The sequence below is a fragment of the Chrysemys picta genome, chromosome 1 (assembly GCF_011386835.1).
Source record: "Chrysemys picta bellii isolate R12L10 chromosome 1, ASM1138683v2, whole genome shotgun sequence".
Lineage (NCBI taxonomy): Eukaryota > Metazoa > Chordata > Testudines > Emydidae > Chrysemys > Chrysemys picta.
In genome coordinates, this window is record NC_088791.1 from 224774280 (window position 1) to 225062637 (window position 288358).

Consider the following 288358-nt stretch of genomic DNA (forward strand, 5'->3'; position numbering starts at 1 on the left):
GGAAATTAACAGTTACTCAAAACATCAAGGTTTCACAGAAGTTCAAATCTAACAGAAGATGCCAATCTGTAACAAATCACCCAGCCACAAACCAATTCAGCACAGTCAACAGGTAAACACCACACATACATAGCCAAGGGAATAGAACTCAGTAACATCTGTATTACTGACTGAAAGAAGGGCTTCAACTCTAAACATATAATATAGTATAACACATATATTACTATGTGTGATGGGGTGTTCACTCCACACTAGCCTAGAAGGGCTTAATGAGGCTGAGTAGAGGCCAATTAACTGGATAGGAATTAGGTGGCCTAAGTAACTCCTGGATGATGATGGAGCCAGCTGAGAAGGAACAGAGGGGGCTAGTATAAAGCCAGGAAGCTGACACCATGAAGGGGCTGTAGCAGGGGGAGCCTGTAGCCCACCTCTAGACATTAGGGAGGGAAATCTAAGGGAGAGGGTGTAGGAAAAGGCTCAGGAAAACAGCAGTAAGGTTAAGGAGGGTAGAGACTTAGCTGTTGATTAGAGGGTCCCTGAGCTGGAACATATCATAGAGGATGGGCCTGGGTTCCCTTACCAGCCATGGGGAAGTGGCACAGTTTGGGCAGTGGATGGGAAGACTGACAGAGACAGTGTGTAGCAAGGGACTTCGATACCCTGGAATGGGAGAACTACAGTAGCCTGGCCAGAGGGCCAAGCCACAAAGAGAGAGCACCCCAAGTCACAGAGAAAGAGAGAGGTGGCAGAAGGGGGTGGCAGACCTGAAAGAGTTAATCCCAGAATGGCCAGGAGGAGGAGGTGTCCTAGTGGTGAGTGGGCCCTGTGTCCCTATGTAACATACAAAAACCTGTTACAATAAGAAGAATTTGACTCCATGTCAGTTAAATCCAAGGGGTGAAATCCTGTCTCTTTGAAACCAATATGAGTTTTGTCATTGACTTCAGTGGGACCAGGACTTCACCCCAGATCTTCAGCTGGAATGAGTTGGCATAACTCTCCTGAAGTCCATACAGCTATGTTGATTTATACCATCCGAGTATTTGGCCCAAGGCTGCTCAGCAGTGGCAGTTTTTTGAATATAGGCATTTGTCCACTGATGAAAATCATCATCTTTTTACTTTATAGGCCACTGAATATCCATCAAAAGGTCAGAATTTCCTGTCACTAGCAGCCTTGGCTGTATTTTCAAAACTACTGTAAAAGTATCTTCATGCATTGCAAGAGGCACTAGAATAATCCCTAATTCACTACACAGTGATATGACCTTCAGACTGCAGACCAGATGCTGCATCAACTTTTTCTCCATTACTGTGGAATCTTTTTAAATGGCTAGAGTAATAACTTTAACAGTACTTAATTTAGTTCTGAGAACAGATTCTAAGAGAAAATGTATGGGGTAGAGTCACAGACCTTTTGCACAAAAAACTTCATACTTTGGACATCCAGCATTTATCCTAATAACTCATCCGGACCTTTGGCTGGAACTACTATATATCAGCTCTTAGGAACAAATCTTGTGCTCATCACTGAGAACAAATAACTTGAGCAGAGTGGGAAGAATCCTCCTCCAAGGCTGTTACCCCAAAATTTGGACCCAAGGCACACCAATACTGGCTTGCCTATAATCATAAATTGATCACCAATTTATTCTGCCCAAATGGGTAATAAGGTGGTAGACCACCCTAGAGGAATTGTCAGGGTTTTACCAGGAGGGTTGTCTTCAACTTGCAGAGGACTCCCCAAAGCAGGTTAATCCTACTAACCTGTGGGAGGGCATGGATACAGCCCTCCACTCAAAAGATTGACATCCAAGCAGTAATTCTTTGAAAACAGTATCATTTATTTAAAGGAAATAAGCAGTTACAATGCATTCAATAAAGCAAGAGGGAGAACATTATAATGCACAAAATATAGTAAAACACTGACTCTTGTTTAGAAATGATACATTAAAGTGGTGCAATAAAGTAAAGACACAGACTACACAAAATACATAGAACACACAGATCTTATAACAGTTACAATGTGATACACAAAGATACATACATACATATGTATACAAGCCCTACTAAAATGCTGATACAAATACTATATTTATTACCATGTAGCAGATGGGGCCTCTCTCTCTCTCTCTCTCTCTCTATATATATATATATGAAAGCATTATAAGCTTGTTACAATTTACATGACCATTCTGTGAGTGGTGATCAAACAGTCAAAGGATGGAGTGGAGTGAATAGCACTCAGATGCAAACATCCAGCTTTATTTACAAGCACACTCAGACAATCTTTTAAATTAGACAGAAAAATCAGACTTACAGTCCTTCACACTTCCTCTGAACTTTCTTTTGGTCTGTACAGGGAGATTTTGGCAAACCAGTAAAGTGCCTAAAACCACTATGGCTTATTGTTAAAAAGCAACCTAGTCAGCAGGCTGTAAAGTGGCCATGCAGCTTGACCAAGGCAGGAGGGGAGGGTTTTTTTTCGGGTGCCTCAGAAAGGGCAGCTTGACTCCACATCCTTCCTGATAAAAATTGTGTTAAAGTTGCTGATACATGCATTTGAAAAGAGCAGGATGTGCCCTCGGGAATGTCTATTGGGGTCTCAAGGCTGCAGGCTCTGGAAAAACCCACACCTGGTTAATCAATAATCAGAAGGAACCTCTTGCTCTATCATTAAAACTGCTTACTTAACAAGGTTTCTTTAAGGGACATGTCATTCTATTACTAATGTATAAATAAGGGGGGAAAGCTTGAGATAGTGGGACTCTCCTTTGGGGGACTCTTCGGGACTGGTCTCTCTCTCTCTGGATGCATCTTGTGTTCCCCACCGGCAGATGGGCTGCCACTGTGCCACTCGAGAGCCACACTCAGCTTTGGTAATTATCAACGGTTGAGGGTGTTTCACTAATCTTGTTGCGGATGTGTGTAAGTGCTTGAGATTAAGTAAAGTTTAGCTTTAAGCGAAAGCACTCTTGTATTGTCCTGTTAGTGCCAGCCATCTATCGGTTGGACGGCCGTGTCTCCTCTGATTTATTTTCTGACACCTCCTTGCACAGAGTAAAAGTTACCAAGAGCTTTGGGTTGAAAGAACCCCGGGTAACAGGTCCTTCTGCTCTATCTGGACACAAAAGAGCAATGATTGACCAGGCTATCTCTCTTCAGCTGCTGCCTCCAACCACTGCCTCAGAGCGCTGTCTGCTGCTTCTGTGGTTACGGTCTTCTAGAAGATTTGGTTGCTACTGCTTCTTCAGGTAGCTGCTTCTCGTCTCCTTTGCTGGTTGAGAATTACACACAGAGGCGTAGTAATGAAGGCAGCACATGCTATAAGCAGTGTTCATGCTTCAATACAGTCCTGTTTCCTCAGATTTGTTTTTGATGCTGGCCAAATGGCCTGGCAGCCATACTTCATTAGTGCTCTTTATAGCATTATCACAGTTTTTTTTTTATCTTCTCCTCAGGAGGCTCCAGAGGTACTTTTATGTAAGTTTATTTTTCCTTTGTACTCATCTATAGCATTTTCAGTACAGTACTGCAGGTGAGCTTGTTATCAAATATCATAGAATTTGTACTTTTACTATACTTATCCGCTGGTCATAAATACATAATTTTATCTCTTTTGGATCTTCCATGTTATGAAGCTCTTTCCCATAGTTTTGTTAATGGACAACTTGAAGCCCCACCTGTTTCCCCAGTCTGTACTCCTCTGAAGTGCATCATTTATTTTTTTGGTGGCACTGTGGCAGGGTGCTGCTGGAGAAGCCCTTAATCAGCTCCTGGCACTCCAGCCCCAATCAGGGAGAATGGATTGGGGCTGGGTGAACCACCCTATGTTTGCTTTGTAACTGACCACACCTGCCAGCCTCATGAGCAGGAGCTATAAGGCTGGAAGGAAGTGAGTGGAAGGGGGTGGGGGAGAGACTAAGAGTGGGAGGTCAGGCTCAGAGGGAGTAGGAACCTCCTAGTCTGTTGCTGGCCAGGCCTGTGGTAGGCCAAGCACTTATAAAGCCCATATATAATTGGAAACTGGTGGTGGGAAATGGATCATGAATAAAGAACACAGGTGTTGTACCAGACTGAAGTGTCCCTGATTTATGGAGGAGAGGGGCCAAAGGGCTGAATCTGGAGGGGTGCAATGAGTACCCTGTTACACATGGATGCTTCTCCAGGATCTCCAGCCACCACCAGGGCGTGGCAACCCAAAGATGGAGGGAACCATGCAGTGGTTAGCCAAGCAACAAGAGGAGATGCAGAAAGCACTGCAGGCCTTCCAGCAATCCCACCAGCTGGAGAGACTGGCCTTACTCGCCTGGCAGGCTGAGCAACAGTCCCTCCAGGACTTCATCAGGGCACAGGCTAAGGTACAGCAACAGCTCCTGCACAGGTTGGTGAGTCCCCAGGGAAGCTTGGGCTTATGTAAAATGGGCCCTGCCGATGACCACAATGCTTTCCTGTGTACTTTTGACTAGGTGGCCATGGGCGCCGGGTGGGACAAGGTGACCTGGGCCATGCGACTGGCCCCCTATCTGACCAGCGAAGCACAGGCTGCCTATATGGCATTAAGTGACGAACAGGACAAGGATTACGATGTGGTGAAGGGGGCCATCCTAGATCGGATGGGGCTGTTGGCGGAAAAGTAGCAACAGAAGTTTTCGGCGGCCCGGTGGTTTGCAGTTCCGAGCTTTTGCCCAGAAGCTCACGTACTGGGCCACTTAGTGGTTGAGGCCAGACACCCAGACACTGGGAGAGGTTATGGACAGGGTGATCCTTGAACAATTTGTGCAGGGCGTCCCGGAAAACATGCGAGTCTGGGTCCATCAGCACCAGCTGAGTATGGCGGAGGCCGCTGTTAAACTGACAGAGGGATACGCAGAGGCAGATTTTCCTCAAAAAGAGGGTCGGACAGGCCAGGACCTGGAATGGGGGAAGAAACCCCGAGAACCTCCCCCTGGGAGAAGCCCAGAGAAAAGGAAGGAAGAGACTAAGGGAGCCCCCAGTCGTCTGGGACAGCTGGTGTTCTGGCCATGTGGGCAGCTGGGACACAAATACTGGGACTGCCTGGAAATGCACACACCCATCAGCCTCATTAGCAGGAGCTATAAGGCTGGAAGGAAGCGAGAGAAATGGGGGGTGGAGACTAAGAGTGGGAGGTCAGGCTCAGAAGGAGTAGGAGCCTCTCAGTCTGTGGCTTGCCAGGCCTGTGGTAGGCCAAGCCATTGTAAAGCCTGTATATAGTTGGAAACTGGTGGTGGGAAGCGGATCACAAATAAAGTACACGGGTGTTGCACCAGACTGAAGTGTCCATGATTCATGAAAGAGAGGGGCCAAGGGCCCAAATCCGGAGGGGCACAGTGTGTACCCCATTACAGGGACTCTCAAGGTGTCTGCTTTTGGTCCATATGGCACAGCAAATCTGATGCCTATCCTGCACACAATTCCTTTGGAAGGTCATTTATCATGATGTTAAACAGAGTTGAGGTAATGCCATTCCCCTATGGCAGTGTTTCCCAAACTTGGGATGCCGCTTGTGCAGGGAAAGCCCGTGGTGGGCCGGGCCGGTTTATTTACCTGCCATATCCGCAGGTTCAGCCAATCGCGGCTCCTACTGGGCATGTGGGCAGCCGCGACACAAATATTGGGACTGCCTGGAAATGCACATACCCACCAGCCTCATTAGCAGGAGCTATAAGGCTGGAAGGTAGGTTGTGCCAATCTCCGTCATTGGAGGTTGTTTAACCTGTTCTTAAAAAACACCCGTCAAAGATGATCTAGATAATATTTAGTCCTTCCTCAGTGCAAGGGACTGGTGTAGATCACCTATCAAGGTCCCTTCCAGTCCTATATTTCTCTGATTCTATAAGCTTCATCATTTTCAGAGAATGTTTGGGCCATCCACCCCCTTATTTTGGTGTAATTTCAACAGGCCTCACTGATTTCATTCCCTTAAAATGTGAAAGATATTCTGGATCCAGACAACTTGTATCCCAGTGTACTTCACACAGTCCTTATCTCCACCTAGTACTGTGGGAACTCCTAGTCTTTCAGAAGTCCTGCTGACCTCATCTGCTATATTTCCTGGCTTAATCACACTGGTCTTCCAAAGGACAGAATCTAGCCCTAATCAGAATGCCATAAATACCTTATAAAAAGACACAATGCTCCATTTTCTCTCTTGGGACCTAAGTCTACCCCATTTACTAGGGTTGCCAACTTTGGTTGGACAAATTCCTGGAGATTTCATTACATGACAAGCTTTAATTATAGATTAATCTTTAATTCCTGAATACTCCAGGAATTAATTTGGGAGGGTTGGCATCCCTATGTTTACTCATCATCCTAAACCGAAGTCAATGGGGGTTTTGCCAAGACTTTACCCATGAGTACTTTACTTTACAAGTACGCACATGGAAACCAAAGGTACTAGTCATGGAGTGAGGCACTGCTCATTGTGAGGGATTGTGGCAGAATCTTGCCCATAATAAATAAGGCAGTAATTTCCTGTGAAGAATACAACTTTTGAAAGCTGACAGTTGACTTGATACCCTATTTGTGGTATATGATCTCACTGTATTTCCTAGAGAAAATGCTTAAAACAATCTTAGTACTTAAACCATCATCTCAGAATCTGTAGTCACATTGAATGACATGTGAATGAAGGCTGATTGCTATTTGCTTAACTACATTACTATTATAAGCAACCAAACAACATATTCGTTATCTGACACTTGCGTATGATCATCATTCACTGGAAACAGAAACAGAAGGTGTGTGGGCTGGATTATTTTTAATATAGTTTTTTCAGTTAAAGTTCATTTGTATGATAAAGTAAATTGTATTATTTTGTAGGCTTGTACAGATGACAGTCCAGATTAGAACATTTGGGGGGTTTAGAATATCATATCATGTGTTTATATTCTAGGTAAGAACCTCAGTGGGTATCAAACCCACTTATCTTCTTGATTTTTTTCGACTGAACTTCTGCCATTCCCATTGACTTCACTTTAAGTTACGGGTGCTCAGCACTTTTGAAAATTAGACCTATGCAATTTTACTCAACTGAAACCCAAATCTAGTCCTAAGTTTAGAACTGTCTGAAACTATCTTTTTTCCCACATGCAAAATTGCCTTATTCAGGGGAGAGGGTAGGAGAAAGGAGAGGAGCAGGTGTGTGTGTGTGTGTGTGTATATATATATATATATAATATATATATATTTTAAACATTTTTCAGTTTCATTTAAAATAAATATATATGTTTAAAAAACCCTCAAAACTGACAAAACTCTGATTCTTTGATAGGATGGTGAATGTTTTGTTCACTACTCTGCTGATAATATATTTAAATTTAATTAGCTCAAGACTTAACTAGCTGAAAATGGTCAAACCCATGCTTTCAGCAGCTTGTGCATATGAAGATCTGATCCAAGGCACCTGCAGATAATCCAACTTCCTGGGGGCCCCATCTCTCAGGGGCTTCAGCAAAAGTAGGGCTTAAAATGGGTACCATAAAACCACAAGCCATCCCAAGTTAGAGGTGATACAAGCACTTCTACTTTAGCCAAAGTAGGTTACTACTCACTTTCCCATAGCTATACTGACACTGAAGTCCTAAAAGCAGTAAAAAGTAATAGAAACTTATTTTTTGTAAGAAAAAGGCCAGACTCAGTTACCTTTATTCATGTCAGGTAGCATTTTATTCCACAAATATTGCCAGTGACTTCAGTGGGGCTATTTATGGAGTAAGGTGCTATTCAACAAAACATGTGTAAGGCTATCAGAATTTGGCTCAGAGTAAGCAGCTGTGTACCAGGGAGCTGATCAGCTGATGGATAGTGTCATGTTTATAGAGACTCTTCTTCTGACCAAAAATCACACTTTAAATGGGCAATCTCAAGGCTACATTAAAATTAGACCTAACAGCTCTGTTTTGGGTTGCAGGCTGGTGTGCACACAAAGCTACATTTCCTGCCTCACCCTCTCTCCTTGTACGCAGGCAAGATATTGAAATATATAAGTACCCTTCTTCACAAGTACCATAGACAGTAAGCTTTTTGTAACCTTCACACCTTGCATGGTTACCAGAACAGAACAAAGGGAGCACTAGATAATCAAAGGCTTCTGAGCAAAATAAGCATAGGTCCTGCCTGCATGATTGTTGGGACGGAAGGGAGAGAGATGGAGTTTTATCAGCACTGTAGTCCTCACCTTGGAGAGCTGATAGATTTATTAGGATCAAAATTAAAGTAAATGTAAGCTGCTAGAGGGGGTCAACCAGGTCTAACAGCATTGAAGGCCTTTACCATGCAAGATTTTTAGTCCAGGGCTTTGTTCTCAGATTTAAAGATTCACATGTTATAATAAATAAAAAGATTTACTAGAAACCCAGCTCTTTAAAAACCCCTTTCCCCTTTCTATAATTCCTCCTCATCAGTTTCTCACCTCAAACCTGAGGGAGGTGGTCTTCTATAGAGCTACTTGCTTTAACCCCGGGCACTTCAATGACCTTCAGGAGTCCATCTTGCCTAATTGCCCCACCCTTCATCTTTAGCATAGCTGCAAGGAAGTTAATTCTCTGTCTGTCTACTTACATGGCCTGAATTATTGTAGCATCTGACTACCTCACAGTGTGTAATGTATTTATCCTCAGAACACCCCTTTGAGGTAGGGAAGTGCCATCATCCCTATTTGACAGATGGGGCAATGAGGCAAAGAGAGGCTGAGTGACTTGCCTGTGGTGGATCCAGGACTCGAACCTAGGGCACTCAAGTCCTTCCTTTCCCTGCCAGTACCTCTGAAACAATTTTTAGAAATATATGTTCCATAGGTGTCATTAGGTGCCTGTCAATTTTAGCTTTGTCCCTATAATAAACTCTAATTTTCCCAGGCAGCTTATTAAATAAAAGAGAGCGAAAAATTAATGTGCGTCGGTGGGAGGGAGAGATTTTGCTGATTACAATGTTGCAAAACATTCTTAGGAATACTGTAACTGAAAATTATCTGGCAACAAAGGAACAACAGATTTGTGAAAGTATTATCATAGGCATATCTGTAAATATGAGGGCAATCTTGCAAAACATCCATATTGTAAAGGAAAGTTTTCTCCCTTTCAGAATTAACACATTTCTTTCCCTGTGTGGGTGAGGGAGGGTCGGGTCTTTATTAGGCTGATCCACTGATGGGACTATAGCTCAGTCAATGCAACAAGCAGTGTAGTAGCAGTAATAAAGATTAGAAATGTTAAATGCTTCAAATACTTGTCATTCTGTAGAAGGTGTGCGAAGGGGTGTTCCTGGCCTTTGTGGATTCCTACATGAGGCCCGCTGGCCTACTATACTCCACCCCGGAAGCATTGAAATGACGGAAAGGAGCAGAGAAGGTGGATTCTCCAGGCCTGCCTAAAGAGGCCTTACAGAAGCAGCCAATCAGAGGCCAGTAGGCTTAGATAAAAGGAGCTGCAGGGCCTTAACAGGTCAGTTCCTGGCTGGGACAGAAGGGGTGGGGCAAGGGAAGGCAAGGCAGGGAGCTCTTCTCTGGCCAAAGTAGCTTAAGGGATAGGGAGAGTTTGGGTCTGGCTGCGTTTACTTGAGAAGGGTTTGCAGGGGGTGAGAGAGGACATAAGACCCTTAACCCTGATAGAAGGGAGGAGCTAAAAGGGGCCAGGTAGGAAGAGGCCCAAGGAAGTAGCAGCAATAAATTGAAATTGAGCAGTGGGTAGCTACTGTTTATATGGTCCCTGGGTTGGAACCCAAAGTAGTGGGTGGGCCTGGGTTCCCCCACTTGCCACAGTGAAATAAACCCCAAGAAAGGAACAGGGCTTATTTGCAAGCCTGAACAAAAGGCAGAATTTAATGGGCTGAAAGCTGGGACTGAAGACCTTAGCAAGGGCAATAGGACTGTTCATTTATTGGACTCTTTATTACCACGGAAGGGGGTCATTTGGACTTTGTGACTTGGCTGGAGGGCCAAGCAGTGGAAGACCCATCCAGGTCAGCTGACAGCCTGCAGGAGGCACCAACAGTGAGAAAAAAACTGCAATACCACATCCAGCCATTAGGAGTGCCCCCATTGCAACGTGAAAAAAGATCTTATTCCCACTGGTAGAAAGCACGCTCTATCTCCTGCTGGGTGGTAGGAAAGGTGACAATATTCCTATGAATTAGGTGTCTGAGGGTTTGCCAAGAACACTTGGGGTGAAATGTGAAGCCAGTGGCAAAACTCCCATTGACTTCAATGGGGCTAGGATTTCATGTTTGGTCAGCTAACAGGAATTTTGGAGAATGTCTATAATACACATGCGGTCATCATAGGGAGGTGGAAGAAGAAGGTGAAAAGAAATAACAGCAAAAAGAGAAGCATATAATGAAAATCTGTAAAAACTGGTTCATAAAACATTGGAAAACCCTATTCATGCTCAAGACACCTCATTGAATATTTCATCTTTATAGATTTTTGTGCTACACATCTGGAAAGAGACTTTCCTCATTAAAACTCCTTCATAAAACTTTCCCCAGTTTTATGTCTTGGAATTAAAGACTTCATATTTGCCTTGAGTAGACTGCGCTACGTTGCATACAATGGACCTGATTCTCTGTTGCCTGCACCAAGCATGATCATTTAGGGAGGAATTTTCAAAAGCACTCCGCATTAGCTACACGCTGCTCCCATTGAAGTCAGCATAATTTTGACCAAACACTTTTGGAAGTATGCACCCCACTTCGTGTGCCACACAAAGTGGGTACAGCACAGCACCACTGGTGCAAGTGACTGGAGAATTTGGATTGGGTATCATTTCACACCCACTTTGAGCAGGTTTAAATGACCACACAAGGTACAAAGCAGTGATAATCATGATTCTAGGGCTGGATTCCTCATTGCTCATCAGCCCCTTTGTGCCAGCTCAAAGCTATCCGGAAAATATCACTTGTGTAGTACTTCTTTACTCAGTGTGCCCTAGCCTGCTCGTTAGCCCTACCCATCACAGGAGCCCTCAGCATATGGAGTGTACTGGGGGCAAGTGTAGTCTGTCAGGGGCAAATGCCCCAGCTATTTCCTGACTGTTCCAATGCACATTCCCCCCCTTCATCTTGACAGCAATAAAAACACATGGTGACCATATGGTGCTCAGGGAATCAAATCAGCAGCATCAACACTATCCTCGTACTACAGAATCCTAACCAGTGAACACACACAGTCATCTGAGGGGGTGCTGAGTGCCTCCGAGTTGGGGGCCCTGATTCATCAACTGCACCAGAGCCGAGCCCAGTGCAAGGGACTGAGGGACAGTGAGTTAGGTTTTCAATATTGTGTTGTATAACGTTGCTGGGGTCAAATTTGGCCCTCAGCACAGGCTGGGTCAGTTCTCAGATCTAGCTAAAATTGAGCCCTAGCTGCCATGGCCATTATGTGCATTACTCTGCAACACACAATACAGAGTTTCTCTTCTGATACAATGAATTTAAATCCTCCATATTTTCTCAGTAGCCATAGCTGAAATTATTTTCAGATGCAAGGCTATACATCTGGGCAGGAGGGAACTGACTCCATTGCATACAGGAACAAAAAACTTACTGCAGAATAAGGTTTTGTTATCTAGGAAAAATAATCTTACTCCACAAATGTAGTATACACAATTCCTAAAATAGAATGCAATGCAAACTTTCCACAAACACACATGCACAGGCTGAAATCAAACTAGTAAAATCTGTAAACATTTTTAAAGTAGGAAAATATGGAATTGTAAACAATCACTAATCTCCATTAAAAATGCAGTCAAATTTTCTCATTGATAAGTATTTTGTTTTCATTCTGTTGTAATGCAATTAAATCAATATGGAATAAAAAACAGATTTCAGTGAATGAAGTAGCTAAAATCCTTACTGTTTCTATGTTTCATTTCATTAGACTCTTTCTATGATACAGGAATATTTTGCCAGAAATTGTAACTAAGAATACGCAGCTGTGCTTTGCTTTGCAATATAAGGTTCTTGCATCACAATTCTCAGCCGTTCCACACTCAAAGATATTTTGCTTATTTCAGACTCAAATTCACTCCTAGCTTACACAAATCGGGTTTTATCAACAATGTAAATAGTTGACAGGCTAACTCCTGATTATGTGATTATAGGAAAAATCTACACTTTATACATGCTAATGAAAATAATATTTATAATTTTAAAAGTGACCTGCAGGTGATTAAAAATGCTGTTGTTCTTCTATAAAGAAAACTTGGAAGGTTTTTATATTTTTAAAGTATTTTTCTGCTTGTTTTTTTACATTAGACATCAAGTCATGTCTACCCTGGAGACGGGGGTGAAAGTAGAAATAGGGACTTACAGGTACTGGGCTGGGTTGGGGCCGGCTCTGGATGCTGAAGAGGTGCAAAGAAGTCATTCTAAACGATAAAGGGCAGGAACTGTCTTTTTGTTCTGTATTTGTACAGCACCCAGCACAATGGGGTCTGGGTTCATGATTGGAGCGCCAAGGCACTATGATGATTAAAAATATATATATACTTTTGTTCAACTGAGAATTCCCCTCGTTTGTTTGCTCTTTGTATTTTTCCCCCTTTACTAAGGTTCTGATCCTGCAAATGCTTAAGTGGATGTTGAGCTAGACACACGAGCAGCCTTACTGAAGGAAATGACATTACTCACTGTGCATAAAAAAATGTCTAAATGGATGCAGGACCAGGGCCTAAATATGCTGTTTATAATTTATGTACATGTGAGAATGATTACATCCTGGAAGGAATATTTTCATTGAATTTATAATATATGGTACTGGTATTTTTTTTCAACTATAGAACAACTTTCAACTTATAAACACTGTGTTAAAAAAAATTGAAAATCATGTGCTAAACTGGCACATTGATTTACTACTCTGTATAGGTTACCCTGTAAATGTAAAAGAGCATATTACTTGTACAAGAACTACTACTGCAAAATATAATATGCCAAAGTGTTTAGCTGTGTTTATTAATCATATAATAAATCTTAACAAAGCAAAAAATAGTTGCCATTAAATATTTTACAAATGGGAATCTGACTGCAAAAATGTATTATTGCACAATGTATTAACCTAATAAATGGTATTAAAAATAAATGAAGCTTAAACTGCACAGAGAACTGAGTTTTCAAATAAATTCCTCAAAAGCTTCCATCTGTCCTTCAGAACAGCTGAATTTTTACTGTACTCAGATCTCCTGAATTTGTTTAGTATGCACTGCTCTGTACTGCACAGGTGTGAATATGTACCATTATATTTAATTGTCTGGTGTGAGCTCAGTATAACCATATCAAAATGATTTATAAAAGACCTTAGTGCTCATTTCTGAACATTTATTTTTAGAATGTTTTTGGGGAAAGCGTGTGTATCCAGGTCATTACTGTGATAGAATACTCCAAATGTTCTAACTATCCAGCTGGGACTCATGGAATTATTGTCCTTTCAGAGAAAAAAAGCCCACATATAAGTCATGGACAGAGAATTGATTTCCTCATAATACTAAAGCAAGACTTTTCCTGGAGGAATTATTATGTTAGTAAACAAATCCACATCTGTCCTATTTATTGCCGTGTACTTCATGCAACATCTGTGCTTCATAACATTAATCAAAATGTGGTTATGAAAGGTACAAGACAACTGTTGGCTGTGGTTATTTTTGTGTATTCATATTACATCCAAAAACCCTGCTTTAAAAGATGATATATTCAAGTACTCTAAGGTTAGGAAATGTCAGAATTAAAGTTGCCCAGGAAACTTTAATCCTGCCCCCTTGTGTGTTTTTCCACAAGATCCCTGCCTCATTCACTGAAGAGTGCCTTCCCTCCAGTGGTCAAGGTGGTGCAGGATCCTTTTGGGCTCACTACTGCTCAAAGACATCCAAATAGCAGAACACTGGCAGAAATGCTTTATTCCAGGAGACTTCTGTCCTACCTCTCAAATGCAGACCCAACCACAGCAATACATGCCTTTGTCACATCAAGACTTGGTTATTGCAAAGCTCTCTTGGGCTTACCCTGAACTACGATGACATGGAAATGACAACTGGTTGCACACCCAATGCTTGGTGGGGCAGAAAGAAATGAAAACCTTATTCCAATATTTTGCATGCTAACACTGATTGTCTGTCCAAACCCAGGCTCAGCTATCTGAGAGATTGCCTCTTGTTCCATACATACCAGTGGTAGTTACTTTTGATGGAGACTGTAAGGCCTGGTTTACAGTACAAAGTTAGGTCAACCTCAGTCGCCTTGTGTTGACTTAGTAGTGCATGTGTCTTCATCTAAATTTGTCACCCACCGATGTAAGTACCCCGTTCTGCTGACATAGTAACACCACCTCCCTGAGCAGCATTGAGCCATAGTCAATGTACTGAGCTCGAAGTAATGTGAGTGTAAACACTGCATCACTTAGGTTGATCCTAACAGTCCTCCAGCCGCTATTCCACATGACAAAAACACTGACCGCTCTGGTCTCAGTTGTGAACTCCACTGCCCAGGGGTCACGTAGACCAGAGGGCTCCTCCCTCCCCCGCTTTAAAGCCCTGTGAATTTTTGAAATGTCTTTTCCTGATTGTTGAGCTAGGAGAACACACTTAGCAGCTCTCCAGTGTTGGGCATAACTGCCCAGGTGATCATGCCAGCTACATGTTCCAGATGCACTTCAGCTGGGAGTAGACTGGAGATGTTGTATCTCCTGGTTGTGTGGGGAGAAGAGGCTGTGCAAGCATAGCTATGGACCAGCTGTAGAAATGTCAACATCTGTGAGCAAATAGCATGGGGAATGCAGGAGAAGGGGTATGACAGGGACCAGCAGCAGAGCCACTTGAAAGCCAAGGAGGTGCAGCAGACATACCAGAAGTCCAGGGAGGCCAACAGTCGATCAGGTCCCACAGACCTCCTGCTTGTACAAAGAGCTGTGTGCCATACTTTGGGGAGACACCATGTCACCATGGATACACCACAAGTCACCATGGATACATCTGAGGATCCCAAGCCACAGACCTCCGGCCTGAACAGCAAGTATGAGGAGGAGAAAGAGGAGAAGGATGGGGTCCTGTCATGCTACTAGTTATGACCAGTTTGAAACTCCACCACAGTCCAGTCAGTCCCAGCAGTTGAGCACGGACAAGCCTGATGCAAAGGAAGGATCCTTGGGTAAGTGTGCAAATGTATTTCCCATTACAGTGATGGCACCCCCAACTTACCAGGACACAGCTATCAACCTTGCATTAATTTACTCCTACTAGAAGAGACAGTGGTACAACAAAGAGAGGTAATGTTGTTATCAGCTTTGCATTCCCCTAGGCACAGGGCGCCATGCAGAGCAGTTTGTTTATGTATCCAGGAAGGTCCCTTGAATCCTCTTGAGACATCCTGATGAAACTTCCATGGAGGTACTCTGCAATCTGCTCCCAAATGTTTCTAGGGATAGCAGCCTTATTTCTTCTTCTGTGGTAGGACACTTTCCCACTCCAGTCAGTGATAACTTTGGCAAGCATCACTGTAGTACACACGCTAGCAGCATAGGGGCCAGGATGGCTTTTGGACACCAGCAGCAGCTGTGCTTTCTCTGCCTGTGTTAGCCCCAGGAGTGAGATACCAGCTAAAATCCCCACTGCATATGGAAAATGGTGCCGGTATTTAGTGCCATTGCTCTATACACATAGTTTCATGCAACCGAGGAATTCCTGCCTCATTTCCCTCACCTTTGGCAGGCCACACTCACCATGTTGAGTGCACAAGCACCCTGAAGCAGAAGTGTCAATAAGCATGTCTTTGTTTAAAACTTTAGGGGAGCAGCAGAATGGAGATCTGAATCTTACTTGTTTGCTTTCTGTTGTGACTATACTGACAATGGTACCTCTGTGTGTTTTATCTGCAGCTGTTGTCACTGTGGCCTTGAGAGGTTCTCCCTCCACCCCCATGAGATGCCTGAAGCAGATAAGGAGGAAAAAGAAGAGGACTCAGGATGAAATGTTCAATGAGATCCTGCAAGCCACTGCTGCATTGGACTGTGAGCACAGGACCTGGAGGGTGAACATTGCAGACAGCCTGGAGAAGGAAAGAGTGGACAGATGAAACGCCCAAGCGTCCCAGCAGGAAAAGGAGAGGGAGATGCACAAGGACATAATGAGGTTTCCCTGGCAGCAAACACAGATGCTGCAGACTTTTGTGGACCTACAGGTGAAACAATCCTTGGCTCTTCTCCCTTTGCAGTTCATAGAGAACTCCATTACAGCACCTCCTTACACCCCAACGTTCCACGTTGCATCAGGGGCCGCATCTCTGCCCCTACTACTCAGCCCTGGGGGGACATTAAAGACAGCTTCACATGCACTGACCTGTGAAAGTCACAGTAGCTGTATGTTTAATTAAAATGGACATGCATGTTCTTTCCCATGCATAAGTGCTGTTCTATTAACTTAGTAACTTTTAAATGTATTTGCTTTTATATTGCATGGATTTTTCTTTTAACTGATTTTGTTACTGAGTAAAATTCTATATTTGGAACATAATTCATCTTCATTAGTTCACAACATAGGTTGCAGACTGCCTAGCAGTTCTGAAAGCACCCACTGACTTGTTACTGGACAGTGTGACACAACTCACAGGATCAGTGACAAACACAGTGTAATAATCAAATGTACAGCAAGCACTACAAAATTAATAGACACATTCATACAAGTACACCAAATACCACACAATTCCTAAAAGGCTCCAAAACAGCAGGGCCAGGAACAGCACAGTACATCAGAACATATTACTATGGCTCATTGTTAAAGTGCTTCCTGAGTCATATAGCTCTTCGTTGAGCTCTTCTAATAGCCCTTGTGTCTGGCTGTTGAAACTCAGCAGACAGCCACACCACGCTCCACCCCTGCCAACAACTCCCCATCCCTTTTCTTCACAGATATTATGCAGGACACAGCAGGCAGCTATAATCATCGGGATATTTTTCTCACTGAGATCAGGGGCGGCTCTAGGCACCAGCAAAGCAAGCAGGTGCTTGGGGTGGCCCATTTGCAGGGGCAGCAGGGATCCAGTATGGAACAAACAGGGGGCCCTGGGAGCTGTAGTTCGTTGGTTAGCTCCCTGCCTATAGAGCCAGCCCTGGAGCAGGGAAAGAACTACATTTCCCAGCAGTCCCTTGGCCACTACCAACAGGAAAGAGGGGGAGGAAGTGAGGAAGCTGAGACCTCATGCTGCAGCCTGCTGTGAATGGAGAGCTGCACTGGGAAGGGTAGGGATACCATATTTTAACATTCAAGAAATAGGACACTTCACAGGGAGGGAAGGTAGCCCCACCCTGCCACCAGCCACTCCCTCCGACTGCCCCCCACAGAAACACCAACCCATCCAACCCCCCCTGCTCCCTGATCACCCCCTCCCGGGACCCCTGCCCCAACTGCCCCCCAGGACCCCACCCCCTATCTAAGCCCCACTGATCCTTGTCCCCTGATTGCCCCCTCCTGGGATCCACCCCCTAGCTAAGCCTCCCTTCTCCTTGTCCCCAACTGCTCCCTCCTGAGACCCCCCACAACTTCCCCCCTAGGACCCCACCCCCTACCTGTCCCCTGACAAACCCCTGGGACTCCCATGCCTATCCAACTGCTGCCTGTCCCCTGACTGCATCATGCACCTTCTGAGCAGCCAACTTTGGTGTCAGTGAAGTGGCCCACATGATGCACCAGTGTTTCCATAACCATAAAAAAATAGCCCTTTCTGCTGATGTACTCTGTGGCAAGGTGGTCTGGTGCAAAACAGGGATATGCATGCATTCTATTACTTCATCTCAGTTCAGGAACTGCAAATCCATCCAGTTTGTCCTGCACATTGCTGAAGGTCACAGTCCTGCATAGCAGGTGGGAATTAATTGCTCTACACACTTGCATGACAATGGCTCCCACAGTGGATTTTCCAACTCCAAAATGATTTCCCACTGACTGGTAGCAATCTGAAGTTGCAAGTTTCCACAGAGTGATTGCCTCTCACTTCTCCAATGTCAGAGCAGCTCTTATTCTGGCATCTCTAAGTTGAAAGTCTGGGTTAAGTTTAGCACAGAGATCCAGGAATGTGGCTTGTGCATCCGAAAGTTCTGCAGCTACTGCTCATCATCCCAAACCGGCATTATGATGCAATACCACCAGACAGGGCTTATTTCTCTGGCCCAAAAGCTGCACTCCACTATCTGTAGCTGCTCCATGAACACCACCAACCACCTTGAATTGGTTCATTCTATACACCACAGCAATCTGTCCTCCAAGAAATTGTCATGTTCCCTGATGATTCGGTTATTCTTGTGGCTGGAGGATTGTGCGTCCTGTGCTTGCAGTGCTTATGACAATAGGGCAGAGCTTCTGTCAGAGATGGTAGATACTGAGGAGGTCCATTCTGCTTTGTGGCATTTTTAAAAAAGGTGCGAAAATTATGGGATATAGATGACATTATGAGATGGAGACAGTTGAACACTGGGAACTTGACCCCTTGCACCCAGTCACCCCTGTGCAAGTTGTTTCACTCCCACCATTCATTGCCAAAACTTCCCAAAAGACTGCGCTGGATGGTGAGAGATTGTGGACTGGGATACCTACCTATGGTGCACCATACTGTGCATCGACCCAAGCACTCCTGGTGAGTACGTGCAGCGCCAAAGCAAAGAGCCAACTATACATGTGCACAAGCAATATGCTAACTGTGGTGGCTTTATGCCGATGTAATTTGCATCAACCAAAGTTTGTAGTGTAGACATGATTTAAGGCTGACAGATCTCAGGTTTGAACTTAGGCAGGGCATTCCCATTGCACTCCTCTTTACTTAACAATTAAATATCTATTAATAGGCTGAACTTGAGATTTGATATACTTCTCTTGCAGCAACAATAATAACATTACTTAGCACTTGTATAAAACTTTTCATCCATAGACTTCAAAGCCCATTTCAGAGATGGGAAAACTGATGCATAGATACATTAGGTGACAAAATGTCCCGATTGAGCGTGCTAAGGAATAAACTATCTAGATTTGATTCCTTTCAACTGAACCTTTTCAGTACATCAATCCTAGAGCTGGAACTGTAATTTCCAGCTCAGAGAGACATATGCATGCTGGCTTTCATTGAGCTAGTGCACTAAAAATAGCAGTGTAGCAGGAGCATCATGGGCAGTGGGACAGGCTAGCTGCTATAAGTACAATCCTGTCAGAGACCCATGGTATATGCTTGGGTGACTAGTCTGTCCTGCCACCTACATCATTGTGGCTCCACTGTTATTTTTATTGCTAGTTTGGTAGAAGCTAGCAGGAGTATGTCTATCTGAGCTGGAAATTACTCTTCCAGCTGAAGTGTTGACATACCCTTTGTCTATGTGGGAAGAGGCGGAAGAAAGGAAAGGGGCCTTTTCCTTGATAGCCTCATCTTGCCATGCATTTTGAAATGGAGTGGTACCTTACTGCATGGGTAGTCCACTTGGAGAGGTTTATGTCTAGATCCCATAGACCACTGTTCCTCAAGCTTTTTGATACCAGGGATCGGCTTGCTGCCTTCCTAAACTGTGTCAGGGAGATCACAGGGGGCAGCACTGGTCCACAGACTGGTCATTAAGGGTACGTCTTCACTACCCGCCGTATCAGCGGGTAGCAATCGATTTATCCGGGATCGATATATCGCGTCTCGTTAAGACGCGATATATCGATCCCCGAACGCGCTCACCGGCGACTCCGGAACTCCACCAGAGCGAGCAGCGGTAGCGTAGTTGACGGGGGAGCCGCAGCCCTCGATTCCAAGCCGTGTGGACCCCAGGTAATTCGATCTTAGATACTTCGACTTCAGCTACGCTATTCGCATAGCTGAAGTTGCGTATCTTGGATCAATCCCCCCCTAGAGTAGACCAGCCCTTAGAAACACCGCCTTACACTACACTTTGAATATCTCAACCATGAGAAAAGAGTCTTTAGCCTGCTATTAGTTGTTTGGTAAGATAATTCTTTGCGTGAGGAAGTATTTCGAACTTCATACAGCACACTGTCGCAATGTATTCACTCATTAGAAATGACCTTGCTTCATCAAAGTCACCAACTTTTATTTTAAGAGCCTGAATAGTCTGTTAGCTTAGCTTGCTGGTGGTGATCAAAAGGGAAACAAAGAAACAAGGTGACTAAATCCATTAGAGAAACAATCCTTTGAGAATGATAGCCTTTTAAAAATTAATAGCATTTCAGCCAAAGAATCACTGGAGTGTTTAAAGACTAAGAGCAAGGTATCTTTTAACTAAGGATTAGAGGAGATCTTGAAAGTTTAGCCTTAAGTTATCTATCGGAGTACAACCACTGAAGATTTACATATTCAGTGGTACAAAGTATTAGAGCATAAAGATTGCTTTTAGTTTTGATGTGTAGTCCGAAAAACACTATATCCTGAGATGGGTGCTGCATTGATCAGGTTTGAAGAACTGGCAAATGAAAAGAAAACCATTAACTTTATCTCACTGTAGATTTGTAGAGGCTTCTGGTGTATTACACCTTAGAGAGCAATAGAGAAATGTTCTCATTATTTGTAGGTATAATCATCATAAAATACTATCTTAAATTAAAAGGGTCACATCCTGCCATTGATTTTGCACATTACTGCCACTGAAATCATTAGGATTTCTAAGTTATCATTAGGATTTCAGTATGGGTTCAATACATATGATTCAAAGACATGACACATTGGGAAACACTTAAAAATGAATGTATCTCTTTTACTTTCAATGACTTTCTAGCAACCCATATTATTGCTGAACAGCTAATAGACAAGAGAGTTATACAAGTAATTTGAAGCAGTTTAGGAAAGTGAGTACTCCCAGTGAAGACCATAATGGGGAATATAGACTTTTGCCCTTACAATAACAAACACTGAAACCTTTGTGTGTATGTGTGGATGTAGCGGGGTAGTCACCCGCTCCGGCCCTGTGGGGTTTAAAACAGCCCAGGAGAGGGCTGTGGCTGGAGCAAGATACTCCTAGACTGATTGGGGAGGCAGGCTCAGCTGTGGCCACACCCCAATCAAGGTCCAGCTGGCCCTTATAAGTGGGCAGTGGGCCAGGAGGGATACACTTTCTCTCTAGCCTTTGGAGAGGGAGGGACCAGGCTGCCTGGGGAGCTGAGGAAGGTACCGAGGGTGGGGAAGGGCCGGGGAGCTCCAACCTAGCTGAGCCCCAGGCTGCCGGCCGAAGTAAGGGCACACTAGAGGGTACTAGGGCTGCAGAGGGACAGCCCCGCTATAGGTAGAGTTAGCAGGTCCAAACCCAACCTTACCTGTGATGAGTGGCTTATACTGCAGTCTGCCCCAGTGAGCGGGGGCTAGTTGGTGACTGGCAGTAGACTATGACTGAGGTGAGGTGGGGACAATGGGTGGGGGTTCCCCTGGGTGGGGAGACCCAGAGAACTATGGGGGTACTGCCTGGGGGCAGCACCCAGGAAAAGGGTCACCTGTGGTCTGGGAGGGACATGGGGGGCCAGCGCAAGGTGAGACACCGGCCAACAGAGGGCACTCTGGAGGCTGGACTGCTAATTCCCTGGATGACCAGCAGGGGGTGCTGCCGGGTGAGTCTGTGCACAATTACAGTGGATATTTAGGACCAAGGTCTCAGCTGTGCCTTGTTAGTACTGGGGGCAGCTGGGAAGAGGGAGATCAAAAGCACCATTCAATATTAGACAGCAGTGTAGTGCCAGCCCAATCACCAGAATAATTTAGAGCAGCCTTGGGGTTACCCTAAATTGTATCAAATGCCAACAGCCTCCAAGGGCCATTTCTCAGGTTGGGGTTTGCTAAAATCCATGGGCACGCCAGCCATTCACTCTTTTTCCCAGATATGCCCCAAAACAGTCTTAATGGGGCCAAATATCTAGTTCTTACCAACTTGGATGCACCATTGTATGATTTGCATACAAACTGGTGACAATTGTGCACACAAATTTAGGCACACAATTGAATGTATAATTCTGAGGAACTACAAACTTAAAAAGAAAATTGTCTTCTATTATCTGAGCCCTTGGTCTCAGTTAAAGACTTTTCTCAGGATTCCAGGACAATGGTTGTTCAAAACCCTCAGTTCAACATAAGCATGGAAGTATATCAGGAGAAAAACAGTTTATTGCCTACAACCTTAGGGGCTGGAAGTGGTCCACATGGTGATGGATTCATTTATCTTTGTCCATTTAATTTGTGACTCACTTAGGAATCTTACTGACTTGGAACCCTGAGAAATGACATCGGCAAATCACATAGATCTATGCGTCTATTCTATTTTATTAATCAGAGCATTATTTCTTCAATAAGCGGCAGCACGGAAGCTGTGATAAGAGGGGACATTCTGCTTTGGCCTGTCCCATGACACAATGGCATAGACAAGAAGGCACAGAGAATAATACTAATAAGCCAATAATGCCTACAAATACGAACATTTGAACAAACTATTTGGTTATGGAGGCACGTGTCTCAAAAACTGTGCCCTCATATAACGAGATAGCTTGTGAACTATACCATTTGCTAGAAGTGTAGGTAATGTGGAATAACTGGGACCCAAATATTCCAATCTGAGTTAAGGTAAATACAGATTATCTGAATATGGAAATAAAATGGATAGAGGGGTTGCAATATCTGAGATTGCTGAAGAAATGTACAAACAACAAATCACCAGACGCTAAAAGTGGGAGAAAATCATGTTGTTTTGAAAACTAGACTTAGTGAGGCACAAAAGGATCAGAATAATTGCAGGTCACTGATCATTAGAAAAATTCCTGCTTACCCTTACAGTTAATTATGACTGAAGACAGTGGGGAAAAGGTGTTGGCAGGAAAATATTGAGACCAGGAAATTACCAAGAAGAGGGAAAATTGAGATATTAAAATTATAATTCTGTTTATTAGATTAGATAATGAAGTATTGATATCTGTATTTGCATTAAATTTCAGTCAGGTACTATGGCTGAAGATTAATATTGAATTAGGTACATGGGTCTATGGTCTGGGCATTGCTGGAAATGTACAGTTGTGCCTGATCTCTGGTCTTCTGAGTGACACAGAGAATCAGTGCTAGACTGAAAATTATTAGCCCAATCAATTGTGGGGAAAAAGAAAAACAAGGTTACTGAAATGAGCTGTTTATATATATATATAAAATAAATTTTCAGTAGAATAATTAGTGGATCATATACAAAGGCAAATGTCATCGTATCATTCTGTAACTGAGTTTTCATAATTAATTCACCAGAAAGAAAGAACTATGAATAGAAACCTGAAAGATTCTCTATTTTAAATGTTAACATTTACAACACACATTTTAGTATGTCAGCAGAAAAATCCATAAAAATGAAATTTCAGGTTTTGCTTCTCCTTAATTGTCATAATTTTTCATTCAGACATGTTCCATTTTATTTGAGGTTGAAGGACACACTGTATAAACAACAACCTCTCAAGGGTGTATGAAAAGATTTCAACTTAATTCAAGGGAAGCCCTACAATAGTTTCATACACTATGCCTTCATCCTTAGTGGCAGAAGGCAGTACAAAATAGGCTTTCTTTTTTTTTAAATGAACATGATGTGCATGGAGATATTTAATAAGAATATTATGAATATATAGATATAATACTGATATATTCATAATGGACATTTCATGGTATTATAGGACTTTGGTTATCCTCGTTTCTAAATGTGCTACTAATAAGTCTTAAAATTTACTTGCTGTTAAAATTTGGGTCATGGGTAATTTACTTTTATCATGTAGCAGGCAGGATCTTAATTTAAGACTAACAAAGCAGAATTATTACAAATGTGGCACTAGTTTCTCTCATCCAATGCCCACATTCAAACCCACAGTGGTAACAAATGATGTGAAAATACTGCAATAGATGGTCTTGAGACCGTTTTTTTTAATTCACATTGGGCATAATGGGGGCTAAAGTGTGGACTTTGATGGTCCTCTCAACAGAGGTGAATTACACTGTTATGGTGCCTACGCGCACACACCTATTAGAGACCATTGACATATTAGTATATTTTGAAACATTCTGCTGGATTTTAAGATTCAGTTATTGGGTTTTTTTAAGTGAATTATGCAACACGGTTATATTATTCCTCAACAAACTTCAAATTTGGTGTGAGACCTTCTGTGTATTGTGGGGGCCAGAGGTGCCAGAACAATTTGTATAATTGTATAATAGCCCATATACCATGTATATGGACTATTACCACTTCAAGCCTGGGGATGCAGCAGCACCCCCCACACCCCTAGTTCCAGCACGTATGGCCCAAGCCTATGAGCTACTGAGTGCATGTTCATTGTTGTCAGTTATCCTCAACTTCCATTGACTTCAGTAGGAACTAAGGACACTCAGTACTTTTCATCACGAGCTGAGTACTTCACATAATTGGAAGAACTGGTCCGAAAAAAGTGAAGAAAATTAGAACCAATTTTGCACTGGACAGGGATTCAGTAGACTTGGGTTCTATTTCTCCCTCTTCCCCTGAGCGGCTGTGTGATCTTGAACTTGTCACTTCAACTCTCTCTCCCTTTGTCTGACTTGTCTATTTAGACTGTCTCTTAATATGTCTTGGTGCAGTGCCTAGCACAATGGAGCCCGCCCTTCTCCCCTCCCCCCCCCCCACCCCCGTTTGGATTCTCTAAGAGTATTATTGTTACTGTTAACAACAACAAGCACTACAGTCTGTTCTACTTGATCCCAGGCAAAATTATAGAAAGGCTGATACAAGATACAATCAGTAAAGAATTAAAGGATGGTAGCATAATTAATGCTAGTCAACGTGGTTTTATGGAAAAGAGGTCTTGTCTAACAAGACCGATCTAATCTTTTGATGAGATTACAAGTTTGTTTGAGGGTGATAACTATTTTGATATAAGAGACTTAAGTGTCTGTTGGACATTTGACTTAATGCCATACAACATTTTGATTAAAAAAATTACTTTCAACAAAATCGCAGAAGCACATATTAAATTAAAGACTGGGTAACTGATAGATGTAAAAATAATTATAAACGTAGCATCATCATCCACAGGGGCATTCCTCGTATGGTCCCCCAGGAATCTGTTCTTGGCCTGATGCTATTCAATGATTTATTTATCAATGATCTGAAAGAAAATCATTGCTGATAAATCTTGCAGATGGCACAAATATTGGTAGAGTGGTAAACAATTATAAGAAGAGGTCAGTTATGCAGAGTCACTTCATAATATGGGCTCACTTAAGCAGCATGCATTTTAATACAGCCATATTCTACATTGTACATCTAGGAACAAAGAAAGTAGATCTGGGAGAGTGTATCCTGGAAAGCAGTGACTCTGTAAAAGCCTTTGGGGTCTGTGGGTAACCAGCTGAACAGGGCCAGCTCCAGGCACCAGCTGACCAAGCACGTGCTTGGGGCGGCACCTTGGAGAGGGGCGGTGCTAGGATTTTTATTTATTTATTTATTTTGGTTCGGCGGCAGGGTGCTCAGGGGGGCAGGGGCTTGGCATGGCGCATCGCTCGGAGGGAGGGGCGGGGGTTTGCGCGGCGCACGGGGGTGGGGCTTCGGGCGGCATGGCACTCGGAGGGGCGGGAGCTTGGTGCGGCGCTCAGAGGGGGCGGGGGCTTCGGGCGCATGGCGCTTGGAGGGGCGGGGGCTTCGGGCGGCGCAGCGCTGGGGGGGCGGGGACTTGCGCGGCGCTTGGGGGGTGGGGCTTCGGGAAGCACGGTGCTCGGAGGGGTGGGGGCTTGGCGCGGTGCTGGGGAGGCGGGGGCTTCGCACGGCGCTCGGAGGGGGCAAGGGCTTGGCACGACACGTCGCTCGGGGGGGGGCGTGGGTGCAGCGCTTGGAGGGAGCGGGGCTTCGGGCGGTGCGGTGCTGAGGGGGCGGGTTCAGCTGTGCGTCGCTCGCGGGGCGGGGGGTACGGCGGGGCGGCGCTCTTCTTTTTTGCCTGGGGCGGCAAAAAAGTTAGAGCCGGCCCTGCAACTGAACATAAACTGCTAGTGTGATCCTGTGAGGGCTAATGCAATTCTTGAAGGTCCAAGCAAGGGATATTGAGCAGGAGTAGGGAGTTGGTATTACCTCTGTTTACATCATTAGTGAGACCATTACTAGAATACTGTGTCCAATTCTGATGACCGCACTTCAAAAAACGGTGAAAATTTTGTAAGGATTCAGAAAAAGAAAGCTATATGAATGATCTCAGGTTTGGAAAACATGCTGACAGCAAAACACAGGCAGCTCAGTCGATTTAATTCATTGAAGAGAAAGTGAAGAGGGGACATATTCACAAGGGGGACTTAGGAACCTAACCAGCACTTTAGGTACCTAAATCCAACATTTAGGACCACTGACATTCACAAAACCACCATTTAGTGCAGTGGTGGGCAATCTGCGGGCCTCCAGACAGTCTGTTTACATTTGCACGGCCACCCACTGTTCCCAGTGGCCACAGTTCACTGTTCCCGGCCAATGGAAGCTGCAGGAAGTGGCGGCCAGCATGTTCCTGCAGTCTGCGCCACTTCCTACAGCTCCCATTGGCCGGGAATGGTGAACCGTGGCCACTGGGAACTGCGGGTAGCCGTGCAAATGTACACAAACTGTCTGGTGGCCTGTCAGCGGATTACCCTGATAGGCCGCATGCGACCCTCAGGCCGCAGTTTGCCCACCACTGTTTAGCTACTGCCTAATTCTATATGTGGTGAGTTTCCATTAGCAAAGTCCCCTAGGCACCTAAATTTATGCAGGTGGGTGTGCACAAAGCTTCGTGAGACCTGACAGCACAAAGAAGCTCGGCACCTAGTTCACTTCTGAGTCCCAATAGGATTAATAAACTAGCATTCCCCACCTATTTCAGCTGCAGGATCCAGTCCAGTAGACCACTATCAGATTGGGCCTCATACAAAACAAGGTCAGAGGAGGTGTGGAGGAAACCCCCTTAAAACAAATAACTCAATGGTTAGAGCTCTCAGTGAGAATGTGGGACGCAGCAGTTTAAATCTCTCTTCTGCCTGATTCAGAGCAAGGACTTGAACCCAGGTTTCCTACCTGGATGCTCTCACCATATGCTCAGTCTTTCCTGTTAATGCTGTTCCACTTTGTTTTAAGTGCTTAAATAGTTATTGGGCTAGAGAGAGAGTGAAACTGACTCGATAGCCCAGTGATAGGGCTCTATAGTTTATGCTCCAGATCAGCCAAAAGATATGGGCTTGATGCAGGAATTACTGGATGAGGTTCTATGGCCTGTGTTATGCAGGAGGTGAGAATAAACCAGCGGTTCTCAAACTGGGGGTCGGGACCCCTCAGGGGGTCATGGGGTTATTACATGGGGGGTCGCGAGCTGTCAGCCTCCACCCCAAATCCAGCTTTGCCTCCGGCATTTATAATGGTGTTAAATATATAAAAAGGTGTTTTTAAGTTATAAGGGGGGTGGGGGTCACACTCAGAAGCTTGCTATGTGAAAGGGTTCACCACTAAAAAAGTTTGAGAACCACTGGAATAGATGATGATAATCGTTCCTTTTGGCTTTACAATCTATGAATCTATGAGCCTCACCAAAGCAAGAGGGAAGCAGGAGGGAAATTTAGACTCAGAAGGGTGTCCCTTAATCACAATGTCTCCTGGGATAAATCCTGGGGGAGTGCAGTTTATGCATCATCCCTTTCTTAAGGCTGTTACTAAGGTCACAATATAGCCCTAAGAGACAAAATAACAAATAAGCTCAAAATGCCATTTTTTAGTCACTTTTCTGAGCAGAATAGCTCGTTAAGAGATCAGGCTAAATTGATATTTTTGGAATGCAATTTTATATAAAATTATTTGTAAATAAAAAAGCCTACACACACCTGGGATAGACACATTTTCTAAATTAAAACAAATAAGATATTCTGCCACTCTTATTTGTTTCATAAATATTCTCATTGATTTCAAAGGGATTGTTTGCAGAGTCAAGTGAGGATTAATACGAGTGGCAGATTCAGACCCTAAATAATGAAGGGCCAGGCTGTGTCCTTGTCTGCCTTGGCCAAGAAGGGCAATAACTCCTTTCCATCCCTTTGCTTGGTTTACGCAGATCTTGGGTCACGATCTGGTTTGGAGGACAGCCCTTGCTCTCACCTATGCCCTTCTTATTAGCTAAGAACTGACGACAAACTCATAGCTGGAAACCAAACCAGCTCACCTGTATGTTAGTTTTGTTCAAAATACAGTAACTCCCCACTTAAAGTCGTCCTGGTTAACGTTGTTTCGTTGTTACGTTGCTGATCAATTAGGGAACATGCTCGTTTAAAGTTGTGTAATGCTCCCCTCTAACGTTTGGCAGCCGCCTGATTTGTCTACTGCTTGCATGAAGAGCAGCCCGTTGCAGCTAGCTGGTGGGGGCTTGGAACCAGGGTGGACCGGCAGCCCCCTATCAGCTCCCCCCATCAGCTCCCCTAAGTTCCCTGTGCAGCAGCTGCCTGCTGTTCATCTGTGTCCCTCCCCGCACTGCCATATGCTGCTCCTGCCCTCTGCCTTGGAGCTGCTCCCCAAGACTCCTGCTTGCTGTGCAGAGGGGGAGGGAAGGGAGAGGGAGGCTAATGTCAGCATGTCCCCCTCCCCCCTGCTCCTGCACCCCACTTACCCCATCTTCCACATGGAGGGAGCTTGCAGCAGCTGCAGTCTCAGCAAGCTGATCTAATTAACAAGGCAGTGTACTTAAGGGAAATGCGCATATCTCCCTCCATTCCTGCTGCCTTGCAGAGTGAGAGAGTTAATCCTTGAGGGCTCAGCCAATTGCTAGTTCATCATTTAGCAGTAAGGGAAATATCCCACCCTCTGACTCCTCCACCTCAACCAAGCTTCACAATCATCATCACTGTGTACCAGTATTAAATTGTTTGTTTAAAACTTATACAGTGTGTGTGTGTGTATATATATATATAACATAGTCTTTTGTCTGCTGAAAAAAATTTCCCTGTAACATAACCCCCTCATTTACATTAATTCTTATGGGGAAATTGGATTCGCTTAACATCATTTCGCTTAAAGTTCCATTTTTCAGGAACATAACTACAACATTAAGTGAGGAGTTACTGTAGGTATTAGTCTAATAAAAATATATTTAGATTCTATGAAATCCTTGTAAGGTGTTGCATGCATTAATCTCCCTTGTAATGTCTGTAATCCATGCTATAAGGAAATATGTAAGCTTTGCTGTATAACTTTGAAAAGGTTTTCTCTGAACTTGTGAGCCCAGGCATGGGAATCATCTACCCCTGCCCATTCAGGAGGTCTATCAAGATTAAATAGGCCATAAGTAACATAACGATACAAATAATTGGTGAATGGCCCTATCACACCTTGAAAATGCTAGGTGACAGGGAGTTTGTCTTGTGGACTGGAAAGCTAAATGTAAAAGATAAAATAGAGTCACAAGAAAATTTTTCATCTCTTTGCTGTTTGAACTCTAATACTAAATTAACAGAGAACAGAGACACTAAATTAAGGCAGAGATCCCCAGGGATTATCCCTGGGTCCGCCATGAAAGACATTTTGAATTGACAGATTACGACATCTGTCATCTTTAGGAACCATAATGGTAACTCATTTGAGTGTATATTATTGTTTGCTTTAACCTGTAAATAACTCTCATTTCTTTTCCCTAGTAAATAAACCCCTTAGTTAGTTTATTACAGAATTGGCTACAAGCGTTATCTTCGGTGTGAGATCTGAGATACAAATCAGTCTGAGGTATATGACTGGAAATAACCTGAATACTTTGTGATCTTTGGTATAGATGACCATTTAACACTAAGTCCAGTTTCCCTGGGTAGCAAGATAGACTGGGGTATCTAAAGGGACTGTCTGTGACTCCATGGTCAGAATGATACAGTGATGGAGGAGTTCACATTTGTTACTGGGTTGGTGAAATCTAATTATAGAACGCACAACCAGTTTGGGGTACCTGCCCTGCTTTTGACAGTCTGCCCTGAGGTAGGCACTCATGGTCGTAGCCACTCCAGACAGCATGACAAGTGGCTTAGGAGAACACTTTACCAATGTTCTGTATATAACGACCTTTTATGTTCTTGAAGACTGTTATCATGTCCTCCCTCAGTCTTCTCTTCTGCCCTAAAGCTAAGCTTAGAAAGTATCTGTCAGAACATACAGCTAAGAGTAGCATAACATCCCTCCTTTACCTGTAAAGGCTTAAGAAGATCAAATAACCTGGTTGGCACCTGACCAAAAGGACCAATAAGGGGAGAAGATACTTGCAAATCTGTGAGTGAAGGTTTTTGCATAGTGCTGTGTGTGTTGTTGTTCTTTCCGAGACAAAGAGAGTAATCCAGCAAGTAAACAAGCCAGTAATCCAGCTCCTACTGAAACGATACATCTAATATTACAAAAACAGTAAGTAATAGCAAGGAAATGCGTTAGATTATCTTTTGTTTTAGCTTGTGAATTTTCCCTATGCTAAGAGGGAGGTTTAGTCCTGTTTTTTGTAACTTTGAAGTTTTGCCTAGAGGGGAATCCTCTGTGTTTTAAATCTTATTACCCTGTAAAATTACCTTCCATCTTGATTTTACAGAGGTTCCTCATGTTTTTAAGAATCTGATTGGGTTTTTAATGTCCTAAAAACCCAAGGGTCTGGTCTGTGCTCACCTTTTTTACCTATTTGGTTGGTATATTATTCTCAAGCCTCCCTAGGAAAGGAGGTGAAGGGCCTTGGGGGGATATTTGGGGGAAAAAGGAACTCCAAGTGGTCCTTTTCCTAAACCTTTGTCTAACTCACTTGGTGGTGGCAGTGATACCATCCAAGGACAAGGAATTTGTGCCCTGGGGAAGTTTTTAACCTAAGCTGGTGAAATATAAGCTTAGGGGGTCTTTTATGCGGGTCCCCACATCTGTACCCCAGAGTTCAGAGTGGGAAGGGAACCCTGACAGTATCACATTTATTAGACATAGGGCTAGCTTTTGGCATTTAGCCACAGGCCTGAGTTAGGAGTATACAGAGCCACACAACTTTAAAAGCAACTCCAGGAGGGATTTTGCTGCCACCAGTCTCGCATATGCAAGTGGAGTGCTATGTCCCTGCTTTTGGACACCGTTGAAGCAGTTTGCTGCCTTGGGAGCACATGGAATTTCTGTGATACCCATAGTATAGGAACTATGATTGTGGTTGGTCCATGGATGGAATGTGCAGAGTAGAGGCATGGCTTCTGACTCTGTCCTCCCTGCCACATTTACTAGGGCAGGGACAGTATGACCTATAGTTTGCATAATTTCTTGTCATAAATTCATGATGCCTTCCATTTTGTCCAGTCAAGATTCTGCATTATGAAATTTAACTTCAGTTGTACACCCCATAGTTTGAATTGCAAAAAGAAGTGATTTCATAGACCTGTCCTTCCAAGTGACTTCATTTTCCATGGTAACTGCTTTGAACTTCCCTTGTGGAATGATAAACTCCAAAATAGACACAACTTTCTACCCAGAACTCAGATTGTAAATTAAGGACCAACATCTATTGCTTTTCTGTTTACTTTTTTTGCCTTTGGTATTATTGCTACTAGTAGGAAAGCACAATCAGGAACAGAAGAAAGGCAATATCCCAGATAAGTGAGGCCTCTTACAAAACCCACAAGTATTTCCCAAATAAATTTTCATCTTGCTTTGTCCTTCAATGTATTTTTACACAGTTCTATCCTTTGTGGTGGCCTGGGATTTTCATAGAATCATAGAATATCAGGGTTGGAAGGGACCTCAGGAGGTCATCTAGTCCAACCCCCTGCTCAAAGCAGGACCAATCCCCAACTAAATCATCCCAGCCAGGGATTTGTCAAGCCTGACCTTAAAAACCTCTAAGAAAGGAGATTTCACCACCTCCCTAGGTAATCCATTTCAATGCTTCACCACCCTCCTCGTGAAAAAGTTTTTCCTAATATCCAACCTAAACCTCCCCCACTGCAACTTGAGACCATTACTCCATGTTCTGTCATCTGGTACCACTGAGAACAGTCTAGATCCATCCTCTTTGGAACCCCCTTTCAGGTAGTTGAAAGTAGCTATCAAACCCCCCCTCATTCTTCTCTTCTGCAGATTAAACAATCCCAATTCCCTCAGCCTCTCCTCATAAGTCATGTGCTCCAGCCCCCTAATCATTTTTGTTGCCCTCTGCAGGACTCTTTCCAATTTTTCTACATCCTTCTTGTAGTGTGGGGCCCAAAACTGGACACACTACTCCAGATGAGGCCTCACCAATGTTGAATAGAGGGGAATGATCACGTCCCTCGATCTGCTGGCAATGCCCCTACTTGTCAGGGCCGGCTCCAGGCACCAGCCCACCAAGCATGTGCTTGGGGCGGCACCTGGAGGGGGGCGGCGCAGCGGGGCGCTCCAGCCCGATAGCGGGGCCGCGAATGGGCTCGCCACCCTCCCCACGGTGCTCCGGCCGCTGGGGAGAGCGGAGCTGCAGCGGGCTGGCCACCGGGGGCTCTCCGCCCTCCCCCTGGCACTCTGGCCGCCGGGGCTCTCCGCCCTCCCACCGGCGCTTTGGCCGCCGGGGAGAGTGGAAAGCCCCGGCCGGTGGCTTTTTTGGCACCTAGGGCGGCAAAAAAGCCAGAGCCGGCCCTGCTACTTGTACAGCCCAAAATGCCGTTAGCCTTCTTGGCAACAAGGGCACACTGTCAACTCATATCCAGCTTCTCGTCCACTGTAACCCCTAGGTCCTTTTCTGCAGAACTGTGGCCTAGCCATTTGGTCCCCAGTCTGTAGCAATGCATGGGATTCTTCCGTCCTAAGTGCAGGACTCTACACTTGTCCTTGTTGAACTGCATCAGATTTCTTTGGCAAAATCCTCTAATTTGTCTAGGTCCCTCTGTATCCTATCCCTACCCTCCAGCATATCTACCATGCCTCCTAGTTTAGTGTCATCTGCAAACTTGCTGAGAGTGCAGTCCACACTATCTTCCAGATCATTAATAAAGATATTAAACAAAACCGGCCCCAGAACCGACCCTTGAGACACTCCGCTTGATACCGAAAGCCAACTAGACGTGGAGCCATTGATCACTACCCATAGAGCCCAATGATCTAGCCAGCTTTCTATCCACCTTATAGACCATTCATCCAGCCCATTCTTCTTTAACTTGCCGGCAAGAATACTGTGGGAGACCATATCAAAAGCTTTGCTAATGTCAAGATATATCACATCCACTGCTTTCCCCTTATCCATAGAGCAGTTATCTCATCATAGAAGATATTTAGGTTAGTCAGGCATTACTTGCCTTTGGTGAATCCATGCTGACTGTTCCTGATCACTTTCCTCTCCTCTATGTGCTTCAGAATTGATTCCTTGAGGACCTGCTCCATGATTTTTCCAGGGACTGAGGTGAGGCTGACTGGCCTGTAGTTCCCCTTATCCTCCTCCTTCCCTTTTTTAAAGATGGGCACTACATTAGCCTTTTTCCAGTCACCCGATTGCCATGAGTTATGGCCAATGGCTCTGCAATCACATCGGCCAACTCCTTTAGCACCCTTGGATGCAGCGCATCCGTCCCCATGGACTTGTGCTCGTCCAGCTTTTCTAAATAGTCCTGAACCACTTCTTCGTCCACAGAGGGCTGGTCACCTCCTCCGCATGCTGTGCTTTCCAGTGCAATAGTCTGGGAGCTGACCTTGTTCGTGAAGACAGAGACAAAAAAAGCATTGAGTACATGAGCTTTTTCCACATCCTCGGTCACTAGGTTGCCTCCCTCATTCAGTAAGGGGCCCACACTTTCCTTGACCTTATTCTTGTTGCTAACATACCTGAAGAAATCCTTCTTGTTACTCTTAACATCTCTCACTAGCTGCAACTCCAAGTGTGATTTGGCCTTCCTGATTTCACTCCTGCATGCCTGAGCAATATTTTCATACTCCTTCCTGGTCATTTGTCCAATCTTCCACTTCTTGTAAGCTTCTTTTTTGTGTTTTAGATCAGCAAGGATTTCACTGTTAAGCCAAGCTGGTTGCCTGCCATATTTACTATTCTTTCTACACATCTGGATGGTTTGTTCCTGCAACCTCAATAAGGATTCTTTAAAATACAGCCAGCTCTCCTGGACTCCTTTCCCCCTCGTGTTATTCTCACAGGGGATCCTGCCCATCAGTTCCCTGAGGGAGTCAAAGTCTGTTTTTCTGAAGTCCAATGTCCATATTCTGCTGCTCTCCTTTCCTCCTTGTGTCAGGATCCTGAACTCGACCATCTCACAGTCACTGCCTCCCAGGTTCCCATCGACTTTTGCTTCCACTACTAATTCTTCCCTGTTTGTGAGCAGCAGGTCTAGAAGAGCTCTGCCCCTAGTTGGTTCCTCTAGCACTTGCACCGGGAAATTGTCCCCTACACTTTTCGCAAATTTCCTGGATTGTCTGTGCACTGCTATATTGCTCTCACAGCAGATATCAGCGTGATTGAAGTCTCCCATGAGAACCAGGGCCTGTGATCTAGTAACTTCTGTTAGTTGCCAGAAGAAAGCCTCGTCCACCTCATCCCCCTGGTCTGGTGACTATAGCAGACTCCCACCATGACATCACCCTTATTGCTCATACTTCTAAACTTAATCCAGAGATTCTCAGGTTTTTCTGCAGTTTCATACTGGAGCTCTGAGCAGTCATACTGCTCTCTTACATACAATGCAACTCTCCCACCTTTTCTGCCTCGCCTGTCCTTCCTGAACAGTTTATATCCATCCATGACAGTACTCCAGTCATGTGAGTTATCCCACCAAGTCTCTGTTATTCCAATCACATCATAGTTCCCTGACTGTGCCAGGACTTCCAGTTCTCCCTGCTTGTTTCCCAGGCTTCTTGCATTTGTGTATAGGCACTTAAGATAACTTGCTGATCGTCCCACTTACTCAGTATGTTCTCTTGTGTTCTCCTGCTTGTGCTTCCTCCCGGTATCCCATTTCCTCACTTACCTCAGGGTTTTGGTCTCCTTCCCCTGGTGAACCTAGTTTAAAGCCCTCCTCACTAGATTAGCCAGTCTGTTTCGAAGATGCTCTTCCCTCTCTTCGTTAGGTGGAGCCCATCTCTGCCTAGCACTCCTCCTTCTTGGCACACCATCCCATAGTCAAAGAATCCAAAGCCTTCTCTCCGACACCACCTGTGTAGCCTTTCATTGACTTCCATGATTCGACGGTCTCTACCCGGGCCTTTTCCTTCCACAGGGCAGATGAATGAGAACATTACTTGCACCTCAAACTCCTTTATCCTTCTTCCCAGAGCCATGTAGTCTGCAGTGATCCACTGAAGGTCATTCTTGGCAGTATCATTTTCTCTTCCTAACTCTTCAAAACACAAAACTGCCTAGTTTACCATTGACTTTAAATTATTGGACTTCTTCTTGTTGTGTTTTTAATGTACCATGAATGCCACATGAATATGCTGACATCCCAGTAAAGGAAATATGTGGGTCAGGTTAGACTGGATTGAGACAGACGGACTTCAAACAACTATTGAGGGTAAAGCGAAAGGAAAAAAAGAGCTGACTCATTATCAGTTCCTTAAGAACAATTATAAGCAGCTTGCCACTTTTGAAAAGGAGATTAAATAGACAGTTTTGTTATTACATTAAATAAATAATTGTTTTCATCTGAGAAAGATCTTTTGACAACTATAGGGAAAACTATGGAAAACATTTGGTTTAGAGATTATACTGACTATATATATTATATTTTCTATTTTGCTTTCTCTGTTTTTATTAAATGGGAAATATGGCTGTAAATGAGCTGTTTTAAAGAACTTCTATAGTGTGTTTTGTTTATCTGACCTTAAATCATATTATTCTGTTTGTAACATCATTGAAGCTGATGGGAATTTTGCCTGAGTAAAGACTGCAGGAACAGGGCCTTTAATATAATAAATCAAATCAGTGAATACTGGTACTCCATATTTAAACAGCAAATATTGTTAAAGTAAACAATATCATCTTTATTTGCCCAACTGGGCATGGTATTTAATGTCGGTATTACTAGATATTAAGACATAATTACTTAAGAGGCATTCAGGTTTATTTAAAATTGATGAAAAGCGACTCATAAAATCAGATTAATTCTGTACAATATAACTTTTTATTAGTCACTTGCAGATCTCACTTCACATAACCAGTATGTGGCGCTGTCTCCTGTTAAAAAAACAGCCCTGACATTCACGAAGCTGGTCTTCAGGAGAGCTAGTGTTTACATTGCCAGCCATAAATGTCACAGCACAACACTGAAGAAGGACTAATTGTGTTTTTATAGTAGCATGAGGTCAATGCTTTATGCTTTTAAGGATTATTTTTTGCTTGAGTTTTTAATGTTTTTAATGTTGAGTGATGACTTTTTTTAGTTTATTGGGGGGAAAGAAACCCAACAATTCTGAGAATAAAATAATCAAAAGAAACAAACAAAAAACAGATCAATATATTTTAGATTGTGGAAAAGGAAAAGAGGTGTACTGCATCAAAGTTACACAATTCACAAGAAAAAGGATTTTTAAAAGCAGAAATTTAACAGTGGTTAGCAGTAGTCAACAGAAAAATTCACCCAAAAGGAAAATCTTGTTTGTTTTAACGAATTACTAATTTTATTCCATGGGATGACTGAAAGCTGTGTGTGTTTAATAAATTAAAACAATCTCTTCTTTACTTCAAAAGTTTCCAAATCTCATGTTCCATGAAGAAACTTAGTAAGCTTCCTCCCTATAACACACAGACACACACATTCATATATTTACATGTATGTGTATGTAATCTCTCTGTAACGATCAGGTATATATTTAGTCCTTACAGGTTTTTGACTGCTAACTTTGTTTACCAAGTGTTTGAATTACAGAGCCTGAGTTTCTTTAGTTTCTTAATCTCCTTGTAAGGGAAACATGTTCTGTGCGAATTTGGTTTTAGTGGCATTGAACAGCCATTCTTTTGTGTGCCAACCAACTCAGCCTCACTTAAAAGGAATTCAGAGACTACCCTGATGATCTCTGTAACTGTGACCTTTCCAACACAAGCAACTGAATAAACTGTATTCACAAACTTTTTAACGATTAAGGATTCTGTGCCTTTTGCTACCAATCTTCATAAAACCAAAAAAACAGCAGGATTCATGAACTTTAATGTAGTTATTTTAGTTTTAATATGCAACATTGATTGGGTTAGTAGTACAATACCACTAACACTGGGAATAAATCTGTCTGTCCTCCATACCTGTTGTATTTGAGCACCAAATACGATTATTAAAGATGGCTGCAGATTTTTTCAGACAGGCATTATTATTTAATAAAATTATGGCAAAAGTTGAAAGCATTTGGTATGCTTGTAAACATAATTAATCAGTCAAGAGTAATGGGTTTTGTCAATTGCCTGTTCCCTTCTAGACTTGGGGTGTCACGGAGGAATTGCAGAATTCTTAGTCAAGCCTAAAACAGACTAAATGGGTCAGAAACAGACATTTCCTGAATTGGATAGACCCAAGCCACCTCTGACTAGTAAGGCTGTAGCTCCAGACTTTTGCAGCCATGATTTCTATAATGGGGATGATTTTTTTATTACTATTGGGATGCCAGATTGGGCCAGATTCCACCGTGCATGTTGATTCAGTGGATTCCACCAACTGTTGCTAGTAGATCCCAGGCTGTTGGCCTCCAGTGATAGGAAGTCTACTAGAAGTGGGGCACAGTTTACAAGCCACCAACAGCCTTCACTCAGCTGAGGGGATCAGGGCTGGCCATCATAGCTTGCAAAGTGCGTGGAGTCTTCTGGAGAGGTAGTTGGGACAGCTCCAGAGCTTACTTAGTGCATCTCCAAAGTATCCTCCATTTCAGGACTTCTAGGGTATATCTACACTGCCATGGCGGTCCTGGGTCAGCTGAGTTGGGCTTGCGATCCTTGGGCTGCTGGGCTAACAATTGCATTGTAGACATCTGGGCTCCAGCTGGAGCTCAGTCTCTGAAACCTGGCGAGGAGGGTGGGTCGCAGGTTACATCTATATGGGGATAAAAAACCTGTGCTTGGCCCAGGTCAGCTGACTCAGTCTCGGGCTGTCAGCTTGAAAAATTGCTGTGTAGAAGTTTGGGCTCCAGCTGGATCCTGAGATCTGGGACTTTGTGAGGGTGGAGGGTCCCAGAGCCTGGGCTGCTACCCGAGCCCGAAAGCCTACATTTCAATTTTTAACCCCACAGCCAGAGCCCAGGGAGACTGAACCAATTGACCCTGGCATAGAGACTTAGTGCCACAGGTTTTTTATTGCCGTGTAGATATACCCCTATGGCACACTGCACTGATTTGTTTTTAAAATTTCCCTCCCTTGCAGAACCCCTTTTGGTAGGTTGTGGTAGCACTGCCATCAGACCGGTCCCCCTCTGCCACAGCAGCTCCCTCAGGCACAGCAGGATGAAATTTGTAATTGTTATTCCCCAGCCACCCACAGGGTGAATCTGGCCCATGGACTTCTATCGAGTTACCCCAGATTTCTGCCAGTGACCCAAGGGCAGAATTTGATCCAGAAGTACTTCAAACCAGAAAAAGAAATTAAAAGTGAAGACTTTCCTCCATCCCTATTACAGCTACATATTGCAAGTGACTGACTGAAACTCGTGTCTAATGTTACCAAATTCCTGTGGATTGTCACACCTAGTCCAGGCTCTTTTTTCTTCTATTCAATTTCTTACATCACACTCAGCACCAAATTATAGCATTAGATATGAATGTCCTTGCTTTAGGCTTAACAATGTCCTTGGTTCATAGGCTTAACAACAGTCTTTAGGGTTTGAGTCTCCCTTGATATACTTGTGTATTGCCTGCTGTGGACATAAGTTGCCCGCATGTGTTCAGGGGAGAATAACCTCCTTGGGCTTTTTGCTTACATTACACTGTTGTCAATCTCGGGGTGAGGAGAGCAGCGTTACACTGGTGTAAAGCTAGTATAAGTGAGGTCATTCACAGCCCTTGTTATATATTGATTTGATTGAAGGAGATTTTTCCAATGTGTATTTAGCTGCATTTTAAAATATATTCAGCAAAAGAGATTCCAACAGCCTGTAGATCATTGACATAATAATCTATAAATTATTTTGACAGTAGACATATTTACACCTCCTGTAACGGCCCCAAATCTCAGCTCTGTCAAGTGATACAAGCTTGCGATCACCTAGTTTGGGAGATTTAATCCACAGACTACAGTTAGGAAAGAATACATTTGCTCCTTCTATTCATATGATTTATTGCAGCAATTGGAGTTTACATACAGTATTTTAAAATTAATGCATAATGTAATGCATGTGCTTTGTACTGTGTGCATGCACTGTCAATACACAAACTAAACAAAAAAAAAAAAAAACCCAGAGAGAATAGTTGTTGTATGTGTATTTTAGCTATTTAATTTTAAAAAGTGCAAGATGTTAATCATTTTAATTTTGTAGTTGTTACCTAAAGGCACTGGACTAATGACGTATAAAAATTAATTTTTAAATAACACACTAGGATGAGATTTTATGGGCTGAGATTTTATGCATGCTCCATCCAGCCTGGAACAAATGGTTAGCACTGATTTTACTATGGGAAAACTCCCAGTCTTCCGTAAACCCCAAGCTTCAATTTCACTACACTTTTTTAGACCTTAACAAAGAGAAGACTTAGAGGAATTGTCCATTAGCTGAATTTCTCAAATTCATTTACATTAATGAATGAATATATCTGAGTTCGTAAGTAAAAATAAGGCATATGGACACAGCAATACTATTAACAATAGAACAAAGTAAATGTGAGTTTTGACAGTGAAAAATCAACAAACCCCAGGGTATGCAAGATGTGTGCGTCTGTGTGCATACTGGGTGTGTCCATTTAGGTCTATATGCCTTAGTCGGGCTGTGGATGTCTGTGGTTGTGTTTGCCTAGGTGCATTAGGCATGTTTGTATCCGAGGACACGTAGGTGTACCTGTTTAAAGGCCAGATCCGGCAGGTTGCTACGTGCCTTCCATTCCCTGCGATGTCCGTGGGAGCTAACAGGGCTCAGCACCTGGCATCGTCAAGCCGTGTGTGTGTGTTTAGGAATGCCTGAGTCTGTTTGCATGTGCACTAGGGGTGTCTGTGTTTGCGGTGTCTATGTAGGAACAGCTGAGGGTCCGTGTAGGCAGGGCTGAGTGCTAGTCATGTAAATGGGGTGGGGGGAAGAGAGAGAAGGTTACTGTGCAGGGTCTGTGTTCCAATGTGTTGCAGCAGCCCAGGGTGTATACAGTATGTGTCCAGGGGACCTCGGAGAAGTTCACCAGCTCCCCCGCATTCTCTGTACCCTGCCTGCGGTCAGGCAGCCCGGCTCTGCTGTCACTCCCATTTCTTGCAGCCAATGGCACAGCCTGCTGTCACCCTCACCCCACCCCCTCCTGGGAGTAAGGGGAGGGGTGTGTGCTGGGGAGGGGAGGTCGGAGGGGAAGAAGGGGGGGGGGGGTGAAGAGAGTTGAATGATTGAACTTTCTTGTTTAGTTTCTGCAGCGCTGAGGTTTTCCCCCCCAGTCCAGTCCAGCACCAGATCGGTGCACGGGAGCTTATCCGGACGTCTCTTGCTCTCTGCGGCACCCCCTTCTTCTCCTCAGCACCCACCCACCGCACGGCGATGGTGCTAAAGGATCCCGCCGTGTCTCTGACCCTGTTCCTTTGGATTACGGCTTCCTGGGGCTGCCTGGCTGCAGCTGCCGGGGTTGCTGCTGCTCGCAAGCAGGACGAGTCTTTCTCCACGGTCAGTGTCTACAGAGCCAGATGCACCTCCAGGTGCCTGAGCCTGCAGATCACTCGCATATCTGCCTTCTTCAAGCATTTCCAGGTACGGTACCAGCGCAATAGGGAAAGAGAGACCCCGCACCCGCACCTTGCCCCTCGCCACGCGCTCTCCACGCGTGCAAGCCCTCTTGACGCTGCTGGGCAGTGTTGCCCAGGTCTGGAGAGTGCACATTCAGGGTGGGGTGCTGTGGGGGGCGGGATGGGGTGCGAGTGAGTGTATATGGGACGGCTTGGACTTCATCGCCTCTTTGCAAACTTCTCGGGCGGGAGTTTCCAAAAGGGGCTGCTTATATCGCAGGATGTACATTTCCCCCCACCACGTCCCTGCGATCGCCCCAGAGGTTGGGCAGGTGGAAACCCTTAACGTCAACACAAGGAACACCCAGGGCGACCAGAACTAGAATGAGCGATATTTCGGACCCGTCCTCACGCTGTGCAAATAAGACTTTGATCCTGGCACCGGGTCTTGACGGGGCAGATCGCTGTGCTTGCTGCGTGTTTAGCTAAATGCTCCCGTTGAGTATTAATTGCATTTGTAAATGTCCTCGCCCTGCTGGAGCCGGGGTTGTTTGTGCAGGGGTTGCTGGCAGGGTTCTTTCACTGAAGCGGGCAGTTTGTGCCAGGGGAAGGTCGGTGACTTATGCAGACAGGGCGGCTCTCTTCCCTCTCACAGGTGCCCAGTTTGCTTTGCACTTCTGTCTCTGATAGTTACTTTGACAACACAGGACTTGCAGCCCAGAGCCTCCGAGGGCTCCTGAATTCATGCCCGGGCAGCAGGCGATGTTCTGGGCATAGTTCGCTGGCCGCGCACCTCTCTGGTTTTTAGGAGATTTAAGAGCGGTGTGAAAACTAAATAGGACAAGTTTCAGAGTAGCAGCCGTGTTAGTCTGTATCCGCAAAAAGAACAGGAGTACTTGTGGCACCTTAGAGACTAACAAATTTATTAGAGCATAAGCTTTCGTGGACTACAGCCCACTTCTTCGGATGCAGGCTGTAGTCCAGGAAAGCTTATGCTCTAATAAATTTGTTAGTCTCTAAGGTGCCACAAGTACTCCTGTTCTTTTTAAATAGGACAAGACACTGGTGCCTTGCGGGTGTGTATGGATGGGTGGGGGGATTAAATGCTGAAGAAAGTCTGAGGGGCAGATGATCTGAGTTTTGGTTGCTCTGCTGTTAAGAAGCAAGTGTTTATTACGGTTCATTGTAGCATTGTAGTTGGATTTCTATTATGTTCTACCTGAACATAAGAGGATGCTTTCTTAAGGGCGATGACCAAGAGTTTGTAGCATCTGTTCCGATCTGCCAGAATAAAAGCGGAGGGAGTTGGTGATTATACTAGAACTACAAACTATGCGACAGGCTATGCAGGACAAATGTCTACGTGGTGGTGAAGAAAATGATGATGATGCTGATGATGCGGGAGGAATGGGACACGACATTGGGATATAGGTCGAGGTGCATGAGGTCGAGACCTGTCTGGATTAAAATGAACCCTAAATTGGTGGGTCAAAAAGCATATAGAACATCGCGGACGAGATCTTCTTAGGAACTCGTGTATCCAACTCGTTATGTCCACACCTTCCTTCTAGACTACCTCTCCCGTTCCGACCTCCCCACCTGTTCCGCGGTGATGAAAAGACTGAACTGCATCGACCAGAAGGAAATGGTGATAACACTTTAAATTGCACATAACAACAGCCCTATCTCCCCTTAATAAACTGACATCCCACCTATTTGAACAGAAGGACTCATTAGCATTGTAGAGATATGTCCCAAAATTCAGATGGGGAAAAAGGTGAGAGGGAAGTGATTGTGTTTCTCTACTCTCTGTGCTTTTAGAGTGCACTGAAACAAAAACTGCTAGGGAAATAGTTGCATAAAGCCGCTTTGTTTATCCAGAGCAAAGGAGTTCACATGAAATGTTGGGCTTTTTAAAAACCGGATCACAGATAAATATTTTAAATTCAATTGGAAAATAAAACCCAAATGTTTTGATGTTTCGATTGCAACAGGAGCTTTCTAGTAGTATCTGTAGCTGAATTTAAGAATGAAAAGCCTGGGAATGCAAAATAGCCCCTCTTAATGGGGGTTGAGAGCTTGGGGTACTATAATGACTGTCCATATGAGAAAGAAAGGGCAAGGGGAAAGTATTTGAACCTGCATATTCGCTTGTGTGGCAAAGAGCACGTGCAGTCCCAAGGTTTTACCTGAAGGTGTCCGGGATTTTGAAACAGCAAAGTGCTTGCTATGAAAATGTCTTCGGCTCAGAAAATGTCTCGAAAGCAGGAAAAACATGAAAAACAGTTCTTTATCTTGGAGTGGGCTTAGTATTTTTTATTGCACTGTCAGTCGGTTGTAACTTATTTGTTTTAGAGTTTCAGTGGCTAAGGCGCCAGTTTAAATCAAGCCAATTCCTAGTGAAAGGCTTTTTTTGTTTTTTCTTGGCATGATTTCTTTTCCGAAGTAAAACTGCTGACAGAATGCACATTGCCAAACAATACTGATTACATTTTAATTAGCTAGGGTGAAATAAGCTGCAAATTACTCAGTTAGGACTTAATAATGGGCTGCTTTTTTTTTTTGTAATCAATTGCAAATCTTGGAGTTTTAACCCTAACCTGGTAAAGCACAATGAAATTAATCTAAATTACAGAGGATTAAGCTCCCTTTAGATATGAAACGACTGTAATGTTTAGAAGAAAATGATCTCGTTTATAAAAGTTAAGCTTCCCATTGTCTTTTAATGAAAGAAGGAAGGACTGTTTCATAGGGTGCATTCACTGTTTGATATGCATAATAGACCACAAGGTCATACAAACCTAGGCAACATTATTCAATGATGAGAACTACCCTCAACTTCCATCTCTAAAGTAGCAGTTGCTGAAGTTCTTTCACTGCAGAGGATGTCACATTATCTCATTATCTGACTCAGCCTTTGAAGTGACCCAAACATTAACTCAGCCCAACAGCAAGAGTAAAGTTCTGTATTGTCTCACTAAAGATCACATGAAGAACAGGCAGTGCCAGTGCTTAATTTGTAATGAAAGGTGCTGGGCCTCAAGCAATTGTTTTACTTTCATAACTGATGCAGCAAGCCAGAAGTGCCAGGGCTATGAACTGCTAAGCCAGAGGCCTGGGACAAATTAAGTATTGTGCAGTGCCTGTCTTGAGAAGACCTTCTGCTTTTCCTCATCCCCTCAATTGCTGTCACTCAGTAGTTGGGGGCCAGCCAGATAGCTCTGGAGCACAGTGGTGGGTGGGGCTGCTGCTGGATGACACATGACTCACGGGGGATGCCCTGCATTGTAGAGTGGAGGGTTCTAAAAACACACCATTTAGGGTGTGATAGCAGAAATATGAAGTCATGTGAACAATGAAGAAATCAGTGAAGGGTAAGGATTATTTCTATAATTCCAGGCTATTCTTTTCCCCATTGTCCTGCCCAGAGCTAGTCAATATTTTTCAAATTTTCAAAATGTTGACTATATTTTTCGTGAAGAAAATGGAATTATCACCATTTTCATCATTCTTTAAATCACCTCTAGTTTTGACTGGAAGTTGAAATGCTCTGTTTTCTTGAACTACACTGCCTCGGTTTCTCCATGGAAATGATAGTAACTACCTCTGAGGGGTGTCTGACACCTGAGATACCCCTCTGATGCAGCCCCACACACCCATTGAAGGGTGCACCTTCACTAGGAAAAAGGTGTGTTCTAACCATGTTTTAGCTAATATGAGGAAAAACCCTTGGTAAGACAAGGAAATTTGTAGTTTTCATACACATTAGCAAGTTCTATCCTGTGGCCCCCATACTCACTGATGTATATGAGCACCTCACAATCTTCAGTGAGCAAACTAGGGAAATATGGTTTTGACAAAAATACTATAAGGTGGGTGCAAAACTGGTTGAAAGGCTGTACTCAAAGAGTAGTTATCAATGGTTCTCTGTCAAACGGTGAGACTGTATTTAGTAGGATCCCACAGGGGTCAATCCTGGATCCGGTACTAGTCAATATTTTCATTAATGACTTGAATAATGAAATGGAGAGTATGCTTGTAAAATTTGCAGATGACACCAAACTGGGAGGGGTTGCAAGCACTGTGGAGGACAGGATTAGAATTCAAAACAACCTTGACAAATTGTTCTGAAATCAACACGGTGAAATTCAATAAAAAGAAGTGCAAAGTACGTCAGTTAGGATGTGATACTGTTGTGAAAAAGGCTAATGTCATTCTGGGATGCATTAACAGGATGCATTATGTAAGACGTGGGGTTTTTGTCTCAATCTACTCAGCACTGGTGGGGCCTCAGCTAGAGTACTGTGTCCAGTTCTGGGCACCACATTTTAAGAAAGATGTGGGCAATTTGGAGAGAGTCCAGAGGAGAGCAACAAAATAGATAAAAGGTTTAGAAAACTTGACCTATGAGGAAAAGTTTAAAACTTGTTTAGTCTTGAGAAAAGACTGAGGATGGACCTGATAATAATCATCATATATTACTCTGCGCCAAATTCTACGCCAAAAAAATTAAAATTCTGCACACATTTTAAAATTCTGCATTTTTTTTGGTCAAACTAATGCAATATAATCCGGCTAGTTTCAATTATTTAGGCAATTTATTTAAACTACAATACAATGGATGGAGAATGGGAGTGGGGAGCATTGGAGGAAATCACCAAACCCCCTCTGTCTAATAGTAATATAGCTAGTATTGACCCTTTACTTCTAGTTATTAGTCAACAAATATATGCAGCCATATGCTCATTGTTACATCACAGGCACCTGAAGACCAAGTGAGGGCTGGGGACTCAAACTCACAATTTATACTGGCTACTGACTATCTCCAAAAAGTTCAGTTGCAATCAGTTCATGGAGCACATTTTGATAGGAAATTTTTTCAGTCCAAACATTTAGACCAGTTCTAATCACTAAAGCACCATAAGCATGTATAAAGCCATACTGACCTTTACAATAAGGCTCCTTTACAGCACTCTAGCAATGTAAAGGAGCTTTAAAATTTTATATCTGTTTTATACTCCTGGGGCAATTCACTAAGAACAGTGGGAACAATGCACTAAGCAGAGAGGCTGCTACATTCTCCTCTGCCTGAGGGAACAAAGCCTGCCCCACGTCTTCAGAAATACCCCAAAGCCCTTCCCCTCCACACCGAGCATGCTGCAATAACGAACAAGAGGGACAGAGTGTCTCTCTCACACACGACTACCAATTCCTCCCCCCTGCCAGGGGGTGATTTACGTGTCTACCTGCTGTTCTTGGTGCCCAAACTGACCAGTCTGCTCTGCCAGGGAGTGGGCACATGACCGCTCTTGCAGCTTCCCTTTGCTTCCCCATCAGAAGTCATTTTTCTGCGGGTAAAGAAAGAAATCTGTAGGGGCCATGAATTCTGCGCACGTGCAGTGATGCAGAATTCCCCCAGGAGTAATATATGTTAAGGGCTGTTATGAAGAGGACTGTGATCAATTGTTCTCAATGTGCACTAAAGGTAGGACAAGAAGTAATGTGATTAATCTGCAGCAAGGGAGATTTAGGTTAGGTATTAGGAAAAACTTCCTAACTATAAAGAAGGAAGAACAGGCTTCCAGGGGAGGTTGTGGAATCTCCATCATTGGAGATTTTTAAGAATAGGTTAGACAAATCCCTATCCGGGATGGTCTAGTTTTACTTGATCCTGCCTCTGCACGGACAGTTGAATTTGGTGACCTTTTGCGGTCCCTTCCATCCCTACATTTCTATGATTCTCTCTTGCCTTTGACCCTGGATTGACAAAGAGTCATTGGCGCAGGGGCCCTGGGCCTTTGGTCTCTCACCTGTCAGTAAGGTGCCCTTACCAGAGTCATTCTCATACTGTCCCTCCCTCTGTATCTCTGTCTCTCTCTCTGGCCTAATGACACATTAAGTATTTATCCAAAGTGGAACAGCTTCAACAGGAGAGATTGAGGATATCCTACATCAGAATATCCTGTAGCCCAGTGATTAGAACACTCTGCAAGAGGTGGGAGATCCCACTTCAAATTCTTTCTCCCCATGAGTGGGGAATTGAACCTGATTCTCCCACATCCCTGATGAGTGCTCTAACCACTGAGGTAAAAGTAATAGGTGGGCAGCAGCAGCAACAGCACCATCTCCTTTGGCCATTTTGCTTGGAGTAAGGCCTATGCCTAACTCATTCGTACAAGAAACACCTTAGGCACCTAAACTGTCTGACTTGAGAAGAGGGGTTGCTGGCTATGAATTGATAGTTGAGATAGGCACCTCCCTGCAGCCCAGACTTAGACACCTATCTCTCTGAGAGGGGTGGGGTTTAGAACACACCTTCTTTTGTCAGCATCTACCATTGGCGAGTTTACACATCTCCCTTGCCTAGTGGGCTGTCTTTTGTGGATTGCATTCATAGGTGCCTCTCTCTCCCCATTCATTGTATAGGGAGCCTAGGGCTCTAACTCAGGCTTTGTGAATCACATTGTTCCTGTGATTTTCTAGGTGTCTAAAATTTAGGTGTTGCAATGCTTAGCATTCCAATGCCTAAATCCTTTTGTGGATCCGAGCCTGTGATTATTATAAATAGCTTCTTGGGTGATATGATCTACCAGAGGTAAGGAGTTGGCTTGTTAAGGAGTTAGTTTTACACAAACCACTGCAGTTTTTCTCCAAATGTCTTGCTCTATTCTCTTCTACCAAAACTTGAAAGAATCCTGTTCTTCTAAGACCTGAATCCTTAGATCCTTGTATTTAGGCAGTGTACTGAAAATTAAAGGCATGTAGCAGAGAAGACAGTTCCATACATGTATGTACTTCTTATATGCCCTCATGCTACTGCAAGCCACATAAATATGTTTACCTTAAATATAATATCTGAGAAGATATGTATTTTCAAGGAGGAGGATGTATAATGTTGTATAGTTCTAATGAGGAATAATCAAGCCACTCAGTCTAAACATTTGTTATATTCAGTAAACAATAATTATACTGTGGTGAGAAAATGTTCTCATCATTCTAAATGTACCATTTTCCTGTCAACAAATGAATTTAGGAGAGCTAGAGTTTTTGACAGACCAAATAAGGCACATTTTTTAAAAAAAAGTCTCCAATTTTGCTGTGATGTTGCACTCCATATGCTTTATGTAAAAGGTCTCTTGTAAGGTATCATTACAAAGATTATGATCTACTGCGTGTGTTCATCCCATTTGTTTGCATGTATTGTTTCTATGTCTGGAGTTAGGAGAATAAGATATAAACTTGTATTACTGATGTAAACATGTCAAGTGGAAGCCATTAAGGGTGCTTCAGAATCAATCACCTGTAAATGGATCTGTTTACTTGCAAACCTTCCCGTACCTGCCAGTCAGCCTTGGAAGAATGGAGAATAGGGGTCTCACAGGACATGTGACCATGTCACCTGGTACTGGAATCCATCTTAAACCTGGTGCTTTTCCATTTAAAAAGGAGGGGTGGGGACCCAGAGAGACAAAAGATTTCTGCCTGGTGCCAAAGCTATAAAAGGGGGTGGAAGAGAACAAAGGAGGTGGCTAGTCATGAGAAATCCCCAAGTTGGAACTAACAAGGACTGTGCCAGGGGAAAGGATTGGGCCCAGACTAGGAAGGAGTTTTGTCTGTGAAAGAAGCTTATTGGAACATCTCTGAGGGTGAGATTTACCTGTATTCAGTTTCTTAAATATATTAGGCTTAGACTTGCATGTTTTGTTTTATTTTGCTTCGTAACTCACTTTGTTCTGTCTGTTATTACTTGAAACCACTTGAATCCTGCTTTTTTTACTTAATAAAATCACTTTTGTTTATTAGTAAACCCAGAGTAAATGGTTAATACCTTGGGGGTGGGGGGAAAACAGCTATGCATATCTCTCTATCAGTGTTATAGAGGGCGGACAATTTATGAGTTTACCCTGAATATGCTTTATACAGATTAAAACGGATTTATTGGGGTTTGGATTCCAGTGGGAACGTGTGTCTGTGTACTGGAGATAGGTGATTTGCTGAGCAATTTTTGATTAAAGTCTGAAGCTTTGGGGGCACGGACCAGACCGTGTGTCTGTGTTACAGTAGGCTTGCATGTCTGGCTCAACAAGACAGAGTTCTGGAGTCCTAAGCTGGCAGGGAAGATGGGCTCAGAGGTAGTTTCAGCACATCAGGTGACAGTCCCAAGGGGCTCTCTGTGACCGAACCCATCACATTTGCATCCTCAGTCACTTGTGGGTACAAATAATTATATGCACAAGTGATATGATTTAGATATCTTGCTACCAGATTGCACCCCCAAATCAGGTAGCTAGTTATCTAAATGCCACCACCTCTGCTTGAAAATTATCACCACCCCAAAATTGATAGCTCTTGAAATATTTCAACTTTAATTGATTGCAGGTGCAAAAGTTGTAGGGCAAGGTTGAGGCCCCTGAGCAAATTTGGCCCACAGTGCTCTGCTACAGAGGTAAGGGAGAGCAAATGTTAACTGCCAGTATAATGTAACAATTGTTACTGCACTTCTCAGGATATTTCCAGTTTCCACTCCATGCTTCATATGACACGGTGACCAAAACTTAGCACAATATTGTGCATGAGAATACATTCATTTACATAGATCAGTGGTTCTCAAGTTTATTTGATCGGGACTCCCTTCTTTGTGTCTGTAATAGTTTACACACACACACGCACACACACACACGTACATATACTGCCACCCAGCTCTGAAGGCAGAGTGGAGAGCAGCGACTGCTGCCTGGGCACCCAGCTCTGAAGGTAGAGTGCTGGCGGGGTGTCCAGCTCTGAAGCCAGCACTGCACCTGCATCTGCTCAGAAGTAAGGGTGGCAAGGTGAAAAGTGATATTTGTTATCACTTTTCACAGCAGACTTATCACCCCATTGCCACCCTTCGGCGCTGCTGCTGTTACCCCAGTGCTGACAGCCAGAGCCCCGCCACCTGCAGGTGAGGTATTGTGGGGAGAGAAGGAGAGCCTGAACCTGGGCTGCCTCCCGGTGAAGGACTGGGGGGGCAGGGAAGGAGCGGTCTGGCAGCGGGGCTCTGGCTTTTTTGCCCCAGTGCAATGGAACTCCAGGTTTCCCCTTTATTCATGCCTCCTGGGTGTGCCTGGCCCTTCTGCATGAGCCCCAGCCACTCAGGGCTGACAACCAGAGCTCTTAAAAAAAATCCACACAACTTGTGCCTCCCTTGACACATTCCCGTGCCTCCCTTGACACATTCCCATGCCTCCCTTGGGAGGCCCACCCCATAGTTTAAGATCCACTGATATAGATAATAGCATTATGACATTTTTGTTCATTCTTTAACTGATTCTTAATATGGTCTTACATCTTGTATTCTTTTCTGACTAGTTTTTGACATCTAGTTCTCTTACTTGAATGATTATAGTTAACTTCAAACTCAATGATCTCTCTGAAAAGCTCAAATTGTTGCTGTAAATATGCACTTGCACTTGTCTACATTTAATTTCATCTGTGCAGACTGCCTACTCATCTAGCTTTGTTAGGTCTTTCTCTTTAGACTACCAAATAAATGTGTGTCAACTGCCAGTGTAGCCATTTTAATATTTAAATCCTCTTCAAGATCATTAATTATGTTAAATAATGCTGTTTCTAGCAGGTATCTTTGGGGCACCCCAGTGATAACTTTCTTCCATGTAGACAACCTTATCATTTATCCAGACTGTTTGTCTTCTGTTTCTTCACCAGTTTCTAATTCCAGATAGAATGTTACCTCTCACCCTATGATTACCTAGTTTCCACCTTTCTAGAGGAACTTTCTCAAAGGCTTTTTGAAAATCCAAATCCTCTTTTCACTAGATTGTTTGTAACATATAGAATTCAGTGTTGGTTTGGCTATCTAGTCTTATATTTGGTATAATTCCCTTGTTGAGATCCATGATCATAGACTCAGGAGACATATAGATATGCTAATCCTTTTGAAGGACAGAATCTGAGTGGATCAACAGTTTAGATTGGAGGCTGATGGTAGCACATCAAAAGCACAAATCATTCAAAATGTTGGAAAATCAAATTATGGATCTGAGACAGTATTAAAGCTTTAAGGCAGAATCTTGCTCTGTGATATGGGTCACTCTGATTTCAATGGGAGGTTTGCCCACTTTCTACAAGGCTGAATTTGCTCCTTATAATCCTGCAATTTTGACTGATCAAATTTGGGACCTTTAAGTTTGGAGAGTGTCCCTTTAAATTTGAAGTACTTTTGTCTGATCATGTCTTAAGTGTAACTTAACTATAGAGAAAGATAAGGAAATAGTGGATTTATTGAGGAATAAAAGTTGGCAAGGTACTTCCATCCTGCTACATTTTGCTTGTGGCTGCCTAAACATTCTTAAAATAATACTTGCTACTGTCATGCCCTTCAAAAACAATTTTCATTTTATTTTAGATAGTCTGACCTAGAGACCTGATACAAAAATATATTTTCAATGGGAATATTGTTGATATTAGTAGAGCTTGCATCAGGCCCAGTATTGATGTTATTTTTAAATCTGGAAATGTAATTCAGAGAAAGAAATATTCAACTTTTAAAAAGTCAATGGATACATTTTTTCTTGCAGTCTGTAGCAGCATGCTAAAGGTTAAGGAGGGCTTAATCTATGAAGTGCTTATTTTAAATTTAACTTATGAAAACATCATTCACTATCTGCATATGGACTATTTCTGTGGTTAACTCGTGTTCTGAAATGCATTAAAAATGTATTTGGTTTAGTAAGCTTCCTATGAGGAAAAAGTCAATGAGCATCTACGATAGCTTAAAAAAACAGTCTGATTTTCCTGTACGTTGAACATTTGTAATTTTGCAGAGGGCAAATTTCCTAGGAGTGAATGTCAACTTTGTGGGCCTGTGAAAGGAGATTATTATTTACAAGCTGATCCTCTTCTCTTGTGACATAAAAATCATGTTAATTTTTCGCTTCCACTGTTATCTGGAATTAGTAGAGATCCAGCTCTATAAACAGAAAGGATAATCTTTTAGAATTCATATTTTTAAAGGCAAAATGATGACTAGTGGGTGTAGCCTAGGAGACAGGGTATAATGAAAGAGAGGAAACATTGTTTATATTTACTTAATTATTCAGTACTTAGCAATGAATAAGTTATGGGTTCTCTGAACAGGTGTAAATCTTGTGACAAAACAGGACTCAGAATAGGAGGTAATACTGTGGAACTGCATTCTGCCATGTGATCATGAAATAGTAGAGTTCATGATTCTAAGGAATGGTAGGAGGGAAAACAGCAAAATAAAGATAATGGATTACAAGAAGGCAGACTTTAACAAACTCAGGGAATTGGTAGGTTAAGATCCTTTGGAAAGCAAGTCTAAGGGGAAAAACAGTTCAAGAGAGTTGGCAGTTTTTCAAAGGGCACAAGAGCAAACTATCCCACTGAGTAGGAAAGACAGGAAGTATGCCAAGAGACCATCCTGGCTTAAGCAGGAGATCTTCAATGATCTGAAACTCAAAAAAGAGTCCTACAAAAAATAAAAACTAGGTCAAATTACAAAGAATGAATAGAGACAAATAACCTAAGTATGTAGGGACAAAATTAAAAAGGCCAAAGCACAAAAATGAGATTGAACTAGCTAGCGACAGAAAGGTTAACAAGAAAACATTCTACAAATACATTAGAAGCAAAAGGAAGACCAAGGACATCGTAGGCCCATTATTCAGTGGGGTGGGAGGGAACAATAGCAGAAAATGTGGAAATGGCAGAAGTGCTAAATGACTTTTTTATTTTTGTTTTAATCAAAAAGGTTAGTAGCAATTGGACATCTAACATAGTGAATACCAGTGAAAATGAGGTAGAATCAGAGGCTAAAATAGGAAAAGAACAAGTTAAAAATTACTTAGACAAGTAAAATGTCTTCAAGTCATCAATACTTGATGACATATGTCCTAGAATACTCAAGGAGCTGACTGAGGAGACATCTGAGCCATTAGTGATTATCATAGAAAAGTCATGGAAGACAGATTCCAGAGGACTAGAAAAGGGCAAATATAGTGCCAATCTATAAAAAGGGAAATAAGGACAACCCGGGGAGTTACAAACCAGTCAGCTTCACTTCAGTACCCGGAAAGGGAATGGAGCAAATAATTAAGCAATTAATTTGCAAATACCTAGAAGATAACAGGGTGATAAGTAACATTCAGCATGGATTTGTCAAGAACAAATTGTGTCAAACCAACCTAATAGCTTTCTTTGACAGGGTAACAAACCTGATGGATACGGGGGGGAAGTGGTAGATGTGGTATATCTTGACTTTAATAAGGCTTTTGATACTGTCTCGTATGACCTTCTCATAAACAAACTAGGGAAATGCAACCTAGATGGAGCTACTAGAAGGTGGGTGCATAACTGGATGGAAATAGTTCCTAGAGAGTAGTTATCAGTGGTTCACAGTCAAGCTGGAAGGGCATATTGATTGGGGTCCTGCAGTGATCAGTTCTGGGTCCAGTTCTGTTCAATATCTTCATCAATGATTTAGATAATGGCATAGAGAGTACACTTATAACGTTTGCAGGAGATATCAAGCTGGGAGGGGTTGCAAGTGTTTTGGAGGATAGTATTAAAATTCAAAATGATCTGGACAAACTGGAGAAATGGTCTGAAGTAAATAGGATGAAATTCAAGAAGGACAAATGAAAAGTACTCCGCTTAGGAAGAAACAATCAGTTGCACACATACAAAATGGGAAATGACTGCCTAGGAAGGAGTATTGTGGGACGGGATCTGGGGTCAGAGTGGACTATAAGCTAAATATGAGTCAACAGTGTAACACTGTTGCAAAAAAAGCAAACATCATTCTAGGACGCATTAGCATGAATGTTATAAGGAAGGCACGAGAAGTAATTCTTCCACTCTACTCCGCGGTGATTAGGTCTCAACTAAAGTATTGTGTCCATTTCTGGGAGCCACATTTCAGGAAAGATGTGGACAAATATGAGAAAGTCCAAAGAAGAGCAACAAAATGATTAAAGGTCTAGAAAACATGACCTATGAGGGAAGATTGAAAAAATTGGGTTTGTTTAGTCTGGAGAAGAGAAGACTGAGAGGAGACATGATAACAGTTTTCAAGTACATAAAAGGATGTTGCAAGGTGGATGGAGAAACACTGTTCTTTTTAACCTGTGAAGATAGGACAAGAAGCAATCAGCTTAAATGGCAGCAAAGGCGGGTTAGGTTGGACATTAAGAAAAACCTCCTAATTGTCAGGGTGGGTAAGCCCTGGAATAAATTGCCTAGGGAGGTTGTGGAATCTCCATCACTGGAGATTTTTGAGAGCAGGTTAGACAAACACCTGCCAGGGATGGACTAGATAATACTTAGTCCAGCCATGAGTGCAGGGGACTGGACTAGATGACTTCTCAAGGTCCCTTCCAGTCCTATGAGTCTATGATTTTATGTTTCCCACAGCTGGGCCTTATGGTCCTACAAAGTCCTCTGTAGTCAATGGAAAGATTACCACTGATTTCAGTTGGGTCAGATCAGACAGAAGCACTGATACTTGCTTTGTCAGCCAAGAAGAAGAGCACTGTGAACCTTCTGTCCCAAGTGCAATTCTATCCCTGTTCCAGTCTTTTAATGTCCCAGAGATAAGAGGACAAAGAAAGAGGTCTGGGAATTTGAATGTTACATTTCAGGCATCTGAGACTTGAAAGTATCACCCCTTTCTTCCCTGATTAAAAAAAAAAACCAAAAAAACCCACTGTATTTTTTGTGGTGATGATTAATACATTGGCCACCACTTCCTCCCTTCTTCCCTCCAAATATTTCTAGATATGGGGCGAAATCCTGGCCCTGTTAACTTCAGTGGAAAACTCCGCATTGACTTCAGTGGGCCCATGGAATGTTTGGATTGCAGTAGCAGTATAAAATGTGTTTGCAGTTTATGAAAGCATTGTAATATAGAAAATAGTCTTCCGGGAAAAGAGGTAGTTGTGAGGGCACCAGATACGGTAGTGCCTTAATATGCTAAAATCTATTGAGAGTACTACTAACCATATTGTTATATAGTACAAAAAGTTACAGGTGTGACATCCTCTGGCCCTTGTAATGTAGTGAAGTGATGTCACACCACCAACTTATGAAAGTCTACCTGAGAGCAAATACCTCATCCTTTCACACACTTTCCACCTGTGCTTCTTTAGGCAGCTGATATTGCAACCCAGTTGCCAAGTTTTCAGGTGGATCCAATAATAGTATAGCATGGATGAAGGAACAGATATCGGAATTTCTGTGAATAGATTTCTGCTGCTCACATTCGCAAGTGAAACAAAGATTGAACTTGGTAGCAAGAACAGGATGGCAATAGCCTCTTACCTCTAGCTAGTGCAACAGCTGACTCCTCTCTCCTTGCTTATTTTTCTCTCACTGTATAGATCTCTGTTTCTATTTCTTTTTTTCCTGGATCCCTTCCCCTCAGTTTTATTACAGAATAACCTCCAAAATAACATCTTTGCACTTTAAGGCTATGCTTTTACAAGTAATTACACTTCAGACACACTGCTGTGATTTGGCATTGCCACTGCCTTCCTGAGACAGAGCCCTATAATTCACATTAATCTGTTATTATTTTTGTTATTATTTATTTGTATTACTGGAGCTCCTAAAATCAAGACCTCATTGTGCTAGAACCTATACAGTCACTTATTGAAAAGTCCCTGCCCCAAGAGCTTGTAATTTAGATTACAACAGATCACATCACGGGAATGAACAAGCAAGATAGGGATGGGAAGAAAGCTGGGGAGGGGGAGGGGGGACGAGATAACAGTAAAAGGAGTCCCTAGCACAATGAGTTTCAGTCATGGCTTTTTTAGAATTTAAGAACCGATAAACAGCTTGATTCACCCCTGCAATGGAGTTATACTGGTGTAAAACTGGAGTAACACAGTAGTGAATCACACCATAATCTGTTTTTCCCCATTTTTCTTAGTCACAAAGTGTATATATAATATGTTTACTTTTGATCCATACATAGCAGCTCTGTCAAGAGAACTGCACATAGGAACCTTGAACTGTCCCATTTTCTTTTCAATTTATTGATTTATTTCTATGCCACTATGAGCTAATAGATCATGAACTAACCAACAGTCCTTTGATCACTGTAGATCTGCAGCTGGTGAAAGAAGCATGTGGGGTAGGTACATTGACAGAAGCAGGTTGAAGCACTCTGTTGATGAAGAGATTGTATCCCTCTGTTTCTTTACACAGTGCTGAATATCAGCTACAGGACTCATTTTACAGAGTAGTTAAGGAAAGGGGATGTTTTTGTTGCATCCTAGTGGCAGGTGGCAGCCTGCTGCTGGATCTTCATAATTGATATTTTTTTGAATTTTAAAACAGCAGGAAACACAACAGGCTATTTGCAAGTCAGCTGTGTAAACACATCTTCCATCCAGTAACCAGTGAATTCTTGATGAGCAAGGAGCTGAATGGTATTGGATGTTATGTACCTAGCATATTAGCTTATCATGTCATAAAGTTTCATTTAATCACACACACACACACACACACACAAATCTTTAGTACTGAAAAGCACTGGAAAAAATTTCTTACTGGTGATCAAACCCTGGACAGTTTTTTATAATTAAAAAACAGTTTGACTGTTTACCATAATTTTGGAAATCTTGCCACTCTCTAATTTCTACTAGGCAAAAAGGCAGCAACCTGGTCCAGACCTGCAAGCTAAAACAATAAACTTCAGCCATTTTCTAAATCACAAAAGGAGGAAGTATTTATAGTTTATGAAATTCATGCCGGCTGTCTTTGTTCAAGGGATGAAAACCATTACTTTCATATAAATTAACATGTACCTATGTAAAAAACCTAACAAACTGTACACTGCTGTGTACTGACAGCCAGTAGCTCTTCTACAGTTTCTGGTCTTTCAGTTTTTCTTCTGATTTTTATTTGTTCAGTTTATAAAATGTCCCCAACTTTAAGATTCTGATGGTGGTATTTTCAGAAGAGTTCAATGTTGGCCAACTCTGTTGATCCTGCTTTGAGCAGGAGGTTGGACTAGATGACCTCCTGAGGTATCTTCCAACCCTAATCTTCTATGATTCTATGAACTCTGGTCCTTTTGAAGTCAATGTTAAAATTCCCATTGATTTTAATTGGAGGAAACTTAGACCAGTGGTCACCAACCCATCAATGGTGATCGACTGGTTGACCTGGAACCTCTACCAGTCAATCACGATCTCTGGGCTGCTAAAAGTCTGGCGGCTGCAGCGGGGCTCAGGGATGCTGCCTGCCTGCCATGGCCTCACGCTGCTCCTGGAAGTGTCTGGCTGCTGGCATGTCTCTGCAGCCCCTGGGGAGAGGCGGCTCTGCGCGCTGCCCCTGTCCCCACAGCTCCCATTGGCCGGGAACTGGGGGTGGCACTTGCGGGTGCAGGCAGCACATGGAGAGCCACTGCCTCCCCTACCCCCCAGGGGCCGCAGGGACATGCCAGCAGCCAGACACTTCCAGGAGCAGCGTGGGGCCACGGCAGGCAGGCAGCCTGCCTGAGCCTCACTGTGCTGCTGTCTGGGAGCCGCCTGTGGTAAGTGCCTCCCAGACGGAACCTCCATCTTGCACCCCCTTCCGCACCCCAACCCCCTGCCTCAGCCTGGAGCCCCGTCCTGCACCAAACTCCCTCACCCTCTCCTGCACCCCAACACTCTTCCCAGGCCCGGAGCCCCCTCCTGCACCCAAACTCCCTCCCAGAGCCCACACCCCTCACCCCCTCCTGCACCCCAATCCTCTGTCCCAGACAGCACCACCTCCACCCAAACTCCTTCCCAGAGCCTACGCCCCTCACCCCTTCTTACACCCCAATCCCCTGCACCAGCCCAAAGCCCCCTCCTGCATCCAAACTCCCTCCCAGAGCTTGCACCCCTCACTCCTGAACCCCAACTCCTGCCCCAGGCTCAGCCAATGCACACCCCACAGATGAGAGTGTTACACTGATTTGTGACAATCCCTGAAGGATTTTGGATCTATAAACCACAAATGACACTAATAAAAAGTAAAATTCATGAAATATCCTGTGGATTCTATGAGGTTAGGTGCAGTGTGACCATATGACCCCTGCACCCAAACTCCCTCCCAGAGCTTGCACCCCTCACTCTTGCACCCCAACCCCTGCCCCAGGCTCAGCCCTGAGCCCCCTCCCACACTCAGAACCCCTCGGCCCAAGCCAAAAGCCTGCACCCCATCCTGTATCCGAACGGCCTGCCCCAGCCTGGTGAAAGTGAATGAGGGTGGGGGAGAGCGAGCGACAGAGGGAGGGGGGAATGGCGTGAGTGGGGTGGGGCTTCGGGAAAGGGCTGGGGCTTTGGGGAAGGGGTGGGGTAGATCCTGGGTTGATCTTAAATTCAAAAAGTGATCTTGTGCGTAAAAAGGTTGGAGACCACTGACTTAGACCAATGATGACTGCTTTTGAAAAATCCATTATGAGTGTTGTATTAATTTCAAGGGTCAAAAGAGTTAAAGGTGTTATAAATCCGACATAAAACAGTGAGGGGTCTGGGTTTTTTTCTATGGAGACCTTGATTTACTTGGTTTCTTGGAAAACACCAGAAAGCACCCATTCTAAAATTGAAAGTATATTGGTCAAATACAAAAAGAGCAAGAAAGGAAACAAGCATGTATACTGAAACTGAAATTGAGTGATTATGCAAACCAAACTTAGTCAGACCCTATCAAACTCTCTCTCCTTTTGACATTAAAATATCAGTCTCTTATTTTGATTAATAACCTTTCTTTGATGAAACAGGTTAATTTTATTCTCAGTCCTGATATGTGAAAGGCGTTTTTAACAAACAGACAGACACAAGGTGGAGGAGAGATAGCATAGAAAAGATGGGTGAAACATGGCTTTGTTGATGTTTTTGGAACACTGGGCTGCTGATTATTTAGGACTGGATGCGTTTACTGGCAAGTCAACCAAGACATCTGATGCTTGGACTCTGGTTCACATTCTGGTCATGGATCTCATCTCATTGGATCCTATCTCCATAGACAAGGCAGGTTTGGATGAATAGAGTATAGCTGATTTCATGATTCAGTGAAAAGCCGAGAGAATGAGAGATTGCATCAGAGGAAAGAACCGATGGCGCCAGAAAGCAACCCAACAAGGGAAGGGAAAACCAGTACAGGATCTTATGTCACCTTTGTGGTATGGACAATTAGATATCCCCACTGATGGGCTAAGGACTGGATGTCATGATACTGTCATGGCTTTCAGCACTTGCAGGTGAAAACAAAGTTCCTTAAACAAGAGAAAGGACAGGCGGCCTTCCTCTTGAGAAGAAAGTCCCTTAGCCAGGTCTGTTCCTTCTGACTTGAGATGGAGGAAGCTGAGATTAGTCAAGATGAGATGCAATGCTGGCAGGTTCAGGGATGAGCTGGGGGGAAGATGATACTTTTTTTTCCTCCAAAGTCTTTTTTTAGGAACCCCAAAAAGGAGTAAGAGCGGGTGTCATATTGTATCCTTATTATTTTGCCCACCAATTAAATACATTTCTGTAAGGCCAAACTTGGCATAGGTAACTTTGCTTCCACATCTTCTTGCTTACTAAGTATGATCTCATTACAGTCCTTGAGAGTTATATGAGTAAGCCATTTTTTTGTGTGGACTAATCTAGTTATGCTGTCTAGATTTCTTGCACCTGTTCATAACATTCATTTATTGAGAACAACTTCACCTGTTTTCCATGAACATAAGAATATAAGAGCAGCCATACTGGGTCAGACCAAGGGTCGAACTAGCCCAGTATCCTGTCTTCCAACAGTGGACAATGCCAGGTGCCCCACAGGGAATGAACAGAACAGGTAATCATCAAGTGATCCATTCCCTCTTGCTCATTCCCAGCTTCTGTCAAACGGAGGCTAGGAACACCATTCCAGCCCATCCTGGCTAATAGCTATTGATTGACCTACTCTCCATAAACTTATCTAGTTCTTTTTTAAACCCTGTTATAGTCTTGTCCTTCACAACATCCTCTGGCAAAGAGTTCCACAGGTTGATTGTGCGTTGTGTGAAGAAATACTACCTTTTGTTTGTTTTAAAAATGCTGCCGATGATTTTTATTTGGTGACCCCTAGTTCTTCTGTTATAAGAAGGAGTAAATATCACTTCCTTATTTATTTCCTCTACACCAGTCATGATTTTATAGACCTCAATCATATCCCCCCTTTGTTGTCCCTTTTCCAAGATGAACAGTCCCAGTCTTATTAATCTCTCCTCATATGGAAGCCATTCCATACCCATAATAATTTTTGTTGCCCTTTTCTGAACCCTTTCCAATTCCAATATATCTTTTTTGAGATAGGGTGACCACATCTGCACACAGTATTCAAGATGTGGGCATACCATGGATGTAGAGGCAATATTATCTTATTATCTATCCCTTTCTTAATGATTCCCAAAATTCTGTTACCTTTTTTGACTGCTGCTTCACATTGAGTAGATGTTTTCAGAGAACTATCCACAATGACTCCAAGATCTCATTCTTGAATGGTAAAAGTTAATTTAGACCCCATCATTTTATATGTATAGTTGGGATTCTGTTTTCCAATTTGCATTACTTTGCATTTATCAACATTAAATTTCATCTGCCATTTTGTTGCCCAGTTACCCAGTTTTGAGAGAACCTTTTGTAGCTCTTTGCAGTCTGAGTAGTTTTATATCATCTGCAAATTTTGCCACCTCACTGTTCCAGATCATTTATGAATATGTTGAATAGGATTGGTCTCAGTACAGACCCCTGAGGGATACCACTATTTACCTCTCTCCTTTCTGAAAACTGACCATTTATACCTTTTGTTTCCTATCTTTTAACCAGTTATCAGTCCATGAGAGGACCTTCCCTCTTATCCCATGACAGCTTACTTTGCTTAAGAGCCTTTGGTGAGGGACCTTGTCAAAGGCTTTATGAAAATCTAAATACACTATATACACTGGATCCCCCTTGTCCACATGCTTGTTTGTGGCCCGCAATGAATTCTAATAGATTGGTGAGCCTTCTTCAACCTTCTATTCATATTGTCTTGACAACTTCATAATCACTTAATTTCTCTGCAATGGCCTTATCATCTTTGAGTTCTCCTTTAGCATCTCAATCGTCCAGTGGCCGCACTGGATGTTTAGGAGGCTCCCTACTTCTGATGTACATGGTTAATTCTCAGCAGGCAAAAAGTCACAGGCTATTGTGACATTTAATTAACTTTTGCATCATTTCACAGTTGAAGTTAGAGTACACTTTGTAGGCCCAATTGTCACAACAATCTCCATACAAATACAAGAAACAATATATTAATTAATGACATGCAAAATGAATTCCTTCAATGCCATCTTAATGCATCATCCTCACATGATCCTCCACAGTTCAAAGCCAGAATAAATAGATGAACTATGAACCAATAGAATAAGCTATGTCATGAAGATAAAATCAAAGCTGTTTTTGTTGGGTCAACAGAGAGAGTGAATTCCATAGTCGAGGCAGTGCCATTCTCTGAAAATGACCTGCAACCTAGCACCTAGAGTTTGAATCAAGGGACAGAGTGTTAGAAGAAATTATTCCAGATGGTCTTATCTCCCACAGTGGTAGACTGGGGGAGTAGTTGCCTTTAAGATAGCCAGGAACTACCATTCAGGACTTTTAAATCAAGATCAACACTTCAAATTTAATCCAGAAGTGAAATAGGAACCAGTTTATGATTATTACTATAACATGTTCATCCAGATGCCTTCAGATTCAGAAACATCCCAGAATTGTAAACCACATCAACAAATGTAAATCCTGCAATATGGGGGTGGATGTCAACCCTTCATGCCTTAAAGATGCTTGCCCACACCTATTGGCATACATCTTGTCAGGATGAAGCCTCAGCCAAATCATTTTCATCCAAGCCTCTCTCAGTGCCAAACATGAAGAAAGCAAACAGACCACACTTTCCAGGTCCAGTGAAAATGATAGATAAATTTAAAAGTCATCAACATAGTGATAGTTCTGCAACCCAACACACCTCATTATCTGTCTTACCAGCCTCATACATGCAGGAAGATTGATAAAATGGGATAAAACGGGGAATAACACATGACTGGTGTTAGTCATATTGCTTAATACGATACCGGAGGGTGTTCAAATGCTACAGTGATGAGCATGGTATAAGAATCTGAATAGAATAGAATGGGATGAAGGTTTTGGGCAGATAAGAAGTTGCCTAACAGCAATACCTGGAACCTTCCAAAGATGGAGCCATTGTAGCATTATATAATGCTACAGGATTGGATGATTTAAGGAAAAAGTACTGGTCTGTGGTATCAAGCACTGCTTAGCAAGAGCTACAATATGTTGGAAAAAGGGAATTTGAGTTTATTTGAATTTTCTGCATTTGAGCATAAGTTTTATATATATATATATATTGTGTGTGTGTGTTAGGAAGTTTGGCTTGAGACCATAGAAAGAATATATAATACAGTTGCAGACTTGAGAGCTGGTTCAAAGAATTCCATATCCAATTCTGCATTTTTCAGAAGCCATTAAAATGCTATGGATCATGCAGAGGTCTAAACTGAAAGGTGGGTTTGAGATCTAAAACATTACAAAGTTTCCAACAATTGGAGCACAAATGAGCTTGTTTATATTTTACTTCCTTTACCTGATGCCAAAAACATTTGAAACATGACTTGTCAGTAAATGATTCCTCTGCATACCAGTTATACCACTGATGACCGGGGATGTGTCAGTGTCAAATATTTCAGTCTTGTCCTGAAGGGATAGATATTTTCTTGTTATAGTACATCCTATCCTCACTTACCAGTTGTTAGACTGTCCTCTGAGCCACTGATACATGAAAGGCTTTCTGATTTCTAGAAAGCTTTATCAGAAAGTGATAGAGAGAAATACTAACTTAATTCTTCCTTTGATTTCTGCCACTGAAAATCATTATTATAGAGGGATTTGGTAGCTCCCCGGTACTTCAGGCTTGCGTAATAGTTACCATTCTGTTCCGTTGTTTTAACATTTACCATTTAACACTTTCACATTTCAGGTTGATTCTTTTTTCCAGAATTGGTCTTTGGTTTTATTTCCAGGATAGATGATTTTTTTTCTTGTACAGTTTCAGCAAAATGTTTCAGCTGTATTGGCATGAGAAGAGCAGGAAAAGGAGAAAAGGAACACCTTTCTAATGATCAGAAAATGACGTGACCTTTTAAAAACAGCTAAGGCAATAAAATGTGGGGTAGGGAGAAAGAGTGTAACAACTGAAATTTGTCCTGGAAAAAGTCCTCAGTGAGGAGAAGTGTCTTTAAGTGTTCTGGGGAGAATTGGTTTGGAATTGACTAAGTCTTTGAGCCTTTGAAAATAGCACTTCACGCACAATACAGGTCTTGGTTTACTCTTAGAACTTTTCCAAATATTCAGAGTGAAGTCGGGGCTGTGCTGCAGGTTTACACTCAATTATTCGGTTCCTGAATTACCACAAATTGGTTAGGACTCATTTCCAAACATTTCTGGGAAACTGGTAGACCTGGTAGATGGGATGCTTCTCATCTTCATCCTGTGTACTGAATGAGGCAGGGTTCCTGTGGAAAAGAAAGCCTGTGATCATATAATTAAAGCAGGCATTGTAATACATATGCAAAAGAGAGCCATATTAAAGTTACATGGGCTACTTTAATATTGGCATTTCCCAACTTTTGAGAGCCTTTTTTCCCAACTTCAATAATAATCTCTTAGCATAGTGTTTGTTTATGGAAGTTTATATGTGTATGTATATAATTCCCTTAATTCATTTCTATATTTAACACAATAGAACATCAGACTCTTTTCACAGCAACCTGAGAGACAAGTGAAGCACCCTGTAGTACTGAGTAATGTTCTGTATATGCTAGTTAAACAGAGTCCATGAAAGTCATTTATATGGCCACCATGTAGTACATTGTATTTAGCATGCTAATTGATGAAGTATAATGAAATAGACCAAAGGTGAAAACTTGCTGAGTTTTACAGAGGCTTGGAATTAAATTACAACACTAATAGCTAGGTTGTGCCAATAGGCTCAGTCCTGCAATCAGTAACATGGCCAACCCAAACACGTGATAATAGAACCTTTCTGCTATACAACACTATCATGTGCTCTTACATCCCATATATTTTATAGATAAACTATTTTAGAAATGTTTCAAAATAGTCAATCACCACTGTTTCTTGTATCCTTAGCTTTGCAAGGGCACGAGGTATTGGAACCTGAAACCTGTCATTGATCCAGAAATGAATACTGCCCAAGCTGAGCCTCAGGCCATTGTAATTTTCAGAGGAAAATGTCACAGTCTGGAGGAATGATGGAAAATTTCTCTTGCATGTTGATATATATAGGACAGCACATCCCTCGTCCCGCGCTGCTTCCCGCAGCCCCCATTGGCCTGGAGCAGTGAACCGCGGCCAGTGGGAGCCGCAATGCCAAACCCGCAGACGCGGCAGGTAAACAAACTGGCCTGGCCCGCCAGGGGGCTTACCTTGGCGAGCCGCATGCCAAACGTTGCCGATCCTTGTGTTAGACGCTACTCAGCTGTTTGGAGTATTGGAAGTAGTTCTGGGAGAGATGGATTAGTGGGCAAAGCGCAGGCGAGTGCAGTACATGATAAATACATTTTATCCCAAGTATCTTTGCAATGGACCACAAAATCCATAATTAATAATATTATGTATATTATATATTGAAGTTGTCCAATCAAAGATTAATATATATTATCATGTTTTCCTTTACAAAATCAAATGAATTTGCAATATAAGTTGCCCAGACCTGGAACATTGTTGAATTTTTAAACGTATCTAGTTTGTGGCTCAGTCATACTTTAATGTGATTACTAATACAGTCCAAATATGGCAGCTATATTTTGTGAAATGTATATAGCTGTTTTTTCCTCTGGTACAAAAAATACTTCCAGGAGGTTACATCCTGGTAGATTCTAGATGAACGTTACTTTGCTAGTTTATTTTTTCAGATCCAATAAACTCTATTTTGAATCTTGAGGAAAAGCTAAAGTGGAAGCATTATGTATCCTGAGGAAATATAGTTTACAGAAAAGTGTACAGTGCAAATCTTGGTTGTCTTATTCATGCAAGTAGATCCATTGACTTCAATGGGACTATGCACCTGAATAAAGCAAGCAGGATTTGTCCCAATGCTTTTGAATGTGAAATTCCATATTCTACCTTCAAGTTATCATTATTTGCTCTTGGTTCTTTGTCTCATACTCCTTATTGAACTTTATTTTAAATCTAAAATTTTCTTTCATAATGTGACTGAGATTGCTGCTTCATTGGTAGGGGATGACTTCTAGAAAGTGTCTCGGAGTAGTTCGTAAAACCACAAGAAGGCAGTCATAACTCACAAGTGCTGCAGAAATCAAAAAGATTGTCTGTGCTCATTTGTTTGTACAGCTTTTTTTATCTAGTAGTTTTTGTGTCCATTTTTAGTAGACACTGTGGTAGAAGGAAGAAATGTAATCTTCGTTAAAGGCCTAAATTAAACCATAACAATGTATGGTATATAATTTTAAGACTACTGATCTCCTGTTCATTCTTCTGTTAATGAGGTTTAGATTTTGATAGCTGTCTCTCTAGGAGATTATTAACTATGATGGCCAGTCAAGAAACGCTGAAGTCTCTGGAGTTTTTGTAGCACTCGATCTTGACTTTATTTTTTTATGAAATCACTCAGAAAAGTATTCATCAATTTTATTTTGCTGGGTCATATCTTTTTGATATGCAAGACATCTGTTCAAGAAACTCTCTCTTGACACTAAGGGAATGTCCTCACAGCAATTAAACACCCTGGGCTGGCCTGTGTCAGCTGAATCAGGCTCGCTGGACTTGAGCTATGAGGCTGAAAAATTGCAGTGTAGATGTTCAGGTTGTGAGTAGAGCCTCCTCCCTCACAGGATCCCAGAGTTCGGGCTCTGCCTGAGCCTGAACATCTACACCATAATTTTGCAGCCTTATAAGCCCACATCAGTTGACAAGGACCAGCCATGAATGTTTTATTGCTGTGTAGACATAGCCTAACAGATTTGCTAACGACTGATCCATATCAAACTCCCATTTTCACAAAATGTTCTTGGGCAGGTCATGTGGGGGCAATTGAATAGGTTTTTAAGTTAAGTGGGGCAAAATACAGTAAAACATGATTATACTTACTACTAAGCTGAAAATCAATGAGGAGCTGCATGTTGTTGACGATTCATGAACACTTTCCTCTTCGAAAGTGAAAATCACTTAATCTTTTCAGTTGATACAATGACATGGATGAAACAAAGGATGACAAGAGCCGACTTTGAATTAAATAAGTCATGTAATAAACCCAAACCCACAAGGCCAGATCCTGGAGTCCTGCTTAGGGCCCCATGTTCCCTTCCACATACATATGGAAGGGAGTTTGTCACTGCAGAGGTGGAGAGTTTTGCCTCTGTGGTATGCCCCCACCTTTTTGCCATTGGGGAGATCCCACAAACCTCTACAGGGCTCTTCTTATTTGAGTTGCTGTATGTCTGCCAACTGTGAGGCATTTTGGACTTGCTACGAGAAGGGTGGGAAGAGCAAGATGTTAGTGCCTTACGTATGACCCAATATATCTGAATTAAGGGAGAAAATTAGAAACATAGGGATGTTCACCAGGGAGAATTTGAGGAAGGCAGCAACCCTAAAAAGATCCACTGGGATGGGAAGTTCAAGGAAGTGTTCAGGGAACTGAAAACATGGCTATGCCAGGCAACCGGGCTCTTCAAGCCTGATTTTTCCTGGAAATTCATACTACATACAGATGCTTTGAATATCAGTCTCAGCACTGTTCTCTCACAGGACTTTGGATGAGAAGAACACCCAGTCCTATACCTAAGTAGGAAGCTATTCCCTAGATAAGTCATACTCATTCATTGAAAAGGAGGCATTAACGATCAAATGGGTGGTAGATGCCTTCAGGTTTTACCTGTTGTGTAGCCACTTTTCCCTAATCACTGATCTGAATCCACCCGTACGCTGGATTCAGACCATGAGGGACAAGAACCCTCTTTTAATGAGATAGTATCTTGCATTACAACCCTATAGTTTTGGAGTAGAACACCAGACCACACTAATGCTGATTTCTTGTCACAAGAGATCGGGGATGGAGTCAACCGCCCCTTCCCTGTGAACGGCCATCCCATCATGAGGGGAGGGGTATGTGAAGGGACACGCCCTCACACTGGGCAGGGGGAGGCTAATGAGCTATTCTGAGCCTGTGATGTGCTAATAAAGTGCATGTGCAAGGCTTGTTGAACCTGGAGGAGGAGGAGCCTAAAAGGGGAAACTTACCACAGGCCTGTATTAAACACAGATAGCTAACTCCTTCCCTATGCAATTTGAATCCCAGTTTCTGCAAATTAGAGAAAGTTAAATGGATGTGGAGAATGCTATTCCCTGTTCAAATGGATTTATTTCCATGTTCCTGAAGATGGATTGCCTGTCATTTTTGGTTAGGTAAAAAGGAATCCCCAAGACCCTATAAGAAATTCTCATTAATGTATTTATGCTGGGTATATAGATATACATGCAAACACCATAAACACAGTTAATTAGTAAGTGAGTGAGTGGTGGGAGAGTGTTATATCAGTTAGGAGAAAGTACTGTTTCACAGCATATAATGTTTAGGCTGCAGAGATTGCTGACAGGTTAATGAAAAATGTTGGGAATAAGATGCCGGTATGAGCTGCATTTTTAGTGTTGTAAACTCATGCCATCCCCTTAATGTTTGCCTTAGCAGCAGCTATTGGTCTGTCTACTCAGTAGCTCTGTTTCATGCAGGTGACAGGTTGTCATATGAAGGACTTATTTCTACACTTCTCTCTTCATTTATGGGGCTTTCATTTTTGACAGAAGAAGCTTTTGAAGAATAGGAGTTTCAATCAAAAGTGAATCAAAGATTGCAGAAAGGAACAGACTTTCAAAAATGATAATAGGGACATAGGGATTGTCATAACAGATCAGACAAGTGGTTCATTTAGCCCAGCCTCTTATCTCTAGCAGTGTCAGGTATCAGATACTTCAAAAGAAGGTTCAAGAAACCTCATAATGGAAAATTATGGAATAAGATGCCAATGAGGGAAGTTATTTTTGTCATGGCTTGCCTCCATACCTGGCAGTTTCCAGTTGCTTTGGAGGGATATTGTGATAATACTTATTAAAAGTACTTTCCTGTTCCAGGCTATGGATATAAACAAGGTTCTTGAACCTTTCAGTGCTTTGCATGCTTACAAGTCCTCTGATCCGGCAAGGTGCTAAGAACTTTCTGTACACTGCTGGATTCCCTCTGTTTCCGTTTACTATGGAGTGGAAGGCACAGAACCCCTGTGCTTTGCATCTTGCAGGATCATGCCCAGTGATGTTACTGGCTGGGCAACTCGATAGTGCAGTGTGCATGCACACCTGTCAGAAGCAAAGCATCTAAATACCTTTGTCAGTTTCTTTATAAATATTTGTTTTTCATGTTTTCATCAAAAGCTTGAATTATGTACTTGTAATATTTCCAAGGCAAATGGCTTTGTCATCTTTCACTTTCTAATCACTTGCATTTGAATTTTTGGTTCATTTGTTTTAAAATTCAGAAGGAAATTCTCAAAGGCAATCTGGCCTTAAGTTTACAGGTCAAGTACACTTCTTGAATGTAAATGCTATTTGTATTAGTCATTTGCAAAGGGAAAGGAATCAGGGTTTAGAATGTTAGTTTCCATATTGTTCAAGTAAAGCACTGAAAATTTGCTCTTTCATCTTATAAAATACAGTATAACATTCAGTACATATTAGTTTGTATGCAGCTGACTCTGCTAAGTGATGGTTTTATGTGGCTCTGAACTTAGAATTTTTTTTAATTGAACACATACTAGTTTACAGTAGGAAAATGCAAATGTTTGTAGCTGTAAAACATTAAAAAGAAGGAAAGCCATCCATCTGGATATTTATTGAGGTATTGTTCCAAGTACCACATATAAGTAAAAAACAAGAATTTTTTTTTGTTTCAGTAGAAGGGGCTGCCTGTCTAGGAAATAAAACAATAAATTGTTACTAATCTGTTATTGCAATCATTGCTTTTTCTATTACTTTTTTACGTGAAGAAGTAAGAAAATGAAAGTAGCATGTAAAATATTGCTTTAACATTTCCACTGGCTAGATTTGAAAAGGGAATCAATACGTTCTAGAGCGACATTGAGGATAACACTAAAGCATTCCCACTTGTGTGTGTTCTTTATAGAGATCCTAAAGTTTTATTTCAACTATTTATATCTTTTTAAGGGGTTGTGCATGACTTCTGTTTTTATATTTATATTTAATTATTCTTGTGTCTATAAACATTGTAGCTAGTAAAATTCTAAAATAATCACAGCTAAATATGAGATTGTATGTATGAAGCAGTGGTTTTATAGTAGATAATTGTGAAGATGAAAAGGCAAATGCACATAAAATACTGAAATCAAATTATATGAATCAAGAACCTTTTAAGACTGCTACTAAAATGAGCTTTGGATAAGTGGAGTACCGGTTGCTCATCTTTATATATCTCATCTTCTTAGATATTCTAGCAAATAGCTGTGATGCTAAAAACATCTATTCTGCCATATAAAAATAAACAAAACTAAAATTCATTACTGGAACTAAGTGGAATTTCCTGACCTACAGATGCAGGTCCTCTCTTCTACCATATTCATCTCCAACAAGCATGTACATAATTTTAATTGCATTAATTGAGCTTGTAAAGTAGAAGTGTAATTCTTGTTAATTCAGTGTTTTAAATATCTGTCCCTGTACTTCATAATGGGCTGATCCAAAGCCCGTAGAAATCAATGGACACACTTAAAGTGACTTCAGTGGGCTTTGGATCAGGTCCAATAGGCAGGTCCAAATTCAGAAAGGGTATGTACTGCGTCCTACCACCATCCTCTCTCTATTTTTAATCACAGAAATGTGGAAATCAATGTTTATAATTCAAGTCCTAGCCAAGCAAAGCGCTTAAGCATGTGCTTAGCTTTAAACATGCAAGTTGTCCTGTTGATGTCTGAGACTATTCATGTGTTTAAAGTTAACCACGTGTTTTAAATGCTTTTGCTGTATCAAGGCCTTCGTGTCTGCTTTAAGGGGAAAAAATGGACAAAATGATTTTCTTTCCTGTGCTTTTATCCACAGACCCCACTATACAGAGTAGGTGAAAAATAATAGATGAGATTTTGGAATTTTAGGTAAACTTGCACCCCAGGGGGAGGAAGGACGATAGTGGTTTTAATCCACCTTTACATCTTATTAATCCTGAGCTACTTTGGGGGCCGTAGAGACCCTTGTTGTAACTTAGATGCCCTAAGAGCTTGTCAGAGTTACACCAGCCTCCCCCGTCAGCTGGAGCACTGCCTAGAATCTCCACAGTGCTGCCTGATGTACTCTGACACATTCCTCCTGTTCTCAGTTCTGCCCCTCAGCATGCCTCTACAATCAGTGCTGGGTGGGGGGATCCTCAGAAGGCAGCCTTATGGCTGGGTTCCTCTTTGCCTATTCTGGGGGAACTCTCTCCCAGTTGTAACCAGGGCTTTTAAGGGACCTTTATGCCATGCTAGGCCTTTTACCCAATGTAAAGGGGCCAAGGCAGGGATGAGGACCTCACCCAATAACAACTAAACAATTGTCAGGATTGTTACTGATACTGGGCTTGTATTGTAACATCAGTTTCCAAACAGAATTAGAAGAGACGTTCAGCCTAAAAACTGATGGCATGATCTGGGCAATTTTTAATGACATATTTAATATTAATATATATATATATATTTTTTTTTCTTTTGCAGAACAATGGCTCCCTTGTTTGGTGCCAGAATCATAAACAGTGTTCAAAGGTACGTGCTTCTTTAACTACCCAGGAGCTTTCACTCTGGTTTTTGGAAATGAAACTTGTCTTTGACTTTAAGAAACTTGTCTTCCAAAGGAGCGGATAAAGATTTTTTTCTGAAAAACGCTCGCTATGATAAAACACAGTCCTGTGATCTTTATCGTCAGATAAAGCACCCAGAGAGCCATATCCTCTGCTGGTGGAAATGGGAATAGGCCTATAGCAGAGGTGGGCAAACTACGGCCCGTGGGCCCCATCCGGCCCGCGGGACCCTCCTGCCTGGCCTCTGAGCTCCTGGCCCAGGAGGCTAGCCCCCGGCCCCTCCCCTGCTGTTCCCCCTCCTCCGCAGCCTCAGCTCAGCTCACTGCACCGCCAGCCACTGGTGTTCCAGGCAGTACAGTAAGAGGGCAGGAGAGTTTGGGGTGGTGATCAGGAGGCGGGGGTGTGGATAGGGGTTGGGGCGGTCAGAGGGCGGGGAACAGGTGGGTTGAATGGGGGTAGAGGTCCCAGGGGGGGCAGTCAGGAAGGAGGGGGGGTTGGATGGGGTGGCGGGGAGCAGTTAGGGGAGGAGGGCCTTGGGGCGGTCAGGGGGCAGAGAGCAGGGGGTGGTGGATGGGGCAGGAGTCCTGGGGGGGCCCTCAGGGGACAGGGAATGGGGGGGGTTGGATGGGGTAGGAGTCCTGGGGGGGGGCTGTCACGGGGTGAGAAGCAGGGTGGGTCGGATAGGGGTCGGGGGCTGGGCCATACCTGGCTGTTTGAGGAGACACAGCCTCCCCTAACCGATCCTCCATACAATTTTGAAAACCCGATGTGGCCCTCAGGCCAAAAAGTTTGCCCGCCCCTGGCCTATAGCAATCTGGAATTATGCCAGTGTACAACGACTGAAAATCTGACCCATAATTTCTGTTTGACACAATGTTTTAGAGAAGTGAGTGAAGCAGCCAATCTTGTTAAAGCGTACGTCCAATAACTCTGAAATACTCCAACATTAGACATTTTGTTCAGTTGTATGCTTAATATACAGCATAGGACTGAATTTCTTTGACAAAATTCTTTCACAAATCCCAGTGGCTCTACTGTTACCCTTTCTCAAACTGACTCTTTGACCCCAAAAGCTTAGGGGGTAAGTGAGCTGATAACCAACTGATTTTGCTGGACAAGAATTTTGCTAGGTTGCCTGGAGAGAAGCAACAATGCTTCAGCAGAGTTAGAGGGTTAAAGTGGAACTGCAGGGTCTAGTCACTGACTGCTCTTTTCGTAAACGCACAATGTTAGATGCATCCATTTCCTGCCTTAGTAATTCACCTGAAAACTGTGAAGAATGGGCAATTAGGAAACTGTGGAAAAAAGGCTACAGACCCTAAATCTCCATGATGATGTAGGCCTACAATAATTTAGGCATTGAATCATGTAGTGATCTATATTCACTGTTTATTCCCTGATAGAGTTACTATAAATGGGGTCAAAACCCAGTAGCATTATAATGGAATAGATCACTTACTAAAGAGGTGCATTGTTTAGTTGACATAGCTGAGTGTACTCTGTTTTATGAAATCCAGACTTCCCATATGCAAAAAGGTTTGTGCATTACTGTTTTAATGTAATCTGCTTAAATGCTGATGCTAATATTAGCTCTAACATATGGTGATCCTTGGTATATATTGTATCAACATCTCCACAGTAAGAATTTTAGATCATGTAGGGTCTAATCCAGCTCCCTTTGAAGACAATGACATTTTTCCAATTGATGATACTTAGTGAGTATGCTATTGCATGAAAATCAAAATACAACATAGAAAGATTATTAGTCTTATCAATGATAAAAATGCTATATTTGTAAGTTACATTGGCTGCACATGAACAGTAGCATGTTGGGATCAGAAGAAAGAGTGAAAAATATTCCTACTAGCTCTTCTCAATTTCAATACTCAGCCATCCTGAATTCTCAAGGAAACAGGTTCTACTTGTTACACTGTTACAGAGAAACCTCACCACCCATAAAAGGGGTTCATTCAGAGTGTATGATACATCATAATTAAATCACCTCCTTAAGAATATGCAGGGACTTTCACATCCTTTCAATGATCTTGATGTCGCTTTCCCCTTTTATTATTGAGGCTGATACTGTACCTCTGCTAATCTCTGAAAGAAACTCACTGAATGGCTTTTGTCTGCATGAAAAAAAGAAGGAAACAAACAAAAATGTGGCCCAACTTCTAAAGCAGGGCAGAGGTTAAATGAACATCCATTTGAGTCAGTGCCAAGTGCATAGCAGCCATACAACATATATCTTATCTAGCATGAATTTGAGGGCAACCTTTAGATTGAATTACTGTCTTGAAAGGAATGAAAGACTGAATGTTTCAAGTTAAGATTTTTTTTTAAACTGAAAACATGGCTATTATTCACATCTTGTATTGCTGAATGCTTAGAGTGCACATGATAGCTTGTCTTATCATTCCCTAGTAGGAAGGAGGGTAACGTAAATATTTTGCATAACAACAATAGGTTTGGCAATTATAAGGAAAATAAATAAATATGTATTAGACTGTATTTTTAGTGGTGCTGAGTCCATGGGAAATGTGATTTCCCAGAAGGTTTTTGCAGCAGAATTTACCCCATCATATTTTGCAATTTATAATTAAATAGGTGGGTTGCATAAAAGCTGAGATTTCAAAGCAGTGCGGGGGATTTTGCCAGACATCTTCTCTCCATATTCCCTCCACTGCTCTGGTCATCTCAACCAAAGGGTGTAAAATGAAGACAATTTTTTAACATTTCAGAACAAATTTTTAAAAGGGCACCACCCAACTTTCACAGTGAGCCTTTAGTTTTGTTCCCACAGTCCTTACGGGCACAGTTTTGTGGAGCAAATAACTATAGGCACAAGCAATGGCAATAGATGTTACCTTTTACCTTGTTAGCAAGTGTGCTCAGATAGTTACACATTAAAATGACATCATTTGCCACCACAACTATTTGCATCTCATATATGACAGAGAAGTTTGTCAAGAAATCATGTCAGTAGCACATGGCATCTCTCTGAGAGACTGTGTGGTTAATTCAATGATTTATTTTTACATTCCATTATTTAAATGAGTGAAGTTTTTTTTTAATCAAATCTGTAGACAATTTTACAGAAAAAGGAAATTGGGTAGTAAAAACAACAGATTTGAAAGGCCTTGGCATGATCAGGCACGTCCCTTGTGTTTTGTATTTGTGCATTCCTTACCGCCTAGATGTTTTACATCAAATATTTAACTTACAATTTCCTAACTATTTAAAATCCATTACGTAGGATGAGAAAAGTAAGAGATAGAAGAGAACAGTTAGGTCTTCCACTTTGTCTCCCCATCAGGATTGTTCCCCTATCTTATATTTTTCTAGAGTTTTCTTCATTGTAGGGACAGATCATTCTTTCCTGTGGTAAAACCTACATGTGGGAGCTTTGGGGAAGAAAATGTCTCTCCCACAAATCATTCTATCGGGGGGGGGGGGGGGAACTTAAGTTTTCTCCTCATTGAAAAGGCCATGGATCCCTGTTTTAGCCTCTGGTTGGCCTAGGATTGGTCCCCATGCTTCTTCTGAATTCCTCCTAGTAGTAGCGTGGCACAGCTGAAGATTGAGTCCATAAACCTTCTACATCATTTTGTGTATATGTAGTATCTAAATAAAAATTCAGCTTATTGCCATTCTAAGGAAATATTGTGTACACCTTTAATGCTGCTGTTTTTCTTTTTAAGGAAGCTCTTTATAAGTTCAACACAGTAATTAATAAAATACAATGGAAATTCATGTTGTTGATCTCAGTAACTCTGAAGTTACAGCAGGATATTATACCAATATCCTCTAATACCAAGGTGTGGGATAGTCTTGGTGGCTTGAAAACAGGAAATGTAAATTGAATATACCTGAGAACCATTATTTTTTTCCAAAGAGATGCAAATGTAATGAACAAAATTGATTACAGTTCTCACAGGACCAACTATAGACCAGTTATCCCAGTCTCAAATGACCATTTATTTTTTGTTATTTTAATGGAACAGGTCACAAAAGCGTGATTATGAATGGCAAGATATGTACCACTGGTTTCGTATGTATGATTTCAGCTAATAAGATATCTCCAGTGACCCATTGCACAAGATAAAACTGAAGAGCACATTTGAAGACACTCTTCTACTTGAATATTAATATATGGGCAATTTCAAAACTGTTAGTGGCCTTTTATAATCATTAAGACAATCCCCATAACTACAGAGGGGCTCTTTAAATAAATTACTGTTATTCATTGAACACACCCACTGCCAGCATGGACTCCAGCGTCTTCATTTTGGACTCTTGCATCTGCACAGATGTCCATGGAAGTCAGAGGGACTCCATGGGTGTTGGGGACTGTCCATATGGATCTCATTGCAGACCTGAGACAGTAACTGGTAACATGTCTGATGATAGAAACTGTAGGCCTGAACATTCTCTCACTGAAGTCAATGGGAGTTTTTTCACTGACTTCCGTGGGAGAAGGATTGGGATCTGTTTATTGTTTTAATTTCCTGTTATCATTTCTATTTAATTTTCCACATTTTTTGTTTTCTTTGTTAGAAAATATTCCCTATATATTATTGTTTGGTAATTTTGCTTTTCCTTTTTCCTACATTTCTCTTTCCTGTCTCTCTTAATCTTGCCACTTTCTGTTTATGGAAAGACAGTTGTTAAATGGTAAAGCAGTCACATACATACAAAGACTTCAGAGTCCATATATCAGGTTCTTAGCAGTATGGTGAGTTTACTGGCTTGAAAGTCCCTCTGGAATACATCCCCAGCTTGGATGGGTCATTCAGTCCTTTGTTCAGAGCTTCAGTTTGTGGAGAAGTTACTCCAGAGGTAGGAAGCAGGATTGGAGATAAACTAGAGATGGTGCAGCTGCCCTTTATATTCCTTTTGCGATGTGGCTTATACTTCCTGTGTTCCAAAACCAAGCTTTACAGCACATGGCGTGGAAAGGCCTTAGAGTTCTGTCCGTAAGCATACCCCATGCCTTGCTGACTAATAAGATGTATCCCCTAGTTCCTTTCAATGGGTTCGTTGTGCAGTTGATGACCCTTCGTGGGCCATCGAACAGGCTAGGCAGTGCTGATGCCATTCTGTCTGGGGGTGTCATCTAGAAACACAGCACAAGTTTGGAAATACAGATATACCCTACATATCTGTAATTCATAATACAAAGGAGATACAAACATATAAACAAGATTATTATACTTGGCAAATTGTAACATTTTTGCGGATACCTTACACGGCATATCTGTCACGATTCATCATAATTTTAAAGTATTGATATCTATAATATCATAAAGTGTTTTGCATGAACCATACAGCGTCACACTGGCCACCAAGGTGTCAGAGAGAAAGAAAGTCAGAGAGGAGTCTTGGCAGTTTGTAACTACCAGAATGTCACTACCAGGACACAGGCAGTCTTATCTAGCAGTCAGAGTAGGAGTTTAGAGCCCTGCCAGGTCAGATACTAGGAGATCATAGTTGAGATATGCCAGAGGGCAGACCAAGAGTCAGGTGTCACGAGGCAGGCAGAGGCAGCTTACCAGGAGATCAGAGTCAGGCAGTAGGAGCAGGTAGTGCAAGGGAAACAGTACTAAACTGGGATAACCCAGTTTAATGGACAACTTCCTGTTCTTGTGCTTGGTTTAAATAAAAGAAGGAAACCAATCTGGACCCCCAGTATTCTGCCAATCAGATCCCTGGACTGGAGTCCTCTGTCAGAGTTCAGCTTCCAGTTCAGGTAATTGTTAGCAGATCACTGGGTGACAGGTTGGTAGAGCCCTGCACCGATACAAAATTTGTGTCCGCATCCAACCCGTGATCCACCAAAATGGTCCATGGATTAAAAGCGGATATCCGTGGATTTGCAGTGTTCTACAGGTTGGAACTTATTGGCTCATAAGAGACAGGTGGACTGACATTTGAGACCTGCAGTCCCTGACATGAGGCAAGAGGTCAAGACAGAATTCAACACAGCTGGAAACAGATGAGGCCATTCAGGTTGTGGCCACCAGAGAGAACAGATGGAATATGGAAGCTGTGGATGATATCTCTCAAGATCCAACTCATCCTATGGATGGGAGCTGGGCCTAACCTTTAAGAAAATCCAGCTTACCCACAAAGAGACCTCCAATTATTCAAGGAAGACAGTTGATCCTTATTGGGGATTCGATACTCAAAAGAATGAAAGGAACATTCTGCCAGAAACTGGCAGGCAATGGGAGCCAAAACATGAGACATCACTCTAAGGTTGGTTAAGCTTCTGGAGCTGTTGGGAAAGGATCCATTGGTAGTGGTTCATGCTGGCACTAATGACACTACATTGCAGTATAGCTCCCAGATAATAAAGACTTTAGGGAACGCAGAAGCATGCAAAAGAAGAATGTCCAAGTGATCTTCTCAAGATACTTCCTGTCCATAAGTGAAGGAAGGCAGAAGATTCTGGAAATGAACCATGGATGAGGTAAGTGGTAGAAGGTTTTAATTTTGTGGGACATTGGTCCACCTTCTTTGGGGAGAGAGAGCTGTACAGTTTGCATGGCCTCCACCACAGTAGAAAGGGAACCGGTCTCCTCGGAGACATGCTGGGTAGAGTAGTCAGGAGAATGTTAAACTAGTAGCAAAGGGGAAGATAAAAAGCGGGATGATATGAGCACTCATTTAGCATAAAATCGAGATGTTGAGAATAAAATGTATTCAGGAAAGCAAAGGATGTGAAGAGAAGAAATTCTTTAATTACCTATACACCAAGGCTAGGAGTCTGGGTAACAAACTGGAAGAATTGGAATTGCTCTTTTATGACTACAGATTTGATCTAGTTGGTATTACTGAAACTTGGTGGTATGATTCATATGATTGGAATGTTAAAAATCAAAGGTTATAACCTATTTGAAGGATTGGGCTGGCAAAAGGAGAGGGGTAGTGGCACTCTTTGTAAAAAATGGCATTACCTGTTTCCAAGTCACTGAAAACTCAGACGAAAATTATCTTGAATGCTTGTTGATCAATGTCCTAGCAGATAAAGCACAAGATGGGATATTAATAGGTGTCAGTTACAGATCACCAAGTTACAGTAGGGAACAGGATGACTTGTTCTTTATGCACCTACCTATATTGCATAGGGAAAAAAGCTGCATAATCATAGGGGACTTCAATTTGAGTGACATACATTGACGGTCTTATGCCGCCAGTATGAAAACATCCTCAGAATTTCTTAATATTATAGATGACAAATTCCTAACTCAAAAAGTGTTGCATCCAACATGGAGGAATTCTATATTGGACCACCCTATCTTGACAAAGTTGACAGGAATTGGTCACAAAACTAAACATTAATGGTATCTTAGGCACAAGTGATCATGACTTGATCACAATTATAATGTGCAAACAGAATGAAGTCCAAACCAATAATAAAAAAAAAAAACTTGGTGCTTCAGTCTAGTAGGAAAGGGTATAACATGACCCAATGTCTGGATGTTAACGTTAGACTAATTCAGTCTGGAAATAGGGCATACATTTTTAAAGTGAGAGTAATTAACCATTGGAACAATTTAACAAGGGTGAGGTGGATTCTCCATCACTGACAATTTTTAAATCAAAATTGGATGTTTTTCTAAAAGATCTGCTCTAGGAATTATTTTGGGGAAGTTCTATGGCCTATGTTATACAGGAGGTCAGACTAGATGATCACAATGTTCTCTTCTCGCATTGGAATCTATGAATCTAAACTTGTGCTCTCCTAGACAAAGCTGTGAAAGTAATCAGAATAGTTTGGCTCCGGGTAAGTGATCCACTTTGATAACCAAAGTAAAAGTAACAATTTTCTAGTGAGAACTGGGATTTTTTTGTGCAAAGAAAGGGCATAAAATTGTAATTCCATCCTGGGATATTTTTGACACGAGCATGTCAGTATGAATGGTAAATACACATCCAATGATTATTCAAGAGACAGCCTATAGTAGGCTAAATATGGGTACGTCTACACTGCAAAAAACAAAACAAAAAACATGGCGTCTCAGAGCCCAGGTCAACTGACTCGAGCTTGTGGGGCTTGTGCTATGGGGCTAAAAATTGCAGTGTAGTCATTCCCACTTGGGCTGAAGCCCAGGCTCTGAGACACATCCCCTCAGAGTGGGGGTTGAGAAAAGTGAGTTGGGCCAGGCTTTCCCCTGACCGACATCCCTCAGCTGGAGCCATCCCACTCTGAGAAAACAGCCTTCTGCTGCCAACTAATATTGTCATTGCTATAACTCAAGTAGTATCAGTTTGATCAGAGTTAAAAGCCTGCTGATGACACATGATATGGGAATTGTTATAGCTGCATATAATATAAATTGTACATACACACAGAGAGGGGAAATTAAAATAACCTGATTTAGATTGCAAAATCAAGCATTCGAAAGTTAGGAAATGCCATGGGATCCCTGCCTCATTCATTCTGCTTCTTTATTATGGCTTCAAAGCAGCAATGTTAGATGTCCAAGTCTAGGCTGGGGGATCCAGTTGATTGCTTCAGGTGACATGGAGTGGATGGCAGAGATACCACTGGGCTATGATTATTTAGGACATTGATTGATGAGGAGTATAAAAATATTGCTAGAGCACACAGGGGCCAATCAGGAAGGCCAAGGCACAATTGGAGTTGCAGCTAGCAAGGGATGTGAAGGGTAACAAGAAGGGTTTCTACAGGTATGTTAGCAACAAGAAGGTGGTCAGGGAAAGTGTGGGACCCTTACTGAATGTGAGAGGCAACATAGTGACAGATGATGTGGAAAAAGCTGAAGTACTCAATTCTTTTTTTGCCTCGTCTTCACAGACAAGGTCAGCTCCCAGACTTCTGCACTTGGCAACACAGTATGGGGAGGAGGTGAGCAGCCATCAGTGGTGAAAGAACAGGTTTTTAGAAAAGCTGGACATGCACAAGTCCATGGGTCCAGATCTAATGCATCCAAGGTGCTGAGGGAATTGGGTGATGTGATTATACAAATTTGTGGTGATTGGGGAGGTCCCAGATGATTGGAAAAAGGCAAATATAGTGCCTATATTTAAAAAAGGGAAGAAAGAGAACCCAGGGAACTACAGACCGGTCAGCCTCAAAGAATCCATTTTGAAGCACTTGGAGGAGAGGAAGGTGATCAGGAACAGTCAACATGGATTCACCAAGGGGAAGTCATGCCTGACCAACCTGATTGCCTTCTATGATGAGATAACTGGCTCTGTGAATATGCAGAAAGTGGTGGATGTGATATATCTTGACTTTAGCAAAGCTTTTGATACAGTCTCCCACAGTATTCTTGCTAGCAAGTTAAAGAAGTATGAATTGGATGAATGGACTATAAGACGGCTCAATGTCTAGTTGGCAGTGAAGTGCCCCAGGGGTCCATCTTGGGGCCGGTTTTGTTCAACATCCTTATTAATGATCTGGATGATGGGATGGATTGCACCCTCAGCAAGTTTGCAGATGACACTAAGATGGGGGGAGAGGCAGACACGCTGGAGGGTAGGGATAGGGTCCAGAGTGATCTAGACAAATTGGAGGATTGGGCCAAAACAAATCTGATGAGATTCAACAAGGACAAGTGCAGAGTGCTGCACTTAGGAAGGAAGAATCCCATGCACCGCTACAGGCTGGGGACTCACTGGCTAAGCAGCAGTTCTGTAGAAAAGGACCTGGGGAATTACAGTGGACGAGAAGCTGGATATGAGTCAGCAGTGTGCCCTCGTTGCCAAGAAGGCCAATGGCATATTGGGCTGTATTAGTAGGAGCATTGCCAGCAGACCAAGGGAAGTGATTATTCCCCTCTATTCGGCACTGGTGAGGCCACACTTGGAATATTGTGTCCAGTTTTGGTCCCCCCACTACAGAAGGGATGTGGACAAATTGGAGAGAGTCCAGCAGAGGGCAATGAAAATGATTAGGGGGCTGGGGCACATGACTTACGAGGAGAGGCTGAGGAAACTGGGCCTATTTAGTCAGCAGAAGAGAAGAGTGAGGGGGAATTTGATAGCAGCCTTCAACTACCTGAATGGGGGTTCCAAAGAGGATGGAGCTAGGCTGTTCTCAGTGGTGGCAGATGATAGAACAAGGAGCAATGGTCTTAAGTTGCAGTGGGGAGGTCTAGGTTGGATATTAGGAAACACTATTTTGCTAGGAGGGAGGTGAAGCACTGGAATGGGTTACCTAGGGAGGTGGTGGAATCTCCATCCTTAGAGGTTTTTAAGGCCTTGTTTGACAAAGCCCTGGCTGGGATGATTGAGTTGGTGTTGGTCCTGCTTTGAGCAGGGGATTGGTCTAGATGACCTCCTGAGGTCTCTTCCAACTCTAATCTTCTATGATTCTGTTATAGTTTGAAGTCCATTTCTACAGTCACAAATAAGATTGTGTCTCAGTCCCCATTTATGGAGAAGGTAGAAGCATTTGCCATGTAATATGTGGATGTAGTTCAAAGTGGATCATATTTTCCATGGAAGTAAAAAGCCATTGGATTCTTTGGTTGGTTCTTTGATGAGGTGTTTATCTGGGACACTGGCATCCTTCTACCTTGCTCACCATTAATCTCTAGGGGGAAAAAATCCTGAGTCTTTGAGCTCTTGCACTAAAAGCAAAAAAGGTTCTCTGGATTGAGTTGGAATCTTGGTATATTATTTAGGTCTTTGTGTATTGGAAGATCCTTGTTACCTAAAATATGATAGAACTCCTGAAGAATTCTTATGTCACAGTAACTTGGGTTTGGTGGATATGTACCAATATTGGAAGACATGGTTGTGACACTGATTTTATTGTGCCCGTAATAATCTGCATGAAGGTGTTAAATTGAGACTCAACAAGTGATGTGTGTGAGCTATGTGCCTGAATGGATGAGCAATATTCTGCACCAGAGTAGACAAGGGCCAGTGAAGCAGAAGTAAAGCATTTGCATCTGTTCCCCAGATTGTCCTTGCCAGTTTCTGTATGAGATTTACACACATCTTTATTTTGTCTTGAATATTTTTAAGATGCTAGTGGTATGTGAGGTTTTCATTTAACATCAATCCAGGATATATCAGGGTGGGATTGTATCTTATCTGCTGGTCAAAGAAATTCCTGTGTAGTTTTGCCCTACAAAGTGTTTAGATGAGATGATGACATGACAGTTTTAGTGAGGTTTGGTTTTAGCCGCTAATATAAGAAATATTCTTCCATGATTTTATGATCCTTAGCTGGGATTTGCTCTGTGGTCGGTAAATCCCATGCCAGTGTGGTCAAAGCATCATCATCTGTATAGGCAAATGTCCATAATGATTTTGGGGAAGGCTGCTGGTGAAAATATTAAACAGGATCATGCTAAGACTGATCCCTATGGTCGGTCATCATTAATAGCATATGGCCTGCTGACTGGGTCACCAAGGAAAACATGAAACCTGTGACTGGTCAGAATGTATCGGTAGAATGTTATTGTTGCATTGCATGGGATAATTTTGCTGGCTTTTAGGAGGAGGCCATTGCTCCATATGGTAGATAAGTCTAAGAAAGCTGCCCCTGGCTTGAGTTTTCTTTGGAATCCCACTTCAGTGTCTGTTCTTAAGGCTAATACTTGGTCAGTACAGCTGTGGCCTGGTCGGAAATCCGCTTGTTCATTTGGTAACTTTGTGACAAGCAGCCTAATTCTTGCTAGTAATTTCTCCTTGAGCTTGTATAATGTGCAGAGGAGTAATACAGGCCAGTACAATGAGAGATTGTCAATGTCAATGACCATAGCCTTATGCCAGATCCTCAGGACAAGCCCTAAGGAATGGATATCGGAGAACAGTGCTGCGAGCCATTCCTGTCCCTTGGCTCTGAGGTTTTTCAGAAATTCCACGAAGACACCTTCAGGCACTGCAGCTTTCCTGGCTTTGGTGAGTGAGGGCCTTATTTACCTCCTCAACAATGCAGGGCACTGATAGAGGGGAGGAGGCAGGCAGTGAGGTCTCTGCGCACTTTCCGCTTAATAGACTTGTCCCCTGGTGGTTTTGAATTCATAAGGAGCATTCTGCCTGTCACAATTATAGATTCCTGGGGGTGGGGGAATGGAGGGTGTCTGCAGTTTTAGCTCCTAGCAGTGCCTCTTTTCTCCCCCATTTTAGTACATTTTGAGACTTTCTGCCATATTTCATATATTTATTAACTGCATATTTAACGTCTGCTGTTTACTCATTTTTTTTGTTGGTGGTGGTACCTGATGTTTGTATATTTCTGTCTACTGTGATTTAGACATTGCTGGCTAACGAAAACAACAGGGCACTGTGTTAAAGGTCTTTCTTAACAAGTTTAGCAATCTTATATTTTCCCCCTCTTAGCATGACCCTCAAAGCATTATGGGGAAGACTGGCTTAAAGGCAACACTTTCTAGTTACACTGGTCTACAATTTTTGAGAAGTCGTCTGCTTCAGAGATAAAATGTGTTATTTATTATGTATTTTGATGTGCTGAATTCAAATATGACAATTAAAACAACTGATTGGCTACTGTTTCTAAGATATTTAAGTTTTTACATTTTATGTCTATGTATATTGTGTAGATAGTAGAGTTTTAGTCATAAATTGTAAACCTAGGTCTTTTCATGTGTTTATGGTTGTTTTACATGATAATATTTCACCTGTCCTGTTTATTTAACACTTTACAAATCAGCAAAAGGGTTATATAAATAAAATTTATTATGAAACAAAAGGCAAAAAACTATTCTGTACATAGTTTAGTCCTATTCAGTGTCTACTCAGCGCTTCCTGGCTTGTCTCTTGTATTCATTAAATGGAGCATCTCTTGTCACTGTCCAGCAATAGTCTGCAAGCATTGATGGGCTCCATTTGCCCTAATAGCGTTTCTCCATTGTTGCAATGTCCTGGTGAAATCGCTCGCTGTGCTCATCGCTCATTGCTCCGCGGTTCGGTGGAAAAAAATCTAGATGAGAGTGCAAAAAATGTATCTTTAGTGACATGTTGCAACCAAGGCTTTTGTATGTCTTGAGGAGGTTTTCCATCAACAACCTGTAGTTGTCTGCCTTGTTGATTCCAAGAAAATTTATTGCCACTAACTGGAAGGCTTTCCATGCCGTCTTTTCCTTGCCATGCAGTGCATGGTCAAATGCATCATCTTGAAGAAGTTCACGAATCTGAGGACCAACAAAGACACCTTTCTTTATCTTAGCTTCACTTAACCTTGGAAATTTTCTACGGAGGTACTTGAAAGCTGCTTGTGTTTTGTCAATGGACTTGACAAAGTTCTTCATCAGACCCAGCTTGATGTGTAATGGTGGAAACAAAATCTTCCTTGATTCAACAAGTGGTGGATGCTGAACACTTTTCCTCCCAGGCTCCAATGACTGTCGGAGTGGCCAATCTTTCTTGATGTAGTGGGAATCTCTTGCACGACTATCCCATTCGCAGAGAAAACAGCAGTACTTTGTGTATCCAGTCTGCAGACCAAGCAAGAGAGCAACAACCTTCAAATCGCCACAGAGCTGCCACTGATGTTGGTCATAGTTCATGCACCTCAAAAGTTGTTTCATGTTGTCATAGGTTTCCTTCATATGGACTGCATGACCAACTGGAATTGATGGCAAAACATTGCCATTATGCAGTAAAACAGCTTTAAGACTCGTCTTCGATGAATCAATGAACAGTCTCCACTCATCTGGATCGTGAACGATGTTGAGGGCTGCCATCACACCATCGATGTTGTTGCAGGCTACAAGATCACCTTCCATGAAGAAGAATGGGACAAGATCCTTTTGACGGTCACGGAACATGGAAACCCTAACATCACCTGCCAGGAGATTCCACTGCTGTAGTCTGGAGGCCAACAACTCTGCCTTACTCTTGGGTAGTTCCAAATCCCTGACAAGGTCATTCAGTTCACCTTGTGTTCTGAGGTGTGGTTCAGAGGAGGAGGATGGGAGAAAATGTGGGTCCTGTGACATTGATGGTTCAGGACCAGAAGTTTCATCCTCTTCCTCTTGCTCGTCTGACTCAAGTGAGAATGATTCTGGTGCATCAGGAACCGGCAGTCCTTCTCTGTGGGGTACTGGGCGTATAGCTGATGGAATGTTTGGATAATGCACAGTCCACTTTTTCTTCTTTGACACACCTTTCCCAACTGGAGGCACCATGCAGAAGTAACAATTGCTGGTATGATCTGTTGGCTCTCTCCAAATCATTGGCACTGCAAAAGGCATAGATTTCCTTTTCCTGTTCAACCACTGGCGAAGATTTGTTGCACAAGTGTTACAGCGTATGTGTGGGGCCCACCTCTTGTCCTGATCTCCAATTTTGCAGCCAAAATAAAGGTGATAGGCTTTCTTAACCATAGTGGTTATACTGCGCTTTTGTGATGCAAAAGTCACTTCACCACAAACATAGCAGAAGTTATCTGCACTGTTCACACAAGTACGAGGCATCTCTGCTCAGTTTGGCTAAACAGAAATGTGTCCCTTTGCAAAATCAAACACTGACAAATAAGAGAGCACGACACTGTATGATTTCTAGAGCTGATATAGGGCAATTTGTTCAGCAGAGTGATGTAAGCTTTGTTATGATTGCATCATCCATGACTTCTAGGAATAACATGATGCAATTCATATCATGTATGACGCAATTCCAGCTTCAGATTGCATCATTCATTGTTTTGCCTAAAAAGCAAGTACTGTCCAAACCCAGTCATAGATTTATTCATAGATCCAGTCAAAGATGTATTTTAGTTATTTCTAGTTTAAATTGAGATCCCTTCCCTTTATAACTCACTTATCCTCCGCCATTCCCAAGTCAACGGTTGTATATACTGACCCAATAGCATATCTTGAAAAATAGAGCCAATCAACAGTTTTAAGCATCATTTTCGTTCTCAGTGACCCAGAATTAGTAAAGTTTGACTACATTTATTTCAGAAGCATTTTGGCTGTAGGGCAGTGTTATCAATATTCTGTGAGTTGCTTTTCATATTTCTAAAATTAGACTTCAGGGACAAAAGTCCCATGCTCTGAATCTGTTACTTGAAGTGTCGATCTCAGTTGTGGATTCTGCAGTCCTTTTGTCAGCAGAGTTCCCACTATCAATGGAAATTTTACATACAGAGTCCTCAGTAGAAGTCTGCAGCTCAGAGAGAAGGATGTTGCCCAGTTACAGTAATCAGTGTATGCATGTTTTTCTTAAGCTATTCTTTTCCATCTTCACTTGTAATTCCCCAGTGTTTTTGACAGTGGAAAATAATATGCTTGATTTATTCTTTGAATAGCTGCTCTCATCTGGCAATTTCATTATACAGATCCTCAAGAGGAAATACAGGTTGCTTAACGGGTGTGGGAGGAAAAGAGAAAATATTCTCCTCCATTTCATGACTGAAATCTTCTACGATACATGTGAACCCATTGCCTAGAAGTGAGGTGTAATTTTTCTTGCAAATGCCACCTCTGATCTATTGCACACAAATTAAGTACCCAATTCTGCCATATTTATTTATGTTGATTAGTACCTTACTCCATGTGTAGGCCCACTGAACATAAAGGGCCAAATTCTGATACCTTACTTTTGTTGCCTAGTACCCTCCTGAACAAATAGTCCTGTTGAAGTAAATTGAACTATTTGTGTCATTCGGTGTAAGCCAGGTTATCCGAATCTGACCAAATGAGGCTAGTTGTGGAGGAAGAACTACTCAACATGAATAAGGGTGATAGTATCAGGCCTGAAGTGGCTTTATTTGCACACAGGACAAGATTCTGCTTTAATTTTGCTTGGAATACCTGCACTGATTCCCCATCTGCTATCACATCTAATTTAAACTTAGAAACTCTACAGAACTCTCTCCTTTCAGACTCCTCACATTGTTCCCTGTCTCCTTTGCTCTGCCAGCGCTCCCTGTTTATTTGTCCGTTGCTCACCCAATCACATCCCTGCCTTCTACATATATATGCCCCTTATGCATAGTATGGCCTCCCTCTGCTCATCCACATAAACCCCTATATAAACCCCCTTAACAGCCCACTTCTGCTGTGCTGCTTACCAAAAATCAAATTGAATTGTATATACATTGTGTATAATTTGCCTATTTCAGAGTAGCAGCCGTGTTAGTCTGCATCCGCAAAAAGAACAGGAGTACTTGTGGCACCTTAGAGACTAACAAATTTATTTGAGCATAAGCTTCCGTGGGCTACAGCCCATTTAATCAGATGCATAGAATGGAACATATAGTAAGAAGATCATAGGCGTGTGCACAGGGTGTGCCGGGTGTGCCTGGGCACACCCTAATGCAGGGCAGGCAGACCTGTGGGGGGGCGGGGCTGCATGCTCCCGCAGGGCAGCGTGTATGGCTCCGCGCTGAGCCAGATGCTGCTAGGAGCCTCCCTCATGGTTGGGGGGGATGGAAGGTATGGGGGGCAGTCGGGGGACAGGGAGAAGGGCAGGTTGGGCCGGGGGGTGAGGTGCTCTCACCTCGGGGGCTGCTCCCCCCTCCCTGCGTGCAGGGGAGACTGCATCCCTGCATGCAGGGAAGAGTCTCAGCAGAGGTAGAGCAGCTCCTCACGCTGCCTCCCTCCCCCCTCCCAACACTGACCCGGTTCCCAGCCCATTGGCCAGGAACCCCGGCCAATGGGAGCTGTGGGGGGGCGGTGCCAGAGCTGCCTGACTTCGCCTTCCCAGCAGGGAGGGGGAGGGAGCTGCAGGCAGAGAGAGCCTCAGGATATTAGTGTCAGACACAGATGGGGGGGGGGGGGGCATTGTGGGGCAGACAAACAGATGGAGCCAGGGGCAGGAGAAAGGAGCAGCGATGGGCACCAAGGGGCTGGCATAAAATATACAGTACAGAGGGGGCTTCCAGGGGGCGGGAGTATAGCAACACTTCCTTCCCCCACAGACCAGAAATGGGCTGCAGCTGGCTCTGTCCATCACTCCCCCCCACCCCACAGAGACCCACACGACCCTCTGCCCCCCTGGAAGATCCCCACCAGCCCCTGTGCCCCCATCACCCCTCTCCAGAGAGCCCCCCGTTTGTGCCTCCAGAGGCAGCTCCCCTCCCACCTGCCTCCTCTGCTCCTGAGCTCAGTACAATTGTCCCCTTTGCCTTCCCCCTCCCGCCCCTAGCTCATTCTCCAGGAGACTCCCAGACTGTTGGCCTCCAAGGCCAATGGGAGCTGCACCTGAGGCAGGGCGCCTGCTTGCAGATGCAGACCTGCCCTCCTGTGCCTCCACAGCAAGGGGAGGGGGAGCCACAGGTGAGCAAACCCCGGTCACCATCATCACAGGCACAGCAATTCCCTGGATATTTAATTTCACTGAGGCAAATAATTTAATCTACTCTTCCTTTCCAGACAGTTTGTGGCTTTTCCTGTAAGAAATCTTACAATTTCTTTGCAAATAAGTCCAGTTATAGTTTTTCACCTGAGAAGTATATTTTCTGGTTGTTCATAAGCTCATTTATTTTGTTAACTCAGTCAGTTTCATAGGGAATTTTAAGTCACTTGAATTGTAACTGTTTTTTTTCCATTGGTCCAAAAACACATGGAAGATGTGCAGATTTTTATTTCTGTGGGCCAAACCATGTAGAAATGCAAATGCCAGAGTTAGAAAAGCTCTGCAAGGGTATGGGTCCCTCAGGAAATTGTCCTTGAGTCATTCATTCTTCTGGGCATTCCATTCTATTGTTCCCTCTTACAGTGATAGAGATCAGTGTCTCCACCCACAGTGTCTTCAGTGTCTTCACCCATTGCAGAAGACTGGGCCAACCCTGCAGCCACTCTGCCTCTACCCTTGTTCTCTGTCTGCTCCCTCTACCAGCCCCTTTGGTCTCCCTGGGATTCCCCCTACCATTACATCCTCTGTGTCTTCTTTCTCTGGAGCTTCTCATGAAGTAAAGTTGTCATTACAGGTTCTTATCTCTGTAATGTATTTCATTTTGATGTATTTATTAAGTGTTAATTAATGCACTATGGGAGTCCCCCTCCACCCTCCGGGCTCCCAGCATTACTCAGGGGCAGGGGTTTGGGGAAAGGGGTGGAGAGGGGCATGCTGGGGCTGGGTTGCTCGCTGGTGCCAGGCTCCCCACTAAGCCCCCAGGCAGCTCTGGACTCTGTGTCCCCCCTGAAGCACAAGGTCCCCCAAAGCATGGGGTCCAGGGCGGTTGCCCAGATCCGTCCTATGGTTGGGACAGCTCTGCTTGGGCACCACCAAAAATCATACAAACCTGCCTCCCCTGGTTGGATAGGGGGTGGGGTTCTCGGGTGATGGTTAGGGGCAGGGGTCTCTGGAGGGGGCGGTCAGGGAGCAGGGGGGGTTGGATGGGGCATGGGAGTCCCGGAGTCTGTCAGGGGGTGGGGGGTGATGGGGTCAGCGCTGTCAGGGGACAGGGAGCAAGGAGGGTCCTGAGGGGGCAATTAGGATGGGGGGGGGGTCTTTGGAGGCGGTAGTCAGGGGACAAGGGGCTGGGGGGGATTGGATGAGTCAGGAGTCAGGAGTTCTGGGGGGAGCTGTCAGGAGGCAGGGGTGTGGAGAGGGGTTGGGGAAGGCAGGGAGCAGGGGGGGTTGTATGGGTTGGGAGTTCTGGGGGTCCTGTCAGGGGGCGGGGAGCGGTTGGATAGGTATGGGAGTCCCGAGGGTCTGTCTGGGGGTGGGGGTGTGGATAAGGGTCGGGGCAGTCGGGGACAGGTAGGGGGTAGGGTCCTAGGGGGGCAGTCAGGGGACAAGGAGCAGGGAGGCTTAGACAGGGGGTGGGGTCCTGGGGGGCAGTTAGGGGCAGGGGTCCCAGGAGGGGGTAGTCGGGGACAAGGAGCAGGGGGGGTTGGGGGTTCTGAGGGGGGAAGTCGGGGTGGGAAGTAGGAGGGAGTGGATGGAGGCAGGGTGGGGGCGGGGCTAGGTCATGGCAGGGGCGGGGCTAGGACGGGGCTCCCTGGGTGCACACCCTAATGAAATGGGCTGCGCACGCCTATGAAGAAGATATATATAAATACAGAGAACATGAAAAAGTGGAAGTAGCCATACCAACTGTAAGAGGCTAATTAATTAAAATGAGCTATTATCAGAGGAGAAAAAAAACTTTTGTAGTGATAATCAAGATGGCCCATTTTAGACAGTTGACAAGAAGGTGTGAGGATACTTAACATGGGGAAATAGATTCAATATGTGTAATGACCCAGCCACTTCCAGTCTCTATTCCAATTTGCCTATTGTTACTGTTCCCTTTCCCCTAACCTCTGTCTACATGTCTGGTCTTAGACTGTGAGGTCCTCAAAACAGAGATCAGCTTTCTCATGTGTTTGGAAAGTGCTGAACATTTAGTGGTGGGTGTTTCCATAAATTAAAACAAACAAACAAACCCTAATAATAATTGACACCAGTGCAAATCAAGAGTGACTCATTGAAATGGTGAAGTGTTGGAGATTTATACTGGTTTAATGGAAAGCAGAATTTGCCCCTGATGAGCATTTTATACAACAGGGGAAGACCATTTTAAAAGGATCCTTTAAGTACAGGTCATTTTTGTTACTGATCTTTCTGCAAGTTTCAAAATTCTTGAGCAGTTGAAGTTCAAAAGACCAGCAGGCTTAATTTAGTACTGTGTGTGCAGTGGCATTTACAAGGAGTGGAAATAAATGGGAATCATCATAATGCACCGTGAATCTCAATCTGACTTTCTTGTTCACTGCAGCCAAGGCTCTGACAGTAGCCCTTGATTGACTGATCCAACTGTGAAGCTGAAAGGCCATTTTCAGTTTTCAGAATAGAGAGGATGTGTGAAAGACAAGATAAATAAGTTTACAAATGCAGCAGCCAAATAAACATTCTGCCTCAAAAGAGAAGGCCGATTTCTCTTTAGAATAACACACACTCCTGAATTATCTCAGTGAGCACTTGTTCCAGGCTTCCAACAGAGTCCTTTCCAGAGATAATGCAGGTGGAAAGATGAGCTAATGGTTTAAACAGTTAGATATTTGATGACTCTTCCATCTGTCAAAGCCCACTGACATGAAATCTCACTGTTTTAATTTGTGCCTCCAGCATCCAATTCAGCCTGAAATGATGTCAGTGATTTGCCCTGCCCACAGTACTGTCATTCTTATGGTAAACGTTCTGTGCACTCATGCTGGGAGACTTTTATCAGACATATTAGTGTGCATTTGAAGGATCATTAGCCTGCAGTAGCGGGAACATTCCAGGTTTCTTAGCCTAGAAACTCATATCTCTGCTGGAAAATATGCTAAGCCACTGTTATGTGCAGTATAAACTTATAACACAGAGGGGTTGCTTTGTAAGATTTAAGAGAAGTAGTGTGTATTCATGGGGTAAATCTATCATGATTTAAGTGCCACCCATAAGAAGTTGAGAGAATGTGCATTTGATATTAGGCTTTTAAAAGGTGTGTGTGAGGGGGAGGGGAATTAGGAGTGTCATAGAAATTCCTATCCATTCCAGCTGAGGAATAAGGAGAGACGGACACAGCTAATCAAGCAAGGAGCCCCGGGAGGGGCGATCCGTTTATTTCAATTGCAATTGGGTTCGAGCTCATAAGTCAGCAAGAACCCCGAAAACACTTACACCAAAGCATTATATGCAGTTGACTATGATAGTAGAATAATTTTATTTCAGGAGGAAAGTGTGAAAATTTCTGGTTTTGCTTTCCTAAACAAGGAGTTTTCTTTCATCTGGTGAAAGATTAGGAAAAGCCTTTCAGTATAGTCAGAGTTGATGGCATTTGCACAGACTGTGATATGAAAAATATATGAAGTAATCCTGACCATATGAAAAAATCTGGAGATAGATGCATTATATAGTGTTTGCGTCCTGACAGATGTAATGGGTTTATCCACAATAATGTAGATAGGGCTGGTAGAGCATTAATGGTTTGAAGATTAGAGCTAAAGTGTTTAAAAGAAATAGGTTGACTGAAGTTTCCGGGTGGTTTTGATTTGGAAATAACAGAAAGTGCTTTGTAATGTAATGTTTTTGTTTTTTAGTTTTTGTTTCCATGCAGACATTAGTATATAATGGTGCTGTGATGCCAGCCATCAAGACAGCAATAGAATAAAGAAGTTACTGCTTCAGTGAGCTCTTGAAAAGAGGGGTTAAATGTGGGTTATATTTACAGTTGATCATGCTCTTAGATTTGTAATGTCAATATTTCTGGTATCAAAAAGCAAAGATTGGCAAGAATGATTGGATTAGGAACATGGGAACTGCCATATTGGATCAAACCAGTGGTCCTTTTAATCTAGTATCCTGTTTCTAATAGGGGCCAGTTCCAGACTCTTCAGAGGCAAATATGGGAAACCCTGCAGCTATGGAATAATCTGTCACCAAGAAAATTTCTTCCTAAACCCCGTTAGACAGAGATTGGATTATGCCCTGAGGCACGCAAGCTTATATCCCTTCCCAACTCCTGGTTTTGAATTTTTTTTAAATCCTTAATACTATAACGCAGTGTGTTCCTTTTATGATTATAAATGCCTAAATTAAAATACTTCTCAATTTCAAGCACAGAATAAACTTTGGAGAGACAGGTATTTTCCCTGGGGGATAACACTAAATTGTCTTATTAAATAATTTGTATCTACTGTGTGACAATTGATTATAGTCGAGTCAGTTACATATAATGCCCCTTGCACTTATTTAACTTTTTTCTTCCTGTAAATGGATAATGCCTATGGAGCAAAAGAAAACCCCTTTGTATGGGTAAGTAAGAATCACATTGAGGGTTTACCTTCTCCCCAGATTTACTGATTCAAAGACTTCTGCAGAGTTTCTCATGGGACTGGATCAGCCTGTACAGTACAGAGAAATGGCTTAGATCCCCCTCAGATCTGCTCTCCTCCTGGACATTTGTATCAGTTCCACTTGTTAATGAAGGGGAGTGAGTTTGATTACTGTGTTGTTCTAATTTTGCACAGTTGAATTGCTGAACTTGGCCTGCCAAAGATGAATTAGACCTCTTTCCCAAGGAAAGGACACAGTATTGTCACTAGCGGCTGAATTATTCCACTGCATAGCTTCAAGTAGAATGAAGAATTTTCCTTATGGAACATTTGAATCTTGCCTTATATGTCCAACTTTATCTGCATGTCCCTGATCACTGGAAAAAAAGAATGTGTGCACTAAAGTAACACCCCCCCGCCCCGCCCCCCCTCCAAAAAAAGATACTTATTAAGGCTGGCATTCTGAAACACTAAATGCTTCTTTAACTTAGCTTTGTCTGCCTCAGTGAACATTGTGTTCAGAATCCGGGATATTCACACTGCAGACCCTGAGCAAGCCCTTTCTTTAGAGCTATTTGAGCACAAAAATAATCCCTTCCTAGAAACTTTTGAAAAAACAACTGAACTATGCAGACTAATCAACTGTAAATCTTTGCCATCTAGAAAGCAGTTGATTAAGTAGCATCTAACAGTAGCCCAATCATCAGTGAAGCAGAGTTGATCAGATGCTTTCAAGACAGACAGTGCCTCTGAGACCTAAGGCAAATTAGCAATAAGACTGCTTCAAAGTAAGTAACAAATTTATCACTTTAAATCTTTAGACAATCTTCCCAGGTCTCTGATTATCCAGGTCTCTCTAACTTAGTATGTAGTACTCATTTTTCAATAAATTTTCGCTCCATAATTGGAAAAAATGCAAAAAGTGCAGCTGTCCTTTGGACTTCATTTTTCCAACAATATTTTTAGTTCAGCAAACTCAGTTAACACTGATGTTAATAGCTCCATTGAAGTCAGTAAAATTATCCTACAGTTACATCTTTGCAATTGAGATCAGAGTCTTGCATTTATCTTATTAAACGTAGGGGCATGTTTTAAACTAATTAATCACCTGATCCAAAACAGGCCTAGAGTATTCTGGTTGAAGTGCCTGATCCTGCTTTCCTCTTTTAGAAAAGAACTGCAGGATTAGGTTGCACATATCCACCTTTAAGTGACAAAGTTGAAATATGGTTGAATTGACTTTGTTTGTAATATTTTAGTAAAGCATGTTCAAACCATTGTATAGGGACAGAACCTGAAATACATACCTGCCTGTATCTCCGCTTTGGCTTTCCTGGATGTTTTGCCTGAATAAAAGCCCATTGACTTCAAGGTAGGATTGAATTTTTTAGTGAGCTTCAGGTGGTTCACCACAGAAGTGCTTTTATACCTTGGTAATAGGTGAGGTATAAAAACCTGGAGAGATTAAATATTATTATTGTGCATAGAGCAAGCACAGTGTCTTTAGGAGTTCTCAGGCACACAGAAGACTGGGGCCACAGCTTATGAGAGTGAAGTTGCACTCCCCACTCCAGCTAACAAGCACAACTGGCTGATGCAGAGGTTGGGGGACAGTTGCCCGATATCCTCTCTCTCCTTTTTCAGGTGCCTAGTTCAACTAACTCTGCTCTGTCCTTGTACTCAACTGAGTGTGGAAACTGTGATTCTGCTCAATTCTGGGGGCAAAGAACAGGGACACTCCTTGTCCTTCCCCCTACACACCTGCACAGATGTGAAGCAAAGTCCATCCCTAAGTAAAAAATGCAGGATTTTGTCTATAATGACTATTACCACATTAATTTAGTAAGGCACCACCAAAAAAAGAGGTGATTCTGAGAGATGCATCGTCAAAGGCCCATATCACACCACCGATTCTAAGCAGATCTGCTGATTGGGCTTCATGGAAGAGTTCTGCTTAAAATCAACAGCATGATATAGACCAAGGTTATTAGATCTGAAAGCTGATCTTCCTGAGCAGTTCTTCCTTACTAAGATTCTCACCATCTGCATTACAAACAGGCATTTTTTGTTATTAATCTAATCATAAGTTTTTATCTATCACAGCAGCCTGAAGCGCTTAAACCAACAGAGGCAGGAAAAAAGTAGCCACTGGATAATCTCCCTGCTGTGTATAAGTAACCAAAAATGGATCATAAAGACTTAGGTATGGAGCTAAAGCAATAACAGGAGAACATTTTGGGTCAGTTTTTCCACTGTCTTCAGCATTGCATAGCCATTAAAACTTGTGCAAAATGGATGTGAAATGGTATCCCTGAATTTCGAATGAGAGTTCTGATTTGCTATTGCACTACGTCCACTTTGCACAAGATAAATTATCACACAAGGTGCAATTCGGTGGAGAATCTGGCCCATTGACATTTATTGGATTGTTATATATGTTTTATTTAATGTTTAGGCTAAATACATTGCTTTTTGGACATTATCAACATATGTAATCTTCAGTTCTAGGAGGTACGGGCAAGATCCACCTTTCTGGAATTAAAGAAAACAAGTGACTACTACTTGATATCTATACATCAATACTGCTACACCACTGGTGCCTCTGATCATACATGAGATTAGCCACTTAACTATTGTGATACTTAATCATATGCTTAGGGCTGAACATATTGCCACACCTGGGGCTGGGAAGAAAAGAGACGACTAAGGGGGGATATGATAGAGGTCTATGAAATCATGACTGGTGTGGAGAAAGTAAATAAGGAAGGATTATTTACTCCTTCTCATAACACAAGAACTAGGGGTCACCAAATGAAATTAATAGGCAGCTGGTTTAAAACAAACTAAAGGAAGTATTTTTTCAGACAGTCAGCCTATGGAACTCCTTGCCAGAGGATGTTGTGAAGGCCAAGACTATAACAGGGTTCAAAAAAGAACTAGATAAATTCATGGAGGATAGATCCATCAATGGCTATTAGCCAGGATAGACAGGGATGGTGTCCCTAGCCTCTGTTTGCTAGAAGCTGGGAGTGGGCAACAGGGTATGGATCACTTGATGATTACCTGTTCTGTTCATTCCCTCTGGGGCACCTGGCATTGGCCACTGTTGGAAGACAGGGTACTGGGCTAGATGGACCTTTGGTCTGACCTAGTATGGCCATTCTTATGTTCTTAAGAAATTTCCCAGGCAGAGCATATTGCCAGGAGTCTGGTGGGGTTAAGCAGGGATCATTTGTGATGATCAGATGAAATGGATCATAGTATACAGACAACTTCCTACAACTGCAAGGTGTGGATAATAGTGGACATAGGTACTTCCATCTTCTGCTCTGCTGGTTGTTTCTGCATTCGAATGTCTGGCTCAAGCTACCATACAGTAGTTTGTTTACTGTGTCTTATACAATAAATCAGAAAATTAAATGGCTACCACCAACAGAAGACAAAGGCTTGGTCTACACTTAAAAGTGATGTTGGCATAACAGTGTCAGTCAGGGATGTGAAAAAAACCACACACCTGACCAACAGATCTATGCCAACAAAACCCCCAGTGTAGATGCAGCTATGCCAATGGAAGAGAGAGTTTTTGTTCGATGTAGCTAATGTTGTTCGGGGAGAGGGTGTCCTTACTCTAACAAAAGATTCCTTTGTAGACTGCAGCTGCACTAAGGGGCTATGCCAGCATATGTTTTATAGTGTAGATATAACCTCAGAAATAACAACTAAAATTAAAAAACAAACTGGGGACAGATTGCACCCTTTAAAAATAAGAGGAGTTTATCCAGAACTAGGATTGCAGGATCAGTCCCTAAAAGAAGTTCAGAAAGGCAGGCACTGCATGACTGAGAATTCCCCATATCTGAAGATTGTTTAAAGCTTCCCATTGTCTCTTGAGTGTTTTGACTATAAGTTGCTGAAGAAGGGAACTGAGTTTTCTTTCTATCTTACATATTTGCAAACACATCATTAGAGCCTAACTAATAATCAATAATAACTGTGATAATGATTAGATAATGGCTGCCACTTGTACCAGTGTTGGTATGTTCACTGCATGCAACTTATTTGCCTACTTACAAATGACTGAAGCCAGGCCCTACTGACAAAGGGGTGTGTGGTGCTGCACACTTACCAACGTCAGGACTGCTAGAACTGTCTCCATAGAGCCTGAGAAAACACGATGGAGTATAAAACATATCCTTGTATCATTACTTCTAAAAAACAAAACTGCTTCACTCAGTCACTGTTCATATAAAAACTAACCATACTTGCTTCTGGGTGGCAAGAGCACTGAGGGAAGGTTTGGTTAGACCCAGCAGGAAGGGCTCGGCCTGGTTACGGTTGTTAATTTTTGTTTGGTTCTGGACCATTCTTCTGACTGATATCTGTATGTCTCATTATTCACTCACTGGGTGGCAGGTAAGAATCTTTTTTTTTAGACTTTAGGCAGGGTCAGAAGTTGCAGCTGGAAAAGATGCATTGACAGAAAGACAACTGACAAATAACTCTTTATATCAACGAAAACAATACCCAGCCCATCATAGTTACCTCGGAAAATCATAGACTCACCAAGTATTTTTTTAAAGAACAGCTGGATCCATAGAGAAAACCTTCAACAACATTTTTTTGGGGAACCGTTCTGCCCATATATTAGTTAGCCAGGTTGTTTCCCTCTTTCATTATTTATTACTAAGGACATCTGTGTGACAAAAGTATTATGTTTCCTAAGAGTTTAGCTATTCCTGCTGTATATTCCTCCATCTGAAATCATCATCCTCTCTGTGTAATAATAATCATCTCATATGAAAATTGTGATGTCACAAATAGAAGGTTAGGGTTTCTGGTAGCACAGACCTAGCTGAGCAGATTAAATCTTTCATGCAAATACTCTTAATAATATATGAATGAAGGAAAAGAAAAAAAAACAACTTTCAATTTTTCAAAGTTTTCCATGAGATTCCCCAAGCCTTTCAGTCACTTTTGATGTTCATAACTCAGCATTTTAAAATTAATCTATCGTTAAAGTATAGAGTTTCACATTAAAATGAGAACAGATTAAAAGACTAATAAATGTTTATCACCTTTTTAACCTTCTAACAATTTATGTTAAAGTGAAACAAGCAAAACTAAAATGTGCAGTTGCTTTATTGCAAGACAATATTACTCTCTCTTTATTAACAGTTGAGAGCATTGCTGCATGAAGTTATAATATTTACCCTACTCAAATTAACTATTGGCGGGAGAAGTCATCTGACTTTCATGTTTGCTAGTGTTAATGGCAGTTTGAAAGTGTCGGAGAAAAACAGAGTTCTCACTCTTTTGGTTGGGTGCAGCAAATCAAATACTTTATTATCTCTAGCAATTGCGTGGAGGGAGAGAGCTGAACAGGTCTCTCAACAGGTAAACAATTACAGCAAGCATTTATACCTTTTGTTACAGACAATAATAAGCAACATCTGCATTTTGTTTATACATGGGTCATCCTGATATCTTATTTTTCTCACTTATTTAGACTCTAGTCTACATTCCATATTATCTACACAACAACTTCTCACACAGTTCTTTCCCACTCGCCTCACACAATCCTGGCTTCTACAAGTCTCGCGTTATTAAGGTTACAGTTAGCCTGACTCTTGCTAACAGAAGAGACTGTTTGCATTTTAAATTCCCTTCCAATCCCTGTCAGGCCTTGCTCTACTTCCACAAAAGTATTAGATAGAAAGGATTTAGTCCTTGACATCGTTAAAATAAGTAGGTCAAGGAAAGACTGTGATATATTTACTCATTATTTCTTGGATCCAGCATTACACAGCTTACTATATAATAGATTTGAAAGTGGTTAAAGTAAATACGGTACTTTGAAGAAATCCATGCAGCATTTTCCTTTTGGACAACTGTTGATAATAAAACACATTTCCAACAACTATTCATGTGTATTAATGTTTTGGCATCATATAGGACATCACTCAAGTAGACTCACTGGCTCAGATATTCAGCTCTTCTTACTACCCTTTGTACTGCATCTGTGGCAAAAAAGGAACTTAAAGCTGCCTTAAGACATGTCTGAGGATTGTCTTAGCATAGAAAAACCCTAAAGTAACTTAGGGCTGGCTCATGGACCCTCTCAAGAATAGGGCATATTCCAGGGTCAGTTTCTGGTTTATCAGGGGTTAGAGTGTGTGGTGTTGAAGTATGGTGTACAATCGTGACTGGCAGAACAGCTCCTTGGAAACTATTATCTGCTGATGCAAGAAAGAGCAGCTTCAGGCTGCTCTAATTTGCATCTGAGCTAGCTTGTCTCCCAGCAGCCTTCTGGCTTAGAGTGGAGTGAGTGGTAGGAAGCCTAGAGATCTGGCCTATTGAATTAGGGTTGTCGGACCTGGTCCACATCACAATATAGCGTATCAGAATTTAGAAAACATTATTCATATATTAAAGTCTTCTCAATTTGTCTTCCCATTTTTAAAGTAATTTAAAACCTAATTCTGAAAACCTTACTCAAGTGAGTGGTCCTTATTCATGTGAGAAAAGGCCAGTTGCATGCAGTTGGGATTGGGCCTGTATTTTTGGTGAAAGCTCCCATATTAACAGGCTGGGAACTGATATCGGCTGTTATGCCCTGTTCCGGCCACGACTGAAATAGCTGGGGAACTGAGGATGTTTGGAACTTTAATTCACTGAAGAAGTACACAGTGTGGATCTGCTATACAAGCTTCCCCATACTGGTCCACTGATGTCCCTCAGCTAATCAGGAGGGACAACTTCTAGGGGTGAACAGACAGTTCAGTCTGTAATTCCCTTTAAATCTGTAGCCTGTCAGGGTAATCCACTGGTGGGCCGCGAGACACTTTGTTTAGATTGACTGTCCACAGGCATGACTGACCGCAGCTCCCAGTGGCCGCAATTCACCATTCCCGGCCAATGGGAGTTGCGGGAAGCGGCGGCCAGCCGGGAACGGTGAACCGCGGGCACTGGGAGCTGTCAATGTAAACAAACTGTCTCGCGGCCCACCAGCGGATTACCCTGACGGGCTGCATGTGGCCCGCGGGCTGCAGGTTGCCCACCACTGCTTTAAATCCATGGCTGCCTCACTGAGTTTACCAAAATGACTGCTAGCTGGGAGTTGGGTTTTGTTTAGTAAAAAAGCATATTGTATATATTTTATGACTGTGTAAGTACCTGTGCTTTTGGCATGATATGGAGGAGCAGATCAAAATGTAGCATAGATTGCTGATCCATTGTGGAATGTAGCTGATTTTAGAACACAAGTTACAGTTTCACTAGTGAAACTATTTTGCATTTTGAGTTTGTGCATTAAAGACAATATACGTGTTGTTTATCACAGAAAATATTCACAGCAGAACTAAGAACATGCAAAGGGCTTATTTGTCAATTAATTGTAAAACAAAAGTTTTTCTGATCACGAGTCACCATGGTGATCATCAGAATAGATCAGCACAATTTAAACTCCTGACAAATCCTTTTACGAAGAAACTTTGTTGGGTTGGGTTACAAAATGGCACGTTACGTGTGCTTCCAATTTTCTCCCAAGTAAATTTGAAATACCTCTACAAATTCTTACTTATATTAATGTAGTTTTATGAAATTGCAAATTTATTCAAAAGCTTTTAAATATGTTTTATCCTACCATTACAGAAAGCTTGTGAAGTTTTTTTTATTGCTCACATTTGGTGCCTGATGATAGGTTGTCACACAACACTGAGCTGTTTAACACCTTAGGCAGAGACAATGAAGAGACTTGTAACACTTGCTCAACAAGAAGCTCAGTGTGTTTGGGAAATCTGTCATTTAGAAGACAAGCCTGTTAAGGTGTCAAACCCATTCTGACCTATTTTGCCCCTTTTTATATCCCACTGTTTCAGTTTTGCAAGTGACTTCACATTTGGCACGTTAATCTGACTTGAAAGTAAACATCACACAACTGGGAAAGTAAATAAATGTGTCTAACAGTCGTCTGACCCATATTCATTTAATGTAAAATTGAGGCTGGTGGTCTTCCTAAGGGCTTGTCTACACTGGCACTTTACAGTGCTGCAACTTTTTCACTCAGGGGAGTGAAAAAACGCCCCCACTCCCGCCCCCGAGCGCAGCAAGTTTCGGCGCTGTAATGTGTCAGTATAGACAGTGCACCACCACTGGGAGCCAGGCTCCCAGCGCTGGTAGGTACGCCCCTCGTGGAGGTGGGTTTTTTAGAGCACTGGGAGACTCTCCCAGCGCTGTGCTGTGACTACACAAGCCACGTTACAGCGCTGCCGCAGTGAAGACGTGCCCTAAGTAGTGAATACGCATATAAGAGCCTAATACCATTGCTATTTGGCATTCTGTGTACCTGCAGTAACTTGAGCTCTACCGTAGTAATGTACCAAATTCACTTTGCACACTCTGCATTATATTTTATCCAGCATTCGGATAATGTGGCACTCTGACCTTGTCTGATTGGGGATCTCATTTACTGTGAATGTTGCAAGAACAGTAAACAGAGCCTGGGAGAACTGTCAAGCCGCCAAGTTGCATTGTTCTGTATCTTTTCAGGAAAATGCCACATAATTTTATCTCTCTTGACATCTTTTTCCCTTGTATTAAGAAATTCTTAACTAAATTCTCTTTTGTTTTATAGTCCGTCATCTAAAAATGCCACATACTATAAAGAGAACAGGTCAAAAGGGCTTTATAGAAGAGACCTCAGGGAAGTTGAAATAAGTTAGGAAGAAGAGAAAGGCAACTCTAGGGTATTAGCTGAGATTGATAAGATTGTCTTTTAAACAGTGTCGCACATGCAAACATTTAAAGACTATATTAGTATTATAATTTATAAATAATTGTGTATGAATTTACTAGGTAGATGTATTATTGAAATATGTTGAATGGTGTAGGACATGTTTGCTTATGGTTCTGGTACCCACTTGCAAAGGTCAATTAATGCAACTAATTAGTGACTGTAATAAACCATTGAAATGGCTAAGACTGGGATTTTCAAAGAAGCCAAAGGAAGCTAGTTGCTTAGCTCCTGTTGGATTTATGCACCCCCTTTAGGTTCCTTTGAAATGTCTAGCTTAAATCAATACAAAATAATTGAATTTGCTTTGAATTGTTATTTCATTGTCTGATGACAAACCTTGCTTTATTATAGAGTTTCATGCATGCAGTGGATAAAAGACTGAGGTACGAAAAACACATCTTGATACTGTAGCTGGGTTATGAGCTAATTGCTAATACTAGCTTTTGTTTTAATAAGTTTTTAAAATATTAAAGAAAAATAGAATTGTTGACAGTAAAAATCTTACTGTATTAAAGGAGAATGACAAATAGAAAAGATAAAGGACTATAGCAAAGTGGCAGTCAAAATAGAAATTGTGGTTATCTATAATATAGTGTTACCAGTATTCAGGTTTAAGGTCTGTCTTTAATTTATTTATACCAAAGTTAATCATCTTCTAGTTGATCACTTAAATACTGAGAACATCTCTTTCTGAGTCTTCTTATGCTTCAGCCAATTGACAGGAGATAAGCTTCCATACCCATCCCTCCCAGCACTTTCAAAGTGCAGTGGAGCTTGTTATAAATGAATGACTCATACATAGGGTGGAACAAATGCACCATTGGTAGCCTACAGAGATAATAACACTGACCTCCGGTCATTTTACAAGAGAACTCTCTTGCATAGGTCAACTTCCCACTGCTTTAAACCCAGCCTAAATAGACTATTCATGGGGAACTAGACTGACAGATTAGAGATTTATATGCACAGATATGGGCATTAGCAGCAGGGTTTCTTCACTTTAGGACATAAGAAGCAGTTCAAATGGTCTGAGCACTAAGAGCAGGACATTTTTCTGTTATAAAAGTGGCTTGGTAAACTCCGATCAGCTTGACTGAAATCAGTAGGATAGTCGTTTGGACCCAGTTCAGTGGGGCCTACTCAGACAAAACTCCCATTGGTTTAACAAGAGAGGTTCAGGAGTAAGGATTGTAAGGTCACTGTCTGCAATCTTATACTGAGGTTAGAATTTGTTGAAAAACTATTCAGATTCTGCATAAATACATATGTAAATACACCTACATTTCTCTCTCTGTGTCTCATACACACACACAGCAAGAGGAGAATCAATGGATTTGCAGAGGTAAGAAAATTAGCACATGCCAAAGCTACTTTGTTATCAACTTTAGTACCATCAGAAACTAAGTTTTACTCCAGAAGTTGAATGTGAGTATAAATAACAGCTTAATTTTTATAGTGCCAAATGTAACATTAAAGGTTGTCAAATAATTTCATTTCCCAGACACATTAGTATTCAGAAACTGCAGTTTACCACTAGAAGTGGTCCACACAGAGAATGCCAAAGAGAAATGTAATTTGTGCCTCATTGCAAAAACAAATGCATTCTTCTGCCTGACTTTAACAAAGGACCACATTGCAAAGAATGGTTTTGAAGGAAATGACAAATTATTGCAAAGAGGAATTCGTTCTAAGAATGAGGGGTTCTCACAAAAGGGAGGGGGAAAAAAACAGAGAGAGAGAGAGAGAATATCAGTCCCTAAAACTTATTTAAGGAAAAACATATGCTTGATAAACTCCTCCCCCGCATCCCTCCAAAAAAGTTAGAAGCTTAACATGATCTCCCCTCCCTTCTGGGCCCTTTTAATGCAGGACTCTGCAGCCTGTAGTCAGATCTGTCAAAACAGGTTGTTTTCTAAAATATATGATAAACTTGGGCGGACTTATATGGTTAATAATGTTCAGCCAGAGGCTGAGGGCGGTAACTTAGAAAGTGTTGAAATTACCAGTTCATTGTGCAGAAAGCGTTGAAATACCTTATTATTATTTTAATGCTAGATAATGTTTTCACCTCTCTTTTCTACATCCCGAACCTGTTTTTTTCACTCATCTCTTAGTCATTTATCAGCTAGAATATAGTCTCATGTATATTTAAAAATAAACTAAAAAGGGTATGAGTGAAATACATAATAGAGAAAATAAAAATCCGAAGGTCAAACCTTTCAAGTACATCTCCTAATTTTTTAACCAGCTTGGCAAGCAGGTGCTTGGGGAGGCCGCTCGGGAGAGGGGCGGCATGTCCAGCTATTCGGCGGCAATTTGGCAGACGGTCCCTCACTCCCGCTGGGAGCGAAGGACCTTCTGCCAAATTGCCGCTGCAGATCGCGATCGCAGCTTTTATTTATTTATTTTTTTTGGCTGCTTGGGGTGGCCAAAACCCTGGAGCTGGCCCTGCTGATGTGGCCAAGTCCACTGTACGTTATGGTAATGCAAATAAATGCATAATACTAACATAATTTTCCACACACACAAAAAATCAACCAGGCATACTTAAAGGAAGCCTTTGCCCTGGCAAACATGGCTTAAAGATTAGACATCTCTTTTTGCCGTGCATTATATTGGTTGGGTGATGTGCTTTTATCAGCAAAACTGACTTAAAGTATGTATCTTAATGTTGAGTGCTGAAAGGGGAAGGAAATGTGAAACATGAGCAAAAACCTGTCAGCTATTGTCTTCTTTATCTGACACAAGATTTTCTGTTTCCTTTGAAATGCAAATTTTTTTAAAGAAAAATAAAAAACAATAGGGAAGAGGCACTTAATTTAGATTGGGGGGGTTGGAATAGATAAAATGGGGCTTTGGGGAAGAAGGTTGTGTTAATTTTAATAACTGTGCACAGGCTATTTCTTGAACTACAAGGAAATATCAGTGTTTCTTTTTTATGTTAGTAGTCTTCAAAAATCAAGAGTTTTGCAGATAGGATTAATGAGTTAATTGGCCTCTGTAGTAGTGATTGACAAGGGAGTTTTGATCAATCAGCAGGGCAATGCTTGTGCGTTTCCTGAAATTTATTATTTTTAAAAATAACATTGGGCCTCTTTCTGTCACATTCCGCCAGGGGTTAATCTGGGACACACTCTCCAGTTTTTCCTTAGTTGCATTTAGCCAGAGTAGTGGGAAGATCAGGGAATCAATGCTGATGTAGAGAATCAGATTAGACCTAACTCAGTTCACTTCTCTGCACTGGGGACTGCCATTTAAGCTTTATCCTCTAAGTGGAAGTGGAAGCCTGTCTTCACAGGGACTACTTGTAGGCAGAGCATAGCTTCTGCTGTTGCTGCTGGAGTTCAATTAGCTGGGCTTTACAGCTGAGCATACTCATTTAATCATTGACTAGAGTTCAATTCAACTTGAGAAAAACCTATTCAGTAAATTTTTTCTAGCTAATTACCACTAGTCAACCAAAAATATGTATCTCTAGTCTTCTTAGTCCATTTTGAGGCACTGACTTAATGATACAGACATATATGGTTTTAAGCAGTCCTGTGTATCTGGAGGAAAAGATAGACAAGAAGTTAGTGATTACGATCCTTGTAAAAAATGAATGAAATACATGATTACAGATGCATCTTGAAAGACTTATGAAGGTTATGACAACTAATCAAAATCTCTATGCAGCGAGGATGAAATTCACCATTGGCCAGAGGGACAGCACAATATCTATAATCATTTAAGTCCCACTTAAGCACTGTTTTACAAACATACATGGAATTTAAATGCTATATAGTGCCTTGTGCTATCCCACCATACAGTAGTGACTTTCACCCTGAGGTATGGTTACCAGATAGCAACTGTGAAAAAACAAGACGGGGGTGGGGTGTAATATAAGAGGTGCCTACATAAGAAAACAGGACTGTCCCTTTAAAAACGGGACATCTGGTCACCCTACCCTGAGGGAATAATAATGATCTTGTATAGGGTTATGAGATCTGGGTTCTATTTCTTGCCCAGCTATTGATTGTTAGTGCAAGCTGCTTATCCTCCCTGTTCCTTAGTTTCCTCATCTGTAAAATGGGAATCATTCTGACCTCATAGGGGTCTTGTTAAGATTGGTTCCTCAAAGTTTGTAAAACACATTGAAATCCTTGGTTGTGCTATAGAATTGCAAAGTATTTGTGTTCAGTGAGGCAGGCATTGCATTCCTGAGGGCAGCCTTGGGTCAATGAGTTTCTTAGCTCTGATGCATGGAACGAAAAGGTTATACTTGTCAGTAGCTGTCCACTTGGAAAAGAGAGATGTAGATGTGATTTAAAGTGACAAATGTAATCTAGGTGCAATTGCTGTCATTGTAGGATAAACTATCCAGTGGAAGTAGACAAAGCCTGCTTCCAGTGTCACTCCTAAAAGTCCCTGCCAATGCAAGACTACCTCTTAGGGTCCTGTGCACATTGGAGAAAGGAGAGAGGTATGAAATGAGTGTGCACAAATGTCATGGGTATGATCATAATAGTAACAAAATTCAGTCCTTGTTAAAGGGCTGCTCAGCTATGAAGTTGTAGCCCTGATTTGAATGGCTTGAGTGCTTTACTGTGGTCAGGATGAAAAAATCTTGGTTATTTCCATAAGAGACCATATCCCTTTAAAATCTCCAGTTTGATGATAGTTCAAATTATATAGCGGACTAAACAGCAGAGGTTTGACAGCACACGTGAGCTGTCTGTGAGGTGGGGCAGGGGAATTACAGTTTAAGTAATATATTATGTATCAGGGAAGAAGGGAAGGCAATAGAAGACTATCTGGAAAAATATGGTCTTATATTCTTGATTTGTACAACAAACAATTGGAAAAACTTGCTATATAGATCTGGGTTCCTCTAACATTGCATATAATGGGCCTAGTTCACCATTCTGCTATTCCAGTTTTACATTTATGAATTACCATTGAAATCTGCATTTTTCATTCTAAATCATATCTGATTTTAGTGGAGTTATGGCATTATAAACTAGAGTAATGCAATAGTGAATCTGGCCCACTATAGGCGGTGTTGGAGGAACCACTATTCTATATAGAAAGTTATCCTAACACACGCACACATATATATGTAATGTAAATTATATTTCTTTCTACTATATGGGAAAAAGGATGATGTCCTAGTTGAAATATCATAAAAGATATTTCAACTAGGACATCATTTATATAAAGTAATAGCTGATATAATGATGTTTAATTGTGGAATAATTAGTTCTTCACAATGTATTGTATCTGTTCACTTGGCTAAAATTAGACCCTGGATAAAATAAGCTTGGAGACAGATCTTGCTTCTTTCCTTTGGGAGATAAATTATGTTGGTATAGAGTACAGGTGTGAAATAAGTTTGTTATATTTAGCTCTCCATTTGCAGCACTTTAGCTAGGTAAAGATAAAGGGCTTGATTCTCCTCTCACACCAAGAAATCTCTCCACTGGAATAAATACAGTTAAAACAACGTAAAACAAAGTTATTAGATCAGTAGCAATTTCCCCAACTACTAATAATTGCCATTGTGGTATTTTAAATTTAATTACTAGTTCATACTGATCTTCTATAGATATTCCTTGTGATGATCATATGAAACAGTTACAGTGACTGACAATAAAAAGTGAGCTCTTGCGGACAGATACCACATGGCAGTATCTGGGACGCCACCGTTATCTCTTAAACCTCTGTGTGGTAACTGATAGCAGATGTTGACTTTTTAATGGTGGGCATTACCTTCAGAAAATTTCTGCAGTCAACGGTATAGTATTTATTTGCTGTTTTGGGATGTGGAATGTACAAAAGACACAAGAACAGGTTCATAGTTATGCAAATATTTTACTCTTATTATATTGAATGACACCTGTAAATATTATATCGTATTACCTTGGTCTTCTGTAGCAATATGTCTCTCATTTACCTGTTAAATGACATGCAAGAGACAAATAAACCACAGTATGAGTGTCAAGTATCAGAGGGGTAGCCGTGTTAGTCTGAATCTGTAAAAAGCAACAGAGGGTCCTGTGGCACCTTTGAGACTAACAGAAGTACTGGGAGCATAAGCTTTCGTGGGTAAGAACCTCACTTCTTCAGATGCAAGAAGTGAGGTTCTTACCCACGAAAGCTTATGCTCCCAGTACTTCTGTTAGTCTCAAAGGTGCCACAGGACCCTCTGTTGCTTTTCACAGTATGAGTGTCATCCAGCAAGTTGGAACAAACTTGATCTCATGTTGTGACTGAAAAATGGTCATTCCAAAGCCTCCAGTGTGCTGAGTAAGTATGAAAAGCAATGATTGCACATAGACGCATAGACTTTAAGGTCAGAAGGGACCATTATGATCTTCTAGTCTGACCTGCACAACGCAGGCCACAGAATCTCACCCACCCACTCCTGTAAAAAACCCTGACCTATGTCTGAACTATTGAAGTCCTCAACTTGTGGTTTAAAGACTTCAAGGTGCAGAAAATCCTCCAGCAAGTGACCTGTGCCCCACGCTGAAGAGGAAGGTGAAAACCCCCCAGAGTCTCTGCCAATCTGCCCTGGAGAAAAATTCCTTCCCAACCCCAAATATGGCAATCAACTAAACCCTGAGCATGTGGGCAAGACTCACCAGCCAGACACCCAGGAAAGAATTCTCTGTAGTAACTCAGATCCCACCCTATCTAGTATCCCATCACGGGCCATTGCGCATATTTACTGCTAATAATCAAAGATCAGTTAATTGCCAAAATTAGGCTATCCCATCATACTATCCCTTCCATAAACTTATCAAGCTTAGGCTTGAAGCCAGATATGTCTTTTGCCTCCACTGCTCCCCATGGAAGGCTATTCGAGAACTTCACTCCTCTGATGGTTAGAAACCTTAGTCTAATTTCAAGTTTAAACTTCCTGATGGACAGTTTACATCCATTTGTTCTTGCATCCACATTGGTACTGAGCTTAAATAATTCCTCTCCCTCCCTGGTATTTATCCCTTTGATATATTTATAGAGAGAAATTATATCTCCCCTCAGCCTTCTTTTGGTTAGGCTAAACAAGCCAACCTCTTTGAGTCTGTTTTCATAAGACAGGTTTTCCATTCCTAGGATCATCCTAGTAGCCCTTCTCTGTACCTGTTCCAGTTTGAATTCATCCTTCTTAAACAAGGGAGACCAGAACTGCACACAATTTTCCATTTGAGGTCTCACTAGTGCCTTGTATAACGGTACTAACACCTCCTTATCTCTACCGGAAATACCTAGCCTGATGCATCCCAAGACCGCATCAGCTTTTTTCATATCACATTGGCAGCCATATCACATTGGCAGCTCATAGTCATCCTGTGATCAACCAATACTCCGAGGTCCTTCTCCTCCCCTGTTACTTCCAAATGATTCATCCCCAGTTTATAACAAAAATTCTTGTTATTAATCCCTAAATGTATGACCTTGCACTTTTCACTATTATATGTCATCCTATTACTATTACTCCAGTTTACAAAGTCATCCAGATCTTCCTGTAGGATATCCCAGTCCCTCTCTGTATGGGCAATACCTCCCAGCTTCGTGTCATCCGTGAACTTTATTAGCACATTCCCACGTTTTGTGCCAAGGTCAGAAATAAAAAGATTAAATAAGATTGGTCCCAAAACCAATCCCTGAGGAACTCCACTAGTAACCTCCTTCCAGCCTGACAGTTCACCTTTCAGTATGACCTGTTGTAGTCTCCCCGTTGACTAGTTCCTTATCCATCTTTCAGTTTTCATATTGATCCCCATCTTTTCCAATTTAGCTAATAATTCTCTGTGTGGAACTGTATCAAATGCCTTACTGAAATTGAGGTAAATTAGATCCACTGCGTTTCCTTTGTCTAAAAAATCTGTTACCTTCTCAAAGAAGGAGATCAGGTTGGTTTGCACATAATATTTTGGGTTTTGTCGTTGTTAACTCATCATGACTTTGTTTATAAATCTATCTGAAATTAATACTGCTCTGGCTGGGTGTTCCATCGCTGCCAGCTCAATTCTAACACTTCTTATGACAGTTGCAATAAGAAAAGAATTGTCATCAAAAGCCATCTGTAGAGGCCATTGTGCTTTTGAAATTAGCATATAAAGGAGATTACGCAATGAAATAGTATGTAATGTTGGCTATCAATTCATTGACTGATGGATTTACTTATCAGTAGATGCTATGTCTGTTGAAAATTAGTAATATAATTCACTTAACTATTGTTGCAATTTCCACTTGCTAAAAGAAAATTTCTGAATTGCACTGAAATATAGATTTTAAATGAGCCTTTAATTTTCAAGTCAGAATTTATTTCTTATACAAGCATGAGTTTATATGATCAAAACAGATAATAGACATGAAAAAAACAATTAACTGATCTGGAAGCATAACAAATCTGATTTACTTTTAACATTTTTTTGTTTAATTATGTTTTTAAAGAGGTATATTTCTTCTGTAGAATAACCTTCAATACCTATAAATAGTCTAAAAATTCTTGTTGTTTCCCACTTCTATGACATTTTTTCTCTTTTCACACAAGATAGGCAAAGAACCTCAACATCTATAGTCTAGAGGACAAAATACAGTAAATAAGGGAAAAAATTAAATAAGAATAGAGATGAACCAGTTCAGTTCGTTAGTGCACAAAGTAAATTACAGCTGTAAAATATGTACTTCAATGTGAATATATCCAAACATCCAAATGTGTTAGGATATTTAGGATATTTCATGTGTTTGCTGTCGGCTTTTCAAAATCCTACACCTTCATAAAACAGTCTACCATTATCTGATTTGCAACTGATTTGAAGTCTTCCTATTCTTCATCAGAAAGTATTTTACATGGAAAATTAACTAATTCCAAAACAGAATCTCCCACCAGTCTCCTTTACCCAGACAGTTCTGTCCTGTGTTACTATTGGTAGGTAAGAATGTGGGGCATGGCAGCAGACAGTAAAAGTCATCCTCTGTTTTGGAAGGTGGGGTCTAGATTTCAGGGTACAGAATGAAGTGTGGCTGGCTGCTGCTTACAGCCTGCTCTTGTTGTTGTTATGTAACGTTTAAATAAAAAATAATTTAGTTAAATGCAAGCTCTTCATGCCGCAATAAGAAGAACAATATGTCACCCAAGGATCTCTTGATACCAACTGGCAGAGGACACAGGGGCACATAAGAGTTACAGGATCCTCTGGGTCTGGTATCTACATACTAATCCACCAAAGAATGACATGTGAGATCTCTACTGAAAGCCTATCACATTGGTCATTATGATCATTGCAAAATGTGTGTATGGAAAATATGTGAAGAGTTATGTGAATAGATACTAAAAATATGTTCTCTAGGTCTGTGAATTAGGACAGGTCACCAAAAGGTGATCCGCATACTACTGTCAGGCAGGGAGGAAGAGACGCTTATCTATGGCTGGTCATGTGCAAATTGAGTATTGTGTGGTTCACAATGGACACCCTTTTACAGCCTGAGCAAAACGCTAATCAATAGATCGTAGACATTATAGGAACAAACAAAAACAGCAGGGGGATCATCTTTAGGAATAAGACAACTTTTGGAACTCTATCTGGGTGTGGATGAACCCTCAGTTATCCTTCAACCTATGAGGGATCTCAGCCAACCTTGCTGAGAATGCTGGGAAAAGGATTTGTGGTAAGGTATTTTGCAGGAGATAGAGGAATGTCTTGTGAGTTCAGTTTAGGCTCTAGAAAGCATGTTATGGTTTTGTTTTATATGTATCTTTTTCTTTCCAATATTATTCCTTTCTATTACTTGAATCTCAGTTCTGTGATAATAAACTTATTCTTGATCTATCTATCTATCCATCTATCTATCTAAAGTGCTGTGTGTTAAGTAGAGTGGTGATCCTGAGTTGAATTGTGAAAGCTGGTGTGACGGGCTAGATCACAGAAACCCTCTTGGGAACTGCAAACTGATGTGCCAAGACTACTTCTACCCCTGCTTTCCCTGCCAGCTCGGGACCCCAGCACCCTGTCTTGCTGAGCCAGACACGCCCGTCTGCTCCAATAAAGACCCAGGGTCTGAATTACTTGCCCCAAAGCTGCAACCTTCACTGAAAACGGCTCACAGAAGTGTTCCTGTCTTTAACATTCAAATGCCCAACTCCCAATGGGGTGTAAACCCAAATAAATCCGTTTTACCCTGTATAAAGCTTATGTAGGGTAAACTCATAAATTGTTCGCCCTCTATAACACTGATAGAGAGATATGCACAGCTGTTTGCTCCCCCTGCTATTAATATATAATCTGGGTCAATTAATAAGTAAAAAGTGATTTTATTAAATACAGAAAGTAGGATTTAAGTGGTTCCAAGTAGTAACAGACAGAACAAAGTAAGGCACCAAGCAAAATAAAATAAAACGCGCAAATCTATGTCTAATCAAACTGAATACAGATAAGATCCTCACCAGTTCCAGAATGCTCCCTTTTACAGACTAATCTCCTTTTAGCCTGGGTCCAGCAATCACTCACACCCCTTGCAGTCACCGCCCTTTGTTCCAGTTTCTTCCAAGTATCCTGGGGGGTGGAGAGGCTCTCTCTTTAGCCAGCTGAAGACAAAATGGAGGGGTCTCTCAGGGGCTTAAATAGACTTTCTCTTGTGGGTGGAGACCCCCTCCTCACTCCTATGCAAAGTCCAGCTCCAAGATGGAGTTTAGGAGTCACCTGGGCAAGTCACATGTCCATGCATGACTCACAGTTTTTACAGGTAGCATCCATTGTTTACATGCTACCTTGAACGTCCTCAAGTAGACTTCTTATGTAGATTGAAGCATTCCAAGATCCATTGTCTTTTAAGTGTTCCTTGATTAGGTACTTAATTTCAACATTCCTTTCTCCAGGAACTGACCAAATGCTCTACTAAGGTTATTTAGAGATCAAGCCAGTACACAGCCAACATTCATAACATTCATAAGTTCGAATACAAAAATTATACATGCATACAAATAGGATTAATACATTCAGTAGATCATAACCTTTACGGAGATATGTTACATGGCATATGTAGCATAAAACACATTCTAAGCATATTTCCATAAAGCCTTCTGGGAGGTATCATCACAGCTGGTATATACTCTTCCTTTGGGATTAGAGAATCTAAAAGTTTTGAAAGTGTTCAGTGGAACTACTGACTACTTCAGAGGGATGCTTGAAGGACTCCGGGTTTGGTGAGTGTGTATCGCTAGCCTGTGCAGAGAGAGTGAGGCCTGGGGAGGCCTGGAAGGGAGTGCTTGTTTTGCCAGAGGCTGGTGGATTCAGGGAAGTGATCCACAGCAGGCACAAACAAGACTCCCTCACTCTAAGGGCAGGTGGTAGTGAGGTGCCTCACAATCCTGAGTACTCTTGGAAGCATCACATAACATACTGTATGGAGTAGCTGGCCTTGTGTATGCTAGATAACTGAACCATTAGTAGTAGAAACAGTGGGATAGCAGTATTCTAAGTATTAAGAGTGCAGTGAGTCCAGAATAGCCAGGAAGTTTCAGGTGCAGGTTGTTTATAGCTTTACCCCACATCCACACTAACTTTCTTTCTGTTTGTACATCAGTGTGAATCTTGCCACAAAGTCTTTTCCCCACATCCTCTGTGCATATTGAGATTTGCTAACAAGAGGTGTCACTTGTGCCTCGGAAGTTGGGGGAGAGAAGACAGAGTAGCTACGGGGGTGGGAGGGGGAGGAATGAAACATCAATGAGAGATGTGGACATTTGTAACTTAATACGAAGCCTTTTTGCCCCTTTTATGAACACAAATGGCAGAATTTATTAGATTCAGAAAAACTCTTCCAGTCTCTGAGACCAGGTACATTTCACAGTGAAAAGGTTCATCCCTGCTGCATAGGTTCCCTCATCCCCAAACTTTCAAGTCTCAATTTCTATTGAAAGAATGTAGGGCCTGGGCCTGGTCTTGTTGAAGTCAGTTAGGGTTTTGGTATTGACTTAAGGTGACCAGTTTTTCAAATGAAAAATCATGACACCTGTCATAGTGTGCACACAGAGATTGTCCATTAGGGCTGGTCAGAAACATTTTTTTGATGGAAAGTGGAGTTTCCAACACAATATTTTTCACAAACAGTGTTTCCTTTCCATGGAAAATGTTGACTAACTATTCTTTCGTTGTGCTGTCTTGCTGCACATAAGGGTTCTTGGGAGCTGTGGGGGTTTAAAAAAGCTGAGACAAAACAGTGATGGGGACAATGGAACAGACCCTGAAAATGGGGACACTCCTGGTTTTCAAGGACATATGGCCACCCTACATCCTACCTACTTGAGTGGTAGCAGAATCAGACCCTAAATTAGAAGTCCAGATTAGAGTCTGGTTGTGATCTTAGTTATACCCTTGAAAATCAGAAGTAACTTAATTGAATCAATGGAATTACACTGCTGTAAATGATATTCTGGAGAAGTAAAGAGATGGGTCAGTTAAAGGGCTTGTCTACATGAACATTTAGTTTGTGTAAGTTTGGTGTAAATTTACCCTGCACTTGCCTGCTGAACTAACGATCCATGTGGATCTTTCTGACATGTATTAGCAGTTTGATAATGCACTCTGATCTAGTCCTCTTTGAAATGTTCACTTATTTCTTTTCCATATATCCCCTTCTTTCCCCCCCAATCTCCCCTGTCTCCAGTCCTAGCCTCCTATCTTCTTTCCTCTATTCCTTTCCCTATCTTTAACTGAAAAGCAGGTGTTGCGGGGGCAGGGGGGGGGGTGAAGGGGGGGAGGGGACGACGTGGGAGTTGATTTTCCTTTTTACTGGAAGTTTCTTTGAAGTTTCTTCAAAACTTTCTTCTTAGAAAAGTAGAGTAAGTGCAGGCGAACCAACAATGAAACACTTATTTTACCCTCATCAAAACATATACAGAGAATTCCTACATCCTAAAAATACCAGAATAGTAAAAATAATTAAATTACTTTGATGTATAACAAAAAAGGGAAATAAAGTATAATTTTAGTGATCCTTTTCTTTCTTTTTTTTTTTAATGACAAGAAACTATAATTGTTTATTTTTAACTAGTGAATTGGTATTTGCTAAGGAATGCCCATAAAAAGCCTAATTTTAAGGAATGCTGTCAAGTGTAATAATTCAGTGTTATCTAACAATGAAATATAGAACGTAGATAATGAGTAAATCAGCTTGAAACTTGTAGCATCAATTACTGAAGTAAGAATATTACAATAGCTGTACCTACAGTGAGTTGTAAAGACAGACATCAAAAGTCTTCAGTGGCAACTGGTATTTTTCAAACCTGCATATGAAATTATTTTTTCAAGATCTTTCCCTTTTGTTAAACCATAAGGACATTACATCATTTGGAGCCAAAGTAAGGTTTTGTGGTCAACTTAGGTTAAGATTTCCTCAGATATTAGCAATAAACCTATTCTGAACTGAATTTCTAATAAAAATCCCCACTTCTATCAAATCACACAGCCTTTTTATAACGTTACACTGGAACATAACAGGAGTAAAGAAAATGTGAACTAAGAAGTTGTGTTCAACAGGTCTTGGAATTTTTAAGTGCCAAACATGTTTTGTATGTTCAGAATCTATGGACCAAAAAGTCTTTTTGAATTACAAATTATTTGTAGCTTGAAAGCCTGTTGTTAGGGAAATACAGGCTGTGAATGCTAATTTGGTTCGGCTTGAGCAATCAAGAAATGTAGATGGAGCAATGCACATTTTCTTTGAACAACTCTGAATAATATATATACAAACACATCACCTATATGTTAGACTATTGAAGTTATAAAACTTAATAGTCAAATTTAATAATTAGATACAATATTCTTGAAGCTGAAACAATGGCTAACAAAATGGCACAATGGTATCTCTGTATAGGAGCTAATCTGAATAATCATTTTTGTATTAGAAGATATTTAGGAGAGAGGAGTTTTTCTATTTATCCCTTAATGCAAATAACTCAGCTGCTAATTCATAGCAGCATTCAGTAATGGTTAGGGTATGCTCATACATTCACCACAAGCCAGTTCCTGCTTTATCAAAAAATATGTTGAAACAGTCACATAAAAAAATTATTGCAGTAAAATTTCTGAAGTTTTCTAAATGTAAACTGCAGAGGTTTTTTTGTTTTGACACTACATTGTAAACATACCCAGAATTGGAAACAGTAGTCTGTCATTTTTCATTACTTACATTGGAATAACCTTTTAGCCAGAAGTGTAACTTTTATCTTAAAATTGCAGTGAAAGAAGGCAGCCCGCACTTAATTCTTGTATAAACGAGAAACATACTGAGGGTGAAATTTAGAAGACTAGCAGGAAATTGGTTTTGCATGTGGGAGAAATTCAGGGATTGGGGGGGACAGGCCCCCATCCCAGACCTGCAGAAGCACTTCATCCCTTGTATACCTCCATGTGGGATCTTGCACCAGCTGCCCACAACTTTGTACTATTGCCCAGGTTGGTATACAAAAAGTTGGCACTGAACTATCCTCTGCCAGGCATAGTGTGTATGCCTGTTCTGTAGCAGCTTTCCCTCTACCTTGTGGAACCACAGCAGTTCTGCTGTATTGGGAGCCTTCCATCGCACCCTTTGGATTGCTGGCTGTGTGCATATTTCATCCTTATTTATTTCAAGCAATTAAAACTAGAGCTGGTCAAAATTGTTCAGATCTGAAAGTTTTTGCTTAAAAAAGAAGGACAATTTTTTGCAAAATATTTGCAAAGAATTCATCCCCTTTTCCAACCAGTTGTAGAACTGGTCAAAAAATTTTGAATTTCATTTTTTTATTGAAAAAAAGAAAACTTTTTGTGACTAATGTCCCAATATCTCAACCATCTGTAGTTACTACAGTGCACATGAGCACTGGTTACCTTTCAGGATTGGATTAAAGCAATTATGGCCCAACTTAAAGCCCATGAAGTAAATGCAAGGATCCCGTTGACTCAAGTAGGCTTTGGTTTGAGACTTAAGAGAAAATTATTGACTATAGTTTTCATTTTTAACTCTTCTTTCTTATAATAGAAACTTGAGACTACAATTCATCCCCCCCAACCATTTTGTCATTGCTGTCAATTTGGCCACTATTATATCTTGCTATATATTTAGTTTTGTAGGAGTCAGTATATGTCCCTTTGTTTACTTGTCTGGCTGAAGTTAGCAATAATAGCTTCAGGAACAAAGGGAGGGATTCCATCTCCTCACCCCCCCACACACCTCCCTCCTCATCCCTGGCTCCTGCATGCTGTGAGGGAGAGTGGGAAAGCTGGCCAGGGGAGAATCCCCCTGATACAGACACTGGGTAGGGCTTCTATAACAGCATCACACAAGGCCCTTTGAAACCTCCAGAGTTAGGTAGGTTGAATGATGGCAGGGTAGGGGCAGGAAGGGATATGTGGAAGACAGTGAGGCCATAGTGTGCAGTGCGGGGAGGTTGGGGAAAGGATGCCCCCCTGCACTCACCTGCGATGGGAAGCGGAGCGACGCGGCCCCAGCCCGCTCCGCTTTCCTTGCCCTGGCCCCAGCTGTGTCGCTCGGGGGCTGCTGGGGAAAGGTCCTGCACTCACCCGCGGCGGGAAGCGGAGCGCCACGACTGGGAGCTGGCAGAGTGGAGCTGGCTGGGGCTGGGCTGCTCCGCTTCCCACCGCAGGTGAGTGTGGGGAGGTTGGGGAAAGGACGCCCCCCGTACTCACCTGCGGCGGGAAGCGGAGCGCTGTGGCTGGGAGCTGGCGGAGTGGAGCGGACTGGGGCCGGGCTTCCACCACTGCCAGTGAGTGTGGGGGGGATCCCTTCCCCCAATCCCCCTCCCCCGAGTGACACAGCTGGGGCCGGAGTGAGGGAAGCAGAGCAGGCTGCTCCCGGCCCCCCGCTAATCCCGGGGCCACTCTGGGACTGCGGGGACCCCAAAAGTGCCCTCCCACAGCTCCTGCCCCCCAGACCCTTGGGGGGGAGTCCCTGACTGCCCCCGAGACTCTCTGCCCCTTATCCAATCCCTCGCCCCGGCCTGGCCCGTCACCCTTAACATGCTGCTCAGAGCAGCATGTCAGAGCTTTACCACATTGTATGCGAACCTGCGTTATATCGGGTCGCGTTATATCGGGGTAGAGGTATAGTTAATTAAATGGGCCATCCTGATTATCACTACAAAAGTTTTTTTTCTCCTGCTGATAATAACCCACCTTAATTGATTAGTCTCATTATAGTTGGTATTGGAACACCCATTTTTTCATGTTCTATGTGTATATATATCTTCCTACTGTATTTTCCACTGCATGCATCCGATGAAGTGGGTTTTAGCCCATGAAAGCTTATGCTCAAATAAATTTGTTAGTTTCTAAGGTCCACAAGTACTCCTTGTTCTTTTTAATTAAATCAATGTTCTTTTTAAAGCTGTCTTTCTTCTTTTGCCTTACAGCAATTCTGATGCTAAGATTATGTCTTTTACAAAAATTAACAACGGATTTCCCAAAGAGGAAAACAAAACAAATGCCCCAAATTCCTGACATGCACATGACAAATTGTATATTTAGTTGGTTTTTGGGGGGTGAGTGGAGAAGGTTTCAGCTATTAATGTTGTAAGTAAACTCTATGGTAAAGGTTTCCTTGTTTGTTGTTCTCTGTGATGGTACATAGAATTTTTTGGACTGCTTGAAATTCTGTCCTGCTTAAGCAATGGAAAATGACAGAATGCACTAAAACAACACATGAAACAAATGAAAGAAAAGCTCTTAAAGAGAGTTCCTGTTCACAACATTTGGTAAGGCTATTTATTAGTTTGGAAAATGGTAGTGGCAGTGAATGAATTGTTCTGTATTACAGACTAAAAGCAAAATATTTTCTTTATTGTTCTTGATTCATATTTCTGCCTTAGAAGGCTGCTGACTTTTCTTCAGGAAAGCAGTTATATCTGCTATTAGCTAGAACTTGTCCCTTCTTTTCTTAAATACCTTAATTTTAATTGTGCCATGCCACAGTTTCGTCATGTTGGTGTCAACTTCAAGTAGTAAAAAAAATATAAAATTAGGCAAGGTCTATTCCAGAAACTTTTTTTACCGCCTCTCCGGAAGGTGGAGTACCTGTGCCAATGGGAGAAGCTCTCCCATTGGTGTAGGTAGCGTCTTCACTAAGCGCTACAGCAGCACTGTAAGTGTAGACAAGCCCGAAGCTAACTGTCATGGCCAAAATTTAAATGTACACTAACTAGGTTCATTTTTGAAATCCACATATCAAGGGCAGATTCCACTGAAACACAGTGGAAGAAGAGCTCAAGTGTATTAAGTTGGAGACAAATTATTCTTTCTTATAAACCCAGTTAGCTTAGCCTAAATAAATATAGGGACAATGGGATGCTGCTGCTATTACTGCCTTTTTTAATAATGTGAGTAGGAGTACCATTTATGTAAATAGCTTGGCAAAAAAAGTTGGTTCAGTGCCTGTGCCAAAGACAGGGATTATTCTGAAGACACCACTGGTCCTGCCCTCCTTGTTGCATTTGTGGCTCTCATTGGCTTCAATGAAAGTTAGATATACTCACCCAAGGGCAGAATTTGCCCCAATATTTCCAAGTCACTGATGTCAAAAACAGAAAACGTGATTACTTTGTATGTATAAGCACATTTTAGCATAGCTGGAGAATGCATGAAGACTGTAAATCAGTTCCATCAGCAAGGGACTCACTTCAGGAAACAGCAGAATGCAAGGGAATGTAGTGGATTTCTCCATAATTATGTCTTATTAAGGTTTTTTTATGGTTGATGAAATACCAAAGACTCCTCTTACTGTTCTTTATAATAATCAACATTGTCTGCAATGCTGTGCAATGGTAGAAAAACCAAGATGTTTCTCAAAATCAGTTTAATTATAACTGACATTTATAACAAAAATTACATGTCTATTTTACATTACATATCATTCTGCAAACATCTTTATTAGATTAACAGCTCTGCCTATGGGCAATGAAAGGTTTGCATGGTGATGGAGACACCTGAGGAGGTCACCAAAAAGGAATTATCTATGAATATTTATATAGCACCAGTGCTGTGTCTGTTCAGAAAAAGACGGTGCCTATTCATTTTTCACTGGTCTCTTACTCAGTGAACTATTGTGGCAAGTCCAAAGTAATGAAGACAATTTCTTTTAAAGAAGCAAAAAATATTGGTTCAGTGGATTTATGCCATTGATGGATTTGGTGGAACACATTTTAAAATTTAGAAGCAATTGAAAGTCACCATAGATTGCTCCTCTTTTTCCCCGCCTTCTTTTCTTCCCCCTTCACAGCATTGTTTTCTTCCTCTTTGTTACACATTGTCTTGTGATCTTTCCCTCCTTTCTTATCCCCCATGTATTCCTACCACCTCCACATGGCCTCTTAAAGCCTAGTCCTGCTCATGTTGAGATCACTGGCAAAACTGACTTCAGTGGGAGCAAGATCAGGTCCTTAGAGCGCAAGTTTTGCAATTCCAAGGCCTTCAGTGGCAATTTGCCAGGAGCCTGAGGTCTGTGGCTAGTTTGTATATATTTATGTAGGCTTTTAATGATAGATAAATGCACATAGTAATTTTTTCTTTATATAATGCTTTAAGTATGCACTGTGCCTTATGATACCCACAGCAACACATAACATACTTTGTGGGCTGTGGGTTTAGTTAATAGGTTAACTTCTTACTTAAGCTATGGCTACCCTGGTGCTTTACAGCACTGCAACTTTCTTGCTGGGGGTGTGAAAAAACACCCCCCTGAGCGCATCAAGTTACAGCGCTGTAAAGTGACAGTGTAAACAGTGCCCCAGCTGTAAGTTAATCCCCTCGTGGAGGTGGAGTAGCTGCAGCGCTGGGAGAGCTCTCTCCCAGCGCTGGCGCGTGACCACACTCGCACTTCAAAGCGCTGCCGCGGTAGCGCTCCCGCGGCAGCACTTTGAAGTTTCGAGTGTAGCCACGGCCTTAGTCATTGGATAAAAACTGAGCAAACATGAATTCTGAGACGTGTTGGGCACCTGCAGCTTCTGTTTCTGTCAGTGCCGGTGTTACCCGGGGTTTTCAGAAGCCACAGCAGAGGCAACATAACTATTTCACTCCAGGTGGTTTTAGGAATAAATCAATAGGAACACAGAAATTCTGTCTGATCAAGGATTAACTGCAAGTAAGCATGCTCTTGTCTAACACTGCAATTTATTAGATTTAAGCACACACACAAGCAGAAGGTTTAGAACATCCCAGAAAGGTATTGAGTAATTAACAGCAGGTTTGCAGTGGCCAGTTGCTCATCCGCCAAGGAGAAAGAGTGTCAGGAAAAATGTCTCTCAAGATGGCTTCAGAGGACAGCTCCAAAGTACAGTCTATTAGCTAATATTTTATAACTAACTTCTACAAAACACATAGGTCATAATGACCCCTATTGGATCATCATTTTTCTAACTTTCCATAAACTTTTAATATCCGAGACATCTAGATTCAAGGTTTTCCAACACCAAGGTTTTCAGTCTCAGTTGTTTACTTGCCTGTCCACTCCTTCCATTCTGATTAGCAGAAACTGTAGCTAGTTTTGACCTTGCTTCTGAAAGCCTGTCTTCAAATTAACCCTTAACTATGTGGTGTTCTATTTCATTAATTCAGGGTGGTTGAGTGCACATAATATGCTTGCAATTAACTTGATCACATTCTGGGGTATACACACCCCTCACATCCAGGGTAACAGCATTTGCAGGTGCTTAGCACCTCTGAAGATTTAGCCTTGAGTTAGAACTTCTGGATGTGGCCCTTTGGCTATGCTTCATTAACGAGTGTTTCCTTGCACACATTTACATATAAAGGAAAGTTACTAGTCTCATCTGTCAGTCTATGGACAGCTGTGCAAAAAACCTTCCAAGGAACTGCATTTTCAGACAATTGTCCCCTCAGGGTTTTAAAACCAATGCACTGCCACACTTTTACCATATTTGATTCCTCTGAGGGCTCACTAGGGAGTCCCATTAAGATGAGTGGCAGAAAGCGAGATGAAGCATTACATTTCCCAAACTCCCACTTCTCTGTTTTGCTATGCCTCTCAGCACCGTTACCACAGAATATTCAATTATATCCTATTTCATCACCCTGCCATATACACATTATGCCAGTTCATGTAACGATGAATATAAAAGTGTTACTATCAGTCTTTCTCTTTATGGGATGTGCTTTATGATTGGAGGGATCAATGAATTTTAATAATGTTAGAAATCAGTGGACAAGTCAATCAAAGTACTCAACTCCCAAGCTAATCTCGCTGGGTAAAGTACAACAATTCTTCACATTCTGCCATAACCCTGTGGTTCTTTTAGATGTAATATCTTCCAATTCAGTGAAATCTGTAAGAGTGCTTTTTGACTGGCCAATTAACATTCTAAAAGAATACATTAAAGCACCAATACGGGCTGCCGGGCTGAGCTGCTACTTGTGGTAAGCATTCTAAACATATTTTCTACAACAGCAAATAAAAATGATAAAAAAATAGTAATTTATCTTTTACTTAGCGGCATTTCTTCGCACCTTACTTTTGCTGGAAGTGATATAGAAGGCTAGTTGAAAAATTTCCATTGGAGGAATAAAAGAAACAAAGAGGGGAAATTCATTACTTATATTAAATAAGTACCATTTTCTAATAACTATATGATATGGTCATTGAGTAGCTGGTCATTAATTTATTGATAGAAGTCACATATGTACAGTATTCACATTGGTCTGTGCACCGCTGGAGATATATTACTATGTATTATAGTAATTACGTACTATAGGAAGTTCTATGGGCTGTGTTATAGAGAAGGTGATGATTACAATGTTACCTGCTGGCCTTGGAATCGATAAATCTACTATAGGCCACTGAATGGTGTCTGCTTATGTGCAGCTCTGAATATCTGTCCCCTAGCCTGTTCAGTCCTTTTCTCTTCAGAGAACACTGCCTCACCTGGACATCTGGAAAGATCGAGCTGTTTTTTCTTGCGCAAACCCGAAAGTCATTTAGATGGCCTATAAGGTCACATGCAGTCTGTACACATGAGCGTTCTGACTCCTAAAGTTCTCTGTAGGGAGGGGCAGCTCCATGCTACCCTCCGTGCAGTAGTATGCCTATGAGACATGGCCTAACTCTAGAATAATAGATTCATTCAGATAAAATTAAGGTTTACACTATTTTAATCATGAACTTGTTGTCATTTTCTTATAACTGTGTTTTCAGGAGTTCCTAACTCTGCCATGAAATGTTATTCTGATTTACTTGGCTTACAAGATCTCAGCCCAAGAGTAAATGTATTCATTTATTTTCATTATTGAAATAAAATGGCAAGGGTGTGGGTTTGAGATTCTGTGTGGTGGGCCATTAGTCTGCATTGTTGTCTACTTTCTATTTTGAAACCAAACGTTGTTCTTTTGGTGAGGAGAATCCTACACACAGTGAAACTGCAATGAGTTCTGATGGAGTCTCTTTAGAGTCTGGGTATGAGGCCATTACCCCCTGGTGTGCCATGGAACTGTTTTATGAAGTATCTGCCTCCATGACAGCAAAGAGAGGATACTGTGGAGAATGGTGGGGAAGGCAGACAAATAGCCAGTGAATCTAACACTGTACAGAGCCACAGGCCCAAAGCTCCTAATATCGGCGGGTGGGTGGGGGGTGGAGGGGGAGGGAGAGGGGCATGAGATGACCCAGCTGCAATTACATCCTATAATAGTGTAGAACATAAGTGGCTGTGCAGCCACTCTGCTGCCAACTGCGAGAAGCTGCCAGTTTGTAAGAAGGATTACTTCTATCCATCCATGTATGTATTTGTCAAGGTTCCTTCCCCACTCTGAACTTTAGGGTACAGATGTGGGGGCCTGCATGAAAACTTCTAAGCTTAACTACCAGCTTAGATCTGGTCCGCTGCCACCACTCCCAATGTGCTAATTCCCTTCCCTGGGTAGCCTTGAGAGACTCTTCACCAATTCCCTGGTGAGTACAGATCCAAACCCCTTTGGATCTTAAAACAAGGAGAAATTAACCATTCCCCCTCCTTTCTCCCACCAACTCCTGGTGGATCAAGATCCAACCCCCCCTTGAATCTAAAAACAAGGAAAAATCAATCAGGTTCTTAAAAAGAAGGCTTTTAATGAAAGAAAAATGTAAAAATCATCTCTGTAAAATCAGGATGGAAAATAACTTTACAGGGTAATCAAACTTAAAGAGCCCAGAGGACCCCACTCTGGCCTTAGGTTCAAAGTTACAGCAAACAGAGGTAAACACCCTAGTAAAAGGTACATTTACAAGTTGAGAAAACAAAGATAAAACTAACACGCCTTGCCTGTCTGTTTACTTACAAGTTTGAAATATGAGAGACTTGTTCAGAAAGATTTGGAGAGCATGGATTGATGTCTGGTCCCTCTCAGTCCCAAGAGTGAACAAACCCAAAAACAAAGAGAACAAACACAAATCTTCCCTCCACCAAGATTTGAAAGTATCTTGTCCCCTTATTGGTCCTTTGGGTCAGGTGTCAGCCAGGTTACCTGAGCTTCTTAACCCTTTACAGGGAAAAGGATTTTGGAGTCTCTGGCCAGGAGGGATTTTATAGTATTGTACACAGGAGGGCTGTTACCCTTCCCTTTATAGTTATGACACCCCCCCCCAAATCACAGATAGTGTTGGACAGCCGGTTCCACACTGGCTGTGATTTCTTCCTGGAGCTTTAGGAGAAAACAGAGTTAATAAGATACATGCACCTTTAGACATACTACTGATTATATAAAAACTAACAATATGTCCCACATTCCAAGAACAATTTTTAACCAGTTGATTCTGGGAAACTTTCCCAGGAGAGTGCATCAGCCACTTTGTTAGAAGCTCCTGAAATGTGTTGTATTTCAAAATCAAAATCTTGGAGAGCTAAACTCCACCGAAGAAGTTTTTTGTTATTCCCCTTGGCGGTATGAAGCCACGTTAGCGCAGCATGGTCTGTTTGTAGTTGGAAACGCCGTCCCCAAACGTATGGGCGTAGCTTTTCCAGTGCGTACACAATGGCGTAGCATTCCTTTTCGCTGATTGACCAGTGGCTTTCCCTCTCAGACAGTTTCTTGCTGAGAAACACGACAGGATGGAATTTTTGATCCGGTCCTTCCTGCATTAAAACTGCTCCCACACCCCGCTCGGACACATCTGTGGTTACTAGGAACGGTTTGTCAAAGTCTGGGGCCTTTAGCACAGGGTCAGACATCAGTGTCGCCTTAAGCTGGTTAAAGGCGTTTTGACACTCATCAGTCCACTGAACTGCATTTGGCAGTTTCTTTCTGGTTAGGTCTGTCAGTGGGGCGGCGATTTGGCTATTGTGTGGTACAAATCGCCTATAATATCCGGACAAGCCTAAGAAGGATTGGACCTGTTTCTTTGACTTTGGAACCGGACACTTTTGGATAGTGTCCACTTTGGCCTGTAGGGGATTTATAGTTCCTTGACCCACCTGGTGCCCCAGGTAAGTCACTCTGTTTTGGCCTATTTGACACTTTTTAGCCTTAACAGTTAGTCCTGCCTGCCTGATGCGCTCGAAGACTTTTTCTAGGTGCTCTAGGTGTTCTGCCCATGAATCAGAAAAAATGACCACATCATCGAGGTAGGCAACTGCAGACTCTCCCAATCCCGCTAGGAGACCATCTACAAGTCTTTGGAAGGTGGCGGGTGCATTTCGCAGCCCGAAAGGGAGTACATTGAATTCATACACCCCTGCCTGGGTGACGAAGGCTGACCTTTCCTTGGCGGGTTCATCTAGTGGTACTTGCCAATACCCCTTGGTTAAGTCTAAGCTAGAGATGAATTGAGCATGTCCCAATTTCTCCAATAGCTCATCTGTGCCTGGCATTGGATAGTTGTCAGGAGGAGTTACAGCATTTAGCTTATGGTAGTCCACGCAAAAGTGTATTTCCCCATCTGGTTTGGGAACTAGAACCACTGGAGATGCCCATGCACTCTTAGAGGGGCAGATTATACCCAACTGTAGCATGTCCTGGATCTCCCTTTCTATAGCAGTTTGGGCATGAGGTGACTCACGATAGGGTGGGGTTCTAATTGGGTGAGCATTACCTGTGTCAATGGAGTGGTATGCCCGTTCGGTCCGTCCTGGGGTGGCTGAGAACATTGGCGCAAAGCTAGTGCACAGCTCCTTGATCTGCTGCCACTGCTGATGTCCAAGGGTTGCGGAGAGGTTCACCTCTTCCACGCCACCATTACTTTTTCCTTCGTAGTAGACACCTTCAGGCCACTCCGCGTCATCTGTTTCCTGGGCTGTAAACTGGCAAACGTTTAATTCTCTGGAATAAAAGGGCTTGAGAGAATTAACATGGTATACCTTAGGCTTTATGTTGGAGGTGGGGGATGCTATGAGATAGTTAACAACTCCTAGGCGCTCCTGGACCGTGAATGGTCCTTCCCACGATGCTTCCATTTTATGGGCCTGGAGCGCCCTTAAGACCATGACTTGGTCTCCTACTTTGAAGGACCATTCTCTGGAATGTTTATCATACCAGGCCTTTTGCTCTTCCTGAGCATTCTTTAGGTTTTCTTTAGTAAGGGCTAAAGAATGTCGGAGGGTGCTTTGTAGGTTGCTTACAAAGTCTAGAATGTTAGTTCCTGGAGAAGAGGTAAACCCCTCCCATTGCTGCTTCACCAACTGTAATGGCCCCTTAACCTCGTGGCCATACACAAGTTCAAATGGTGAAAACCCTAAACTGGGATGTGGTACAGCCCTGTAGGCAAAAAGCAACTGCTGTAACACTAGGTCCCAATCATTGGAGTGTTCATTTATGAATTTACGTATCATGGCCCCCAAAGTTCCATTAAACCTCTCCACCAGGTCATTGGTTTGATAGTGGTAAGGGGTGGCAACCAAGTGATTCACCCGATGAGCTTCCCACAGGTTTTTCATGGTCCCTGCCAGGAAATTAGTTCCCGAATCTGTAAGGATGTCGGAGGGCCAACATACCCTGGCAAAAATGTCTGCTAATGCCCGGCACACACTTTTAGCCCTGGTGTTGCTTAGAGCTACTGCTTCCGGCCATCGGGTAGCAAAATCCATGAAAGTCAGTATGTACTGCTTTCCTCTGGATGTCTTCTTTGGGAAAGGACCCAGAATATCCACAGCTACTTGCTGAAATGGGACCTCAATTATGGGTAGTGGCTGCAGAGGGGCTTTGACCTGGTCTTGGGGCTTAACCCTTTACAAGTAAAAGGATTTTGGAGTCTCTGGCCAGAAGGGATTTTATAGTATTGTACACAGGAGGGCTGTTACCCTTTCCTTTATAGTTATGACAGTATTCATCCCCACCACCATAGCCCCAACTTGTTCAAAGGCTTGTTACTTGCTTTGTGAGAGATTGGACCAATATGTGGTTTTTAGAAACAATACCTTTACAAAGACTTGATGTCACCCCCACACCCTCAGAAAAGGTTAGTGTGAATGTATGCGCTTGCTGGTGTGTAGCATGTGTTGCAAGATAATAAACAAAAGAAAAAAAACATAGCTATTTTGTATCCCTTAACCTCTTAATTTTCTGGTAATATAGTGGCTTCCTGCCTTCCAATGGCAAGTAACAAATATCATAGAAACACTCTTAAAATATTATTCAAAGCCCTTTATTTATAGACCTGCTATTTAACCAGATCTATTATTTATCATTTGATATCATTTAAAACATTTAGCGTGCATGTGGAGAATATGATATGGGTGAAGATGGACCCTGGGCTAAATCCTATAAGCCTTTGGCACACAAACGTCTATTGGACTCAATGGGAATTCTACATACATGGATACTTTGCAGGATCAGGACTCAAATGAGAAACATCATTCGTGCAGATGGACTATAACTGTGAGAGATTTAGCTAAGTGTAGAACATTTAGTGAGTAGTTTTCTTTAGGACAGTGTAGTGTATTATTTTCTGGTCCTAGTGTAACTGGGATCATCTGTAGTGAACCACCATCCTTCTGGAAAGAAGCAGTAGTGATACTAAGGCAATGTCTACACTACCACTTATGTCAGCAAAATGTATGTCACTCACGAATGTGAAAAAACCACACCCTGAACGACATAAGTTTCGCCGACATAAGCAGTAGTGTGCACAGTGCTATGTTGGCAGGAGAGCTTCTTCCAGTGACATAGCTATCACTGCTCACTGGGAGTGGTTTAATTATGCCAACAGGAGAGTTCTCTCCCGTCGACATAGAGTGGCTATAAGAGACATCTTACAGCAGCACAGCTGCATTGGTAAAGCTGTGCCGCTGGAAGGTCTCTAGTGTAGACAGAGCCTAACTACGATCACAGTCAGACAATAGAGAGCTGATTCTGTTTGGGAACACTGCGTTCCTTTTCTATTCCTGATTAGTGTGAGTGTTCACTCCAACAAAAAAACAGAAATGCAAAACCAAGTTCTTCAGCGGTTTTTGTTTTCTCTTGCCCAAGCAAATTCATATAATCGTAATCTGCTTCTGAGCCACGGACTTCATTTTGTTTTGTTTCCATCAGAGAAATAAGTATAGCATTTAGCACGCAAAAACAAACAAACAAACAAAAACCCAGCCTAGACAGATCTTGTTTTCTTTTACAATATAATCAAATAGATCTTCTGGGCCATCTATGAGGCAGGCACCAGTTTCCCAAATATTTTGGTAAAGAGGTAGAATGTAATTTTTATTTAAAGGAGGATGATTTTTGAGACACTCCCCCCTGCCCTTTTTTTCCCTTCCTTTTCCTTCCCCTTTGCTACGACTGCATGAAGAAGCTCAGATGCCTGCTGCCAGAACGTGGTACTTAACCTGACCATCAAACAGGCCTCACAAAGAAAGGCTTTTCAGATCCCCCACTGAAACAACCACTGCATTTTATTATGGCGTGAAATTAGAAGTGAAAAGCCCTATGTCTCTTGCTATTTAGTAATGCGGAATATGTCGTTTCTGATGGCAATGGTAGTGCTGGGAGGGAAGTGGAAAGCCAGAGAAGAGAAACAAAGTAGCAGTTTAGACAAAGAAGGCCTTCTCCCCCTACCCCATCTCTGATTGTTTGGTGGTCTATAAAACCATAGCACTGAGGTGGATACGAGGCAAAAGAGCATTTTGTTGTGGCTCCATCATTCAGACATGTATGTGTGAATTTGAAAAAGGGTGTATAAGGAGAATCATCTATTATCTGAAGAGTTCACTAGTTTAGCTCATTTATAAAAGAACAACAACAAAAAACTTGACTTTGCTTTGAGAGAGCAGTACTAATCTGACAGACACTTTTTGAGTACCGTAGCAAGATGGTGCTTACAACGAGGCTGTGCGTGGTTATCTGATGCCGTCTTGTAACAGATTGGATGGAGAAAGTGCCAGCTTGTGGAATTTTTTCTTCCTTGCCTTCTTTTGAGATTAAAAGAACAACGTTTTGTCGATGAAAATTACATGTAGATATAAAAGTGTCAAAATATTTAGGTCTGATTTTGATTTTAAAAGTGGTCTTTGAATACTACGGCAAATAGTAAACCAATACAAACTGAGAAAACAGCTGATGAAAAAGACAGTAGTGTCTTAGAGTGTAAGATTGATCGGATTAGGGCCCGTGTTGTCTTTTATGTTTGTCCAGAACCTACATGTTGGCATTACTAGTAACTAATAATAATTACTATAAATAATTTTAAACTGTGTAAAACAACACCTGAAACCTTATATTATACAGATTCATACAATTAACAGTAAAGGTTATTTTTATTATAGTAGTCCCTAGAGGTCCCATTGTTCTAAAGGCTGGGCAAACTTATAATTAGAGACAGTCCCTGCCTGGCGGAGTTTACAGTATAAATAGACATGGTAGGCAAAGGTTGGACTAGAACAGAGAGGAAAAGGACCTTGCTAAAAACCACACATCATATTAGCGGCAGAGTCAAGGCTCGAACCCAAGAGAGGAGACTTGAGCTAAAGCAGCTGAGCTGCTACTATTTAACTCATTTTATTATTAATATTATTATAATTATCTATTATTTGTATTACTGTAGACCCTAGGATCCCCAACCATGAAAAGGATTCCATTGCGCTAGGTGCTGTAACAAACACACTAACAGAAAGATGGTCCCTGTCCCGCAGAACTTACAATCTAAGAGAGACACCACATGAATACAGAAAATAGATGAGAGAAGTTCAAGGAAAAAATTGAAACAATACTTGTCAGCATGACAAACAACAGTACACCAGCCGTCGTGGCTTTGCAGATATGTACTAGAGCTCCGTCCATACATTAGGGGTGACAAAGGTACTTGTTCGAAAACTTAACAAATGGACAATGAAGGCCAACATCATTTACAGGAAGGAGTCATTCATACCGTGTAGAGTCAGTGGCGTAGCCAGGTTCTAACATCAGGGGGAACGAACAGATAAAAAAAAGGCGCCACCCAACATATCAAATTACTAATTACATACTTGTAAATTCATTATACATATTTATTTTGTACTAAAAATAAAAACACAAGAATGATATTGTTTTACAAGTACGTGAGCCCACTTGACAAGTTTTATTGTCCTTGGGTCTAGCTTCCATCCCCTCTCCAACGGTTGCAGCTGTCTGGAGGTGCCTGCCTTCCACACCTTCCTCATTCACACCTCATTCATTCAACAGGGCAATTGATTAAGGGGTGAGGGGAAATCTTTTCTGTCTATTCTTAGCAAAGAGACATTTTTCTTCTATCTTATTCTATCCTTAGGGGCTGTAACATTATACCAAGGTTCAATGCAAAGTTTCTACATGAGGCTTTGATACAAAGTTTCCATATACCAAGGCTCATCAGTACAAGGTTTCTATATGAGGCTTTGATACAAAGTGTCATGAAAACAGAGGTCACACGTGGGCAGACCCACTACAAGGTTATATGAAGAGGCACAATGTAAAGTCATATGAAAATTATCAGAGATTTATCTACAGAAGCCCATCAGTGGGGAATCATGGGGCGGGGGGGGCTGGCTGGCTGGCCCTGCTGCTCTCCTGTTTATCGTAGTTTTGAGAATGCTTAGTGAAGATCTTGTAGGTGTTGGTCTCTGTCTGAGGGATTGGAGCAGATGCGATTGTACCTCGATTGAGGTACAGACAGAGACCAACACCTACAAGATCTTCACCAAGCATTCTCAAAACTACGATACCCACACAAGGAAATAAAGAAACAAATCAATAGAGCCAGACATGTACCCAGAAGCCTCCTGCTACAAGACAGGCCCAAAAAAGAAACCAACAGAACTCCACTGGCCATCACCTACAGTCCTCAGCTTAAATCTCTCCAACGCATCATCAGTGATCTACAACCCATCCTGGACAATGATCCCTCACTTTCACAGACCTTGGGAGGCAGGCCAGTCCTCGCCCACAGACAACCTGCCAACCTTAAGCATATTCTCACCAGCAACCACGCACTGCACCATAACAACTCTAACTCAGGAACCAACCCATGCAACAAACCTCGATGCCAACTCTGCCCACATATCTACACCAGCAACACCATCACAGGACCTAACCAGATCAGCTACAACATCACCGGCTCATTCACCTGCACGTCTACCAATGTTATTTATGCCATCATATACCAGCAATGCCCCTCTGCTATGTACATTGGCCAAACTGGACAGTCACTACGCAAGAGGATAAATGGACACAAGTCAGATATCAGGAATGGCAATATACAAAAACCTGTAGGAGAACACTTCAACCTCCCTGGCCACACAATAGCAGATGTAAAGGTAGCCATCTTACAGCAAAAAAACTTCAGGACCAGACTCCAAAGAGAAACTGCTGAGCTCCAGTTCATTTGCAAATTTGACACCATCAGATCAGGATTAAACAAAGACTGTGAATGGCTATCCAACTACAGAAGCAGTTTCTCCTCCCTTGGTGTTCACACCTCAACTGCTAGCAGAGCATCTCACCCTCCCTGATTGAACTGACCTCGTTATCTCCATACTGATTTATACCTGCCTCTGGAGATTTCCACTACTTGCATCTGAAGAAGTGAGGTTCTTACCCACGAAAGCTTATGCTCCCTATACTTCTGTTAGTCTTAAAGGTGCCACAGGACCCTCTGTTCTCTATTATGTGGGAAGCCAGTGTAGTGAGTGGAGCACCAAGGTGATATGTTCTCAGTAGCTGGTGTCACTGAGGAGGCAGATTGCTGTACTTTTGACTAACAGAAGTTGTTTTGATGTTGGAGTGCTCATATCTAGGTTTAGTAACCTGCAATACTTCAGCCTGGAGGTCACAAAGACATAGTTCACTGTGGCCGGGTCTATGTTTGAGTTGGGATTCTATCGGTTGGCTAATCATACATGGACAAAAGTATTTGTAGCATCTGTCACTATCTTTGTGTCCAGCAGGAAGATACCGAGACTGCAGACTGGTTAGGCCATCTGGGGACAGACTCCTTCAGTGGAGGCTAAATCTGAGGACAGACCCCTTCAGTGGAGAGAAAGGTGATGGTGGTTGCTAGGACCTGAAGTTGTTTCCCTCTACTCACCTGCTTCACCTACCTCTTGCCCAAATCGAGCATCAACCAGCTGCTTTTCATCCAAGTGCTTATTTCACCCAGTCAGGAGGATAGTTGGTAGAGGGAGCTATTTGTGTCAGAGGTAAAGAAAAGGTAGAACTAGGTATCATCTCTGTATTGCTGGTATTTGAGACCATGGCATCGTGGCTTGATAGTGGTGTTTATACTCAAGGTCTATGAAAACTTTCAGAAACTTCAGAAGAACTATGACATGTCATGTAACAAAATCACCAAACATCTTACAAGTTTTATTATTTCAGAATTATAAAACAAACTAGGGGAAAAAATGCCACAGCAACCTTAAAATCTTCCTCAAGACAATTTGGCTTGGTATATAGTAAATTGTCTGTTTAAGATTCTTTATGCACCTAAAAACTATTCAGTATTTTAGAGGATCAACTTGCCAATTTTAAGATACTATAAAGAACAAGACTGAAATAAATCTATACCACAAACACACTGTGCATGTATCCCCACAAATGGTAGATCAACAGAACTGTATGCAAGGGCAGCTCAAAATATCACTGTTATCTTTTGAACTTGAAGAAGTCATAAGAATATTAGCTCCAGTTTACTCATTTGTCAACAAGCCTACCACACTATCCACAAATTGATTAATTGGTATTTGTAAGGGATGCATTAGTATTTCGGGAGCCAATTTTGTGCTGAAATAGCTGGGCATGATTTGATTTGGCAACAAAGACTGGAAACATGGAAACGTTTCTCAAATTTATTCTTCTGTCCTTTCAAACTTGTATTGCTACTGGGAAAGTTTGGCATAGCAGACAACTAACCTACACAGATAGATATTGAGATGTCAGTGTTAAGTTATTTTCACTCTAAACAGATATGATATTAAACAGTTGTGTCTGCCATAATATGATGATGTGCTTCCTTCTCGTTCTCCCACTGAAATAGTAATCTTTCTAAATATTTTCTGTTAAAAGAATTCCTTCATTTGCAACAAATATTGATGACACTCACCATCAGTAAATCAAAACATGTGCCTGTGCAGACTTTCTGCTCCATGTAATCTTTTGTTTCATCTTGGGTGCAGTGTGGAATATGGCGAGCTCCTTACCACAAAGACCACGTGTACTTCACAGCAAGCTTGACCTAAGTGTTGCATCATGGCTCTTGGGCTTTGTATCTCTGCAGTAAAGCAGATAGGACATGTTGTGGCAACTTCAGATACATTTTTAAAATGTCGGGTTTTAGGGGATTAATATAATCCAAACAGTCATTTTACCCAAACCTTTGAAAGCAGAACCCCCCTTAGTTAAACAAAACCAACCAAAGCCTCCCTCTGAAAAACTACCTTGTGTTCTTAAAGATCTGTGCATCTTCTGTGATTGATTTTATGACCCCGCCTCTCCCCCTCCCCCCCACACACACCCTCCATTTCACATTCTAGTGTAGATCTTCAGGTCATTATACTTTCTCTCCTTTTTTACATGCTTTGATGAGCAGTGAAATAGTTGGAAATGTTGGCATTTTAACGATCATCATTGGCATCAGAGTTAGCACTCATTCAAATGAATGTGGGGCAGTTCAGACCTCAGAACTAATGGTTAAGACTCCATTGGAAACTCAGACAGACTTCTTTGCATCAGGTATATTCAGTAGTCAATTTTTGAAAAAAAGAATCACAATCAAAACAATGAAACACTTAAACAAAGAAAGCAAAGAATCTGGACACCAGTTCAGGGGTATGCCCATGTGTCTCAGCTAATTTCTTCCTCAGGGGAGCATAATGAACACTTAAGGAAACAGTGCAGTACAATATTCCTCTGTTATTTAAGTTGGTATTATATTCAAATTATATTATGTTGCCAGTATATTTTAAATTTTCAATATGCTGCAGAACTTTCTATTGATTTTTTTTTACTGTGTTATAGAAAGTGTTAGGAAAAGCTGGAGGTTTTGATGATTTGGTATGAGACATTTGGGAGTTTTGATTTCTCGGTGTAGAAAGCAGATTGCATTTATGGAATGATCAAACTGGATGTTAAAGTGATCAATAGTGAAATAGATACTACCGTTTTTAAATAAAATGTGCATTATCAGAGTTAGTACCACATTGAGATGAATGGAGCAGTTCACACCTCTCAGAACTATTGTTTCAGATTCTCACCAGATAGAGGAAGGCATTGCTTCAGTGATTTATGTTCATATTTGGGAGATTGTTTTTGCAATCTTTTTTCAGAGAAAGGCTGTTTTTTGTGTGTGCAGGGATTGCAGCAAGGAGGGGATCATAAATCAAATTCTTCACGTTCAGAATCGGAGTTTATGCAAAGCCTGGCTTATAACCAACTGAGACTCAGTTAAGCAAACAAACAAAAAGTAACTGTTGCACAGGGCATTAAAGTAAATCTTCAAGAGTTCTTGTAGGGAGGTCTTCACAACCTTTCTTTTAGGGGTATAGCAAATGCTGCCAGGAAGTATGCTTCTCATTACACCTGCTTTTGCCCTACACAGACCTAACGCCTTCAGCAACCACTGCTTGGTTGTGTACCCTCCCTCATTTCATAATGCTACACTGTCGTAAGAGTCATAACTAAATCCTCAGTTATCTAAAGCCTCACTACAAGACTATTAAATTTTGGCTGAGAAGTGGGGTGAGGCTGTTGTGCCTAGTACAAATTAGTAGCCATGTGGATTCGCAAAGTGAAAATTAGCTAGATTCTACTTAGCATTAATATTTCAATTTTCATATTAACCACATTAAAGAAAAGCACACATTTTACTAGGTCTAAATAAACCAGATGGGAATGATCTCAGAGAAAGTACTATTATTGGTTCACTAATGATCTTTTTCTCAAAGATTAAATATTGCCATATCAATAAAAACAAAATATAGTTAGTCTCTGACCCAGAGAGCTTACAGTCTAAATAAGATCAATGTAAAATAGACAATTCATTGGGAGGCGAAAAGGGAATTACTAGGATTTAAAACAAATTCTATTATTCTTAACTCACTGCTTGTGGGAAGCACAGATATGAGTCTGTATCTGTCCCTACAGTCCGCTTGTTCACTTAGTCCCTTTTGAGCTGGTAGGGTACTAAATAGGATTCTGGTGTGCTTAAACAAAGATCCTGCCATCTCACAAGAAAGGAGCATAGGCTTATTATTGTTTCCCCTTTTTAAATCCAAAGTTTGGGGCCCTTGGGATGTTCCAGTTGGGAGTAGAAATTGATGATGGAGTCTGATATTTTCTTTGATGCAATCTTGGGTGTACAAAGTCCTACTTCTCCCACTGTAGCAGGAACAAGAAACAGGATAGCTTCTTTGAATACAGGCCTAAGCCACATTAGCCAGCACCAGACCCCTGAAGTTTTCTCTAGGTTTCTCCTAGGGTCAGATAAACACAGGTCCACAAAGGGAATTAGGCTTTGCAATGAGAGGAATGTGTCTTTAAGCCCCACCCCTCTCATGGAGATAGGTGCCTATTTCTGCTAGCTATCCATAAACAGGAGGTTTTCTCCAAACCATCCCACAAGGGGAGAGAAAGGAGCACCTCAGCTGCCCTCACAAGAAAAAAAAAAAGAATCTGAAACATGTAACGTCACTCTCTCCCAAAACAAAAGGAGACAACAGGGACCTGGGCAGTAACACCCGTGTTGCCCCCAGGATGCCATAGCAGCATGTTGGGTGGGTGAAAATTAGGGAAAGAAACATCCCCCACCTAACCTAGGAATGGGAGAGACAGATGTGAGGAAACTGGAAAGGAGCACTTCTTACTCCCTGTAATAAAGTGACACAGACTGTCTTAGGGGGAGAAGCATTTCTTCCTGTCCCCTCCCTCCACCCCCCCCCCCGAAAATACCAAACAAGGTGGAGTGGGGATAGGGGAAAACACTTCAGGGGAGCAGGAGAGGATGATTAGTGTGACTTGGCTTCTCACTCCTTGCAGCACAGCTGACATCAGCGCTATGCTCCCTATTGCTGGACTTGGAAGGGAGAGGAGATGGGGACTATGAGAACATCTCCAGCATCCTGGGCCTTGCTCTTTTCAGGCCTGCTCTTTTGGTTGGGGCAGATTTTTAAGAAGCATCTAAAAATGAAAAAAAAACAACATCAAAACTGGTTTTCAAACAAAAATTGTTTTTTTGAGTAAAGAGAAACTTTTGTGGAAAGTGTCTACTTTTGTCAAACCTTTCTTTTTATTTTGGAAAGCCAAAAACCTGAAAACTTTTGGCCACTTCTTATTTTTTTTGTTACATAACTGCACTCAAAAATAAAACAATGTAAAACTTTAGAGCCTACAAGTCCTCTCAGTCCTACTACTTGGTCAGCCAATCGCTAAGACAAACAAGCTTGTTTACATTTACAAGAGATAATGCTGTCCACTTCTTATTCACAGTGTCACCTGAAAGTGAGAACAGGCGTTCACATGGCACTGTCGTAGCCGGCATTGCAAGGTATTTACGTGCCAGATATGCTAAACATTCGTATGCCCCTTCATGCTTCAACCACCATTCCAGAGGATATGCTTCCATGCTGATGATGGATTCTGCTCGACAATGATCCAAAGCAGTGTGTACTGATGCTCATTTATTTTCATCATTTGAGTCAGTTGCCATCAACAGAAGATTGATTTTCTTTTTTGGTGGTTCGAGCTCTGTAGTTTCCACATCAGAGTATTGCTCGTTTAAGACTTCTGAAAGCATGCTCCTCACCTCATCCATCTCAGATTTTGGACGGCACTTCAGATTCTTAAACCCTGAGTTGAGTGCTGTAGCTATCTTTAGAAATCTGATATTGGAACCTTCTTTGTGTTTTGTCAAATCTGCTGTGAAAGTGTTCTCAAATCAAACAATATATGGTGGGTCATCATCCAAGACTGCCATAACACAAAAAAATATATGGCAGAATGTGAGTAAAACCACAGAGCAGAAGACATACAATTCTCCCCACAGAAGTTGTCACAAATTTAATTAATGCATTCTTTTTTTAAACAAGCATCATCAGCTTGGAGGCATGACCTCTGGAATGGTGGTCAAAGCATGAAGGGGCATACGAATGTTTAGCTTATTTGGCACGTAAATACCTTGCAACGCTGGCTACAAAAGTGCCACATGAATGCCTGCTCTCACTTTCAGGTGACATTGTAACTAAGAAGTGGGCAGCATTATCTCCCATAAATGTAAACAAACTTATTTGTCTTAGCGATTGGCTGAACAAGAAATAGGACTGAGTGGACTTGTAGGCATTAAAGCAGGGGTCAGCAACGTTCGGCACGCGGCTCGCCAGGGTAAGCACCCTGGCGGGCCGGGCCAGATTTATTTACCTGCTGACGTGGCAGGTTCGGCCAATCGCGGCCTCCACTGGCCGCAGTTCGCCGTCCCCGCATTAAAGTTTTCCATTGTTTTGTTTTTCAGTGCAGTTCTGTAACAAAAAACGAGCTACATTTGTAAGTTGCACTTTCACGATAAAGAGATTGCACTACAGTACTTGTATGAAGTGAACTGAAAAATAGTATTTCTTTTGTTTATCTTTTTTACAGTGCAAATATTTGTAATACAAAATAATAATATAAAGTGAGCACTGTACACTTTGTATTCTGTGTTGTAATTGAAATCAATATATTTGAAAATGTAGAAAAACACCCAAAATATTTATAATACATTTCAGTTGGTATTCTATTATTGTTTAACAATTTAATTAAAACTGCAATTAATCATGATTAATTTTTTTAATGAAGTTAATTTTTTTGAAGTAATCGCATGAGTTAACTGTGATTAATTGACAGCCTTAGTTTTCAGGTTTTCCTGGTTTGTTTCCATCTACATTTTCAATGCACCTCCCCTTTCTCCATTTATTAATCAGCTCTAGATTTAGGAGTGCAAGTCTTGTGCTCCTAAACCACTTTGGTAAATCCCTTCCTATGATCAGGTCCCTGACCAAACACAGTCAGGAAAGGGTTAAGAGCCCTCCCTGCCTGCACACAGTAAAACCAGCCCCACCCAGCTCAGCTGTCAGAAATGTCAATTATGAAGAGACATGTCCCACTGGCTGTAGCTAATGAGAGCAAGCCCAAGTATAAAGAGGGAGGTGTAAAAGGGACAGAAGAGCTTGGGACGTCAAGAACTCTCTGCCAAGAGGAACCAGTACCAGGCTGTCTCTGAAAGACTTAGGCCAGGTCTACACTCAAAATTTAAGCTGACCCAGCTACGTCGCTCAGGGGCATGAAAAATCCACCCCCCGAGCAACATAGTGATGCTGACCTAACCCCCAGTGTAGTCAGTGCACAGAGGAATTCTTCCATTGACCTGGCTACCACCTGTCAGGGAGATGGCTTATCTACCCTTCCCCATCACTGTAGTGAATGTCTACACTGAAGTGCTACAATGGCACAGCTTCAGCATTTCAGGTGTAGATGAGCCCTTAGAAAGAACCCTTAGAAGTACAAGGAAAGTAGATGGAAGCTGTGAGAGCGAATGGCTTTTTGACTTATTTGTCTTATGCTGCTTCTTTCTTTCTTTCTTTCTTTCTTTCTTTCTTTCTTTCTTTCTTTCTTTCTTTCTTTTAAAACTGATTTGATTTAAGCCACTGTTGCCTGGGTCAAGGACTGACCCAGGCTCCTTGAAATGGAGTCTTGCACAAGGCGGTGTCCATCACTGCTCACGTACCCCTTTAACCTTTCTTTTTCACAGTTTAAATAAATACTTTGTCTCTCCCTGGGATGTTATGGTGCTTCAGAAATTAAAGGTTGAAAAGGGCCTGAAACAAAGAGTACTATTCCTGTTATGTCTTAGGGCCAGAATCCAAAACTGTTATACATATACTAAATAGCACCTTACTCCATGAGCTATCCTATTGACTTCCTGTGAAGGAGGGCACAATTCACAATTGTGAAGGAGGGCACAATTCAATATTAGGGGAGCAAAAGCTGGTCCTGACTATTTATATGGTAACAAGTGCTGTTTTTTATTCAGGGGGCAATGTATTTTTAGTTTAAAGTGTCATGTGCTGTCCCCCCTCCCCCAAGTGGTTAACCCCTGGGATGTGAGGAATAGCATTATTAACAGTCTTCTTTTATAAATAATATGATGTTTGAATATTAATTGCATTTGGAGGGTTTTTCTTCTCACCGTGATGTATATCAGGATTTCTGTTTCTAAGCATAAAGGTACAGTGACTGAATATAGAAGAGGCTGGATTTCACAGATGTAACCTAATGGAATAAAATGGATTCCAGCTTCAGCAGCACCATCCTTACACACAAGGCAGTGCATCATTAGAGAACAAAGATAATAAATATGGTGGGTGATCATTTCAGTCAGGATCCAACTAATGACCCTAACGTATTTTTAAAGTGCCAAAACAATCTATTCCTACATCTCATCTACCAATAGAGTGACCATTCAAATCTGAGACCTGGCTTTCATTCAAAACCAGCTCTTCAATTAGCAAGTACTTTCAGGCACTATCAGCTGGGTTCCCAGATAGCATGATAGTGTCACAGAATAACCCTGACTGTAACTAATTTAATTAAGACTCAAACACAAAACTGTCTCTCTTTACCAAATGGTAGTGCTCACTGACCTATAGTAGTGAGAACACAAACAACATAGACTGGGAACACTTCTATGTTATTTAACCCTGTTGTTTCCAGTTCCCAGGGGAAATGTTCCTCGTTTTATGTCTGCCTTGTGAAGCTCTTTAATGTGGACACAGGAAGAACTTGAGGGCAGTCATGTGGAGCTGATGTTTCGTACCTAATAGTAGGCTTTATATCTATCATCATTAACAGACGTATTCAGTATTTTAAAGATACTTATTAATCCCTCTCAATTGAGAGTGGCAGTGGTTTGGTTTGGGAGATAAAATTTCAGATTTAGTTTGTAGGGAGATAATCACTAATGCTACTGGCTCATCAGCCTCTGGGGTTGGAGTGGGGGGAGGGGAGAAGAAAAACAGAGAGCGAGCATGTCTCAGTTTAGGATGGATCACACAAAATGGTCACTGGTATCTCAGGCAGTGTATTGATATAAGTTGTCCTGACAGCTGTTGCTTCCACAGTTTAGTATTCCTCACTGGGTCTTGTGAGATCTTGGAATTAAGGAGGTGAACAGTTCATTAGTGCATCTCTGTCTCTAGTGTTTTATTTGTTGTGTGTTGTTCAGAAACAATGTGTGCCTGAGTTTTCCATTTCATTACACTAGTTTGACACATTGGATTACACCCAAGGATTACAGCTAAGGAGCTGGTCACTTGCATTAATATTGGACAAAAATCAAAGTAAGGAGAACATGAAAAAATAACACAAGGATCTTTTAAACAATGTGGGAATACTGTGCCATTGTCTGTAACCTCAGTTTGATGAGCAAACATTTTTTCATTGTAACATATACACCTCAAGCCAGGTGTTTGTGTGGGATGGCGTTAATAGAGTTAAAGGAGGGATGATACTCATATTGAAGGCTAGTAGAGAGGGGTGATCGTTGCTTCCTCTTAGTTCATGGCTATAGCCTGATAACATATTAATCCATTTCTTGATAGGTATAAGTCTTAGAATTTAAACCTGGGTGTGACATTTTGGGATCCACCCAAACCAGTATGAGATTCCGTCACCAGCTGCCCTGTAACTTTGGGGTCCTTTGTGCTATACAGTTATGGTTGAATTCCCTAAAACCAATAAGCAGGCTAAGGTTTAACCCTGGCTGCCACCAGCCTACTTACCCTTTGGAGGGTGACATCAACAGCCCTTCTAGCTCTGGGTCTCCCCAAATCTGTCCTTCCTGAGTTCTTACCTACCAGACACTTGAATCGTACCCTTCTAGCTCGTCACACCCAAGGTGTGAAACCAGCCCCCCAAATATGACTGTCACTTTGGTGTACTCACTCCACAGTTTGGACACCAGAGACCTGCTTGGGATAAAAATAAACAAAAATTGTATTTAATAGAAAAAAATAGAGATTCAAAGATAAAACAATAAGGAGAAAGCAAACACATCCAAATTACACAGAAAATAAATATAAACACACAACCTCGGGCTTAACACTTTCATATTAGAGAAAATTCCATTTCTAATAAGAGTTACCTATGGCATAAAAACAGTTTCCCAGTGTACCCAGCATACAGAAAGGATCCAGTGTTCACGGACAGCCTCCCACCTGGAAACTGGTCCCCCAAGTTCTAGATGCACTTCAATTCAAACCCCTTTTATTTTAAAAGGGGTTGCAGTTTTTTTCCTTCACTCACTATAGTTATTCCAAGTGGAAAAAAACTCCCTCCTTTCTTAGACTATGTCTACACTTCAATGAAAGTTCAGGGTTTGAACTCAGGCTCAAGTCTAACCCCCCTTCCTTCTAAACACAAACTGCGGTAACACGGGGCTCTAGCCCAGGGTGCCAGGACCACATGAGGCTAGAGGATTTGAGTCAGAGTTAAGCTGGGAGCCAGAGTTCAAACTGCTTTGCAGTGTAGCCACAGCTCCACTGGATTAATGCTCCAGGAGTGCACCAAAAGTATTCCACAATCCCTCGGGATGACTTTCTTTGTTCTCTGGTCAGTCAAGTTTGGTGGATAGTCATGTTTTCCCACACTGCACCACGAACAATGGGTTAGAATGGCCACATTTTGGCAAGGAGCCAGGAAGGGGATGGGGTAGTTGGATTCAAGCTCACATAATACAGTGTAGATGCTGGAACCCAGGTTGGGACCCAGGATTCAACAATTCCTAACCTGGGGTTACAAATGCATGTACATGCTCAAGTCCTAGGTTAACAAACCCAGGGTCTGCTCACTCGAGTCCTAGTAACCCTGGGCTTACCTTGCACTGCAGACGTACCCTTAGCTTTCGAAGATGGCAGTTTTCTTTTCCATTTCAAATTGTTCCCATATGCTTTGATAATTCCTCATTGTTTTGTTTTGTTTTTTTCCTAGGCTGGACAATGGCTAGGTGCTTGAAGCCTGTCTTGTCTGGCTGGGGGCGGGGCCTCCCTCCCTGATTGTTTAACCACCCTCTTGTGAAGTAATACTGAAGATGCACCACAGTTATAATTACAGTTTTCTATATATACGTGTATATACATTCATACATATATGTATGTATTTACATTCATAATCTGTATACATATCTCATGATAACTATTAAGTTCAATGCATGGAAGACTTTCATAAAAGATCTTACTCGATATTCCTTACAGTAAAATAATATAGTGTGCAATTAGTTTAACTGCTTATTTTGGGGGAGTTAACCCTTCTGTTCTCTCCTTGAGGTGTCTGGCCCCTGGTTGTCACACTGGATTTCCTAAGTGAAGAAGTGCCAGTGCAGACTTCTTGTATCTGAAACACAGTAGTGCACCTCGTTTGTTTTTTTAATTAAGTGCTAAGATTACAAAGGAGTCTTTTTGGCACTTATAATTGCTTCCGTTGGAGGGTGAATGTATGAGGGTTATTGTATTTCTGGGCGTAATTTGTAATAATATGCCAAAAAAATGAATGAAAGATGGAAGAGGTGTCCCACAAACAGTCATCTTCTGTTTTAAATTGTAAGTAGCTCCTGATGCCGATGCTCAGTTGTATTATGAAAAATAGAATCATAGAATCATAGGATATCAGGGTTGGAAGGGTCCTCAGGAGGTCATCTAATCCAACCCCCTGCTCAAAGCAGGACCAATTCCCAACTAAATCATCCCAGCCAAGGCTTTGTCAAGCCTGACCTTAAAAACCACTAAGGAAGGAGATTCCACCACCTCCCGTGGTAACCCATTCCAGTGCTTCACCACCCTCCTAGTGAAAAAGTTTTTCCTAATATCCAACCTAAGCCTCCCACACTGCAACTTGAGACCATTGCTTCTTGTTCTATCAGCTGCTACCATTGAGAACAGTCTAGATCCATCCTCTTCGGAACCTCCTTTCAGGTAGTTGAAAGCAGCTATCAAATTCCCCCTCATTCTTCTCTTCTGCAGACTAAACAATCCCAGTTCCCTCAGCCTCTCCTCATAAGTCATGTGCTCCAGCCCCCTAATCATTTTTGTTGCCCTCCGCTGGACTCTTTCCAATTTCCCCCCATCCTTCTTGTAGTGTGGGGCCCAAAACTGGACACAGTACTCCAGATGAGGCCTCACCAATGTCAAATAGAGGGGAATGATCATGTCCCTCGATCTGCTGGCAATGCCCCTACTTATACAGCCCAAAATGCCGTTAGCCTTCTTGGCAACAAGGGCACACTGTTGACTCAATAGTTTCCATAAATGTAGCCTACATCTCATGGCTCTTATCTAGTAAAGAAGAAAAGTTTTCATGGAAAAATAGGATTTGTAATATGATATTTCTTATAACTAATATTGCTGCACTGGGCTGGCATGCTAAGTGTGGATTTGGACTGGGTGAACTTCTCCTGTTTTGAAGCCAAAAGATTGCATTATCCTGGCAAGACATGGTGAACTTTTTGATATACAGAGTGTAACAATTTCTATTTCAATTTATAATTGGAGAATATCCACAAAGTACCTATGATCATCTAGTCTCTTTCTAACCTATTTTAGATGTTTAGATATTATTTATCACCAGAGTATCAAGTATTACACAAACTAAGATACGCAAAAACCCAGATTAAAAAGACACTTTTCTCACTTTTCCCTTGGGCAGAGGAGCTTGACTGTTGATGTAGGATTTTTTTTTCCCAGTTCTTTTTAAGACTGTCCATCCAAGAGGAAGGCTTCACTAAAAAGATGTGTTGTAGACCTTAATGAACACTGTCATTCTTTGGTTGAGTCTGATCACTCTGGCAAGGAGTTCTATGGTTGGGATCCCGCCACCAAAAATGGTCTATTCTCAGTACCAGATAGTCACAACCTACATCTTTTCAGAGACTTTGTCGCTGTGGAATGCAGGTGTCTTACAGGTGGAAGACAATTTTGGAGTCATTTAGGTCCCAGCTCTTTACAATATCTCTAATACAATACCTTAGAGGTGTGGAAATGGGTATGATAACTGATGCTAGAAAAGGGAGTTATGCTTAAGCAACATTTTGGCATGACTGTTTTACTCAGTTACCTCTATGGGACAGTAAGATGCTTCATACAACAAATACAAAATGAAGACTTTTCCCCCTAGAGTAACTAATAGACTGTCATTTAAAAATATATACCAGAAAAGACTTGCAATGCACTATGTGTGAGAGTTTGAAAAGCTCTCTGTTGGCTTAATTTTGTTCCCGCTGAAGTCACAAAGGGCTTGTAGCTGGTTTTCTTATCCCATGAGAATTTTCGAGATTTCAACATTTTTCCCCATCCCAAAGCATGATGAAAAGTCAAAATCTCGAAACATTTTATGAATTGATAATCAGGAAAAAAATTGAGATCAGGCCAATTGAAATGTTTTGGTAATTTTGAAATATTTTGTTTTGATTTAGACTTTAAAAGTATTTTAAAACTCGTTTTAGTATAAATTACTTACAATTTTAAAACAAAATGTTTTTGAATCAAAACATGAAACTTTCTTTTTCAAATGTCAAAATGGAATGTTTCATCAATTTTAAAACTATTAAAAAATTATTGGGTGATTCATCATGAACATTTTTGACAAATCACCATTTTCCACCCAAAAACATTTAGCTGGAAAATTCCCAACCAGCTGTAGTAAAACCCAGAAATAAGCCAATGCTAAGTAAGCATTTTTGAAAATCCCTTCCTACTCTGTTCCCTAAATATAGTAAGTATTATAGGTCATACTTTTTGTATGGGTATTTGTGTTAATTTATATTTAAAAACACTGCATCAAATAAATTATTTTCGTAGTGAAGAGTGTCCCCTACCATAATTTGAAAAACATGATAAAAGGATTGCAAAACAAAACTAATGAAAACAGCAGTAATTCATACAACTCAACCAGTGGCAAGAGCTTAACATTATTCCTGAGTATATGTAGTCATCATTGACATAGTTTATACCTACATTGGTTTTGAAAGATACAAGATACTGGGATCATTTCAGTTATCATTTAAAGCAGGGAATGTGTTGAAACATGGCGATTGTTTGACAGTTCACAGCAACACTGTAAAATAGACTAGAACAGGAAAGGAAAAGCCGAGTTAAACTACAGCAGATTGTAACATAGGGATAGTGCAGTTATCCAAAATGGAATTTAGCAAGGCCAGCAGGTTAACACCTTTCCTCTTATGAAGAGTACCAGTGGGCCTCTAATGACCACAGGTGGTTAGGGCCTCAGTTTTATCTCTCATACAAAACATAGCCGGATAGCCCCCTCCAGCAGCACAATGCGCCCTAACATCATGCTGGAATTGGTTCAGTAGTAACTCAGAGGGAACAGTGCCATCTACTGACTGAATCATCAGAACCACTTCCTGCAGCAGCTTGGTATATATTGGTGGTCTGTCCTCCAAGTACTGTACTTAGCTTAGCTTCTGAGAGCTGGTGGTATGGTTACAGGTGACTTTTTTCTCCTTTATAAGTAAAATAGTAAAAATCAGCAGAAAACTGCTTCCTGGCATAAATTTTGCCTTATCCTGGAAGAAGGATTTTCAGAATCCTTTTACAGACACACATTTACAATAATCTGGAAAACCAGGAAGTGTTTACTTGCTGGATAGAATACTTTTCCCATGAGTGTTGTAGGCCTTTCTTTGAAATTCTTTTTATTGGCCAGAAGAATTGTATATTCTCCTCACCAGAATGAAATCTTGTCTGAAGTCCACTGAAATCAACGGAAAGACTCCATATGACATCAGTGCACTTTGGATTGGGCCCTTGATGACTTTCAGCAAAGTGTTTGAAATGTGTCATCCGGATATTTAATTTCAAGACACACATACTTTGTTCAGATATTTTCTGAAGAGTTGGACATAAAAAGCAAATATTGCCTGCCACTGCTAGTGACAATGGGTTGACTTTATTTAAATATTCAACATGACATATTTTATATCTTACAGTATCTTCCTGCCTAGGCATTATTGATTGAGGGCTTGATCTTACAAGACTTTCATTTGTCAAATTCCTGTTTTTAGGGGCGAATCCTCAGCTGAATGCCTAGCTTGATTGGATGCCCCACTTTGGGCACTTCTTCAACAAATGTGGATCAGAATCAGTCTTTTGCAGAACACACATAGATAAACAGCCTATTTAAAGCCTATATAAAGGGAGAGGGGGGACTTTATTTAAATATAATAAATAAAATGCAGTTCAGAAGAGTATTTGTAATGTAAACCAGAATAGAATGCCTTACTAGAAATTAACACAGGTTGGCCACTATGAGACATATTGATTCCTGTCATGAGAAAATCCACAGGAGAGATCTAAACAGAGAGAAATATCTGTACTGTTCTCCTCCCTGAAATTTGACCCTGAACATTGCCATTAATGGGGTAAGGTTTGCCCTCCCTACAAACAGCACATGAGATCTCAGGGATGGTCTCTTTGGTTAATGCCATGGACTGAAATACAAGAGAGCTGGGTTCAAATCCTAGCTTTGCCAGGGACTTCCCATGTGACTTTGGTGCCTCAGTTTCTCACTTGTAAAATGGCAATATCAAGACTTATTTCCTGGTGTTGTTATGAGGCTAAATACACATTCATTAATGTGAGTAAGACACCCCTTTGCTATGGTGATGGGGGCTACATAACTGCCTATATGAAGAGTATCCTAAATCCTGGGTTATCAGCAGAAGGTCAGGCCCATCTGCACTTTGTTTCTCTGCTCCTGGTGACTCCTTCACCAGTACCCAAGCCATACAACTCCATTGAAGCTGCAGAGTCATGGTTTCTTGTGCCATCAGTTACTCCCCTCCTAGGCTGATCCCCATGTCAGAGAGGACCTGAGTCAGGCCTCCCAACCTACTCCTTGCCACTGTCCTGTCTCCCCCAGATCCTCAGGCTAAGTGGAGGGGCCGTGCCATAGAGGCAACAGCGCCTTCCTTTCATGTGGGAAGAGTATGAGGCACATGTGGAAGATCCCTTTTGTATGTAGATGGGGGTCTGGTGTTATTTACTAATGAAAGCTTTCTCTGGCTCTGCAGTAACCAAGCAAGAATTAGGAAAAGGTATAGGGTCATTGAAGTCAATGGCAGAGCTCCTATGGAGTCAGGATTTCACTCATAGTGTCTTCCCTCATATACCACTGTAAATCAAGACTAACTCGATCAAAGCCAGTTGAGGTTGTAAAACTGGGGTGAGAGCAGAATCAGGCTCAGACGTATGGCACTTATAGCACAGAAGCAAGAAAACTCTGGAGTTCATTAAATTGACGGAATTTAGTGAAAACTTTAAAAAGTAGCAGTCTATATGCTAAAGTGTATCTTGTGGTTATTAAACTGCCAGAAGCTGGGATTAAAACACCAAAACACCAAAATAGGAAATGGGGGATAGCTATATTTCATTGTTGTAGCCCTTGTGACTAATACTTTTATGATTTTTTTCCCATCGAATTCACAGTTCTCTTTCATTAATAGGAATAAAAGGCAAATCTTGTTTCAGTGCATTTAGTTTTTTGCCATGGCACATATGTACAGTTATGCTTAGATATAGGTTATATGTTTATATTCATTTCTAAATTGTGTAGATACACATGGTCCTATGAGAGCCACTCTATTCAGTCCCTGTGAAATATCTGGAACTGGTCACTGTCTGAGACAGGATACTGGGCTAATGGACCATTGGTCTGATCCAGTGTGGCCATTCTCATGTTCTTATGTTAAATTCTTGATTCTAAAACAAAATGCAATATGTATTTAAGGAATACATGTGATTTTAATGCGAAACTGTACATCAAGGACCTTATTCTCCAGTGTAGCAGCTTTCCCCTGTGGCCAGGGATAGTATATGGAATTTACTCTCAGCTCTATTAGTATTTTCCAAGATCTTTTGCCTTAAAAATAATTTAAAAAAACACCCCCAAAATAAGGAAGAGTCAAGATTTTAGGAAGTGGCAAATCTTTTCCCTTCTCCATGGTAATAGAGGGTCCCAGACAGCCTGGCTCTAGTTTTGCTCTGGTGTATAGTGTGGGTCAGGTTTGGGGATTCCGTGCTGGGGGTCTGCACATCCTGCATACCATGGTACTAAGCTCACTGTATATGTAGGGAGGGAGGGATAGCTCAGTGGTTTGAGCATTGGCCTGCTAAACCCAGGGTTGTGAGCTCAATCCTTGAGGGGGCCATTTAGGGATGTGGGGCAAAGTCAGTACTTGGTTCTGCTAGTGAAGGCAGGGGGGTGGACTCAATGACCTTTCAAGGTTTCTTCCAGTTCTCAGAGATAGGGTATCTTTATTTATTTATTTATTTATTATTCCTGTATGGTGGAGTTTGAAGGTGAAGAAGCAGTGGTTTGGGATTGATGAATCTGCTACTACATGACCATTGGGCCTTGTCTCTCACAAATGCATAAGAACAGTGATGAGAGCTCTGCTACTGCTACTCCATGGTCTCAGGAGGCAGGATTCCTTCACCTCCCAGCCTGGCAGAGCTCATATGCCAGCCTACTTACTAGGTTAAGCACAGGAGACAAGGGTTAGTTTGCAAGAGCACGATAGACAATAACGGTTGTCTCTAGGCTCAATGGAGCAATCCAGTGGCATGGTGTTAACTGTTCTCGGTATCCAGGTTCAACACAGCAATTAAGGGTATGGCACATACACAGCCAAGGATACTGCCTAGTACAGTGAGAAATATTGGAAACATTTCCTATAATCTAACAGTGGTTCAAAATGACCTTCATCTGAAACTATGACACAATCTTATCCTCAGGAGAATTAGTTTAAAGAAACCTATTATTAACTTCCTATGTGTCAAACAATCAATAAAGGCATAAGGTCAGCTATGAATGTTACTTTTTCCTCTTACTGACATGTCCCTTTTCTCTTTTTCATGATTTCCCCCAGTGCCTGGAGCCCTGCAAAGAATCTTGGGACTTGAAGAAAAACCATTGCCAAAGTTTCTGTGAGGTAGGTCAGCCCTGAGGCATTCTTTCTCACTTTGTTCTGGCTGTCTCTTTCATTTGTACTACTATGGAGGTTTGCACTTTAAGGTGACAGCTAACACACACAATCTATATATGCCGCATTCTCCTGTATTTTGGGAGGATGAGAGTGTAACAATTTAGTAGTTTTAAATCTGAGTAACAAACATTATTTTCACAATTTGTTACTGATTTTTTTATACCAACCAGGTGCTTTCCTCAAGTTGAAACTTGAGTCCCCCATCTAGAACAAGCTTACTTAACTTTACAGATATGAGAAGTTCTGTTAAAATCTCTCTAGCTAGTTGCTATTCCTGCTATACTCCCTTTCATCCCTTCAGGTCCCATGTAGGAAAAAGTGTGTTTGAAACACATCTGAGCTAATATATGAGCTAGAATTCTTTAAAATTCTTGGGTTGATGAAGCAAGACTGAGGGCACGTCTTCACTACCTGCCTGATCGGCGGGTAGCAATCGATCTATTGGGGATCGACTTATCGCATCTAGTGAAGATGCAATAAAATCGGAGCCATCGACTCCGGAAATCCACCGCGGCAAGAGGCGGAAGCGGAGTCAACGGCGGCGCGGCAGCGGTTGACTCGCCGCCGTCCTCACAGCCAAGTAAGTTGACCTAAAATACGCAACTTCAGCTACGCTATACACGTAGCTGAAGTTGCATATCTTAGGTTGACCTCCCCCCCAGTGTAGACCTAGCCTGAGGTTTTGTCTGCACATGAAAATTATTCTGGAATAAGGTACAGTGAGAACTGAACGCAGATTAACTATTCCCGATTAACTCCATGTGTGGACACTCTTATTTTGGAATAAGAAAGCCTTTTTCTCGTTTATGTTAATCCCCTTCCAAAGTGGATTACGTTAAATTGGAGAAAGTCGGTCTTATTCCAGAACCAGAATGTCCAAATGTCCAGAACAAGAATGTCCAAATCAGGAAGAGTTCTTTGGGAATTGCTATTCTGGAATAACTCCGTAGGTAGACAAACCCTGATTTAGGCCAGGTCTATGTTGGTTCAAGGGAGTGAAAAAATCCATGCCTCCAAATAACATAGCTATGCTGTCAAGATTCCTTTTATCAGTATGGTGTATATTGTTTGGGGAACTGGGTTAGCTACACTGGCTTGCACCTTAGGCCAATATAAGATAAGTATCCACTAGGGGGCTCTGCCACTATAACTATACCCATATAGCTGTATCAGCAAAGTCCTTCTAGCATAGACTAGTTAAATCAGTGCAACATATTGTGTATATAATCCTAGTTGGTTTGAGAGTGGTTCATATACATTTATTTATTAGTTTCTTACAGATTTAAACTAAACTGAATTTAATCCAAAATAAGAATTTCTACACATGGCTTTGCACTGGTTTAACTAAATCAGTTTTAAAACATCCTTCCATTAAATTAATAAAAGTCTGTGCATAGACAAGACTTTTGTTTTTGTCTCATGGGGAAGTGTTTTTAGTTTAATCTAAGGTGTTAATTTAACTGATAAAGTTATACTGCTTTAACCCCCCTCTCTTTGCCTTCCCGCTCTTATTCTGGTATAAGAATGCCTTTTTTTGGCATAGTTTATGTCTCTTGGGAAGGGGTTTAAACTGAATTCAAAAAGGCATTTTTATACCAGAATAAGTTTGTCTGCATGGGGTCAGGTTATACTGGTGTAACTATGCATATATAACTATGTTAGCACAACTGGTAAAACTTCTCTGTGTAAACAAGTCCTTAGATTTCCTTAAACTAAGGTTTTGTCTACTCTACCCTACCACTTTTCTTGGTAAAACACAAAAAACACACCCCTGACCGACATAAGTTTCACCACCAAAAGTGCTGGTATGGACAGCGCTATGTCGGCGGAAAACACTCTGCTGCTGATATAGCTACCACTGCTCATTGAAGATAGTTTAATTATGCTGGCAGGAGAACTTTCTCACACCAGCATAGAGCGGCTACACGGGAGATCTTAGAGTGGCGCAGCTGCAGTGGTACATCTGTGCCCTTGTAAGGTCTATAGTGTAGACATAGCCTTAATTGATTTAAACTCCTGTAGCTTTCTCATGTAGACAAGACCTAAAGTAGTATAAAGTGGGTATAACTTACATACATCTCATAAGCCTCCTCACTGTGGCTTTACATTTCCAAATTTGAATTCACACATTTTGGTTTAAAAGAAAAACATTAGTAGAACACTGCTCTATTGTATTTAAACTGTGCTAGCATCCCTTTTTGATTAGTGATTTTATGATTGAAGCTAAATTTAGAACCTCAAAGGCCAGTAATGAAGAGCAGCACATTTAGCAGCTAGCAGAAAAATGAGCTGTGAAACAGATTGGGGAGGAGAAGCCTTGAAGACATATTACGCCTTGAGGGGCTATAAAGTTTTTTAATTAACTAGCTGCAAATTTGTGATGTTTTAGGATTAAAATTAGCCTCTCCTTCCTTCTCACACACACACTCACTGTCACCCACAACCTCACTGCAGAAGATGCCATTTTGATTGAATTAACCCAGACCATTCTCACTTGCAGTGGAATTATGTCAATTTCTCTTTATTCAGGATAACATTTGGAAGCAAAAATTTAACTTCGAAGTTTGCAAAGTGTCTACTGGGAAATAAGGGCCTGATTCAGCATTTCTTACTCATGTGAGGATTCCACTGAAACAGTGGGACTAGCAATGTGAGAAAGAGTTACTCACAAGAATAGGGGTTTGTAGAATAGGGCTCCAAAATCATTCTCTGAGAAAATTCATAATACTTTTAGAAGCAACTTTAAATGAAGTCCATAAGCCCATTATTGGAACTACAATGGTACATGCCTTTTAACATTTTGTAGCTTTCCATAGAACTGGAACCTATTTTTTCACAGAAGTAGAATTAACTGATCATTGAAAAATCTTTTAAAAAATTGACATTAGCATAAAGATGTTGGTAAGTCCCCTCACATCAATATGATTCAACAACCTAATGAAAATATTACTAGTACATTTTGTCTGTGTAATTTTGGGTGGCACTATGCAGCAGGGGTTCTGGAATGATTTTTATAGTAGGGGTGCTCATGATGGAAACAATGTATTTGGTGTTTGCTATTACTACTTCAAGGCAGGGGTGTGTGGTAGCACTCCCAGCATTCCTAGTTCCTGCACCACTGCTATGCAATATACTAGGGTTAAAGTGCTATGAAATACAAAAGGAAAAATGCAGAATAATTCCAAAAAGGACTGTCCAGACAACCCTTTCCCTTTGTTTTGTGAATGTTTTCAATCTGTCATGAAGCAACTTCATAGTCAGCTAATATGAGGAAAACAAGAGAAAAGCTGGCAGATAAAAACAATTTAATTCCATAAAAGACAGTGGTCTTGTTTGAGGGAATTCACCATTCTGTTCTCTGCAAGCTTTGTTTAGAAGCTACATGGATATGTAAATCCGCAGGGGTAGTCTTGCAATATTTGAATTTTCTTTCCAAAGGTCTTGGGAAACTTTCAGCATTATTTTTTTTCCCCACTGAAGTCTTGTACAATTGTTTCATGTTCCCTTTAGCCTCTTTTCCCCAAGAAGAACTATGAATGCCTAACTAGCTGTGAATTCCTCAAGTATATCCTGTCAGTGAAGCAAGGAGACTGCCCAGCACCTGAGAAGGCCAGTGGTTTTGCGGCTGCCTGCGTTGAAAGCTGTGAGGCTGACAGTGAATGTTCTGGGGTGAAGAAATGCTGCTCCAATGGATGTGGACATACATGTCAAGTACCAAAAAATCTGTACAAAGGTAGAGATCATTTAGTGTGCTAAGTGTTTTAGCCTGTAATAAAGCTGCCTGAAAAACAAGACCTTTAAGTTTATAGTGAAGTGTGTGTGTGTGTGTGTGTGTGTGTGTGTGAGAGAGAGAGAGAGAGAGGTGATTGTGAGGATATAATTGTAACTGTAAATTGTTCTTTGTGACTGGAGGTTTTTAAGAACAGATTAGACAAACACCTGTCAGGAATGGTCTAGTTCTCAACCAGGGGTACAACTCGTCTAGATATTTGCCTAGTTTTACAACACACTACATAAAAAGCACTAGCAAAGTCAGTACAAACTAAAATTTCATACAGACAATGACTTGTTTATACTGCTGTATATGCTATACGCTGAAATGTAAGTGCAGTATTTATATTCCAGTTGATTTATTTTATAATTATATGGTAAAATGAGAAAGCAAGCCATTTTTCAGTAATAATGTGGCTGTGACACTTTTGTATTTTTATGTCTAATTTTGTAAGCAAGTAGTTTTTAAGTGAGGTGAAATTTGGGGGTACACAAGACAAATCAAACTCCTGAAAGGGGTTCAGTAGTCTGGAAAGGTTGAGAATCACTGGTCTAGTTATTATGTAGTCCTGCCTTGAGTGGAGGGGACTGGACTAGATGACCTATTGAGGTCCCTTCCAATCCTACACTTCTATAATTCCTTCGTGGAATCCCTAACAAATTGTCAGTGAACCACAGAGAGGAGGCAACAGTGAATCTGAATCATAAGCAGAACAAATTGGCCCGTCTATGTAAAGTGTCACTTCATTTTACACAGATGAGAAGAACAATTTTAACAATGAAAATATTTAAAGGTAAACAGTTAAAATCACTTAAATCAGATATAATCTTTGTTAATAAGAATCAAGTGGGTAGCACTACCAAGTACATAGTGAGAGATAATCCAATTGGAAAGCAGATGAGTGCTATATCCTGAATCAATGGCCTTGATATCTTACAGATAAAGCAGTTAGAAAATACTAACAAAATACATATAAGCAGTATTTCAATACTTGAAGAAGCTGAGGAAACAAGTTCTATTAAAATGTTTTTAATTGCTTTGATTGGAGTCTTGAAATTCTGAGAAGAAAGTTTTCCTCATCATGCAACAGTAAGGTATTATAATTTATGGAATGATTGGCTCTAAGAGTGACTCGAGATTTTAATTTGTTAACAATAACTTTTGTTCACTTAAATATTCTTAAAGTGTGAATCTAACACTGAAGAGTGACTGTATAAAAGACACTTTCTCACTCCATAGACTTGGTTTGTGTGTATATTAAAAGTCAATTCCCCTTACTTTAGTGAGAAAATAAGAAAATAACAGAAGTGTATACTTCTGTTAGGACTGTCAAGGACATTATGAACAGAACTGGAACAAATCAAGCCCACACTACCCAAGTCTATCTAGCTTGACTTTCTAAACCCAGACAGGGTTAGCAGTTAGAAAACTCTTTTGATTTACTTACATAAACAGAGCAAATTTGATCAGAAAGTTTCCGAAGCACAGTAAACTTGGAATCTAGAAAGGCACTGTATGTAAAGTGCTTTGGGATGACCTGCAATAAGAGCTTGATCCAAAGCTCATTGAAGTCAATGGAAAGATTTCCACTGGTTTCAATGGTCTGTGAATCAGGCCTTATATAATTACAAGACTTTAATACATTATTATAACATCACATATTAATATGCAAAAGAGTATTAAAAATGAACAATTTCATTAACTCATTCATATTCTTTTTGTTGCAAATCACCAAAAAGTGGTGCTAAAGTAATAGAGTATCTGTATTGCATGGGAACAGAAGTTTACAGGACCAAACCTCAAATGTGATGTTATATAGTAAGTTTAATTGAGGGTATTCAAATGTATTTTATAACTGGGTCATGTGTGGAGCAGGGTGGGGTGCAGGCTAAATTAAAGGGATGTGTGTAGGGGACAAAGCATACATAGGATATGATATGCTGTATGAATGCAAAAGGAGAAGTTTGGTCTAATTATATACTTGTAGCACTAACATTCTGCTCCAACATCTTATCAGTTATCTTCAGTAGGTATTTGCTTGTGTTACACAGGGAGGGCAGAACCAATGCTCTTCTGCTTTCTCAGCTGATGAATTCAGATAATTAGGCCTTCAAATTGTCTTCCTACAACAAGGAACAAGATGGAACTGGGCAGGCTTGCTTTTCATTTTCTCCAAGGACAAATGACCTCCCTGCCACTAGGAAGAGCAAAATCGGCAAGCGTGACTAAGATCTAGTGAACAAATCTAATACTCATGCTAATCCTTTTGACAGCACTCATAGCCAGAAAATGAACTCAGATTGAAACTAAGAGAGTCTATGGGCTTGTCTGCATTATAGGTTATGTTAGTATAACTTACGTTGCTCAGGGGTGTGAATAAACCACCCTACCTGAGCGATGTAAATTACATTGATCTAAGCACCAGTGTGGATGGTGCTGTGTCGACAGGAGAACTTCTGCTGACATAGCTACTGCCTTTCGTGGAGATGGATTTATTGTGCCAATGGGAGAGAGCTGTCCTGTTGGCATAGAGCGTCTTCTCCAGTCGCGCCAGAGAAGCACAGCTGCATCAGTGCTGCTGTAGCACTTCTAGTGTAGACTAGCCCTATGCAAGTTGCTATAGTTTCACCGTTGATCAAGCTTTGGAAATTGGTAATAGACAGAAAAATTGAATGAAAACTTTTAATTAATTTAATATGCTGTCACAGTTCAGGGCAACTGCACCTGTATTTTGTCTCCATGGTCCAGCAAGGGCACCCACTTTTAGGCTTCTGGATCCCAGCTGTTACCTGTCTTGGGCAGAGACTCATGTCTCTCTCCCTCCTGACCGGGGTAATTCCAAGCCATATAGTTTCCTGCCCACACTGTGTTATTCCAAACAAGCAAGACTGCCTGCATAGGCCAGCATCTGCACTTTGCTTAGTCTTCTAAGGCAGTGTTTCTCAAACTGGGCCTGACGCTTGTGTAGGGAAAGCCCCTGGTGTGCCGGGCTGGTTTGTTTACTTGCCCTGTCCGCAGGTCTGGCCGATTGCGGCTCCCACTGGCCGTGGTTCGCTGCTCCAGGCCAATGGGGGCTGCTGGAAGTGGCGCGGGCCGAGGGAAGGATAGCTCAGTGGTTTGAGCATTGGCCTGCTAAACCCAGGGTTGTGAGTTCAGTCCTTGAGGGGGCCATTTAGGGAACTGGGGTAAAAATCTGTCTAGGGATTGGTCCTGCTTTGAGCAGGGGGTTGGACATGATGACCTCCTGAGGTCCCTTCCAACCCTGATATTCTATGATAAGGCTTATGAGCAGCATAATGGCCAGCAGTTGTAAGTTACCACACTGCCCTTTCTAAGCAAGAACACTTGTTCTTAAGGCGAAACCATTAGACAGAACATTAAAAACAATAGAAAAACCTACAGTCATGCTAAAAAGCTTAAAAGGGATCATCTCAACTTTGACTCTGATAGGTGTCAGTCCTTGCAATACTTTCCCGAAGATTGACCCCTCCCCACTTTGGACAAAAGGTCTTGTCCATTTGCTGGATCAGAAAGAACGTGCTGAGCTGAGTTAGTTTAAACTCAGACTGTTTATCCAAAGGTCCTTTTTCAGTCTGTTGGTCTCCGGAGAATCTAGTCTGGACCTGTGTATGCGAGCATCTCCAGGTACTGGAGGTGAGTTAATTTACCTAATCACCCCTCATTGTTCTTAGTTCCTGCAGGGCTGTGGTCAGTCTACCCCATGAAATTACTTACAGTGCCTGGCCCACAATGATACATAAACTTCATGCAGTAAGATATTGCAAGACATTGCCACATCTGTCACATATGTCCTTTAGCTTTAATGAAAATAAAGGCCCAATGTGCAAACAAGTATTCCCATGAGTATAATTGAGTCCCATAGAAGAAATCATTGTATGATGTGTTGTCAAAACTGCTTGCAGGATTACGTCCTCTGTATGGTCAAATGGTGTGAATTTGTGTATTTTTCTCTTTCCTTTTGTTAAGTTTGCCATAACACTGCTCTGAGAATGTATAGGTATTGGGTCAAATTCTCTGCTGATGTTACTGAAATAAGTGGAGTTAGGCCAGCAAATATTGTGGCCCACTGCATTTCACATTAAGCCTATCCTTTTTGTCAAAGAGTATTATTAATCATTTATATGCTACCTTCAACTTTTTGGGTATGTTTAAAAAACATGGCTAGGGTAGGTTTAAAAAACCTCCAGTGAGCTATCAAGTCAGACAGGATGGTCACAAATTTAAAATTAATGTTATTGTCTGAAATTATTCCATTTACACAATTATCCACATATTTTGAACTCCCACCCCCCAACTCCCAGGTATTAGGTTACTCTTACATTTGAGTTATAAGTATGCTTTCTTATATCTGATCTTTATATATTTACTTTGCATGGCACAGATACATAGGTTTTAGTTGAAAAACACCTTTCGTAACACATTTCCTGGACTCTGGTATTCCACATATAAAACAAGACATGGACTGAATTCCACACTGGAACACTGGATTTCAGAAGACTAATTTGTTCAAGAATGGTTAAAGGGACTGACCATTTACATAATAAAAAGCACATTGAGAAGTGATTGCATCCACACATCTGGATATGAAACTGATGATGCTGGTTTCACAAAAGTATTCTAAAATGCACTTGTGCTATGCTCTAGTTGTTTGTACTGCTGAGATCCATCTGCACACAATTACATACACCAGAGAGGTTGAGTTACTTCCAATCAAGTGAATCCAACTGACCCTGATGCAAAGCAGATGGAAGATTTCTTAACATGCAAATTGTAGGATTATTGTACATCATAATTAAAAAGGGTTTTGAAAATGTAGACATTTGAACTGAGATAGTTCATGATGCTCATTACATTAGATTATGACTTCTGGCTGTTGAATGATATCCAGGATTTAAACCTATGTGGTAACAGGATTTGGATGCTGAATTTTCCTCATGATGCTTTTAGGTTACGACAGTATTTGTCTTTATTTACTGTAGCAGATTATGTAATTGGGAAAGGTCTGTTTATAAAGCTCTGCAAAAGGTAATTTGTTGATCTAAGGAAGTGAAGGAGTTGGAACAAGTAAACCTCAGATATTCCTCAATTAAATCTTTGGTAAATAGAGATAAGTGGATCAAAGTTCTGATAATTTATGTTTACACACTGGCAGTTTTGGATTTGCTAAGAAGACACAGATGTTCCCATTATACAGTAATATCAGTTCTGGATATGGAGAAAAAAACATCTGAGACCTGATTTATATATGCTCTTTGAATCAAATCCTTGCCCCATTGATGTCAGTGGCAAAACTCTGACTTCAATGGGACTAATGTTTGGCTGTTTTTACATCCCTCGTTTGATACAATTCTAATGTAAAAGTATTGAGCTCTTAATATTAACACTATTTGTCATTTCTTGGAGTCATCTGTGAATGAATACTTAGGGTAGAAACATATTTAAATTACAATCTGTGGCACCAATCCACACAGTGAACCCTGGCACCTGTGTAGAGCTTTATTAAAGTCACAACATAATTAAAATACATAGGGAAAAATTGATAGGAGGGTTTAAATGTCAATACAGCAGTTTTATTTGTGACTTGATCTGAAGTAAGAGAGTGCTAGATACTGAAATAGATGAGTTCCAAAAGAGTATCCATAGAAATGCAACTAACAACTTGATTTGCTGATTTAATCAAAAGAGACCAGCTCTAGAAAGTAATTCTTTCCCCCAGTCTGTTATAAATGTTGCAAAGAGGTGTTATAATCATGATGACAAAACTGCAGAGAGAACATAATACTCTATCAGCATGTGGTGAGTGATTGCTGTAAACTTTTAAAAGGCAATTTCAGTAGATTGTAGTGTAGTGGTTGATAAAGGAAATAATGAAGTAGGGTGGAATTTTCAAATGCACTTGGCATTAAATTTACTAACTTTAATATGAGTTTTACCATTGAGTTTAGTGGGAACAGAGTTAAGCCAACTTTGAACACTTTGGAAAGTTCCACGCCTCATGCATGTTAAACCCCTTAACTTTTTTTCAGTCTGTCCAGCCATTTCCCTCTTAATTGTCCCACAACACTTCCTACATTCGCTTACACATACATACCCTGTTTTGTAAATGTCTTAACATTTTGTCTGTACGCTCCTATTTCAGGTGTTCCATTGAAACCCAGGAAAGAATTAAGATTCACAGAACTTCAGTCTGGACAACTGGAGGTTAAGTGGTCTTCAAAATTCAATATTTCAATTGAGCCTGTGATCTATGTGGTGCAGAGGAGATGGAATTATGGAATCCATCCCAGTGAGGATGATGCTACCAGCTGGCAAACGGTGGCACAGGTCAGTCATTTGTATAATAATCCCTAGCTCTTGTATAGCAATTTTATGAGTAGACCTCAAAGTACTTTTACAGAGGAGGTCAGTACCATTTTACGGGCGGGGAGATGGAGGCACAGAGAGTTTAAGTGACTTGCCCATAGTCATTCAGCATGCTAGAGGCAGAACTGGGAATAGAAGCCAGGTTTCCTGACTCCCAATCTAATTCGCTATGCACCATAAGACATGGTTTTCTGTTGAGTTTTTTTCATGAGAGAGTAACTTCATTTTCCTCAGTCATATTACTTTTAGTAGTAATATGATAATACCAAATGCTACAGTTTTAGCACTTTATACAAGTAGAAGGTGACAAGGTGGCTAAAAAGCTGTTAGTATAAGTATTCCAGCAAAAATGTAAAGGCTTCTCCTAAAAAAACCTTTTCAATCTATATTTTCAAATATAATGAGTCATTTTGGGTGTCTCAATATTTAAGTGTTCATCTTGAGATGCCTAACAGGCTCCTAATTTTCAGGGGGTGTATGGTCAGTATTGTCTAGAAATCAGGTCCCTTTAAGATGTATCCAGTTTGGCATTTAAAAACAAAGGTATCCATACTCATGAGTCACTTTTGAAAAGTCAGGCTTAGGTAACAAATTTTGCCACTGGATGCATATGACAGACCCAGCCCCTTCTGAAGTCAGCAGAGCCCAAAATAACTAAAGTGATAGTGTTTGGCTCTAATCAAAACAGTAGAAAATAAATAGTTGGTATAAAAGCCAATTGTCTTTACAAATAAAATAAAAAACAAAGTGGAAGAAAGAATAAAACATACATTTGTTGGTCTGCTTACTTTAAATTGTAGTTTCTCTGGCATTTACCTACCAGTTCAGCAAACCCTATGATGTCATGCTCTTATCACTTATAGCAATCCATACTGTATATGTAAAATTCATATACAAACACTTTTTAATGAGAAGCAGCCAACGGAGAATAAATTTTCACTTAGTTCCTTCCCAGTTTCAGTCATGGTGACAGCCCACCTGTATGGCAGAACTCCAGCAGTTTATCTTAACCGCTGCACCCGCATCCTTGCTGACAAGGAAAGAAAAATTTTGATTTTAAAAAGAGCTGTGAAATGTCTTAGCAGCAGGTAGCAAGGGGGGAGGAAAAAATAAAGTCCACAAAGTAGAGCCAGGAGTTTAAGTTCTGTAATGACCTGAGTTCATTCTCCATTGAGGTTACATACAAATAAGCTCCATTAAAAAACATTGGGACTGTAAAGTCAAGCACTAAAAAATTAGTAAGTGCCAGAATGAACACTACCTGTGCAGCCTTCATCTGGCACTTTTGTGCACATGCACGATAACAGAGCCTTATCCAATGTCACAGGAGAAGTCTATGGCAAAGAATAGAACCCAGCTCGTCTCAATGCCAATGTAGTATTTTAACTTCCTCTTCTTACAACTCTCAGCTTCATTTACTGTTAATCTTGTAAAATGAATGACAGAGGGATCCTGTAACAGTCTCAAAAACCAGAAATTCCATGATGTGGAAACATATAGATCGCAGAGCTTCCATATCCACAGCATAGAATTTTACCACTTGAACTAGAAGAGTAGCTGATAGAGGATCACAGCCTATCATCACTATGTGGACCACATTGCACGTAGCTTATGCAAGTGTTTGCTAGGTCACAGCAGGGCCTCCCAGAGGATTCAAGGGGCCTGGGGTCTTCGGCGGCAGGGGGCCCCCACCACCGAATTGCCACCAAAGACCCGGTACTTCGGCGGTGGGTCCCGGGGCGGAAGGACCCCCCGCCGCGGGTCTTCAGAGCACTTCAGCTGTGGGTCCCGGAGCAGAAGGACCCGCTGCCACCGAATTGCTGCCAAAGACCCGGAGCGGAAGAAGCTCCGGGGGCCCGGGCCCCGCGAGAGTTTTCCAGTGCCTCCGGAGCGAGTGAAGGACCCCGCTCCAGGGGCCCCAAAAAACTCTCGTGGGGCCCAGGGCCTGGGGCAAATTGCTCCACTTGTCCCCCCCTACCCCCCTCTGGGCGGCCCTGGGTCACAGTAGATTATTGAGAGTCATAATGCCTGGCTCTGGAGGTGAACATGGGCTAGTAGTTATAGACAGCACAGCCAAGTACACATCACCCAGCCCAGCACATCTTCGTCTAGTCCAAAGTTGTGGTGGGTGCTGCTGCTTGTTGAGGTATCCTTTTTGGAGCTCGGGCTTGATGGGGTGAGGCAGATATGTTCAATGCACATGGAAGGTTACTGAGGCCATAGCCAAGGATCCAGACTTGTGTATGCCTGTGGCAGTAAAGTGTGTGGGATAACTGCTTCCACATTATTACAAACAGTTTCACAATATTTCTTATGGCTAATTAAAAATACATTTATTGTCATGATTTTTACTAGTGGACCAAGGATAATGGAGGATCTATCAGTTCTGAGTTATGTTTCTCTAGAGTTTGGGTTCCCCACATTTGTTCTAGACTGTTGTAGAAAGTCTCAGCATCACAGTCAATTTGTATATATTGTATCTTGTTGCCTTCAGTGTATTTTTAGTTTAATTTTGCAAAAGTTAATTTTGAAAATGTAAGTTGTCTGCTTTTGCGTACTGTTTTGTGTGATATTTATTTTAAAAAAACTGGTCTTTTAAAAAAAGACATTTTACAAACCATTAGCACACAATGTGCGTAACAAACAAAAAACAAAGTTGAATTACATTATTTAACATATGCAAATTGGTCATTGCACTAATATAGGAGCTTTATTTTCTTTAATATTTTTAATATATTTTTCCTAGTACCACTCTAAAACTTCGGCAGTATAATCTGACATACTACGTATTTTTTGGCAAAATATATTATTTCAGATGTGTAGAAGATTGACACAATACACCAAAGTGATGGTCAGGGATCAATTACCATATAAAATATATTGTACAATGTCATAAATGTGTTAAGGTACCTTATACTATTCAGTTTCACAATTTAACCATCTGTCCTTAGGTATTGCAGGACAGTACCATATCAGTAGCAAACATGCTTTATAGTGATAGACTCAAGGAGATCAATCTAGTTAGCTTCACAAAGAGAAGGTTAAGGGGTGACAGCTCCAATATAATATTAGCGTTAAGATCATTGTTGCTTAATGGTCTCTTATATACACTGGTAGTGTTGCAGGTGTGTAATGAAGTTCAGCCAAACAGTATTTAATATTGTACCGCACGCTATTTTATTTACCTAATATATAGGACATCTGTTAAAATGATGCTGAATATTATGATCTGGGCTCCAAACACAGTTAATATGATTTTTTTTAAATGCAACTTACCATTAAATTGATATAAAATATCCCATAAGCATTTAACATTTTGTTACATTTTGTTGAAATGGTGAATGGTTGCTGAATGGTTCAGTTGTTTAGTGCTCCAACATCATACCTCTCGAGCTCCAGTTACATATACTGTTTATAATCTGCAACAGACCACCTAATAAGAGTTTTGCCACTGAAACCAATGGGAAGAGGAGTAGGTCTGCGGTCAGGTCACAAATTAGAATGAGGTTGGCAGTCTCAGCCTAGACACAGTTTCTCTATTTCTCATAATCACTACACAGTGACGGCACAATTCTTCGTTTGAAACATTCCTAGATTGGAATAGCAGGACCATTACTGGTCAGGGCCAGGAAGTCTTGGCTGAGAAACTGAGAAATTTTGTGCTATGTCTGCCTGTACTATGCCTGTCTTATTACGACCACTCAATTCACCAGAACATTTAAAAAATAAACACCTAAGCAGTGTTGCCTCTAATGTATTACCTCTAGAGACACTGGTCCAATCTCTGATCCCAGTTACACCGGTGTAAATCTTGAAAAACCCACTGATTTTCAGTGGTTGTAACCCACATCTCTTTCCTACTGTTACTCCCTTTCCCCATGACACTATTTAGAGTCTAAGCTATTTGGGTCAGTAACTATGTCTTTCTCTGTCTCCTGTGAAATAATGGCACACCTTTGGGCTCTATAAAATTAAGCTAATATTAAAGGCCGGTTCAGCTATGTTCTAGCCCTCAGGGTGCTCATTTGATTGAATAATTCAGTCTCTCTCTACATAATAAAGAAGCAGATCATGGAGGGAAGAAGATGCAGAGGAAGATTATGAAGGGAAAGGTCTGTAGCCCCCACATAGGGTGCAGTAGTTAATAAGGGAGCCCTAGATTTGTGCAGATGGAGGAAGAAGAACTGGTGACAGCAGCAGCTGGCTGGGCCTGGAATGTACCACAACCACAATAGCTCAAAACAGAGACTGGAGAGGCAGGCAATAAGGCAAGAGAGGAGAGAAGACACCTCGTGCCGCACACCCAACACCAAATATCTCAATTTCCCTGACCGTAGCCTCTTACCAGGTGTGGTTACAGGTAGACACCTTAAGTGCAGGCAGCACCTGAAAACTTAAGCGATCAGTGATCTAAAAATAATTTTGCTGGATAGACAGAGCATCTCTCAAAAGTTCAGCCTGGCTCACTAGGCCTGGGACATTCACAGACATCAGGAGTATCTATATGATGCAGTGTGTAGCACAACTGGTTCATTTATTCCTTATATAGTATTGACATGAGGAACAAATATGTAATAATGGGCCCTTCAGTCGAACAGAAAAAGGTATAACATTATCCAATGGCTGCAATTTGAAGCTAGACAAATTCAGACTGGAAATAAGGTATTCATTTTAAACAGTGAGTGAGTGTAGTTAACCACTGGGACAATTTACCAAGAGTCGTGGTGGAGTCTGCATCACTGACAATTTTTAAATCAAGACTGAAAGTTTTTCTAAAAGATCTGCTCTAGGACACAGGTTTTCAAACTGTGGGGCACGTGGCAATCCCAGGCAGGGCTGGGACTAGCCCTGCGCGGTGGGGCAGGAGCACCATCTCCACTTTCTGACTTACTCAGCGGGCCACCCACCCTGTGGATGTCAACATCCGCTGCGGCTGCCCCGATTTCTGCTCCCGGCAGTGTCCACACCCAGCACTGGCTCTGTTCCCAGAGACTGTCACACCTACCTTCCTACACCCTGGAAACCCGAGTTGGGAAGGGAAGGTATTGTGTCTATTTTTGTCTGGGTTGGACGGGGTGCAACTCAAAATTGTAACACAAAGCGGCTCAAAAAGGTTGAAAACCGCTGTTCTAGGAATTATTTTGGGGGAAGGTCTTTGGCCTGTGTTACACAGGAGGCCAGACCAGATGATCACAATGTTCCCTTCTGGCCTCGGAATGTATGAAGCTGGAGGAGACGTGGAGCAAACACACATAGACTTTGCCACCTCCGGGGCACTTGCCATCACAGGTTTCACAGCAACTCAGCAATGGATTTGATACTCGGAAGATGGATTAATGGGAAATAGATCTTGTCAAACTAATTTGATACCCCTTTTTTTATTAGATTACAAGTTTGGTTGACAAAGGCAATAGTGTTGATGTAAAATTTCTACAAGGCATTTGATTTGGCACCACACATTTTGATTAAGAAACTAGAATGATACAAATTCAAAACAGCAAGCATTAAGTGGATTAAAAACTGGCCAAAAGATAGGTCTCAAACTATAAATGTAAACAAGGAATCATCATTGAATGGGTGTTTCTAGATCCGATAGGGATCACTTCTTGGCCCTAGACTCTTCAACATTTTTATCAATGACCTGGAAAAAAAACCATAACTGAGAGTTTGCAGATAACACAAAGATTGGGGGAGTGGTAAATAATGAAGAGGAGAGGTCACTGACACAGAGCAATACGTATTGTTTGGTAAGTTGGGTACAAGCAAACAATATATGTTTCAATACGGTGAAATGTAAATGTATAGGCCTAGGCATAGAGAATGCAGGCCATACTTATATGGTGGGGGACTCAATCCAGGGAAAGAGTGATTCTGAAAAAGACTTGGGAGTCATAGTGTATGCTCAGCTGAACTTGAGCTTCCAGTGCTACACTGTGGCCAAATGGGCTAATGCCATCCTTAGATGAATAAATAGGGGAATCTTTAGTAGCGGTAGAAAGGTTATTTTACCCTTGTATTTGGCACTGGTGCGACCGCTGCTGGAATACTGTGTCCAGTTCTGGTGCTGACAATTGTTGAAAAATTATAAAGGGTTCAGAAAACAATCATGAAAATGATTAAAGGATAGGAAAACATGCCTTATAGTGAAAGACACAAGGAGCTCAATCTATGTATCTTATCTAAGAGGTTAAGAGGTGACTTGATCACAGTAATAACTAGCCACATAGGGGATAGAAATGTGATTATAGAGGTCTCTTCACTCTAGCAGACAAAGATATAACAAGATCCAATGGCTGGAAGTTGAAGCTAGACTTGAAATAAGGTGCAAACTTTTTAAGAATAAAGGTATATTTTAAGGGTAATTAATCATTTGAACAACTTATCAAGGGTTGTGGTGAATTCTCCATCACTGGAAATTTTTAAATCAAGATTGGATGTTTTTCCAAAGTATGCCATCTACAGACGTTCCCTGGGTTACCCAAACCCAACTTACGGAAATCCACACTTACAGAAAAAGTTCCGCTTCTGTATTCAAACTAGAATTAATTCAAGGAATATCTATGGCTTGTGTTATGCAGCAGATCAGACTAGATGATTGCAATGGTCCCTTCTGACCTTATAATCTGTGAGTCTATAAAGATTCTCTGTAAAAATGGGTCCAGGATGCAGCCATATCTGGGGCAGATAGGATGGCTACAGTGGAGCATCACTTTCAGGAACCAGGTGGATGGCCACTTTCCACACAGAAAGAAGGGTCTGCCTCCTATGCATTCCTAAGGATCTGTAGTGTTTTCGGATAGGCCTCAAAGTTTATTCTTCTGGAAACAATCCTGCTCTATCTCTGCAAGGAGATCCTTATGGAGATTTCCTCCCCCTGAACTGATTTCCACAGTAATTATCATTGGAAAACATTTCCATCTGGTTCCCCTGAATGTATACAGGTGTAGTGGAGACCAGAATCTTGCCCACTTAAGTCACAAGTGAAAGTAAGCTGTGTCACTTAAGCTGATTTTTGAGGGATATTTAAAAATAATAATAATAAAAACCCACACTGTTTTGTACAGTTTAGCATGTTCAGAAGCCTTTGCTCAGAATTGTAGGTGTGTTGCAGTTCAGGACTAAGGTGGGCTGGCAAAGTAATGTGCGGTAGTTTGCATGGAATCTGGCAGCACTTATGATTTCACAATTTTATGCAACAATTTCTCCAATATCCTCAACCTCAAAAACCCTACTGATTAAACTAACTGTGTCAGAAGATGTGAGATAGTAAGATTAACATTTCAGAATAAACGGAGTCAGTGTGTTATGACATTTTTCCCACCAGACTACAGAGGAGAGAGTACAACTGTCTGACATAAGACCCAGCAGGTGGTACCAGTTCCGAGTGGCAGCTGTTAATGTGCATGGGACAAGAAGCTTCACAGCACCCAGCAAGCACTTCCGCTCCTCTAAAGGTTTGTATTCATTTCCTCCATCTCACGCTCCCCTTGACTACACCTGGAACACAACCCAATCTTCTTAATATTTTTGTTGTAGATTTTCAACTGGTTGGTTGTCTGCATTTAGTCATTAGCTTAAGGAATGGCCCAGATTTGACTGAAGTTATTACATAAATTAAAGGTTAAAGATGCCAGTATTCTTTTATCTGCAAGGGGGTCCCAGAATTAAAGAACCTTCTCTCGTGTCCTTTCAACACAGCTAGTATGAGAACTGAAGATCTTCTGACCACATGATACTGAATGTCAAACATGAAAGAATTGAGGTCTCAACATATGCTGTTGCAAGTAGTTTCAATATTCGTTATTTTCATAGGGAATATATTCCTGCCATTTGCTGGACAGACAGTATCACATAATTTTGTTGGTTGTGTTCAAGCAATTGTAGCACCAGTAATTTGACTTGGTTCTGCTTCTCTGTGCATGCCCTTCACATGGTCTCTGCCACCATCAAAAAGCATGAATGTCAAGCAGGCTTTTTACTCTGAAGAGGGAGAAGTGCTCGAAATTTCATGAACTCTACTAGAGACTGTTATTTCTATTTGCTTTTATATAAAAGGCACTCCGGTGGTGATGCGTGGCAGTATAAATCCCTAAGATAGACAGACTTTCTGTTCATTTCAGCAATAGGTGACACAAATCTTTAGTGATGTTAGATGCAGCACACTTCAAGAACCATATGCGTTTCTATTTCTGTATGTGTTATGAACATCAACATTCTGAAGGTATCAGAACTCCAATGGAGAAGGTGGGAGCAAATATTCAGCATGATACATGGAGAAATAATCAAGCAATTATGGTCACAGTAATCAGCTATTACTCATTGTCTCAGTGTGTACTTTTTTATTACTTGCCACCTTGACACTCATTGTATACCACACAGGTAAACTGCTCAGTCCAGATCCTTCCTGGCCACAGCTCAGCAGCTTTCAGCAGGCAACAGAAATGGCATCCCTTTCCCCAGTGAGCTAAAGGAGTAAATGTAGAGCTAACATGTAAAAAGCATGAAGAGTTCCTGAACAGGTTTAGTTTCAGGGACTGGAATAGAGCCTCTCTTCTGCATATGGTAGGCTAAACCTTTTCTAGTGTAGACTGGGTCTAAAAGTCGTGCCATCTCATCAAGGTGCAGATGTCTGTCAGTAGCAAACTACTAGTGGCTAGGGCAGCAGTATGTTGGTCTATTTTCTGAAGTAATTTTTTTTTCCTGGGGTAGCAAATGTAACAAGTTGATTTTTCTCTGACTACATTCATGCTTCTTTATACCACACCTCAATTATTTGTCTGGATTTTGTTAGTCTGGACAAATATCTGTTTGCCGGGATGCAATTTGAAGCTGTAATTGTAATTGAAGATGTAACAGAAGTTTTGGCTTTTGCATGGCATTTTCGGGCAGGATTTGTAGTAAGTTCTAACACATTTCTTCGCTCCATAGTGCGCTAGCCCCAGGAACATATGACCCTAAATACCCACATTGAAAATGACCACATTTTAGATAGTTGGAGCCTCCTATTTTTGGCAGCCTACCCATCTGCCCTTCTCCAGCACTTGCATATATAACCTACTATTCCTGGTTGTTTTGTTGGCAGAAAGAGCCCTAAGAATTCTGTGACAAGGACAGCTAAAGCCTGGAGCAATTTTTACGTTCTTTTACAGAAGAAACTAAAATAATTGGCATCTTTATAGCAGCAAAAAGTATAACCAACCTTGTTCAAAAGGTTATAGTAACTCTCACAAGTAGCTATTTTCAAAGCTAAACTGCAGTCCTCAACAAAGAAATGTGAATTGCCATGCAAGCAGTAGAGAATAGTTAGTTGATCAACTCCATAGTCAACTTTATTTCTCTTCAGGAATTTATGTAATTATTATTCAGGGTTGCTGGCACTTTTTGTGGCTATGACAAAATCTGTGCCACATTCACAAGTCCAGTAAGAAATATTTGAGGTTTCCCTCCACAAGAAAGACATATGTATAGGAGCATAGTCATATATAATAATAGTACCAATGCCACAATCAGTGACAGAATTCATCATCTTGTGCCACTAAGAAATGGTCCAATATTGAATTTGTTGGATTAGCTGCAGAAAAAACAAAACCCTATGCTCTTTGGCTATAGGATTACCCACTCTCCTCAAATCAGCTTAAATCAACCCTGTATGTATGAAGTAGCTGATGAGTATTAGTGGTTTTATATGGAGATGGAGAAGATTTATCAAGGACTGGATCTAGAGTTTCATTAAAGTCTCCAACTATAATAATAGGATGAAGGCCCATGTCATTTACACTCATGAAAATATTTGGGATCATCCTGGTTTGTCCTGTGGAGATTGGCAAAGATGTTTTTAGAATTGTCGATTTCAGCCATGAGAACAGTAAATCTAACCTCACTGTCAGATATTATCCTCAGAATATTAATATTAAACTTTCTATGTATTAGTACGACAACACCCTTAGCTTTATAATACAAGCAAACAGGAAACATAGAGGCCTATTCAAGCTTTATTCAGTTTACAAGCTTCATGTTCTGTCAGATGTGTCTCCTGGAACATAACAATGGCATCATTCTTTTTTTTTAAGCATTGCGTATTTTTTTCTCTTTTAACAGGGTTATTAAAATCCTTTAAATTCCAGGAGACATGTTTAGTTATCGGAGCCATCATTGTTAAAATATACTGGGTAAAATATAAGGTCGCTTTGTGAATAAATGAAATAGCAAAATTTTCTGAGTGGCATACAGTTCTTGCATAGCTAAGCAGCAAAAATTATATAATCCAGGGATAGGGTATCACTTCCCAATACCTAGTCTACAAGAGTAGGAATGAAATTCCTAGCATTGGACAGTAACAGGATGGTGGCAGAAAGAGAAATTAAATAAGTGAAATAACATGGAAAAGATAGTGGAGAGAGAAATACACATTAGTACCATACAATAAAAAAAAAGAGGAATCTGGGTAAACAGTCTAAAAACACACACGACACCCAGAGGGGGCTGCTGGATCAGGTGAAACTTGGGATCCTCATAGCCCCTGGGGCCCCAAACATTACTATAGTAATCACTTATTACCAATAGAATCTTGATACATTAGTCCATAAGGAAGCACCATCTAATAAAGCAATGATTTTTATATAATAAATATATAATATATTATATATCACAATCAATGCTCTAGGCCAACCACCTGGAGCTCACTGGGGACAAGGGCCTGGTGTGCCCCTTCTATATCGAACCAAAAATCTACTGGCAAATCCAACAATATAATAGTTTAGGGACAAATTTGGAAGGTTTACTTTTCTCTGTTCCCTCAGAGAATCCTGATGTTACATCATTGTGAGTGGCTTTCTAGATCCAATAGTTAGGTCTTAATAGTCCTGATATCATAACAGCTCTTCATAACCTATAATTTGTTCTCTCTGAAATCATCTTCTACTTCAGAAATTCTGTGTTCTGCTTCACCCATCCTTCTGGTTAGAGCTGTAGTGCACTCTGAATTTCAGTCATGGTGGCCTGTAAGGTGGAAACTGTAGATTTAATTTCAACAGTATCCATGGCCATCTGGACCTTGTAGAAGGGAGGCAGACAGATCTTCTCTGTTTTTTTGGTGCTTTTTGGATTTGGAGAAGGCGATGTGGTGCTAGAGGGCACCTTGGAGGTTGCAATAGTTGGGCACAATATTTCTTAGGGGCTGTAGGGGACCATTCTGGGGGATTCCCCGGGGGCCACTTCAGAGTTCAGGCAACCTGGGTTGCAGTGCCCTCTGGGGTCCTCCACCTTCTTGTTCTTAAAAAACAGAACAAAACAAAACAAAAAACTGCTCATTCCATGAAGCATTCCAATGATAATGACCCTTAACCAGGGGTTCCCAAACTTGGTTTGCGGCTTGTTCAGGGTAAGCCCCTGGCTGGCCGTGAGACACTTTGTTTACCTGAGTGTGTGCAGGTACGGCTGCTCGCAACTCCCAGGGGCCACAGTTCGCCGTTCCCTGCCACTGGGAGCTATGAGCGGCTGTACCTGCGCATGCTCAGGTAAACAAAGTGTCTTGCGGCCAGCCAGGGGCTTACCCTGAAGAAGACGCGAACCAAGTTTGGGAACCCCTGCCCTAGACCATTCTGAGTCTATTCGGTTTGATTTTATAACACATTGTAGTCTCTGCTACCTTTATATTGTAAGGACTTGAGAACAGGAACTCGGTAGTTTGACATCAGCTCACTTATTTGTTTATGACACTATATAAATAATAAATAATATTTCTTATTACACTCAGGTAATCAGTGACCTCATTGGAGATAACAACACTCATAAAATATTCAGAATGCTAAAAAGGAGCAGCTGTTTTTTGTGTGTGCTTGTTTTTTTCCAGATAAAGGGTTCAAGTGTGGCCAATATGCATGGCTTTGCATTGGGAGTGGAGTGAAGCTGCACTGCTCCAGGGGGAACTCCTTAAGGGATTGTGCCACAGAAAGTAAAAAATCCCTCCCTGAGGTACTTGTCTGGGTGAGAGAATGCCCAGCTCTTTGGGACAAGGACTGTCATTTTGTACAGCACTTAGCACCATGGGGTCCTGGTCCATGACCATGCAACACCTGGGGTGTTGCAATACAAATAATAATGATCAGAATGATGCTCCCCAAGAGAGCTGATTTAGAAATTTTGAATTTTTGACTTATTTTTTTGCCATCTTTTGCTCATTTGAGTGGCTAATATTTTCCAAAACAAAAGATTTTCGCAAATAAACAAAATCATAAACAAAAAAAAATCATTTTTTCCCCTCACATGTTGACTGGTTCTACTCCCCAATCTGTGCCACTGGGCTCTGGAATGGGAAGGAGGAGGGCTCCTTGGGAGGCAGCAGTCCCTGTGCTCCATTACTGTGTCTGTCTGGGGGCAGAAGATTGCAGAAAGCTACTTGTGCCCAAACCCAACTTGTGTGGATGTTCAGTTACCTGCCTGAAAGGTGCTTGGTGCCAATGATATGACTTGTTAGTCAGGGACACAGTATGAAATTCACTTAACAGAAGTAACAAAAGTGCATTTGGGTCAGTGTTTTGAGGCTCCTGTTGTGTAGTATTAACCTAATCCAGCTTTGTATATAATGGAGGTTTAGTGTCTCAAGAACAGGGGTTGCAGTTAACTGGAGGGATCAACATTAAACATTGACATTTAATACATTTATTTTTTAAGCCTATTCCTAGATTAATGTGCCATTTTCCTAAGCAAAAAGAGGCTATATAGGTCATCAAACACACACACAAACAGCCAAAACACTCTCCCTCTGCTAGTGGCTTTTGTCTTCATCATGAAGGCAGTTACTAGCGTACACAGTATAAATTACCAAGAAAAAGGAAGCAGACAACATTGTTTTCACAGCACATTAGTACCATGCTGGATGTGATTTCATGCATACATTACTAAGTGTTAGTAAAACCAGAACAGACACCCATTCCCAGCAATAAAACTCTGTCTGTTGCTCCTATGAGACCAATGATTTTTTTATACTGTTGCACAGCTGGTTTATGTGTGCCATTTCCAATGGGCAAAACGGATCCCTCAGCATATGCCTTGGAACTGTTTAATAGCTAGAAACTTGTCTGTGATGCAGCTTCAACAGTTCTGTAAAGACTTACAAGGTATAATGTTTAAAAGACAGTGTTTGGTGATCCATTATATAGATATGTGAAATGAAAAAAGGTCCCAAATTAGAACCAAACTTGCTCTGATTATTACAATTCATAAGGAGAATTCCAAGGTCTAGTGTCCTTTTTCCTCTATGACATGCCGTACAATTCATTTATTCATTATGCTCATTACACATTAAGCAGTTGCCAAGTTTTGACCAAGAAATGGTTGCATTTTGGTAATGGATGAAGTGATCCCACTGCATAGTTTGTATGTATTGGTTTGTTATGGTTGCAAAGTGCTTTTGGATGTAAGGTGGTTTTCAATATAGTAAAGATAATTAATATAGCAATACATTTTTTTTAATTATTCAGAATATGGGGGAGGAGGTAGTTAAACAGCAAGGATTCCTCTTTTGGGGAATATGGGGACAAAGTTTTCCATGTGAAGGCAGAGTAACCAGCAACACAGGAATTTAACTCCTTTCGGTATACACAGGCCAGATATGGTGCAGACAAATGCAGTATTTGCCCAATGTGCTGTGACGGTGACCTCAGCCTTGACCTAATGAAGCTATCATTTCTAGGGGTGAGAAGTGATTTATGTGTCATGTTGCTTAGCCCAGAACTATTTCCAGATCGAGGACAAGTCTGTGTGCCAAATTCAAGTATATATGATGATTTATTTTTTTTACTTGAACTACAGTACTCACCACAAAGGAAAGAGTTGCAAACAATGATAGTCTTTCTGCAACCAAAAGGTTTGATTGTGCCCTTAGCTAAGCACATGCTTATGCAACAACAGTAATAAAAATAGGCATTTGAGAAACTCCAAAACTGGAATTATAAAATATTGTCATCTTCCAAAGAGGTATCAAGACAAAATGCACCTATCTAATTTATATTTTAAGTGATCAGTAAAAGGGGTTAATGAAGTGTAACTATAACGTAACAGGTAGTGTGACCATACATCCCGTTTTGGCCGGGACAGTCCCTTTTTTAAGCCCTGTCCTGGCCATCCCAATTTTTTGGGCAAAACTGGGCATTTGTCCCACTTGCTCTTGCCAACTGACCATCAGTTGGCAAGAGCAAACTGGACAAATCCACAGTTTTGGCAAAAAAGTGGGTGTGACCCCCTTGCAGGGCACAGAGGAATGTGTGGGGGAGGGAGGGGCAAGCAGCAATGCCAGCCCTGCACGAGAGGGAGGGCTCGGGAGAGCGGCTTGGGCCGTGCCGGCCCTGCGCAGGCTGGTGGCGGGGGGTAGGGAGGTGTCTCAAGTCAGTCCAGCATGTAGGGAGGAGAAGGGGGTGGTGGGCCAGCCCCAGACGGTGTCCCGTTTACCCTTTGGGAAAATATGGTTACCCTAGTAACAGGTTAGCATCGTAGTTACATTAATCAGTATTTTGTTTCTGTAGAACTATATAAGCTTTTGCATTATTTTGATACAACATTTCTTTGCCACTAGCATTTGCCTTGATGTACAAACCATGATATGACTTGTCAGTGCCCGGTAGAAGCATAACGTTTTCATTCAATAATGCAATAGTAAAAGAAAGAATATGAAAAAAGTGTTATCAGATAATTGGGGAACACATTATTGGGGAAGAACACTCTAGTGGGGCTATTACAATGTTAGTTCTGTATTTGATATTTAACAAGTTTGTTTTACCTGACACTTTCTTTATCTGTGTTCACAGTACACTATGTCTGGCTTATCCTCTATTGGTTCTCACTTGTGACTTTTGCCTGTGAAATAAAAACCTTTTAAATCACAGAAAAGCGGGAGATTCCCAAATATTTGGACTTTTATGGAGGTAGTTTTCTCAGTTGCAGTAGTGATGAGTGTCATAGAAATGTCTATAAATAAAATTAGTATTTGCATGTAAAGACATTAGACAAAGTAGTGATATGTTAGCTTTAAATAAAATGGAACAGATACTCCGCTGGCGTAAATTGTCATAATTCCATTGATTTCAGTAGACTCCATTGACTTAAATGGAGGTATGACAATTTATAACAGCTGGAATTCTGTATCTACATCACAATCTCAGGAAATATTCCCCACCTCCAGGCAATATTTTATTGCTACTGTCCAAACAGACAGTATTCATATTGCCTTCAGCCTGCTAATCTGTCTTCACAGGATTTATTCTAATATTCCAAATTTTTAAGCAACTTCAAACAGTGCTATATTTTTAAAAAATCACCAGTCCTGAGAATTTTTACCTCTTCCTCCCTCAAATGTGAAATTTCTCCCCCCAAAAGTCCAAAGACCAGCATGATAAAAATAATAAAAAAATATTGTGGTAACATTTTTAGGACCACAAAATAGGTACACAAAAGAGAATACTTGGGAAAAAATATGTGGTGTTGTCACTACTGCTGGCATGTGACTCAGCAGGGTTACATATAAATCCCTTAGAAAAGAAGATTTTTTTCCAGGAATGTAGGACCGGATCCTCAAAGAAATGTAGATACCTAAATGGAGTTAGGATCTAGGCCTTAGCATTCTGAATGAGTTTTTCATGGACCTCTGAAGAATGGTGTTAACATTCCATTTCAGCAAAAGAACAGCTCTGGTAGCATCTATTCCCATTCAACTCTTCACTTCTTACCAAACGCTTTTCATCACACTGCATGTTTGTTCAGCTGGTCTGTTGGTTTCTGGTAAAGCCAGAGCAAATGTTATTTGGTACAGCAATGTCTTTCACCAACATTTTGTAGTTATAAAAAATATTCTGGGTGAAAACCCAACCCTGTGATTCAATGGGAGTTTTGCCTTTGGCTTCAGTGAGCCAGGATTTCACGCCATATGTTTTCACTGATGAAATGAAAAAAATAGGGACGTTTCAGGTTTCCTGAAAGTTTCCAGGACACTGGGAGGTATCATATGAAAAAGGACATACAGTCACTTTACAGGATGGACCAGTTTCTGTTTCGGGTACTGGGAACTTTTCTATACATAAAAATATCCATTACCTGCAGTGCCACCAGGCTAAAAGCAGAAGCTTTATCCAGTTGGGAAGGGGAGAGTCCCAGCTTCAAAGGGACACACAACACTTGTTTCTAGCCCTTAATGAGCTGGAGATAACAGATTTTAAAGCTGTCACAGTTGTACATCTAGAGAAGCTATTTCAGTTCATTTTTAGAAGTTGTTTATGAGCTCCCTGAGCCCTCTACAATTGCACTATAAAAATGAAGCCACCCATCTTAATAGGTGAAGGGATAAAAAAATAGTCTCAATAACTTATTTTTTGTATCCTTCCACCTGCAAAGACATACGATGTAAAATACCCTTAAAATAATTCTTCTGTAACATATACATAATGGTGTCACGTGGTTTACTTGATGCTCACATGAGATGACCTGTATAATTCATCTATGGCTTTGCCGTGATGGGCAATATGATGACGATGATGTTGATTTATTGGTATTATCATTGTGCCTTGAAGCACATCCAACACTCATACTGATAAAACATTTATTGCTTCTCACACTATCATACAGTACACAAAATATGTAAAATAAATAGCTAAAACTTTAAGTCAATCAAAGATTTGTCCTTAGTAACAAATTCAGAAGTTGGCCCATAGCACTCAAATCATGAAACATATATTTATGAACCATATATTTTTAATTGATCTCAATAAATTTCCTTGTGATATGACAGTTATCATGTACAGATTGTTTTAACATATGTAGAAAGTAGACAATAAATTATATTAGAACACAGTCCCTGACATTAGTTTAAGATTAACTAGGGAAATACATCACTCATAGTTGTTCTCCCAATATACAGAGCTAGATTAATTATATACTTAAGACTGAGGCAGTGGATTCTTCACAGTTAAGGAAGTGACTATCAGGGCAACACTTCACCTGAGGGAAAATGGGAAAGTGGTTTCTAAGAGAGCTGAAATATTTAGAGCAAGTGTGAAGATGTGAGGACTCCTCATTACTAGGGAAAGTCAGATTGAATTGCCCGAGTCCAATAACTCAAGCATACTTGGTAATTTTTATGACCAAAAATGAGGTTGAGTGGAATATGTGAGAAACAGGAGCAGCCATTATTATTTGAAATTCCTTTTTAGTGACAGTAATAAGCCATTCATTATTTCACATCTGCTAATCTTTAACTAGGAAATGCTGTCCTTATTAATTGTGATCATGTCAGTTTGCATCCCCTAAATGATGGGATTTTTCAGTGAGACCATTTATCGTGGGGATTATCTGATGAACTTTCTGTGCCTGGAAAGTTCATTTAACAGCTCATTTACCATTATAAAAACACTCAGGTGAATCACGCAGTAAATGAATGTCTGGTGTCCCTTTTACACACCTCCAGCTTTATTTCTGCTAATAAGTGATGGTTCATTAGGCCTACAGTTCACGTGCAAAATGAGTCTTTTCAACCTTATTACTTTGTTTGTTATAAGCTAGTAATATACCTTGACATTTGGCAAAATGTGTTATTCTAGCTGATATGCTTTTAAATTTAAATGTAAATCTTTCTTGTTTCACTGCTTTACTCTGGATCAGGACCTTCTCTTTTACAGTTCCATAGTGTTTTGATGCTGATGATGTTGGGCTAGAACAAGCATAAAAAATGAAGACAAAATTGTCTTGTTTTATTAAAGAGTTTGCCATTTAAAATATTGGCCAAATTCACTCCTTGTATAAGTCAATTGTCTTCATTGTGATGTTGTTTACCTTAATTCAGTCTCCTTGTGCCTATGCATTATGATACAGTCTTTAATTACATGGTCACACACTATTTTTTTTTTCAGGGTCCTGCCTCATTCAGTGCACAGGATGGACCTGCTCTGGAGATGAATTGGGGTGTGTAGTAAAGGAAGTTGTGTGTAGGACCCCAGCTAGGGTGATCAGATGTCCTGTTTTTAAAGGGACAGTCCCATATTTAAGCCCTCCTGTAGGTGTCCCTACTTTTTCTTAAAAATGGGCAAATTGTCCTGTATTTTCAGTTCCCTTCTCCCCCATCAGTACTGGCGGGTCCTGCTGCTGGCCTGATCCTTGCTCACCAGCTGCCCGCCCACCAGCGGTGTGTGTGGGGGTCCAGTGGCTGATGAGGGGGTGGGTGTGCAAGGCTTGTGGCGGGGTGAAGATGCAGTGCGCAGGGCCGGCTGCTCCCCCTGCTGGTCACAGTCCCCGCTGTGTGCTGCTCTTGGCCTGCAGGGCCCTGCCCCCCATCCCGTTTCCGGCTGGCCCAGCACCCCGGGAAAGCCCAAGACCCCAAGACCCGGCCAGGAGGAGCCAAGCCCTGCATGTGCCAAAGCACCGCACAGCACTGGCACGGGGAAGCCTCTCCGCCCCTCAGCTAAGCTCTGGAGTAGCAAACGGGGGGGGGGGGGGGAGTGATTTCCAGCCCATTCACACCTCAAACCTGCAGGCTCCACAGCAACCCCCGGGGCAAGGACTTAGCACCCTCTTAACCCATTTCCCCCCCACACACACACACACACACTGGGTCCCGACCCCAGGGAGCGTGGGGCTGCTCCATCCCCTAGGCAATTTCCCCTGCTGAGCCACCTCTCTGACTGGGTTCACTGAAGCCCCTGCAGTCAGGTTCCTGGGCCCTGGTGCACAATGCTTCCTTAAGGCTTAACCCCTTTCTGCCTGTGCTGTAGCTGGGGGACAGGAGGCGGCTGGGTTATGTTGGTGGCCAGCAGCAGCCTGGAGGTGTTTGCTGCCTTTTGACACTGTGTGGGCAGGAAGGGACAAACTGCTTCCAGCCACAGGGGATGTGGGGAGAAGAGATGAACTATGCAAAGACACGGGCCAGATCATCCTTTCCTCACCCACTCTTCCCTTGAGGCTGGAAACAGCTCACATCCCTTCCCTCCCGCACAGTGCCGAAAGGCTGTTGCTGGCCACATTCTTACCCTACGTGTCCTCCTTTCCTCCCCCCACACACACGTGTTGCCTTGGGAAGATGCAGTGCCAGGTATCTGGAGAGCCGGGCCTGTCCTAGGGGCCCAGCCAGGCATGTAGGGAAGAGAGCACTGGGAGGAAGGGTTTGGTCAGTCACCCTCCTGTGTGAGAGAGGCGTACGGGAGTGTGTGTGTGTGTGTGTGTGTGTGTGTGACATCCCTCCCCATGTGAACCCTAAAGCCTTAAAGAAGGCAAATAAAAAGAATCCAACTACGCAGTATTTCTTTTTAACAGGGGCTCTGTCAACTTGATGTTAATTTTAACATTTGTACTGCATAGTTCTGATTGATTGCCGTTGAACTTGCTTGAATACAAGTAAGTTTACCTGGTGTCCCATATTCAGTATTGGGAAATATGGTCACCCTAACCCCAGCCTCATTTCTTGCAGAAGTTGGGAAGTGTGTAGTGAATGAGACAGGATTGCTGGTTAAGGGAGCTGACTGCTGCTCTGGTGAATTGGATTTTATCCCAGCCTCTGCCTCAGAGTTCCTAGGTGATGCTGGACAAATCACTTAAACCAAACTTTTCACAGTGGTCACTAATTGTGTGTTCCTCATTTTCTGGCTGCCTGACTTCAGACCCTGGGGTCTGGTTTACAGAAGTGCTGAGCATTCACAGCTGCAACTGAAGTCAATGGGAGTTATGCTTTGAAGTTATAAGATACTATGTGATGCTAAGTACTCTGAAAAATAGTTCATAGGTATCTCAGATTGGGCATCCAAAATTAATGGATACTTTTGACTTTAATCTCTCTGTGCCTCAGAGAATAAAAGGGAGATAATACCAAGGGTTTTGTGAGGCTAGAACCATTCTGTGCACTGACTGAGGCAGGAGTCCTATGGAAACAACAGTATATGATATCGTAATTAAAAACTGTCTTGTAATACATACACACAAGGGAGCCGAATTAAGGTTGCACAGATAACCTTAATTCTGACAAAAGAGGGTCCTGTGGTACCTTTAAGACTAACAGAAGTATTGGGAGCATAAGCTTTAGTGGGTAAGAACCTCACTTCTTGCATCTGAAGAAGTGAGGTTCTTGCCCACGAAAGCTTATGCTCCCAATAATTCTGTTAGTCTTAAAGGTGCCACAGGACTCTCTGTTGCTTTTTACAGATTCAGACTAACACGGCTACCCCTCTGATACTTAATTCTGACATTTCCTATCTTTTGAATTCAAATCATATGACTTCCCCATTCTGGCTGCCTGGGTGCCAATAGGAGTGTCACTGGAAGCACAGGAGAGACCGGTTCCCTCTTCTCATTTTCAGTGTCAGGCCCTACACTGGCCCTGAACAGCTGGGGCAGACCTTACAGAGAATGTACTTCTGAGACACTGCCACTCTAGGCACAAGCACAATCACTTGCTCTTTGGGAGTTCAAAGAAATAATTTCAAAGAAAAGATTACCAGGGTTAAACAATGAATTTTCCCCTAGTCTCAGTCTTAGAAACATCTGGAACATTTGGGCTGAAATTTTGCAAAACTATTCAACCTGAGGCAGACACTTGACATGGAAAATTTCAGCCCAAACACTTACAGTTTGGGAAAGTTATAAGCAATTAAAGAGTAAGATCTTATAATGGGAAGTGCCAGGCAACCTTAATAAGCAGTGCTACCAGCCCCACATGTAGTATAGGGTCCTCATAATCAGGATCGCCTCCTAATTCTCTTCTGGACTCTGTCACTGACTTGCTGGCCTATGCCATAGTTTGCCATTCTCTTGGATCATACTGTCCTAGTTACAGACAGCAGAACTGCCCAAGCTGGACGTCTCTTCTGCATGAAAGAGGGGTTGGTGTTGGTAGGACATGCTATGAGAGAGTCCTCAGCTTTTGAATTCACTCTCCTGCATGGTGAGGAATAGTCCATATGTTGACCTTGAGGTAAATCTTGAGGCACGCCCTCTTTACTCAGGCTTTACTCTCTCTCCTGGAGAGAAAGGAATGTGATAAGGGCTGACAGTATTTTAAGGATGTTATAGTTATTTCTGTGGTTATTTTCGGGTTTGGGGGAGGCTGTTTTTTGGCTGTATTTTTAAAACTGTCTTTTTGTTTTAAATTATTTAAATTATTATTTAAATTACAAATCCATATAAATCTATAAAATGGCTAGAATAGTATTTCCCTACCTCAAAGTGTTGTGAGACTTAATTTATATTCATAAAGCTCTTAGAGATCCTTGAATGAAGATGCTATTGCTGCCTAGATTTTAAGGTGATAGACACGTTAGAATTGTTTTGGCTATATAAATCATTGAGGTGATTCATGGGTCCACAAATACAGAGGCAGTTGCAGGATCCACATTACTTACCAGAAATTAAAATAGTAGGCCTTGTAAGATGCAAGGATTTGTTCATTGATCTTATTTATTTGAAATAGAATGCATAGATTAGAATGATGAGCATGTAAAGTATTATTAGCTGGCAGGAAAGGAAGAGAGATGTATCTTTGTTATTTTTACTCTAAGGAAATGCTCAAATACTATGGTGTTGGGCACTGATATCAGAACCTCGATGGATGGACAGATAGATAGGGACATACATAGATCTTATCTCCTGAGAATTCTCTTAGGATACTGAAGAGAAAAATTCAGTGTTCTACTCTTCATTCCTGCAAGGAAGTTAATTTTTCTCTTGGACCATCTATAAAACATTTTTGTTTTATACAGTGCCTTACATGTGTTTTGTATCTCAGCCAGAAGTAAAACCCGTAATTTAATACTTTTTTTTATTGAACATCATAATAAATGTTGAACAAGACTTGCAGAATAATGGCACAACTAAACCTAATCCCAGAATATACATTTGAAAAGAGTTTGGATTCCAAGTGGTATAATTTACAAAAGTTGATGAAACATATTCAGTTGTTTTTTAAGAATGAAGCAAACTTTGATGATGATAGCTGGTGTTATGAGTTCAGCAGTTAAATCTGTAGAATAGTTACTGAGAAAAGTCATCTTTACTTAATCCATATTACTTCATATTCTTGGGGTTTTTTGTTTTGTTTTTTACTCCAGACCCATCTGCTCCACCAGCCCCAGCTAATCTCAGAATTGCCAACTCCACTACAAATAATGATGGAAGTGTAACTGTAAGGATTATTTGGGATCTCCCAGAAGAACCTGATATCCCAGTTCATCACTACAAAGTCTTCTGGAGCTGGACAGTCAGCAGCAAGTCTGTCATCCCAGCTAAGAAGAAAAGAAGGAAGACTACTGATGGGGTAAGGAGCAAACTGGAAAATGAGGCACAAATTCTCCTAATCAGTCATGGCATATTAAAACATATTTCTGGTTTAAAAAACAAAATTGCGCTGTACCAAATAAATGTGAAGTCACATAAATAAATAGGATGGAAAGGTGTATTCCTTTTAATTTTCAAGAAGATCACTGATAGTTTTTTAGCCAGTTTTGCTTTTAGAAATAAGCATTTCTATTGTTCTGTAGATGCTCATTGAAGTCAAAGAGAGGAGCAAGTGCTGATTGACAGCAGAATTGAACCATATATACAGATGGAAATATTTTAAGAGTCTAAATCCAGATAAACTGGAATCTATTGTAGATGTACAATTAATATATAACACTAATTATTTCTCTAACATAAGGCTTATTTTACTGGAAGCCTCTGAATGATGGAATGCTCATTTAATAAAATGTCATCTATAGCATAGTTATTTCATTATATCAAGGGATCTCTGATATGTTTGCTCATATCAGAGTCATTTCTGATGGATTAGTTATCATGTAGGTCCAAGATAATAACAAAATCCTTCTTAAATAATCCTACTGTACCAATGCACTGAAATATTTCCATAGGAGAAGATGTGAATTGATATGTAACACATTGGTTTAATGAAAAACTAGCTGCCGTGATCCCCTTAGCCACATTGCATTTTCTTTTTATAATAGCTTAATAGGTAATAGAAATAGAAACAATTAAAGGACATGGGCTAGACTCTTGTCTTAGTTACATTAAAAGCAATATACTAGCAATATATTAGGGTCCTGATTCTCCACTACATCTGAGAACGTAGTGCAGTGTTGGGCCACAGGGAGGTGATTTCAGCTCTCTGATCCTCAGCCACCTGGCCCTAGTGGAAGTGAGAGCAGCAGGGGGCCTACTCTAATTTCTGCTATGACAGAGGATCAGGCATAATGGAGCTCTGTTCCCTGGAATCACTCCCTGGAACACCATTGACACATGCCCCAGTCCCCTCATGCAGATTGGGGAGCACCAGAGTTCCACCAGCAGAGAGTTCCCCTATGCAAGGGCAGTTCACTAGCTATTTCTAGCCATGTTTTACATGACATAAAGTGGACTTAGTGGACCAGAGACTCTGGTTTTATGTGTTATTCTTCAATTCAAAGCCCCATGGTAAAAACACCTAGAAAGGGAGGGTAGTATTCCAGGGTATCTCTGCTGTCTTAGAACCACTGTGTATTCCACTGGGTGACACAGGAGTAGAGCTGGCATATAAAAGGCAGGTAGTGAAGTCTGCAGTTCCCAGGTAAAGTACTATAGGTCAGAGATCTTCAACCAAAGAGGCCCCAATCCCATGGATCCCTAGCCAGGTATGTAGTGAGGCTGTCCTTTAAATCACAAAATGAAGGAAATTTTAAATAGAACTGGATCCTTAGTGTTATTTTAATTAAAACCACTTTAGATGTATGAGTAGGAAGTATATTACATCAAGATGTTTTAAGAACAGATAATAAATAATACCTTGCTCTTATATAGCACTTTTCATCAGTAGATCTGAAAGCACTTTACAAAGGATTAAGTATCATTATCTCAGTTTTCCATCATACAAGGTGACACGTTTTTGTTAGTAGATCCGTGTTCTGGCCGTCATATATGTTCACAGCTATCATTGAAGCCTATGACAACTAAGCACATTCATCCAAAAACAGAGATTAGCCCCTATTATACCTCTGCAGAGAGGTATCTCATCGTGCTTTTTTCTTTTACAGCACACTGTGAAAGCTTTAAAGTGATAGTAGTAAAGGGGAACATTCCCTGATGGAACTCCACTGAAGTCAGTTCTAATCAATGACCCATTAAATATTAGAACAACTTTTCTAAAAAACAAAATTGCACATTTCCAGGGATGGAGAGATGTATTCCTCTGATTTGATAAGATCACTCTGAAACTTTTTAACCAATTTTGCTTTTAGAAGTGATCCAATCCATGCTTTTATGATTACATCTATATGAAGTCAGTGGAGTTGCCAGTAGAGAATTTGGCCTACAGTATTTAAAAATGAAGAGTGCCACCACATGAACTGAGGAAATCAAGAGGCTTAATCAATTTTATATCAATCTCTGAACAAACCAAGTAATGATTGTTAATTTTCAGTACTTTTAGTTAGTACTAACATACTATTTGGTGTTAAATATGACTCTGCATAGTTGACACGCCACTCCTAGTTGACACAAGAAAGCTAGAGAAGTAACAAGGAATTCAGAATAAAAACACAGAGTAAAATGCATCTGAAGAAGTGAGGTTTTTACCCACGAAAGCTTATGCCCAAATAAATCTGTTAGTCTTTAAGGTGCCACCAGACTCCTTGTTGTTTTTGTAGATACAGACTAACACGGCTACCCCCTGATACTTAACAGAGTAAAATTTGTGCCTGGCGAAATATACAATGGGTGCATTTTTAGAAATAAGTCTATGAAAAAATGGAAAGAATTCAGAAAGGCTATGTCTCTTGTTTGCAGTCTTATGGGAATTGATCTACTTTGTGGATTGTTAACTAGAGAATGAAAATCCAGTTCATGTGCCTCTCCATGCGGTGACATTGGAGAACTGAGTTGTTGTTGGGTTTTTTGTTTGTTTGTTTCTTTTCTTTCTATAACAAAGATGAAAAGTACTCTTGTTGGTATTTTAGCAACAGAAGCAAATAGAAAGATATTGTTCAATATACTGCACAGTATGTTCTATCTGTCCTCAGACTAGCTGTCTCTAGACAAAGCTTCCTGTTGCTTAGCTAATCGAGCCTGTCCAGGAGCTGGGAAACACAAAGTTTAGATTTCACTGGCCAAATTCTTTTTGGCATCAGAAAAACTTGTTATACATATAAAAAGAAATTTAGTCTTGGCTTAAACAGTTGATGCCTGTATTTACTAAAGACATCACTAAGTTTAGCATTTTAAAAACAACACAGCAAAACAGAGTCTAAATGAAAGAAAGCATGAAATAAAAATCAAAGAAGAAAGCAAGTTGAGTTCTGGTGAAATTTATAAATAATTCTTTCTCATTCCAACAAGAGTTCTGTGTGCCTAAGACAATAGGCCTGCTTTTAATTTAATAAGAGCCAGTGTTTCAGTGATCCCATAACTGTTCTGCGTGTATATTCTCTTTCATTATAGTCCCGAAATTATGTGGTCCTGGAAGGACTGCAACCCAACAGCAACTACATGGTGGAACTGCAGGCAGTAACATACTGGGGACAAGTACGACTAAAAAGCGCCAAGGTGTCTCTCTATTTCAGCTCAACTCAAACAACTATTAATAGTAAGTAACTGCATCCAATTCCTCTTACGCTCTGTTTTAACTGATGATTTCTCCAATTTAAAACAAACAAACAAAAAAACACCCATTATAGGTGGCTGTATAATACCATGCCTCTGTGGTCTTGGGCAAGTCACTTAACTTTTCTGTCTTTGTTTCCTCATCTGTAAATTGGGGCTATAAATCTTATCTACCTCACCTGTTTTGAAAATTACTTAAAAAATAAACATGTTAAGCATGTGCATATTTGCAAGATCAGGGTCATAGTATTATATTAGTGATCAAATTCCCCCAAATACACATTAAACTTCCCAATAAATAGAGCAGAAGCAAATCTCAGAGCACTGACTTAATGGTACAATTTTCCCTTGCAAAAGTTTTTAAAATGTTGGCAACTTCAGGTAGCCCATAAATTCAGATCTTAGTCCAAATTTATATATCCTGTGGATTCAGACAAAGAATTGATTCTCCTACTAAGATCTTAAAACATAAAACTGTGTGTCCCTGGTTGACAAGAAGTTAATCACAAACTTGTATCACATGCACAGCACCTACCTTCAAGATGAAGTCTTGAGGTATTAAGTTCTTTCTTAAACTAAACTCACATGCTAAACAATACAGTGGAAAATTCTTTAAATCCCGAGGGGCCTATACTGTGACACTCAATCTTAGTTAAATACTCTTTGAATAATAATTTGTCTAAGGTCAAGGTCACGATCGATCTGCCCTTCCAACTGCTGATGTGTCATCTGATTAACCAAATACAACCATTGATGCTTATGACAGTAATAGTTTTCAGGATTAGAGCCCAAACAGTTTCCAAAGTTTGCCATTTTACCCATCTTTGCTCTTCCCATCTTTCATTCCTTGCGCATTAGTTTCCCTTTTACGTTATAAGCAAAATTAAAATTAATCGCAACAGTTTTTCTAACTCTTATATCCTTCTGTATTCCAGTCTGAGTGCTAATGTAGTTGGACCGCTCAGCAAGCATGTTCAGTCTGTTTTGGATACAAATAAGATATATTCTATATATACCTAGATATAAAAGTTGACAAATATGCAAAAACCCCATTATAAACAATGGTGCTTTTGTTTTCCTGAAGCAGGAGGGAGAGACGGAACTGAGTTTCCTTCCCCCTCCGCCTGCAACACACATACATTATTTTTATATGAAATGAATCAGTTACATTTGGATATACCCCAAAGGATTATTTTGCTATCTTTCTCCAAGCCCTCAGGCTAGATCTGTTTACAGAAGTGTCATTGCTGTGAGTACGTAAGTTGTGCTTGGGGTGTGTGTGTGTATGTGGGTGGGTGAGAGTAAAGGTTGAAAAATTGTTCGGCAGGCCCCAGAATTGCCAGCCCCAAGCTTTCAAAAATTATATGACAGGCTATAAAAAAACATGAGATTATTTTAAAAACCATAAGATTAATAGTAATTATTTGGGGCGGGGGGCATTTTTTCCTTTCTGTGCTGTTAGAGTTCATGTTTTTAAGCTTTTCTCCGCAACTATGAAGGTTAGAAACGTACACCGAGATCCTCAAAGGCATTTGGGTGCCTAACTCCCATTGAAATCAATGCCTTTGAGATCTGGGCCTTACTTTTTTAAAAAACGAAAGCAGAGATTCTCACATAATATTATGATTCTAAGGCTTTTTAAAGAAAATCAACAAATATTGTGAGACTTGCCATAAAATCATGAGAACAGGCAATACTGAAACATACGAAAATGCTTAGGCTGATTTTGGATGAAGTTTCCAAAGCACTGCAAATTAAGGGCTTAGTCCTTCTCCCATTGAATTCAGTGGGACTTTTACCATTTATTTTCATGGGAACAGACTCAGCCCAGAATTTGTAAGCAAAATCTCTTTACTGGTTATACAGATTGTAGTAACAGATCACAAAACTGGGTAGTTCAAACATAAGCAGAGCTATTGCTTGTCTTATAGCAAAGGCATGAATGCAGACTGAAAAGGCCAAATGCTCTGAATTATTGCGCTATCTGTCCCCTGAAGCAAGGCTCATAGTGGCAATATTTGATATGAGCAAGAGTCCAAGAAAATATGTAGGGGACTGGCAATGTGTTATTGAAACATTTCACAATTCATCATCATCATAGTGAAATTCTGGTTAAAAATGCTTTTAAAATTAACCCCAACTATGTAAGACTTAGCAGATCTGTTGCAGATAATAAGTAGATTTTGATCATAAAACTAATCAAATGAGTTTGAATTAAAGTAAAAACTTCATAGAACAGTGTTAACCATGTAAACTATAGACACAATGATATATGATCAAATGATTAGAATACTGAATTGAGATCAGGGACTAAAAGTCCTGTCCTTGGATACTGGCTCACTGAGTGACTTTTCACAAGAAACTTCTTTCCTCATCTATAAAATGGGGATAATAACATCTACATTTCTACTTCAGTTAGTCAGTTATTTTTCATAAGAACTTTGAGGTTCTTTGATGAAAGTTGGTATATCAGTGCTATGAATTAGTATTTAATGTTGTTATTAGATAGTTTTCAGCATAGTCACTGGGCAGATTGTGATCTGTCTTCCATTGGTGTAAATCTAGAAAATCTCCTTTTTGTTTGGTGGATTGTCTTCTGGATTCAGACTGGTTTCACTAATGTCAGAATCTGGCTCACTGTTTTGGGCACTGTGTTGCTGCAGCACCGGTACCCAAAAGTGCCCCTAGAGTCTGTGTTGCACTGCACCTCTGCACTCTCACTGCTGAGTTCACTAACAGGTCGTGTTGCTGAGAAGGAAGAGAAGGGAAGGGGAATGTTTGCTTCACTTTCCTTTTTTACCCTCTGACACTTTTCTGCTTCCAGACTCCAATGCAGATCATATTTGACTTACAAAATCTTTACCAACAGGGGTTCATTTATTCTAAACTGCATATGTGAGTTGTGTGGTTACATCAATTACTGTTCACTTCAGTGGAACTCATCACCACAACTAACTTTAAATTCTCTTCTACAGTTTCTTTGGGATAGTCTGATCTCTCCTTGACTCTTTTACCCTCTATAGCTTCAGAAAATAGACTGGATTATATTTCTGTGAAGTCTGCTATCTACTTCATCTCTGATTGCTTTTTGCTCATGATCGGTTTAATATTACTTTGGTAAATTTTTAGGCTATTGCTTTGACTGGGTTTTTAGGGTTTTTTAAATCCAAGTACATGACTGAGCTATACTTCTGGTTGGTCTCAAACCTCTGTTCTTTTCTTTAGTAGATTTCATACAAATATTCAAGAACATTAATTTAATTAAAACCTGTGATTTCATTTTGACAACAAATCAATTCAATTCACTTTGATTCACAACTCTTTGTTCATTTTTTCATGAATAGTTGCATAAACAGCTTGCGTGCACGTGTGTGTGAGGATATTCACAGAAACCTAAATATTGCATGAATATTATGATTGTGTTAGCTGTTATTTATTCATTAGTGACTTCAGTGGCGCTACATCAGTTTGCATCAAGTGAGAATCTAGCCCAGAGATTTTTGCAATGCTTAAGTATACATAATTTATAGATTGTACTATATATTGTAGTTGCTGTTGTGTATGAAAGTAATCAGTATGGAAAATGCCAGAAAATATCTACTACAGACCATTTATTCTCACACTATAAAGTGATCTAGCATACACCATTGTATATGATATTCAAAGCCTCTATAATTTGGTTGTCAGCATTATTTTTCCTTCCTGTTGTTCGTTAGTGTTCTAATCTAAATTCATTCAGAAGAGGTAAATGAAGATTGGATGAAATATCAAGATTGGATTTTTTTTTCTAAAATATACTCTCTAGAAATTATTTTGGAGACGTTCTATGGTCTGTGTTATACAGAAGGTCAGACTAGATCAGGGGTCGGCAACCTTTCAGAAGTGGTGTGCCGAGTCTTCGTTTATTCACTCTAATTTAAGGTTTTGCGTGCCAGTAATACATTTTAACGTGTTTAGAAGGTCTCTTTCTATAAGTCTATAATATTTAACTAAACTATTGTTGTATGTAAAATAAATAAGGTTTTTAAAATGTTTAAGAAGCTTCATTTAAAATTATATTAAAGTGCAGAGTCCTCTGGACCTGTGGCCAGAACCCAGGCAGTGTGAGTGCCACTGAAAATCAGCTCGCGTGCCGCTTTTGGCAAGCGTGCCATAGGTTGCCTACCCCTGGACTAGATGATCACAATGCTCCCTTCTAGCCTTGGAATTGATGAATCTAAGAAAGTAGACCTAAATTTCAGCGGGAATTTGGGGCTTAATTCCCTTAAATTCAGCCTGTGTCTCATTATAGGATATATCACTAGTGCCTGATTTTAAAGGAGATATCATTAATTTTCAGAGTATTTTTGCTAAATAAATATTATAATTTCTCATTGCCAAAGAGACACTTTTCAAGGATACTTAGAGAGATAGGGTGGGTGAGGTAATATCTTTTACTGGACCAAGTTCTGTTGGTCAAAGAGTCAAGCTTTCGCACTACACAGCTCCGTAGCTCTAAAGTTTGTCTTTTTCACTCACAGAAGTTGGTCCAGTAGACAATATTACCTCACCCACCTTGTCTTTCTAACATCATGGGACCAACACTGCAAATAACTTTTCAAGGATGACAAGCCAAATTTTACCTATCATGACATATTGGAGCATGCCTCTGTAACGGGGTGTGTCACTCACCACTGCAGCGCCTCTTACTGGCCATCCTGGCAATTAGCTCCTATTCACCAGTGCCCCTTCATCAAGTGGCATCTCACCACTGTTGTTTCTGTCGTGAGGACCTGTGTCACTCTCAGGACTGCGGTGTCCTCTTCTGGACACAGCCCTCCAGCTGTGCCCCACTTGGTTTTCTCCCCCTGCTTCTGGGAGAGCCGGCAGCCCTCTGACCAGCCACTTGCCTCAGTGGCAGGCTGCAGTACAGGGTCTAGCCACCTGCATCAGTGGCAACTGAGGCCAAGGGGGGTAGGGGCAGCAGTCACACACTGCGTCACCTCCAGCCCCCACCATCTGTTTCCCTGGGCCTCTTCCCCGCTGCCCTAGCACCTTCTCCACCCTTGTATCAAGGCCTCAGTCTGGCAGGGGTCAGCCGGGAGTTCACTCATGCTCTCCTGCCCGTCCAGCACTGCTCAGACCATGGTGCTGTCTCTTCCCCATCCTTCAGGGCAGCCAGTCCTCCCTCCTCAAACTCCAGGGAGTGACTCAAGCTGCTCTGTTCAGCAGCCCTTCTTATCAGTAGCATAGCTGGGGTGGGGGGGAGCGGGGCAGCGGCCACTCCCCCACTGAGCACAAGTTGGCGCTTTATCAATTTCTTGGCACCTTTTTACTCACCCGGGGGAGCGATAAAAAAAAAAGGCGCCACCCACTGCGGCGCTTTTATTTTACCTACCTGGTGGCGCTCCGGGTCTTCGGTGGCACTTTGGTGGTGGGACCTTCACTCGCTCCGCAGCACTGAAGGACCCGCCACCGAAATGCCGCCGAAGACGCAGAGTGAGTGAAGGGCCCGCCACCAAAGACCCGGAGCGCTGCCGGGTGAGTAAAAGCGCCGCAGTGGGTGGCGCCTTTTTTTTTTTTATCGCTCCCCTGTTCCCTCCACCTGGCTACGCCACTGCTTCTTATATGGCCCAGCCTGGCCCTGATTGGTTGTCTCTCTAAACCTTCTCCTGATTGGCTGTCTCTACAAGCCCTTTCCTAATTGGCTGCCTCCTGTGCAGCCTCCCTGGGGCTCCCCTCTTCTGCCAGTGTGGTGCAGACGCCCCACCACAGCCTCCTAATCTTGAAAATCTTTTTGGTTCCACCATTTCAGCTAGATAGCCAACTACAGAAAACAAAGGACTTGATCCAAAGCCCAGTAAGGTAATTGAAGTTAATGGAAAGATTCTCATTAACTTCAGTGGGCTTTGGATCAGACCCTAAGGGGTTTCTCCATGCTCAGAAACATATTACCTTATCATTCCACTCTGCTTGTCTGTTTCATTCTTGTGAAACATACAACATGAATACCTCTTTCTGAAGTGATCAATATGTAGGGATTGTCTTATTCAAACCCCTGATTGTTCCCAAGAATGGACAGCTCAATAGAGGGAAGAACAGGACATGCACCTGTAAACCAAAACACACCCTATGGGTCCAATTTTTGTTTTTCCTTCTTTGTATCACTTTACAACCCGCTTATAATTTGTCATGATAAAGTCACACTATAGACATTTGTGTGTGTGTGTAAAGAATAAAATTATCCACATTTGGTGATTGCTTGATTTTTCTTAAAAGAAGGACAGGAAGAAGTTGATTAAGGAAAGGAACGAGGCACTACAACTTATTTGATGAACATTAAGCAATTGGTGCTTTAGTTGAAACTAGTTGTAAATAAGGCAGAACCTTCACATTTACATTTTATCCAATTATTTTAATGAATAAATCAAACCTGAGTTTCCTCTCCTTTCTTTGCAATATATTGTCGATTCCTCAGCAGCTTCTTGATCATTTGCATCTTTACTTTCCATTCAAGTACTGTAATTAATTAAATATATCATGTTTCATAATCAGATGTAAAAATTGTCCCCTAAATGGAATCTACAAGTTTCAGGTTGTGAAAGTGCTGATTCAAAGCTTGCATACAATACTACTGGTTTTTTAAACTGAGGATGCCTGGGGTATATTCAAATTCTGTTCCTAAATACTGACATATGTTAGTAAGCTGTTTCAGTATACCAAAGGCATATTTATTTCAACGTAGCACCCACACCCTGTAAGTTATATTGTATATTGTATTAAACCAAGATATTTCTTGATGGTGTTGTATGTTGTAGAAGAACAGACCTCTCCAATTGGGAAAACGCGGAAAGGACTAGCTGATCCTCTTCCACCCTTTCAAAGAAGGAGACCGGCTCGGCTTCTTGAAATTGGAGCTCCTTTCTATCAAGATAATCAGCTTCAGGTCAAAGTCTACTGGAAGAAGACAGAAGGTTTGTTGAAAGTTCTCTCTTTAATCAGGGACTACCATGAACCCATCTATGTCAGAGGTTGAGAAGCTCTAACACTGATATATTTACAGTGAAACCCATTAAGCAGTTCTGCTCCCAAAATATCCTATTTGTTTGGCAAGCCCAAATACAGAGGAACCACTGCTTATCTGTTCTTCCAGGGGGAGCCTGGATGGTAAGAGGATACACAGAGAGAATGCACATCTCCTGTGCTTTGAGGAGCAGTGCTCTGTGAGGGCATATAAGGAAGGGCTTTAGGATACAGGCTGGGGGGAGGCGATGCGTTGTGAGAGGAAAAGTGATGACTTGGATTTAGTGGGCAGTAATAGCAAGGGAATTGAAGTACAAGTGTGGAACACATGTACTCAGGGGCACGGGAACCTGGTTTTTAACATGAGCATAGTGGGGGGGAGCAGGGGGCCACATTGCCCCCTCAAACTGCTAGCCTCAATGGCGCCATGGGGGAGCTGATAAGGTGATTCACTTCCCCACCGTGAAGCACAGCCCCTGCCACCAACACTAGCTTTTTCCCGGGGGGATGAGGGGGGCTGAGGTGGGCTTTAGTCCCCCCCCACCACGAGTCTTGGCCCCACACTATGGCCCCACCCCTGTTCCTCATCTTGCCCCCTGGCCAAGCCGGAAGCCAGATCTGGGCAGTAGTAAGAGCTGCTCGGCTCTGACTTCCACTGCCCAGTTCTGATTTCCGGCCTGGCCAGGGGGCAGGGTCTTGGGGGGGGAAGAAGAGGAGTAGGGGGTGGGGCCACAGAGATGGGCGGGCCTTGTGCCTCCTTCTCTCCTCCCCCCCCCCCCAAGGTTCGGGCACTCCTGCCTATACTCCCCATCCTGAGGGTGCAGGGAGGATTCCACACCCCCTTAAAGTGCCCTCTGTAAGATTTTGTGCGGGAGGTTAGAATTTGGCCTTATGCAAAACTCCCATTGAAGTAGATAGTAGTTTGGTTGAGTGAGGCCAAAAGAGCTCAATCTGCACGTGGTGTTCCCATTGAAGCCAATGGGACCTCTCTGTAGGACTGGGCCTAATATCAGGATTATAAGAAAGTAAAACCAGGAAATGAATGTAAATGGAGATACAATAGGTGGGGAGGGATAGCTCAGTGGTTTGAGCATTGGTCTGTTAAACTCAGGGCTGTGAGTTCAATTCTTGAGAGGGCCATTTAGGGATCTGGGGCAAAATCAATACTTGGTCCTGCTAGTGAAGGCAGGGGGCTGGACTTGATGACCTTTCAAGGTCCCTTCCAGTTCTAGGAGATAGGATATCTCCATTTAAAAAAAAAATAGGGCTTCCTGGCTGCCCTGCCTATGCCCATTTTCTAGCCTGCCTTCACCTAAGTTTGGGACTGTGCTGATTGCCAGCAGGGGTCATGCACCAGGATCCAACACAATACCTGCCAGCATAGTTGCCAGAGTAAATATGGGTGAACAATACATCCTGATAGCAGGAAAAATCTTTACAGTGGGCTGGCTTCATGTGTTTTATGATCCCCTGCTTCTCAGTAAATATAGTGCCTAACAACTTTTTTTTATGTTTTTATCTTTCCTAAAAGACAAATGCCATAAAATGTAAGTGTCTAATTAGGTTTGGAAGCCAAAAAGGGCTTAGCCTTCACTGCCTTCCAGAATCAAGTAGGGATTGTGATGGTTAAAATTATCTTCCTGACCTGCAAGTGTGATCATGGCTCCCTCTTCTTCGCCACAGCAGATTCAAGCGTCTTGTCTGTCAGGGATGCCTATGAATTTATATCTTAGTATTTAAAATAAATAAATAATGGCTTTAAACAATCTATTCCGCCCACAGCAAGATTATGTAACTGGATATGCTTATCACTGTTACCTTTGTGCTCGCTCTGATAATTATAATCACTCATTGTTTTTAAAATTAGACTGAAAGTTCTTTGGGGGGGCAGGGACTCGGTCTTGGTTTGCAGTTACACAGGGCCCACTATGATAGTGCCTTACTCCTGAATGGCCTCTGCTACTTTAATATAAATAACAATGAAAAGAGATGAAGAAATCATGCTCATGTCCATCCCTAAAAGACGTGAAATGGAACACAAGGTGTAATGAAACGTTAAAGTATAGATCAAAAGTTTTCTACTTCCCCCTCAAAACTCTATATTGTTTTTGTGTGCATGTTTTTTTTTAATTCTAAATCTAATATTTTACTTTAATCAAGTAGCATAATAAAGTCAGTAAAAATAAAGGTCTCATGACTTCTTTAACAAGAATTTTGATCTTAGTACTGATGTCTTGGCCAGATAACAACTAAGAAAGGAAATCTACCACTGCAGTTGCAAGTGGTTGTGGTATTGTTCTTCACTTATTGTCATGAGTGGTTGTGAAGTGTTGCGGTGAACTATATTAAACAGCTCTCATGCTCCAAACCAGAAATGATTGTGTTTTAATGATGGATGAAGTGGCTACTCTAGAGGGAGCTTTGTGGATCCTTTGAATTGAAAGTTAAACTGACATAAAATATTGGTATAAAGACTATTTTTATCTGTAAGAAACCATTTTATTTTTAATAAATAATTACATTAAATCATCTCTTAATAAAACTTTAAACAATGAAATGTTGTTCATGTACTATACTAATAATCATTAAGAAATTGTTTTTGTATACATGTTTACAATGAGCTAGATCATTCTGCTGCACAGGTTACTCATGTGTAGATGCGGGGAAACCACAGCTTTAGACTTGTGAAGTTTCCTTGGATTTCTGTCTGGAAACTAGGTTTATCCTTCAACCATGGATCTATCTATCTTAGAGTTTCTACTGCTGCCAATGACTGTAGTATCTGAGGACCTTCTATGTGAAATAACTTAGCAACAGTAGAGTCCCTAGTGGTTTTTACAGAGTCTCTGGCTCATCTCCTTTCTTAGGATTGTTTTTTTGGCTGTTTTGTTTATTTCAGGTCTTTTTGTTTTGTCTTTGAATTTTGGATTTGTTGTTGTTGTTCCCCCGGGGGAAGTGCTAGATGGGGGTGCTGGTGTTGAGAAAATTGTTTTTATGAATGGTAGGGGTTTTCACTCTAGGCCTGTGGTTTCCTGGAAGCACAGGCCATCCACACAGAGACCCTCTAACTTACTGCAAAAATCTGGAGTATTTCAAGGAAATATGGTGATGTTGTTGCAGCTGTCCCTGCATCCCCAAACCAGCACACCATAACCTCACACAGAAAACCTATATCCCTCTGTGGCACTTTCAAAAGAGTCTCTGTGGGCCAAGGGAAGAGAGGAATGATGCAATGAAGACTGCACGGCCTCCTTCCACAACCTGACTTCTGTTCTGTCCATCCCAGGAAGTGTAGGGGATAATACAATACATTATTTTACAATACATTTATTTATGGCTTTACTACACCCTCCAATACATATTTCTATTTATGATTGAGTAGACTTTCAGAGCATCTAATTATATATATATGCATGCCAATGAATGCCACAGGTTGGAAGGCCAGATTGACTTCTCTGGGCTCAATCTTCTCTTCTTTATGGGCCTCATTCTAAATGTTCCATTAATATCACTGAACTTGGGGCATGCAAGCAATGTAGGATCTGGTCTTCTGTGTTAAAATAATATTCAGGCTGAATGCTGTTTTATAATGGCAATTATACATGCACTTCAGGATGTGTGTTAACGGGAATAACTCCACACCTTGAGTTGTGCAAAGCACTTAGCAAACACACATCATTTTACCCAGCATAATTATCACAAAAGTATATAGTAATTAGACAGATACAATGGTTTCTTGTTCAGAAGAAAAACATGCCTTTCATTTCCTCCATTGGACACAGGACTGGGATTAGAGAAACACTGTACATTCCATAAGTAGCATGAATTCAAATTTTATCAATGAAAAGAAGAACTTGCTTGTGGTTGGATTTTCTGGCCATCTTGACTGTGTGAAATTAGAAATTACGTGCTATTTATGTGAGGCAGTGGAACCAAGTCAAACAAATCACTGTTAACTCCTTGGCGCTGGGAGCTGGAGAGTCAGAGTGTAAAGTCTGTTGCCAAGAACGGATGCATTCTGAATCTCTAACCTAAAAGGATTAGCTGCTTATGACAATTAAGGTCCTAAGAAAATCTTGTGCAATAATCAAGACTGAAACTGCAAAAATAAAAGGCTTCTCATGTTTCCCCTGCCCCACAGCAGTTTGGTGACTAGGAAGCTGGGGTTTTGGACTTTGGCTGAGAAGCCTTCAAGTTCCTCCAATATTAAAAACCCTTGGGGGTTTAAATGAGATGTTTCCCATGGAATCAAAAAAGAGGAACTTTATTCTCTATAGATCAGTGGTTTTCAAACTTTTTGTATGTGACCCCTTTCACACAGCAAGCCTCTGAGTGTGATTCTCCCCTTCTACATTAAAAATGGGGGGTGGGGGAGAATAATTTAATTTAATGGGGGCTGGGAGCTGTCAGTTCTCAACCTCCATGTAACCACCTTGTGACCCCCTGAAGGATCACGAGCCCCAGTTGAAGAACCCCTGCTATAGATGTACTTCAATCAGTCTCGTCACTTACTGCAGTAATTCTCATCAGTGAGAATAATGTACTGTAATTTAGTGTGATGATTTCCTTCCAATGCAAAATGTCACAGTACTGTGTCCTAAACCCATTGCTGCAACACAATTGATGTTTTAGTGGCTCTTATTTAGGGATAATACAGCTATTCTTACTTAGGCAAACTCCCATTCAATCAGTATTCTGCCTGAGTCATGACTATAGCATTTGGCCCATATTAAACATCATTTTATTGAGTTCATCAGTGTTTCCACTTAATGTTGAATTGTTTGCCCCTTGCTTTTGCTTGAAAGTATAGATGTTTACAAATATTTGTATTTGGCTTCAGATTTGATTTTTTGCTTTAATACTTACCAGAAATGCAAAGCAAAGAATGTCTTAAACAGGGATTGAAGCAGGGAGGGGCAAAGACTCTATCCTGCACTGTCTGATAAATCAACTGAACAGGAATAATCAATTAAATTGCAGAGAAGAATAAAACATAGGGCAAGGCAAAGCAGATAGAAAGCTGCCACAAAAGCTTTCATAACCAGATCTTTGGAAAACAAAACTAGCTCTTTCTTAGTGCGGGAAGATAAATGAAGTGACTGTTTGCACAGACTGTTTGTTTGTAACAGGTCATTTTCATCCTGCAAGGTTAAAAATAATGCAAATGCTTCCTAGTATGATCTCTAACAGGCATTGGGTCTATATGCAACCCTTCTATATGCAAGCAGTTCCACTAAGTTAATGGGACTATTCAAAGTGAGTAAGGGCTGCTGGATCTGACTCACTGGACAGTACATTTGTTAGTGTGGGGAATTATTTCAGTTAGTAATAATCACTGCAGAAGGGAGATCACTGTTTGAGTACCTGGCCATTTACTAATGTATCATGATACTTTATTATACTTCCTCAAACAATTACACAGTTTCACTTTAGTCCAGTTTAGTCAGTTTCACTGTAGTCCCAGGTGTACGGGGTGCACTGTAGTCTAGGGTGTACAGTTTCACAGTAGTCCTGGGTGTGCTTACCATACTGTGGAATTTTATAAAATTGCTGACAAGACATGCAATGTCACATTAGTTGGGAAATTATTTCCAGAAAAGACTCATTTTAACAAGGAATTAAAAAAACTATGTATTGGCTAACCATTGAACAAACTGTTTGTCCGAATTAGTTTGGTTTTTCTACTGTTCAAGAAAGACTGGTATGTTTCCAAAAACATCATCTTTCTTTTGCCTCAGTAACATCTGTTTATACAGTTTACATTTTTCACTTTTTCAGATTCGTTCTTGTCTAGTTAACCATGATCAGGTCTCTCTATAAAGTGAATTCTTCTAATCACTGTTAAGCTACATGTGAAGATATTAACATTTCACTCATTTGGAGACTCGGCATGTCAATACCAGTTAACTAACTACCTTGACTAAGGGGCAGATTTTTAAAGGTTTTTAGGCACTTAAAAATACAAATAGGTCCCTAGTGGGATTTTCAAAAGTACCTAATTAATGAGAGTTATGTGTCTAGTGTGATTTTCAAAAGCATCCATCTATATCTTTAGGCACCTAAATACCTTTGAAAATCTGGCCCCGAGTAACTAGCCTGAATCTTAGCTTCGTATGGTACCAGACATGGAAAAGTGCGGCATTATAGTTTCTAAAATAGGCAAAATTTCCCTTACAAAAAACGGGACACCTGTGGACATTGCTGGCAAACAGAACTCAGTAAAATATATTGTTTCATGTACTCTACCTGTGGGCTCACACAAAATCCCTGGATGAAAATGCTGTTAATCATCGGTGCAGTATGCATTCAGATGTGGATAAACACATTGTGGCTTGGGCCCATCTTTAAATTACACACTTTCCATTAGTGTCATTCTTTGAAAGGAATTACCATTTTATTATCCAAATGATGCATTCTAGAGAGAGAGAGAGAGAGAGAGAGAGAGAGAGTTTTAAATGGCAGAGAGTTTAGAACCAAATTCTCAACAATTTAAACACAACCACTAATATTCCATATTAGAGCAAGAAACAATACAGATTACCTTTTGAAAGAACTGTTTATTTGAATGAAGTTTAAATGCCAGCCAAGGGTTTTTGGTGTTTATTTTAATTGTGCTGTATGAATAAGTGATCATTAAAGGTGGGGGTTTTTTTTCAGAGCTGTCATGAGAACCATAACTACGTATAATAAAATCCACTGTTTGGCATTTTGGAATCTTTTCTTCTTATGCCTTTACTGGGTAAAGGAACAAACAGATAAACTGTCATGAATATGCTATTGCAGAAGAAAACATGCCTAGGACTGCATAGGAGGTGAAAAAAAGAGCAGGGGAGCAGCAACATTTTTGCAGGCATGTAAAGGACTTTTATGGGGACCCCCCCCACATACACACACACTAAACCATTAGGACAGTATAGGACACTCACCTAAAAGCAAAGAGTTTTTGTTACTAGAATGTTAAGATTAGGACCTCATCCTGAGATACGTTCCACAGGGGAATGTCCTGACTATTACCGGAAATGCCATTGAGAATTCAGCCAGTGAATAGATTCACTTTTCCCTCTAGTTTCAATGGCTTAGCTTTGGAATAGAGTTTATGTTTGCAAAAGACACCACATTTCACAGGAGACATAAAAAGGCCTGTTCGCTTGCAGTCTCTAAAAAACCCACAGCACTTTTTGCAAGAAGAGTGTTGTTAACCTTAGTAGGACACCAGTCAAATCCCAGCTTAGAAACCAGTAATTACTGGTAATTATAATTACATTCTGCCTATCTTCAGTTTCTTCACTCTCTTTCTTAAGCCATTTTGTAGTGTTTCTGTGTTCTGTCAAATAGTTGCTACTGTGAGGATCATCAGAGATTTAGCTGCTTTTTAGCAGTGGAGAGAAAAGTAGATAAGAGGATCAACAATAAATGAATAAATAAATACATAAAATCACATGTATTTACTTGAACTTTATCCATGTTCATGCCTGTTTTTTATATTTGCTTTCCAGGCACATTGCAGCAGTTGAGTTTTACTTATACAAATGCTCATGAAAAGTAAATTTTAAGCTTGCATGTTTCAGTATTCACCCAGGGCTGAAGCATGGCCCAGCTACCATGGTGGCACAAAGGTAAAAGATGTCTCCTTTCGCCTATGCACCAGCTACTGATATCATGGGTAGCAGTATGGGTGTGGAAGCAGGTTCCACAGTGCAGGAGGGGGTGGGCAGTGAAAAGAACCTTGGCTCTATTCCTTCCAGCCCACTCAGCAACGTAGCTGCCTTGGCTTGCCAAGGGTTGTATACTGAGAGGGGATAGACCCGGCATGGTTTTCTCCCTCCCTCAAGTGGCAGAAAGTCAGGAAGAGAGTCTATGACTGGGAGATTCAGAATTACCCTCCTAGGCTGCTCCAAGGGCAGCATAACCCCGTGTTGCTCTTGATGCTGGGCAGATCATCATGTGACCATTTAGCCCTGTGAAAATAGTACATTCTATCTAGGATGTTGGAATACTGCTCATCACAGCATATGTATGCAGCTCCCCAAATCTCTTGTTATAGCACTTGCCACAGAGGCAGTTAAATAAGCTAGAGAAGTCTATAGACAAGCCACTTTCAACTAAGACTTCACCTGCTTGGTGTGAATGTAATTTTGTGATGTGCAGTTAAATTTAAAAGCTTTAGCCAGTCAATAAATCTTGCAATCATCTAATTTGTGTAGAAATGATGCCTTGGCATAGTTCTGCATGATCCAGAAAGGAAATTGTTTAACTTCCCTCATCCTGTTTATCTTCTACCTCTTTCTAAGAGACTCGAAGCCCTAGAGTCATGTTCAAGCCCTTCTCCTGTTAATAAGATGCATACTCCTCCGTGACGCGATCCTGCCAGAGGCCGAGCATTCTGGCCACAATCCACTTAAGCACATGCTTAACTATTGAAGTCAACAGGATATCTCACATGCTTAAGTGCTTTGTTGAATGAGGGCCAAAGTGCTCAGAATCTTGTAGAATCAACCCCCTAATAAGGGAACAAAAACCAAACCATGTCACTTATGTGGCTAATCACAACCAATCAACACCTTTCAAATGATATGGAATACTTGAAGCAAACTATTTGCCATTGATCTATAAAGTAAGGTACACATACAACTAATGATTTGAGTAATTTTGAATATGGAATAAATTAAAGGAAATTACAGTCTGCTTGTTTCCAAAAGTAGACTGAATTTAGTTTTACATTATTCACTATAAATAATTTGCTCAGCTCTGATAAAGATCCCTTTAGCAACACAGTTTGTATGTTTAGCTAGTTACATTTGTCTAATTTGTTGGGGTCCTTTTTGATGAAAGACATAACATATAAATACACAGTATTATCATATACTAAACCAATAATTTGGCTTAAATTTGCTACTTGTACTTGAAACATTCTGAGTTAGATCTTTTCATGCTACCCCAATAAAAGCTTTATTATTTCTAGTTTCATAGTCTTCTTTTGATCTTTTTTTACCACATGTAGGCACATTTCTTTCCACTGTGAATTATCACCCACACCACGTTGTTCCAAATTCTCTGGCAAACACAGAGATAAGTTCAGCATTACTGTACAAGGGGAATCTGTAGCTGAAGCTTGAGTTTTCATTGGAATTAAATCCTAGACTATGCTATTCTTGTTGAAGACATCTGCTTTGAACTATATAATGGGCCAAATTCTCCCTGTGCACCAAACTTCAATTGCCAAATTTGAACACATTTTATGTAAATCTTTTGTACAGATTTACATAATGTGTGCATAAGAATGGCCATATTGGGTCAAACCAAAGATCCATCCAGCCCAGTATCCTCTCTACCGACAGTGGATAATGCCAGGTGCCCCAAAAGGAGTGAACCTAACAGATAATGATCAAGTGATCTCTCTCCTGCTGTCCATCACCATCCTCTGACAAACAGAGGCTAGGGACACCATTCCTTAACCATCCTGGCTAATAGCCATTAATGGACTTAACCTCCAGGAATTTATCCAGTTCTCTTTTAAACCCTGTTATGGTCCTACCCTTCACAACCTCCTCAGGCAAGGAGTTCCACAGGTTGACGGTGCGCTGTGTGAAGAAGAACTTCCTTTTATTTGTTTTAAACCTGCTGCCCATTAATTTCATTTGGTGGCCTCTAGTTCTTATATTATGGGAACAAGTAAATAACTTTTCCTTATTCACTTTCTCCACATCACTCATGATTTTATATACCTCTATCATATCCCCCCTTAGTCTCCTCTTTTCCAAGATGAAAAGTCCTAGCCTCTTTAATCTCTCCTCTTATGAGACCCATTCCAATCCCCTAATCATTTTAATTTCCCTTCTCTGAACCTTTTCTAATGCCAGTATATCTTTTTTGAGATGAGGAGACCACATCTGTACGCAGTATTCAAGATGTGGGCATACCATGGATTTATATAAGGGCAATTAGATATTCTCTGTCTTATTTTCTATCCCTTGTTTTTAATGATTCCTAACATCCTGTTTGCTTTTTTGACTGCTGCTGCACACTGTGTGGACGTCTTCAGAGAACTATCCATGATGACTCCAAGATCTCTTTCCTGATTGGTTGTAGCTAATTTAGCCCCCATCATATTGTATGTATAGTTGGGGTTATTTTTTCCAATGTGATTTACTTTACATTAATCCACATTAAATTTCATTTGCCATTTTGTTGCCTAATCACTTAGTTTTGTGAGATCTTTTTGAAGTTATTCACAGTCTGCTTTGGTCTTAACTAGCTTGAGCTGTTTAGTATCATCTGCAGACTTTGCCACCTCACTGTTTACCCCTTTCTCCAGATCATTTATGAATAAGTTGAATAGGATCGGTCCTAGGACTGACCCTTGGGGAACACCACTAGTTACCCCTCTCCATTCTCAAAATTTACCATTTATTCCTATACTTTGTTCCCTATCTTTTAACCAGTTCTCAATCCATGAAAGGATCTTCCCTCTTATCCCATGACAACTTAATTTACATAAGAGCCTTTGGTGAGGGACCTTGTCAAAATCTTTCTGGAAATCTAAGTACACTATGTCCACTGGATCCCCCTTGTCTACATGTTTGTTGACCCTTTCAAAGAACTCTAATAGATTAGCAAGACATGATTTCCCTTTACAGAAACCATGTTGACTTTTGCCCAACAATTTATGTTTTTCTATGTGTCTGACAATTTTATTCTTTACTATTGGTTCAACTAATTTGCCCAGTACTGACGTTACACTTACCAGTCTGTAATTGTCGGGATCACTTCTAGAGCCCTTTTTAAATATTGGCGTTACGTTAGCTATCTTCCAGTCATTGGGTACAGAAGCTGATTTAAAGGACAGGTTACAAACCCTAGTTAATAGTTCCACAATTTCACATTTGAGTTCTTTCAGAACTCTTGGGTGAATGCCATCTGGTCCCGGTGACTTTTTACTGTTAAGTTCATCAATTAATTCCAAAACCTCCTCTAGTGTCTCTTCAATCTGTGACAGTTCCTCAGATTTGTCACCCTACAAAGGACAGCTCAGGTTTGGGAATCTGCCTAACATCCTCAACCATGAAGACTGAAGCAAAGAATTCATTTGGTTTCTCCACAATGACTTTATCGTCTTTAAGTACTCCTTTGTATCTCGATCGTCCAGGGGCCCACTGATTGTTTAACAGGCTTCCTGCTTCTGATGTACTTAAACAACATTTTGTTATTACCTTTTGAGTATTTGGCTAGATGTTCTTCAAACTCCTTTTTGGCTTTTCTTATTTCATTTTTACACTTAATTTGACAGCGTTTGTGCTCCTTTCTATTTACCTCACTAGGATTTGACTTCCAATTTTTAAAAGATACCTTTTTATCTCTCACTACTTCTTTTACATGGTTGTTAAGCCACGGTGGCTCTTTTTTAATTCTTTTATTGTACTTTTTTAATTTGGGGTATATATTTAAGTTGGGCCTCTATTATGGTGTCTTTGACTAGAATGAAATCCCTGCAAGCTGCATGGACACTTTTCACTGTACCTTTTAATTTCTGTTTAACTAACCTCCTCATTTTTGCATAGTTCCCCATTCTGAAATTAAATGCCACAGTGTTGGGTTGCTGAGGTGATCTTCCCACCACAGGAATGTTAAATGTTATTATATTATGGTCACTATTTCCAAACGGTCCTGTTATAATTACCTCTTGGATCAGATCGTGCGCTCCACTCAGGACTAAATCGAGAGTTTCCTCTCCAGTTGTGGGTTCCTGTACCAGCTGCTCCAAGAAGCAGTCATTTAAAGTATCAAGAAATTTTGTCTCTGCATTTCATCCTGAGGTAACATGTACCCAGTCAATATGGGGATAATTGAAATCCCCCACTATTATTGAGTTCTTTATCTTTAATTCTTTTAATTCTTTCGCCTTAATTCTTTAATTAGTTCTTTTTCTTTAATCTCCCTTAGATTAGAGAGGCTATCAAAATTGTGCAAACTTGGCAATTTAAGTTGGGTATGCAGGGAGAACTGGAATGTAAAGGAAAGTCTACAGAAAACTATGACTGGCTTTAATGAAACTCTGAAAACTTAAGGTGAACGTTTTGGAGGTGCTAGCCATACAAGCCATAGTCTGGCACTAAGTTCATTGTTTTCAAGCAAGTCTTGTCTGATGGACTCTTTTAAATAAGTTTTCACAGTCCATTTGCTCATAAACAAATATCCTCGTATGGAGAGCAACAGTATCCTGGTTGGCACTCATTGGTACTCTTACACCAACATGTGTCAACAAACATGCACAGAACTGAATAATAATACTATACCCAACCTCATATATAATAAAAAGAACAGTAGCCCACGAAAGCTTATGCTGTAATAAATTTGTTAGTCCCTAAGGTGCCACAAGTACTCCTGTTCTTTTTGCGGATACAGACTCACACGGCTGCTACTCTGAAACCTCTCATATATAATGCGTTTCAGCCATAGAGCTCCAAGTTCCTTACCTAGGAGGTCAGTATCATTAACCCCATTTTACAGATGGGTAAACTAGAGGGCACAGAGATGAACTGACTTGCACAAGGTTTCCTAGCAGTCCAGTGTCACAGCTGGTAGTAGAACCCAGCATTTCCAAGTCCCAGTCCAGTGCTCTATCCACTAGGTTGCATGAGCTCAAATACAAGGAAATAAATGCCCTTTTATCTCTCAGAACAATAGTGAGGCACATTGGCTTGGTGGAGTGGGACTGTCATACTGCTGCTGCCCACGCTATACCAATACCTATTCTAGCTATGCAAAAGACTTCAGTTTCCTAGATTGTTGTCCTGACACCCTTCAGCAGCAAAACATTCACTGTGATGTAGGAAAAAAAGCATCTGAGGCAAAGAAAGAAGTTGTCTGTGGTAACATGATAGAAAAAATAAACCACATTTGATAAATTATTCACATAGCCAGCACCAGGAGGAAAACACAGCAGAACAGAAACATAGATTATGTTGGCAGAGAAAATGAGTAGAGGTTACTTATTATTTTAAGATTTTTTACCATTATTTTGTTTATTTTACAATCAACTTTAGAATCATTTTAACCAAAAATCCCAGCTGAGGAGTAACAATATCAACTAAAATTGTTTTTGGTATTCAAAACAAAACTAAGCTTCAAACACTGGTTTGAGATTACAAGATTTAGCAGATGTAGGCTATATGCCTACAGGTCTGGAGTTACCCATATCAAGCCTTACTTAAACAAGGTTTTAATGGTTTAGGCAAAGCATTCCAAACCCGGGTGCTTAAAGTTGGGATTCTAAATCCATATTTATGCTCCTGAATAAAAATGACGTGAGTCTGAAGGGTGTTGAGATCCTGGAGCTCCCCAGGACTTTTGTAGGCATTAAGGGTGTAAAGAAGCTAGAAAAATGCCAATTATTTGGCATTGGGAATTTAAATAAAAAAAATCTTCTTTTCATTTTTGTCACAATGTTCCATTCTTTTAATTAAAACTGAAATTTTTGGGTTTAGAAAAGTTAAAACATTGTTTTCTGTTTGTTTTATGTAAAAAAAACCTAAAAAATTATGTCTTTGTTTTTTGTTTTGTTTTGTTTTGCAAAAATCTAAAATATTTTTAATCTAAAACTTTTCAATGAGTTGTAGTGCTTGGCACCTCTGAAAATCAACTCAAGTCTATTCAGGCACCTAGATATGGATATAAGGCACCTATTTAGGCGAGCATTTAAGCACACGCTTCATAGAATCATAGAATCATAGAATATCAGAGTTGGAAGGGACCTCAAGAGGTCATCTAGTCCAACCCCGTGCTCAAAGCAGGACCAATTCCCAGCTAAATCATCCCAGCCAGGGCTTTGTCAAGCCGGGCCTTAAAAACCTCCAAGGAAGGAGACTCCACCACCTCCCTAGGTAACGCATTCCAGTGTTTCACCACCCTCCTAGTGAAATAGTTTTTCCTAATATCCAACCTGGACCTCCCCCACTGCAACTTGAGACCATTGCTCCTTGTTCTGTCATCTGCCACCACTGAGAACAGCCGAGCTCCATCCTCTTTGGAACCCCCCTTCAGGTAGTTGAAGGCTGCTATCAAATCCCCCCTCATTCTTCTCTTCTGGAGACTAAACAATCCCAATTCCCTCAGCCTCTCCTCATAAGTCATGTGCTCCAGGCCCCTAATCATTTTTGTTGCCCTCCGCTGGACTCTTTCCAATTTTTCCACATCCTTCTTGTAGTGTGGGGCCCAAAACTGGACACAGTATTCCAGATGAGGCTTCACCAATGTCGAATAAAGGGGAACGATCACATTCCTCGATCTGCTGGCAATGCCCCTACGTATACAGCCCAAAATGCCGTTAGCCTTCTTGGCAACAAGAGCACACTGTTGACTCATATCCAGCTTCTCGTCCACTGTGACCCCTAGGTCCTTTTCTGCAGAACTGCTACCTAGCCATTCGGTCCCTAGTCTGTAGCAGTGCATGGGATTCTTCCGTCCTAAGTGCAGGACTCTGCACTTGTCCTTGTTGAACCTCATCAGGTTTTTTTCGGCCCAATCCTCTAATTTGTCTAGGTCCCTCTGTATCCGATCCCTACCCTCTAGTGTATCTACCACGCCTCCTAGTTTAGTGTCATCTGCAAACTTGCTGAGAGTGCAGTCCACACCATCCTCCAGATCATTATAGATTCATAGATTCATAGATTTTAGGACTGGAAGGGACCTCGAGAGGTCATCGAGTCCAGTCCCCTACCCGCATGGCAGGACCAAATACCATCTAGACCATCCCTGATAGACATTTATCTAACCTACTCTTAAATATCTCAAGAGATGGAGATTCCACAACCTCCCTAGGCAATTTATTCCAGTGTTTAACCACCCTGACAGTTAGGAACTTTTTCCTAATGTCCAACCTAGACCTCCCTTGCTGCAGTTTAAACCCATTGCTTCTGGTTCTATCCTTAGAGGCTAAGGTGAACAAGTTTTCTCCCTCCTCCTTATGACATCCTTTTAAATACCTGAAAACTGCTATCATGTCCCCTCTCAGTCTTCTCTTTTCCAAACTAAACAAACCCAATTCTTTCAGCCTTCCTTCATAGGTCATGTTCTCAAGACCTTTAATCATTCTTGTTGCTCTTCTCTGGACCCTTTCCAATTTCTCCACATCTTTTTTAAAATGCGGTGCCCAGAACTGGACACAATACTCCAGCTGAGGCCTAACCAGAGCAGAGTAGAGCGGAAGAATGACTTCTCGTGTCTTGCTCACAACACACCTGTTAATACATCCCAGAATCATGTTTGCTTTTTTTGCAACAGCATCACACTGTTGACTCATATTTAGCTTGTGGTCCACTATAACCCCTAGATCCCTTTCTGCCGTACTCCTTCCTAGACAGTCTCTTCCCATTCTGTATGTGTGAAACTGATTTTTCCTTCCTAAGTGGAGCACTTTGCATTTGTCTTTGTTAAACTTCATCCTGTTTACCTCAGCCCATTTCTCCAATTTGTCCAGATCATTTTGAATTATGACCCTGTCCTCCAAAGCAGTTGCAATCCCTCCCAGTTTGGTATCATCCGCAAACTTAATAAGCATACTTTCTATGCCAATATCTAAGTCGTTGATGAAGATATTGAACAGCGCCGGTCCCAAAACAGACCCCTGCGGTACCCCACTCGTTATGCCTTTCCAGCAGGATTGGGAACCATTAATAACAACTCTCTGAGTATGGTTATCCAGCCAGTTATGCACCCACCTTATAGTAGCCCCATCTAAATTGTATTTGCCTAGTTTATCGATAAGAATATCATGCGAGACCGTATCAAATGCCTTACTAAAGTCTAGGTATACCACATCCACAGCTTCACCCTTATCCACAAGGCTCGTTATCCTATCAAAGAAAGCTATCAGATTGGTTTGACATGATTTGTTCTTCACAAATCCATGCTGGCTGTTCCCTATCACCTTACCACCTTCCAAGTGTTTGCAGATGATTTCCTTAATTACTTGCTCCATTATCTTCCCTGGCACAGAAGTTAAACTAACTGGTCTGTAGTTTCCTGGGTTGTTTTTATTTCCCTTTTTATAGATGGGCACTATATTTGCCCTTTTCCAGTCTTCTGGAATCTCTCCTGTCTCCCATGATTTTCCAAAGATAATAGCTAGAGGCTCAGATACCTCCTCTATTAGCTCCTTGAGTATTCTAGGATGCATTTCATCAGGCCCTGGTGACTTGCAGGCATCTAACTTTTCTAAGTGATTTTTAACTTGTTCTTTTTTTATTTTATCTGCTAAACCTACCCCCTTCCCATTAGCATTCACTATGTTAGGCATTCCTTCAGACTTCTCGGTGAAGACCGAAACAAAGAAGTCATTAAGCATCTCCGCCATTTCCAAGTTTCCTGTTACTGTTTCTCCCTCTTCACTAAGCAGTGGGCCTACCCTGTCTTTGGTCTTCCTCTTGCTTCTAATGTATTGATAAAAAGTCTTCTTGTTTCCTTTTATTCCCGTAGCTAGTTTGAGCTCATTTTGTGCCTTTGCCTTTCTAATCTTGCCCCTGCATTCCTGTGTTGTTTGCCTATATTCATCCTTTGTAATCTGTCCCAGTTTCCATTTTTTATATGACTCCTTTTTATTTTTTAGATCATGCAAGATCTCATGGTTAAGCCAAGGTGGTCTTTTGCCACATTTTCTATCTTTCCTAACCAGCGGAATAGCTTGCTTTTGGGCCCTTAATAGTGTCCCTTTGAAAAACTGCCAACTCTCCATCCCAATTCAAGGTAGCAAGGCAGCGGTTTTTTGTTAGTCTCTTTAATTTCAAAAGTTATAGTTACAAGGAATAGCCAGGTTTTCTGCTAAAACTAGCTATGATAATGAAAGAATCTTACTGCATATTGGCTATTCTTACTAATATTAACTTCACAAACAACTTTTCATATGTGACTTCCAGGCATGACTATAGATTATAGTGAATTAACTTCAACTGTCTATAATTCTGAATCATGAGCCTTGGTGACTCTGCCATTAGATTAAACAACAGCTTGAATTGGTTGCCCATTGCATTAGCAGCAAGAGTTACTATTGCCATGTTTATAGTTGATAGATGAACAAAAAAATCCAAAGAAAAGTACAGTAGTGATCTCAGTAGGGGCCAATGCACATTGCTGATGGGAAAAGCTACAGTAAGTTTTTCTTTTGCATGTGTTTAAATCTCACAGATATACACTATCTTATAGATAAAAACCCTAGAGTCACACAATTTACACTCATAGTTAGCACCCTAATAAAGAAAAAGGAAATGTATTTTCAAACGTTTAGAAAAGTTTCTCACTAGGTTTGGTTTTCATACCTCAGATCCACTAGATCTATTTGTTTTCAAATATATTGGGATATAGTTATTTTTAAAGGTGATGTTGTTACTAAACATGTATCCTGCATAAACAAAGCATGATATTTTTGTATATCTGTTACTCTGCCAAAGCAAAAACATCCCTCCAACCATTGAAAAAGTACATTGCTAACCTAGAGACTGTTTTTCCCTCCCACATTTCAGTTTTCTATCCCAAATCATGGATGCTATAGAGTTTTGTTTTTTATTGGTGTGTTTCGGGGTTGTTATTATTTTTTTATTTCCTTTCAGTCTTCTTTCTAGCCAAAATACCTGAACTCCTTTTTTCACTCAAACTCTCCAAAAATGTTCAGAGACAATACCTGAAAAATTTTAGTCCCAAATGAACACGTTTAGGAAAATCATCTCAATGAAAAAGGCCCTTTAGAATGGAAACACAGCAAGTAACCTTAACCGTATCTATTACTATTCATGCATTCCAGCCATGACTGGTTATATATATATATATGTTAAAACAAGTATTTGAAGTAATTTTAACTGTTTATAAAACTAAAAAAAAAGAATGTATACGGTTTCGGTGTGGCAGTTATGTCTAGGGGGTCAGTGGTCAGGTTGTTATTGGGATATGAAATGTGAATGATAACAAAAAAACAACAGAAAACATGAGCAGTAATTAGAGATATTACAGACTTTCTTCACACCAGCCCAGCAACAATCTCATTTGAATCCAGCAGCAGGAAGCTTCTTGGAAAGTTGTGCTTTGAGTTCACTTCTTAGCTTCCCGGTAGAGAGACAAAGAGGTTGCCACTGCCTGAATGGATAGGCAGGAAGGAAGAAAGGAATGAGGTGTGAGCAGGGTATCTGTATGCCCAGGTGGAAAGATCAGATTACAGGTGGGGAGCTGGACAGAGCCCCACAGTTCCCACAGAATTTCCTACCTGGCCAAAACCTGGAAATACATTAGATATTACGCTGAAATCCTAATTTCATGAGATTTCCAGACCGAGGATTAGCTCAACTCCAGACTGGTCAGTTAGATACTTAACCAAAGCAAACTTTGAAACCTCAAGATTCATAGAATCATAGAAATGTAGGACTGACAGGGACTTTGAGAGGTCATCAAGTCCAGCTCATCTTTCACTGGTTGTTCATATGGAGGTGTTCAATGGCCTATTTGAAGTATTAGTGGTCTTCTCCGGTTCTTGGTGGACAGGTAACCAGGCCTCATTCAATCTGTGACAAAGCCAACAGCAATACTTTTATGTAATGACTAGCGAGTGTATTGAATTTAAAGTTTGAATGGATCTATAAGTGGTCTGCCTTATGTAAGTATACTTTAAAAGAGTAAATTGCTGATTATCAGATAGTAGGAGATCAATAAGAAGATTCACTATATAGTCATTCATCAGAGACTTCAGATGGTTAATAGAATAGTACTGAGTTTTCAGGTCTCTAGATGACAGGTGATGGACTGCACGTCCTATGTGTTTGTCTCAGGAGCAGGAGCAAACAGAGAATAGGCAATAATTGAATGAATCAGAACAGATGAAATCAGATGAGACCTACTTGGAGATGCACTGTGAGTGTGTATCTCACTCTGACTGGTACGTCTAATGCCAAAGCCACAATTGTCAGATTCAAGTGAGAATACCTACATTTTTAAAAAATATGACAGAAAATAATTAGAACACAGTTGAGTGTTTCTTCATTCATTTCTTATTGAAAACCTTTGGGCTTCGAGAGCAGTCATGAAAATAATTAGCATATATGTTGTTATGAAGACAACAGCTACAAAAATCCATTTTGAACAAACTTCCAATCAGTCTTTCTTACCAAATACAATTTTTGTTGGCTTCAGAGATCACTTATTTTCTCTTTAATTTGTAATCCCTCTCTTCTGCTTCCAAATTGCTCATAGCAGTCTATTGCCAGATCAACCCTAAAGCCATCAAAGGTATTTCTTTTCCATTCCAGAAAACCATAATCATGCACTTGGCATGAGCAACTCTGGTGTATCAAGTTAATTACTATAATAGACATTTAATTTTATAGCCACTATGCACAGAAATATGAATACTCCAGGAAAACAACAAGATGCATTTATACCACCATGTTTTCTGTCTCAGTTCTTCATTGCTCTTTGTTTTGCCCTAGTCTGCTTTATCATACAGTCTGGATTGAGAGGAATGGTTAGAAATGTTACGCCTGCCACTACAATTCTGTTTGGAGCTCTCAGAGAATTTTTACTAAAAATCACAGTGATAACTATGGAATTGCTGTTGTAGAGTCTGCACCATTGAAGTCACGGGAGTTTTGCCACTGGCTTCAATGAGAGCAAGAGCAAGCCTTTAGTATTATTCCTAAGAGCTGTGACTAGACTTTCAGTTGGCCACATGTGGAGGCGGTTTCATGATACATTCTGAAAGTATAAGGTTCAGGGAAATTTTCACGTGTCCAAACACAGATTTACCGAGTGGTGCCATGCAGCAGCATTGCAATGTTCTGACAACATAAACAGTTACAGACGGTTGGCACTGAATCATTCCCATCATTCCCAAGATGTTTGGCAGCATAAACCATGGGGATTTTTTCTCCCTCTCATCAACACTTAAATTTCTGCTAAATCCCTTTATTTTATTTTTTTAGTTCATCCTTACTGCGCTAACACATGGATTAAGTTATTGACATGTTTAATGTTCTCTTCTTTTCATTCATGGGAACTTTAAATGCTTATGAGCAGCAAGAAACTGACACTTCCAAAGTTCTTAAAATCCCTTGGTTTTATATCCAGAAAAGCCAGGAAAGCTGCAGATGGCTAAAGCATAACTGTAATGTATGTTTTCCTCTTCCTTTTTGTATTGCTGTTTTGTTCATTTAGACACTAGTATGAGTCGATATCACGTCCAGTGGTTCCCAGAATCCTGTGTGCACAATGAAACTAAAGGGCCTGAAAAAGCAACTGGCCTGACCTATGTAAGTTGAAATTCAGTCCCTTGCTTAACTTGTAGTGGTTTCCAGTCATCAAGGATGGGGAAAAGGAAGAGGGAAGTGATATGTAATAGCATGCAGAATGTTTTATACCTGTCATTGGTACAGTAGGAGTGGTTTTTTTTACTTCACTGCAGAGTAGTGATATATATGGGTTTGTTGATTTAACCAAACATGAAAGTTAGTCTAAATGAATGGACTGCATTCAAATGCTTTACATGGTTAGCTGAAGTGTTCATATTACACTACAAGGCAAACTTGATCCATGATTAGCACTCCTGGGAACCACCACTATACAAATACAAATATTGAATTTTAATCAAATGAAGCAGCTAGGCTTGTTTTCAGATATAGGGAGGATCCACAAGCAAGGCTCCCCCTGAGAAGGGTAAGAGATGAAGAAAAAAGCCTCACATGGTAGCTGCTAGATATTAATGCTGGAAGGTGCAAAGATATCACAGTGATTCTCCATCACTGGCAATTTTAAAATCAAGATTGGATTTTGTTTTAAAGATATGCTTTAATTCAAACAGGAACTAAATTCGGGGAAGTCTTATGGCCTGAATTATGCAGTAAGTCAGACCAGATGATCACAGTGGTCCCTTCTGGCCTTACAGTCAATGAGTGCTGCAGTATAAGAACCTGAATAGAAGAGAGAAAGTTTCTAAATTGTTATAGTTCTGTATAAATAAATATTATATCCCAATTATATTTTAGCAATGGCATTTCTTCCTACTGAATGTATTGTCCAATCTAGTACCACTCTACTCAAGTAATATGCTATACAAACATTACATTGCTAAAATTGATACACCACACTCAAGTCAGTGAATAATGAAAGAAACTTCAAGAAAACTTGATCAGCCTTTCTTTTTTACTCTGTGCCATAATAAGAAGTCAACTCACTGAAGTTAATGGCAAGTAAAGTTAGACTAAATCAAAGGGAATAGTTGGAATTTACTGCTGTCAGAGAGTCAAATACTGTCGATCGATTTAAAAAGAAGACAGATAATTTTGTGATCAGTAACAACATTTGGAGTTATGCATGCTAATGTAAGGGAAAGCTAATATAATTAAATAAGTTTATTGCCACTAGAGGTCAGGAAAGATTTTTTTTCTCCATGAATAGCATTGCACGACTGGCCAGGTGCATTATGGTTTTTTGGTTTTCCTGTAAATTATTTTACAGTAATTAGTCTAGTCTGATTTGGAAAACCCTGTGTCTATTTGTAAGTTCAAATCAATACATTGAGATATTGAATATTATTCTAAAATAGTTAAGAAACTACCTTCGATAAACACATGGTTGCAAAGGGCCTGATGCTGAAAACCATACTCCCTTTAGGTCTGATCCTGCTTCCAGTGATGTCAATGGCAAAACTCCCATAGACTTTACTAGATGTACAATCTGACTCTTGAATAATCTTAAATAGGAATTACAGGAGTCAGGTTTGCAGGATCAGCTTCTAATACTGTAATATTCTACTTCGGATGTATCCTGAGCAATCTGATGTGACAAATAAGGGGCCTAGTCCTACAATACTTACTCATGCCAATAGTTAACTCAGCATCAAAGTGGTGATTTGTTTACAAGTGTTGTTCTAAAGGAACTGCACTGGAATGTTTCAGTAATCTATTAGTCATGCACTTTTCATGTATGCAGTGTTGCTGTATCTGTGTTGGTCCCAGGATATTAGAGAGACAAGGTGGGTGAGGTAATATCTTTTATTGACCCAACTTCTGCTGATGAGAGAGACAAGCATTCAAGCTTACACAGAGCTCTTCATCAGGTCTGGGAAAGACACTCACAGTGTCACAGCTAAATACAAGGTTTGAACAGATAGTTTAGCATAAGTAGTTAACACAGATTTCAAGGGATCATTCAAGATGAAGTGGCCCGTTAAAATATGTTGAAATATGTGTTAACTACTTATGCTAAACAATCTGTTCAAAGCTTGTATTTAGCCGTGACACTTTGAGTTAGTATCTCAGACCAGAAGAAGAGCTCTGTGTAAGTGCATAAGCTTGGTCTCTCTCACCAACAGAAGTTGGTCCAATAAATTATATTACCTCGGCCACCTTGTCTCTCTAATGCACTTCCCATGTCAGTTATGAGAAAATTACTTAGCTTAACTCTAACACTCTTCAGCTGTTTTCAAACACAGAGTACAAAACTTTCAGAAACACCTAAGTGCCGTAAAGAACTGAAAATCAGTGGGACTTGGGAACCTAAGTCACTTAGGTGACTTTCAGAAATTTTACCAGAAACTAGAATTTCTCTTATTAAACTTGATTTGAACAAAAACATGTAGGCGGGGTTTTTCAAAGGTGTCAAGGCTCTTGTTTAGTTGTTGCCTTAATGATATCCTTCTACATATAACTGTGTTTTATTGCTCAGTTGTGGATCCTTTCCTGCTTAGAGGGCTAACGTGCTATATCAAAGGGTGGAAGTAGGATGTTCTCAAGGAAAGACGTATAAGGCCTTCTTGGGATTTGTATGCACGTTAAAAGGAGTTCTTAAATGTAGACTAAGCCTGTCTTTCATCTCAGCTTAAATCAGCTTCCTTACTTTTATTTAATTGGATTAGCATTTTTCATCCTCACACTGCCATTCCCCACTGCCATCGTGCCAAGGGATTGTTCCCTGTGTTAAAAGTTAGCTACTTTGATGCAGCATGACTAAGGTACTGTATAGGATTGAAGAAAGTATCCGACCACTATAATAATGTTTTCTGATTATAATTTAATAATAATATAGGCAATATTTGCTTTGTTCTCTGAATGAAAAAAAAACACATTTGTATGTGCTAATCATGTAGAGAAAAATGCACTTTACTAGAAAAAAAAACATTTAATCTTATGCCAACATTATGGTTTTAAAAAAAGGTTTATTCGCAGCATATACTGTTTTTCTTGGTCTAGGAAAACTACATAATTCTTCAGGACCTGTCATTTTCATGTAAATATAAAGTGACCGTTCAGCCAGCAAGATCTAAAGGTCGTTTGAAGGCTGAAAGTATTTTCTTTACCACCCCACCTTGCTCTGCTCTTAAAGGAAAAAACCACAAGCACATTACTTGTCCTGCTGAAGGAGGTAAGTCACGGTCTGAAGAACTTGCAGAGTAGATTTCAAGTGCACTTCTAGGCACTCAAAAACAAGTTTTGTAAAACAATTCTCAAATGTGTTTTGAAAGACTCAGAATAAGTAGAGGAGACTTATTTTTGTGTATCTGAATGTCCAGGTAATTACCAGGATACCCTGGTAAGTAATGTTTTTCAACATTAAAGAGTCTTTGAATTCTTTTAGTAGGAAATTTATCTAACAAATACTTTCAACATTTTTCCTCGTTACAAATGCAATCAAATTAAATACATAGGGGTGTGGTTTTACCAACTTGACAAGGCTATCATAGAATTGGTTGGTCACTTAGATAAGAATTTCAGGGGATTATTCAAGTATATATTGTAGCAGTATTATTATAGCAATGATTTACATTGCTATTCTTTTTTTAAGGACTTGTTTGTGCTGGAAAGTTTTATAAGTTATACAGATAGAATTATACAGATATTAGTTATACCTTTATAACCCACCTCGTGAATGCTCTTATTCCAGTATAAGAGGGCTGTTTTTGGTTTAACTTATCCCCTTTCCCAAATAAGCTATAGCAAAAAAAAAAAAGCCTTTTTATACTGGTATAAATGTCCACACAGAGAGTTATACTGGGATAACTGTATCAGTTTAAATTCAACCCTAGGTTATATCCAAAACTACTTTCCTGTGCTGACAAGGCCTAAGGCTGTACGTTTTAATTGCCAGTGCTTTGCACCTTGTGTAGTTATTTACACCTGTCCAACGTGAGTCTAAAATGTTCCCATTTTGAATTGACAAATTGTATACCACTTTGCATTCACTTTACACAGGTAAGTGACCAAACAAAATACAAGTCAGTTAATAATCAAGCTATGGGACTATAGTATACTTTTTACCAGATGCAATACTGAGACGTTACCTTGAAACTCTCCTAAATTAGAGAGTTTATGCTGTTGCCTCTTCAGAAGTATCTTAAGAAAAGTATCTTAAGAAAAGAGGTGGCAAAAAGTTGGCAAAGTCCTGAGTAAACTAGATAAAGAAATGCAATAGACACATCAAGAAACAGACTGTGACCCTGGGATCTCAAGCTATATTAACACTGTTTCAGCAGTTCCTCAAAATTTAACTTATCCTCTTGCCTCAAATTTTTGCAGCATCAGTTCTCCCTAAAGTGCTGGCCAAACCCGAGAATCTATCTGCCTCTTTCATTGTTCAGGAAGTAAATATTACTGGTCACTTTTCATGGAAGATATCAAAGGCAAATCTTCATCAGCCCATGACAGGGTTTCAAGTCACCTGGGCAGAGGTTACTACAGAGAGCAGACAAAACAGCTTACCCAACAGCATCATTTCCCAATCACAGATACTGCCAGCAGTAAGTTTGTTTTCTTTTTATTGCTGTGGGCATTGCATGTTTGTGTGCATGGCTAATTTTGTATTTTTAGTCATGATTTAGCTGCCAGGCACCATTGTGGTCTCTGGTTCTGCATGTGTGTCTGAGCAGAAAACGGGTTCACTTCCCCCCCCTTGTTTGGGATACATCTCCAGAACAACTACTTATCTTGATGACACATCAAACATTGTAATGTGTATGATTGTCAAATTAGCAACCATATTTGAGATATGCCTTAATGAAGGCAAAGATCATCTAGGCAGCAGAAGATATGTTTCTTTTGATGATCAGGCCGGTCTGTTCCTAGGATAGTAAGGATTTGTTAATTCTTTGATATCCAGGATGGGAAACTTAGTGGGGTTACCCTGTGTAGCGGGGTGAACGCCCGCTCCAGCCCTGAAGGGGTTGGAAAAGCCCTGGAGAGGGCTGGGGATGAGTAAAGGAGCTAAACCCAGGCTGATTGGGGAAGTGGCTGCAGCTGGGGCCACGCCCCAAACTGAGCCACTCAGCCTTATATGAAGGCCAGGGTAGGCAGAGTTGAGGAGTGTCCCTCTGACTACCGAGAGAGCTAGGCCTGGCTGCAGGGAGCTCACCCGGGGACGTAGAGTGAGGCAGGGCTGGAAAGCCCTAGGCCAGCAACTCCCCAGGCTGCAGGGCCTGGTCGTAGGCCCATATAGGTACTGGGGTTGCAGAGGGGCAACCTGAGGGTGGGTAAAGGCAGCCAGTCCAAACTCCTTGTTGCCGGTGATGATTGGCTGATAGACTGCAGTCTGCCCCAGGGCATGGGGGCTAGATGGTGACTGGCAGTAGCCATAATTGAGGTGACATTGGGATAGGGGGTGGGGGTTCCCCTGGGTGGGGAGACCCAGAGAGAGATTGGGGTACTGCCAGGGGGCAGCACCCAAGCCAAGGGCACCGGGGTCCGGGAGGGACATGGGGGCCAACAACAGGTGGGACACCGGGCCTGCAGAGGGCGCTCTGGATACTGGTGAACTAATTCCTGAGATGACCAGTAGGAGGTGCTGCAGGGGTGAGTCCACACCAGATTACACCCTGAATGCAAGATAATTTCTCTCTCCTTTGCATTAACCTTCCCTCTGTTCCATCTGGATATGTGCTTTGTGGAAAATAAAGCTCTTCTCCCTTTTCTGCAAATTTGTACAAAGGTATAAAGGGACACACCCTCACACTGACAGAGAGGGGACTAACAAGTTTCTCTGGGCCTGTTCTACACTAACAAGATGCAGTTGTGAGACTTGTTCTACTGGGGGTGGGTGGGGGGAAGGGAGCGAGGAGCTTGAAAGGGAAAAGCTGCCTCAGGAAGGGCTGGGGGAAGAGGAAGAAGGCTGCCCTGCCCCGGCTTGCTGAGAGGGAGACAGCAACAAGCCTCATTGCTCCTGAAGCTGCACAACCCAGCCACAGAGCAGCATGCCCCATGGAGTGGAGAGGCTGGAGGTGGACCCTGTTTAGACTAAACCTAAAGGGCTGACTCAGAAAGACTGCCTGAGATCCAGGTCACCCTTACTTCTCTTTAATTTCCCACAGACTCCCCTCTCCCAGAAGGGAAAAAAGAGGGGAGGGAACTTTTCTTTAGTTTGTTTACTCCAAGAACCCCCTTGGGCATCTGTCAGGAGGTGAGAAAAAGACATTGCAAGGACCTGAAGCAGGGTCTGGAGGGGACTTGAGGGGATCCCTGTCCCCCTTATGTGGACAGTTAAATAATGGTAATTCAAAATAGAACTAGATCTCTGTTCATATAAAGTGGGAGAAGATTTAACTTGCACTATTCCCCCTTTTCTTTGCAAGGGCTCCAGTTCCTCCCATGGTGGTAGTAGCAGCAGCAAGCAGGAGGGAGGCCAGTCAAGAGATGTTGCCAACTCCACCAGAGGCAGAGGTTGCTACTAACCACCCTGGGCCTGATCCAAAGCCCAATGAAGACAGTGGTCTTTCCATTGACTTCAGTGAGCTAGATCAGAACAAGTGTGCTGCGCATACTTTAAATGCTCTGTCTGTCGGCACAGCAATTTCTTCTGGCAGGCAATTCCTGGAATGCTAGGTGTAGCTACCAGGTGGAGGTTACTTTGTGTTTGTTCAGTGTTTGGTTCCACAGACCTGAGTTTAATGCCAATAGTTCAGTTCTAGGACTAGTCCAGTGGATGGTTGTCTGGTGATTCAGCAGCCCAAACGACCTGGGGAAGAAGTTGAATTGAAGGTCTGATTCTTCACTGCATTTCCTTGAGTCATTTACAAGTGTTCATTCTCATTTGGAAATATTTTACACCTAATCTGCACTTATTTGTCTGACTGTAAATGATCGCACAAGGTGCAAAGCAGTGAAAAGTCTGGCCCAGGATTAATTAATCATTCAACTCTCACCACTTCAAAAATGGGATTAAAAATTCAGGGCCCATTCATTAGCCTGGGTAGCTGAGTGGATCTATACTAATCTTCACCAGCTGAGGCTCTTGCCCTGGACTCAAAAAGGCCATCCGTTTACAAATCAATGGCAACTAAAGACAGACATTGGCTTCTATAAAATATTTTATAAGACATACAATGTACTTGTTATTTGAAAAATAAATAAAACCTAGAAATAAACTCCATTCATGACACTGACACTTTAATTTCAGGAAACTGACTAGAAAATTGCAGTTGGAAGTATCTGGAAGTGGCATCACAAAATGTGCAAGTGAAACCTTTACTATAGGGAAAGCTGTATTTTAAGGGACAGAGGGAAGAATATCCTATAGGTGAACTCTATGGGTATGGTTACACTAGAAACGTTACAGCTTCAGGGCTGCAGCTGTGCCACGATAGCACTGACTCTTACTACAGTGACAGAAAGGGTTCTTCCATTGACCTAGCTGTGTCTACACTACGGTCGCGGTTGGTTTAACTACCTCTTTCATGGGTATGAATGTAGCTAGGTTGACCTAAGATCTAGGTGTAGACCAGGCCTGAGAACTGGCTTTATTTCAAATTCTTGCTCTGCCAAGTATTTTTTGATACCAACTCTTTAGGAACATGTAACCAAACCAAAAGAGTAGTGAACTACATAATAAATGTATGAAATCTTTAAAATAAAATCATAAGAAAACAATCTGTGGGAGTTGCAACACAATTTTAAAACAAGTATGTATGTGAGAAAGAAAGTATCTACTTAATGTACACAATTTCTGGATGAAGCAATTGTCTATTTCTGGTAGACATAAGAATTTATTCCATTCATATATTTTTAGGATCATTATGTGCTGACTGTCCCCAACCTGAGGCCATCAACGCTTTACCGATTAGAAGTGCAAGTGCTGACAACAGGCGGGGAGGGGCCAGCCACAATAAAATCTTTCCGAACACCTGATCTGCTGCCATCTTCACCCCACAGTAAGTGTTGTGATCTGACATAAAAGTATTTGGACTAGTGTACGTGCGGAGAAAGGCACTTAGAATATTGTCTACTGCAACAATTAAAACAAAGTCATGTTTTTATACTCTTTATACAGTGAGCAGTCTTAAACTGCTGTTTTTAGAGATATTATGGATTCCAGGGATAGTCCCTATAAATAAAATGGAGAATCCTGCTGCAACATTTAATGGCTCTGAAACCAGAATGAACTTTTTAATTGCATCCACTGTATATTTACTGCACAGTTTTTGTTTCCCCCCAATATATAAATACATATAAAGGGTAAGTGAACCCAATAATTTTAGAATATTTAGCACGTGAGTAATACTAGTGTTTCTCATAATCACTATCTTCCCTCTAATGTAACACTGCAAATTTGCACCAAGGCTTAGTAGAAACAACTGCTAAAAAAAAACAAAAGATCAGAGCCACAAACTGTTAACCAAGGTACGTCCGTAAATATTTTGTTATATCTAATGATCAGTTACACAAATATTGGTTCAGGTTAAAAACAAACAATCCACCTATTTGGTATTATAGGCTAAGATGGTAGCTCAGATTATCAGTCTCCAAAACCTGTTAAATCCAGGTTGCTCTTTGGGGGTGGGGTGGGGGAGGACTGCAAAAAGGTAGTTTAAGTGATCTGGTGATATTATCTCAGGACCTCAGGGTCATGTTGAGGCCATTGCAAAGTATTGTAGCAAAGAAACTACACGTGTGGCACAGCCAGTGCATTGCTTTGTGAGAAATCTATGGATAAGACATCTGGGATACAGTGGTGCTGTAGAGAGAAATGCAAGTAGTAAATAATTGGCTGAATTTAGGAATTAAGTCCTCTGATCACTGTAGAACCCTTACCAGTATGCCGAAGCCTTTAAATCATCCCAGAGCTACCAGCTGCAGAGGCGGCTGGGAGCCCCGGGGCTCAGGGGCGAATTAAAGGGCCCATGGAGCTCTGGGCCCTTTAAATCACCACGGGAGTCCTGCCGCCACTACCCCGGGGTGGCAGGGCTCGGGCGGTGATTTAAAGGGTCCGGGGCTCCAGCTGCTGTGAGGAGACCCGGGCCCTTAAAATCCCCGCTGGAGCCTGGCTGCTGAGGCCCCAGGGCTCCAGCAGCCGAGCTCGGGCAGGGATTCAAAGGGCCCGGTGCTCCTGCCACTGCGGGGAGCTCTGGGCCCTTTAAATCACCGTCCAAGACCAGCTGCCGGAGCTCTGGTGGTGATTTAAAAGGCCCGGGGTATATGTCAGCACAGGCAGAGTTTTTTGCAGGTTCAGGGCCTTGTATGCAATTATTCCACTGAAAGGATGGATGATCCAGTGGTTACAGTGGCAATCTGGGCTGTAAGAGATCCCGCTTCTAGTCTTGCTCTGCTGCAGACATTCTGTGTAAGTCACCTGGTATTTCAGTTTTCTGCCTGTAAAAGGGGTATAATAGCATTGCCCTGCCTTATAGAGGTGTTGTGGGGATAAAAATGTTAAAGATTGGGAGGTGCTCAGATATTATGGTAATGGGGGCCTAATTATTTTATCGTATATACAACAAAGGTTAAAAGTGGTGAATACCCTTTCTTCTTTATTTAGGGCCTCATCTGAAACAGCACCATCCACATCACTACAAGCCACCCCCAGAAAAATACTAGACTGCTTCAGATGATTAAACGAATAACTGAGAGAAAAACTGAGCTCCCACAAGAAGACCAGAAAAATGCACATCTGTAGGAACAATGAATCAATTTTTTCCAGTGGAAGTTATCATCCTGTATGATTTGTAGCCACTTCTACATAGTTTAAGCATGAAGAATAATATTTGTACCCATGCCAGGATGAAATGTACAGCAACTATCATGAAGTACCACCCCTATTCTGCTAACTGAAGATTGCATCCAATTCAACACATCTGAGAAAAATCAAATGTATGTTTGTTGTAATAACATTTTGTTTCCTAGGTTTAAAGTAGATGGAAGGGGTGCAGTGAGTAACAGAGGCTTTTGTTTTGCTAATCTTTATAACAATATCTGAGACATTGTTCTTTTATGTATACATAGCTTTGAAAGCTAGAGGGCAGATCTTCAGCTGGTGTAAATTAGCATCTCTCAGTGGAGCCGAGCCAATTTACATCAGCTAAGCCTGTACAGTAAATAGTTTGCCATTAAAGGATATCTCCATTTACCTAAAATAAGTGCACAACCGAATAAGTAGGAATAACAGATGCATACAGTTCAGTCTGCAATGGAAACTACTATTAACTCAACAACAAAAGTAGATCGTGCTTGCTGATGTATTTTCTTAGTAATATATCTATATTTTCTGTGGAAATGGTATCATGAAGCTCTCTCCTTAACAAAATGTGTTAACAAGGGAGATTTTCAAAGGCACAAATGGCAGTTAGGTGCCTAACTTCCACTGATGTTCTATAGTAGCTGGACACATGCCTTTGAAAATCTCTCCAAATTATTATTATTATTTTTTTTAAATATTTTGAAGGGAACCCTGTATTTTCCCTGTTAGAGAACTAAATAGGGAATGGTCACATTTTAGACATGAAAATTCCAAGGCTTATGTTATGTTTGGGGTTTCTTTGGCTTTTTGATGTGCATATCTATTTTCCCCAAGGATCTTTTGAACAGCAGAATGGATGTGCTGGCTACATGGTACTCCGGTCATAGAATTGTGACAATACATTGATGTCTGGAAGTCATTGGCTTATAATTTGACTGACTTTTTCAAATTCAGGCATGAAGGGCACCCTGTTCCTTAATCATAAGGGAATGCAAATGAGCTTCTTGTGCAATGTAAACAGGAAGAATAATTTGCCACACAGAGAGAGTCTTTAATAGTAAAGAGAAACTGCTTGGCTTTATAATCAGAATGATGGAAAATTTGTCTCTACATACGGTGGCCATACAAATAATCCAAGAAATTGCTGTCTCTGCGTTCTCATGTACAGATTCTGTTACACATCTTTAAACGAGAATAATACATATCAAGCTTTCTGTAACTTGAAATTGACAAATAACTTCATGGAATCCCCCAACAACAAGTGCCACAAAAACAAACAAACCCCAATCTGACTACAGATAAAGTTTCTGTACTCAACTTCTTCCTAAGATACCCTCAGAAGGGAAAATACTCCTTGTCACAACAACAATAAACATTCTGAAGAACACCAAATAAAAAGATAACATATCTGTGCTTGAAACTGAAAGAAAATGATTATGCTCAGTATACCATGGCACAGAAGAAATTCAAATACAGATCACCTGCATTGAAAAGGTTTGACCAGCTGATGTTACCAAGAGTCAAGAGCCCCATTGCAATTTCTGACTAGTTTGTTCATTCAGTTTTTCCAGTATTTGAATATTTTTTTAAAAAGACAACTCAGAGATTATTGCATTAATTCTGCCATTCTCTTTCTATTTTTCCTGATACTTGCTCCATGGGTGCATATATCAAAAAGGTAACTCCACAAAGCTGTCTTTAGGGTACAAGTCTTGGGCCTTGGATAATTACTTCACAAGGTATTAAGGGCTGTTCATGCTTTGGAGCTAAAAAACAAACAAACAACCTCCCCCCCCCACATACCATAACTTCTCTTCCCTATTACATAATGTGAGCAAACTTTGAAGGGAACTGTAACTGACAGAAGGTCAACTATTTTCACCCAGCTGAAATCTGACATGCATCTAGGTACACACATCTTCAGAAATAAATTACTATGTAATTTGAATAGGACCAATGCATGGCACCACTTATATATTTAAATTACATAGGACATAAGTAAGGCTAGGAAAGTGCTCTGGAGTTAGATTGTGACACCTAATTCCCTTAGGCTTCTCTGAAAACTTCAGCATAAATATTTTTACAGACTCTATTCTCTGTAGCGCTCGACTAAATCTAGAATAAATTGACTGATGTTAATAAAGTTATGCTGAAATCACATTGATATAACTGAGTGCAGAATTTGTCTCTTTGTCTTTTTGAAATCCAGTTTCAATGACAAACCTTGGATTCAAGAAGATAGAACTTGGCAAATTAACAGCTCTTGATTATTATATGATAGGTCTTGATTGTTGAGTGGAATGCCATATTCCTCCAAATGGTTTGAGCTGCTTGCTAGATTTGTTACTTTTTCTTAATTGGCTGTTTCAGGAGGAGACTAAAGTTCATTAAAATATTTATAAAATAGTCTGGAGGTTTTTATATATTTATATAAAGGTAAATTATTTATTATAGGACCAATCAGCCTAACTCAGGCAAAACAGTCTTTGAAGAACTGCTATTGAGTTTCGCCTGAGTAAGGCCAGCAGGATTTGACTCTTTATATTTTGGAGATAAAGGTGAAGGGCTTGGGAGTGGAATGAATAGATTGTGGTTTATAAACAGATGATTAAGACTTTAATCTTGCTCTTTAATAATCAGTTTCTCAACTCAACATTCAGCTATAGAAATTTCATGGGAATAAATTATCCTGAAATCATAAGAGTCAACCAAACCATCAACACATGGGGCATTAAATGATATTTTATTTGTTCTTAAATACCAGCCATTTTTCATATAATTATTTTAATTTAACATCATATATTTGAAGACTTTTATGCCTACATCCAGTGCGAGTTAGGCACCTCAGTACCTTGAGGATGTGGGTCTTAGTGTCTAATTCATAAACCGTCATTTACTGAATTGTACAGGTTTTATTACAGTTAATCTAATTTGACTGGTCTAAATCATGCTAACATTGCAATCAGCAATGGAGTTTGAAATCACTACTTGAGATTTTTAGTTAAAGATTTTTTTCTCAGTTCCTCAGTAATAAAGATCAAATATGGATAGTGGGATATTTCTAGGTACACTGCACTTTTACACCCATATATTACTAACTTACTTAGCATACTATTCTGATTGATTTATCAGTTAAATCCTGGATGACATACATTTTGTTTGCTAATGGAAAATTATAGGATTATGCCATTTTTGCTCTAAGATTTTTTTATGCATTTGAAACTATTTTTTACATTGAATGCTGTTTAAGAATGAGAATTTTTTTTCTTATGGCAGTTAATTTTTGAGCTTTTGATAGAGCAGAGTAAGGACTAGAAAATATTTCTATCTTAAAACTTAAAAGGAGAAAGGTTGTACCATACTAATATGGGTGCCATGTGGTATTCCCTGGGAATATGAAAGGGACAAGAACTTCTTACAAATAAAAGGTCTGAACTGCAAGATACTGAACACCCTCAACTTTCATAGCATTCATCTGTAGTTGAGGGCATAATGCAGCAACTCCCAGGTGGCACTAGTACCTTGCAAGATCATGCACAAAATCAAAGAAACACTGGTCTGTTCTTGCACCATTAATGCAAATAGGAATTTTACCATTGCCTTCAGTGGAAGCAGGATTGAGGCTGAAATATTCTATGGGTCTAATCTGAATTCCTTTCCTACCCAAGACTCTCATTGAAATCAGTCAGAGTTCTGGATATAGAGGCCCTGCTTCAGGAAAGCATTGCTATTCAGGACAGAAATTAAGCACACGCTTAACTGCATTGATGTTAATAGGACATAAGCACATGTTTAATTTAAACATGTGCTTAATTCTGTCTTGAATAGGAATAGATTTAAGCACGCCCTGAAGTGCTGTCCTAAATCAGCGCCTTAAAGAACATAGGATAAGGCCCAGACTGTTTTAAAACCCTTATACAACACTCTTAGAAAATTGATTTTTGCCCTATGTATCTGTAAAGGTAGCTATGATATTGACTTATTTATTAATTCCTTTTCTTTCCCTGTATGCCAAGTATATTCTGACATTTTTTATCAGTACCTGTGAACATCAATTACTATAAATACTGTTATGCAAACTTGTGCATTGTAACCCAGAATCTGATGCTAATAAGCTGTTGCATGTAGTTTAAGTAAATAAATAAAAACTTTATTTAAAAATGTAAATGAATACCTGCAGATGTGGATGATGGTTATATATGGTTTTGCATGCCCAAACTCATTGTTCAGTTATAGGCATGAAGTGTAATGACTGTCTTACCTCTACTGAATATATTAGTAAGGTACAATTTAAAAAGTAATTAACAGAGGTCTATATGTGAAATAATTTTTCCTTTTTACTTAATTATATTGTAATGCAGAGATGACAGAACTACTTATCTGTTGTCCAAATTGGCTGTAGAAATTATGTTCCTATAACTGTCATTTAAAGTCAATATTTATTTATGTATGTAATACAGAAAGGTTGATTTTTGTGTATGTGTGTGTCTGTCATGTTATTTAGAGCAAAAATGCTTCTTGTAAAAACATTTTGTAAAAAAAATGTAATTATAAATAGAGTCTGATATTCTGTTACTCAGTATTTTCATGTTTAGAATTTGTACATACTGTTTAAGTAATAAACTATCCTTCTACATGGAAATGTAGCTTTATTATCTCCTGCAGAAAGAGCTTATGCTTTTGCTTCTATTAATTCCTAGTCTTATCCTCTTCTTCCATAAGTCAGCTTCAAACTGCATATCTTTTCTGTGTCCATCTGTCTCATATCAGGTTCTGGAGAATGTTAATAAGAAAGCATCCTATTTTAATTAAGTATTTCAGAGCTTGACAGTCATCACCTCACAAGGCTTTCATCACATTTGAAATCATTATTCATAGTGTCGAAGTAGAAACCATTAACACCAACTTCTGCAGTATCGTGGTTTTTTTACTTTTGGAAGTGATCTCAAAAATCTCACACTACATTGGGATTTCACATGAGTGCTTTACATTCTGAAACAGTTACTTTCCGGCTACAAGCCTTCAGTAGAAAAATGTGACAGTGTTTCTGTTTAATATAAGAGAACACAGTGACACTATTCATTCACCTTTATTTTTACAAATGGATAGAGGAGGAAGAAATTAAAATGTTACCAATTATAAACCAATGGCTTAACCCTGCAAACTTTCCATGTATGAAACTTCTAGTGAAATCAATTGGAACTTCATGAATGACGGGCTTCTGAGTTTGATCCCATTTTCCCATTGTTAACAGTATATTATTTTAATTAAAGCAAACATCTAGCTTACTTCAATATCAGGGTTAGACCATTAAAAGTGAAGGAATCTCTCCTTCAAATGCAATACTGTAGATAAGGGATCGGCAACCTTTGGCATGTGGCCCATCAGGGAAATCCGCTGATGGGCCGTGGTGGTTTGTTTACCTGCAGCGTCCGCAGGTTCAGCCAATTGCAGTTCCCACTGGCCATGGTTCGCTGTTCCAGGCCAATGAGGGCTGTGGGAAGTGGTGTGGGCCGAGGGATGTGCTGGCTGCCGCTTTCCACAGTCCCCATGGGCTTATAATGGCGAACTGTGGCCAACGGGAGCTGCGATCGGCCGAACCTGTGAACGCTGAAGGTAAACAAACCATCCCGGCCCGCCAGCGGATTTCCCTGATGGGCTGTGTGCCAAAGATAGCCAATCCCTGCACTAATATATGTTCTGCTCCACAATCACTTAGGAGAGATGATGCTATTGTTTCCAACTAAGGATATATCAATGATACTTGTCAGTAAAGGTACTTGGATAGTATGATGATTGGGGTGGGAGGGAAATAAATTCCTACATAGAGGAGAAAGCAATGAGCTGTCATCATTTATCAGTTTTTCTGCAGCTATTATACACAGACTGCATAAAGGATAACAAATTAGAATCCATTCAAACTCCAGAAAGCTCCTCTCTCAGTAAAGATAAAAGCTTCATTGCAGCTGATCTTCAAAGTATATTCATTGCATTGCAGTACCTCATGAAGAAAATTAATTTTTACTGCTCTTTTCTTCTTTTTACAGGTGTTGTATTGTCATCATCTAGATAAATGCCAACCTCCCTGAGGAAGGCCTTGAGCCAAAATACTGGCCTTTATCCACTCACTGACAATACAACCCTTGTAAAAGAAATATACTATGAAGTGCAGTGAGGGCATAAGCTTTGAAGTTAGGATGACCAGACAGCAAGTGTGAAAAATTGGGACGGGGGTGGGGAGTAATAGGAACTTATATAAGAAAAAGACCGCAAAATCGGGACTGTCCCTATAAAATCGGGACATCTGGTCACCCTATTTGAAGTGCAGTCAAAGCATAAAATGCCAGTTGACTTGATGGAAGTGTGGTTCAGTATCTCCTAGTAGGACTACCCGTGTTTGCACTATTTGCAACGGCCTCCCTTGTTTGAAGATTTGAATATTGGCCATGCTAACAGCCTATATTAAAATAAATAATTAAAGATTTGGAGGTGCAGACTGAAACTTGATGCAAATATTTCATTGAGAGTACAACATGCTTCCAGACCTGAACAATTTATGATTACATGCTTTAAGAAGTTTTCACCTATGATGATGACTCATTCATGAAGGGACAACATTAAATGGACAATTCTAGCTTTTTCAGCAATCAAGTTTTTGATTAACTGTTGCCTCAATGGTATATTCCTGTTGAATTATTCTCTTCTCAGTTCTTCAAAGCCTATGCTTTCTCCCAAGACATTTTCTCCATCTCAAATGCAGATCAACTTTTGGAATATCTAAATATTGTTCCCAACTCCACCCAAGGGAATAATTTGTAATGAATAATATATTTGATGGATTAAACTCTTTTTTTTCCTATTTGCAAGTTGTCTGGGAAAAGAGTCTGATTTTTCTCAAATTTATTGATTCAAAATTCTTTGTCAGATAATTTCTACAAATGATTCTGGTTTTGTTGATGGCCACGAGAAAGTAGTTCATTGCAAGTAGCCAATATTCTAATTGAATAACTGAGAAATTTTGTTTAGACACATAGGGTCAAGTTGTTGGCTAATATACATGGTCAAACCCCATTGAAGTCAAAAGAGCTGTGCCCCTTTACAAGAGTAGAAAACATGGTTGAGAGATCACACAGTATGTTTGTTTCCTTATGGGGGTGGGGTGTGTGATGGGTGCCTCCCCCACACACGGCCTGAGTGGGTAAAAAGAACCAGTTAACCCTGTGACCGGCTACACCTGGAGAAGAGTCAGGGTTGATGAGCTTTAAGTGATAATGAAGCCCAGCTGGGCAGGGGCAGGCTGAGCTGCTCTAAATCAGAAAGTTGTGTGTAAGAAGGGGGATGCAGCACAGAAGGCTTGAAGTCACACTTGGGCCTTAGAGAGGGAAAGAAGGAAACCAGGGGAAAATAGAAGCCCTAGGATCCAGGGAAGGGTGTACTCAGATGTGGGTAGAGAAGGAGCCTGAGAGAGGTGAAGTAGGAAGTAGTTCAGGGGGACAGCAGCATGGTTTGGGACAGTATGCAGACCTTGGCTGCTGGATGTAGGATCCCTGGGCCAGAACCTGGAGTAGTGGGGGCACCCAGGTTCCCCTACCAGCCACTGGGGAAGTAGCACAGAGTAGGCAGTGGATGGGAAGACTAACTGAGATAGTCCTCCAATGGAGCTTTGATACCATGGAATGGGAGAACTGTAGTGACCTGGCTGGAGGGCCACGCCATGAAGAGGAAGTTACCTGACTCCAGCGAGAGAGCAAGGCCATGGGATGAGAAACCAAAGGAAGGGAATCGGACTGTTTGTGAGCTAATCCCCGATGAGCCACAAGGAGGGTACCCCAGCGGTGAGTTCTGAACTTCGTGACGGGGTCAGGTTTCCAATATGAATATTCACTGATAACAAGTCTCTGCACACAAACATTCAAAGTCAGGTTCAAAATCACTTTTCAAATGTATTCTGTAACATTTCCTTTCAATTTAAACACTACAGAATCTCTGTGAGTATGTCTGCAAATATTACCTAACTTCTTAGCTAGAAACCTCAGAAGATGAGCACAGAAAGATAAGGAAAGTGAGCAAAAACAATAGCAGAAGAATTCCTTTCCTATTTTCAATAACATTTGTGGGAAACTGCACTATTCACTCAGCACTATGCCCCACACTTCTAGTCTACCTTGTGCATCAGTTTGCTTTTAGAGTTTGCATTGAAAGCTTGCTGTGGGAAGCTGATGCTAATTCTTATAAGCCCCTTTTATAGTGTCCTTATAGCCTGGTGTTCTTAGAGAATTAAGAATTGTGTGCAGTTTTCCTTCCTAGAGCAGACTTCTTGTGTAGGTTTCTTGAATTTGGCTTACTGCATAGTATTTTGCTTATTGGCATAACCTACTTTATTGAAGGGCCTAATCCACCACTGAGTTACTGCAGTTTTACAGTGGTGAACCAGTCCCATAATCCTTTACACTCCACTGTCTTTTTGAAGTCTCATTTTGTGAAGTTTGTGCTAACAGCCCACAATTGTTTTAGCTGAATTTCCCATTAGTGTTTTCTGTTGTGGATCAGCTTGAGCGTTCTGTTGTTGCTGGGTTTGAAATGTAAGGACTTTCCTAAGATAAATAGATAGGACAGCTGGAATGTGCTCCAATTTAATTCATTTATATTTCTCCTCCCCGCACTGTACGCTACTTCAGCTTTAGACTTGCAATATATTTCCAATAAAGAAAATAAAACCATTCAAATAATAAATCCTCATTCATCTAATGTATTTAACAAGTGATTTAAAGAAACTGTCCTCTTAGCACAGCAATTTTATTTTTACTTGTAAATTACAGCTAGTACACGATATTTCATGTCAATTCAGCACTTACAGAATATAGTGTTATTTTGTTATACCGGCTAACATATTTGCTATCAGTTTTAACGGTAGGCATGCAAGCTACAGTAAATTGTTGAAAGTACATTGAAACATATTGAACTGGTAGGTGTCAACGATGTCTGTAGATTGGCAAACACTGCAAGTACCATAAATTATGCTCAGGTTAGTTTAATACATGACCTAGACTGCAGAGCAACTATTTCCTGTTCATCTGCAGAACAGGAGACATGGATGAATAACAGAGACAGTTAGATGGACAGATATGCAGAAAGAGCAATATAAGCTCTTGTGCCTGGACAATATCAAAAAGCACAACGTTGACATTTCTTAAATCATCTTTATATGTTTGGTTTCCCACTGACTATTAATGCATACTCAGACCTTTCATACCTTTTCAGGAGGTGTCACATTGATTATTTGCATTTTTGTTCCATACATTGAATCCATAACAAGAAAGGAAACTTTTTTTTATTTGAGGGGTTTCTGATAAGTTATCCAAACTCACCTTGGGAATCAGACAACAGCAGTTGTAGCAGTGTAATTCTACAAGTGTAGACACTTTATTTATTTCACTTTGGGATGTTTTTACATCCTGCAATTCAAGCTATGACTGCAGAAAAATAGCAAATTTCAGTTCTAAGTTCTACTAGCATTTTTTCCCAGCCATGATTCTTTTGAACCTTTATTAGATTGATTAAGTCAGTATATTTTTAGTAATAACTGTCAAGATTCGTTAAGGAAGTTTGTTTTCATATCTTAGCTCAATTCTAAAGCACTAACATAAATTTTTACTCAAAACCTTGAACCAATTAATTGTGAAACAATTGAACAAAAGTAACTAAAAAGTCAAATGGATAATTTAGAAGTGAAAGTATGGGTTTCAATGTAACCAAATATCCATGCTCACACTACCAATAGAATTGCATAAGGAAAATAGTATAGCACACCATGAATGATTGTGTTGTCATTATGGACAAATCAAATGACGAAGAACACAAAGTAACTGCCTTTGAAGCAAAAGTATTATGGACTCTCTTATTCTTAGTGTTAACAAAACTTCAATGAATTTAGACTGGGCTGAAATCATGGTTCCACTGACTTCAGTACAGCCTGAATTTCACTCTTGATCTCACAGAAAATAAAACTCGCAGACTTTACCCATAATTTTTCTCTTGGCTTGCAATGCACAGTAAGCCTAGACTAAAACAGCATGGCGAGCTGTGCAGCCAAGTTTCTAAAGGAACCCAGCCTTGTCCGGTAGGCTTGTGAGATGGGACATAGGTTGGAAGCAGGTTTGCTATTCCATTTTGCTTACAATAAACATTATTAACATTTCTGAAGGATATCTGAGGCTAGGTCTACACTACGGGAGGGAGGCGTCGACCTAAGATACGCAACTTCAGCTACGTGAATAGCGTAGCTGAAGTTGCATATTTTAGGTCGACTTACCTGGCTGTGAGGACGGTGGCAAGTTGACCACTGCCGCTCCGCTGTTGACTCCACTTCCGCCTCTTGCCGCGGTGGATTTCTGGAGTCGACGGCACAGCGATCAGGGATTGATTTTTATCACGTCTTCACTAGACGCGATAAATCAATCCCCAATAGATCGATTGCTACCTGCCGATCCAGCGGGTAGTGAAGACGTGCCCTTAAAGTTTCTCCCCACTGACCACTACTAACTAAAGAGCTATAAAATTGTTCAAGAATTGTGGTGAGGACAACTACATAAGTACTGCCATTGACCAATGGTTATCTAATCAATGCAAGATGCCTCAAAGGAAAATGAACTACCCTCTCCCATGCAATCCCAAACACATCAGACTTAACTGTGCAGTACTATAACTAGGGCTTTATTTTTCCAGTCACCAGCTGATGATCATCCAAACAAGACTGCATTGAGTCACTTAGGACTTTCTGGAAAAATATTAGGGCAGCAAAAAAATGCTGAATGAATGACCAATGAGCAAAGGAAATAAAAAGGAGGTTTAGCTATTGATGACAAGCAGTCACGAAAATACTCTTACAAGGTGGCTAATCCAGATCAGATGCAGCCTAAGGAATTAGCCAATACTTTAGCACTGACAATTATTTTTGAAAAACCATGGAAAACTTAAAAATAATGAAAATAAAAATAAACCATCTACTTAGCGTAGCCACTATCCCCAGTAAACTAATGAAACAAATATTGATGGGGGGGAAGGGGGGGAGGGAAGTGCTAAATGTCAGGTTGGTAATGTAACTGTGAACAATATGAAGCTAAAATCTCCAAAGAACATACCTTGCCAGGTGTAAGTGTTTGCTCTTTTTGACAGAATTAGAAATAAATAATTGATAAAGGAGAAGTAATAGGTGGGAAATAGCAGGATTTTACCAATCATTTGACAGTGTCTCATAAAATCTCACTCTCAAAATTAGGCCAAATTGGGTTAGATATGGGCATAGAGATATGGACTGCAAAATGGTGTATGCACCATAGAGTTGTGACAAATGGCAAAGTAGTGAATTAGCAGAAAGTAGTTAGGGTAGTACTGCAAGTATCTGTGTTAGGCCTGGTATTATTTAGCATTATCATTAATGATCTAGAGGAGAGATTAAACAGAACAGTGATGAGATTCAAAGATGACACTAAATTGGGAGGAAACTGCCAGTCAAAGGGCTGGTCTACACTGGGGGGGGGAATCAATCTAAGATACGCAACTTCAGCTATGCGAATAGCATAGCTGAAGTCGAAATATCTTAGATCGAATTACCTGGGATCCACACGGCGCAGGATCGACGGCCACAGCTCCCCCGTCGACTGCGCTACTGCCGCTCACTCTGGTGGAGTTCCGGAGTCGACGGTGAGCGCGTTGGGGGATAGATATATCGCGTCTTAACGAGACGCGATATATCGATCCCGGATAAATCGATTGCTACCCACCGATACGGGTACACACAAATACTGTGTCAGATACTCACCTTCCCTTTGTAGCTAGTAGGCTTTGAACTGAACCAGGCAACTGATCTTTACTCTGGGCTACTAACTGGTCCACTTTGGGATTACGGATCATCTCTAGTAAAGTCTCCGTACAAATCAATCACCTCTACCCCGAATCAATTTTAAACTTAAAAGCAGTATTGCAAATCTTGAGATTAGCACCCCAACTTGTCCATGGATGCTGGTTTTGGAAACAAATCCCAGTAACCAGGCATCACTCATCCTTGGGTGGGTTATCTCACCAGTTTCTTTGCTTTGACAGAATCTCAATGTCCTTTTATTTTTCCTTTACATTCCTGTAAATGCTTCCACTAGCTAAACCGACCAAGTTTCCTGTTTTCTCCTTTGCTTATACCAACTGTATTTCTACCCTGGGAAGTAATATCTCCTAAGAAGGATCTTTAAGGTGCTTCTTTATGCCCCCATAGGAATTCTTTCTTTGCTTATTTTTGAGTCACTTCCCTCCTACTCTCTTGCTGGATGATCTGCATTTTAACTAGGTCAGACAGTTATGCATCTATACCAACAGTTTCAGAGTTAGCTCAGCCATTAACTTATATACATATATCTGTATATTTAAGATTCCTTGGATAAAATCCCAACTACTAAACAATCTCTTAATGTTCCTTACTTACTGATACCAAAGCCACAAAGCACTTCTTTGATTATGGCTCTTATAAATGCGTATACTCTTTCTCTGGCTCTTTGTATTCTCTGGTCAAAGCATATCTGTTTGTGTATTACATACCCATTTAGAATGGAATACTAATAAGGTTTTTAAAGACTGATACCATAGTTCCTCTTATTTCCTTCCCCAGCGAAGGTGCTTGATCTATAAATATTATCTTCACTCCCCACTGAATAACTTAATGAGATGATTTGTTCTTCATCATTCTGTGTTAAGCTTTGTTTCTTCAGTATCTGCTGAAGTACTCCTTCCCCTCCAATGATTCTGGGAGTTTAATAAATTAATGTCTCATGGAGGGTTGAACATCAGCTTATTTCCCCCCCTCTTAGTTGAAAATTATTCAATTCCTGACACCATATCATGTGAAACATGGTAAAGAATCACAAAGAGTCTTTATCTTCGAACGCTGAGCACACACCTTTAGATAAAGGAAGACTATATTATCCCTTCAACTACTCTTTCTGAGACCTTCTGCCTCATTGTAGAGCTTCTGCTTAGAACCTTCCCATCCCCTCCTGCCTGCCTGCCAGCAACAGTTCCAAAGAAACAGTATATATTCTTGCAATCTTTGTACAGTAAATCAGTCAAAAGATTGAATCAATAATATAAGACATATTATTTGAAATTTGTTGTAAACAGGACTCTGTCCTTTAGATCACTTCCTGCACTTAGTGTATGTTGACTCAACCTACTGTGAAAATGCACTGTTTACAAAAACATAGTTTCAGGAAGCATTTCAAGAATGTATGTTGAGCTTTAGTTAAGCAAAACCTTATTACCAAAGATATGTATTCGCTTTTATAACCACTTTACCCAAGGGTGGCCAAAGTTGTTGGGTTTTTTTATGTTCCATCAGTGTTTTAGCTGTGGTTAGCAGTGATCCCCTGGTATTCCCAACCACAAGCATTCACAATCATGGCTCAGACTGCCCCAACTCTGAAAATCCAAGGACTGGCTAAAACAAAATCAAGAGATAAATAATCCAGCATGTATATATATATTTTTATATCTGCTTTCTGGTTTATGAGCCTTTAAAATTCATATTTTGAAGTTTTTCTCCACAACCATCAGTAACTAGAAAGTTACTTTAGAAAAAGAAAGCAAGTTGAGATTCTCATGTAGTCAACTGATTTCAAGAGCTGGGACTGCAGAAAAACTGCTAAATATCACAAGACTTGTGACAAAATTGAGACAGTTGGCAACACTTGATCCCTACTATGTAACTTATGAGTTAGGTGTGCTGGTAGGTGGGGGGAGGGACAGTGGAACATCACTGAGCAATGCTGCCAGGTATGTCAGCTCAGGGAAGCAAGGCACTTTGTAGAGCTCCTTATTCTCCTTATTGCTTGCCCAAAGAGGGCAGTATCTTCTCCCAGCTAGTTGCTGCTGATGACAGGTACCAGGAGGATGGACATTCTCCCAAGCCAATTACCAGGGCCCAGGGAAAGCCCCGCATTTCTAGGACTACCAGGGATCCTAGAAATCCCGTTGCCATGAAAAAAGGCGGAAAAGCATGGAATTTGCATTTTTACACAGAATCTTTAGTTTTTACATTTTGTGAAAAAATAAAAATATATACAGTAGAATCCTGTTTATCTGAGCCTCCATTATCCAGCTCTCTGTATAAACCGAACTGGGGCTCATACTATCACCCCCGGGCAGTGGGGCTTCAGCTGAAGCCTGAACCTCACCACCTGCGCCTGACAGTGGGAGCCCCGCCACCCAGGGCTGAAACTGTCAACCTCAGTTCAGTTAATACAGAGAACCGAATAATGGAGACTCATTTAAGTCGGTTCTATTGTGTATATCAATAAAACATTGTGTTCAATTGATGCCTATATATATTGTGGCTAGGGAAACTAAAGTTCAGGATTTCATTTTAATTGCAAAAAAGCAAAGGATTTTTATGTATTTTTTATAGGATAATTGTTTTGTTTATCATGGAACACTAGGATCCCTGATGATTACACAAATCTGTTCCTAGCACCCAAGGAAATAATAAAACTGAGATTTTCATATGCTTAAGGGACTTGGATAGCCAATTCCCATTAATTAAGACTTTGTCTGAGACACTGTATGATGATTTAAAAAAATCAATATTTTTGCCTTTCTTTCTCTTTCAGAACTTAGAGTGGGATTTTCAAGTCATTTGGGACCTGCTCCCAACTCCATTAGGTGCTTCTAAAAAAGTGTTCAGAAACATAGGGGGGGGGGAATGAAATGATAGTTATATCTGATAATTTTTCGATCTAAAATGTTGGCAGGAGTTTCTAGCAGTTCTCTTCTGACACAAGAGATAAGTTCTTCCTTTTTTGTAGAATAAGCATCTCATTCTTTCCCTCTCCTACCCTTTAAGCTAAGCACTCTGCATATTAAACTTTATTTAACAGTTCCTTTTGAGTTTTCTTTAAGCAGCTTTAAGATTTTGCTAAAATTCTTAAACAGCATGACTTGCTTTTCTTGCCTTAAGTGAGTTTGCATTATCTGAGAGCTTCACGAATGGCATTATATAGGTGTAATCAAGAGGAAAATTTGGCCCATTTGTGGCCTCCCTGAGAATTTTTTGGACCGTGCCAAATTCCCAAATTTACTTACAAAAACTTTTACCCACTCAAAAGGCCATATAGTAGGAGACTTAGTGAGGTACCATAAGCTCTCCCCTGAGTATTGGTATAGATATTTTAGTACCAGATCACCCTCTGCCACCTCGCTGCTCACACAGATTACTATGATTCTCAGAAGAAGCAGGAGGGAAGGAAGGAAACTGAAGCATTGTTGCTGGAAACACAGGCAGTAAAGGGCATCTGACACTCTGTACCTCAAAGTAGCACCCTGGAAACCCATATTCACCACTGTCAGATAATTATGATATGATTTGAAAAAGTATGCCTTGTGAGGTATTATTTTAAAAGTCTTAATCTGTTGAACAATAATATCCTTTGAATTATATGTGCTATCCTTACAAGTGAGGTTATGAAGTATTGCTGAAATGTGTTGTGAAGCTGGGAACATCCACAACCAGCCTTTCAGTTACAACAAAGGAATAGCTATCACCAGCCAGACGGGCATTAATGGCTCATCAATACCCCATCCACTATCCCAGAGATTTCTTGGAAAAGGCACATAAGCGAGGTGGGTGGACTAACCCACGTCACAGCAAAGATCTTTCCAGCAACCTGGAAGAAAATATAAATGAGAGACGGGGACATCATCACTTGGACTGTCCCCTCCCCTCCCCATCTCAACACCTGGAAGAATGTCTGCAAGAAAAAGACTTTGAACTGGGGAAGTTTGGTCCCAGGCTGGAAAGTGGTCAAGTCAGTGTATTGAGGAACTGTAACCTGCTTGTAACATCTGTTCAGGTGAGACATTACTTGATTCAAATCTTGCTTAGTTTGTTTAAATTAGAATAGGCTGTGTTTCTATTTTTGTTTCTTAGGTAACCAACTTTGCTCTCTGTGCCTGCTATTTATAATCACTTAAAATCTATCTTTCTGTAGTTAATCCATTTTATATTTTACCTAAATGTTTTTGTTAAAGTGCTAAATGAATCTCAGTACAGGTTATAAAGGCTGGTGCATGTCCAATTTCCTATGAAAAAGTGATGAGTAATGAGCTTACACAGGCTTGGCTTCTGACCAGTGCAAGACAGTACAGTTCTTGGGTGCAAGACTGGGGAGCTAGGGAGAATTGGCTGAGGCCTCCCTATTGATGGTTCATGAGTGGCTGGGAGATCATTCATTTAACTCAGTTGGGTGTGTCCCTGCCTGTGCATGTCTGTGTAAGTGCAGTGCCTGTCAGAGGTTTGTAGCTTGAAATCAGCATCACAGTGTGAGAGGTTGCCCAGGTTGGTGGGTTTGGAGGTCTCAGCAGTCCCGTAGTCCAGGTTGCACCATGGGGATCCCATCACACTATCATCCTGCTTCTATTGAAGCCCTACCTAGGACAGGACAAGAAGTAATTGTCAGCAAGGGAGATTTAGGTTAGATACTAAGAAAAGCTTTTTAACTATAAGGATGGTTAAGATCTGAAACAGGCTATATATGGAGGTTGTTGAATCCCTGTCATTGGAGGTGTTTAGGAACAGTTTAGACAAACACCTCTTAGAGATGGTGTAAGTACTTAATCCTCTTATCATGAAGGGATGGACTAGATGACTTCTCAAGGTCCCTTCTAGCCCTACATATCTACAAGTCTAAATCTGTGGGAGTTTTGCCATTGACTTTAATGTGGCCAGTATCGGACCATAATGACGCAGACACATCTATAAACAAAGCACCATTAACATAGCAGCATATATGTTGACACTGAAACAAAATGTAAGCTAAGTACATTTAGAAATTGACACAAGATTATACAGAAAAATGCCCTATTTTAAAGAAAGAAAAGAACAAATATGGTCTTATCTTAACCAATAATAGTGCTGAAATGTTTACTTTTAATCAGGGGCGGCTCTATGTATTTTGCTGCCCCAAGCCCGTCAGGCAGCCTTCGGCGACATGCCTGCGGGAGGTCCGCCGGTCCCGCGCCTTCGGCATACTCGCCGCCGAAACCGCGGGACCGGCAGACCTCCTGCAGGCATGCCACCTAAGGCAGCCTGGCTGCCGCCCTCACAGCGACCGGCAGGCCGCCCCCTGTGGCTTGCCACCCCAGGCACATGCATGATGCGCTGGTGCCTGGAGCCGCCCCTGCTTTTAATAGTGTCAGATTTAAGACATAATAGCTGATATCATTTGGTAAATACATCTACTGTCTTTCCACACAACTAGGAAAAATATAAATCTGACACAGAACTTCAAGTAACAATCGTGAAAAATTATACTGCTTTATATAAAGTACTATATTTTAGTACTACAGTGCTACACTTCCTTTACAGGAACACTTCCAATTGCTTTGAGAATAAGCAATTTTCTAAGAGAGCCATTATTTCACCCCAAAAGGCCTCAGATGTTGTATTATTTGGCAAAGTAGTCCTGTTGACTTTAATGGGATTATACTTGTGAGATGGATTGTTTGCATAAAAAAGTTGCAGGATTGAGTCCAGAATCTAGAATGAAAATCTTAAATCTGTCAAATCTTTTTTTTTTAAACTTTCTTCTGCATTACAAGTAACTACATGTCACAAATTCCCCGCTTTGTGATAGAAGGAGTCTATTTGGCAATTTTTTCAGGGGCCCAAAAGTCCTGCAAGCCCTTATTCACTAATGTGGACTCGTGTCACTGAAATGACTATTTATAGGAGTAGGATTGGATCCTTTAGGCCGGATACTGCTCTCCTTACACACACTGATTATTTCTTTACTGTATGACTAGTTCCCCTGGCTACATTCTCAGTTCTTGCTCTTCTCCACTTGTGAAGACAGAAGAAAATCTGCCCCTTATGTTTTTAAGTTTAGAGGACCCATTGTAATAGAGGACATCTATCCTCTGCCTAAAATATTGCTTCTAATGCTATTTCTGTTGCACAGGAGTTGAAAACTCAGTCGTGACTATTTTTTATCTCTGTATTACTGTACTAAATCTGCATGCATTGCTGCCTTATTTTCCAGTCTCAAGATGTCTTTTTGGAAATATTTTTCCCCTGGTCAAAAGTGGAATTAATCTACTTTATTATTTCTGTAGAAAAAATATACTTGGAATCTGTAAAAATGAAATTTCATGTTCATTGCACAATAGGAGACTTACTGCTAAGGAAGACTGCTTCATTAACTCAAGAGTGGCATAGGAAGGATATGGATTCCTGAGACATGGATTGCCCCCATTGAGAACTCTGTGATCAGTGCAAAAACATCTTATGATTCACTGGTTAGCTATGGGAAAAAATGTCATTTACATTAATGTGAAATAGGACAATCACTCAATAAGGACCCTAGTCTAGTGCCCTTACTCACATTTGTTGTACCTTACTCTGTAACTAGTCCCATCACAGATGCTGATGGAATATTCTCTGCTGTTTCAGCACACTCGTGGATGATGTGTGCAACCGGTACAATGCAAATAATATCTATTTCTGTCTTCAAAACACCTGTGCAGAAGGTCATACATTACCATTTTCTCTTAAAAGGCAAGTCTTAAAAGGTATCCTAGTAACATAAGCACAGGGTTAGAACAAGATGTTATACCAAGGCAGTGATGCACTTTCCTTTAATAGAGAAATGTGATATAGGAAGAGTAAATATTTGCTAAATAGACAAAGAGCTAGAGAGAGACAGATGCCAAATATTGAAGGATATCCATGTATGTTTCTGGGGAACACTGTAACATTGTTCATCTAATCGAAATATATTACCACTTGTGTGAATAAGGTCAGTTTCGGCTTTGGTTTTCTGTCATCACTAAATATTTCTCCATGCATGACATTTATGTAACCCTCCTGCCCATCGGAGTTGGCAACAATAAGGGCCGGGTTCAGTATCTAGGGGTTCTGTTTCAATAAGACAATGCAAAACCAGCTCGAGCCTCCACCCAGTGACTTGGGGCAATTACATACCACCCCCCCAGGCACCTTTACGCAGCAATACTTCCCCTCTCGCAAGCAGAGAGTCTGAGTGTAGCAAAAGCCTTTTAATAAAGGAGGGAAACAATGTGCATTATGTCGGTGAAACACCACAAACAGGATTCATAACACAAATCATGAGCAAAAGACCCATCCCCAAGTAAGTTTGGCAGTGTCTTTTTCCCTTCAGGGTCTTAAGTCCAGCAACCCAACAGTTACCCTACCCACAGTTTCTGACCTTGGTCAGTGCAGCCCCCAGAGTTCAGAAGTTCCTCTGCAGAGTTTACCTCCCAGCCTGGGTGGAAGTGGGGGCAGATATGGAGGGGAGGGGCATCTCACATGCTCCTCTCTGGGGTTGATTGCCAGACCTCTCCATGGGGTTCTGCCGCAGTCTTCACCGCCAGCTGCATCTCTCTGCCAGCTGCCCTGCTACCTGCTCCTTTCCGCTAGCCATCCTGCTAGCCACTCACCAACTTGTCTTCAGCGCGCCCCCCCCTTCACACAGCTCTCAGCAATCTAAGCTCTTTAGTGACTTCAGCTCTCAGTGATTTTAGCTGGTAGTAGGGGAGCCTCAGTGCCAATGTACTACTAGTCCAAAGTAAGTTTAATGCTTAGACCCAGCTATCAGTGATTTCAGCTCTGTAGCATGCAACAAGACTCCAAATGGAGTCAAAATTAGATCTGTTATTGCACACTGGGAGGGGATAAACATGGTGTTTAGGGCCCTCAGAAGGGGTCTACCCTATGAGGCACAAATGCCTGCCCTCTTGCTCTTGCTCTCACTCTCTCTCTCAGTGCACTAGAGTTTGGAACACATGTCCCTTGCCTAGTGAGTGCTACTTAGGTGAGGGCGAGTCCCTCTGTCATAAAATGCCAAGTACAGTTCTACTGTCCTTGAATCACATAACCAGGATAACAACACTTTATTATTCCTGCCCCAATAACAAAGAGACTGGGGATCCCACAGCAGCCAAAGTGTCCATTTGGGCAAGCAGTCCATCATGCTAGGCAGGGTGGGTGTGCCCATGCAAACGTGATCAGCCCCTAAAGTCCTTTTCCACAGCTCACCACCAGATGTCAGGGGAGAGCTCATTCTGACTCTGCTTACATCTATACACACACCACACACACAATTGACAAATATCCTGTAAAATGTAGGTGTTGGTATCTTGAGCAACACCGTGTGAAATATTATGACAAAATTGTCATTATTTTCATTTTACACTAACAGTAACTTTCTATTTTGGTCATTCCATTTTTGGTCATTGACATTTATTTGTTCCGTTCTAAAGAATGAATATATTTCCCTTCCCCGTTCCCAGAAGGGTACAGATGCACCAGATGTAGGGAATAGTTTAAAAGGAATGTTGTGGAGCCTCATAGGCAGTGCCATGAGCAAATAATGCATTATCACATGGGGCTTTTTTTCATTCCTATGCCATAAAAGCAAGAAGTTCCTTTTTGTGCACTGCATTGTATCTTAGACATCCTCTCAGAGAGGAAGGCTAATCATCAGGTTAAGGATCTGGACTGAATTCTAAAGACTTCCACAGACTTGCTCTGTGACATTGGGCAAATTACCATACTCTCTGTCCCCCAGTTCCCCATTGGTGAAATATTGATCAGAATCCTTCTTTTGTGTATTTAGATTGTAAAGTCTTCAGGTCAGTGACTGGCTTGTTGTTTATGTCTATATACACAATGCCTAGCACAATGAGGCTACTAGAGTGCAAAGACCACTGCCTATCATACTGACCAATAGTGTTTGCTTGTGTTCCCCGATCAGTTGGTATCCATCAGCTGTCTCTTGTCTTACAAGCCCTTTGAAGTTGGGACCATCTTTTCATTGTTTGTACAGCACCTAGCACAACAGTGTCCTGGTCCATGACTAGGGCTCCTAGGCACTATGGTTATACAAATAATAAATAATCATTTTGTTTTCAGCCTGTAGGTGCTTCTGCAATGTAAACTATCATTTTAGATGTTCAATACCGTACCAAGTCACTACTGAGTATACTTTAGGTATAATTGTAAACACTGGGGATGATCTTCAGCTGTTAATCAATATAATTCTTAAGTCAATGGAACTGCGTTGACTTACATAGGCTGAGGCTCTGTCCTATTATTTTCAAAAATAAGTCTAACTTCAGAGAAGTTTGTCTTGGGGGACAATTTAATCTCTCAAGATAGGGATGTTATCATAAGGAATGAGTTTACTAATGTAATCTTTGATGCCACTGATCCAAAGAGAGTTGCATTATACTTGTTCACACTGTGAACTCAGCTTTCAGAATTTCACCTTCAAAGCTTTTGCCCTATGGAACAAAAGAGTGAGTTATTAATTCTCCCATGACAGGAGTACTGAGCCACATGAACCCTTGGATAGTCAATAACCCTGGAGAGGAGGAAACTGAGGCAAAGAGTGACTGCAGTGCTACACTCAGCCTGCAGGGGGCACTATAGGGCAGTAACATGCAGGATTCTTGCACTGTACTTTTGAACTTTCATGTGAATAAGAGCTTCATCAGTTGAAGCTCATGATTCCAATTCTGTGTTAAGAACAATTGATAATGATGGAGTCTCCCATCAAGTTCAGCAGATGAGCTACAGTCACTTATTATGAGGCCTTAGATGGGACTGAAGACCACTTTTGGACCTGCAGCCCCATCCACAAGTGCCACAAGTGAGGACAATTGTGGATGAATGTGTACTGCTTTTAGCTTTATGTCTCTCCTTGATTGCTGCAACCCACAAACTCTCAAAGCCTTTCCGTCCAAGGTGACAAAGTTGCCACCATTGTATCTAGCCATGGGCCAAGAGCTCCAAGATATTGTACTCGAGATTGGAGAGTGTCTTTGTAACACTTTCTTGGTCTGTCCCTAAAATGAGTTTCAGTCTGCAATTCTCTGTAGAAGACAGCCTTTGCTAGCCTACATTCAGACATACAGACCACATGACCACATCATCTCAGCTGCACTGTCACTATAAAATCTTCAATGCTTGTGATGTTGAAGCGCTCCAGGACCTTGGTGTTTGGAACCAGATTTTGCCATTTAATTCCTGTTATCCACTGGAGACTTTGTAGGTGGAATTGTCCAAGTGTTTCTGTGGTATTGCTCATTAGTCCACATATCGCAGCCATAGAGGAGTGCAGTGATGACAGCACAGAAATCATCAATTTTTGTTTGCAGTCTGATACCATGTTCATTCCAGAGATGACTGAAGTTTTCTGAAGGCACCACTGACAGCACAAATGCACTTTGTAATGTCATGATCAATCATTGTGTCTCCTGAAAAACGCTATCTTTACTATAAAGACCTATTAAAGTCTAACAACTTTAAGTGCCAGCCCAATATCTCGGTCTATTTGTACATGACCAAAAGGGATGTAAGAGAAGATTGAACAGTGTATGCTCTAGAACATAGGCTAGATAGGGCGGTTTTAAAAAAAAAACTGAATGCAAACATTCCTCTTTACATATAGAGGAAATAATGAATAAAATAAAAACCTAACTTTGTCACATATTGCAATTATTTTAATTCTGTGTTCTGTTTCCAGTCAATCCTCATCACCTCTGACTGAAACTAAGGCCCTGCTCCTTGAACGAAGCCCCAGTAAATAGGCTTTGATTATTAGAAACAATAGAGATTCAAAACCTACCTCCCAACCACGGTCATGGTGTGCAGCAGCTCCAAAGTCCATCCACAGTCACACTGTTCCATCCCTTGGACTAGAATATTGACTAGATGCCAGCATGGCCTTGATGTAGGGGTTCATAGCTGTTGAGGCACTATCAGCAGGGCCATAACATTGCCCTTACTCCAGCTCAAACATAAATTTCTATGCTGGGCTTTACAAGCCCAATTCTATGTTGTGGAGTCTTGCTTGTGCACTTCCTCTAAAGCAGGCCTTCTCCACATTTTTTTGGGAAGATGGGGGAGGAGGAATTTGAGGGCTTTTTATTGCCCTGGTGCTGCTTTGTATATTATTAATACATGTTTTTATATGTTTAGCACCAACAGTATGCATGGTGCTGTACTAGATGCAGATGTCAGTATGACCCTGCTCCAAGGAATTTGCAATCTAGAAGACGCAGAGGAAGGAATCGCTTCAGATAATTTAACATTTTTTTTTCTTAATTTGTTATTTAAAAACCACCAATGACACATTTGTGGGCCTTATGGAAAGACATAGTTCTTTAGGAGAGATTTACATGAGGAGCAGGTAGGTTGGGAGGTCCCTTGAAGCACAGTGGGCTGTGTATGAGCTGGAAAAATGAGAGTAAGAGAAGGAAAGAAACAGAAGTGTGGAGGCTGCCATTACTGACTGAGCAAAGAGGTGAAAAGCTCCAAGGTATATGGCAGAGTCATTCCAGGGCCCAAAATTTAAGACAAAAGGTGTAAACTTCATGCCATGAACAAGAGGAAGCTTCTGAAGTAATCCACAGAGGGAAGTGATATAGTCTACCTAGACAAGGAAGTGCATCTTGGATGATCTGGAAGGGAGACAAAAAGATGAGGTAGGTAAGATACACTATCTTTCCTTAATTCTTCCACCATAATACAAAAGTAATCACATTTGGAAATAGATGCCAGGAAGCGAATAAAACAGAACCTCTTTGATGCTAGGACCTTGAGGAAAAATGACTCAACACTGGAAAAAAGTCAACTTTTATCTTGCACAGCAAAATAACGAAGGCTTGTCTGGTGGATAGGCTTCTTGTACTCTGATCATCAAGAAATTGAATATTTACTTGTTCAATATGTCAAAAATATTAAAGGAAATGTTTGCTTTCCACGTGACACCATTAAAAAAAATACCACAAAAAACTTGTCTGATGCCATTATCCCTTTGGTGGGAAATTGATGTTCTTGATGCTATAATGAAAAGAACACCAGGTATGTTGTTACTGCCTCATGCTCTTCAGAGCCAACAAAAAGTGGTGAAAGATAGGAGCAGATCAGCACCGGACACAGTGATGGGAGTCACCTGCCAGCAGTTATGAGTAAAGAGGCTATGGATAGGGGTGATGGTGGGTTAGTAAGGAAAAGGGGATGGGAAAGTACTGAAAGATGGATAATTGAATCCCCACTTCAGATAAACTCTTCTCTCTCTCTCTCTCTCTCTCTCTCTCTCTCTTAGAAAGGTGATTAGGAAAACAAACTAACCAATTATCAGTGTTCTTGAAAAAGTAACCAGATATGTGTGCATGCCTAAACAGAGTAAGTGTGTGATTGTACTACTGTAATCCCTGTCCACACGCCCTATTCCTCGATCTCTTCTGCTAGGCCTAGAAGGCTTCTTATAGTTTCCTGACTAGTCCTCACCTTAGAGCAGCTGCCATCTTCCCTGAAAGCAGCCTGGCTTCAGTTTCATTGCAAAACCATGGGCGGTTGGGGCTAGCTCTGCTATAGGCATCCTCACTGCCACATGCCAAGACTACAGGGAATTACTGCCACTGTGACACAGGGCAGCTTGGCTTCAACTCTATAATGGGCACCGGTGGCCATTCTGAATGTGGGAAATTCACAAGTTTGATGCAATCATGAGAAACTGCGGGTGGTGGGGGGAATCAAATATCAAATACTTTCAACTGAGTCTCTTAAGATTTGCTTCCTCCTTTTCTTTTAAAAATGACTCTAGAGTCACGACATATGTTTATAAAAGTTTACTGATTTGTTTTTCTCCAATCTGCTAGGCAGTTAACCTTTCTGCTAGCCAGTTAACAGTAGCAATAAGGGCCAAATTCAGTAAGTCTAGAGTCCCTTTAAAGAATAACAAAATTGGCTCAAACCCATGCCCTGGGTGGCATAGTTCAGGTGATTTCCAAGTGTGATTGGTGGAACAGTGGGCATGTAACATATGTAAATGGGACTCTCTATAGACATTATTTTCCATTTCCACCAACAAAGGGAGCAGAAAGTTTCTTCCATTCTGAAGTTTCTATATCTTATCTATAGATTATTTCCCACCATCCCTTATCTCCCATCACTAGTTCCTTTTTTAAAAAAATAGAGAATCCCCTCCACAATTTAGACAATCCCCCCTTTCCATAATCATAGCCTCCCTCTATTTAATGTGCTTTCCATATGCCTCGGAGGGCAACTGAGGCTCTGGGTGTCTCTGTTGCTGTTAAGGAGGCAGCAATGGGTCACTGCGGGTGTGTCAGGCACAAAAGGACAGCTTATGAAACATGTTCTCCATTGTCACTACAGTCCAGGATTCTGAAGGTGCCAGTAAGACCTGCCCAGAAGTAACTCCCATCAGTTTCCCCTTCCCCATAACTCTTTCATCCAAGAGTTAATCCCACAACCACTGAAAACAGCTCAGAGAATCTAGAATTGCTGACATCATCAGCGTTCCCGATGCACCATCACTGAGTGCTGCTGGAGACATGGTTTCTCTTGCATAAACTGCATGGAAATTTGAACTATTTTGTCACGTGCTAGCATCAAGAATGGGGCCAAAGAGTTCTTTACTCTTATGGTCCAGGATCCCTTTGTGAATGAATTAAAGAGATCTTAAATATTGAACAGCTGAAATATTAGTGGTATCTATAATGTACAGTAAGCCTAAAATGATGCGTTCTTTTCAGTTAGTGAAAACATGAGCTGAACAAGCCTGGAGATATACAAATTTGCTTCAGGCTTTCAATGCACAACTCAAAGCCTGCCCAACCCACATCTACAGTCCTTAATGGGAAATAATGAGGTCTTTGATGTAAGTGCTTTGAACTGCTCCTGTTTAAATTAAGCTCCGAGGCAGATGAGCGCACCCTGCAAAGCTCTCTAAGCCTGCATACTCAATTTCTTTAGCATATGAAAAATATAACTTGTCTTCTAAACTTGCCAGTTGGTTATCTTAAAAATATGTGAAACTGAATAAAAAATTTGTCATGTTCTTCATGATCAATGAGATGCTTGGCTCCATGGGCAAAAATTAATTGTAGGTGTGGTGAGTTAGCATTGTCTAGTCAGAACAGAACCAAGTAAACATGATTAGATTCTTGTGGCATATTCAAGGAATATATAAAAAAGATGCATGTGGATGACTGCCTTAATTTTGGGAGTGTTAGTGTGCACAGTAGTGTGGAGAATATTGGAAATGAGGGACAACATTTTCAAATTTTGGTCCACAAAGACAGGTTGATAAACCCAGAAGACTGTGAATATCATCCTCGGGCACTGTCTAGTCACCCTTCACACTACTGTATTCTTTACAGTAAAATTTCAAGGGGATGTATTTAGAGCATATCACAATATTCATTCTATTGTATAATGTATGGTGGAATATGTTATTATAGCATCATTAGTTAAGCATGTCTACATGTTATTACTATACTTAATAACCTGCTTTACGGGATCCTACTAAAGGATGTACAGTAACATCTGTTCCACAATGGATTAATCTATGACTCATATAATTACACATTTATGTATATTAACACTACTATTTTGGGTAAAATATTAAACTGAAGACATAACCATCCATGGTCATTAAAAGATGCTAAGGTATGTCAGAGCTATTAAACCTGGGGTCTTGGCTAAATTCCAACACAGGTTAATATCTTTCATCCTGTAATTCTTTGCTCCTGTTTTTAAAATCTGTTGACCAAGATCCTCTGATGCACAAAAGTTCTGTTCAGTGCAGCTGAGGAAGGGGCAAAAAAATGGATTAATTAATCTTTATGCTCTTCTCCTGGGACCAGTTAGTCACTATGCATAATTTAGAGCAGCCTCAATAGCTTATATTGGCACCTATGGACTGTTACATGAGTGGGGTTTTTTAGAGCAAACCATACTCCAGCCACAACCAGTTGCACCCCCACAGTACCTCCCTGACATGCCTTCTATACTGGGAAGGGCAGCACAGAACAGGTATGTGAACTCTATCCCTGCTGGAAGAATCCTTAGCTGATTTATTAAGGCCACCTTCTGGCTCTTTTGCACATCAAAATGGATCAAATGGGCTAATGCCAAGGTTAGGATCTGGCTCACTGTCTAATTTGCAGGTGCAGAACAGCTCTAACACAAAGGTGGTTGCATTTCGGTGTTGGGTGAACTGACCCAAGGTCAAGATTTTTGTTGTTGATTTTAAACCTGAAATTAAGCTCCTAGATAAGGGGCTTAAGTCCAAAATTATCTATATGCATCCATTTTTAAAAATACATGGGGCCAAATAGGAGTTTTGACAGAGTAAGGACAGAATAAAAACTGATGGCCAAATTGTGGAGAGTATGAAAACTCATTCCCTGGAAACCAGGGTGGAGGTGTGCCACCTCTGCAGCATTTCACATGCACTCCCACCCTTCCACCAGAAAATTCTTTACTGGGATCCAAATACACATCTGAGGAGGAGGATGGATCTGTCCATAATTTACAAACTGTCCCTTTGTGACGTGCAACCCCCTTTTAGAGCAGGGGCATCTGGGGAAACCCCTTTTGAGACTGACTCCAAGAGAGAAGTTGTTGTGGAGCTGGGAGAAGGCTTCCAGGGACTTTGAGTTAGGGCTGAAACAATGGGCCTCTACATAGATTATGCTGCTGTCCAGCCAATCTTTTGAGATATACAAGTTGGGTAGGGCGACTCTGCTGCTTGTTCTGTGGTGGAAGAGGGAAGTCTCCAGCTCCTGAGGCAAAGACATAGTACAAAGGAATCCACAATAGAGTTTCCTGTTTCCGTATGTTATTCCCCATGAAGGGTTGATGGGGCCCTGTGCAAAATCTTCTATATTTTGCTCAGTCTCCATAGAGAACTCTAGGATCCTTTTGGTTGAAATTACCTAAATGCAATTTTTAAACTCCATTATTGAATATTAGATATTAATTTATTTTTGTTTTTAAACTTTCCTAATGTATTCATCTTGAGAGGAGCCAATTACAATCACAACAAGATTAATCACCAATTTAGATGGTAATAAAATAAAAATCCACAGAGACTTAAGCTATGCTACAGGCAACACCTGGATTCAAAATATGTTAGCATGCAGATGCTTTATAATATTAGTGTGGAACTGTTGGAAGCTCATGTTAGAAAATCCATTTCTAGGTATAGAATTTTTCACTTATTAGATGTCAGTAATTGGCACAATGCTGCTGCTATGTTCCACCCCACAGTTATTTGTGTTTCAGTGGCACATGAGCAAGCTCTTGCTTTTCATCCAAAAGCCTGATCAGGAGGTGGTAGTGGCCATCTATGTCAGATGCAAGAGACATCCTGCCACTTCAGGCAGACATAGCAGGGCAAAAGAGACCCCAATATACCTGTTAATTACCCTCTGTGTGTCTGGTGACAATGGGTTTGTATTGATTAGGATTTTCATATGTACAGTTAGAAGGTGTTAGCTAATACTTTCTAAACATCTAGTGCAGACATGGCATATAGACTTTAACATGTGTTAAGCCAGTCTGTTCAATTTATTTATCGTGCACCGTTTTTCCCTCTTCTCTTTTTGTGCCTTTTTGTCTCCACCCAGGGCCAGGATTTCACTCAAACCCCATACTGTGCTTTGGGATATTTCTGAATGATGTTATGTAAATGCAAGATAATATTAATAAAGATAATGGGCAATCCATTAGTATCCGCAGATTGTGCTAAATTGAAATGGAAATAAAAAGTGACTTAATCCCCATTAACAAATGGAAGCCAAGATCTAGAAGATAACTAGTGATTTTTGGTTGCATTAATCTGATATTCCTAAAAGGGGCCTAATCTACAGAAAGTGCTGAGCACACTCACAAGTTGGGTGCCCAAGAAATGAGACACACAAAATTACTAATTGCTTTTTTAAAAAATCTTGGCCCATCTGTTCTCATTATACAACAGTATACAATATTTTCTATCATGTTCTTCATGTTTTCTGATGGGAGGCCATGCAAGTTGCAGTGGGAGTAAAATTTCCCCACATAAATTAAACAGATTAGTTTGTAACTGCCAGTTAGGTGTAATTATCTCTGTTTTCTTATCATCCAGGTTTGAAGTAATTGACAGAACATTTCATAAAATTGTAGCCCCTCTCCTGTTCACTGGCCCAGTATGAAGTTGTTCAAGATAGGGAAAGCCTGCTTTGTGACTTTTTACACAACGTTGGGAAACTGGGCCTGAGGCTCCCTTATGAATCCTAGAATATCAGGATTGGAAGGGACCTCAGGAGGTCATCTAGTCCAATCCCCTGCTCAAAGCAGGAACAATTCCCAACTAAATCATCCCAGCCAGGGCTTTGTCAAGCCGGGCCTTAAAAACCTCCAAGGAAGGAGACTCCACCACCTCCCTAGGTAACGCATTCCAGTGCTTCACCACCCTCCTAATGAAATAGTGTTTCTTAATATCCAACCTAGACCTCCCCCACTGCAACTTGAGACCATTGCTCCTTGTTCTGTCATCTGCCACCACTGAGAACAGCCGAGCTCCATCCTCTTTGGAACCCCCCTTCAGGTAGTTGAAGGCTGCTATCAAATCCCCCCCTCATTCTTCTCTTCTGGAGACTAAACAATCCCAGTTCCCTCAGCCTCTCCTCATAAGTCATGTGCTCCAGACCCCTAATCATTTTTGTTGCCCTCCGCTGGACTCTTTCCAATTTTTCCACATCCTTCTTGTAGTGTGGGGCCCAAAACTGGACACAGTACTCCAGATGAGGCCTCACCGATATCAAATAAAGGGGAATGATCACGTTCCTCGATCTGCTGGCAATGCCCCTACTTATACAGGCCAAAATGCCGTTAGCCTTCTTGGCAACAAGAGCACACTGTTGACTCATATCCAGCTTCTCGTCCACTGTGACTCCTTATGTGCTCTGTGGTGTGTGTCAGTGTGTGTTCACCTTAGATCACAGCCACTCAGATAAACCACCAGGAACAAAGCTTTATTCTGTAAAGAACATAGAAAAGGATTACAGTCCAGCAGCCTCCTTTCTGCTTGCCTGCTACTGCTCCCAGCTCAGTCAGTGCTGAGACCTCCTGCTCGGAGGGCTGAGGGTTCATCCTGTCAGGAACTGGGAAGTTCTCCCAACATGCCGCAGCTTGTAGTCCACAACTTGTACTTCCCATGGCTGTTGTTGAAACACACTGGACTTTGGGCTACAAAATGTTTTAGTACTTTTTTGCGTCTCACATTAGAAAGCATTTGCTGAATATTTTTATTGAATATGTTTGAAAAATATTAAAGTTGATTGGTGCGGTGTATGTCATTTACCACTGATAAAAAGGATATATTAGAGGTGTAACTATGAGGTATATTACAGTTCAAACACCAGGTTGTTCTGATGACATCATGGTAACCATGACAGCAGAGTATGTGTGGTGTGTGATGTCAGTGGAATTATGCAGCTTTATTCACAATGAAGAATCCATGGCAGACTCTAACCCTGAGTAGTACCATACCCCATATGTATGTAGTAAGTTACTCCTCTACATGAATAAACATGGCATTAACAGACTTATTGTTAATGCTTTGTACGATAGCCAACTGAATATCTTTGTGCAGGTACAAAATATCACTGATTAAGTGGGTGTTAAATAGTGGGTCCAGAGGAGCTAATGTAGTTAGCAGGAACCAAAGTGGAATGAATAATTTGTAGAAAATAGTTAATTTGTTTAATTTAGCCTCTTTTTTTCTGCTGGAAAATTTCTGATATAAACAAAGGCTCAATTTGGATACTCTTATGGTTCTAGTAGAACAGGTTGTACAGCATTTGTATGTGAAATGGACATATAAGTTCACACATACAAATGCTGTACAACCTGTTCTACTAGAACCATAAGAGTATCCAAATTGAGCCTTTGTTTATATCAGAAATGGAACTGCAAACAAGCAATGGGCCATTAAAAACCTTTTTGTGGCTGTAAATTGATAATAGTTTTGCTCCCTATTTCCAGTTTGTTTCTGATTCATGGAGATAGGAGAAATACCATGTGATTTGTTCTATATCACCTGTGTTCCTGACTGGTTGAGATTATCGTATCCACCAAATCTATCAATTTATTTTGAGGCTTTTACGTAGCACATGTCAACCTGATATCTATCTGCTAGTATGCAGTATAATTAGGAAAGTGAACCTGGTTTGGAAAAATCCATTTTCAGCTAGCTTCCAAGTAACAGACTATAATTCATTTGAATTTATTAATTCAGATGTAAAATCCTAGGAAGTCAAACTAAGCCATTTGCCCCTAGTTCTAGCACTGGTGTCTGTCTGACTTTGCTGAGCATTGGCCTAATGCATTTATTGACTTTTGTAATTCTTTTGTAAATTATTGTTTACTTTATATTTGGCCTGATATGAACATTCTCTGAATTTTAGAAGGAAAAAGTATGTTTAATTGATTCTCTTCTTGCATCAGATGTCATATTATTCTTGGAATCAGGGTTACACAGTGCTCACTCCTGTAATTCCTACAGTAAATGGGAAACTTCTCATTTAATATTTGACCAGGTCAGGATTTGGGTAGATCAGTGGGATGAGAAAGGGGAAGCTTGCACTGTCAGTGACCTATCAATACTGTGCATAGTGAGATTCAGTCTATAAGGTTATCTAGCTTTACAAGCTGAAATGTATTCTCTGTAACACACAAAAGAAGCAAATATCCATTAAACTGCTGTACAGCAGAACTGATACTTTGTAGAACACCACACTTTTAACTGTTATTGCCACACTGTCCCATCTAGAGTCTACCTGCAGTAGCTACCTGCAAAATGAACAAGCATTTGTTGGGTGGGCGTACCATCTCTGTCTTTGGACTGGAGCCAAACATAAATCTTACTTATTGAACGTGTATAAAATCTCACCTTTTAGTGTAAAGCATCAGTCTCTCACTGACTGATGCTTTACACTAAAGATGAGATTTTATAAACACATTTCCCTATGATGCACTTTTAAATAAAAATGGATTTTTAAGTACCTTGTTGGAATTTGTTATATTTTCCAAAATTAAGGAAGTTAGAGACATAAGGTGCTGAAATCTGGTGCCACTGAAGTCAATAGCATGCTCTTGTTAATTTCAGTGATGCAGGATCAGGTTCTACAGAAGGGAAATAACAAGCTTCCTTAGGGTAGTAATTAATAAGAATGTACTACTAGATTTTAATGTGCCATTTCAAGCATGACGATTATGCTGTCAACACAGCTAGTATTGAAAACAAGAAGTAGTGATAGAAGATAAAGGGAGGGACTGTGTCTTTGAAGATTCACTAATAACTGCATGTGTACCATTTCCATTTTAAATTAGCAATGAGAAACAAGAGCAGTCTGTCTGGGCAATTCTATGCCCCCCACTCTCCCAGTATCGGGGCACCTCCCAGTGATTTAAACATTGAAGAACAATCTCTTTCTTCCTTCCCCGCCTGTAGGTGAAATATTTTAATTTATTTGATTACCTATTTCAGTTTACACTGAGCACAAAAGTACCTCCCTGTAGCTCTAGGCATCCTTGGCAATATATAAAGCTACAGTTATAATTCCATCATTTCCACCTACACCGAAGCTGATTCTCTCCAGACAACAATGGCCAGGCAAAGAAATTACGATTGAAAAAACAGTGTCCCACCATCTCTAGTGGAGCAGGCGTTGTTGTGTAAAGATGTGGTGTGTGGTAGCAGAGATCAAAGGGCTCATCATCTAGATTGGAAAGTGGAGCCCTGGAACAAAGGGACAAAAAGAGTGTGCATCAGGAAACATCAGACTTTTGTGATGTGCAAAACTTATGCAATCTTTAAACAAAAATAATGTAGGGTACATCTACACTGCACACTCCTTATGGTGGCTGGTAGAGCTCCCCGCTGCTGGAGCCTTTGCCCACTGCCTATCCCCTGCCAGAGCTTTACACTGACATAAGTAGCTGCATACCGCAGTGTGGATGCAGCTCGTTTTTCACTGTGGAGTATAGATACACATACCATACATGCTGCCTCCAGTGCTGTGCAGTGTAGACAGGGCTTTCCCTAGTGGGGTGCGGGGCCTGGGACATTAGAAACTTGGTGCCTATCTGCTGGGGGGTGCTCCCTCCAGCTTCTCTGAGGCCCTCCCTCAACTCCACCCCTTCCCCCAAAGTCCCATCCCGCCTCTTCCTGCCCTGCCCCATCCCAGCCCGACCTCTTCCCTGCCCAGTTCTGTCCCCTCCCCCCGTGCCCTCACTCCTCTCCCCTCCCGCATGGTGCCTCCTGATGCCATGAAACAGGCGGTAGGCACTGGGAGGGAGGGAGAGGTGCTGATTGGTGGGGCCTGCTGGTGGGCAGGAGCCACTGGGGGGAGGGGGGCTCCTCCTCTCTCCCCTGCACCCACTTGTCATTCACCTCCCCATTCACCTCCTCACCTCGCTCGCCCACCCACCTCCCATCACACCTCCCCACCCGTGGGGCCCCCCAAAGCTCAGGACCCAGGGTGGTTGCCCCGATTTGCCGTACCCAAGGGACAGCTCTGAGTGTAGACAAAGCCTTAGTTGTTAAATACAAGCTCTCATCCTCCACCACTATTAATTATAAATTCCCCCTTTCTCCAAGACCCAGATTGCTTTTTAAGTTCAAATATCAGAAGAAGTGAGTTCCAAATTCTAAGTCCCGTTTCTATGTAAATCCAATCTCCACTTCTCATAAGCCTATCCCTACGTGTCATGTACATAGGCCAAACAGGACAATCTCTATGCAAAAGAATAAATGGACACAAATCAGATGTCAAGAATTATAACATTCAAAAACCAGTCAGAGAACACTTCAACCTCCCTGGTCACTCAATTACAGACCCAATTCTCCAACAAAGAAACTTCAAAACCAGACTCCAACAAAAAACTGCAAAATTGAAATTAATTTGCAAACTGGACACCATTAAATTAGGCTTGAATAAAGACTGGAAGTGGATGGGTCTTTACACAAAGTAAAAACTATTTCCCCATGCTAATTTTTCCCCTATTGTTACTCACACCTTCTTGTCAACTGTTGGAAATGGGCCATCCTGATTATCACCACAAAAGTTTTTTTTCTCCTGCTGATAATATCCCACCTTAATTGATTAGTCTCGTTATAGTTGGTATGGCAACACCCATTTTTTCATGTTCTCTGTGTATATATATCTTCCTACTGTATTTTCCACTGCATGCATCCGCTTAAGTGGGTTTTAGCCCACAAAAGCTTATGCTGAAATAAATGTGTTAGTCTCTAAGGTGCCACAAGTACTCCTGTTCTTTTTTCAGACATGTGTCCCTTCTCACAGTTACTGCAATATGCTGTTGCTGCTGATGCCACTGCTGCTACTACTGCAGGTCCTTCCAGGCCCCCTCAGTGGAGAGATGTACAAACAACCAGTGCTCTCCTCCCTATATCTTCTCTTTGTGAAGGAAGGGAACTTATTTATATGCTGTTTCCACCTTCCCAGCAGAGGTTGCTTTCAGCAACTGACTGGGTACTACAATCCGCATGCTGCCTTGATCATGAGCTAGCACAGAAACAGGACAGCTGACTCTGGGGGTTGTTCTGAAAGGGCTAGCATTCACTTTGTTACAGGGACCCAGAGTATAGCACCAAGGTGATGTGTTCATGGCAACTAGTGTTGCTAAGCAGATGGCCTGCTGAATTTTGTCCCTGTTGGAACTTTTTCGGTGTATGTAACTTCATGTAGAACAATATTGGAGATGATATAGTGTGTACTGTGGTGGTCAAATTGTGTCCACTAATCTTCTGGCCAGTCCCAGGTGGAACTGGATGTTTTATATTTTCACGGTGCTTTGGGCATACAACAGCATGAGGCTGCAGATGAGTCTAAACGTATCCCACAGCCACAGAACTTGATTTAACAAGGCCGGATAACCTCCATATTGAAGGATGATGTTGTAAAGGAGCCAAGTTCTTCAAAATATTTCCCTCTTCCTATGATAGGGTGTTTTATAAAAATAGACACTATCACACTAAATAGAATATTATTCAGAACCATTTAAAATGATGAATAAACAAAATACATTCATGTTTTCATAGCCGTAAATAAAGTTTTGATAAATGACAGAAGGATATGAGGACTAACAATATAAACCAGATCAGACTCCAGATTTTATCATTCCTGTAGCATTAATACATATAAATGCATTTCTTGAATGTTTAATTATCAGTCAACAATATTTAAGACATCTCATATTTTCCCACAAGCTTCTGTTTTTCTCGTCATGCAGACTGCTTATCTCCCATTGACTTTAATAGGCTCTGGAGCAGGTCCTATTGCTGTCAATAATGAGACAACAGTCTCTGTCTCTGCTTATTCTAAGACCTCAGTTGTAGTTTTGTCTGATTAATTACAGTATTTTTGGCCCTAAATCTGACTTGTGTCTTATAAACTAAAACCTATATGGTCAAAAGCATTTTTTTTAAAGTATCAGGATTTACCATCTAACTGGTAAATGGACCATAGCAATCTACTATAAATTGTATGGATAACTACTTTCTTTAATGTCTGAATAGTAACATACATAATAAATCAACTTGGAGAGAGATACTACTGTAATTATCTAATAATGCTCACATGGTTTGGGGTTAATTAACAGAGGGCTTGACCTTTCTGTCCTATCAATTTTGCACAGTCAGTTTGACCTAGGTCAGAAATTCTCCCAGGTCTCTTCTGCTCATCAGTGAATTTAAACTTACCCATTAGGTTTAACCAAATTCCACCAGTTATGTACATAAAACGAAAACAAAATCCCATGTTCATATCAGATATTTTTATAAATGTTCTTTTACTTTTCACCTACAGCATAATGTAGACATTATATAGATTAAAGAATAAAAATAATTCAAATGCTTAGTTATTTTGTATGCTATGCAATAACAATCCAAGGACTAATTCTTCAGAGTTACATTAGTGCAAATTAGTGTATCATATGCAGTAGTTAGTGCGTGTCTGAGGGGCAAATTTGGACAAACATATATGTCTTACAACTAGTGAAGGGATCAGTAATAGTACATACTGATAAGCACTCCCTCCAACTGTAAATATATATGTGGGTCCTGTATGATAGCACACCTGTTCTTATTGATTGATGTATCTGGTTCTGTTAGGTGAACACAAAAGCTGAAATATTGATTGAGCAGTACAAGATGGTATCACTTAAGATAAATGATTTATCTAGCGCTGAAGAAGGCATTTGTCTCCTAATATTTTGTATATTGATATATGTATCTGAAATGACATCCCAAATATTATATTAAAACAACATAAAATTTAAAAGTCAAGCTCTCAGAAGTAATTAAACTCGGAATTAAGGTTTTCCGTGCAAACTTAATTCAGCCCCCTGTGTGTATGCATAATAATACAGTCTTTTATTATATGATCACAAGAGAAACAGTCTCCCTGCTCTCAGTTCCAGTGCCCAGAGCTGTCACAATGGCCTTTGGCAAATGCAAGGACCAATGGCAGGGAAAGTCCCCCTCAGTCCCTGACGCTCTGGGATGGAGTATGCTCAATGGAGATGGCACATGTGGAATCTGGTCACATGTAAGAGCTCTGAGGGGTTGGAGCATGTTTTGTGCAGATGGAATCTTCAGAGAATTTATTTGCAAAACTCTAATACATTTCTACTGAGAATATGCACCTTGAGATTTTTTCAGAGGCATATAGCTTTACCAGATTTGGACAGATTTTCATAGGGATGACAAAAGGCATGTCGCTGACACCAGGATGGGCTCCTTGCCAGATGTCAAGTCCTATGTCCAAAGCATGGAGGTACTAGAGTTTCTCAGTGATATAGTTAGATTTTTTTTTATATGAACAAAACAATGTATTCTCTCCCCCACCCCTAAACTTGTTCTCAGAAATGGTTGAACCATTTTAGCTGAAACTTTCTCAAAAAATTCATCCTGAGGCAGATACCAAGCATGGAAAATTTCTATTTTCCAAACTATTTAAATTTGACAAAGTTATAAGCAACTGAAAACAGGAACTTAAAATGGTAAGTCATGACCTGTGTCACTTGTAACAAATAGCTTCCCTTAATGTTCCTATTAATCCCACTTTAATTATTTGAATAAACATACAGTACACATGAAAATGTTCACTGAACATGAATGCAAAGCCAGTTAATGAATACATGTTACGTGCAGAAGACAAAAAGACTACTTGCTAGTACGTTACTCCACTATGAAATTAAAAGAGCAGCTTTAGGAAGCTGACCCAGCAGAGATCCTCTGTTCATACTTTATGCATCACATGCACTGTAATCTTGTTTTCTTTGACATTTTTCATACATGCTAATCTTTTCATCTTTTGACATGCAGACCGTAACCCCCTTAATAGATTTTACATTAAACAATCAGAGGGCCTCCAGGTTCTATCATCTGCACTCCATCTTTAGCAGGTCTGTTGTGCTTTGTAGGTGGTATCCAGGCATAAAGGTAAATTTTATCACATACTGGACTCTCCGATCCAAATTCAGCTCTGTGACACCAGTATAAATCTGTGGCAAGACTATTATCCAAACGGCTACTGCATTTACATGCATATATCTATAGTTTTGTAACTGACAGCATAAGAATGGATAGCAGTGAGTGCGTGCCTCTGGGGATGTGACTTCCCAACTTGGTCCACCAACCAGATCCACCAATTTGTATTGTGGGGTGGGCAGGAAATGCAGTAAATAGTTGATGAATGGTCTTTTCCTTCTCTAGTCAATGAGGCAGAGTTAGTGTCCACTATTCTCATAATGTGATATTTCTAACCAGAGAGCCTTAGGAAAATAAATCACAAGCCCACAATACTTAGTCACACAAATAATCATTATGGGACTGATTCTGCCAATCTTATTGACTAGTGCCTTACTCTATGAGTAGGGCCATGGTAGGAAATAGGACTAGCAACATACCATAGCAATTCATTTATATGAAAGCTACTCAGTTCAGTAGGATTACTTGTATAATGGCTTCATGTCAGAGTGATGGTTGCAGAAACAGGACCATATTTTGTACGTGATATTTGACTGATATCTTCACTTACTCTTAGGCTACATCTACATTTGAGCTGACAGATGTGATTCTCTGCTCGTGTAGACATACCCATACTAGTTCTGCTTGAGGTAGTGTGCTAACAATGGCATTGTAGCTGGGATACTATGATGGCAGCTTGGGTTAGCTGCCTGAGAGCAAACCTGCCCAGACTGCATGGATACATACTTGGGCAACTAGCTCAAGCTGCTATTTTTAACATACTAGCTCAAGCAGAGCTAGAATGGGTATGTCTATCCAAGCTGGGAATCACACTCCCAGTTCAAATGCAGATGTAGCCATAAAGTTTGTGCTATAAAACTATTCAAATAAAATAAATAATTTGTCATTTATTTGCCTTGTGTGTTTTTTTCCCCTCCCCTAGCCTCCCTCTCCCAGCTCTTCTTCTTCTCACTCTGGCACATTATAGCCTAGTCTCCTGTGGGTGTCATTTACCTTGGTGTCATTTCTGTTGTTGGGATTAATGTGTGAGTGCTGGGTAGTGTTGGTGGCCTGTAATACATAGGAGGGCAGGTCAGATGATCTAATGATGTCTTCTGGCCTTAAACTCTATGAACACACACACACACACACACACACACACACACACACACACACACACACACACACACGTCTTCCCAATGTTGTTGTTTTTTTTTTGTTTTTTTTTTAAATATAATGCTCCGGGTGCTGAGCAATGTCTGCAATCACCAACACTGAAGTAAAATATCATTTGGGTACCACAATGTGATGCTTCTCAAGGTGACCCTTACTTCTCTTTATGTTTTCCGCTTTGTCAACAAGATACATGTGCCTTTGGAGCTGGGGTACTTTCAGAGCACATATTGACTGTTATTTCTGGCACGTGTGTGACTGATTGTTTCCAGAGTGAACAACTCAAGAGGCAGCATCATTATACCCTATTAGATGCAGGCCACACTCCAAACAGTGGATTTGTTTTTGTAAATTAGCTAAATGGTTTCCAGAGAATTATGTGCTCAACTAAAAAGTATTTGGGACACATTTCTTTAAAAAAAAAAAAACTGATGAAAGGAATTCAAAGTAGTTCCAAATGCTTTTTTTTTTTTTTTTTTTTTTGCTTTGTTTTACAAGTCAGGCACACTGGTCACCTGGAAAATATCTATACGACACCGAGACTGTTACACATTCTAATTTACTATTTATTTTTTACTTTGATTCTTAGCAATATATTTTTTTAACAGAAAGTTACCATACTAATGCACAGTTAATACAAAGTCAAACAAGCTTCAACTGATATAAAGAACTTTGTAATCAACCTATTAAAACCAAACTCTGTGGAACTGACTGATTATTGTTATGCACTGGGTCATTTAATGGACACTGGGCAAAAATGTTATATTATGTCAGCTACAGACCAAAGAATTTTGTAGTAAAATGACTGTTCACAGACTAACATCCATTTTCAGAAAGGGCAAAATCCTGAAAGGTGCTGAGTGCTTTGAATGTCCACTGAGGTCAGTATGAGCTGACAGTCCTTGGTAGTGCATTGGAGACATTCAGTTGCTCAAAAATTAAAGAGGGAAAGTAAAATAATTTTCATTCTATGAGTCTGTGAAAATGTGGCTGCAAAACAATGGATTAGTAATATCACAATTAGCAAGCTTCATTGTCTAAGAATAGAAGATACTTTTTTTTTTAATTTGCTATATGTCCCTGATTCTGCTCTTACACTGGTTACTTACTGGTCTAACTCTACTGACTTCAGTTGTTTTACCCCTGCTTTATGCCAGTGTTAGTCATAGAATGTCAGGGCTGGAGGGGACCTCAGGAGGTCATCTAGTCCAACACCTTGCTCAAAGCAGGACCAATCCCCAGACAGATTTGTGCCCCAGATCCCTAAATGGCCCTCTTAAGTATTGAACTCACATCTCTGGGTTTAGCAGACCAATACTCAACCCACTAAGCTATCCCTCCCCCGAGGTCCAAATCAAACCGGTAAGGAGCCTGACATTTTTACTTGTTTTTCAACTATAATAGAAACAGTGGTTTGAATCTCGGATTAGCCTCCACTTATGTTGTCTTGGCCATCGCGGCAGTGATGGAATTGCTAAAAGCACAAGTTTCTACAGCTTGAGTTAAAGAGCCAGGCAGGCTTTCATGCTAAGAGCTGGACAGATCCATATCCTCAGTGGATTGGACACAGAAGGCGATCTGTAACACACACTGACTAGCAGGTTACAACAGCATTATTACCGAATGAATGGACATAGATAAAATGATGTCCAAAAAACAAACGAGATCATTAGGTCATAGCTAATTACTCCATTTATAGCAACAGGGGTGACTGGATGTGCATAGTTATCACACCCTGTCTATAACTGCCTTCATGTAAGAGAGAATGACTTTGTTTGGCAGGTATTGATTAATCACTAGGTATAATGGACACCAATCTTGCAAGGTACTAGCATTCTGGCCCCAATCTGGCAAAGCACTTAATGCATGAGCTTAACTTTAGGGATGTGAGTTGTCCCCTTGAAGTCAGCAGAATTGGATGTAAGCCGCTGGTGGGACCTTTGGATGGGCCAGTGCTCACTTTTCTCTGTAGTTTTTCTCTATTGTACCAGTGACAAGAGTGCACAGTCCATTGGCCAGGGAAGAAGGGCCACCCCAAACCCACCCACTGCTGATGCTGCCCTCACTTGTTCAGATATTCCACCTGCTCTCCAGGTGGGCTGAGATCCAGTCCAGGAGAACCAATACCCCCCAACTTACAAGAGGGCCCAATTTGGCAGTTTCTCACTACCGTGCTGCTTAGGACATATATCATTAGTACAGCAGGGACTGTTTCAAAGGCTAGCAAGCAGTGTCCTAGGGATACCCATTGACATCACTGTGAATTATGCTTTTGTGGAATATATTCGATCTTTATTGAATTTAGCAACCCAAAGCTTAAGAAAAAAAAACCTTTGGTAATCAATTACTTAGTTTTCTCATAAATATACACATCCTTATTCTACCCTCCATGGTGCTCCCCTGTTCCTCCCCAGTTCCGTCCAAATTAACCTTCCAGCAGGTGAAGAAAGGGAAAAACAAGTGAAACAAACTACCAAAAGGAATCATTGCCAGCATCAAAGAAAGATAGTTCCTCTGTATACATTAATTCGGAGGTTAAAATAAAGGGGAATGGAGGGAAGCACAGCTTCCCCACCTTTTGCTATAAACAGAAGGCGAATTCCCTCATTTGGGGAAGCAGGGTGCTTTATAGCTCTCTCTCCTCCTTGGCTGGTGTGGTGAGAGATCCCGATCCTGCTTCAATCTGCTTCATCCATGGTGTTAATCTGATCTGGTATATCTTCCTTGTTGCTTATGTAGTCTAGCCACGTACTCCAGATTTGTCCATTCTGTCCTGCGAATCCTGGAAATCACTTTTCCATAAGATGCCATCTGAGTTAATGAAACTTCCCACAAAGAGGACTGTTTATCTTTCTAATTCTGTAATATCCTGTCAGTTAAGATCAAGGTTAATTATTGTTTGTAATGACTACAATAAGCCTTTATATGAATGAGTAGTTTAAACTGAAGGGTGATTTCTTATATGGTGTGTCTTATTTTGTTTCCAAACAGAAAAGTCAAAAAAGAATATGTGTAATGTATTTTTTCCCTTCCATTTCTCAATGTGGCAGGACCTAAGTATCAAATTATCCAATTCTTCATTCCCAGGCTTGTCTTGTCATCCTTCCACCCCTCTCTCCTCCTCTCAGTAATGTGGGTAGTAATAACAATAAAAATAATTATTATTGGAAATCTACAGACGAAAAATTGCCAACAGTGTTTTACAAAGCATCATTCTCCTCTAAAAATCAGGAAAATGTAGAGAAGTTTTCGCCAACATTTTCAAAACTGGCAGGTGACTTTGGGGGCTTCCATTTTGTGTGTGCCCAAACAGACACACCTTGTGTCAAGGTGGGCACCCAAAAATGAAGCTTCTCAAACCACAGACCACTTTTGAAAATGTTACCCGAACTAAGAACCCAGTTTGGAAAAGCATCCCTATTTAAGACATCCCTATTGAAGTCAATGGAACTTAAAAACAGGTTTAAAAATGAGCCCTGAATAGAGATGTGATATAGCATGTGCTTATGGGCTTTTCTAAATCAGAGCCCAAATGACTTTGCTCAGTCATATTACTTCCTGGGAGAGGAGAGGCAGATGTTTCCAAGGCTGGTATTGGTGGCATAGCCAGACATACTGGAGTAGAACGGCAATAAAAATATTTTTTACTCAACGTCTCATGCCTAGGATCTGAGGGCCAATGTACCTCCACTGAATTCAATTCACACCAACTGAGGATCTGGCTTTGAGAGTTCAGAGTTTACTTATGAAAAGAAATATTTAATATTAGTATTTCTTTGTCAAGGAAAGCTCACTTCCAATACAAAATCCATTTGTCAGTGTGTGGTGTTGTTTCTAGGGCCACATGAATTATTAGCAACAAATCTGTGCAAGATTTCAGGTGTCATTATCTAGCATGGTACTCGGATGAGCCTCCTCATATAGTATCCGAGCACTTCACAGCCATTAATAGATTTTATCCCCATAAAACCCTTTGAGGGAAGGAAATATTACCCCCATGTTACAGGTGGGAAACTGAGGCACAGGGTAGATTTGCCCAAGGTCACAGAGATGAACCAGCAATTGAACCGAAGTCTTCTGAATCTCAGTCCAGTTTTCTATCCATTAAACGTTGACCCCACCACAAACACAAAACTACAGCTATGGCTATACTTGGAGCTGGGGATGTGACTCTCAGCTTGTGTGGATATACTCATGCTAGCTCTCATTGAGCTACTGCACTAAAAATAAAATCGTCTGTAATGCCGACAGACCCCGGTCACTGGCAGGCAGGAGCAAACATGGGACCTCTGTGTATGAGCCTCTACTGCATAAGTTAAAAGCCACATGCCATTTAGCTAATGTTGTAGTAGACTTATCAATATCTAGGTGGGCTAGGTGCCAGTAAAGGGGGGCAGAACACCACACCAAGCAGGTGTGGGTTATGTACTTCTCCCAGCTGAGGAAGCGCATCCCAAACTTCAGATACTTCCCACTTGATATACCAACAGACCCCGCTTGTCAGCAGGCGGGATCGAACCTGGAGCGAAATGCATGAGTACTGTATGAGCTAAAAGCCACACAGCATTTAGCTAAGGCTGTAGCAGACTCATCAATCTCTAGCTGGGCTAGGTACTAGGCTAGGGGGACAGAGCAACACCAACTAGGCATGGGTTACACATAGGCATGGTAGCATGGGCAGTGACAAGCGGCGGCATGGTGTAGTTGCCCTGAATACAAACCCTCTGGAACCCCATGGGTATGTACTCGGAGGAAGGGGGGACTAGCTCATACCTCCACTCACTGCTGTCCATGCTACCAGGGCAGTGCTACCATTTGTAGCACACTAGCTTGATGAGAGCCAATGCAAATATGGCTATGTGAGCTGGGAGTCACACCCTAGCTCCAAGTGTAGACATCACCAGGGCCACCCAGAGGATTCAGGGGGCCTGAGGCAAAGCAATTTTGGAGGCCCCGTCCATTAAAAAAAGTTGCAATACTATAGAATACTATATTCTGGTGGGGGGCCCTGCGGGGCCCAGGGCCTGGGGCAAATTGCCCCACTTGTCCCCCCCCTCTGGGCAGCCCTGGACATCACATTAGACTTAGTGCTTTGAAAGGCTTGCAAGATGACTAAAGCTTTCAGATATCTCTGAGCTAATGAGTGAAATCATCCAAAATTCAGTTTTGCATGAAACCAGGAGAAATTCAGCTGTTACTGAGTTTTGGCTTTATTCAAACCCCAAACTGAAAGCAAAGCCAAATTTCTCATCTCTGTATTTTCAGTCTAGTTTTCTCCCAGATTAAGAGATCCAGTTAATTACCAAGATCACAACAAGATCTAATTATTTACCAACATCACATTGTCATGTAGCAGCTCAGCTGAGATTTGAACAGGTATTTCCAGCAGTCTGTTATATCCCCTTCATCAGTGATTCTCAACCTGTCAACTGCTTGAGGCCCAATCAGCACATAGCTGTGACCCATGTGACATCATCAGGGCCTACTGCGTGACCTTGGGCAAGTCATTTCACCTTTCCATACCTCAGTTTCCCCACTTATACAATGGGATAATGATATTGACCTCCTTCATAAAGTGTTTATAAAAAGTGTTATATAAGATCCACATATTCTTATTTTTATTTATCATATGCTCCTATTTCTTTGTACATTGACTAACATAATGTATTGCTGGTGCTTATTGGGATCTTTGTGGCCTTTGAGTGCTACCAAAAAACATAGGGAAAAGACATAAGAATGTAAGAACATCCATGCTGGGTCAGATCAACGGTTCACCTAGCCCAGTATCCTCTCTTCTATCAGTGGCCTGTGCCAGATGCTTCAGAGGGAATGAACAGATGAGGGAAACTTTCTATTTTCCTATGCTAGAAAAATTCAGACTGGAAATAAGGAGTAAAACTTTAAAAGACAATTTATCAAGGGTTGCAGTGGATTCTCCATCACAGACAATTTTAAAACGAAGATTGGAAGTTTTTCTAAAAGATATGTGGTAGGAATTATTTTGGAGAAGTTCTTTGGCCTGTTATACAGGAGGTCAGGGCTAGATGATCAGAATGGTCCTTTCTGGCCTTGGAATCTATGAATCTATACAATATATAAGGAACTTCCCCCCCCCCCCCCCACGCACACCAAAAGAACAATTAAAAGGATAATTCTCTTTATGAACCTTACAAAGCAAAAAAGGCTTGATTTTTGCACTAAAAACGGAGCTGGAAGGCAACATTAATAGTGGTTATGTCTTTAAAGAAAATAAAATCTAATAGATTTTTTTTAAAGAATATTAGCATGTAGTAAAGTGAGTAATCAAGACATTTAAGTAAGTTTCCTAACAGATGGTACCATGATGCAATCAGAAAGGCAGGACACCACCTGCACCAAAGCATTCTTGCTGGAATATTTGACAATATTTGACCATGATCAAATACCAGGTGGTCTATTAACATAATTTGACTGTTTGCTGTGTTGCTGTAACCATGTTGTTTCCAGGATATGAAAAAGGCAACGTAGGTGAAATAGTATATTTTACTGGACCAACTTCTGTTGTAGAATGGATAAGCTTTTGAGCTTCATGGAGCTCTTCCTTAGGTCTGGAGAAGGTAACCAGAGTTTCCAAGCTAAATACTAGGTTGGGCAGATTGTTCACAGATGTTGTAGAAGACCATTTGAAATGAAGTGGCAATTAAGGGTTAGCTGGCAGTAGGGTGTGATACTAATTGTTGTAATGAGACCTAAATCCAGTGTCTCTGTTAAATCCATTATTTTTAGTGTCCAGCAGAGTTATGCATCTACATTCCCAGGCTCGTCTTTTGAAAGAATTGTGCAGGTTTCTTTTGGTGATGAGGACGGAGAGGTCATATATGGTACGATCACTTTGTGAAAAGTGTTCACCCACATGTGATATGGTGTTTTTGTCTTTTACCATTTTCCTGTGTGAATTCATTCAAAGGCATAGTGATTATCTGGTTTCACCCACATAGTTGTTGCAGGAACATTTAGTGTACTGGATGAGGTACACCACATGTTGTGATAGGCATATGTAGGACCCATAGATGATAGAGTGTTTTTTCTTTTATAATTTTTCTGTGTGATTTCATTCAAGAGAGTAGTTATTATCAGGTTTCATAGTTGTTGTTGGGCATTTAATGCACTGGATGAGGTACACCACATGTTGTGATAGGCATGTGTAGGATCCGTTGATCTCAAAAGGTGTGGGGGATATTGATCATTCTAACAGTGCAGGTATATATGCATGTTTAGCATCTGTCATTATGGCAGGGTCTGGTACCATGTTGAGTTGGTGTGTCTTCGTCTGTAGGAACTTGCCTCTGATGATGAGCTTGGTGGGTTGTTTGGAGGCCAGAAGACGGGGTTCAGGAAACATTTCTTTCTGTATGTGGTTCCCATCAAGTATGGGTTGTAGCTGTTTGATGATACCCTGAATGGTTGCCAGTGTGGGGTGGTAGGTGACAACTAGGGGTGTGTGGTCAGTGGGCTTTCTTTTTTTTTTTTTGTATTGAAGCTGTTTCTTCTAGGGTATTTGAATAGTCTGTTCCATGATGCTATCTACTTCTCTGGTGGAGTGTGCTTGTAAAGGTGTGTACCCCAGACTTTTGCTTTGGAGCAAATTCTGTGGTATCTGAGTGCCTGGCTGTAGATAACAGATTTCTTGGCACATATGGGGTGATTGCTGGATCTGTGGAGATAAGTATGGTGATTGGTGGGTTTCTTGTATATAGTCATCTATAGGGTTCCATTGTTGAAACTGATCGTTGTGTCCAGGAAGTTGATGCTGGTATATGAATGTTCTAAAGAGAGTTTGATGGATGGGTGGTGGTTGTTAAAGTTGTGGTTCAAATCTATGAGGGAGTTTAGATTGTCTGTTCGGAGGATGAAAATATCATTGATGTATTTCAGGTATATCATTGCTTTTGTGGGTAATTTTTCCTGAGGTTCTTCCTCAAGATGACCCATGAAGAGTTGGTGTATTGGTAATACCCATGTTCCCTTGGTATGGCATATCCCCAGCACTCGCACATTAAACCCAACAACAGAAATTACACCAAAGTAAATGACACCCACAAGAGACTAGGCTAAAGTTGTTCTGGGTGAGGGTGAAATGGATGAGTTTGGCAATGTGTTTGGGGTGGAAGAAAAAGTAGTTGAACAGAGGACTGGGCCCAGGGTCTTCCACCTCCCAAATGGGTGCCTTACCTGCTGGACTACAGAGTCCTTCTCTCTCTCTCTCTCTCTTCTCCCCCCCCCGCCATGATTATTTAAGAGTTTATCCACAGTGGAACAGTCATTGAGCCTGATAGAGAAAGAGAGAGAGAGAGAGAATTTCAATGAGACTTAAGCTCCTAAGTGCTAAATCACTTTTGAAAATGAGACTTAGACATTTTTGAAAATTTTAGCGAAATTTCATTGATTTATTTCTAACATTGATGCCTTACTTTCTATGTCTTTAAAATAACACATTTCTGTGAGATCAAAATGCTCCAGTAGAATTCTTGTTCCACTAGTAATAATTCATACCAAGCAACGAAGTACTCAGATTCAACAAAGTAAGCATCTTCTTTGTATTGGGGAGTCTTAAATCCTGATGCACTCACAGCAGTATCAATCTTTCTGCAGTGGAACAGAGGCTCTGACCATGCAGTAGAAAACAAAGAGGGTATGTTTTTTGCAGTAGGAAGAAACAAAGAGAAAGTTGAGGCAAGGTGGAAAAGATAAGCTCAGCAATAATCAGATAAGTGGTAACAGCTAATTAGCTTGATTAGGATGTTGTAGATAACTAGGTAAGATTTATATTTGACAAAGCTACTGCAGAAAATTGCTATTGAAGTTCTATAATGGAAGAATTACCAATGTGATTACAGCAAATAAACCGTATTGGGTCTGATCCTGGAAGGTGATGAATATCTGCAAATTCTATTGACTTCAGTGAGATTTATAGATGATACAGAGATAGGTGTGTGTGGGAGAGCCCCTAGTTCTTCACCCCTTACTCCTTTGTCAGAGTACTTTGCTGGACACACAGGAGGGATCAAACTGATCTAAAGAAACTGAAGTAACATATTGCTTCCCCAGATCAAAGGGGGAAACCATGATTATCTGAGTCACAATTGAGTCTCCTATCTGTGTCTGAGACACCACAGCTATGCACCCCCTCTTACTCAGGGCAGATTATAAGGTTACAGTCTAGCCCTTAGTGAGAATGCCAATATAAATGAGGAAGTTTGCTGAAAACTAAAATGATTTCATTACAAGACCTCAATGCACTTCACAAAGGTGGGTGAGCATTATTGTCCTCATTTTATAGATGGGGAAAGTGAGGAACAGAGATGTTACGTGTTTTATCCAAGGTCATGCAGAGCATTAATAGCAGAGCCAGTGTCTCCTGACTTGCAGTCTAGTGTTCTATCCACCAGAATATGCTGTGTCCTAATTATGTTCATATGAATGACCCTTTGCAGCACTGCAGAATTTTACAACAGTGTCCAATTGTCATTATATTAATCACAATTAACCAAGTTAAAACATTCTAAAAATGATCTGGCAGTCTCCATTTAAGAGACAAGAATATCAACTGACTTTCCAGGCTTAAGGACCTATTTCCCATTCAGTGGATGTTCCTAATGGTTATGGATACACAACTGAAAGGGAGAATGTTTATGCTTTGTTTGTTACTGTTCATAGTCAGCAGACAGCTAGATTGGTGTCTCTAACAGGCTATATCAGCATTAATGTTTGCTCATACTGATTCTGTAGAAGGTTAACATTTTAGTACTACAAATCATATCATAAAAAACACTTTTATTCTAGGTCCTCCTTTAGAATCTTTGCAGATGTAATGTAATAACAGGGCTGTGAGTCCAGTTCATTAAATTGCCAGCTTTGCTTTTTGCAGATGTTTCAAGCAGGTGTTCCGTATGTGGCCAAGAGTTTGCTTTCTTCTTTTGCATGCTGCACTGTGGGTCAGAGGTTATGCCTCAATGGCAAGGTCTCAAATGCATAGCAAGTCTCAGCGGTCTTTGTTAGAGAAGAAAAAGAATGCAATCTCCTTGAAATTTATGTACTGCAAAAGATAACCATTGCACCTGCAGACTGTTGTTCTTATTAAAAACACATGATAGCTGTTGACAGAAATATAAAATGCTGCGCTGTAGTTCCTGTTGAGAATATGCAGGAACCCTAAAATGATCTGTAATATATCAGAGATATACTACTGATTCATGGTCCGACACTGCATAGCTATGGTATACATGGACTTATACCACACCGGGAGGTTCCATATGCATTTAAAACTTGACATTGGGCTGAGTTATATTCACATCAAATAAGCATCTCACATTATGTGTTGTATGCCAGCAGGGATTCCAAATGACCCAGCCTAGTTCATAATTGGAAAAGATTGGTCTAGTCTTTCCCGACCACCTGTGTGTTAGCTTTTCAACTTCTCTATTGGAAACAGGGAAAATAGATTCTTCTAAACACAGGGAATCCTATAAAAGAGACCACCCTTATTAGAGAACTTAATGTTTAAAGAGACCACCTCAAATATATTGAGTACAAATCTGGTCCACCTTTACTAGAAGACCACCTCCAGCAAGCACCCAGTTTTTGTAAATTCCTTCAGCAGTCACTTAAAACAACAAGTTTCCATGTAAATATTACTCTTAATAATTAAGGAGCCAAGAAGAAAAATGTGTTTGTATCATATTAGCCAATGTTGAAATATAGTCAGAGGTGAAAGTGGGCCGGTACGGCGTAAGAAGTGGCCGCCGGTAGCGGCCCATACACAGCCAATGTTAAAGTGCTGCCCCTTTTGCCACTGATGGGTGGAGGGGAAGGGGCAGCGGGCCCGGGGATTTAAAAGGCCCAGTGCCCCTGGTCGCCACCACTGCTACTGCAGCAGCGACCGGAGCTGGGCCCTTTAAATCGCCACCGGAGCCCTGTGGGGCGTGGGCTGAGCAGCATGGAAGGGCTGGTTGGAGGAGGCTGACCCCCGTCCTCCCTTTCTGCCCAAGGCCCTGCCCCCATACTGGTAAGTAATTTATCTTACTCTCACCGCTGCATATAGTGGCTGTGGTGCTCCATATAGAGTCCCTTTCAACAAAGTTTCTTGAGGCTGTGACACCAGTAAATGATGGAAGTGCAAAGAGAAGCAACAGAAATAGTGGAATGGCTACAATTAGTGAAAAAGCACAGAGCTACAGTCTCTCTCACTGTCCCATAGAAGGAGCTGATCTGATACAACTGCTCAATACGTTATCACTGTATGGCTATGTAGAAGGAGAGTGGCCATTCAGCCACTGTATTAATATGCCATAGATAATGCTATCAGTGAAAACCTGACGTAGTATTGTAGACCACATCATTATTTACAGGGAACGTATTTTATCAGTATCACATATAAGATTGTAGTATAAGATTGTAGATTGTATACAGAAGCTATGACATATACAATATACCTACATTCGAAATTCTTTCAAAATATGTATGTAGCCGTAATAAGTATATGTATAAGACCATAACATCCACAATTTACCCAAGATATTTTTTAGAAAGAAGAAACATGATGCTGAACAGGTACTTTCAGTAGTGGAGATACTTGTTGAAATTGTGACCCTCTTAAAGTCAATAGCAATTTTTCTATTAATTTCAAGGGGGGCAGGAATTTCATTCATTTTCTTTCTTGTTTTCCTTATTTTTCATGAACAACTGCTCCCTCAAATTTACAGCCAGACATTGATTGTTATGTGACAATGTTAGTATAAACAACCTATTTTCACCTGGAGATTAAAGAACAGGACAGATGTTGCACTCCTATATCAGGCTGCTGTTTTAAAATGAAACACATTACTGAATTTTTTGCAAGAATCAAACATATAGCCACAACTTACAAAATCCCACAGCTGGAGAGTTTTTCAGGAGCACTAAATTCTGCTCCAACCAAACGCTGATCATCAGAGCTATGTCATTACTGACCTTTCTATCAGGAGAACACAACATTTTAAAGAGACAGGGTACTGAAAAATTTAGCCATGGTATTCCATCCAGTTTTTTGTAAAACAAGCACCACTTTAAATATATACACACACACACACACACACACACACACATATGACTATATTTACACCTATATGTATGTTATAACTTTTGCATGCTATACAGGCTGATCCATAATTTATAACTGGAAACTTACAAAGTAACTGTCAACTTTTTAGTAGTTTTATTAATCTTCATGTAAGGTTCTTTTTCAGAATCATATTCAGACAATAATCATCATTATTAGAATCATAGAATATCAGGGTTGGAAGGGACCTCAAGAGGTCATCTAGTCCAACCCCCTGCTCAAAGCAGGACCAATTCCCAACTAAATCATCCCAGCCAGGGCTTTGTCAAGCCGGGCCTTAAAAACCTCCAAGGAAGGTGACTCCACCACCTCCCTAGGTAACGCATTCCAGTGCTTCACCACCCTCCTAGTGAAATAGTGTTTCCTAATATCCAACCTGGACCTCCCCCACTGCAACTTGAGACCATTGCTCCTTGTTCTGTCATCTGCCACCACTGAGAACAGCCGAGCTCCATCCTCTTTGGAACCCCCCTTCAGGTAGTTGAAGGCTGTTATAAAATCCCCCCTCATTCTTCTCTTCTGGAGACTAAACAATCCCAGTTCCCTCAGCCTCTCCTCAAAAGTCATGTGCTCCAGATTCCTAATCATTTTTGTTGCCCTCTGCTGGACTCTTTCCAATTTTTCCACATCCTTCTTGTAGTGTGGGGCCCAAAACTGGACACAGTATTCCAGATGAGGCCTCACCAATGTCGAATAAAGGGGAACGATCACGTTCCTCGATCTGCTGGCAATGCCCCTACTTATACAGCCCAAAATGCCGTTAGCCTTCTTGGCAACAAGAGCACACTGTTGACTCATATCCAGCTTCTCATCCACTGTGACCCCTAGGTCCTTTTCTGCAGAACTGCTACCTAGCCATTCGGTACCTAGTCTGTAGCAGTGCATGGGATTCTTCCGTCCTTAAGTGCAGGACTCTGCACTTGTCCTTGTTGAACCTCATCAGGTTTTTTTGGCCCAATCATCTAATTTGTCTAGGTCCCTCTGTATCCGATCCCTACCCTCTAGTGTATCTACCACGCCTCCCAGTTTAGTGTCATCTGCAAACTTGCTGAGAGTGCAGTCCACACCATCCTCCAGATCATTAATAAAGATATTAAACAAAACCGGCCCCAGGACCGACCCTTGGGGCACTCCGTTTGAAACCGGCTGCCAACTAGACATGGAGCCATTGATCACTACCCATTGAGCCCGACGGTCTAGCCAGCTTTCTATCCACCTTACAGTCCATTCATCCAGCCCATACTTCTTTAACTTGGCGGCAAGAATACTGTGGGAGACCGTATCAAAAGCTTTGCTAAAGTCAAGGAATAACACATCCACTGCTTTCCCCTCATCCACCGAGCCAGTTATCTCATCATAGAAGGCAATTAGGTTAGTCAGGCACAACTTCCCTTTGGTGAATCCATGCTGACTGTTCCTGATCACTTTCCTCTCCTCTAAGTGTTTCATAATTGATTCCTTGAGGACCTGCTCCATGATTTTTCCAGGGACTGAGGTGAGGCTGACTGGCCTGTAGTTCCCCGGATCCTCCTTCTTCCCTTTTTTAAAGATGGGCACTACATTAGCCTTTTTCCAGTCATCTGGAACCTCCCCCAATCGCCATTACACATCTTTTACATGTATCTACTACTTTATAGGGAAAATCCTATATATAAGAAACATTAATACTTTCTCAATGTTTACTTAATTCAGATAAGATCAGATCCTAAAGACTTTATTCTTTTATTTTATTCTGATGATCTCTTGTAGACTGTAAAGCAAAAATGAAATTAAGTCACATTACACCATAAAATAACAATCATTCTGATATTTATGAATTATCAGCACTAACTCATTCATCTTTAGAATAACTTTGCTTATTTTACTATTGCACATAAAAAATTTAAATTAAAAAGCACCTTAAGGTTGCAAAGTCAGGCACTCAAAAATTGGGAATGCCAGAATTAAGGTTGCCCATGTTCCCCCATGTTACTATCTTCTAATCTAAATTTGAGACTTCAAGGTCAGATTAAATGTTCACAATGGTCCCCTGAGGCTTTAAAAGCTATACATTTATATCTGACCTCTTAACAAAGTGCCTTGTGCCAAAAGGCTAATTTCCGTACTGTACCTGTCTCATTTTCATGGTCTGATAAATGGCAACCGTTTAATAAAGTACATAAGAAGCATTTTTTTTTAAAGTAGGATGAAGCCTTTGAAATGGCAGTACCCTAGTGAGAACACTGTTAACATGGCTGCCAAAACCAGGGAGTTTAAAGTGGAGTTTGTGCCACTAGCACATCAAAATGCTAACACAAATGTACCAAAGGGAATGGATGTTAACTGGAGGGAAAGCATATATGAAGTCTTCCTTTCAGGTTTTGTAATAGAACTGTCATTGTTAGGATTTCTGCCCTTACGCACCTCATACTAGTCGTTGAACCCATATAAGCACTAAACACTCACAAGTGTACTAATCAGCCTCATTACCTAAGGCTTAAATACATGAGGTCAGATTTTCAGGAGCTCAGATTATTCATTTGGGGCTACACTTTCAAGAGTATAGTTCCTAGGCACCAAAATAAGTGGCCAGATTTTTAAAAGTGCTCAGCACATTGGGTGATAAGATGACAAACTGGCCATAAGTGTCACCCTGGGAGCTGTTAGGCGCTGAGCACTTCTGAAAATCTGCCCCTTGTTTTGGTGCCTTGATGGAACCTGGCCACTGGCACTTTTGAAAATCTGGTCCCAATTGTGAGTGCTGAGCATTTAAATCTGGCTCTGCGCTCTGTTTGTGCTCTTTAAGTGACACAAAGGAACAGAAACTTCCCATAAATCCTCTGCTGTGGATATCCCTGGCGTGGAAGCTGAATGCTGTGGAGAATCTATTCCATAGCCAAAAATCTGGAAATAGGGATGATGTTTCTAGCAATGGGCAAGGAAGAGGGATAGAATATGATCATGGCTCTTCTAACATTAGATTTTCCTGACATAGCTTGAACACGCATACATATACAATTGGTTTGCATGTGTGTGGCATTAACTTTTGCTTAAAGGGTTATATTAAAAATGGGGAATAATCATATCAAATATTAAGAGGTAATGTTTTATCAATCAAGTATTATACAATACAAAATTTTAAAATTAGACATGTGGACCCCAATTTTTAACCTGAATGCTTAAGAAAGTTTGCCCTATTCTGCATTTATTATTAATTAGTAGTAGTAGTATTGCAATAGCACTAAAGGATCAAGGTCCTGCTTTGATCACTGTACAAGCAAAATACAAAAAGATGGGCCCTAAAGAGTTTGAATCAGCATCAGAGATGCCAAGTATCAACTTTGAGTGTTTATATCCTGATTGAAGCCCGCATATTATGGATGAAGTATCCTGGCATTGTCACCCTGGTTTGGAAAATGAGGCTATGTCTACTCTATGGACCTTAGAGCGGCATATCTGTACCGCTGCAGCTGCACCCCTGTAACATGTCCTGTGTAGCCACTCTTTGCTGGCAGGAAAAAGCTCTCCTGATGGTATAATTAAACTACCCCCCTACAAGCAGTGTTAGCTATGTCAGCAGGAGAGCCTCTCCTGCCGACATAGCACTGTCCACAACAGCACTTTTGCTGGTGAAACTTATGTTGGTCAGGAATGTGTTTTTTTCACACTCCTGACCAACAAAAGTTTTACCAGCAAAAGTGGTAGTGTAGGCAGAATCATGATAACAACTCCTGCATCATCAGTATATCAGCACATGAGTGCAAAACATTACTTTTTTAATGGCTTTATTTGTATCTTCGCATTCCTTTTTTTGGCATATGACTTATTCAGTTCCTAGTCTAAAATGCCGGACCATTTTTATTTGCTTGTGCACTACATTTTGTTAAGTACTTGTATGATCACAGACAAAGTAAGCTCCCAGACTGCTGCACTGGGCAGCACAGTATGGGGAGGAGGTGAACAGCCCTAAGTGGTGAAAGAACAGGCTATGGACTATTCAGAAAAGCTGGACATGCACAAGTCCCTGGAGCCGGATCTAATGCATCCGAGGGTGCTGAGGGAGTTGGTTCATGTGATTGCAGAGCCGTTGGCCATTATCTTTGAAAACTTGTGGCAATTGTGGGAGGTCCCGGATGATTGGGAAAAAGCAAATATAGTACCCATCTTTAAAAAAGGGAAGAAGGAGAATCTGGGGAACTACATACCGGTCAGGCTCAGCTCAGTCCCTGGAAAAATCATGGAGCAGGTCCTCAAGGAATCCATTTTGAAGCACTTGGAAGAGAGGAAGGTGATCAGGAACAGTCAACATGGATTCACATTGGAGGATTGGGCCAAAAGAAATCTGATGAGTTCAACAAGGACAAGTGCAGAGTTCTGCACTTAGGAAGGAAGAATCCCATGCACTGCTACAGGCTGGGGACTGACTGGCTAAGCAGCAGTTCTGTAGAAAAGGACTTGGGGATTACAGTGGACGAGAAGCTGGATATGAGTCAGCAGTGTGCCCTCGTTGCCAAGAAGGCCAATGGCATATTGGGCTGTATTAGTAGGAGAATTGCCAGCAGATCGAGGGAAGTGATTATTCCCCTCTATTCCGCACTGGTGAGGCCACACCTGGAGTATTGCGTCCAATTTTGGTGCCCCCCTACAGAAGGGATGTGGAAAATTGGAGAGAGTCCAGCAGAAGGCAACAAAAATGATTAGGGGGCTGGGGCACATGACTTACGAGGAGAGGCTGAGGGAACTAGGGTTATTTAGCCTGCAGAAGAGAAGAGAAGAGTGAAGGGGGATTTGATAGCAGCCTTCAACTACCTGAATGGGGGTTCCAAAGAGGATGGAGCTAGGCTGTTCTCAGTGGTGGCAGAAGACAGAATAAGAAGCAATGATCTCAAGTTGCAGTGGGGGAGGCCTAGGTTGGATATTAGGAAACACTATTTCACTAGGAGGGTGGTGAAGCACTGGAATGGGTTACCTAGGGAGGTGGCGGAATCTCCATCCTTAGAGGTTTTTAAGGCCCGGCTTGACAAAGCCCTGGCTGGGATGATCTAGTTGGGGTTGGTCGTGTTTTGAGCAGGGGATTGGACTAGATGACCTCCTGAGGTCTCTTCCAACCCTAATCTTCTATGATTCTATTGTCAATGCTACCATTCCTATAGCAGATATCATAGTTGCTGAACTCCCCCCTCCCCCCGTAATAAGTTAAACACCTCATATGCACTCTTTCTTACAGGACATCTTTCCATATTGCCTATGTTGTGTATTTTGTTCAGTTATTCATCTATTCTGAGTTGCATTTTAGGAAACATTGGCTTCTGGAAGTGCTTGTGCAAATCTGTCATCATCTCCACTATAAATCTGGATGTTTTAGGGATTTTTTTATAGCTCAGCTATTTTAATTTGCGTTGGGATAAACAGCACAAGAAGTGTCATGAAACTTTCTGTTTTTCTAATTTCCTCATATATCCATATAATTTTTTTCAGTACATGACATTAACCCCATGCTGTTTCTCCTTTTGGAGGAAAATGTAGTTGTGCAGTTCAACAAGAAAAAAAAGATCTGGTGCTATTGCATTCATATTTAGTCACACATTTTGCAGGTGGCTTTGTGTAATCTTATGCAGTCACTAAACAAGGCGGTGGGGGAGTGGGGTTCCCTATGGATTTTGGTTACAGTAGGTTTTGTTCTGCTAAACAAGTATAAAGGAAAAAAGGAAATTAAAAAGTTTTAGATAAAAAATATCTTTAGTGAGCAGGTAAATTAATTATTAGTATCTTTTTGAAAATGAAACTTAAATGACTGCTACAGAGTGACCTAGTGATTTGGGGCCTAAACTATCACTCAGGAAACATGGGTTCAATTCCTGCTCTTGGTTTACTGGGTGACCCTGGACAAGACATTTCTCTTCCCTGTGCCTCAGTTTCCCCATCTGTAAAATAGAGATATGATACTGACCTCCTTTGTAAAGTGCTTTGAGATCTACAGATGAAAACAGCTACTACTGTCATGACACAATGTCGAAAGTAATCAAGAAACGCATTAAGGTCTCAGTCCTGCCATGTGGTCTGCACAGATGCACATCAAAGTAAATAGGGCTCTCCCCATGCCAAACTTATTGCAGGATTGCAATTTAAGTGTAGAAAGAAAATTGACTTTAAATTTTGTGTTTAACCAAACAGAATTGAGGAGGGAGGGAAAGTAAGGAAAGCAAATAATTGTTTCATTATTTGTCCTCACGTTTTAAAAACAATGGTTTAAAAAAACCTGATTATTCACTGCTGATAGTAAAATAATGAGGGTGTCATTTGGGACCTGATCCAACTTCCATTGAAGTCAACGCAACTCTGCTCAGGCTATTTGAGGGGAGGGGATGCCATCCAGTAGAGGCCACCTATTTTTCCCTTTGTTTCTCTCAAATGCCTCTCATTGGATGGACTGATCATTCAGGCCAAGGAAGGCTTTCACAGACTGTCTACAGCACTTCTCCATTAACCAAAGCAAGTCATCTGGTGCTCTCCACATGGACCTCCCTGTCCTTGTGTGCCCGGAACTGAGGACACAACACAGGCTTCCTACAGCATAGACCTCTGGACAGTCATATTGTTAATCTTACATTACACAACAGTCCCACAGAGCTAATCAAGTACAATATGGTTGCTCAGAGTGTGATTCAGGGTAGAATGTGTCCCATTAAGTGCTAAAATAAGGTTCTAAATGATGCTCAAGTGATAAAGATGAATACACCTCTACCCCGATATAACGCTGTCCTCAGGAGCCAAAATATCATACCTCGTTATAGGTGAAACTGCGATATATCGAACTTGCTTTGATCTGCCGGAGCTCACAGCCCCGCCCCCCCGGAGCACTGCTTTACCACGTTCTATCCGAATTTGTGTTATATCGGGTCGCATTATATTGGGGTAGAGGTGTATTTATATTTTTCAAGAAAACCTCCAGTTTATTTTAAAAGTTGCATGGAAGTAGGCACTGAATTTGTAAGAAAAATAAAGGGGATCAATATCATAATCATAGTCTTTCCAAGTCAGCTTTATCACGAAATGCAAAATGTAAGGTATAGTAATTTGCCAGGGCAGCCTTGTTTGTGACATATAAACACAAGCCATCTGTTATTGACATGAATATTTTATCTCAGATCACAACACTATTTCAGACATGACCAATTTCCTGGCAGGAGTCACTGGAGAAAATGACCTACGGGCCGTGATTAATTTCAACAACATGGGGAGCCATGATAAAAAAATCCTCGAGCCTAAGAACCCAGCATATTATGAATAAATATGTGTGTAATACCTGCTGAAATGCATGATTTAAAAGCACTGACACAAGGGCGTGCCAGCCAACTAGGAATTGCAGTATAAGAGGTCTTTCTGAAAGCTTTCAGCAAATATTATTGTATTACCATTGTGCTGCCTTGGGGCCTTGGTAAAAACTAACTTCCCTTAATAAGGTGAAGGCACTAAGAAGATAAATGGGCTATAACTAAATCTTAAATGGAAATCTCTCTCATATTTTTTGATAACTCAAAATGGGTGTGATGGGGCCTCATTGCAGAGAGCTTTCAGTTACAGTTACAAAAGTGCAAAATGCCAACAATAGAAAAAAGAAGAGCACCGAGAAATCACTAAATCGATTCCCTGACATTGAACAGGCCTTGGGCATTGGTGCACTTCTGTCCTTTCTGTTCGCTTCCTGTGGCACACAATAGGTTAATCTTCTGAAGGCTGTAAAACTTTAGTCCAATCCAGATTATTGGGTTCAGTACAGGGACAACTGGGTGAATTAGTGGCCTGTGGGGTGGGTTAGTAGCCTGTGATATGCAGGAGATCAGAGCAGATGATCTGATGGTCCCTCCTGGCCTGGAACTCTATGACTCTAAATTACATATACAAATATTACTTGCACTGCTGTTACTACTTAGCAGCAATAATAAAGGATCTCCCCTCTCTCTCTCGCATTCACAGATGCTGACAAGGAAAAGACTACAGCTAAGATGGCAGCTTGGAGGCCCTTTGATACCCAGCCATGGGACTGAGGTCAGAGGCTGTAAAACAACTAAATAAATTAGCCAAAGAATCATGGACTCCTTGATGTCAGGTCTCCCAACTCTTTCTGTGAAAACATCACATGGAATTTGTGCAGGAGGTGGGGAAGAAAGAAAGGAAGAGCCCATCAGGAGGCTTTGGGGAGCAGCCTTAGAGGAGTGGCAGCTGGCTGGAACTATCCAGGTCTTGCTAGAGAGAGGGGATCTGAAGTCTGCATGCAGAGATAGAAAAAGAGGCTCACTAAACTCTGTGCGAAAGAGAGAGAGAGGGAAAAAAACAGCCTAGCTGCAGAAAGACTGGGAGAAGCATAGACAGCTTCATCCGGGTACACAGAAATCTCCTTCAGAAGAGGAGGAGACTCTGCTTGCTGAGCCATTTCCCAGGCAGGGAGCCAGAGCACACTGAAGGATATACCTTCAAACTGGCCCTGGTCACCAATAGCCAGCTGATACCCTGGGGGAAAGAAAGGATCTTAAAGTACTGGAGACCATCAAAGGAGAATATACCCCTCCTGGACAGAAAAGAACAAACTGGGAATTATTAGGGGACTGCCCCTTCTAAAACAATGAGACAGTGTAAAAATGATATTCAGCAGCTATAATTTTACTGTTCTACCTCCCCACCCCCCAAATAAAACCATGTTGTTTATGCCCCTGCTATGTGATCATTGTTCTTCGTATTTTTAACTTTGTATTTCTATAGAATACAGTCATGCTAAAGGACCTGATCTAGCAAAGTGCTTAAATATGTGCTTAACTTTAATCCCACTAATAGTTCCATTGGGAAAATGAAGGGCTCTGCTGGATCAAGGCCAGAGTTAGCTTATATAAATAGGTTATTCTTGATTTGAGATATGAATGTTCATATTCTCAAGATGTAATGATGAAAATGGGAAGAACACATTCACTAGAAGGAAACCAACCAGCTGTGGACAAGGCAGATACACAGAAATCACAACAGCGCTCACATTCCACAGCGTACCGCAAAAGGGAGGATAATCTGAGAATTGTCAATTCTCCTTAAACCCAACGAAAACAAAAGTTTATTCCTCAATTCTTGGAATAATGGGACCAATATAGATCTAAAAGCCAGCTTAATCCTCTTTGGCAGCACGGGACATTTCTTAAGGCATGGGTGGGAAAGAAAATGATGAGATCTGTACAGCTATATGTAACATTTATTTAATCTACATTTTTGAAGATACATTTCCCTGTTTTTAATTTATTGTGCACCACTTTGTAGTTCTGGAGATTTTCCTTTAGAGGATTGGCCTTAGAGGGGGTCAACAAGTGTGTGGGATCCAGTGGATATTGTGTACTTAGATTTTCAGAAAGCTTTTGACAAACTACCACACCAAAAGCTCTTAAACAAAGTAAGCTGTCATGAGATAAGAATGACGGTCCTCCCATGGACTGGTTAAAAGAAAGGAAATGGAGAGAGGTAAATAGTGGTGTCCTCCAGGGGTCTGTACCGGGACCAGTCTTATTCAACATATTCATAAATTATCTGGAAAAAGGGGTAAACAGTGAGGTGGCAAAATTTGCAGATGGTACAAAACTACTCAAGATAGTTAAGTCCGAAGCACACTGCGAAAAGCTACAAAGGGATCTCACAAAACTTGGGTGAGTGGGTAACAAAATAGCAGATGAAATGCAATGTTGATAATTGCAAAGTAATGCACATTGGAAAATGTAATCTCAAATATACATTTAAAATGATGGAGTCTAAATTATCTGTTACCATTCAAGAGAGAGATCTTGGAGTCATTGTGGCTAGTTCTCTGAAAACATCCACTCAATGTGAGTCAGCAGTCAAAAAAGCGAACAGAATGTTGGGAATCATTAAGAAAGGGATAGATAATAAGACAGAAAATATCATATTGCTTCTATATAAATCCATGGTGTGCCCACATCTTGAAAATTACGTGCAGATGTGGTCGGCCCATCTTCCATATGAGGATAGATTCATAAACTGGGACTTTTCAGCTTGGAAAAAAGATGACCAAGGTGGGTTATGATTGAGGTCTGTAAAATCATGACTGGTGTGGAGAAAGTAAATAAGGAAGTGTTATTTATTCCTTCTCAGAACACAAGAACTAGGTGGCACCAAATGAAATTAATAGGTAGCAGGTTTATATCAAACAAAAGGAAGTATTTCTTCACACAACACACAGTCAACCTGTGGAACTTCTTACCAGAGGATGTTGTGAAGGCCAAGAACTAGATAAATTCATGGAGGATAGGTCCATCAATGGCTATTACCCAGGATGGGCAGGAATGGTGTCAGTAGCCTCTGTTTGTTAGAAGGTGGGAATGGGCGACAGGGGATGGATCACTTGATGATTACCTGTTCTGTTCATTCCCTCTGGGGCACCTGGCATTGGCCACTGTTGGAAGACAGGATACTGGGCTAGATGGACCTTTGGTCTGACCCAGTATGGCTGTTCTTATGTTCTTATGCCTTCTTTGCAATTTTCCTTTTGTCTTCCTATCCTTCCTCCTAACTCTACTACTCTGTTCACTGGTGCCATAAATGGTTGGGCTTTATATTAATATTATCATTTGATTATAGGGGCACATTGTAAGGATATAACATTCACAAGCAGGTTTTAGCCCATGAGTGATTTTTGTTTTTGTGTTGTTTTGTTTGCTCCCAAAGCTGGAGCACAATCCATCTGGTCATTTATTATTAAACATTATAAATAGGCTTGGAAGGATTAGATTTTTTTTTCAGTAAAGGTTGATTTCACCATACACACACATACCAATGAAAAAATATTTCCATCTATAATAGTCAACATTTATAAATAGGCAAAATAGGAAAAAAACTGCTTGAGAACTTATTCGAGTTTGTTTTAAGGTTATTTACTTTGTATATTTTGACATGTGATATTGATAATTTGTGAACAGAATTATCAGACATATAGATCAACATGATTTGTTGGGGAAGAATCAATATGGTTTTTGTAAAGGGAAATCATGGCTCACAAATCTGTTTTGAGGGGGTCAACAAACATGTGGAAAAGGGTGATCCAGTATATATATTTTACATGGACTTTCAGAAAGCCTTTGACAAGGTCTTTCGTCAAAAGCTCTTAAGCAAACTAAGCAGACCTAGGATAGAGGAGGGAAGGTCCTCTCATGGGTTGGTAATTGGTTAAAACATAGGAAACAAAGGGTGGAAATAAATGGTTAGTTTTTCAGAATGGAGAGAGATAAAAAAGTGGTGTCCCCCGGGATCTGTACAGGGACTAGTGTTGTTCAGCATATTCATAAATGATCTGGAAAAAAGGGTAAACAGTGAGGTGGCAAAATTTGCAGATAATACAAAATTACTCAAGATAGTTAAATCCAAAGCAGACTGTGAAAAGTTACAAAGGGATCTTACAGAACTGGGGTACAAAATGGCAGATAGCATTCAATGTTGATAAATACAAAGTAATGCACATTGTAAAATATAATCTCAACTATATATACAAAATTGTGTGGTCTAAAATAGCTGTTACCACTTAAGAAAGAGATCTTGGAGTCATTCTGGATAGTTCTCTGAAAACATCTGCTCAATATGCAGCGGCAGTCAAAAAAGCGAACAGAATGTTAGGAACCATTAGGAAGGAATAGATAAGACAGAAGATATAATAATGCCACTATATAAACCTGTGGTATGCCCACAACTTGAATACTACATGCGTTCTGGTCACCTTTTCTAAAAAAGGATATATTAGAATTGGGAAAGGTACAGAGAAGGCAGCAGTGCAAGTAGGCTAGTATGCTACAGTACGCCATACCAGCAAGCTATTTATGGCTGTTACCATGTACTGGAAAGACACAGCAGCAGCCCCACAGGAGGAGAGGGCTCGGGGGGCGGGGCTGGGAGTTCTGCTCCTTTCCCCACTGGGAGGGGCAGTGGAGAAAGGAGCAGAATGCCAGCAGCTCCTCCGGCAGCTGTACCGCCCCAGCCTTGCCCCCTCAGCCCTGTCCTCCGGTGGGGCTGCTGCTGTGGTACACAAAGGGAGGATGGAGATGCAGCTCCATGGAAGGGCAGGGGGCAGGGCATTTTTGAGTTACAGGAGGAAAATAAAGTTTCTGTTCGTAGTTTTTTGGGCCTGTTTTGTGTGACTTCTAAAAACATCTTTATTTTGAAAAGGAAATTGCCAAGGGCAGTATTCCATAATATGAATTATTGCCTTAGGGCCTTAACTTTTATCTAGTATAGGAAAGCACAGATTTTGTCATCAGTATTTAATCTTTGGTATGCAGAGATAGTTCATTTGCAGATCTGTAGATTAAGGTTTTTAATTGCGCCTTGGCACAATACCCATTACAGTTTATTTTGTCAGTGATCCATTGGAGTAAAGGCTCCCTAAATGCAAATTGACGAGATGGTTCATTACACTGGTCTACAATTTTTGAGAAGTCGTCTGCTTCAGAGATAAAATGTGCTATTTATTATGTATTTTGATGTGTTGAATTCAAATATGACAATTAAAACAACTGATTGGCTACTGTTTCTAAGATATTTAAGTTTTTACATTTTATGTCTATGTATATTGTGTAGATAGTAGAGTTTTAATCATAAATTGTAAACCTAGGTCTTTTCATGTGTTTATGGTTGCTTTACATGATAATATTTCACCTGTCCTGTTTATGGAACACTTTAAAAATCAGCAAAAAGGTTATATAAATAAAATGTATTATGAAATAAAAGGCAAAAAACTATTCTGTACATAGTTCAGTCCTATTCAGTGTCTACTCGGCGCTTCTTGGCTAGTCTCTTGTATTCATTAAATGGAGCATCTCTTGTCACTGTCCAGCAATAGTCTGCAAGCATTGATGGGCTCCATTTGCCCTAATAGCATTTCTCCATTGTTGCAATGTCCTGGTGAAATCGCTCGCCGTGCTCGTTGCTCCGCAGTTCAGTGGAAAAAAATCTAGATGAGAGTGCAAAAAATGTATCTTTAGTGACATGTTGCAACCAAGGCTTTTGTATGCCTTGAGGAGGTTTTCTACCAACAACCTGTAGTTGTCTGCCTTGTTGTTTTCGAGAAAATGTATTGCCACTAACTGGAAGGCTTTCCATGCCGTCTTTTCCTTGCCACGCAGTGCATGGTCAAATGCAACATCTCGAAGAAGTTCACGAATCTGAGGACCAACAAAGACACCTTCTTTTATCTTAGCTTCACTTAACCTTGGAAATTTTCCACAGAGGTACTTGAAACCTGCTTGTGTTTTGTCAATGGCCTTGACAAAGTTCTTTATCAGACCCAGCTTGATGTAAGGGTGGTAACAAAATCTTCCTTGATTCAACAAGTGGTGGATGCTGAACACTTTTCCTCCCAGGCTCCAAAGACTGTGGGAGTGGCCAATCTTTCTTGATGTAGTGGGAATCTCTTGCACGACTATCCCATTCGCAGAGAAAACAGCAGTACTTTGTGTATCCAGTCTCCAGAGCAAGCAAGAGAGCAACAACCTTCAAATCGCCACAAAGCTGCCACTGATGTTGGTCATAGTTTATGCACCTCAAAAGTTGTTTCATGTTGTCATAGGTTTCCTTCATATGGACTGCATGACCAACTGAAATTGATGGCAAAACATTGCCATTATGCAGTAAAACAGCTTTAAGACTCATCCTCGATGAATCAATGAACAGTCTCCACTCATCTGGATCGTGAACGATATTGAGGGCTGCCATCACACCATCGATGTTGTTGCAGGCTACAAGATCATCTTCCATGAAGAAGAATGGAAGAAGATCCTTTTGACGGTCATGGAACATGGAAACCCTAACATCACCTGCCAGGAGATTCCACTGCTGTAGTCTGGAGCCCAACAGCTCTGCCTTACTCTTGGGTAGTTCCAAATCCCTGACAAGGTCATTCAGTTCACCTTGTGTTATGAGGTGTGGTTCAGAGGAGGAGGATGGGAGAAAATGTGGGTCCCATGACATTGATGATTCAGGACCAGAAGTTTCATCCTCTTCCTCTTCCTCCTCTGACTCAAGTGAGAATGATTCTGGTGCTTCAGGAACCGGCAGTCCTTCTCCGTAGGGTACTGGGAGTATAGCTGATGGAATGTTTGGATAATGCAGTCCACTTTTTCTTCTTTGACACACCTTTCCCAACTGGAGGCACCATGCAGAAGTAACAATTGCTGGTATGATCTGTTGGCTCTCTCCAAATCATTGGCACTGCAAAAGGCATAGATTTCCTTTTCCTGTTCAACCACTGGCGAAGATTTGTTGCACAAGTGTTGCAGCATATGTGTGGGGCCCACCTCTTGTCCTGATCTCCAATTTTGCAGCCAAAATAAAGGTGATAGGCTTTCTTAACCATAGTGGTTATACTGCGCTTTTGTGATGCAAAAGTCACTTCACCACAAACATAGCAGAAGTTATCTGCGCTGTTCACACAAGTACGAGGCATCTCTGCTCACTTTGGCTAAACAGAAATGTGTCCCTTTGCAAAATCAAACACTGACAAAAAAGAGAGCACGACCCTGTATGATTTCTAGAGCTGATATAGGGCAATTTGTTCAGCAGAGTGATATAAGCTTTGTTATGATTGCATCATCCATGACTTCTAGGAATAACATGATGCAATTCATATCATGTATGACTCAATACCAGCTTCAGATTGCATCATTCATTGTTTTGCCTAAAAAGCAAGTACTGTCCAAACCCAGTCATAGATTTATTCATAGATCCAGTCAAAGATGTATTTTAGTCATTTCTAGTTTAAATTGAGATCCCTTCCCTTTATAACTCACTTATCCTCCGCCATTCCCGAGTCAAGGGTCGTATATACTGACCCAATAGCATATCTTGAAAACTAGAGCCAATCAACAATTTTAAGCATCATTTTCATTCTCAGTGACCCAGACTTAGTAAAGTTTGACTACATTTATTTCAGAAGCATTTTGGCTGTAGAGCAGTGTTGTTTTTGTATGCTTAGCAAATGACCCATGGATAAGGAGAATTTGTCATATACTTTTACTGTGATCACAGTGGCTCAAAAGGAGCATTAATAATCTTAATAGAAAACTGTAACAATTTCAATGACATTTTTTTGCCTTAATTTTGTCAGTATCCATGAAAAAGATAATGAATCATAAGATTCTACTAACACAAAAGCCTCACTTCAAGCCACAAAAGTCCAAAATTCACAATAAAGATTCAGTATCTTACTCCATCTCCATTTCGCTCTATTTGTTCAGCTGTTGCAGAATCTTAGAACAGTGAATTTGGTACTATGTATACATATCTTGCCAAGTTCAACTTGCATGTTTGTCTGGGCTCATTACTATTATTTTTTATGGGTGTGACATACAAGCAGTCCAGACTAATGAGGAGCTATGTTACCTGTACCCTGTAATCTGCGGTCCCTTTACAATGCCTTACTGCTGTAGTTTGCAACCTGGACTGCCCATGAACAGTCTCCAGCATGTAAGTCACTCCCAATTTTGTCTGTGTGTGCTGCAGCCAGCCAGCCACCTCTTGGCTCTTACTAGCCCTAAAGACTATCATGGGGTGATCCCAACGCACTCCCAGTCCCAGATTTTCCCTCAGAAATGTATGTCCCGGTACTGCCCAGCCCTGTCCTGGACAGTATGAATATATTAAGTCTATTATTCCTGTAAGAAAATAATATGCACACAACTTGTTACCCCAAATGAAGTTACCCAGACATTTCAACTTGAACACATTGGATTAGATAATACAATAAAACAAGTTTATTAACTACAAAGAGATAGATTTAAGTTAGTATAAGTAATGAGGCATAAAAGTCAGAAATGGTTACAAGAAAAATAAAGATAAACATTTACCAGTATCTACTTCAGAAACTATCTTAATTGCAAAGCAAACTTTCCCACCATATGCTTTCTGCAGTCTTACTTAGCAAACTCTTTAAGTCAGGACCCCTCCCCAGAGTCCAAAAGATTTTTCCTTTGTTTCTTTAGGTTCAGTGAGTGTAATGGGCAGGAAGAGAGATAGAGGGGTGCCTTGGGGTGTTTGTACTTTCTTTATGTAGTTTCAGTCCCTCTCTTGAAAAAAAAAACATTTCCAGCTGAGACCCAGGACACAAAGAGTCTATATGGAAGGATATTCCCCGCTGTTTTCCCCCCACCTATTTGAACTTCCCTTGTTTTCCCTTCCTGCTTGATGA

General features: G+C 41.1%; 1 protein-coding gene across 2 annotated transcripts; it reads left to right on the forward strand.

Annotated features, from left to right (window-relative positions):
- Window positions 1–40470: 40470 nt before the first annotated feature.
- On the forward strand, window positions 40471–224869 carry ANOS1 (anosmin 1). Of its 2 annotated transcripts, XM_005283348.5 has the most exons (14): window positions 40471–40818; window positions 70669–70716; window positions 148614–148676; window positions 152241–152463; window positions 158663–158847; window positions 166211–166340; window positions 180960–181165; window positions 184315–184459; window positions 191274–191429; window positions 211666–211760; window positions 214698–214869; window positions 216021–216241; window positions 219499–219640; window positions 221245–221441. In XM_005283348.5, exons 1-14 carry the CDS (start codon window positions 40612–40614, stop codon window positions 221301–221303), a joined length of 2052 nt encoding a protein of 683 aa, XP_005283405.2. In that variant the 5' UTR covers window positions 40471–40611; the 3' UTR covers window positions 221304–221441. The 2 variants fall into 2 exon arrangements, with proteins under 2 accessions (XP_005283405.2, XP_005283406.2); XM_005283349.5 differs by lacking the exon at window positions 70669–70716 and having other exon boundaries at window positions 221245–224869.
- The last annotated feature ends 63489 nt before the right edge of the window (window positions 224870–288358 follow it).

Excerpts from the sequence above, each read along its gene's own strand:
- ANOS1 (XM_005283348.5), top strand. The coding sequence starts at position 40,612 with ATGGTGCTAAAGGATCCCGCCGTGTCTCTGACCCTGTTCCTTTGGATT. Across the intron at positions 181,166-184,314 it reads GAAGGAAGACTACTGATGGG|TCCCGAAATTATGTGGTCCT; the intron begins GTAAGGAGCAAA and ends CTTTCATTATAG. Across the intron at positions 214,870-216,020 it reads TACTTGTCCTGCTGAAGGAG|CATCAGTTCTCCCTAAAGTG; the intron begins GTAAGTCACGGT and ends AAATTTTTGCAG.